The sequence below is a fragment of the Rhinolophus sinicus genome, chromosome 3 (genome assembly GCF_057876585.1).
Source record: "Rhinolophus sinicus isolate RSI-liver-muscle chromosome 3, RSI-T2T, whole genome shotgun sequence".
Taxonomy (NCBI): domain Eukaryota; kingdom Metazoa; phylum Chordata; class Mammalia; order Chiroptera; family Rhinolophidae; genus Rhinolophus; species Rhinolophus sinicus.
The window spans coordinates 74,613,500-74,901,857 of NC_142503.1; the positions used below are offsets into that span (position 1 = coordinate 74,613,500).

Below are 288,358 nucleotides of genomic sequence, written 5' to 3' on the forward strand. Positions count from 1 at the left end.
TGTTTCCAAATAACTATCACCATTCATCTCCCTCTGGGACACTCCAGACAAAAACACTACCATCCATACCCTTTTCTGAAAAGGGATAGCTTGGGCTCCTTGCTTGTGAGGGAGCAATCTCTTTGAGTAAGTAAAAACAAGAACATTGAAACTACTTTTACTAGTGATGTGACAGACATAGCAAGTAGTTACATGCTAATTCAGGCTATCACCTTTAATTAGGATTTGGGGAGGCTGAGTTCTGCCGCCTTCAGTCTTTGGAAATGAACACTCATGATCAAAGAGCTCCCTTCTTTAAATAATTTAAATAGATATCCATTTTAATTAAAGTAGATATTGAATATTGGATATGAAAATGGCTGCGTTTTTTTTAACCTTTAGATTTGGCGGCTGCTGCTTAAATGAATAGGTCCCTGTACAGAAGGAAATAGCATCTGGCATATTTCCTCTTCAGGGCTGAGGATCAAGCACGCACTCAGCTGGAGGCCTCCTGTGATCTCAGCAGCCCCTTGGACAGCGCAGACGGGCGGAGCCCCTTCCAGAGGCATCTGGTGGGTAACTGTCCAGGGCTCCACCACCACAGGTTCTGCTCTTCTGAAAAGAGGATATTTCTTTCCCTGACTCCAAACAAGAGTGGCTTGTAATGCAACAGAGCATTTGATGAATCCTTAGACATATCCTCAAAATTTCCCAAAAACGTCCCTGCTGAAAAGATGAAGTATTCAACCTTCATGCACTGCACAAATGGGCAAGAGTCTTTCAACCGCAGGTTTCCAGTGCAGTCTGCCTTCTTCTCTTCCCTTCTTGGCCTTTACCCCCTAGGGAGAGGATCTTATACAAAGGGGGGAGACACCATGTCAGCAACAATTTTGTTAAAGGAAAATAAAGATAAGCAGAAGCCAAGACTTCCAAGCCTTGGCAGTTAAGGCAGTGCATGGAGAATAAGGGTGGGACAGGCAGACGCAGGGGATGGCTGATATGATGACAATGAGCAAGGTGTTGGGAGGATGGCAGCGATTTACCATGGTTAGTGTCAGACTAAGTGTGTCGGAGGGCAGTGTGAGCTTAATCATAGTGGAAGAGAGAAGAGTAAAGGAGCTGATGGAATAAGTCTCAAATGTTCAATGTGAGAAACATTAAGAAAGATTTTTGAGACATCTAGGAGGTGGAGACACAGTTCAGCAAGGCTTTGCTTTTTCGTAATACCAGCAAATCAATGTGTGACTGAAACTCATGGCCATAGGTTGATGAGTTTGTAAACATTCTCTTTTGAAACTAACCTGAGGTACTGGATAACTCGGTGCACAGTTGGGCTAAAATAAAAGTAAATTTTGTTTTAACGATTGCATTGGCTTCCGAAATGAAGCTCAGATGGCATCAAAATTCAGCAACATTTGCACGCAAACATACCACATGACTTTGCATTAGAATAAGCCTTTCAAATGACTGCACGTACTATAAATTGAGCAAGAATTGGGCTTGTTTCTAAACACCAGCATCAGACAGGTATCAAGATTATCATATGTCCACTGGAGCTCAGGAAAACATTGACACTAGAAATAAATGGGCCGTTGTCTGTCACTGCTCTGAAGCTCAGTGCTGAGCTTCTGAGCTCAGCGCTTCCATTGCCACAGTGTTGGCATAATAAAATGCCAACAAAAGTAAAGAGCAAGTCAGACCTGTCCGTATCAGGTACAGAATAAGTGTCTGCTATGGTGTTCCTACCCCTAAAAACACTGGCAATCCTGGTATGTACATATATTTGTCAGAGAAGGATTCATTCTGTGAGGGAGAACGACTGACGGCTGCAGATTTTTATCCCCTGTCCTTGGGGAACATTAAGGAATAAAACATGACTGTCTTCCCTGAGCATTCCCATAGCCAGCTGAGTTTTTTACATCTAAGCTATTCTCTTCCTCACTTCCTTGCCACTACCCTCTTCCATATTCCATGACTGTTATATCTCTGTTAAATATCAGAAGAGAAGAATGAAAATTCTAGGGTTCAAATGTCATCTCACTGCAGAAGAGTCCTACCTATGGAAGAGAATGAGCAGATATTTGGTCAAAAGGCTTTTCTCTAATCCCTGCAATGGAGAAGGCTTGGAGGACGTCATAGTGGGCCACCTTGTACACTTTGCAGAGTGACCCTTTATTATTGCCCTCTGGGGATGGGTCAACCTTGGCTCAGTGTTGCAGTCCAGTCCCAAATCAGATCTCTAACATGAAGATTCAAAGCTGAATCCAACCTATCAGGTGCTATTAATCCCTCTTTCATTCTCTTGACACCCCAGCATGTCTTTTTTGGACTCTAACAAAAGTTTTGAAGTAGACAGGACCAAAAGATGGGTGAAAAGTGAGCATTGAGATATTCCCTTGTAAGTGCCTCACCTCTAAGACACAGGAAAGCCAAAGTAAGGACCTCTGTGGATATCAGAACCTGGTTATGTGTAACACAAGCAAACGTCCATCTACTAACCTGGGCTTGGGACTCTAAATTCCTGTTGAAATGCACTGTTTTGATCATGTGATATTTTAGTAATAATATTCTATGGCAATAATAATGTAATAGCCCAAAGGCCACGTCACCAACTAAAGCAGAGAATCTGTACATTGTCAATACTTACCTTTGGGCAGATGCATCTGACATGTGTATGTTGACGGTTTCAAAGGACTAGGTATAGTTCTTACAGCTCCATTACAGCACACACACCACAGGCGTTCATTGGCTCTGACAGGAATTAGAACCAGTGGAGTCCCTTCAAGACATTTCTGTCACAGCGATGGCACAGTGGTTTAGACCTTTTGTTTGTTTATTAACTTGTGTATCTGTAGCACTAGATGCTTGCTTTATTTTGTTCCCTCTGTTTTGCAGCAAACCATAATGGCAGGGATGGCCTTTTTGCTGCATTGCTTATAAGTATGCCCTGAGGCTAATAAGCGTGGGCATGTCGGATGAATATGATAAGATAACTGTGTCAAATGCTGCTGGAAAAAGGCTGGTACATGTCTATTAGCAAAGGAGTCTGAGTCTCCCATATGAATGAGTGTGTGTGTGTGTGTGTGTGTGTGTGTGTGTGTGTGTGAGAGAGAGAGAGAGAGAGAGCAAGAGAAAGAGGCAGAGAGAGACAGAGATAAGAAAGTTCTGTGAGACATATCCTACCTTCATTTTATTCATTCGTGCAACAAATATTTACTGAGCCAATGTGCCACTTGCAGGGGATAAAATGAGCAAAAAATAAAAGTGACTATGTATGCCCTTGCAGAGCTTATCATCTAATGAGAAAGATATTAGTCATATGATAGGTAGTATCTGTTGGAAAGGAAATACAGTGTGCTGGAGAATGCTCAGATCTTAGGTTAAATAATAATAACATTAATTTAGTTAGAGGTTTTAGAAAGGAAAGTTATAATTATGTACTCAAGTATATTCAGGCATATTGTACATATTACATTTTCTCAAGAAAGATAGAATGTATTGATTCTGTAGAATTAGATGAATTGTTCTTGTCAGAGGCAGAAGATATCATGGTCATCGAGATGTTTGAGGGATTAACTCAAGATAAAAGGGTACAAATGATACTGCACTTATCTTGACAAGAGAATAGGAATTACTGAAGTGGAGAAGTTTTGGCAGCAGTAGAGAAATAAATCAAATGGTGAAGGGCTTGATGGATGGATGAAAGAAACATGCAGAGCTTTCATGCTTAAGGATAAATTGAGTTTGGTGCATGTCAACGTATCCCCTACATATGCATCATATGGCATGTGCGTCATTGGCCTAATTAGAGAAATGGTAAAAAGCTCACATTGTCTTGTCTCTAGAGGACTACCAGTCTTTTTGACTCTTATGCAGGAGGAATTCCTGATACTGAGAGTGGCAGAGGCCATTTTCCAAGTTGTGTTATTGAATTAATTGTGGCACCTAGCTATTGTGGCAGCCTGATGTTTCAATTGTTCTTCAGACCCTTTGTCTCCCAGAAGAGGGCTGAGTCAGCGCTATAGGGGGCAGGAAAGGAGTGGATACATAGATTAAGGAGCCAAAATCTTGATAAAATGAGCCAGTGAGCAGAAAGGGCAAAATAAGGTTAAAGTCAGCATCTTGATAAAAGGATGTATATGATTGGGTGGACTGAATAAAACTGAGGTGGAGATGTGCTCCAACTCAGTGGTATAAACTGCTGCCTTAGCCAGTTCAGGCTGCTATAACAATTACCACAGACTGGATGGCTTAAATGATAGACATTTTTTTCTCACAGTTCTGGACGCTTCGAAATCCAAGTTCAAGGTGCTGGCTGATTCAGTTCTCAGTGAGCACCTGCTTCCTCACTTTCTCCCTGTGTCCTCACATAATGGAGAGACACAAAGAGCTCTTGTCTCTCTTTCTCTTTTTAAAAGTACATTAATCCAATCCTGTGGGCCCCCCACTCATGACCTCATCTAAACCTAATTACTTCCCAAAGATCTCACCTCCAAATTAGGTGGCTTCAACATATGAATTTGGTGAGACACAACATTCAGTCCATAACAATTCCATTAAGTACGTTTATTCCAATAACCTAACAGGGAGTCACTCTGTCAACATAATCTATGTGTTTATATATCTGTGTCTAGAAGAGATTGCTTGTTGTCTCTCATTATCTCACTTTCTCTCTTTCAATAACAATAGAATTCCTAATATTTAGAAGTGAGTTGTTTAATTTCCACATATATTATGATTTTCTAGATAGCTTTCTCTTATTGATTTCTAGTTAATTTTGTCATGGTCTGAGAACATACTTTGAATAATTTCAGTCCTTTAAATTTGTTGAGGTCTGTTTTACAGTGCATGATGTGGTCTATTTTGAGGAATGTTCCATGTGCACTTCAAAATAATGTGTATTCTGCTGTAATTGGGTGGAATGTTCTAGAAATATCAGTTGGGTGAAGTTGGTTAATAGTGTTCTTTGGATCTTCTATATCCTTACTCATTTGCTGTCTAGTTGTTCTATCAACTTCTGAAAGAGAAGTGTTAAAGTATTCAACTATAATTCTGGATTTGCCTTTTTTTTTTCTTTCAGTTTCATATATTTGGCTTCATATATTTTGTGGCTTTGTTATTAGGTATATAAATATTTAATTACCCTTGAAAAATTGACTCCTTTATCATCATTTAATGTAGCTCTTTATTCTGGGGAATATTTTTTCTCTGCTGATATTAGTATAGCTACTGTAACTTTCTTTAGATTAGTATTTGCATGGTATATCTTTTATCCATATAGATATTTTTTACTTTTAAATTATTTTTGTTTTTTATAACTAAAATTAGTTTACTATAGGTAGAATATAATTAGAATTTGCCTTTTTTAATCCAGTGTAATATTTTTTGTCTTTTAATTGGTGTTTTTAGACAGTTTACACTTAATGTAATTATTGATATGTTTGGATTAAAGACTGTGTAGCTGTTTTCTATTTGATCCATCTGTTCTTTATTCTTTTTCCCTCTTTTTCTGCCTTCTTTTTAATTCTTTTATTATTTTATCACTACTATCAGTTTATTTTTATACCTCTTTTAAATATCTTGGTGGTTGATCTAGAACTTATATACATCAAATAATTTATTACTTCCAAATAGTGAAAGACCCTTACAACAGTATGTTTCCAATTCCTTCCTTTCGTTTTCTGTGCTATTATTGTCATATATTTTACTTTTACACAAGCTATAAATACAACATACATTGTTATTATTTTGCTTTAGACAGTTATTTCTCTTTTATGACCCATTTAAAAATAAGACAAATGATCTTTATATTTAACTACATTTAATGTATTTCCAGTGCACTTTATTTCTGTGTGGAACTCAATTCTATTGGGTTACATGTTACTTTTACCTGAAGAACTTCCTTTAACATTTCTTTTAGTGTTGATCTTCTTGCTATTCTCTCATTTTTTGTTTGTTTGAGAAAGTCTTTATTTCTTTTTTGCTTTTGAAAGATGTTTTCATATAGAATTCTGAGTTGCAAAATATTTTTACTTTTATAACTTTAAAAATATAACTCCATTTCTTTCTGTTTTGAATAGTTTCTCATGAGAAACCTATAATTCTATATTGTTTCCACTCTATATTTAATGTCTTTTATTTCTGGTTGTCTCCGAGATATTCTCCTTGTCTCCCTCTCTCCCTCACAGTTCTGGAGGCTGGGAAATCCAAGTTCAAGGTGCTGGCTGATTCAGTTCTCTCTCTCTCCTTCTCTCCCTCCCACCCTTCATTTTTCTCTTTGTGTTTTAGTTTGAGTAATTTATACTGAATCATCTTCAAGTTTACTGTTTCTTTCTCAGTTATATTGAGTCTACTGATAAGCTCATTGAAGGCATTCTTTGTCATTGCTTTTCATATCTAGCATTTATTTTTGTTTCTTATATTTTTATCTCTATTAAATGACTAATCTGATCTGCATGCTGTTCACCATTTTCTTTAGAGCTTTTACCATATTGGTAATATTTATTTTAAGTTCTGCATTGGATACTTCCAACATCTGTAAAGATTTGATCCTGGTTCTGTTGATTGCTTTGTCTCTTGACAATGGGTTGTTTAATTTGTGGGGGGTTTTTTTATGCCTATTAATTTTTTGTTGAAAGATGGAACTGGCTATCTTCGTAGAACAGTAGAATCTGAAGTAAAAAAAGAAAAACGTTTAGGCCCATAAATGTACACATCTCTTCTTTTACTAGGCTTACTGTGGTCTCTGTCTGTGTCTGTGTATGATGGGAATAGTTGAGTCATTATTGTTAGGGGTTTAGCTGGATTTTGGAGTTGCTTCTGTGATTCCTCTCAGTATGAGATAGGCTTCAAATCATCTAGGATTACTTTGTATTGAACATGTGGGCTGGTATGCCAAAGGGCTTTTCTTAGACGTCTGTTCCACCCTCAATTTTGGGTCTTTCCTTTGTACTGTGCCTCTCTCTGCATTTTGGCCCTCCTCTAGCAATAGACCACAGTTACTTGTTATTCAGTGCTTGTTAGCCTGGTGGGATGGAGTTTGGTGGCATTCTTTGTTGTTTTGAGTCTCAGTCTTAAACAGGCACTGTGTTCCTGAGTCTTGGGGATAGATTTCCTCAGTGATCCTACCCTGCTCCTAACTATATGTCTGGGCCCGGCCGGTATTCCATCCCTTTCTCAGATGTAGAGGGTTTTTTTGTTTGTTTGCTTTTTAATCTTTATTAAATTTATTGGAGTGACACTGGTTAGTAAAATTATATAGGTTTCAAGTGTACATTTCTGTAATACATCATCTATATATTGCATTGTGTGTTCACCACCTAGAGTCAATTCTCCTTCTATTGCCATATATTTGAACCCCTTTACTCTCATCTACCACCACCACCCACTTTACCTTCTGGTAACCACTAAACTGTTGTCTGTGTATATGTGTTTTGGTTTCTTGTTTGTCTTGTTCATGTATTGCTTTCAGCTTTATATGCCACATATGAGTGAAGTCATATGGTTCTCGACTTTTTCTAACTTATTTTACTTAGCATGATAATCTAAAGTTCCATCCATGTTGTTGCCAATGGCAGTATTTTATCTTTTCTTATGGCCAAGTAATATTCCATTGTATATATGTAAGCACATCTTCTTTATCCCATCATCTATCAAAGAACCCTTCTTTTGTTTTCATATTTTGGCCACCTTGAATAATGCTGCAATGAACATAGGGGTCCATACATCTTTACAAATAACTGTTTTCAGATTTTTTTGGTTAGATAACCAGAACAGAAAATGCAGGGTCGTATGGTAATTCTATTCTTAATTTTTTGAGGAACCTCCATACTGCTTGCCATAGTGGCTGTCCCAGTTTAAATTCTCACCAGCAGTGGGCTTCTTTTTCTCCACAACGTCTCAGGTGTAGAGGGTTTTGTTTTGCTTCCTTCCTCTAGCACCAATGGATTTTCATTGGCATCCTAAGAGCATCAGGTTTTGTTCACCTCCCTCCAATAGTTGAAGCCTTTTATTTCATAGAAGATATAAAAGAGTGTGATCTGGGCTTCGCCCCAGTGCCCCAGCTGCTCCAGGCCTGTATGATAAGGGGCATATTTTTAAGGCTCTGGCTGATCTTTTGTGTGAGCACCTGTCCTTTGCAGAAAAGCCTGTGATGAGTACAAGTTCTCCTTGCGTGTGGATCATCAAGGGGCTCCATATTCTTTCGCCAGCCCACAATAGACCTGTGGCAATTCATTAAAAAATGAAGTTGAATTTTTACCTGTGACAGATAGCATCTATCCCAGGTAGGCAAGTGCTAAGGCCCTAACTCTTTTTGGATGGCTTTCCTTAGAGTTCAGGGTAGTTGGTTATCATCATTTTTCTGTAGTGCTTAAGAAAAGTTATAAATTTTCCGATAGTTTAGTGTTTCTGCTGCTGCTCCTGCTGCTCCTGCTGCTGTTGTTATTGTTGTGCAGGAGCGATGCTCTTTACAGCATTCTATATCCGAAGCAGAAACTTAAAGTCCCAGAATACACAATATTTATCTGGGCACGTGACCAGTTGGAATCAACACTCTATTTTCTGGCCTCTCTTATAGCTGGATCTGTCCAATTATACGTACATAGAAGTTGTGCAATTCCAGCAAATATTCTTAAAGGGAGAGGGAGCATGTTCTTCTCCTTCCCTTTCCTTGTTCTTCTGACTCAAATGCAGACATGAGATCTGGAGCTGATGTAACCATCTTGTACCATGAAGTGAATTGAGGTTCAAGAGGCCACTCCTGGTACTACAGCAAGATGGAAGGAGTCTCATACGAACACTGTGTTACCCGTATGGATATTCACCTGAGAAAGAAAAAATAAATACAGTGACAAATTAAACTAATTTGTTTAATTTACTGGATATTATCCTTGACTGCTGACATTAATTCTATAACTTGTAAACTTTATAAGCAGTCATATCAGTGGTGAACAATTGGCATCAAGATGAGTTAAGTTTCCGGCACCAGTCTGCTGGTTAGCATTTCTGATGCAATGAACTTTCTCCCTCTCCATCCCCCGCCTCCAACCTTTAGCACCCAGCTCCCAGTTCAGAGGCTCAGACATCACTGGTGCTCAATAAATATTCAATCATGAAAAATACAGGCATTCTATCTGACTGTGATTTCTCCAGACTGCAAATTTGCACAGTTATTTTTGTTATATTCTTTTATATAATCATCATTAATAAGCACCACCTCACTTGCACCATTTAAGCCAAACTTCATTCTTTAGTCAGAGATACATAATTAACATAATAAATTATTTTTCTTTCCTTTTGTTTTTTCCCCTTTTAGAGATGTAAGGAGAGCCGAAAAGGCAAGAACATGTCTATAGGGGAGAGGAGGATGAGAAGCAGGGAACCCAAAACCTCATAACTGAAAAAATGACCCCTGATAGCTAACAGGTGGCTTCAGGTTATCTGCTGGGATAGCTCTTTGACTCTGGTTGAGTGGTGGGCTGTAAAAGTGTTCTTGGTAGAAATATTTCCTTTTCTTTCCCAGAAAGATACTATCTTGCAGTTATTTATATTCCATGCCGAAGAGGAAAACAGTAAGACAGTTCTGCAATCTGTCACTGGACATAGAACAAATGCTTGAAGTGCCTACCAAGTAGGCAAATGTAGCCTGAAAGCACCTGTGCCATCTTGGGTAAACTCGAAGTTTCTCAAGACCAGGATCTATATGCCATCTGTTTAAATTTCAAATGTCTTACCATAATGAACATAATATGTAAGATATTTCCTACACCTACAGCTGCTGTTACTGCAAAAATACCAGAAACTAGCGACTTGAGAGATTTAATTTGAAATGAAGGAACTGTATTGAGAAATAACATCTCTCCATGTAAGAAGCAAAGAAAAGGCATGTTTCTCTTCTCTGTGTATTATTAGAACTTGTCTGCCTTCCTCAGCACATCAGCACTAACGATGCTGAAATCCATGAAAGATAATTGCCTTGAGTCAGTCTCTAGCCACAGAGAAGGTAAGATTAATAAAGAGCATTTGTTATAATTTCGTAACCAATTTATATAATAGAACTCATAATAAATAACCACATTTAACACAAGCATTCATCAAAGTCAATTTGCACTTCAATTTGTTCACTATATGGTAAACCAACCATTTATAAAATAAGTTGGTTTCTTTCTATGTTCTCCTTTCTCTCTATTAAAGTAAAAATTATTGTTAGATATGATAATTTTTTGGCATTTATAGAGGCAGCATAGATAGTGATATATGTTAACTTCTCAGCTGTTACTACATGATATATAATTTTTCACAGCATGTTACTTCTGTCTGGACTAAGAAGAAATTATTGTTTTAAAAATATGAAATCATTATTGATAGCCTATTCTTCTCTCAGTTATCATCACCTCAGGTCAACATAGTTCATCAGAGAGGTTGTGGATTTCTATGGACTGTCACCTATTAATTATTTATAGAAAAGAGGAGAGGTGCAAGTTTAGCAAGTAAAATTCACAAATTATCTTCAAGCATATTTTTAAAACCATTTTCAAGTTCCCCTATTTCCAAGCGTTAGCCAAAATCTCACTTCTGCCTTTTAAATCTACCCATTACTGCAAAGATGGCTCTCACCCATGTATGTCCTAGAAAATGCTGCCATGATATAGTCATTTACAAATCTGTGTAGAAGAATAAAAATGGATACACAATCTTATATTGACACAGAAAAATTAAAGTCAGAATTGTTGCTAATGTATGTCATAAACATCTACAAGAAAAGGACCAAGGTCATAAATGGTTGGGGGTTCCCATTATGGTGGGCTGAATAATGCCTCCCTTAAAATGTCCACATCCTAATCCCAGGAGACTGTGAGTATGTTACCTTAAATGGCAAAAGGGAATTGGTAGATATAATTAAATCAAGGCTCTTGAGAAGGGGAGAATATCCTCAATTATCCAGATGGCCCCAATGTAATCATACAGATCCTTATAAGAAGGAGGTAGGAGGGTTAGAGTTAGAAAGATGGAAATGTGATAATAGAAGGAGAGGTGGGAGTGCTGCAGGGTCATGAGCCAAGGAATGTGGGCAGCCTCTAGAAGCTGGAAAAGGCAAGGAAACAGATTTTACCCTGGAGGTGCCAGAAGGAATGGAGCTCTGCCAAGAACTTGATTTTAGCCCACTGAGACTGATTTTTGGAGTTCTGACTTCCAGAAGTATAAGATAATAAATCTGTGTTGTTTGAAACCACTAAATTTTTCAAAATTTGTTACAGTAGCAATAAGAAACTAGTGGATCCGTGAGGCCAGAATAAGCACTTGTGAAAATTTCCTTGTAGAATATAGGGCCATCTCTTTAAGAAACATGAACAAAATCAAAATTTAAGAGGGATTTTCAATTACTGGGAAATTACTTGACAAAGCAAAGACTACTTTGCATAACCAGGAGGTCATATCAGTTTTTCTTTAATATAATTCATACTTCTTAGTAGGCAACATTTTGCAAGAACACGTATAACACAAAGTAATGCCCATCTGTAAAAGCAACCATATTTATACCTACATTCTTCTTTTAAATCTTTGAACAAGGACCACATATCTTTGTTCAGATGTGCAAAAGTATTCCTGTCACATCAGTCCATCATGTGGAGACTTATGGAGAGGAATAAATGACACTTGGGATCAAATCTCCTACTTGAGGAACATATTTGATGAGGTTTCTGGGAATTGATACTGTCATTATAAAGATGGCAGTCATATTGAGGGCAATATGTGGTTGAACTCTCTTCCCTCCTACCCTTTGTTTTTTAACCTTAGAAATGTATTTATAGCATGTAGGTAATGCCTAAATATTCAATAAGTCATGTCTGAATGCCTCTGCTTTGGGAAAATGCTTCCCTAAGAGATAAAAAGCTAGCCTTTAAAAAACTGAATGCAGTAAAATTGCACTCTAATTTACAACCTTAATGTGCCTTATAATGCCAGGTTTTGCCTGTTGCTTATCGTTCTGGCTCTCATAGTATGAACTACAATTTACCGCTTGTCATTTTTGCTAATAGTTTTGTGTATATCTTTAAGGGAGGTAAAGTTCCTTAAACGTGTAGATCATGTGTTCTGACTCCTTAAGAAGCCCTCTAGAAATTAATGATTGGTTACAAACAGACTCTATTTTACTTAAACAAAAATTATAACAGTTCTGTTTTCTGGGACAGGTAATTAATCATTATTTCAGGCTAATGATATTGAGGTTAAGTATCCGAAACAATTAACATCTTCAGGAATAAGTTTCACATAGGTTTTTTTTTTTTTTCTGGATTTATATTAATTCTTTTGACTTTTATCTTTCAAGAAAAGGATTTCACTGTATTAAGCAATATTTGTAAACATAAGTTTCAGTCCTCCTTTGAAAAGGAATGTGTGTGTGTTCTTTATTCTTATTTCAACATTATTATGGCATAGAACTGACATGTTGACTTCTAACACGTTTCTAAGACAGTGGCTTCTGACCTTGAGTCACAGACTCCAGAAAGTGTTGCATGCAGATTCTTAGATGTCCAAGGCAACTGCAGGTTTGAGGGTAGGAGCAGAAGGTATAGCTGGTGCCACAGAGCCTCCAGCCTTCCTTGCTTCTCGCTCCATACAGATTTGTACAGGCTACTTTATAATTCACGAGCCCTGATGACACATAATAGTTACCTTGGGTGAGTTTGGTTGTGAGCTATGTAATGAGATTGTCAAGCGTATAAGAAAATGTGATAGTCTGAGAACGTGTCCAGATACTGAAAAGGCCAGATCTATGTATCCATATGGCTACATTAAGCCAGGAGATTCAAATTAATTCCTTAATCTCTCTTCAAACCTCAAGATATGAGATTTCTTCCCATTCCATAGACATTCTCCAGTGAACAATAGTGACAGTTATGGTGGTTATTGTTTGGAGAGTCAGCAAGAACAGCTATCTACTTCACTCACCAAAAATAAATAAATATATAAATAAATAGAAATAGGAGCAAAAGCCCCATGGTTCTGGTGTTGGCAACTATAGTGGTGGCTTCCAGTGAGGCAGAAATAGGAGGATATCTGTAGCCCATTATGCAGTGTGAACATGGTGGGTTATTTCTGGAAGCTCAGGCTAGGATCTGTTTCCTTGGCCCCTAAAGATTCTGTGAACTACATATACCCTTTAATTAATCCCCTTCTGCTTAATCTAGTAGTTTCCCTAGTCTGCCATGAAGAACTCTGAACAACACACCATTTAATCCAGAAAAAAAAAAAAAAAAAAAAAAAAACAGAAATGCTTACACGGCACAAAGGAAGGGAAGACCACTACAAGAGGTAAACTTTTTTTGACAGCTCATTCTCTTCTGAGTACAGCCATTAATCCTGCTGTCAGCAGGAATAAAGATACTTCCTGAGGAAGGTGTAAAGCTGGGTTCTTGTAATATTGAGCAGTGGTGGCATGCAAGTAAGAATAAACCTTCAGTGCCCCTTACCGCCTGTCTAACTTTGCTCCAAACCTGTTTCAAAACTTTGATAACATAAGCTTTTTTCCCCTAACCTACAGAAAATATACTTAAGACAATGAGGCCATAGAAAATCCAAGACATTTTTATTGATTGATTTTTAGAAAATATTTATGGGGGAAGAGAATAGGTTTTTGTCAAGAAAATGAGACATGAAGAAGAGAAAAACTTCAAGTCCCCTGTGTCAACCCCATTTAGGACAATAAAACTATCTTTTCCACAGGTCTTGCTTCTATGCCCTCACGACTGACTGACACCCCAAGTGCCCCTTAGTTATGTCTTGGCCCCAGCACTACGTGTATCTTCCTGCGCTTCAGGGGCTGCCACCTATCTCTGTGACAGTCCTTGTCAGACTCAGTAACACAGGCCACCTTCGAGCAGTTGGTTTGTTACTTCCAACCAACCACAGCTTTGCTGCTGCTTCCTCTTTACACCATCCCCAGGCGTGTGTTGAGGCCTTTGTCAGGCCTTCTCTGTATCCCTCACGATACCCAGATTATCCTTCCTTCAGCATCAATCTGAATTCATTACGCTGATCTGCAAGCCACCTTCAAATTATCATATGGCTGCCCTCCCCTCCTCTCCATCCTGTGATTCTTCATTCTCCTCTTTCTTTTAAGTCATTGGAGTGGGATGGCGGACTCGGAAGTGTGCCAGCTCTTCTGGCTTTACATCAGCCTCGAATGATTCCAAATCAACACATATTAATACAGTGTTCTTTTCATGCCAGGTGATGATTCTACACACAAATTCTCTAGTTGTCCTTTCTTACCAGCTGGCTACCCCAGGGCGTTTGTTTCTAGATATTCTGAAGCCACTTTTTAATGTGCACACTCCCAGTCCAAGCATTAGGCTCTTCTTGCCCTCCCCCCACACACACACACACATACACACATTCTAGTGACATTGCTGATTGATCAATGCACATTCACCAGACTGCTTTTGGCAAAAGACCACTAAGTTGTATAGTGTGTGAAGGTACAGGTGGCAACACAAACATGAAATAACACTTGCTCTTAAGGACCTTGCATGCATTTCTACAGAGTAAAATCCTTTTATGTGTCCTGTGACCTCCCTGCCACAGCCTAAGCTATCATAGATGTTTAAATATTGACCATCATATTTATAACAATTCCCCTCTCATTTGTCGCCTTTCACTCACTGTGCTTAGGTCAGTATAGACAATTAAAACACGCACAATTTGGAATCAGGCAGACAAGATCAAATTCTGGCTGTCCTACCTATAGAATGTGTGATACTGAGCCAATTACTTCTTTGTGTTTCTCTAATACAAAAGCAGAAGTGACATGTCATGATTTAGCTGTCATTTTGATGTGAGAATTAAAATTGAAATGAGATAATAATGTATTACCTGCCATATAAGTACTATTATATGCTCAAATAAATATTATTTTCCGTATTAATAAGAAATCAGATTTACTTTCATAGAGGTAGCATACTTTGTCCCAATGATAGAAGCCTAGGAGCATAGGATTGCTCCAGATTAAAAACAGATAAAACACACATCCTGCTCAGTGCATCAGTGAGCAGGAAAAGGCAAGTTAGCAAATTTCTGCTTTCAGGTTGTGTATTGCTAGAATCCAAATTAATTATGTTTATTTTAAATGTGGGTATGCAGGATGCCTGGGATACAAGGCATGAACCACTTAAAAATCAGTAAGTCGTGCAGTGGCATTCATTAGAAAAAAATTTCCAAAACTAAGCAGAATCTTCTACTTTTACAGACTCATTTAGACTTCTGTGGCATGTCCTTTGTGAAGATCACTGTATGTTATACTAGTTGATTTCCTGCTGTATTCTCTTGTTCCCTCAATGATTTTAATCTAGCCCCTAAGTAAAATCAGGTTGTTCCTTCTCTGTAATCATTGGAATATAGGTATTTACTCCATCATTTCACCTCCCACTTCTAATCCTTTCCCTAAAAGTGGTGTGTGTCAAAAACCACTTTCTGCCTTAGTATTTGGGGAGACTTGTCACGGTAGAGAAATACCCACTGTCTGTTTTTGCTGTTGGGTGTAAATGAGGCTGATGTATTTTGGAAACTACCTGTCCAAAGGTACTGCAGTTTGACTGATGGATCTGAACAGTGATGCCAATCTTATTCTCTTCTTTGTTTGAAGATGCTCAGTGGCAAAACAGTGATTCATGTTTTTCAGTAACCCATTTAGTAAAATGCAGTAGTCTAAAAGCAACTTAGTGTGGATGCAACATTCTTTGTTCAGCTTTGAGCACTGTAAGATCTGGGATGAACAGCTTTATAAATTTGGAGTATCAATATTTAGTTTTCTTTCACTTATTTCTCTCTATATACAGCATGGAGTGACCAAAGTACTTACCAACCCAGGTATGATGCACCTGTCTGACCCAGGGAAATGTCCCCTGGGGCTACGAGCACCAGAAGACCCTTCCATCTCTGCTCATCCTCTGTTACTTGCTGGGTTTTGCAGGAACCCATCAGGCCACCCCCTGAGATTTCTCCATGACCACGGTGAGTTGTTTGATTTGTAAAAGTATTTTGTTTGCTTAAATGTCGAGTTTAATATGTGTTTTACATACCTCAAATCTACATCAATTATCACAGCTCTGCTTCTAGCGTAGGCCAAGAACAGAAGTGTTCACGTGTTTTTTTGGGGGGGCTGAAAATATGTTTTAACCCAATATTTTAAAAAATCAAATTGGTTGCCAGTATATAACAAACATCATTGTACTTTTTTTTTTAAATCAGTATTTTTGAGTACTTTTTAAAACATCAGAAGATGTTGCAATTCCAAGCCAGCCTTCCTATAAGGCAGTAATTGGCCAGAGCTGAGGAATGCTGCCCCATGTAAATGGCATACATTCTCCAGTTCCTGAATCCTTAGGATCCTATTGTTTCCCTGAAAAAGAGGGTGAGTTTTCATCGGCATTTATCAGTACATTGGCAGTGGTGTTTTTCTCGGACTTGAGCAATAAGTCTCTGGGCCCGTCTCTATGAGAAGTGGAAACTGAAGAAAAATGGGCTAGATAACTTCCTCATGGAAGTGAGAGTATCCCGGAGGACCCACCTGTTTGCACCAGTGCTCATTCCCTACAGATATTTCAGTCTGTCATCCCCCTTCCAAATCCTTCTGGATTTAGGCGCACCAGAGTTATCTTCCCTATCCAGCATTTTGTCCACATAGGAAATTGCCGGTGCTGCTTGAAATTGCTCCTGACTAAATCTTTGACATCTTGCCGCCGTCGCACAAAGTATCAATTTCTACTTTAACAGCTCTTTCAGAACTTTAATATTGATACTAAAATAAATATTTGTACAGTAAGGAAAGCAGAGACATATTACGGAGTAGCTAATTACTCTTAAAATCATCTACCATCACACGACCTCAGCAACGTTTGTATGAGTTGGATTTCTTTGGTTGCACAAAACATGAACAAATCCTGGGTAATTTAACTACAAGGGAATTTGTTGGAAGGATATGGGATGGCACCACTAGCAAAGGACTGAAGAAACCCAGGCCCAGAGAGGTAGGAATAGGTACAGCTCATGGAAGTTGGGTGGCAGGACTGAGTGACAGTCTTATCAACATGCTGCTCATGACAAGTAACATCTCCAAAAAGTTTTTGTTTTTTATTTTTTTCTACCCATTAACTCAAAGTTCCATTAACTCAAAGGCCTGAGGTGAATGACACTTGTCCCAAGGGAGGTCAGTGTAACTTGACTGATAATATCACAAAAACTACAAACAGTGGAGGAGAGATAATTTTGCAAAAGAAAATGCAGATGCCTGTGATCAGAAGGAAAAGAGAATAGTTGCCAACACTACAGCAAAATCCTACTCCAGGATCTGTTCACTATAATCTAGCAGATGTTTTCTAATGTCTTTAAATTCTGCAATGTTTTGATACAAAAAAAAAAAAAAATAAGTTGACTCTGTTTTTGACGCATTCTCTACAGTTGGCCTTTCATGGATATAAAGCCGCAAGCTGTGGGCCTGAATCCTTACAAAAAATGGTCCAAGGCCTGAGTATGAATAGAAAGGCTCAGTCTTGGTATTTCGATTTCAGGGAAAATTTTAAGTAATAAATCTCTTAGACTATGAGCAGAATTAGGAAGTCTACTTAAACTACCATAGGGCAGATAAATAGATCTAAGTGTTAAAATATATTTGCGAGCTTCCCCCAATGTGAATGGCCATCTTTACCATTATTCTCACCTAGATAAAAACCTACTAATCTACCGTGGTGCCGCAGGATAGAATCCTCATTTCCCCCTCAGGATTTACTGGGATAACTAAGGATGCCCCATATTCTTATTCTGATCTGTTTGCTTCAGCTCTCCATAGATTGTCAGAAGCTAAAACGATTGCTTGGCAGAGAGCTGCCTGGGACCATTCATAGCTCAGGAGATTTTAAAATGATATCAGAGGGTATCTAAAGCTTGTGAGCTACAAGATTTGTTAAAAGCAGAGGAATTGTTTATGCTGGAGGGGAGAATTACAATAGGGACACATAAGGATTTGGGCTGATGAATTCAAAACTGAGTTGAATTTAGTATATACTATGAACCCCTATTTCTTAATACGTATAATCCAAAAGTCTTTTAAAAGCAGTAAGCTGGAAATATTTAGTGTGCAACTTGGGCCCATGAGGGAGAGCCGAAGAGCTTTCTAAATTGAGTTTCAGCTGTGTGTGGAGTGGGATGGGGAATGAGCAGGGAACGTGTAGGAAGAGGTAATGCATTGAACAGGGCTTAGCTACCATGGTAAGCTAATGCTTCAAGCTGGGAAGTAGGAGAGGCAAATAAGAACTACAAGATTAAAACAGTGATGTGTGCTGTGGGTTGGGTATAGGATATTTCAATTAAGTTTCCTTCTTATTTTGTCCGTTGACTACCCCCTTACCTTTCTCTCTCCACCCCGTCTTTTTCACCACACTCCCTGTGGACTGCCCACTCTCTCCCACCCCTCTGCCATCTTGCCATCTTTATGTTTCAGAAATGAAACACAGTAAAATTGAATATATGAACTTGAATTTGCTAGAGATTTCACTTAATACTAAGTATAAGTATACCTCAATATTGCTTTTCTTTCTCTCATATCCATCCCAATTTTTTGCTTCCAATGTCACTTCCTTGCTTTCTGACCTTATTAGTCTTGTCATGACCTCTTACCCTTATCTGTATTTCTGTTTCTTGGGTAAAAAGAGAGGGCTACAAGGTGTCAGAGAAGAAGGTAAAAGATGTTGGAGTGAGAGAAAAAATATGTTAGATGCAGACCCCATGTAGGATTTATCATAAGTCTATCTTAATATCTCCTGGATTTTAAAAATAGTACTCTGAATGAAGTGTTTTAATTCTTTAAGGAGAGACATAGATATTTGAACATTGAGGCTTATTCACTTTGAGGAAATTTTTATAAAAAAATTATCTGGCTTCCACTTTCAGTTTATATGAAGAATAACAAAAAAACAAAAAAACAAAATTTAAGAAAAAATCCAAATCATAGAAAGAACAATATAAACAAATGGATTAAGTAAACATCATTTTCTAAGGAGATAATGAAAAATAGTAGATATAATAAAGACTTGGTGAACTGAATTCCAGTGAAAAACAAGGGCTGCAGAGTTGAACAGAGAACCAGAGTTTGGATAGTTCTTAGTTTGGATTTGGGTGGATGGAGATATGGACCTGCTATAGATGAAGTGAATCTTCAGGCACAAAAAGGAAAACAGCTGAGTTTTAGATAATAGTGAGATAGCAGAAGGTATTTAAATCTTAAAGAGTCCAAACTAAAAACAAATTACTCAAATAAGGTTCCCTATCTGAATATTATCAAGAAATCAGTCATGGAAAAGGAGCTGGTAAGCAGAGAGGAATCACATATTCTTGTGTTTCTTAGAGTCCAGATCACTGCTAAAGATGAAACCAAAGTGGCACAAAAATATGTTAAACTGAAATCCAACCTCCTCCCAGCTCAAATATGGGCAAGTTAAACAAGGCAATAGTGACACAGGAAAATTGGGGCAGGGTTAGTCACAGGTGAACTCAATATAACTAAAGCTGCTATATAGCCCCAGTTCAGTTTGATTCTGTAAGGATCTTGAATGCCAGCACCCTCACCTTAACTGCCAAATAATGGCTTGCTTGCATTTTCTGGCAAAAAAGCAAAACAAGTTATATTGTTCTTTTATACACAATATTCAGAATATAATAAAACATTATAATAAGGTTAGAAGGAGGAAAATATGTCTTACCAAGAGAGAAAAATAGTCAATATAAACAGAATTAGAGTTGCCCCAGTTATTAGAATTAGTAGTTCCAGAATTTAACCTGACTATGAAATATATGTTAAGGGATTGACAAGGAAAGATAAATAAAATGATTAAAGAGATGAAATATTTGGGGAGAGAAGTGGAAATTCTAAAATAAAAAAAATAATTTTTTTTAATGGAAAATTACAATATCTGCAAAAAAAATTTACTTGCATGGACATTAAGGCAAATTGGATAGTGTAGAAGATAGGCTCAATGAACTTGAAGATGTATCAATGGAAAATTTCCAATTAAAAGACATAGTGGGAAAAAAGGTAGAAAAAAATAAAGAGCATCTGTAACTTCCGGGAATTATCAAGTTGTCTAACATGTGTGTATTTGGAGTCCCAGAAAGAGAAAAAGGAAAGAGACAGAAAACATGATTTATAAATAATGGCCAAAATTTTTAAAAATTTTAACAGAAATATCAATCATATATATACATGTGTAAGTATATCATAATAAATTGAGTGAAAGCCAAAAAAAAACAAAAAAAAATCACCTTAAAAGCAGAGGGGTAAACACACCTTATATACAAAGGAATAACTATAAGAATGATAGCTGACTTCTTATAAAATATACTGCAAGCCAACAGATAGTTGAATGACTGATTAACCAAATAATGGTGAAGATGTGGAATAAGTAATACCCTCAGACATTGCTGGGGTAGCTGTAAATTGATTCATCAGCTATGGGAAATCTTTGAGTTTTTCTTATAGTTCAGCCTTCATTGATCTATGACCTAGACATTATGCTACTAGTTATCTACATGGTGAAATAAAAATATTTGTCCACAAAATGTCTTGAATGAGAATGTCTCCTGCCAAAAATGGGAGTAATGACCAATAGCAGAATGGATAAATAAATTCTGATAGAATCATACCACATATACAGCAGAAACAGCTGACCTTCAGACACACGCATGATGATAAATGAGGAGTTTTAAACCACAGAGTCTTGGGATGATGTTACACAACATTGTTGTAGCAATAGCTAACCAATAAACTCAGTAACAAAATGTTACACAGCTCCTTCTACTTACGGGTATCATCCTTTTAAGTTCCATAATTCACTCTGTTGTTACTTTGCAAACAAACATAAAGTTGTAAGTATTCTTCCAATAATGAACATTTGTTTCACTAACATCCAATTTATGGCCTGCTGTTCGGTTTCCGTGTCTTCCTGCACACAAGCTAACTTCTGATTCTGTGCCAAATCATAGTGTAATCTTTTTGAAGTCATTTTAAATAGCAATGCAACACAACTTGCACAGAGCCAGCACTGCACACAGACCAAGTGCAATGAGATTAGTGGTGAACAGCCATGATCAAGTTCGTGTAGGCACAGGCACTGACAACCATGTCACAACAGACCTGGCTGACAGCAACTACCAAGTACCATCCATTGTAGGAAACATTACAATTTCAAGATGTTAAATGTCAAATAAATGTGCTTCTTAGAATCAGTGGGAAATGGTACATCCCAGGTCATTATAGTCACAGCGTGAGTTGCTATTGCTGGAACTCGGCATCCCTTTCTGGATGGAAGAAGACACTTCTTTTCAAAATGCCTGATTTCAAGAAAGGTCACTCCCATTTCTCTATCTGTTGAGTGAATATCTTTTAACCTCTGCCACATGTTCTTCTCTTACAGGGTCTGGTTGTCCTCTAACGTGGGATGATTTTGCCCTCTAGTTGTAACTGAGGGATTTGGAATCAGTTTCTGGAGCACATTGCCACCCAAAAATGCAGGCAAGGAACTCCTGCTCTAGGCTGCAGCAAATTCTACTCTGGTCCTCTGGCCCAGGTCCTTCCATAGGGCAAGGAGTTGATTGGGCTAAGAGGACATGTCCACCTAGAGCCCATGGCCCTTTGCCAGTGACCTCCTACTTCAGGTACCGGGAGGCTGGTCCATGTTGCTGAATTCGGCAGCTCTTGGCCTGAGGAGTGGGCAAGGGGTATGGATCTGTTTACAGGGGTGTAGATGGAGCTGGATCGTGTGGTCTAGGCTGACAAAATGCACGTGCATTAGGCCTCTTGTAGTGCAGGTCAGAGATGGACAGTGGGAAGAAAAGGGGGTAGGTGGGAGGCAAGGGACACAGCCTACTTTACCTGTCCCACCAGGTTCCACCAGGCTAATTCTGAATTTGAGCCCAGCCTTTCAGTTCGTTGTGAAGATGTAGGTTTCAAAGTAAAAGGATATGAGGTATTTAATATTTTATTAGCTTAACTTGTATCATTTAAATATTTACGTAGATGGTATATGGGCCTCTGATTGTATCCTTCTCCCAGGTCCAACAAATGGAAGGTATAAGCAAACGGAGTAGGAATACTGGACGATCCCATATATGGTAGGATCAAAAACGTACTCACTCTGCACTCAATGTACAAAAAAAATTATCCTTTAATTTTGTTTCCTAGTAATTGACTGATGTTTTCCCCTAACTCCTATTCAATTAGGTGACAGAAGATGGAACTTTAGGCCTTTTATTTAAGGTAGGGACTTATTTTCTATAGGCAGTGTTGATAAATGTATATTTGATCACTGTCTTCACATTCCCTTTCAATAATAATAATAATAGTAATAATAATAAATAATGACTAATATTTTTGAGGGCTGTATGTCAAGTGTTGTATAAAGCCTTTTATGTGTATAAACTAATTTAATCCTCAAGCAATCAAAGTGAGGTAGGTATTATTATTACTACTTCTTAAGAAGTGAAATAAGGTACAAGGAGGTTAATTAACATGTCCAAGTTTGCATAGCGAGAAGGTAGAGAAACCAGAACTAAAAACCTAGGCAGACTGGCTTCAGAGTTTACGTTCCCTCTTTATCATGGTGCTGTTCTGCTTCTCTCAGATGGTATCTGTAGGTAGTCTGCTTCTTGGGTCATTTACAGTTGCAGCCTTTCTGCAACGCTCTCAGCATACAGGAACTTCTCCAGCCCTAGCCTTCCCCAGAGGATAGGGAGATAGTACTGTCTCAGATTCATGCAGCCAGTTACCTCTCTTGCAAAGGCTGTGAGAGCCTCCCTGTGCCAGGCTGGATGAAAACAATGTGGTGTTTTCTGCAAGGCCTGTGTCCTTCCAATCGACCCCAGGGCACCTTGCTTGGTGCTTCCAGCTCTTTCCACAGCCCTCCTGGATGTTATGCCAGGGCACATGTACTGGACCTCTCTTCCTATCAGTGTTTCTCTTGTGTCACACTTTTCCAGGAGGTCAATGATATGATACCTACTTTCTTCATTTTTCTATCAATACGAGGCATCCCCTTTCTGTCTCCTTCTTGATATGATATTCATCACCCCCTTCCCACTTTTAAGCATATTTTTATGCATGGTGGTAAAATACACATAAAATTTACCATCTTAATCATTTATAAACGGTCCATTCAGTAGTGTTAAGTATATTCCCATTGTTGTTCAAACGATAAGAAGTTTCTCATCTCACAAAACTAAACCCCTGTACACATTAAACAATTCCCTCCAGTAGTACCTGGCAACCACCATTCTACTTTCTGTTTCTATGAATCCAGTGACTCTACATACCTCAAAGAAGTGAAATCATACGTCTTTTTCTCTTTGTGACTGGCTTGTTTCACTTAGCAACATGTATACCAACATCCATGTTGTAACATGTGACAGAATTCCCTTCCTTTTTAAGGCTGAATAATATTCCATTCTATGTATAAACCACAGTTTGTTTTCCCATTCATTTCTCAGTGGACACCTGAGTTGCTTCCACCTTTTGGCTACTGTGAATAATGCTGCTATAAACAAGGGTGCACTACCTTCGCTTTGCCTACTATATTATTTAAATAATGATATGTAATAAAACATGATATGTGAGGGGGAGAATATAATCCACAGTCTATGTTAGTTGAAAATTTTCAAAATATTATTCCCGTTGCATCTTGTGTCCCATTTCCTTAGTGCTTTGATCTCAGAACTCCTCAGAGCTTTGATCTCGGAGACACAGAAATAAGTAGTCAAACACATCCACTCAGTTTTCCAAGTTTAATCGCGTACATGAGAAAGAATGGTATTTGTCAATTCTTCCCACAGAAGAATATAATTTTAACATTAAAAACACAAGTCAACAGAAGAACTAATTACATTTGATGCTGGAGACATTGTTTTATTCTGCTTCTTAAAGAAGGAAATAATTGGGAATTCAGCCCTGAATAATCCCAGCTCTTGAAAATATTGTTAGAGGAAAGTTACTGCCAAATTCAGTCAAACCTATTTTCTTTGCCATTGATAAGGCAGCTACAAAGTGAATGAAAACCAGTGAAACACCTACCCATATGTATTGTGAGAGCTCCATCGTGCCCCTATTTAAATAACAACTTCTCTGCTTGGCTTGAAGCAATCATGGACATTGATATGTCGAACATATATGCCTTTCTTATTGAGAAGAAAAAAAGTCAAGGCTACTGTATCAGCTTAATAGTAAAAATAAAGTGGCCAAACTATTTCATCTTGAAAAGAGCAAGTTACAAGAGCATTCTTAGCATAAGTATATGTGTATTTTCATTTATAACTCTCCTTTTCCAATAAAAGTTTAATACAGCTGGATACATTTTAAGAAGTTTTTGTTGTTTGGTTTTACTTTTATCAAGTGACTTTCATACATTTCATAAATTTCTGTTTGAGTGGAAAGATACTTAGACCCATTCTTGTTTTATGTTATAAATTATGTAAGGTATTGGGTTTAAGTTGAAATCTTTTCAGCTCCTCAGTCACAGTTTTATAATTTTGTTAACTTCTTAAGCAAAGCATATTAAATTTTTGGTGAATTAAATATCAACTTCAAAAGAAAGAAAGAAATTGTATTTTTAACATAAATTTCAAAGCATTACAGATTAGGCTCAAGTTTTTTTGTTGTTGTTTTTTTTTCATCATTCCCCCTACAATAATTTCCCACCAGTCTCAGTAAACAATTCAAACCTGGAACCAAGGCTCTCATAGTTCTATCCGATCTGGCCCAAGTTTGCCTCTCTAATATCATCTACTTCCCATCCTTCTGGGACCCACTCTTCTCCAGCTCCCCAGGAGTCCTTGTTTTCTTTGAACATTCTAAACTCACTCCTGTCCCATCAGGATAGGCTGGGTTATTCTGGAATAATGGATTCACTCCAAAATCTCAAGCTTTTAAAACTTAAAGGCTTTGTCTTTTAGGATCCATCATTTTTGTTAAGGGTGCCAAGGGTGAGAGAGGACTCCATATCTCGAACATTATTAACTGTTGTTCTGAAGGGGGGGAGGGGAAGAAACACTGTAAGTTTTCAAGCTAATAATTATTCAGTGCAGAAGGGACACACAGCATTTCCTTTTATAATTCATTGTCCAGAATTTGCCATATGACCCTCCACAATGATGCAGGAAAATTCTGTGAGTGCCAGGATCGTGTCTTGTGAAACCGAAGCGTGGACCAAAGAGAGGCAAGGAGTTGTAAAAGAGGATAGTTTATTAAAGCAAAGGCTCACAGCTCCCAAGCGAGAGGGGGTTCCCAATGCAATGCCCAGTGTCTGAGGTAAAAGTTTTCACTTTATATCTTCCCTTGCCTGTTTGGAGAGGGGAACTGGAGCCTTCTAATGGAATTTGTCTATCAGGTTTGTTTTGTTTGCTTATCCTGAAGGGATTAATGAGCCCATTCCTATCTATCAGATCTGCTCAGTTTGTCTGGCCAAAAGGAATTTATGAGATAATTGATTAACCTCAAGGCGCTGTTACATTTTTGTCCTAGAGTGAAGGAGTTACTTCAGAACCTAGAGCTTCAGGATATGGCTGCCTTTGTTTATTTTACCAGGGACCTTCCTGTCTACCTAACAACATGCTAACCTGTCTCAACAACACAGCTGTGCCATAAAGTACAATGCTACTATCTACTTCTCCCTGGAATGAGAAGAAGCATAAATATTTAGCAAAAACAGGCCTGACTACCCCAGGCATTTTGAATTTGCTGTCAGCACTGCCTGGCATGCTTTTCCCTCAGAAAGTCAGATGGCTCACTCTCTCTTCATTCCAGTTTTGCCAAAATCTTTAGGTCATCCCTGATGACTCTTTCTAAAACAGGCCTTCCCTCAACACTCTGTTTCATTTTTATCCTTCACTTATTCCTATCTGAAATTATATATTTGTTACTGGTGTTATACGCACACATTTTTTTTTAATATGTAGGATGCTGTATTTTCTGTTGTGTTTATTGATTCACTGGTGTCTCCCCAGTGTCTAAAAGAATATCTGGAACTCAGCAGGCAGTCAATAAATAGTAACTGAATGAATGGATAAATAAATACAAATAATACATATCAAACTGGTGAACAGCTGTTTATGCATCTATATATTGGAATATCAGTTTTACATGTATGTTGAAAGGATGCAAATTTAGTTTCATACAACATTCTACTATAAAGAGAAAATTAGGTCCTGAAGTTTTATAAAACCACTTGGATCCTCCTCGTGAGGCTCCCTCTGCTGGTTTTCTTGGGTCAGGGCAAAGAGGAAGCTTAGTCTAAATCAGTCTTCAAATTATCCAAATCTAGGAAATCAAGAGATCGTTTAAATGTTAACTCGTTTCTTTGGGATAACTGCTTTGCATTTCAGCTTCCTCTTCCCCCCATCCTCTCTTCCAAGATGGCATTTGAATATATGGTGGAGAAAGGTATGGCCTGTGTAAGGGTGTAGAGGCGAGACTGGGCCCTGAAATCTTCTCTACGTCCTCAGGATTCTTCCTGCCTTCTACAGTAGAGTGGATGACCTGGTATGACTTCAGCACGAATGTGCCTTGAAGTAGCTCTAGTCCTCTCTGGCGATTTGGACTTAATGTGCTAATAACAGAGACGTGGCTTCCCATCTCACCCCTAAGATTACATGTGTCATTGGAAACGGCTGCATACGACACCTCTCCCTTCAACTTACCAGTAGGGCAGGAGGTAATGCTACTCACCTGAGGGACTTAGGCTCCTTCTCTACCTGGATGTTTATAAACAACTCCCATCCCTTGAAGTGAGGAGTGAGAGTACCAAGCACCCTTCAGTCCTAGCTCTTCTAATTCTCTTACTCTCCACAATCTCTGCTTGGAATAGTACTGGGCCTTCTCTTCCTCCCCTTTCCTCTCCTCTCGGGCTGTAAATCTCATGACCTGGGGATCATGTTGGAGGATGCATGCTATGGAAGGAACTCTACTGCGTGTGCCTTCCAGTCATTGCTTTTGAAGCCAAATGAAAAATTAGAGCTAGAGACGAACAGGATTCAATATATTTGTATGATTTCAAAAATATGCCAGTATTTATAATACCTGTAAATAAATTCACTTTCTAAAGGCTTTACTATGCTCATAAAAATAATTTTCATATAAGGAAAAAGTATAACAGACTGTTAATGAACCTGAAGTCAGGTAAACCTATGAAAGGCATTACAGTTTCTAGATCGATCCTTTTTTTATGTTGTAAATTAGAAGATGATTCTCTTTTCTCACAGCATTTTACACATCCCTGCCCTGACTCCAGTATTATAAAGACTAGCTTTGAGGTCAGTTACAATGGGGCTAAAATACTTGCTTTTTGCTTGTTATATACGATATGTGAGTCATGATTGTTTTTAGTAATCATTCAGGAGTGAATAAATAAGATGCGACTCTGTATTCATCCCATTGTACAGTTAGGATTATGATGGTTTGGAATGAATAAATTTATCTGGGAAGCAGGGTTTGATTTCTAACTGCAACTATTATCAAAATCCTTTTTTAAAAAAACTGATTTCCTTGAAGGATCAAAACATATCTAGTTGACAAAATACAACATGTCAATCAAATAGAGTCAAGCAACAGTCAGAAAAACCTCCATTTGCCTGATTTGAGTGACTCTGCAAAGGACACAGAAATGGCACGGCCAAAACCTCTTTCCCAGTGGTTGCAACTCTGCTTCCCAGATAAGTTTATTCGTTCCAAACCATCATAATCCTAACTGTACAATGGGATGAATACAGAGTCACATCTTATTTACTCACTCCTGAATGATTACTAAAAACAATCATGACTTCACATACATTTCATGAGTTGTCAAACTTTCTAAGAATTTTAACTTTTCAATTCCTTTGAGAGCTCATCTAAGGCTGTACAATCAAGTCAACTTTATATACTTCTGGTTTCACTTCTATATTGTCAGTGTATATTCAAAAATGGCGTTGTATATTTGGACAGAGAGAGCCTCAGGGCGGTATCATGTTGTCAGAGGCAGAACGCCAAGCACGGGTTTTGGATATTATTCCTGATTGCTACTATTTCACCAAATCTCTGAAGGAATGTAGTGTGGTGCTTACGAGGCCACAAACCTTCATCCTTACTTAAGTGACATCTTAGCACGTTAATTAACTTCTGAAACACTTTGTCTCCTCCTGCTTCAATGGAAATACTTTCACCTACTGCAGTGAACTGCAGGTACTCAGTTTCCTCATCTGTAAAATGACAGCATTAATTAGATTATTAATTCTAAGATCTCTTCTAGAACTAACATCATATTGCTATTTCATTCCTCTTATCATCTCCCTCTTCTCATTGGTAAGGGCTCTGTGCAGGCTCCAGGGTTTGTAATTGGCTTTCAAGTCCATCTTCAAGGGACTTCAAACATTTGTAATTTGGTCATTAAAGAATAACTGAGTTTTTGCCTTCTTTTCTCCCTCCTCCCTAAAACAGGTATGGGGAATGAGTGAGGGTTGTTTAACTTAATTGAAAGACAGTTTCTCAACATTATATTTCTTTTTTTGGCATTCGGTTGAGTTGGGCTTTCCAGGAAGCTACCTATGGTCAATCTGCCTGAGAACCTAGCATTTTATTCCAACTCAAATTTACAATGAAATAAAGTTATGAATGTCTTTAAAAAGAAACTTGAGAACAAATATAGATATTCAATGCATCACTGGATTGCCAATAGTCTTACTATGTATAATAAAGTTGCATTGGTGATTCTGAAATGTTTAACTTCTACCTTGTTTATTAATTCATGAAAGAGAATCTACCTTTTCCAAAATAGAGTCATCTTGGGAAATTTCACCAGAAAGTTGGATACCGTAAGCATTTTTTAACTAAATAAAATGCTTTGGAAATGCATTTCTTTTTATTTTTGGCTTTCCAATGAAGCAGGAATAAGAAAATAACAAGGCACTAGGTATTATGTCAATAGGTCCCTTAGCTAGAATGATTGGAGGAAAAAACTAAGCTAGAATAACATTAAAGCCAAATACTCCTTGAAATCCACGTCACTATGAAAAATGCATGGAGTTCCAAAGTAACCACATCATCAACAGAATTTGCAAAACTATGTAAATATATGAATTTACGTTATAGAAGATGATAATTTAAAATGAGTTTTGCTCTAAGTTTCCAAACACATCCTGCATGTCAGAGAGCATAGCTAGAATTAGTACAAGGAGCCTTACATTAAGTCTCAAGTGGCAAATCTAAGGCTGAGAAGGGCAGTGTAGGCTGAATGTATCACTAGATACATCTTTTCTTTATAGGCACTGGCAGAACAGGTTTTCACAACTCCCTGCCTGTATTTAGCCCACAGGGGAGGTGATAAATATCATCGATTAATCACATATAAAACAAATAAGAGTGCTCTTGTTCATGTTGTGAGAGATGTGAGGAAGAATGAAGAGGCTTGATGAGACCTATGGTAATTTTGATTGAGATTCACTAGCTGACCAAAAGTGAGAGCTTAATGTGTGAGACGTTACCAAGCAATCACCAAGAGGTTAACTGAAATTTGGAAGTCAAATTCAGTGAAACTATAGGTTCATTCTAAACCAGGAGTGATTTTGCTCCAAGGGGACTTTTGGTTGCCAGGACTTCGGGGTGGGGGTGGGAGTGGGGTTGCCACTGACGTCTTGTGGAATACAGACCAAAGATGCTGCTAAACAGCTGAAAATGCACAGAAGGCCCCTGCGTGTTAAATAATTGTGTAGCTCAAAATGTCAAAGGTGCCACTGTTGTAAAACCCAGCTACAGAACCATGTGGTGTGGACGTACTGGGATGAGTATGGTGGTATATGGGAAGAAGAAACTGTATTTACTACTTACACATTGTAACTTTCTTTGGATTTATTGATATAAAAAAAATTAAGTGAGAAAAGTCACTCAAAATCAACTAGTAGACAGTTACAGTCATATGTCCCAGAGGATTTTTACTGGTAAGAGCAGAAGAATCAATTACTTGCATTATAATTGCTAAAGATTACTATAGAGTTTCTATAATTGTTTCCGTGAGCTACTTTTAATTGTCTACTATCTCTGTAGGTCCCTTGCCCCCAAACACTCACTAATGTCAGAGTGGAGGTATTTGTTTATGTTCTTCCTTAAACTTCACTTTGGCATAGCCTGCAAACCTTTGTAAATTTTTTTCTTTTTTAAATTGTGCTGGAAGAAATGCTTACTTTTATGTTTCTGTTACTCAGCACTGACAATTTATCTTTTTTTCTCTTTTGTCCCCTAATATCTTTTAATTCTCAATCCCCTAGTGAAACTAGCTAAAATTCCTATAAATATTTCATTCTGAATAAGGTAAGAGTCTATGATGCAGTTTATACAAAAAGTTCCTTTGGTGGTTGCTAGGAGAAAGCTACAGAGAATCTATACTAAATGAATGTAGGAAGACCTGGGTTTATTCTTTTAAAATAAAAGTAAACAGAGTATAAAGCAGGATGAAAACAAGTTTTAGATAGAAGGGAATTTAGACCTGAGATAGGTTAACACTGCCTAATGGAGATGTTTACAGATGAATAAGAAGAGCTGAAGAGGTTAAATAGACATGGGTATCTTCTTCTCTTTCTTCCTCTAACCAACTTCAACTGGAAAGTCTGGGAAAATAAATAACTAAGGCTGAGGAACCATAAGCTGAACAACACGAAAGTAGCTGCAAGAATCTGGTGCCCAACCCAGCCTGAGGCTCATTGAAATTTTTGTGATTTCTGAAGCAAAATTCATATTAAAAGTAGGTTACAAAAAGTTCCAGTTGAGTTTGTGTTAAGTACTTATTGGAAGAATTAAGGGCTAGTTATGTTAACCTCAGTTATAAAGACAAATTGTTGTAAAAGTTTTTTTATAAGCATTTACATTAACTTAAAAGGTGATGCTTTCTTCCAAGTTTTTTTGTTTGTTTGTTTGCTTGTTTGTTTTTTTGTGTGTGCGTTGTTGTTTGTTTTTTGTTTTTGGAGTTTTGTTTGTTTGTTTGTTTGTTTTTTGTTTTTCGGTCCCAGAAAAGCTTTCAGAAAAAGCAGATAAGAGGGCTGAAAATGCAGGGGGGGAATGAGGGAATTAACTTTTATTGCATGGCCTAATATATTCTAGGCATTGAGCTACACATTTTTTTCCAGTTATTTAATTAGTATCTTTCAGCACCAAACCCACTCTCCTCTCTGGGGACTGGAGCACTCGAGGAAGACTTCAGGATGGGAAGAAGAAGGAACTTGATTCTCCCTGTTCTCTTGCTCTTCCTGGCAGGATGGTTTCTGCCATAGCCAATTTGTTCCACTTTCCTCTTTTTTCTGAAACCCTGAAACCACCTTATTGTGCCCTGTGAGAGGTACTAGCAACAGCTGGGCAGTGCCTCCTTCTCAGAGGGCTGCATCCCACTGTGTGTGATGCCTCCTCCACACTTCCAGATTCTAATATCCAACCCTTTTCTCTCTGATCCCCTGTGCCTAGAGGTGGTAGCAGTTTCCTGCAGTGAGGGTTTCTATGTCATTTCTATATTTCCTTTTTATTTGCTCAGTTCTCTAATACCTTTTAAAACAATTCCTTACATTAAACTCGTCCTTAAAATGATTGACATGTTTCCATTTTCCTGATTAGTTTCTGACTGATACGACTATTTACATACATTGTACCCATTTTACAAATGAGCAAACTAAAGCTCAGATGGATTCCCTAACTTGCCCAATGTTTCACAGCTAGTAGAAGGCATAACCAGAATGTGAACCAAGATCTGTAAGCCCTGGTTTTTGCTAATATTCCAGGACATAGGAGGAAAACCACAAGAGGTGTATGTTGCCAAATTTTAAGAATTTTAAAGAATAACTTAAGAAAAAAGAATTCTAGAGACTAAGAGTAAAGTTATCTATCTATCTATCTATCTATCTATCTATCTATCTATCTATCTATCTAGTTGATTAGTCAGAATTCTTATACCTTTATTTATATATGCATATCTACTCACAGATATATATATATATATATATATTTGTATATACAAGGCCTGACAATTAAATTTGCAAACTCATCCTAGAAAACGTGCTACATACCTCATTGCTGAATATCACCATAGCCACCTTCGAAGTACTCCCCTTGGGAAGATATGCACTGATGCCAGCACCTAGTCCACCCCTCAAAGCAATTTTGGAACTTTTTTTTCTGGAATGGTCATCAGAGCTGTTGTCATATTGCCCTTCATGTCGTGAATGTCATCAAAATGTCTTCCTTTCAATATTTCCTTTATTTTTGGAAAACGAAAGAAGTAATTGGGGGCTAGATCAGGTGAGTAGGGAGAGTGTTCCAATACAGTTATTTGCTTACTGATTAAAAACTCCCTGACAGTACCATGTGAGCTGGTGCATTGTTGTGATGCAAGAGCCATGAATTGGTAGCAAAAAGTACAGGTCGTTTTCGTCTAACTTTTTCATGCTGCCTTTTCAGTACTTCCAAATAGTAAACTTGGTTACCTGTTTGTCTAGTTGGTACAAATTTATAATGAATAATCCCTCTGATACCAAAAAACATTAGCAACATTGCTTTGACTCTTGATTTGGACTGACGGAACTTTTTTGGTTGTGGAGAATTGGCTGACTCCCATTGTGCACTTTGATGTTGTTTCAGGGTTGTATTGGTACACCCATGTTTCATCACCAGTGATAACACGGCCCAAAACATCATCTTTCCTTTCCAAAAGGTCTTGGCAAACAAACTTCAACTCTCCTTCACTTTTGTTCATTGGTGAGTTCCTTCAGGACTATTTTTGCACACACCTTTCACATGCCAAGATTTTCCTGTATCTATTGATATTTACGTGGTCTACTAAGTTTCTCACAGTCAGATGATGATTTTGACACACTATTCAAATTTTTGCAATGTTTTTGTCACTTCTGCTTGTTACTGGCCGCCCTGATGCGTTCTCTCCCCTCAGAAAAACATTTAATCCATTTGCACATGCCGTTTTCTTCAGGGCATTATCCCCATAAACTTGGACTAACATGTTAGTCTTGTTCCACTCTTGCCAAGGTTCACAAAAAATTTAACGTTTGTTGCTCTAATTCAAGCTCAGACATTCTCACGACAGCACACAAAAACACCCAACAATAATGAATGCCACTCAGCAAGACACCGCCACACTTCGACACAAACAACTGTAAGACACTGATCTATCAAGGTTATGAAACCTTACCGAGCTGTTTGTACAGGGCTGCCAGTGTAAATGCACAGTGGAAAGTTTGCAAACCTAATTGTCAGACCTTTCTAAAATGTGGTTCTGAAATAGCAGGATTAGTTGAAATTCCTTGATCTCCAGAGTCCCTTCCCTATAATTTACAGCCCAATGATTCCATTTCCTTACAACCCAACAGAAAGATTATGACTTAAAAGGGCAATCAGGGTTTGGGAAGGCTGACCTCACTGTGGCTCTTCAGGAGAAAGTAGTTTGGGTGGAAAGATGGTAGAAAATTGAGACCTCCATGGTTAGAAGAGAGTGAGTGATGTAGAAGGACTTCAAGGGGGAATAATGAACATGGAGCAAGATTTTAGAAGGGATAGAATTCAGAGAAAAGGGACTGGCTGGCCTTCTGTAAGACGGATTTCTTTTCACATGTGAAGAAAGCAAAGTTTAATGAAGGTATTTGGACAGGTGCACTGGGAGATAGTATTTTTGAGAACTTACATATTCTCTGTCTGAGGAGACAAGATGACACAAAAGATTTGGGAAGGAGCAACATACATCTGAATCAGCTCTAATGGGAACCAAAATAGGAACATCCTTCCCTCGTGTCATTTTTCTACCATGTATTGTTATCTTAAATTTTAAAAAATGTTACTTTAAATTCATATAATACAGGTCAAAACTTGTGGTCCATGTGTCAAATTTAACCCAAAGTTATGTGATTTTTTTTTTTTTTTCTGGTTGCCAATATTTTGAAATTTAGCAACTTTTATTTTAAAAAAATAATCCCGGGCAGACGGGTGGTCTGGTTGGTTGGAGCATGGGCTCTCAGCCACAAGGTTGCGGGTTCGACTCCCTCCCACAGGGGATGGTGGGTTGTGCCCTCTGTGAGCTGCGTGTGCCCCCTGCAACTAAGTTTGAACACGGCATCTTGAGCTGAGCTGCTGCTGAGCTCCCGGATGGCTCAGTTGATTGGAGAGCAGGCTCTCAGCCACAAGGTTTCCGGTTCAACTCCCGCAAGGGACGGTGGGCTGCGCGCCCCCTGCAACTAACAACGGCAACTGGACCTGGAGCTGAGCTGCACCCTCCACAACTAAGAAGGACAACAACTTGACTTGGAAAAGTCCCAGAAGTACACACTGTTCCCCAATAAAGTCCTGTTCCCCTTCTCCAATAAAATCTTTAAAAAATTATAATCCCATTTGAGGGTATCTTCTTAAAATACTGGATGATGCTACAATACTGAGCATACATTGCAGCGTATAGACAAGTGGTAAGAACTTTATTTGGATGGAGTAGGTATTCCATATAGGTATTCATAACCTCTGTGATTACTTTATGTTACCGTCCTGACCTGGTAGTCATTTGAGTTTAGTGTTTCCAATAAAGTACCCATCTCTTGAGTATCACCAGGCCACATGTGTGAAACACAGGTGGTTGTCATCTATATTTTTCACAAAAAGAATGTAAAGCATCATAGGACCCCCAGCCACCCCATTGCTCTTACCCATAGATTGAGAGCATCAGATGAAGTGAACTCACATGTTAAAGATGATTCCTGATTGGATAATCAGTAAGTGCAACTGTACCTTCCAGTACTATCCAAATGCATTCTCATAAACTCATCTGACAAAGCAAAAACCACTGTCACTCAAGAGTCTCCCGTGGTATCTGTTAAAGATCAACTCATTCAGAGATGACTGGCCCATCCAGATTAGTTTACGAATATATAAAGTAATTTATCACAAGCAAGCTTCTGACATATAGTTTGATTTGACATAGATTGATATTGAAATACAAATCCAAGCAAGTGCCTCACTTCTATTATTTGTAAAATAATTATAGGAGTATCAGTTAATACTCATTCTGTTTTCAAGAACTAATTCTTACATGTGACTCAATAATTTGCAATTCATTTCCATCTAACTGTCCAATGAACATCAATACTTTGAGAACCATTGATGAAACATGCTGTATGATCACAAGATAAGAGTTAATTATGACAAGTCTAGCTGTATTCTTGAAAATGTTTAACTGTAAAATCACTTCACTCAAATGTGATTAAGACCTAACTGTTAATTGAGGACTAAGACATGACTGTTAAAGAGCCTGCACCAAGATACGAACAACTCCTCTCTAAGAAATGGCTTCTAGTTAATTAGAAGAAAATTTTCCTAACAGGTTGCTATCAATTTGGGGGTTTGGGGGTGGGGGGAGGCATTTTCTTTTCTAATGAAATTACTTCAGTCCTAGGAGGAAGCTCATAGGGTTTGGTTTGCTTCTGCAGTTTCTCTTGTCTTCTCTTCATAATTTCTCTGAAGTGATTTTTTCCCTCTAACTGTTTATCTTTACGTTCTTCGGTCTCACATATTGCCTCTTCTTTCTGTTGGATCTTTAGCTCTTTCTGCCACTGTTACAGAGAAAAAATGTCATTTATATATGATTTTCCAAATTACCTTCTCAAAATGCTAATTCTTCAATTATCCCTTAGTTTTTCTTACAAATAGTCTTCAGGAACTTATATACTACCATACTGGAAAAATATATACGCCATCAGAAAGTACACTAGCCCCCCCCCCCCAAGCAGAATTCCCTCTTACCATTTTTAGTAATACTAAATCTTTCAAAAGATGAGATAATAGGCTTTATATTTATGTATACCAAAGGAATTTCCTTTCTTCATCAATATTGGTATTTACATGAGAGCATGGAATCATAAAATAAAAAAGGTGAAGGGATTAAGTACAAATTGGTAGTTACAAAATAGTTGTGGGGATATAAAGTAAAGCATAGGGAATATAGTCAATAATATGGTAATAACTACATAGAGTGCCAGGTGGGTACTAGACTAGTCAGGGGAATCACTTATTAAAATATATAAATGTCTAACTACTATGCTGTACACCTGAAATTAATATAAAATAATATTGAATGTCAACTGTAATTGAAAAATTAAAAGGAAGAAAAAAGAAGGAAGGGGAATAAGGGGTGTAAATTTTCAGGTATAAAACAAATAAGTCTTGGTTAGGTAATGTACAGCATAGGGAATATAGCCAATAATATTGTTAATAGTGTGGTACAGTGTCAGATGGTTGCTGGACTTATCATGGTGATCACTTCTTCACGTACATCTATGGTGTACACTTGAAACTAATATAATATTGTATTTTGGCTATATTTTTAATAAAAATCTTTTTAAAAACCAAGCCAAAGCAAAACAAAAAGGAAAGCCAAATTAAAATGAAAGGCAAAAATTGTGATACTATAACATATGAGGTGGAAAATGAAATTAATGAGATGACAAATACTGATTTTGCTGCAATTGAGCATGTTAACTTATAACAGTAACAGTATGTCTGGAGGCAAGAGTTCTAGAAATAAGTAGTTGAGAGTAAAAATGGCTATTCAACCACACATCATCATGAGGTCCTGTTTTCTCTTCGAATATGTTTAATGAAGGAAAAGGTAAAGAGAGGTGGTAATCCCTCTTCAGGCTGAGTAAAACATTCAATGCACAATGACCCATAGCACAAAATGTTGGAAACTCCTAAAGATACTACCGTTCATATGCATAAGCGGCCAGTCTGTGTTTAACAACTATCAATTAACATAAATTATACCAGGGTTGCAAATTATGACTGTTATTTCTCATCTGAGATATATAGATATGAATAAGTAGGACTAAACCTCAGAATCCATAACACATCACTCAGCCTTCCAAAGCCAATAATTTTTAAAGAAATGTCAACATACTCAGAGTAAATATTTTTTTAAAGCATTATATAATCATATCTACTTTTTAAATTCCCAGTTAAGTTTTAGAAACACAAAGATTACCTGCACTTATCTTGAGACTGTTCCTATACACAGTTATTACTCATATAAGTTTCATTTCTCAGAAACCATTTTTGCATGAAATATCCAGAAAATTGAGGTAGAACATCCAGAACATTCAGGCGCAAACTGAATAAAATTCATGCTTTGGTTTAGTCTGCAAATTCTGTGATACTTATCTGTGACAATTTTTTTCTCATATAATAAACTAAATAGCAATATTGTTTGACAAAACTACCAATTTTATGTTATAACATAAAAGTAGTAGTTGGTAAAATAAGATAGAGTATTTACTCAGCCATAAAAAAGAGGAAATCTTGCCATCTTTGACAACATGGATGGACCTAGAGGGTATTGTTCTGAGTGTGGTAAATCAGACAGTGAAAGACAAATGTCATATGATTTCACTTATGAGTGGAATCTAAAGCACAAAATAAACAAACAGGATAGAAACAAACTAATGGATACAGAGAACATTTTGATAGTTGCCAGTTGGGAGGGGGTCGGGGGGTGGGTGAAAAGGAGAAGGGATTAAGAAATACAAATTAGTTGTTACACAGTAGTCATGGGGATGTAGGGTATAGCATAAGAAATATAGTCAATAATATTGTAATAACTATGTATGGTGTCAGACAGGTACTAGATCTATTGGGGTGACAGATGAGAGGGGTGTTGAGGGCAGGGTGAAAAAGGTGAAGGGATTAAGAAATACAAATTGGTAGTTACAAAAGAGTCATGGGGATGTAAAGTATAGGGAATATAATCAATAATATGGTAATAACTATGTATAGTGCCAGGTGGTACTAGTCAGGGGGATCACTTCCTAAATTATATAAATGTCTAACCACTATGCTACACGCTTGACGCTAGTATAAAATAACATTGAATGTCAACTCTAATTGAAAAATTTAAAAAGGGGGGGAAGATCAATAATATTGTGATAGAATGGTACAGTGTCAGATGGTTGCTGGACTTACGGGGATCACTTTTTAGCACAGGGAATAAAATCAGTAATGTGGTAATAACTCTGTATGGTGCCAGGTGGATACTGTTAAATAACTCTGATGTACACCTGAAACTAATATAATATTGTATGTTAGCTATATTTTAATAAAAATATTTTTTAAAAAGACGGTACTATACAAAGATAACTAATCTACTTCACATGAGAGATTTCATTGTACCTCATGACTTTGATCTTTACATTGTGAAAAATCAACAGAGGAATAATTTTTAAGATCTCTCAGTGAAACAGAATGTTTGGGTTTTCAAAACAGCATGTGCTATTTTGGTAGGAATGTGGCACCATATTCCTGACGTCCAGGAAGATGCACTTCCTCTTTTTCCTCCTTGTTAGAACTTGGCAAGGCTGGCATTCACCATAACATTATGATCCTTCTTTTTGTTAGCCCACAAAAAAAGTAAACCTTTCTTTCACATCTTTGTCTTTGTTGACCTTGACAAATTCTATTTGGATAAACCATTCTTTTGTCTTTACTTTTATCAGCCATTATTATCACTGATGTGGCAGCTAGGAGGATGCAGATATGCTTGAATTTGATGGGACATAGAAGCACCATTTACTGCTTTATTCAACCCATTCACTCAAGGATTTAATCACCATGCTATGGAATACCAACAGTATAAAGGTATCTTAATATCTATTGAACAAGTAGATGTCTGCCTTATTCCCTGCTTATTATGGCCACTCAGTAAAATTCAGTTGACTGAGTAGGACAATTAAACCTGTAGCTGTGTGTTTTTATTTCTTGTCAATATTACAGATTACACCTCCCCACCCCCATTCAGGTTAGGGATTATAAACCAAGAAATTGAGCAACTATGCAGAATTGAAAAGAAAAGTAGATTTGGAGTCCAAAGATTTGGTTTTGTGTGTACACTCAATTACTAACTTTAAAGTCTTGCACATGTAATTGAGTTGTAAACCACCATTTTTCTTATTGGTAAATGTTTTATAGGCTTGTCATAAGGATTAAAGTAACTAATGTAAGAACATTTTGTAAAGTGTGAATTATTAAGTACAAAGCACTACAGTTATGGCTATATGAAAGGAAATGGTATATATATGCATACATTTTTAAGTGAGATATTCAAAGAAACTTTCATAAATCTTTCCAAATTAATACTATAAACTACTATTTGCTTAGGCTAGCAACATATCAAACAATTTGGATCCTATCAATTATCAAACTTATTTTCAGAAAGTATTCCTCTAACCTTCTATAGGTATGCTCTAAATAGATTCATGGTGGTGATTACTTAGATAATGTTTATACCCTTGGAAAGAGGAAAAGAGGATAGATTTTAGGATTCCTTTCCTAGCCCTCTCTTCCTAGCATCCTCTCTATCATTCAAAATAATGTCTGTCTGTCTCTTCAATTAGCCCTAGGCAGACGTGTTTAATCACAAAGTGATTAAAGGTTTTCTAATCTTTCAAGGGTAAAGAATGGTCACTAAAAACTGAATCAAAAGATTTGTGTTGTTATTAAAATGACACAATATATGTGTATATACAGATTGGCAATTTCCTATCTCTTGTAACCTGTTGTAGATAAATCAGTTGAATGAATAGTAAAATATAGATGCTTCAGTTTATAAGCAATTAGGAATTTTTGATAATGCCCTGGACATCTGATAGATTGCTTTAACAAAAACTTCAGCTCTCATTTTGTGGTTCCAGGGTATTGTTCAGTTTCCGAATCCTAGTACTTGTAGTTATTGCTAGAGTAGCGTAAATATTAGCCATATGATAAATTATTCAGTGGTATCAGTAACTGAAATAATCTTTCGTTTTTTTTCTCAAAAAATCATTAATTAAGTGGAATGCAAAAAAAAATTATTCATGGGAATATAAACAAAATCTGATAAATAATATTGAACTACTGGTGACAAAATTTAAACACATTCTATATGCTATTGAATCCATATTAGATTCAAAGAAAAAATAGAAAATAAATACTTTCTCTCCTACTCCAACTGTACTCCTAAAAAGAAGCAGTCATAAAATGAAATCATCGACTAAATATAGTTCAATGGCTTAAAGTGTCTTAAGTGAATAGCCTTTTGTTGCCACTGCTTATTTAACTTATACCAAGAACAAAGTGATTAAAGTCTTTCTAATATTTCAAGGGTAAAGAATGGTCACTGAACATTGAGTCAAAAGATATTTGTTCCATTAATAAAACTACACTATAGAAGAAATTGGTGTTCACTGTTCGATATCAGATTCTTGTCAAAAGAAATCAGTACTAATTTAGGAAACAGGATACGGCTAGTATTTTATAAATGACAGAGGCCAAATTTTCTGTAACCCAATGAAGGCACTGAGATGTATAGATAGTACAGTCAGATATAACTAAGTTTGGCAATGTCCAATGACGGCTCTACTTTGAAGTTCCACGTATTAATATTTCAGTCCCAGAACTATGCTTTCTAATTCAAAGTGCCTTTAAAGAACAAAGCTGTTGCCAGTAATTTTTAAAAAATCAATCTTACGTAATGGTCGATGATTCTTGCCAACTCTTCATCTCTCTTGGTGAAGAAATCTGGATATGGAAACATGAGGAATTCGGATACAGAAGGATGTTCCCTTCAAAAAAGCATAAGAACAGATCCAGTATTAGATACAGCTATTCCTCCTCCCAGGAATATATATATGAAAGTCATAATTCATTATTAAACATTTTGATTCTATATTGTTAACATAAAGTTCCTGCTCTTTATGGACTACTATATATTAGCTGTTAGCTTGGGTAAGCCATTTTGGATTACTAAAACTGATATATTTGAGGGCAGGGCATGACATACAGAATGAGAACTAGAAAATAAAAATGCAATCTTCTCCTAGGAGATGTAAATACTATAGCTGGTCAGTAGCAAATGAGAAGCAAGGATATGAAAGGCGTAAGGAAGCTTGAAATTGGCTATGTCCAATGGGGAGATGACACTGTGCATTGCCATACACAGCCCCATGATCCTGGAAGTTCTGGTGCAAGTCGAAGCCTAGGAATGTGAACTAAGATATACTGAAAAAATGCTGCGACTTCAATGCTTCTCCACGCTCTTTGCATTACTGAGTGGAACTGTGGCACACAGCAACAGCTCAGTGAAACTGTTGGCAGTGCAAAGCTGGGCCCTAAACTAGTGGAGATTTAAACTGTTCACATAATAATTTTATTATTAAAGTTATTATGAAGAAATGATTGTGAGTCCAGACATATATAAAGCAAAAAAACAAAACCAAAAAAAACAAAAAACAACAACAACAAAAAAACACAAAAAGTGGTGGTAGAGAATTCAAAAAGTCTGATAAAAAATGCATGTAGACATTATAGCCATAAACATTTATCAGACTTTTTTGAATTTAGGAAGTTCACCAGCTATGTCTCTCCTTAGGCTCTTGCCTAAAATCTCTCCCTCTAAACCCACTTTCTCTCCTTCACAACCATATTCTCTAACACCATTTTTTTTTCTTTACATGTATCTGGACTCCAATGTTTGGTGTGTATATATTTACAATTGTTATTTCCTCTTGCTGAATTGATCCCTTTGTCTCTTGATAGCTTTGAGTTAAAGTCTATTTTGTCCAGTGTAATTATAGCTACCCTTGCTCTCTGTTTGTTTCCACTTGTATGGAACATCTTTTTTTTCCATCTCTTTACTTTGAGTCCATGTGTGTCCTTAGAATTGAAGGGAGTCTCTTGTAGGCAGACCCATATAATTGGATCTTGCTGTTTTATCCATTCAGTCACTCTATAACTTTTGATCAGAGATTTCAGTCTTTACATATAAAGTAATTATTGATGGGTAAGGACACACTAATGCTGTCTTGTTAGTTGTTTTCTGGCTGTTTTGTATTAATAGTTCCTTTGTTCCTTTCCTCCTCTTTTGATGTCTTCTTTTGTGAACTGATAATTTTCCATATAGGCATGCTTTGACTTACTTCTCTTTAGCTTTTGTGTATCTACTCTAGGTTTTATGCTTCATGGTTACCATGAGGCTTATGTAAAATACATTATTGATATAGCAGTCTTTTTAAAGCCAACAACTTCAGTCACACACAAAATTAAATCTTAAGTTAACCATATAAGTATATATACTTCATTAGCATTTTCCCAATTCCATTTCAATTCAGTATCCTTAGGAACCATGGATTATTCTGGAATCTAAAAGTTATCAAATCCTTAGAGATGTATTTAATCATAACTTTCACACTCAAAATTCTACCTGGTCATATTTAATCTCTTATGAATCTTTAAAGCAGAAGGTTAAAAAATAAGTGATTTTCCTCGGCACATGAATAAAAGATTTTTAACCTCAATTAATGTTGATTTTTCCATTTTGTAGGGGTGATCAGTTCAAGTAGCAAATCATATTTGTGTGTCCTTTGAACATTATTTGTGTTTATAATTGGCTTGCCCAAATCACAGAGCCTCAATATTATATAATAGCTCCCTGTAAATGACAAGATTGAAAGTGTAGAATTTCCAAGAAATTTATCCAAAGTTAAAAAAACCAAATAAATCTTCTTGGTACCTTTCAAGGATAGGTTATAAAGAAATAGCTTGTCCTCAACTTGACTGTTACTATTACCATTACTTGATCCCATGTTTAAAGTATCTGGTCCCTATTTAACTGCCCTTATTTTGTAGTTCCTGCATCATAAAACAATCTATGGATATAAAAAAATTGTTCTTCTCTCACCCCTCTAACATCTACAGCCTGAGCAGTGATCCTGTTTCTACTGGCATGAGGAAATGCCAGTCAAGGGAAGCTCCAAGGACCTTGGTTTCTACCATTCCCAGTGATCTTGTCCCAGGGGCTCTGTCTCAGACATCAGCTGCTACAGTTTCAGTCTTGCTTTTCTTTGCCAGTCAGACTATTGATCTGGTGGTTTCTATATACAGTGCCTGCCAGAGTTTCATGTATCACTTTAACATTAACTAGGGCTGATAAAGCAAGTAAGGAACTCAAAGTCAAGGCATTTTGTATTTTAATTTCTTTTCAATCCACTGAGTCAAAATTTCCAATGGACATGTTCCACTAACAATTCTTTCTGCATTCCCAGACACAAAATCGTGTGATCTGTAGCCACGGATGGTCCTCTGCCACACTAACAGGTCTGATTCATCTTCTATTTCAGTTCATCCACAAGCCCCTAAATCAATTTAACCATTAGAGTCTGGGTCTTTTCATCAGTCTCATTTTAGACACTAATGTGTGTGGTTATCACAATGGGATTGTGATGTGCTTGACTGAAAGATGCCAAAAGACATAGAAAAAGGATGTTAAATTTCTTTAAAAGGCAGCTTATAGAAACTAATGGAGATGATTTCACAATGCAGGAGAAAACATAGTGTGCCTCCAGGCTAAGGTATGGCTCCAGGAACATCTCTGGAACAAATCTGGAAGGATGAGTAAGTGTTAATGTAGTGTTAGTGTGACTAAGGGAGAATATAACTTAAATGAGTATCAAAGAGCATTTGAGGTGGCATGGAGAGCAAGTGACAACTTCAGTTTTGAATGTGTTGAGTTTAAATGCCGTCTTACGTCAGTTAGAACTGGTTGGCCTAGTCCCGTCATCCTAGGAACAGTCCTCACCACTGTTGAGGCTGTTTTCTGAACCCATTATGTTACTTTTTCTAGGTGTATTCCCTCATTTGGAGAAAGATATTCTTAAGAAGCTTCCTAAGACATGGTGAATAGAAGGTAAATAATTTGAAAGTGTCTTTATTCTCCCTTCACATTTAACAAATTGAGGCAGGAAAATATTCAGGTATCATTTGTTAGTTGGACTCTACCCAAAGGAAGAACAGAATGGATTCAGACAATTTTTATATAAAATCTTTTTACCTGTTTCCCAAACATTATTAACCAAATGTATTTAATATCAAGAGATAGTTGTGATATTAAAGTGGATATCATTGTCCCTCAGTTTATTGAGGCTCCACTGTCTTCTCGCTTCTGATGCTGCTTTTGAAGCATCTGATATCATCCTGATTCCCAGTCATTTGTAGTTCCCAGTTTATTCTCTCTAGAGCTGTATTGTTCAAGATACGTACTTCTAATTTTCTCAATAGACAAATGCTGAAATCTCAATTAACAAAACAAATGTTTGTTTTTTGTTCACGTAAAGTTTGATACAGTTAATTAGAAGCTCTGCTCTATCAGGTGACCCAAGAATCCTCTTTCCATTTTAAAATGCTACCATCTCAACATGTGACTTGCAAGTTCACTCTGACAGAGGAAGAAAGACTTGGGAGAAAAACACTAGTTCTTAATTGCTTTGGCATAGAAGTGTCATGTCATTTATGCTCATAGCACTTGGCAAAAAGTACAGGATTCTAGCCCAAGGGTTTCTAAACCTTGGCCATATTGACATTTGGGCTAAACACTGCTTTGTTGTAGGGTGTTGTCTAGGGCATTGTAGGATATTGAGCAACATCTCTATACTCCGCCCACTAGATGGCAGTAACACTCTCCACATATGACAAACAAAAATGTCTATTAATACTGCCAGTGTCTCCTGGGAGCCAAAAATCAACCCCAGTTGAGAACCATTACTCTAACTGCAAGGAAGTCTTCTGAGAAAAACAAAGAAACACATGAAATGTTTTATGATGGCTAATGGTCTCTGTCACAGGAAGTTTTAAGTTTGCTTTGTCCTTGATTTTTCAATTTTCACAGTGAAATATGTGGTAGACAGATTTCCAAAAAGGGCTCCAATATCCCCTACCTTGAAGTACACATTCCTTGTGTAATTCACTCTCCTTGAGTATGGGCTGGCCCAATGACTTACTTCTAATTAATAAAATATGGCAAAGGTAATTGGATAGCACTTCCATGATTAGGTGTGACTTCTGTCTTGTTAGCAAATTCTTTTTTGCCTTCTTGATATTTATGCTTTGATAAATTAGTTTGCCATATTGGAGAGGCAAGCAACTAAGGATGGTCTATAGGCCAGAGTCAGCAAGTGATTGAGATTCTCAGTGTAATAACCCACAGGGAACTACATTCTGATAAAAATTAGTGAGTCACTTAGAAGTGGAGTCTTGCCCAGGTTGCATTCAGAAGAGACTCTAGTCTTGTCCAACATGTTGACTGCAGCCTTGTGAGAGACCCTGAAATAGAGAACCCAGCTGAGTCATGTCTGGATTCCTAACTCAACGAAAATGGGAGATGATAAATATATGTTGTTTTTAGTTGTCAGATTTTGTAGCCATTCTTTACATATCAGTGGATAATTAATACAAAGTGCCTTATTATAGGTCTTTTTCAATTCATTTTTTTGAACTATTTGGGCCTCTTAAGTGTATAAATATGTCTTTAGCTCTTCAAATTAAAAAAAATTTTTTCGTTGATAAATAACTCCCCTTTGTCTTCTTTGTTCTTTTATTTTTCTCCCTGGAATTCCCTTCGTACTAATGCTAGGCCTCTGGAACTGGGCCTCTCATTTTCACATCCTCTTGTTCCCATATTCTTCCTCTTTGTCTTTATTCCATTGAAGAGCTCTGGCTAAGTTTATCTTCTAAACCTTCTGTTGAATGATTAGCTTCCATTATGTTTTTAATTTCTAAGAACTTTTTCTTTCTTATACTTTTTTTTTTATATCCTCCCTTTTGCATGGATGAACAATTTTCATTTCTTTCTTAGAAGATAATTATAGATATTTTAAAAACTTTCCTTCTTTGTTTCTACACTGTTTCAGTTTTCTCTGAGTGACTTTTACATTTTATTTTTGGGGGCACCTCTCTTTTACATTAGAGTCTTTTTTCAATATTTGGTGTATATTATATCTCCATTCTGTTAAATCCTTATTGTTAAATACATATTTAACAGCTTTATTGAGGTATTTAGCTACAATAAACTGCATATATTTAAAACATATATTTTGATACATTTTGACATATATATACACATGGAATCATCATCATATTAAAAAAAATGAACATAGCCATCATTCCTCAAATTTTCCTCATATTCCTTTTCTCAATTATATCTGTTTAAAATAAAAATAGTAAAAAGGCAATGGGAAGCTCTCAGTGGGTTGTTGGGGCTTGTTAAATAATGGTCCCCATCATGGAATAGTTGGGTAGTGATTATATTAGTTATTTACTCCATAGCAAGTTATCCCTAATTAGCAGCTTAAAACAACAAACATTCATCATCTCACAATATTTTAGAGGGTCAGGAATTTGGACCTGGCCTTTGGCTCAGGATCTGTCACAAGGCCAAAATCAAGGTGTTCACAGAGGCTGCAGACAACTCAAAGGTCAACGGGGGGAGGGTCCATTTTAAAGCTCATTTATGGCTGTTGGTCAGTGACATCAGTTTCTTGCCATTCAAATCTCTCCTTGTAGCAACATGGCCGTTGATTTCCCTCAGAGCCAGTGAGTGAGAGAGCGTTCACAAGACAGAAGCCACTGTCTTTTTGTAACCTAATCTTGGAAGTAGCATCTCCTGACTTCTGTCATATTCTATTCATTAAAAGTGAATCACTAAACCCAGACCATACTCAGAGAGAAGAGAGTACCCAGAGCATGAATATAATGAAGCAGGGGTCATTGAAGGTCATCTCAGAGGCTTCCCAGCACAGGAGTAAAGACATTTTCTTGGGGAATCCCCAAATATCAGTATCTACAGAACTTTTCTTGTGTGCCGAACAGAGACATCAGACCCTCTCTACCTTAGGTGTGTCACTCTGGCCCCCAGGGAGAGGATGGAAGGGGGTAAAGTGGAGGTGATAGAGACAGAGTAGGGGCTCTGAATGTGACTCTTCTATATGAAGACTTCACCTTCATTCAGTACAACATCCTTGTAGTCTTTGACGATGCATAAGCAGTAAAATAGTACAATAAGAATTCTGTTTCAAAATGGTTACTCTAACAGGTGTGCAGATGGAACAAGGAATACTTAAAGTTGCAGGACCATTTCAGGAGTTATTGAAACAGAATGTTGGCAAGGAGTATTAAGCATTGGAAAAGCTGTCTTACCAGAGGAGCAATTGATTGCCATAGCAACCGTTCAGGTTTGGGGGTAGGAAAATAGGGGAGTATGAGAGAATGTGTTTTTTCCTTTCTTTTATACCTCTGAATAACTCAACTGTTGCTGGTTAAAGAACAGAGTAAAAGTACAAAACTTTAGGCTTGAGGCTAAACTACTAAGAATGTCTAAATATTAATACCCCACCAGTGTTTTATTCCAGAATTTCTAAACTATGATTTCTTGACATGCTGGCACATTACCATAATTGTGTGGTATATTACAAATAATTTATTATTAGTAACAGCTAAGGATCAAATCCTGGAAATTATTCATACTTTTAAAATACACTACGCTAGGCTTGCAGAGTCCCCATAATAACAGTCTCACTCTTGTCTATTATAATATATTTTTGAATGGGATTTAATCAATTGAGCATGCTGAAAAATGAATTTATATTTACTATGTGGCAATCTTTAGTAATTTAGGAGCCAATGGAATGGGCTTTCAAAAGGGAATTGAGGGCTCTTCAGACAGAAATAGGGGAATATGCTCATATATAGTCCTTGCTCTATAACTGTTTGTCCCCAAAGTCTTTCCCAACCAGCATACAGGCACTGATTTTTTGCAGCACCTGAAGGTCTCAATTTTACTTGTCTATATCAATTCCCCTAAATATACAGTTAGATTCCAGGTCATAAAAATAATTTAAAAATTAAATAGAAGAAAATTGATGGGCAGAGATTATACTACATACTTGAGAGGTTACTTATCACTAATAAAGTTCTATTGGGAGAAAGAGCGATCTTGCAGAGGTAGGAAGGGCCTTGTTTTCCAAACAGACTGAGGATAATAGCACTATTTGGAGATTTCAGAGCCAGGCAAAATGGACAGAAAATTATCTCCTCATATTCCAGCAGAGCCACGTTAGATAAAAACCTACCAGAGACTGAGAACTGGTTATCAATGTTATATGCAGCTGTAGATCTAAATAGGGGCTTGCACTAGCATGCAAATGTGTAGAGAGGAACACACAGCCAATGTGTAAATCCTGTCTGTTGGCAAACACTGGTAGTATATAGACCTCTCTCCAGTGCATGGCAAGCAGAAGAAAATTTCAAAAAGAATCTCTAAATTACGGAAAGGCAAGAAGAATGATACATTATCTCATATATCCAGAAGAAAATAAACTTTCAAAAAAATTATTGACTGCAGGAATCTGAAAAAAGATACAGAAAACTACTTGGTACCTGATAGGTTATAAGATATAATATCTATAAAACAGGAGCTAAAAGCTATAGAACAGAAGAGTCAGAGAAAAAAATATGTGAGATAAAGAAGGATGGTATGAAAACATGAAGTGCCAAGGTAAAAGATCAATACACAATAAAAATAGTTTTAAAAATAAGAAAAGACATGATGAAAAATAAACCAGTGTTATGAATTACCAATTTAAAATTATTTCCCGAAGATTTTCATTTATTTTCTCTTAAGATTTCCAAAGTTAAGAGGAAAATACAAAGTAAAAATAAAGAGAGAAGAGATAACTGAAATGAAATAAATAAAATGTTATTCAACCCAAATAGTAATCAATTAAAAAAAGAGAAATTGGTGTAGAAGCAGTATTAAAAGATATAACCACAGAAAACTTAAAGAGCTGAAAAATGACCTAAGTGTATATATTGAAATGACTTTCTATACCATGTCAAAGAAGGAAATATTCAAGAAAACAAAATAAACTACAAGGATAAAAATAAAATGCTCCAAATATGGAGACAGAAAAATAAGTAAATATAAATAAAATCAGCCTTAGATTTCCCCCCTGCAATATAAAATGATAAAATAATTGATTTTGCTCCCAAGAATCTTTAGATTTTCACATACATAGAATAAATTCCTCCTTTATACTTTCTATAAAATAATTACGTTAGGAAATTAGAGGTAATTCAAAGTTCAGTAGTGCTTTTAACCAAAATAGGGAACAAGATACAGCAACAGTATTGAGAGAAAGCCTGTAGATTCTAAGTTCTTTGAGGACAATGACCTCAAAAGTAGTTCCAGAAACTAACATTCAGCCAATACTTCTACAAAGGGTAGCATTGATCAGAATCAAATGAAACATAAATTTCAGTCTAAATAATTGTTAAATTTTGTTACACCATTGAATTAAAATAAAATGTTGCTTAAAGAGAAATAATTTATGTAATAAATTAATATATTAATTAATATAACTCTTAAAATATACATTATAGTTTTAAAATATGAGAAAATGAAGTAAAAAGAAGTAAAACTGTATTACATTCCCCCTCTTATATGGAATGGGGAAAAGATCAAAAGAAGGATATGATGCAAAATCATTGATCATTTTTGACATATAAAAGTTTTTGAGAAATGTGATCATTTTTGACATATAAAAGTTTTGACATATAAAAGTTTGATCATTTTTGACATATAAAAGTTTTTGAGAAATGTGAATGTAATCATGAGAAGAATTAAAAACAGGATATATGCCTTCGCAATCATTGGGGAAAACCAAAATAAAAATAACAAATTTAAATAGAAAAAAATACACAGTAAAAACAAGGAATCATACAAAATATAGCATATAAAGCAAAAAGAAGAGCAAATATAAATTGTAGCAATAAAAGTAAATGCCATTAATACCATAGAAGCCGAAGGAAAAATTAAACTAAATGTACCTTACAAGAGACTGTTGAAACAAAATATTAAAAGAGAAAAGGAATAAAAATGATCTATTAAGAAAATACAAATATTAAATTATTAGTTGTAACACTATTTTCAGACAAAATAGAATTTAAGGCAAAAATCATTAAATAGTTCAAAGAAAGTAATTTTATATTGACAAATGGTACATTTGACAACTGATAACTTCTCCTCTGAGAATTTATTGGAATGAATATGGAGATGAATATTTCCATATTCATTTAAAATGGCTGTAAGGAAATATGCCAAATTTAACAGCAATTATCTTAAGGAGACGTGAACATAGGCAATTTGTACTTCCATGATCCCTGCCCCTAAAAATTTAGAAAGAAAAAAAGTGAATGAAAGAACACCATCTACAAAATAAAATAAATGTAACTGTTTTTTAACCCCGATTTAGAAATAAAATTATTGTTTCTTTGTTCTTAACATGTCCATGTCATTTAATATGCCTAACTACCCCCTTTAAAATTTTTTTTAAATTGCTTCTCTATTTTCTGAGACATTTTTTTCCTGTCCAGTTCTCTTCTTTCATCTGTGGTTCACCTCTGAATTTTCTTCTCCTTTAATTATAGGGATTGTTCCGAAGTTTTCTCTAATTGCTGTCACTTTCTTCCTTGTAATCATCTGTATTTAATTACCATCTTCCCTAGGAGGCTTTTATTACCTCCTTACCCTGCTTCTACTCTTGCAACTACTTGATGGACATCTCTTACTAAACATCTTACTGACACCAAAACCTCAGTACATCTAAAACTGAAATAATTGTGTTTCATTCACCATTAATTAAATGAATATTTATGGAGCACCTACTACATGCTCAGGTCCATAGTAGATTCTGGGACTACAAAGCAGATTCTTGTTTTGCAAAGGCTAAGAATCTAATGATCCTTCTAAAATTTTCCCCTCTTCCTTGTTCTCTATTTTGGTAAAAGCACTATCAATCTCTGAACTATCTAGACTCAACATCTCTGACTTGATTTAGTTAGGTTAGTTAGTTAGTTAGTTAGTTAGTTAGTTAGTTAGTTAGTTAGTTTACTCTTCTTCCCCTCTTGCTTTTCATATCCAAATAGCTGCCTCAAAATATGTTTTCAGTTTTCTGCCTGAGTCTTTACCTCTACGGTATTATTTTCTGTTCATGTGTCACAACTCACCTGTACTTTCGAAATAGCCTCTAAATTATCGTATTACCTCCAAATCTCTTCACTTTGATTTATCCTACAACCTATTAACAATTCAATCTTGCTATAGAACTCTTGGATTTATTTACTCTCACTCTTCTAGGCTTAGCATGTACACGTAAATTGTGAAAGTTAATAAAAATATTTAACAACTGAATGACATGAGCACCAGCCAATCAGAACAGCTGTCAGATAGTTTCTAACTGATGAGAACAAATGCCAGATATAAGCAACCAAATACAACTATACCAGCACTTTCCATTGTTCCTGTAGCTACCTATCCCTACCCCATAATCAAACGTGCTTTTGGTGAAGAGACTCCAATGTGTACTTGTCTTGGATACACAAACATGCCACATTTCCAGTTCTATTGGTTCTCATACATGGAATAAGTATGAACTTTCTGAGCCAAGTTATGCATACATGCTTCCCTCTTGGTTATCCTCACGCATACTAATGATGTGGCAGACCCAGAGGAGGGTAGAATTATAAAATGAAAGAACCTAGGTTCCTGAATGACCATACAGCTGGCCGTCTGAGAAGGAGTACCACATTTGGCTGTGATGAAACAGGAGATAAATACGTACTATGTCAAGCCACTGATAATTCAGTATTTACCTGTTTCTGAGCTACAACTGCGCTACTATAATGTTGTCTCTACTGTTTCCTTAGCACTCTGTATCTGTCTCTGTGAGAAAAGCATTCAGCCTGTAATTCAAATGCTTTTTATTTGTACATCTATTTCTTCCTTCAAACTCAAAACACCTTAAGGGCAAGGACACCCCACTCTATCTTTCAAATATAACACATTTGCCTGAAGTTAAATACATCTTGAAAATATGCCTTTTAGATGTTGCTTTTATGAATGAATCTTATAATTTTATGGTATGTTTCAAGAGTCCTAGAACTCTGATGGTCCCTCATAGCTTAAAAAGAAAAGTCTTAGACTGGTTTGCAAGGGTCACCATTATCTGGCCACAACAGGCATATTTTACTTCTTTCTCAATCTGTGCTTTAATCTTCTAGTCTCTGTTTTCAATAAATACCCACAGTCCTCTGCTTCAATGAATTTGTTTGTACTATTCCTTTTACATAGAAATATTTTTTGGTCTTCCCATGTTCAAATCTATTACCTCCTTAAGGCCTAACTTAAGTGACTTACTATCAATTAAATATTCCCTAATTCAGCTCCAGTAAGAAGTTTTATTTCCCTTCTAGGAACTTTTATAGCTTTTTAAGTTCCCTATAGCATTAGTTATTTATACTTAGTATCATATGTATTTATAAACCACATTTATTGCACATTTGGTATTTTAAAAGCTCAATAATATAATATATTTCCAAATATGGGATATTGCTCTAAACAAAATAAGAAGTATAATCATTATCTCCGTATAGTTTAGCAGTTTACTTAAGGAAAAATTTGTTTATAAACAGGTGCTAAAATACTGAGAGAAGTTCCAACTACTATTTCTGTTGTCCCTTGCTAAACAGTGCAGCATTTTCTAGCAAACTACCATAGACCCTTATTCAGCTCAGATTCCTTTTTTTTTTTTTTTTAACATCTAACTTCTAAAGTAAAACTGACTACAGAATCTTGACATTAAGAAATAACCTGCCCAACCATATGCTGTCTCCAAGAGACACATCTCAGCTATAAGGACAAGCATAGACTCAAAGTGAAAGGGTAGAAATTGACACTCCAAGCAAATGGTATCCAGAGAAAATCAGGTGTAGCCATACTGATATCAGATGAAACAGACTTCAGTGTGAAAAAGGTAACAAGAGACAAAGATGGACATTTCATAATGGTAAAGGGGACTATACAGCAAGAAGACATAACACTCATCAATATTTATGCACCCAATCAGGGAGCACCGAAATATACCAAGCAACTACTAACAGAACTAAAGGTAGAAATTGACCAAAACACCAATTATACTAGGGGACCCGAATATATCTTTGACAGCTATGGCTAGATCATCCAAACAGAAAATAAATAATGAAATAGCAGCCCTAAATGACACATTAGATGAAATGGACATAATTGACATACACAGAGCACTTTATCCTAAAACATCAGACTATACATTTCTTTTCTAGTGTACATGGAACATTCTCAAGGATAGACTATATATTGGGACATAAAATCAGCCTAAGCAAATTTAAGAAGATTGACATCCTACCAAGCATATTCTCTGATCACAAGGCTTTGAAATTGGATATCAACTGCAAAAAGAAAGCAGGAAAAAACACAAATACATGGAGATTAAACAACATACTTTTAAAGAATGACCAGGTCAAAGAAGAAATTAGAGGCGAGATCAAAAGATACATAGAAACAAATGACAATGAAAATACATCCTACCAAAATTTTTGGGATGCAGCGAAAGCAGTTTTAAGAGGGAGATTTATATCATTACAGGCCTATCTCAAGAAACAAGAAAAATCTCAAATAAATAACCTCACGTTACACCTTAAAGAACTAGAAAAGGAAGAACAAATGAAACCCAAGGTCAACAGAAGAAAGGAAATAATAAAAATCAGAGCCGAACTAAATAATATAGAGAACAAAAAGACAATAGAAAAAAATTAATATGGCAAAGAACTGGTTCTTTGAAAAGATTAACAAAGTTGACAAACCCTTGGCAAGACTCACTAAGATAAAAAGAGAGAAGACACTAATTAACAAAATCAGAAATGAAAAAGGGGAGGTTATCACGGATGCCACAGAAATACAAAGGATCATCCAAAAATGCTATGAAGTACTATATGCCACCAAATTCAATAACCTAGAAGAAATGGACAGGTTCTTAGAAACATATAGCCTTCCAAGGCTGAACCATGAAGAACTGGAAAATCTAAACAGACCAAATCACAGTAACGGAATTGAATCAGTCATCCAAAACCTTCCCAAAAGCAAATGTCTGGAACCAAATGGCTTCACTAGTGAATTCTACCAAACCTTCAAAGAGAATCTAATACCAATCCTGCTCAAACTCTTCCAAAAATTTGAAAAAAAGACAGTACTCCCCAACTCATTTTATGAGGCTAACATTACCCTGATACCAAAACCTGGTAAGGACAACACAAAGAAAGAAAACTACAGACAAATATCTCTGATGAATACAGATGCAAAAATCCTAAACAAAATTCTAGCAAATCGAATAAAACAATGCATTAAAAAGATTGTTCATCACGACCAAGTGGGGTTCATCCCTGGGGCACAAGGATGGTTCAACATCCGCAAATCCATCAATGTGATACATCACATAAACAAAATAAAGGACAAAAATCATATGATTATATCTATTGATGCAGAAAAAGCATTTGACAAGATACAACATCCATTTATGATTAAAACACTTAATAAAATAGGTATAGAAGGAAAATACCTTAACATAATAAAGGCCATTTATGACAAACCCTCAGCTGATCTCATAATTAATGGTGAAAAACTGAAGCCCTTTGTTCTACGTTCAGGAACACGACAGGGATGTCCCCTATCACCTCTGCTTTTCAACATACTGTTGGAAGTCCTTGCCAGAGCAATCAGGCAAGAGAAAGAAATAAAAGGCATCCAAATTGGGAATGAAAAAGTTAAATTATCACTCTTTGCTGATGACATGATGCTATATATAGAAAACCCAAAAGACTCCACCAACAAGCTATTAGAAACAATCAACAAATATAGTAAAGTTGCCGGCTACAAAATCAACGGACAAAAGTCCATTGCATTCCAATATACTAACAATGAAATCTCAGAAATAGAAATACAAAAAACAATTCCTTTTTCAATTGCAGCAAAAAGAATAAAATACCTAGGAATAAACTTAACCAAGGATGTGAAAGACCTATATGCTGAAAACTACAAGACATTTTTAAAAGAAATTGAAGAAGACACAAAGAAATGGAAAGACATTCCGTGCTCATAGATTGAAAGAATCAACATAGTTAAAATGGCCATATTACCCAAAGCAATATACAGATTCAATGCAATCCCCATCAAAATCCCAATGGCATTTTTTAAAGCAATAGGACAAAAAGTCATCAGATTTGTTTGGAACCACAAAAGACCCCGAATAGCCAAAGCAATCTTAAGAAAAAAGAACAATACTGGAGGTATCACACTCCCTGACTTTAGCTTGTACTACAGGCCTACAGTAATCAAAACAGCATGGTATTGGCAGAAAAACAGACACATAGACCAATGGAATAGAATTGAGAACCCAGAAATAAAACCACATAAATATGGACAGATAATTTTTGACAAAGAAGCAAAAAACATACAATGGAAAAAAGACAGCCTCTTCAATAAATGGTGCTGACAGAATTGGATAGCCACGTGCAAAAGAATGAAACTGGACCTATCTGTCACCTTGTACCAAAATTAATTCAAAATGGATCAAAGACTTAAGCTTAAGACCTGACACAATAAACTGCATAGAAGAAAACATAGGTACTAAACTTATGGACCTTGGGTTCAAAGAGCATTTTATGAATTTGACTCCAAGGCAAGGGAAATAAAAGCTAAAATAAACAAATGGGACTATATGAAACTTAAAAGCTTCTGCACAGCAATAGAAACCATTGACAAAATAAAGAGGCAACCAACTGAATGGGAGAAGATTTTTGCAAACAGTGCCTCCATAAGGGGCTAATATCCAAAATATTCAAGGAACTCATGAAACTCAACAACAAAAAAACAAACAACCCAATTGAAAAATGGGCAGAGGACCTGAAGAGACATTTCTCCAAAGAGGACATACAAATGGCAAATAGAGATATGAAAAAATGTTCAACATCACTAATCATCAGAGAAATGCAAATAAAAACCACAGTGAGATATCACCTCACCCCAGTTAGAATGGCTATTATCAACAAGACAAATAGTAACAAGTGTTGGAGAGGCTGTGGAGAAAAAGGAACCCTCATACACTGTTGGTGGGAATAGAGATTGGTGTAGCCACTATGGAAGGCAGTGTGGAGGTTCCTAAAAAATTTATGAATAGAATTACCATATGACCCAGCAATCCCTCTCCTGGGTATCTACCCAAAAATATCTGAAAACATTTATACATAAAGACATGTGTGCGCCAACGTTCATTGCAGCTTTATTTACGGTGGCCAAGACATGGAAACAACCAAAATGTCCTTCGATAGATGAATGGATAAAGAAGTTGTGGTATATATACACAATGGAATACTATTTGGTGGTAAGAAAAGATGAAATAGGACCATTTGTGACAACATGGGTGGATCTTGAGAGTATAATGCTAAGCGAAACAAGTCAGACAGAAAAAGCAGAGAACCATATGATTTCACTGATATGTGGATATGAACCAAAAACAACAAAAGAACAAGACAAACAAATGAGAAACAAAAACTCATAGACACATACAATAGTTTAGTGGTTACCAGAGGGTAAAGGGGGAGGGGGGTAGGAGATGAGGGTAAGGGGGATCAAATATATGGTGATGGAAGGAGAACTGACTCTGGGTGGTGAACACACAATGGGATATATAGATGATGTAATACAGAATTGTACCCCTGAAATCTATGTAATTTTACTAACAATTGTCACCCCAATAAACTTTAAAAAAAAAGAAAGAACCTGTATAAATGAATTTAGTAAAGTAGCAGGATACAAAATTAATATTCAGAAATCAGTTGCATTTTTATATACCAAAAGTGAACTATTAGAAAAAGAAATTAAGAAAACAATCCCATTTACAATTGCATCAAAAAAATAAAACACCTAGGAATAAATTTAACCGAGAAAATAAAAGACTTGTACTCAGAAAATTATAAGACATTGAAGAGAGAAATTTAAAAAGATACAAATAAATGGAAACATACACCATGCTCATGGATAGGAAGAATTAATATACAAGGTATAATCAAAAAGTGTGGTGAACGTTTAAATAAAATAATTATTATAGTAAAAGACACATTGCCATTAATCTCCCTCACAATATTCCCCCCCGCTTTGAACACATCCCATCGTTCTTGCCACTTTCTGCAGCAGTTCTGGAAGTCCTCTTTCGTGAGTGTCTTTACTTCATCCTCAATCATGACAACGCTCCTTGTCACACATTGTTTCTGGTTCAGCAATTTCTCTCAAATAAAAACATTACAGTGTGCCCTCATCCACGTTATTCACCTGATTGGGCACCATGAGACTCTGGCTCTTCCCCAAAGTCAAAATGACCATGAAAAGAAAATATTTTGAAATGATTCAGGACATCAAGGCAGCCCTGGCAGTGCAACTAAAGACACTAATGAAAGAGGACTTCCAGAACTGCTTCAGAAAGTGGCAAGAATGATGGGATGAGTGTGTTCAAAGCAAGGGGGAGTATTTTGAGGGAGATTAATGGCAATGTGTCTTTTACTGTAATATTTTTTTTTAATTTAAACATTCATCATTTTTTATCACACCTCACAGTTAAAATGTTCATAATTCCCAAATCAGTATATAGATTCAATGCAATTCCTATCAAAATACCAATGGCATTTTTCACAGTACTAGGACAAATAATCCTAAAATTTATATGGAACCATAAAATACCCTAAAAAGATAGCCACAGCAATGCTAAGAAAGAAGAGTAAAGCTGGAGGTATCACACTACCTGATATCAAAGTATACTTCAAGGCCATAGTGATCAAAACAGCATGGTACTAGCATAAAAACTGACACATAGATCAGTGGAACACAATAAACAGCCCAGGAATAAATCCATCCCTATATGGTCATTTAATCTATGACAAAGGAAGCAAGAATATACATTAAGGTAAAGACAAGCTGCTCAATAAATAGTGCTGGGCAAACTGGACAAACACATGCAAAAAACCGAAACTAGACCACTTCTTAATCCATATACAAGAATAAACTTAAAGTACAAAAGCCCAAACAAAACAAAACAAAACAAAAAAACTCCTAGAAGAAAATATGGGAAGTAAACTCTCAGACATTACCCTTTTTACTGATATATCTCCTTGGGCAAGGGAGACAAAACAAAAAATAAACAAATGGACTACATCAAGCCAAAAAGTTTTTTCACAGCAAAGGAAACAATCAACAAAACAAAAAGACATCCTATTGAATGCAAAAAGATATTTGTCAATGATATATCTGATAAGGAGTTAATATCTAAAATCTATATAAAAATAAACAAACAAACTCATACAGCTCAACAACAGAAAAATAAACAATCCAATTAAGAAATGGGCAGAGGTCCAGAATAGACATTTCTCCAAAGAGGACATACACATGGCCAATAGATATATGAAAACATGTTCAACATCACTAATTATCAGAAAAATGCAAATAAAAATCACAGTGAGATACCACCTCACTCCTGTCAGAATGGCTATCATCTATACATCAACAAACAAATGCTGATGAGGATGTGAAGAAGAGGGAACCCTCAGGGGACTGCAAATTGGTGCAGCCGCTATGGAGAAAGTATGGAGGTTCTTCAAGAAATTAAAAATGGAACTATTATGACCCAGCAATTCCACTCCTGGGTATTTATCCAAAGAAATCAAAACACTAATTTGAAAAGATATATGCACCCCTGTGTAACTGCAGCGCTATTCACAGTAGCCAAGATATGAAAACAACCAAATGCCTATCAATAGACAATCGAATAAAGAAATTGTGTACATATGTACAATGAAGTATTACTCTGCCATAAAAAAGAATGGAATCTTACCATTTTCAACAATATGGATGGACTTGGAGAGTATTACGTGAAGTGAAGTAAGTCAGACTAAGAAAGACAAATACCATATGATCTGACTTACATGTGGCATCTAAAGAACAGAATAAATGAACAAACAAAACAGAAATAGACTCATGGATACAGAGAATAAACTGATGGTTGCTAGATGGAAGGGGGTTTGGAGGGATGGGTGAAAAAGGTGAAGGGATTAGGAAGTGCAAATTGGTAGTTACAAAATAGTCACAGGGATGTGAAATAGACTATGGGGAATATAATCAATAATATTGTAAAAACTATGTATAGTGCTAGATTTACTGGGGGATCATTTCATAAATTATATAAATGCCTGCCCACTATGCTGTACACCTGAAACTAATATAAAATAATATTGAATGTCAACTATAATTTTAAAAAATAAATAGTTACAAAAGTAAAATACAGCATAAGGAATATAGTCAATGGTATTTTAATAGCTATGTATGGTGTCAGATGGGTGGACTTGTTGGGGTTATCACTTTGTGAGGTGTGTAAATGTCTAATCACTGTGTTGTTTTATAAACCTGAAATTAATAATGAACAAAAAATAAAATGGTTTTAAATTATATAAAAAATACCTGTTACCATTGCAGCAGAATAATAATTGTCCATCTTGCCACAAAAATATTGCATACTAGTATATATACTTAAAAGAAATATAATAAAATGCTATTTGCATTAACTTTATAACAATCACTTCAGATGACAGATAAAGAAACAATTAGATATTAGGTGAGACAAAATGCATTTTGTAGCGCAGACAACTGACAGTTTTTGACCAGTTGGTTAGTTAAACTCTTCAAGTTTCTTAGTCTCACCTCAGTGCCCTTCAATGTTGAACAGTGTAACCAATACAATTTTATTTGAAAAACCTATCCAGATTGCTTACATTTCCTTGGGATTGATTTTGCAGCATCTGAAGTACAGGTAGTAGTTAGTTCTGTGCACACACAGGAAAATGTTGAATTGATTTAAAATGAACCAGGTCAGTGTAGATCAATTTAGGCCATGGCAACCCATGAGGACACGCAAATTAGGATTCTCCTACGGAGACCAAAAATAGATCCCATCAAACGTTCCCTGAGCAGATTCTGAAAATCTATCTTAAAAGGGACAGCTATAAAAATCCCAAGATTCCTATAGCAATATGAATAAGAGGAAATGGAAGGGCAGGAGATAAAAAGATGTTGCAACAAAATAATTTCCCAATACATAGCCTACTGTTTTTATTTTCTATGTTAATCAGCTTAAGAGGAAAGGCACCTTTGGATGAACAAATAAAAGTGCAATCTACTAATGACTTTATGCCAACTGTGCTTGTCATTCATAATTTCTCCTGCAAAAGTGATAAAGGGCAGTGTTTGGTTCTGAATATAATGGAAAACATTGCACCTCAATGCATATGCATATACTCTTCACTGTGGGAGGTGCTTACCAGACAGATTTTTAGTAAAGCACCTGGAAAGTCAAAAAGTGGTAATTAATTCACAAAGCCACTGCAGATTTTGAGAGTCACGTTCCTATCAAATAGTGATTGCTTCACTGATGTCATGAGATCATTGCTCTACCTGCCTTGTCAACCATTTCATCTTAGAAAGAGAATGTGGGCAATCACTTTATAACTTCTTTTGGTTTATTCCCTGCAGCACAATGAGCTGTTCCCCATAATTTGTTACCAAAGAGAAGTGGATTCCCTATTCTAAGAACCTCAGATATAAGTTACTTGACTTTAAATCACTATTGTATACCCTTAGAACTATTAGATAATAAGGTGTCCATGCAGGGCTAATTCACTGGCCGACTTATTTTCAGTTTGGGTGGAACTAGAGATTACCCAGAGTCAGAATCTTAGCTCTGGCTCTGCCACTAACCAGCCGGATGTAACACAGCCTCTCAGCACTTCAATTTCTTCATTTCAGACTCTCATTTGAGCCTCCATTTTCTTTGAACTCACTAAACCTTGATTTGCTCACTTGAATCATTCATCTTAGTCGGCCTACTCAGTTTTTTCACCATTTCACTACATAAAAATAGGGCTCAGTTTTAATTCCATAAGCCAAGAAATAAAGGCCAATATTATAAAACATAAACATGTTAGGCAGTGTGAGATAGACTTCAGAACAAGCACTATTACTGGGGCTAAATGAAGACATTACACAATGATGAAAAAATCAATCACTAAGAATAAAAAATAATCCTAAATGTGTGTGGACCTAAAAACTGTGCTTGAGAATACATGAAGCAAAAATCATGGAACCAAAAAGGGCAATAGATAGTCTATGATTTGGATTTAAAGTATCCATAATACTTGGATACTTCAACAATTCTCTCTCAGAAATTAATACAACATGTAGACAGAAAATCAATAAGGATATCAAAGCCTGAAACAACACTATCAATCAGCTTTATGCAATTAACATTATAGAACATTCTAACTAACAATAGCAGAATACAAATTATGGCTCAGAATGTTGTCTGTATTCACCAATATAGACAATATTCAGAGACGTAAATCAAATTATAACACATTTAAAATAATGAAAATCACAAAAAGTTATTCTAGGACTATTGAAAAAACTTAGATAACAGCAATAGAAAAATTACTGGAAAAGCCCCAAATGCCTCAAGTTAAGCTTATACACTTCTACATAATCCATGAGTCAAAAAGAAAGTCACATGGGCAATTAGAAAATAATTTAAATAGAAAGAAAATAGCAATAAAAACAAACAAAATTTGTGGAATGCAGTTAAAGCAGTACTTACAGGGAAATGTATAACATTAAATGTTTATATTAGAAAACAAAAGAAAAAGTCTCAACTTACTGATCAAAGCTTCCACTTTAAGAAACTGGTAAAAGAAAAACAAATTAAATCCAAGATGTAGAAAAAAGTATAATAAATATAGGCACAATAATCAATGAAAGTGAAAATGAAAACAATATAGCAAATGGAAACCAAATGCTTATTCTTTGCAAAGGTCCATAAAAGTGACAAACCTCTAGCCAGACTTACCAAGCAAAAAATAAAAACGGAAGATACAAATTACCAATATCAAAATGAAAAAGGAAACATCATTACAGATCCTACAAACATTAAAGGATAATAAAACATTACAAACAATTTAAAGGCAGTAAATTCAACAACTTAGATGCAAGAGCAAATTCCTTGAGAGGCAAAAAACTATCCAAGTTCATTCAAGAGGAAAAGAGTATAACACGAGTACTCTATTATATATAAAGGAAATTGAATTCATGGTTAAAACTCTTCCAAGAAAGAAAATACCAAGCTCAATGGATTCACTAATTCTCCCAAACTTTTAAGGAAGAAATGCCAAAACTATAGAAACTTCATGAAAGTAATATTTCTCATATTAGGAGGCTAGCATTGCCCTGATACTAAAACCAGAAATAGGTGTTACAAGAACAAAACTAGTGATAGATATTTTCCTTGAACATGGATGTAAAATTTTGAATAAAATAATAGCAAATCAAATCCAACAATATATAGAAAGGATAATAAATTTTGAGCAAGTAGTTTTTATACCAGGAATGCTACTTCAACGCTGAAAAAAATCATTATAATTACCATATCAATAGACTAAAGAAGAGAAGCCTTCATATGATTATTTCAATAGATAAAGAGAAGGATTTAACAAAATTCAATATTAATTCCAGATAAAATCTCTTTGAAAACTAGAAATAGAAGGGAAATTCCTCACCCTGATAAAAGGCATCTATGAAAACCTATAGCTTACATTCTACATAATGGTGAAATCTGAATGCTTGGCCTATTAAGATCAGAAACAAAGCAAGGATATTTGCTCTCACCATTCATATTCAACATTGAACTAGAGGTTCCTAACCAGTGCAATCAATTTTTTTAAAGGAAATTAAAAAGCACACAGATTAAAAAGGAAAAAAATAAAACTGTCTTTACTTGCAGCTGATATAATTATCTGCTAAAAAATCCTATGACATCAACAAAAGAGTCACTATAATAAGTGAGTTCAGCAGGGTTTCCGATTAAAAGGCCAGTATACAAAAATCAATTGCCATGCTATATACTATCAATGAATAATCGGAAACTCCAAGAAAAAGGTTTTATAATAGCAATAAAAACATGAAATAAATAGATATAAACCTAACAAAATATGTGCAGCCTCTATGTGCAGAAATTTAGAAAACTCTAAGAAAACCAGAAAAGATCTAAATAAAAGGACAGAGGTACAGCGTTCATTAATTGGAGGAGTCAATATTGTGAAGATGTCAATATTCTTCAAATTGATCCTGAGATGCAGCGCAATCACAATCAAATCTCAGAAGATTTATATATAGCCATCGAGCGATTGATTACATGGAGAGCAAAAGAAGTAGAATAACCAAAGCAATTTTGAAAAATAAGAATACTACTTGATGTCCAGAATGATTATAGAGCTACAATAAATGAGAGAGTGTGATATTGGCATCAAGATAGACAAATAGATCAATGTAAATACACCCCCACATACGCAGTCAATTGTATTTTGACAAAGATACAAATGCAATTAGAATGGATAAAGAATAGTCTCTTAAAAGGTGCTGAGACAACTAAAATTTCATATGCAAAAAAAAAAAAGAACTGACAAAACACTTGCATGATACTGAAAATTTACTCATAATAGATCGGGAACAAATATAAAACTTAAAATCATACAACTTCTGAGAGAAAATAGGAGAAAATCCTTTCTCAGTTATGCAAGATTTCTTGGTTACTATACCATAAGCATGAGCCATTCAATTTATAAAAATCATACATTGGACTTTATCAAAATTAAAAACTTTCCCTCTGTGAAATATAATGCTAAGAGAATATAAAGACAGACCACAGGTAGGGAGAAAATATTTGCAAAACAAATATCTTTCGAAGGACTTATATTCACTATTTTTTTTAAACTCTTAAATTTCACTAATTAAAACAAAACAACAAAATTGGGCAAAGGATTTCACAAAGGAAGATATATGGATGCTAAATAAGTACATGGAAATGTGCTCTACATCATTAGTCATTAGGCAAAGAAGATTTAAAACCACAGATACCCCTGCATACTTATAAGAAGGGCTACAATTAAGAAACAAAATAGAGCATTCATATGCTCCTGAAGTGAGGGCAAAATAGTACAGCCACTTTGGAAAACAGTGTGGCTGTTTTTTATAAAGCTAAACATACTTTTAACATAAAATCCAGAAATCTCACCTCTATTTACCCAGGTTAATTAAAAATATGCTTATTCAAAAATCTTTATGTGAATGTTTAATGACTGTGTTCATAATCACAAAATAATAATAATTTTATAATAAACAGAAACCAAATGTCCTTGAACTGATGTATGGATAAAAACTTGATATATCCACACAATAAAATCTACTCTGCAATATAAAGGAATGAATACTAATACACACAACAACATAGATTAATCTCAAATGCATTATGCTTAGAGAAAAAAGTCACCTAAAAAAGAACTTAAGAAAAAACTTAGGTGCTGTACATTAAAATAGAATGCAAATGAGATATTCTGATGGAAATAATGCTAGAGATTAGAAGGAACTATTTCATCTTTTTCTAAAATTAAAGTTTATTGGGGTGACAACTGTTAGCAAAGTTATATAGATTTCAGGTGTACAATTCTGTAATATACCATCTATATACCACATTGTGTGTTCACCACCCAATATTTCACCTTTTTTATAAAAATAACTGCAATGCCACAGTTAGACAATAATAAATGATATACATTATAATGCATTCTAAAGTTTGTATGTATGTCGATTAGATAAGGTGAAAAAGTAGTCAGATCTATCTATCATCTATCTATCTATCTATCTATCATCATCATCATCATCATCATCATCATCATCATCATCTATTTATCTACATGGAGAGAGAGAAAGAGAGAGAGAGAGACAGACAGACAGACAGTTTTTATCATCAGAAGTTCCTTGAGGATGGGAATTGTGTTTTTCTGTCAATGCTTATCATATGGGGTGTGATCAAAAACACTATGGTGAATGTTTAAACTAAAAAAAAAAATTATTACAGTATAAGACACATTTCCATTAATCCCCCTCAAAATACTCCCCCTCCTTATTTTAAACACACTTATCACACCATTCTTGCCACTTTCTGAAGCAGTTCTGAAAGTCCTCTTAAGTGAGTGTCTTTAGCTGCACTGCCCTGGCTGCCTCGATGTCCTGAATCGATTCAAAATGTTTACCTTTCATGGTCATTTTGACTTTGGGCAAGAACCAGCAGTCACATGGTGCCAGATCCGGTGAATAAGGTGGATGAGGACACACCATGTTGTTTTTATTTGACAGAAATTGCCATATACCAGAAGCGATGTGTGACACAGAGCACTGTCATGATGGAGAATGAAGTAAAGACACTCATGAAAGAGGACTTCCAGAACTGCTTCACAAAGTGGCAAGAACGATGGGATAAGTGCGTTTGAAGTGAGGGGGAGTATTTTGAGGGGGATTAATGGCAATGTGTCTTTTACTATAATTATTACTTTAAATTTAAATATCTACCATATCTTTTGATCACGCCTCGTAGCTTATAAAGTTTTCCCATCAGTTATATCTTTCAAGATCCCATGTATGTTTATTATAGTTGTTTTTCTATTTTAATTTCATCTCAAATTAATCCATCTTTCCTCTGTTGATTTTCTTCATTTAGTTCTCTTTACAGTATTCAATTTATGGGGATTTTAGTTGCAGGCTAATTTTAAGTTGATGTTTTCATTTCTCTCTCTCTTCTCCTTCACCCTCACTTGTTTTCCTCCTCTGTCTTGCGGAACCTTGTGTGTCTTAGTTTTACAACCATCTTCTTCAGGTGGTGCCAGTGTTCTGGTGTGCTAGCACAAAACAAGGTCTTAAGTTGGCTTTGTGTCTCCCCTTTTCTTTTGTGATACAGGGATGTTGGAGTTCAATGAGCTAGCAGGGGGCTTAGCTCAGTTCCCAGTTTAGAAGTTATATCTGTGTGCTCGTAAGTTCCAAGGAGGCAGCCTGATATAAGCCATAGGCCTCAGCAGCATTAATAATAGCTATCGTTAGCCCTTTTCAGGGGAGATGGAGAGCTGACAGAAATGATAGCAGTGAGCCTGGCTATGACTCCCGAACTTATGTGGGGTGCTTTTATTTCCTGATACCCCCACAACAACTGAGCTCATGGACATCTCTTCCAGGCTGAGCCTCCCTCACAACCTTCCAGTTCTTTTATGATTTTGATATATGGATATGTTTTTCTTGTTTGTTTGTTTGTTTGGTATGAGTATAAATTGTTCATTTTAAAAACTATTTTTATTTCCCTGTTTGGAGCAGTTAGAGAAATGGAAAGCTCCAGGGCTTGAAGCATGAACTTGGACTTCCTGTGCTAGTCTGGTTAGAAGTCTTGTGTATAAAAGACTCTAAATAAATCCTTGCTACACTGGCTTGTGTAAAATTGCATCTAATGTGGAGCATTACAGTTATCGTCTACTGCGTTGTTTTTGCCCCTTACATTCAGCCTTATGTATCGCATCAAACCAAAATGAGTGTCTCTGTGGAGGTAACAATGAATGCTTTGGAATGATCTTCAGGTGTCTTTGAGGAGACAAGACCACTTGACGGCATTTGCAGAAATTGATCTAGGCACATGTCTTTTCAGCCTTATTATTTATTTGCATACTTCCCTATAGCGAATATAGATATTAGAGATGACATTTTATACTACTGCCTTGGAAGCATCAACTTTCTGCTATTCTCAGCTGTATCAGGTAGCAGTTCTTGCCCCCTGATGATAGGCAAGGTAGAACTTTCTTTAGAATACATGGACTAACTCTTATTTGCACTGAAGCTTTTATTCTTTGACCTACTCTCAGGTTGATGTCTCTTAATGTCAAAAGGTGCACAAAGCGTCAAAACACATAGCACTGAGTTTGATCTTAAAAATACAAAATCAAACTTCTTTCTTTTCAAATCTTAGGAATAAGTCCTGCCTTTTGCCTTGTATGAGTGAACTGAAAATATTAGCAGCTCATGCCTACTGGCCATTGATATAAAAAATATGTAGCAGTGAAATAGGACTTCCAAGCATTTTTCAAAGTATTTGCCTTGGTGAGACACTAAGAGCCCCTGATTTCTTAACAGTTTCTAAATACCATTTCCCACTAAAAGAAACCAAGCCTCCTTGAAGAAATGGCTGACTTCAGAATTGGGACAGGGCAGATATAAGGTGAGAACCTCTTGTTTCAGAAAGTATGGACGCATTTAAAAAAAGATTGGGACAAACCAAAACGGCACAGAAGCCTAGCTGAAGTGGCTCCTATTGGCTATCTATGGGGGGACCAAGTAAATAATGAGAATAACAGATGAAAACTCATTGAAATATGTAAGAATCAATGAAGCCATAGTGATGTAAGTAAATGAATAATTGAATAAGCAAGAAAATGAGGAAGAAAGGAAAGTTCTTTTGGAAGAATGCTGATTCATAAATGTAGTAGAAATGACAGAGGTAGAAATCACAATTTTGCAACCAGATAGCTATGCAAGAAATATTAATGGATACTAAAATTGGTGGATAAATGTTCAATGTGAAACAGGATATTTAAATAGTATCCAAATATTTTCCCATAAAATTAATTACTAATGGAATATAGAGGGATTCTATGGTGGAGAAATCCTATTAGCTACTTCTTTAACCAAGAGATGAAAACTAAAATCACCAATAGTAGAATAAACTAATATTATTCCTGATATGATACACTGAGGACACATCATTTCTGTGCTATTTTTGCTAAAGATGGATAAGCTGCATCTGATCATGAGGAAAAATTAAATTCAGGTTGAGTTTTGTTCTACAATGTAATTTCCTGTAGTCTGTAAAACGTTAAGATAAAGACAGGTTGAGGAATTGTTCCAGACTATATGAAACAAAAGAGACATGACAGTCAAATGCAATGCATGATCCTGGGCTGGATCCTGGAGCTTGGGGGGAAAGAGCTGTAAAAGAATTGGACAATTGGAAAAATTTGAATATAGACTGTGAATTACAAGATAGTATTGTATTAATTTTAATGTAATTTCCTGATTTTGATCATTGTTATGTGTTTATATAAAAGAATAGTCTTGTTCTAAAGAAATACACTGATGTATTTCAGGATAAGGGGCATAATGTATGAAACTAACTCTCAGGTGGTTTAGTAAAAATGTGTAAGTGTGTTCAACATGCATATATCATATGTGTGTCTGTGGATAGATGAATGGAGAGAGAGATATTAAATGATAAAGTAAATGCAGCAAAATGCTAACAATTTGTGACTCTGGAAAAAGGGTATATGTGTGCCCTTTATATTTATTACTGCTGCAAATTTTCCTATGTTTGAAATTGTATCAAAACAAAAAGTTACACCCCAGAATACTTCCATCTGCCCCTTACACAAACCAGGCTGATTAGTTCTCCTGTGACGGCCTCTGTGCTTGCTATCTGAAACACTCATCCTCCAGGGACTCACAGGGCTGTTTCTTTTCATCATTCAGGTCTTAGCTCAAATGTCACCTCCTCTGAGAGGCCTTTACTGACCACCCCTTATAAAGAAGCCATATTCTTCCTCATTTTTCATCCCATTACTTGACCTTTCTTCATAGAACTTATCACGCACTGAACTTATGATAATATGGTTATTTTCATTCCCTCATTAAAAGAGCCATAGAGGAAGGTCTTGCCTGTTCAATCTTTATCAGCAGAATACAGTGCCTGACAAATTGTAGGTGCTCAATAAATATCAAATGAGTGAAACATGAACAAAAGCTACACAAGAATTATAGCCTTGTAATGTTGTTTGTACTGGACAATGACATCTCACTACTTGTTGCTTGAGTCAGCAACGTGGGGTTATGTTGATGCTGAAAAGTAAAGGAGCTGGGGAGGGAAGAGTAAGGAAAAAAATTGCACTACTGGATAAGCCATCATAGGGCTAGACTAAGTCTGGGATATAGACTCATATTGTCAGTTTGCTCAAAATTCAATTAATCGGCAGTTATCTGCAACTGGAAGAATGCCATAAATGTAAATGCATACCTGGGAGTCCAGCCCTGCTAGCATATGGTACGACCTGTAAGCTCAAATTTATTCAGGTGTACCACAGAGCATCAGTCAGAGGATATACAATTCTCACACTTAAAAATATTACCTTTATATAACAAGAGAAAACATTCTAGATAAAAAATAAATGAAGAACTTTACATTTTGAACTAAAGAGATAACTGCGATAACATGAATCACAATAGCGTTTGGAAAGACCTGGGAGTTAAACCTCTATATACCATGACCCTCCTATAAAATTCATGCTTCCAGCTCACTAAGCTGCAAGTGTTTTCCAAGGACTTTGGAACAGTAAATCAAAAGCAGAGCATGCTAATGCCTACCCTGGTGATGCTCACAGAGGAAGCTAGTCCAAGCCTGGGACTGGCTTCCCTAAGTCACGACATCCTTATATAAACACACAATTTTCCGGAAGAAAACTGAGGCTGTCTCACAAATCACAAGACAAGCACTACCAACAGCCAAAGATTTTCAATGTAGATACAGAATGAGAAACTGTCTTTACTTTCTGCGAGTGCCTTAGCACACTGTCAAATGAATATGCTGATAGACAAAGACAGGGAAACCAGGTCAAGAAGAGCAGTCTGCTTGGGAAGTTGTCTTGATAAAATACGGTATCAGTGAGGCATCAGACTGGAAGTTCCTCACAGCTGTGGTTATGTCCAGCTTTCTATTTGTCACTGGGACCTCTACCTGACAAGATGTCACATTCAACTTGTTAAGCCATTCCATCAGTGTCATCTGTGATTGGTGGTTAGCACCACATGACAAGGCAGGTCCATGAAAAGGTGGCCTGGAGCCCAGACTCCTTACCAGCCCGGAAGTTAGGCTGCCTAATGATGCAGCTGGGTCCAATTTCAGTACAGGGATATGAATGTGCCAGAATATTGTTTTCTTACCCTCCTCTTACTGTACTATTTATTTAATGAAGACTTCAATTTTAATTTGTTATTTAGACTATCATCTCAGTATTTGGATGTATCAATAAACATGTTAAAGGCTGCTTGAACAATTTGACACTTCCAAAAACCCAGCACATCTATACAACCACTAATTTAGGAACTTGAACTAGATAAACAATAAAATAAGCCCAATCGTGTGTCTACAAATTCACTCATCACTGCCCTGCTGATAAAAGTAAAACATTGGGAAATTAACTAAATGACCAATGATAGAGAATTGATGAAATGAGCTATGGCTCTTACAGGTAACATGGCACTAGACATTATTAATTGGTTAGAAAATAATAGTTCATTAATTCATTCTCCCAGTATTTACTGAGTAACTACCATGCATCAGCTTCTACTCTAGTAATGGAATACAGAAATGAACGAGACCAAACAATCTGTGCTCTCAAGATATTTTCATTTTAGAGAAACTAATGATTGGAAAAAGCTTCATATTATTTGAATAACTGAAAATAGCAGATTACAAAATTGTATGTACAAAATAATCTCAATTATGAAAACACAAATGCTATTTACTAAGTGAATACTGGTACTTTAATAGAAAGTCATTTGTGGATTGATTGGGTGTTGCCTGAGAAAAGCCAATAGCTACCCTGACAGATTCCCACAACTTCATTCCCTCAGTACTGCTGAGACAGAAGCAAGTTATAGCAATGCAAGTGGACCACACTCTAATGTATATTCATATAAACCACATTAAAAAAAAATAAATGCAGAAAAACACAAGGCCAAGAAATTAATTATAAAGAGAACTAATTTACTAGCATAATTTTTCCCTATAGACAATTCCACACAGGAAATCAACTATTTAAAAAAATGCATATTGAGCAAAAGATCAGAGCAAAGGGAATTAGATACGTGAGAGTTGGTCTCTGTAATACTTACTTTTTTCTGCTTCCATTGCTGATTAGCTTCCTAAATTTACACATTCTTTAGACAAGTTCTTTTCATTCAATAGAATTAAGTGACTCGACTGAATGAGGATCTCTTGGTATGGATAATCTCCCTTACGCATTAATGGGTATTTATTTCTAAGTTTTGAAGTTCATAGACCATCAGTGATATCTTAATGTTGGCCAAAATATGGTGTGTGTGTGTGTGTGTGTGTGTGTGTGTGTGTACACTGAATAAAACATTTCCAAAAAATAGATATGGAAGGGAACACACTAAAATATTAATAATGATTATCTAAGGTTGATAAGAAAAGGGATAATTTCTTTCTCTCAATTTTTGTGAAAAATATGTGTTACATTTATAACCAGAAAAGAAAAAATCAAATAAGATGGGTGATAGACCAATACTCCCAACGAGAAAATGGGGAGAACAAGCTGAAATTATTAATCTGGCTACAGGCATCATAGTACCGCTAAAATAATGAAGACCGGATAAGAAAAGTTTTCAAGAGAGGTGAGCTGGCCCTTCCTAAATACTATTTGTCAATTCTGGAAGCAGAATACGAGATTAAAAATCTGAGCTGCTCTTGCGTAGAGACCTAACGGTGAGGGACAGAAAACTTTTAGTGGTCTTCTAAGGCTAGAGAGACAAAACTGAATAATTGATGAGCTTCAAAATCTAGCCAGTTTTTTCTCTAGAGGTATTACCATAGTCTAAAGCTATGCAATGTGGGAAGCTAATACACTATAGGAAGTCTCTGCAAATCAAAGCAGCATTTGCAGCTTTGTCCGTAGTTTCAAAACTATGAAACCCATAAGTTCCAAAGTTCCAAAAGTCACAAGATAACTCAAAAATTTGGAAACCAAAAATAAGACAAATATGAAAAAAATAACACCTAGGCATATCATATTAAAACTGCTGAAAACAAATGATAAAAATCTTCACGATCTGTATTAGTTTGCTTAGGCTGCTGTAAAAGAGTATCACTAAGTAGCTTCAACAATAGAAGTTTATTGTCTCACAGTTTTGCAGGCTAGAAGACAAGATCAAAGTGCCAGTGGGGTTGTTTTCTCCTGAGGGCTGTGAGGGATTAATATGCCCCATGCTTCTCTGAGCTTCTAGTGGTTCCTGGCAACCTTTGGCATTCCTTGGATTTGGCTGCATCACCCTGATAACTGCTTTGATCTTCATATGGCATTCTCCCAGTGTGCGCACCTGTGTCCAAATTCTTCCTTTTTGTAAGACATTAGTCGTTGTGGATTAGGGGCCCACTCTACTCCAGAATAACCTCATTTTAAGTAATTCCAGCTGCAATATCCCTATTTTAAAATAAGATCACATTCTGAGGTACTGAGGGTTACAGCTTCAACACATTAACTTTTGGGAGACACAATTGAGCCCATAACAAATTATTGTGTTTAATAACTGTATACCTTTAAATGTAAATATATAAAAGGAAGGCTACTAAGTAATGATATTCCTTATGAATAGGGATATGATAATGATAAATGAACTATTAACAAATCTATTTGAGTGATATATAAAAATCATAATATATCATGGTCATATAAATCCAGGAATATGTTTGGTTTTTCTGTTAAAAATCAAGCAATGTAACTTACTAGTTTAATTGAATAAGTAAAACAGATGATCATTTTAATAGCTTCATGAACATATTTTATAAAATCTAAGACCCTTTCATAATAATAAAAAATATCTTAGTAAATTAAGAATAGGAGTTCCTTGTTCACATGATAAAGATGATTTTTGTCTCTAATATTGCACAGCTAATATTACACTTAGTGGTGAGTTATTGAAACCTTCATCCATGAGACTGGGAATGACTCAGAAAATGCACACTGTCATCACTTCTGTTCAACTATAAATTGAAGGTCCCAGCCAGTATAATGAGGAGAGACAAATACATAAAACCCATAAGTGTAGAGATAAAGGAAAGAAAAACAGTATTATCCTCAGTGACTTTCGTACATTGAAGATAAAGATATCAACAGATCATTTTCAGACTTAATATTTATATTTAACAAGGCTGCTTATACAGTTAATGTACACATGTTTAATGTACAAAAATATCATCATTTCTTTATAAAAACAAATAAATAGCAAGTGATTTTAAAAATATCATTTACAAAACATCAAAATACCAAATGTCTAGAAATGATGCTAACAAAAGATATTTAAGACTTCTATATTGAATATTATTAGATAGCAAAGAACATCTCAGTAAATTCAAAAATATACTGTGCTCATAAACTGAAAGGCCCAATACTCTACAGACAGCATTTTTTCCCAAATTAATTCCTATGTTCAACATTCATAAGCTGATGTTAAGATTTGTGTGAAAATTAAAAGGGTCTGAAGAGTCTTAAAGCAATCCTGAAGTAGAAGAACAAACCTTTTAATCAAGATCTATTATTACACACTTACAGAAATTAAGAGAATGATATTAGTTTAGGATACAGAAGTAGACCAATGGAACAAAACAGTCCCGAAAAAGGCTCACTCATATACCACTATTGATTTATGACTAAGGTGACCCTGCAGGGCAATGAGGAAAGGCTTTTTTCCTTTTTTTTCAATTATTGGGCTGGATCCATTAGATATCCATAGATAAGAAAAAAATTGATGCCTATGGCACCATTAACAAAATTCCATCTCTTATAGACTGTAGTTTTCAGTATGAGTGACAACTTCCAAGATGAAGCAATGGGCCTCTATTTATGCTTCTGTCTGAAAAATTGTTTTCAAAAAAAGGGAAAATAAATATATGTATATATATTTAAAAAACGAAACCTGTTGTCAACACACTGCACATCTAGCAATGATAGACAGCAATCCCCAAAGACAAGAAACAGATGAGGTCTAATTGTCCAGGGAAAGTCATCAAACTCTAGTGTAGGGAGGGCTAATCCAGACAGAACACGACAGTTTCCTGAATTGAGGAGATAGAGCTAGTTGTACAAGGAGGCCAGAGTGGCTAGACTTTACATAGCAAGGTACCAGAAGAGAGAGCTTAACATAGAGACTCAGCCCCACTCAGCTGAGTTCTGATCAGCACGTGCCTCTGAAGACACTACCAGAAACTGGGAAAGGAGCTACTGGAAAAAAAGTGGAGAAAACTATCCTTGGTGCTCATATAAAACCAGTATTTCATGGGCATCAGGTAAAGTACTTAGAAGGATTTTACCTCAGAAGTCAGACAAAATTAGCCCTAAGTTAAGTGCTTACAATTGAGACCCAAAAGGATTAAACTGTTTCTAAGTAACTTAACCATGTTCCAGAACAAAGGTCAACAAGGTAAAATTCACCATCTGGCATCATATTGAAAAAAAAAAAAAAAAATTACTAGGCATTTTAACAAGCATGAAAATGCATCTTATAATGAGGAGAAAAATTAATCAAAGTTGATCCAATAATGACATAGATTATAGAATTAGTAGACAAGGATATTAAAACAGTTATTATAGCTGTATTCCGTATATCCAAGATGTTGGAGCAAACATATTGCAGAGAAACCAGGCAGGTATAAAAAGACCCAAATCAAACTTCTGGAGATAAAAAGTAAAATCGCTGATAGGAAAAAGACATTTTCTGGGGTTAATGGAGAATAAAAAAAAAAAAATTAGTGAACTTAAAGATATATCAATAGAAATTGAAAATTGAAACACCGAGGGAAAAAAAAAGACTGAAAATAAAATGAACACAGCATGAATACACTATGAAAAAATTTCATGTAGCTGAGTGTGCATATGATTGGAGTCTCTGAGGAAAAGGAGAAATAGGGGGGAAATAAAATAATGGCCAATTTTTTCCCAAAATTGTTGAAAATCCAGAGATCCAATAAACTCATCTAACCCGAAGCAACAAAACATAAATAAAATTTCCCCAAGGCACATCATAAAATTACTGAAGAGCATTGATAAAGAGAAAACTATTAAAACCAACCAAAGAAAACAAATACACAGTACAGAGAAACAAACACAAAGATGACAGAAGATTTTTTCTATAACAATACGTATAACATTAGCAAGACAGAACATACTGGAAGACAGAAGACAGTGAGCAACATAAAGTATTAAAACAAAACAAAAACAAACCAAACTCAAATCCAATATAGAATTCTTTACCCACAGAAAATATATTCCAAAATTTAAGGCAAGATAAACACTTTTTCAAACTTACAAAAACTTAAAAGAATCCATCACTAGTAGTCTTGCATGCTTTGTACACACACACAAAAAAAATGTAAAATGAAGTACTTCAGGCAAAAGGAAAAGGCTGCCACACGGAATTCTGGATTACACAAAGGAACGCAGAGTACCAGAAATGGTAGCTGCATGGGTAAGTGTAAAATCTTCTGTCATATTATTTAAATTTCTACCACACTCTCTCCCTCCTTTGATTATCCCACTTTCATGGCTGGAACTGCAACAAGCAGTAATTGTGTTTCTGTCTTTTACTGTAAATTTGTCATTTACAGTAGAAATTGTAATATATGTTATATGACTTTTAACTGACACAGAAGTAAAATTCATGACAGGAATAACACAGAGGCCAGGAGGGAAGAAACAGAAATGTTAGAACAGCCCTTGAAAGTTGATTGTGATAAGCTAAAGATGTACCCTATGACCCGTAGAGCAACCACATAAATAACAAACAGCTAAGAAGCCAAAAAGGGAGATAAAATGAATCATAGAAATGCTCAATGAATTCAAAATTAATTCAAAAGCAAGCACAAAAAAGACAACAAAATGAGAGCAAAGAATAAACAGAAAACAAATAGAAAGATGGTATAGTTAAACCAAATTTTATCAATAATTATATTAAACATACATAGTCTGAACACTCCAATTCAATGACAGATTGGTTAAAAAAGAAAGACCCAAGTACAAGCAGCCTACAAGAAGCCATTCCAAACCACAAAGGTTAAAAGTAGGACAGAAAATCACATACCATGCTGTCACTAATCACATAACATCTAGCATCAAAAGAATGCTGGAATGTCTATATAAATGGTCATTTGTGGGAGAAGTCACAGAAAGACTGCTTGTGGCCTGGCACAATAATCACAAGTGATGCTAACATGTAGCCAGAGGCCAGTGTGAGGCAGGGAAGATGGAGGTGAGGCCATTGATCACATTTTTCTCCTTCCTTTCATTATCCCACCGTCTGTAGCTGGAACTGCTGCAAGCAGTGATTTTGTTTTTTTTATTGTAACAAACATTATATTTGGGTTATTGTTTTTAAAGAGCATTCACCACAAATGGGGAAGGATGCTCAGAAGTTCACGAGTCCATTGTCTCCAAGCTACATCTAATCTGGCTACACCCAGTGCACTCTACACAAAACAATTATCCAAATATAATAGGATGCCAACCTCTTACCCAGCTATAACCTATGTAGAAAATCTAACATAAGTTCTTTCACAACCTTACTTGGAACAAAGAGAGAGGTTATTGTTATAGTTTTTGCTGTAATTAAATTACTTTATCTTGTTGATGTCAGAAAGCCTAATTAGCAGATCAAAGGATACATGAAAGCAAGTTTCTTAGTTAGAAGGTGTTTTTATTTAGAAATACATTTCAGAACAATGATCTTTTATAGTGTAAAATAAGAATTTGAAATTATTAAAATGAAATTATCTCTTGAGATAAAGAATTTTCTCTATCAATACTGTGGAACTTATAAATGCCCTCATAGGCATCATTCCATTTAATCTTTATATGGAATCCATGAGGCAGACAGAATTATTACAATTTCATATTAAGAAACTGAGTCTCTGAGTATATACAGTTTAACTCACAGAGCTAGTAAGCGATTGAACTAAAACTGGAACTAAAGATTTTCAAGAATAATTAAACTATTGTTAATGCTATATTGCAGCTACCTCATGACATATGTCGCTAATGAATTTAACCTAAATAATTGACCCTTAGTGAAAATTATTTTAAAAACTATAATCTCTTTAAATTTGAAGGAGAGTATGAGGAAAATGTTGGCTTATTCAGTATTGATTTTAATGTCAGAACTAGGGTCTATATTTAACTATCAAATTGATTATTTTATTTTTCCAGACATATTAACCTAATTGAGTTACTCCGGTACCATCCATTAAATTTAATCAAAAGCACAGGGGCAAACATTTTTCATTCTTGTAAACTCTGAAACCATGAGGCAATGGCTCAGTATTTCAAACATCTGCTCCAATGTGAAATGTCCTTTCCTTTTTCAAAACACTATATTATGAGGTACTTCAAATTATAATTACTTATATCCTTAAAGATATCATTTGAACGAGGAGTTTCATTTTAGTTCTGTCAATAAATCAATTAGAATGCTTGCTGAACATTTATTATCACATTAATGTGGAAAACACACAAAATATATCATCCTAATTTTCAATAGGTTTACAATCCAGAGTTGAATATAACATTAGGGGAATCACTGAATTAAATAAAAGGGTAAGGAAATAAATAAAAGGGTAAGGAGATAATGAAGGAAAACTAGCTTTGAACAATGAGGAGTAATAAGGTAATAAAATTATCAGTAGATAGACCATACAAAACAATATATTTTTAAGTCTAAACTAATTTGAATTGAGGGGGACTTCTTTAAACTTAGGAAACTATACCTGTTCAAAACCTGCAGCAAAAAAAGAAAAAAGAAAAGAAAAGAAATACACTTAATAGTGAGACTTTAGAAGAATCTATTTTGACTTAAGAGAAAAATGTAAAGACGTTCATTGACACTATTTATCAAGATTATCTAGACATCCTAGTCTAGATATAAGTAAAGAAAAATAAATAAGCATATAGATAATATTGCTATTATAGGTGTTATGATGTATAGATAGAAATACACGTGAATCCACAAACTACGAAGACTATTAAGAGAGATCAAAAGTTTTACCAGGGCCGGCCCGGTGGCTCAGGCGGTTAGAGCTCCGTGCTCCTGACTCCGAAGGCTGCCGGTTCGATTCCCACATGGGCCAGTGGGCTCTCAACCACAAGGTTGCCAGTTCAATTCCTCGAGTCCCGCAAGGGATGGTGGGCTCTGCCCCCTGCAACTAAGATTGAACATGGCACCTTGAGCTGAGCTGCCTCCTGGATGGCTCAGTTGGTTGGAGCGCGGGCTCTCAACCACAAGGTTGCCAGTTCAATTCCTCGACTCCCGCAAGGGATGGTGGGCAGCGCCCCCTGCAACTAAAATTGAACACGGCACCTTGAGCTGAGCTGCCGCTGAGCTCCCGGATGGCTCAGTTGGTTGGAGCCTGTCCTCTCAACCACAAGGTTGCCGGTTTGACTCCCGCAAGGGATGGTGGGCTGTGCCCCCTGCAACTAGCAACGGCAACTGGACCTGGAGCTGAGCTGAGCTGCGCCCTCCACAACTAAGACTGAAAGAACAACAACTTGAAGCTGAACAGAACCCTCCACAACTAAGACTGAAAGGACAACAATTTGACCATTGTTCCCCAATCAAGTCCTGTTCCCCTTCCCCCAATAAAATCTTAAAAAAAAAAAAAAAGTTTTACCAGATACACCAACTGAAAATTTCTCTTCAGTTGTGCAAAAGACATCTTGATCCACCATGTAAGTTAAAAACTCATCATTCTTGGACACTACCCCCAACCATTTTTTTCTCCTACGGACCTCGTCTCAGTTAACTGCTGTGCGATCTACCCAGTTGCCCAAGATGAAACTTTGAACACCATCTTAGTCTGTTTCATCTTCTTCGTCCCTAAAATCCAATCAAGTACTAATCCTGTTGATCCTACCTCATAAATCTCTCTCCAATCCAGCAACTACTCATTGCTTCACTGCCATTTCCCTATTAAAGTCATAGCTATATCTTGTCTAAAGAATTATTATAGTTAAAAACTGCTTAACATATACTTTTTTAAAAATTAAAAAATGTAGAGAATATGAAAATCTAACATTCTCATCTAAGAAGCAACAGTATTTTACCTGGCCTCCTATTTTTCATCATTACAGTCTTCCATCTACTTCCCATTCAAAGTGATATTCCTAAAATGAAAATGTGATTATACAGCATCCTCATACTAAAAATCTGTCAATGCTTCACTATTATTCTTTAGACAAAGTTCAAATTTCTTAACAGGGCTTAGAATGTCCTGTGCTATATGCCTCCTGATTACCTTCTGACCTCTCTTGCCTCAAATTCCTGATATACATCCACACCGACCTTCTTTCAATTGTGGGAACACACTATATTGTTCTCATGTGTTTTTTCCTCTACTAAGATTACATTTATTTACCCCTACTGCTTCCTTGTTTACCTAATAATTTCTACTCACCCTTCAAGTCTCAACTTAGATGTTACTTTCTTCAGGAAGCCACATTTAAGGTCTCAAGTCTGGATTATATGTTCTTCCTGCATGATCCCATGGTGTACTCTACTTTTCCCTTCATATCACTTTACCATATTGCATAGTTATTCTGTATCCTCACTAGATTGTAAACTGCAAAAGAACATGAATGTTATTTTGTTCATCACTAAATCCCTAGTACCTACTATACTTCAAATATTTCTTGAATGAAGTATTTGAGTGAGAAAAAAAAAAGTTTTATGGGATGCAGTATCAATGCAGAGTGATCAATACTTTAACCATGCAGGATCCAGCAAGCAGTTTTTCAAGAAATGTATTTAATTTCTTTGAAGGACAAAACATCTAAATAAAATGGAGACCTACATGGAGATCACAAATAGTCTCAATTGATCTATAAACCCATTATGATTCAAATGAAAATTCCAACAAGACTATTCATAGAATTGGCCAAATTGATCCTGAAAATCTACAAAAAGTGAAGGATCAAGAGTAGATAAGACCACATTGTCATGAAAAACTAGAGAAGGGGATTTGTCATTGGACACTCAGTAACTCATTGGGAAAGGATAAGTATTTAAAGCAGTGAGTTATTGAGACAGAAACAGAAAAGCAAAGGACTGAGGAGAGGAACTGACTATACGTATATGGTGTATGACAGATGCCACAATACAAATCTGTTGTAAAAGAATAGACTATTCCATAAAACAATGCCAAGACAATTTATGTTCCATAATGGAAATGGTAAAACTAGATCCCTACCTTATACTATGCACGGAAATGAAATACTCCATGTGGGTTAAAGACCAAAATATGGAAACCAAAACTGTGGAGGTTTCTCAAGAAAATATGGGGTATATTTTTAGGATATCAAGATAGAAGGACTTTTATTGAATAAGACACAAAATTATAGAATACTTAGAGGAAATTGTAAATTTCATACACTAACCTTAAAAACTTATATATCAAAAGATATTCTAAAGAGAATTAAAACAAAACATTTTGGGGGAAAATCTGGGCAACATTTGAATTTAAATTTTAAAAAATAAAATTGAGAAAAATTAAAACAACAGTAGGAAAAAAATGGCACTAAGTATGGTCAGATATTTCACTGAACAGGATTCAAAATAGCCAGTCAACCTATTAAGAGATTCACAACAAAAGGAGTAATAGTAGAATGCAAATCATAATAACACTGAGACATCATACTGGTAAAGAAATTTGAATTTCTTTAACGTTTTGGCAAAAATCAGGATTAGCAGTAATTCTTACACATTTCTCTGTAGATTATACAACCACTTTGGAGAACAATTTGGCAATAGCTAGTAAAGCTAAATATGCACATTTGTGTGACACAACAAATTCCTTTTCTAGGTATGTCTCACTGGGAAGCTCTTACTCATGTTCCCAAGAAACATGAGCTAGCTAGAATACTCATTGTAATATGGGTTGAAATTGAAAAATAAAAAAGTTAGAATTACTTAATTGTCCATTTGTAGCAGAATAGGTGATCTGAGGTTTAGTCATACATTTGTATACTAGATAACCATTACAATGAGTGAGCTACATCTATAACCATCAACATAGGTGTTAACAGTTCTTAAAATATATAATGTTGGGAAAAACACAATTGCCACATTAGTGAATTTCAGAAACACAATACTGAGTAAAAAGTCATGTTGCAAATACATAGACATATTTTTAAAATTTAATAAAAAATTGAAACTCTGAAACAAAGAATATGGATTACTGATTGATGTATCAAAATAATTATAGACACTTATGGACATGAATGCTACCCTGAAATTTTAAATTAGTGGTAACTTCTGAAGCGAAAGGGAAGGTAAATGGATTGAAGTGTGAGAATGTACTTTGCATATACAGAGGGTGCCAAAAAAATGTATAAATATTTTAAGAAAGGAAAACTAATTAAAATTGTAATAATATATACCGATAACAAAAGATGAATACAAGTCACATTTGACTTCTACAATTACAAGGGGTGCTCAAAGTGGTTACATCTAGACATTTCTGATTATAGCGAACTACTGCTTGAGCTATGTTGACCAAAGTGTCTACTTGTATACATTTTTTGGCACCTGTGTGTGTGTGTGTGTGTGTGTGTGTGTGTGTGTGTGTGTAGTTTTTATTTTAAGAGACATGAGAGAAAAAAGAATATGAGCAAATTGAAGGAAATGTGGAAAGAGCACACATCTCTTAAATCTGGGTACATGGCTGTGTGTGTTCTATTATTTTTGCTGTTTGCCTCATGTTTAACAATTTTTATTTTTTAATTATAGTTAGACTTAGACTTAAATATGAAATTTAACCATATAAAGGAAAGATAAGAAACCTATTCTAATTTTGATATGAAAGACAGAAAAACATACAGGATAATGCAAACTCATTTGACTATAGAAAAATTAAAAATTAAACAAAATGTTTCTATTCTAGAAAACAAAAACAAAATTTAAATATAAATGATTACTGGGGGAATATAACACCAACATACAGGACAAAGTGCTAAAAATCCTAACATATCAAAAGAATTGTGAACCAATTAGAAAAAGATATATAGACTATCTCCTTTAAAAATGGGCAAAAGACAGGAAGCTGTGGATAATATAATTAGAAAATAAAAAGATTGCCGCAAATCAAATTAGCAAAACCATTGCATTGCAACTCAATAGTTACCACAGATATGCAAATTATCACAATGATTATGCAGCATTTTTTACTTTAAAATTGGAAAACAACTAGCAAAAAAAAGTTATTGCTATGCATTAAAAATCGATAATACAGATTGTGGGAAAGGGCACGTGAGTCATTACTGGTGGGAAGTAGAAATTGGTAAAGGCTTCTGAATGGCGGTTTGGAAGTACTTATTAACAGCCATTAAAACATGTGTACCCTATAACTCGGCGCACCCATGCTTATACACTTATTCTAAAGTAACAAGGAGGAATGCTTACCACTAGTTATAGGGATTAACTACAGCAAACACTAATTTAAACATGCATAAATGGCCAATAATAAGGAAAACAGTTAAATGAATGTGGGTAACTACTCAATAAATTACTTTGAAGTAATTAAAAATGATGCTGCAGGAAAAATATATGATTATGATACACCGATAAGCAAGTTGTAAAACCCTAAAACAGTATGTCAAATATAGTCCCGTTTTATATGTGTATAGATTTATTATGCATATAATTCATTGTAAATATTTAACGTGTCTCATATAGGGCTTATGTGAGGGTATGTGTGTGCATAATGTTGAAAGAGCAGAATTATATAGTGTACAAGCAAGATACCACTTTAATCCCCCTGGATTGCCCTTTCCAACTGGTTTGTAGTTGAATCTATTTCTTTCCAATATCTTGGATGAAATCTAGGTCAGACCAGAGCTAGCTTATGTTCACTTTAGAAAAATATTTCTTCAGTCATTTTTGCAAATTATTCCATCCATCCATCCATCCATCCATCCATCCATCCATCCAACTATCCATTTATTTCCCTAATATTTATAGAGCGCCTTGTCCCTATGCTAGGTGTGAAGTGCAATTCATACTTATATAAATCATGGTTTCTTTCTCAAGGAGCTTATTCTTTGTAGGAAAGATAAGGCCTAGGGTACAAAGAATTCAATACACATAGAAATAGTCTGTCAATGATTATAGCACAATGATATTCTTGGGATTGTGGTTAATTAGAAGAATAAGAGTGACAGAGTCCTTTAAAAACAGAACCATTTTTGTCATGTTTTTATAAAGATCGTATATTATTTGGCTATATCACTAACTTTATAGCTTGTGTTGGCAACCCATTTCACCACCCAATGTTTCAGTTTATTTTATGTACAATATTAAAATTCAAAGGTAATCTTCTTACTATGTTTGATGAGCTGAATTGTGTCCCGCAAAAATCCATATGTTGAAGCCCTAACTCCCAGTACCTCAGAATGAGACTGTATTTGAAGATAGTGCCTTTAGAGAGGTGATTAAGGTTAAAAGAGGTCATATATAGGTGAGCCCTAATCCAATCTGACTGGGGTCTTTATAAGGAAACTAAGGACACACAAATAGACATCAGGTATGCCTGTGTACACAAGAAAGTCCATGTGAGGACACAGTGAGAAGACATCCATCCCCAAGCCAAGGAGAGACACTTCAAGAGAAACCATACCTACTGACAACTGGATCTTGGACTTCTAGCCTCTGACTCCCCCCGACCCCAGTCTGTGGTATTTTGTTATGGCAACACTAGTAAACTAATATAGTACCTGTATGTGATCATGAAAAATAGAGTTCATAATAAAATTGCCATAAAAATAAATTTGTGATTAATCTAGAAATATTGTATTGATTCTAGATCTTCTTTCCCCACAAAAAATTACGTTGGCAGTGGATTGCCTATGTTGTAATGAACAACCTAAAGAAAAAAGTATGATGAGAACAATGAAAGAGTATTTCAACTCTGCTAGCATTTTCCAGATGTCATTCTTACTGCACTTTTGGCCATTCTGATTTTTTTTGTTCCTGAATGGCCTGAGGGATATATGTGCTTGATGATTTGCATTTTTATGACAAATAATAGCTTTTCAGTTACCTATTCCTTGTATTCTGACGATTAAACTTTTAGTTTTCAGACTTGTTGGGCATAGCGCCAGAGACAGAAGATGATAACATGGATAGCTTTAGAAATACAAAATTCAGTTATGTTAAGACAGTCAGCAAATAGAACAAAAGGTATGTGAGATCAGATCTGCCTTTGGGAATAATTAACTGTACTAGGTCGGCTCCACTTAAAAAATTGGAAAAGGTTCTCAAAGCAAACCTATGTTCAAGAACAGGTATTTCTTAATGAAATATGATATTCTAAACACATTTAATGAAATAAATCCAACTATTCTGGCATTAATGTATTTTCTACAGAAGAAAGCAAGCAATGGGTTTTTATTTTCCACTGGGAATAATGCTTGGTTTGGCTTAGATGGTTGAGCTTCCATGAGAAGCCCAAGCTATCTTGCACAATGGGTCTTTGTTGTATTACAGTAGTGCTTAGAAATATGAAATGATACTCCAGTCTAATGATATCAGCTGATAGTCAGGAATCATTATTCAAAGTAACAAAGCTAGTTTTGTAAACGCCTTAGTAAAGCACTCTGAGAAGGCGTTCAACTTTCTTTGTGTCACTGCGGCTTTTTGCTCAAATAATTATATTTAATTATTATGTTTTGCCTGTCAGCAAGTTGAAATGTGAAACTGTAATATTAACAAGACTATTACACAAGTTTTTTGGGGTATATCAATTATATAGTCCTTCAATTGTTATATTAACTGTTACTTTCTCAAGAAAAACCAAACTCCAGCTACTCACAAACCTCTATTACCCCTCAACCCAAAAGTTGTTTCCTAAAACATCCATATTTTTTTTTGAAAAACTGCCTAAAGGAATACAACAATTTCATAATGATGATAAACTACTGTCAATTTACTACATCAACATACATCAATTGAATTGATTAAATCTACATGTTCATTTTGCATAATAGAAATACAATCACTGCAATAAAACACTGTCATGGGATTTATGTCTTCTTACTCTGAAAATATAAGTCTTGCCTTTGGCTTGGTGGTTTATGAGGGCAGGAGACCATTATCCAGTGACAACATTTTATTTCATTGGCATCTCAAATATATTCTTAATATCCTTTATATTTATGTTCGGTTAGAGTGAGAGGATTAGAATAGGTATTATAAGGAAAGGCATTCGTTATTACATTCTGAATAGCATTACCATGTGGCATGTCTCAGCCATAAGAATCTTTTGACAAGCACTGCATCTTTTATTCTTATGTATTTACAGCAAAGCTGACTATATTCCATCCTATGAATTATTCCTATGTTAATTATCAACATTGACCCAGTTTTGCTGCTACGTGGGGCCCATTTCAATTTACATACTATGGAAATCAATCTGATCACTAAAATGTTAATGTAATATTTTTAAAAGAAAGTTTTCTAACTTTAAGCCAAAATAATAACCATACATTCAAATTCTTACTCCACTTTAAAATAGATCCCTTTCTTTCATTTTGAAATCACTGCCCTCAGCACTTCTCAACCCTGAATTCTAAAGATTTGCCTATGCATGTAAAATACAGAATTGCAATATTATCCTTATAACTCAAACTAAGAGAAACACTTCATCTGAAATATCTAGGCAATTGAGGCCATTTTTTGGCTTGGTTTATCCAGAAAATGACTTCAGTTCCCTTCCACATTTCACATATGTATGTATAGAAGCAGATACAGGGTAAATTACACAAAATCAGATTCAGAGTGTTAAATTTGAAGTAGAAGATAGAATAAGAAACTATGAAAATTCATCTGTGGGTATCAGTGTTGAAAGTCTGTATGCACTGACCGCAAAGGGAGTAAACACAATTTCAAGATATTAAAATCATAAGGCAATGTTTTGAGTTTATTGAGCTTTTAAGGTGCCACAGTTGCGTTGTTTGTGTTAGACCACTGCTGGAATTACAACTCAGCTAGCTAATGAAATGCTAAGCAGTGTTTTGTCTATACGTTGTTATAGAAGAAGTAGAAGTGTTTTGATTAAGAGCAGATGAAGACTTTTTTTCTCTCATTCTTTGTGATTTAAGAATAAGGTAGCTACATTGTTTTGTACACCTGAAACTAATAAAAAAATAAAATAAAATAATAAGGTAATAAAAAGCCATGGATTGGTTTCCTTCATTGAGACTTAAAGTGTCAATGAGCTTACAGTTAGGTCTACATGATAATGTAATGTTCATGTAGAAATTCTTTAAATATCTTAAATTCTTTAAATTCCAGAAATTCTTTAAAAAGTTATTGGCTGGCTCCAATATACCATGGCTAGTTTATATAGTTTTGTGACTTCTCTTTCCCCCGTAAAACATCCAGGAAGAACTCATGAGTCACAGCAAATAATGTCTGTATGGCCTGAGGTATTAATTTCCCTGATTTTTGTTTTGTTTTTGCCTACCAGCTCTTGTCAATATACATTTAGATTTAACCTATAATAAAGGTAAGAAAATATTTTCTTTCAGCCATATATCCTAGATATTTTTCTCCGTGAAGACCCAAATAAATTATAACAAATATATAGAAAATAATTCATACCATTGGTGTACAACCTGATGAATTGTCACAAAGAAATAAAACACTACCAAAATAACAGAAAGCCACTCATGCCCACTTTCCAGTTCCTTCCCAAATATAACCTTTATCCTACATCATAATACTATAAATTAGTTGTGATTCTTTTTGAACTTTATATAAATGGCATTTTAAAGTACACCAGCTTTTGTATGTTGATTCTTTAGCTTAACGTTACTTTGCATGTAAATATAGTCCATTAGTTTTCATTATATAACATATGAGTATACCACAGTATGTTTGTCTGATCTACTGTCAATGTGTATCTTGGATTTTTCCAGTTGTCCACTAGTTTTTACTCAATAGTATCTGTTTTGTGGTGGTTTTTCATTAAATGAATATTTTAAAAATACACTTATTGTGTTAGTATCTGCTAAGGCATTGCTTAGTACAAAAGCTACTATCTGTGGGTAGTCAAGTGCTCTATCCCCAAATCCAACATATTTTGTAAAGAATTCACTTAATACCCACATGTATCAGGCATGTATTATACATATATTTCACATAATATTTAAAATGTATAATATTTTCAGCTGAGAAGAAAAATATATAATCTTAATTTTTCTTCCCTAAATCTGTTCAATTAATAATGTGAATATGCGTTTCTTTTCAAATATTACTTTAAACATTTATTCTGGAAATGGCTATTCGCTATTTCTGTATTGTATTTATTTTAATTCTTAGTGACATTTACAGTTTGTTTTACATGGTATAGAAATAAAAATTAGAAGTTAAAGTTATATAAGAGCACTCTACTTCAGTTTTCCATAAATAAATAGCAATGGAAGAAAAGAAAAATCTCAATATTCTCCATAAAACAAACCATCTCCAGAGATTAAGGAATGAATTACCAGTTTCTTTTTTAATACTCAGCTCTTACTGAAATAGTCTAACAGTATATTTTCATTATCCTTTATTTATATCCAAATTCAAGCCGCTGAGCAACTGACTTTATTAATGTGAAAATTTTATGGATATTTCTCCTCCAAAGAAGTTAAAGATAATGAAAATGATGAACAGTTAGAGAATTCATATAAAGCTATTGACCACACTAATTAGAAGATTTGAGTTTTGTTTTTCTCACTTTATTTTTTTAAGAGAAGGCATGGGAAGTGATTCTTCTAGACTCCCATATTTTCCTAAGGCCTATACTTCTTTAATTGCAGTGGGAACGGTTTCTCATTCATATCCTTTGGTATTGATGGGGACCTTGCTTGAATTGATCTCTGTAATATGGTACAAGATGATAAAAAATGGCAGAGAGCTTTAAAAGAAGTTCTTATTCTATACCATAAGAAAATGATGTGAAAAGTTAGGGTAAAGAAGGTCAACTTTTCCTGTCATCATCTAAAAAACTGTCTATTGAAATAAAATATTCCATTTCCTACTTGTATTTGTAAAATAAAAATAAATATCAACCTAGTATTTCACAACAGCATTAACACCAAGAAGTGTCTTTAATCTAGCACTGAACATTGATTGGTATTGGCAAATGAATGAAGAGCTTATTTTGAACCCAAATGCCTTCTTCTTTGATTTATACTTGTTTTATACTTAAATTATAAGATTATTATATATAATTTTATCTTATATAATTAACATGCATTTTATACCTTAATTATTAATAAATCACTCAAGTATTTGATAAAGTCATCTATTCTAATTTGGCACGTGAGAATCAATTGAAATGATGTTAATAGTGAATCTTAGACCTTGTATTTCTATGCAAAATTATATAATTTTTCATGTGGTTTCAACAATAATTTTAAAGTACAATGTTGCTATCTGTTTCTAGAAATTCATTAGGACTCTAATTTTACTTACAATGTAAACTCTTTAATGTCAAATTACATCGATATATATAGGGATGATAAAATGACTTTTCAGATTATTGCTTCATTGAAAAAGCAAATATGATATAGGAAAAAGCAACAGATGTTAGGAAATCAAATTTCCATTCTTTGACCTGTTGCTGAAGAGCTATATATCTTTAGACAAAAAACAAACAGAAAAAGTTGTCACTGATTTCTAGATTTTATGTTTAAAATGAAGACATTGATCACTGGATTATGTGACAGACTAGGAACATTCGCTTCCCCCTCCCTTTCTTGTCAGATCCCTGAAAATACATAATATTCCCCCCTTTACACATACAGAAACACATGACAAATATGTAATATCACAGCTGGAAAACAAAACACAGCAGATTTTAACCATGAAAAGTAGATGTTAACAGATTGGAGCAGAAAACCACAGCTTCAAGTTATAGGAAGAATTATGTAGAATTAAACAAGTTATAGGAGCATACTTTTTTCAGAAGATGGAAATAGTACTTCGAACTAGTATATATGAAGAGTGGAACTTGAAGCAATCACCTGAGTGATCCCTTGGTCTTCTACACCAATATGCATGATACTATCACAAAAGAGATGGGGAAAATGGGGCTATAGAGGAGCAGTTTTTGGTATACTGATGAAATTAAGTTAGTATCAATGTGAACTACATTTTTATAAGTTATGACATTAATTATAATCTTCAGGGCAACCACTAAGAAAGTAACTTTAATGAAATAGTAAAAGAAATGAAAAGGGGATTAAAACAGTACACTAAAAATATCTATTTAACAGACAACAAGGCAATAACAGAGGAATAAAGTAACAACAAAAATAAAAAAGACATGACATATAGAAAAATTGGAAAATGGCAGATGTAAACCTCACCTTATCAAACATTATATTAAATGTAAATGAATTAAGCACTTCAATTAAAGGTAGAAATTGAGAGAATTTGGAAGTGAAGAAAATATTTTGTTAAATGTTGATCTGCTATCAATAACACATAATTTTGATTCAATGACATACAGATTTAAAGTAAAAAGATTAAAAAGATAGAACATGCAAACAACAATTAAAATATACTAATATGAAATAAATAGATTTTAATACAAAAATTGCTAGTAGAGGGGGAAAAGGGACATTTAATAATGATAAAAGTCAACCCATTAAGAAAATATATCAATTTTAACAACAGAGCCTGAAAACACATGTAGCAAAAATTAATAGAATTGAAGGGAGTAACAGACAATTCAACAATAATAGGGAAGACTTCAATACCCAACTTTCTATATGTATAAAACTAACAGAAAATCAACAAGGAATAGAAGACTTCAATAATACTATAAATCAAATAGGTATAACAATGTGAAGAGCAGCAGAATAGACATTTTTCTCAAGTGTACATGGCACGTTCTCTAAGAAAATGCATACGGTAGGTCATAAAACAGGTATTGATACATTAAAAGAGACTAAAATCATACAAAGTATTTTTTTCACACATAATAGAATGAAATTAGAAATCAGTAAAAGGAAGAAATTTGGGAAATTCACATATATGTAGAATTAAACAACACATGCCTATTAAGCAACTAGGCCAAGAACAAACAACAAAGGAAATTAGAAAAATACTTTGAGATAAATTAAGATTAAAGCACAATATTTCAAAATTTTTAAAAAAGAAGGATGTTCTCAAATCAATAACTTAAACTTCCACCTTACATGAAACTCGAAAAGTAAAGCAAACAAAACCTAAAGTCAGCAAAGGAAGGAAATAAGATGAGAGTGAATATAAATAAAATAAAGAATGGAAAAACAATAGAGGAAATGAGCAGAACCAAAAGTTGCTTCTCTGAAAGGTCAACAAAAATGACAATTCATTTAACTATAATGAGTAAAAAAGAAGACTCAAAGTTCTAAAATCAAGATGAAAGAAGAGACAATACTACTGACTTTACAGAAATCAAAAAATTTAAAAGGAAATACTGTGAACAATGGTGTGCCAACACAATAGATAACATGGTTGAAATGGACAAATACCTAGAAACCACAAACTATTGAAAATGACTCAAGAAGAAATTGAAAATCTGAATAGACCTATAACAAGTAAAGAGATTGAATTAGTAAAAACAATAATGAAATTTCAAAAACAAAAGCCCAACACCAGATAGCTTTACTGATTAATTCTACCAAGTATTTAACAAAGAATTAGCATCAATATTTCATTAACTTTTCCAAAAAAATAGAAAGGAACAGTTCCCACGTCATTCTATGAAGCTGATATTATCCTGATACCAAAACCAGGGAAAGAAATCACAAGAAAATAAAATTATAGACCAATATTTCCTTTTGTTTTAATTTTTAAATTAAAGTTTATTGGGGTGACAATTGTTAGTAAAGTTACTTAGATTTCAGGTGTACAATTCTGTAATACATCATCTACTACATTGTGTATTCACCACCCAGAGTCAGTTCTCTTTCTATCACCATATAGAGGGTAAAGTAGATCAATATTTCTTATGAATATATTTATAAATATTCTAAACAAAATACTAGTAAACCAAATACAGCAAAACATAAGTAAACTGAATATGGGCACATTTAAGAACTAAAACATTATGATCAATTTGGAGTTATCCCAGGAATGTTGGTATAGTTTAATATTATATAACAAATCAAAAAACAAAAAAGGTGATATTTCAATGGAGAAAATAATTTGATAAAGTTAAATGACTATTCATGATAAGAAGTCATAGTGAACTATGAATTAAAGATTACTTCATATTCTGATGAATCATATCTACCAAAAATCTATAGAAAATATCATTCTAATAGAGAAAGTTTCAAAACATTTCCATTAAATTTATGAACAAGACACTAATACTGCTCCTATTTACAATTTAATGTAGCACCCAAAAGTGTAGTGAGTCAAGAAAAACAAATAAATTAAAGTTCTAAGGATGATAGGAAGTTTTAAAAAATCACATCAGTCACAAACTTCACAGAAAACACTCTACAGAGATATATTATTGACAGATTTTAGAAAACTGACTGTATATAAGATAATTATAGCAAAATGTATTTATACACTTGCAACTATTAGGAGACATACTCGCCCTTAAAATTTTTTTGAAGCCGCCATTTATTAGTTACAAATGAAATAACATGATGTTAGGGATTTGGCTTAAAATAATCAGGGGTTGGTGGCAGAGAATGAGTGATAGGATTCATATAATAAGATTTAGCATAATTGATTATTGTTGAAGCTAGAGGTTGTGTAAAAGGGTATTAATTGTACTATTCTCTCTACTTTTCTACTTTTTAAAATTTTTTCATAATGAAAATCTGTAAAAAGAACATTCATAATAGTAAAAAAAAAATCTAGAAGTAAATTCAACAAAAGATGAACTAATCTTTATACAGAAAATTTTAAATTTTTTTGAAAATTATTTTGAAATCCTGAATTAAATGAAAAACTATATTATGTTCGTAGAAGAGAAATTTGATATCCTAAAGGAGTAATCTCCCAAAACTATTTGATAGAGTCAGTGTAATTTAAAGCAAAATCCCTAAAAGACTTTTTGCAAGAAACATAGCAGTCTAATACTAAAATTAATACAGGATGCATAGCAAAAACATTGCTGAAGAATAATAAAGTGAAAAGAATTGTTCCACTAAATGTAAAGAGTTACTATGAATTTGTAGCAAATAACTAAAAGTGACATGATATTAAGAAAGATGAACAAATTCACAAAAGGAACAAATCAGGAAGCCCAGATAAAGCCCATTGTCTATATAGAAAATTGATATATAACATATATCAATATAGCTGATCAGTGTCAACAGAATAGACTTTTCAATAAATAGTATATGAATTTTGTCTAACCATAGGGACGAAACACCCTTGATTTTTACCCCACACCATAACTACAAATTCTTTAACGATTTAAATATACAAGGTAAATTTTTTAAGCTTTTGGGAGAAAATACAGGAGCATATTTTTATAATATAGTTGTGGTAAAAGATTCTTTAAACTAGAGAAAATATTCCAATCATAAGTAATAAAATCAATCTCACTAAAATTAAGAACATATTCAGCATAGCAAGCAAACAGCAATTCAATCAACAAAATGAATAAACCAAAGAAAAATGAAAAAATGACAAGAATAGGCATTTCAAAGGAAGCCACCAATAGGAAAATAAATATATAAAAATAAGTTAATAGACACACAGACCAATGGAATAAAATTGAGACCCCAGAAATAAACCCACATATACAGAGAAGACCAAAAAAATATATACACATTTTAACAAAAGAAAAAACTGTATTTATATATACCAATAACGAAAGATGAATACAAGTCACGTTTGACTTCTGCAATTACAAGAGGTGCTCAAAGTGGTTACCATCAGCTTCCAGACGCTGATTACAGTGAACTACTGCTTAAGCAATGTTGACCAAAGTGTTAACATCCCTTAAAATGTGTATAGATTTTTTTGGCACCCCCCGTATTTAGGCAGATAATTTTTGACAAAGAAGCCAAAAACATACAATGGAGAAAAGATAGCCTGTTCAATAATTTGTGCTGGAAAATTGGAAACCACATACAAAACAATGAAACTAGACTACTATCTGTCATTATATACCAAAATTAACTCAAATGGATCAAAGACCTGAATTTGAGACCTGAAACAATGAATTGCATAGAAGAAAGCATAGGTGCTAAACTTATGGACCTTGGTCATAGAGAGGATTTTATGAATTTGACTTCAAAGGCAAGAGAAGAAAAAGCAAAAATAAACGAATGGGACTATATCTAATTAAAAAGCTTCTGCACAGCGAAAGAAACTGTCAACAAAACAAAGAGGCAACCAACAAAATATGAGAAGATATTTGCAAACAATACCTCTGATAAGGGATTAATATCCAAAATATATAAAGAACTCATAAACCTTAACAACAAAAAACAATCCAATTAAAAAGTTGGCAGAGGACCTGAACAGACACTTCTCCCTAGAAGACATAAAAACAGCCAACAGATGTAAGAAAAAAAATGTTTAACTTCACTAGCTATTAGGAAAATGCAAATCAAAACCATAATGAGATACCACCTCACACCCATTAGAATGGCTGTTATCAACAAGACAAGAAATAACAACTGTTGGAGAGGCTCTGGAGAAAAAGGAACCCTCATACATTGCTGGTAGGAATGTAAATTGGTACAGCCACAATGGAAAACAGTATGGAGGTTCCTCAAAAAGTTAAGAATAGAATTACCATAAGACCCAGCAATCCCTCTCCTGGGTAGCTACCCAAAATCCTGAATACATTTATCCATAAAGATATATGTACCCCTACGTTCATTGCAGCATTATTCACGGGGCCAAGACATGGAAACAACTGAAGGGTCCTTTGATAGACGATTGGATAAAGAAGATGTGGTACATATATACAATGGAATATTACTCAGCCATAAGAAAAGATGAAATACTGCCATTTGTGACAACATGGATGGATCTTCAGGCTATCATGCTAAGCAAAATGAGCAAAACAGAAAAAGTTGAGAAACATATGATTTCACTCATATAAAGCTGAAAGCAACAAAAAAATAAGACAAACAAACAAAAACTCATAGACACAGACAACAGTTAAGTGGTTACCAGATGGTAAGGGCAGTGGGGCTGGTACAAGAGGTTATAGGGGGTTAAATATATGGTGACGGAAGGAGAAATGACTCTGGGTGGTGAATACATAATGCAACATATAGATGATGTATTATAGAATTGTACACTTGAAACCTATATAATTTTACTAACCAATGTCACCCAATAAATTTAATGAAAATTTTTAAATAAGTAAATAAACCCGTTAAAAATCCCTACAGTGAACTACTACTGTTCATCCACTAGATTTCCTAAAATAAAAAATGTTTGACACTAATAAGTGGTGGTGAGAATGTGAAGCAGTAACAAGTCTTATAGCTGGTGGTAAGGGCATAAATCAATACAACTATTTGGGGACATGGAAGGATACAACCTGTCTTGAATGCTATACATGCACATATCCTGTGATCCAGCAATCCCACTCCTGGGTACATCCTAGAGAGACGATACCACATAGTGCATCAAGAGTCCATATAAAAATGTTGAGAGCAGCTTTGTTTGCAATAACAAAAATTAAAAAGAAGAAATCTTGAGAGTCCATTGACAGAAGCATTGAAAAATACATTATGGCATATCCCCATTATAAAATATTATAACTCTGTGAAAATAATTGAATTACTTTAGTTACATGAAACAATGAGAGGATCTCTGAACCATAAATTGATTGAACAAAAAATAACCAATCCTAAATGCTATATATAGTAAGGAATTTTTTTACAAGGAATAAAGTCAAGCTATACTAGTTAATATGCTATTCATGGAAACAAACACATGTTATAAATATTTTCACAAAAACAAGTGAAAATAAATACAAAACTTAGGACAGTGGTTATCTAAGAGGTCAAGCAGGTAGATAGGATTGTTAATAAGAAGCACACATTATAATTTTTAGTTCTGAAGTTTTATGATAGGCTCCTGGGTATTATTTTAATTGAACTTCATTACTTACATTGACATTATATGTTTTTTCATATATCAAATAATACATGAAATAAATTGAAGCTTAGAAAAGTTAAGTAATTTCATAGCCTACAGCAAAAGTAAAAGAGAGATCTATGGTATAAACTAGTTCACTTTTTCCTTATTTAAGGTCAACATTCTTCTACCATCTCTACCAGTGGTTCTCAAACTTGGATGCATACTGCAATCACCTAAAGTTTTTTTTTAAAAAAGTGATATCTGGATTCAACCTCCAGAGTTTGATTTAATGGGATTGGGATAGGGCCTAGACATAAGGATTTTTTTAAAGCTCTCCCAGATAACTATGTGCAATAAACTTTTTATACTTTATTTAATAAAGTTTTTATACTTTATGACACATAAAATAAAACTGCTGATATATTCTTTAAAAAAAGCATTCAACTATATATATATTCTAAAATACATCAATAATAATGTCACAGAAACTCTCACGTGGTTGAAATAACAAAATAAAAATTCACATGATGATTAAATAAATAAAAATCACATTTAGACCAAATGTCCTACTTTGTATGAAGAGACGTTGAAATTAAAACAAGGCTTTGCAAATATGAAAATCATAATTTTCTAATCCAAAAATCTATATAAGGCAAATATATATATATATATATATATATATATATATATCAGTTATAGTAATAAACACAATACAAAATTGAATATACTTAACTTCAGGAAATAATTACAGATATTGATGAGCTACTAAAAATGAATGTGATTAACTTAATACCACAATTTGTAACCTTTATATTAACTAGAACCAAAATGAAAGTGAGCTTTCATTTTGAAAGAGTAATGATTCTATTATTATTAATTAAAGAAATAAATATTTGTTGAATAAAAAAATGCATGCTCCCTTTGCTAATAAAGAACCACTGAGCTATAAGTACAATATGGACAAACATATAATGGATTGAAACATTTCCTATATAGAAGGGACTATCCTTTTTGCATTATTTTTCAAGTTAGATATGGTTCTTTGTGATATAACCCTATGATTTCTTAGTAAAAATGCATTGAAATCACAAAATTACAACAAAACATTCTCACAAATTACTACTGGAAATGTACTGATTTTGTTTAAAACTTTTACCAGTCATTTTAATAGTTTTATTTTGTAGTTCATCGTAAGAAGGTTTTATTCTTCATGTGCTAAAAATTAGGTGAGTGTATTAAAGTTACTTGTACTATATATTATTTAAGCTCTTTAGCAATTCAGAATGATAGTGAATGCAGTTGTTTTTCATAAAAACAATTGCTATTTTTTTCATAGGCGCTGAACAAAAAAGCTACAAATAATTTTAATGAATTGAAGCTCATGAATAATGTTACTCAGCTAGATTTTTGGATTAGAAAAGCGTAAGTTTTCTGTATGCAAAGCCTAATGTTTTTACTTCAGTGTTTCATTTACAGAAATTGATTTAGGATGCCATCATGTGGTATGATGACTATCTTCAAAAGGCAAATGCATACTAGAGTAGACTATATATCTGTTATAACAATGCTAGAGTTTTCTGCATAAAATTTAATTCTGCTTAAGAATTTATGAGGATAGTTCAGATGAGAGGAAAAATTCTGTTCTTTCACAAGTAGGATACTTCCTCATCTTTAAGACTCATAAGGGGAAATAGATAACTATAAAATCAAAATTTTGCAAACAACAGAGTTAGACTGACTTATAATCTTCCCCATTACCAAATTTAAATGATTGAATGAGGCCATAAATTACTCCCAATTTCAGGGAAAATGTATTTTATTTTATCTTTTTGGCTCTAAAGAATCTGATTCTAAGTCATTCAGCTACCTCAGGAAGAAGAGAAAACATAGAGGAAGAAACAGAATAAATCCATCCTTCGATATTGAATGAAAAAGTACCCTGTCCTAAATCGACGGAGTGTTGTGGTTTTGGTGGAAAAAGAAACAAAGAGGAGGTTTGGATTCCTGAGATCCTGGCCATTAACTTTCTGATTGATCAATGGTAAGTCCTTTAACTCACCGGGCCTTCGTTTTCTCATCTGTCAAATACAGGGTTTGGATTGGATATTTATCTATGATCTCCTCTAAATCAATAACCGTTCTACAGTTTCACTGATAAAAGAAAATTAAAAACCCATAAGAGAAATAAAGATGTTGGAAATTGAAACACAACTCACAGTTCACAAAAGCAGTAAAATTAAGACACACAATGTAGATTTCACAGAAGAGGAAGGTGGACAACAAAGACTGAAGACTCTCAACAGCTTTATGAGGATGTGAAATTTGAATTGCGCATTGCAAAACAGAATTTGAATAGACTTAAATGAGGGAGTATTCCAAGTGAGTGAGGAAGAATGAGCAGAGGGAAGAAGAGACAACAAGGGAAATAAATAAGCAATTAAAGAGACAGGGACTCTGTACACTAACTGCTAGAGACTGAATGTATATGTTTCCCCCAGATTCATATGTTGAATTCTAATCCCCGATGTGATGGTATTTGGAGATGGGACTGTGGGGAGGTGGTTAGGTCATAAAGGCAGAGAACTAATGAATTGGATTTGTGCCCTTATAAAAGAGACCCCGCAGAGTAACATTGCCCCTTCCACTATGTGAGGACACTGCAGGAGGATGGCTGGCTATGAACGAGAAAGGAGGCTTGCACTAGACACTGAATCTGCCAACCTTGATTGTGGACTTCCCAGCCTCGAGAACTATGAGAAATGTTCGTTGTTTAAGCCGCACAGTCTATGGTATTCTGTTAGAGCAGCCCAAACTCACTAAGACACTAATCAGACATGTTTGATTTGACTTGAAGAATATTTTAATAATCAGAAAATTTCGCATAGAAATTCTTATTTTCAGCTTCTCTTATAAGTGGAAGATCTGGCAACATTGGCCCATAAATCCCTTATATGGCAAAAACTGGTGAGATTGACCTTTTACAGAGTGACTGCTTTCTCCAATCCACCTCATTCTCCAGAACTCTAATATTTCCCTGTGCTGAACAGCTTTACGCATTTATGTTTTTGTCTAGGCCTGCAGGTATTAATTTGTTGAGCATCCAACCACTGGAGTCATATAAGCCAAACTGGAGTGCATGAAAACAAAAAATAAGTGAAGAGACTGGGTTCAAATGCATCTATTTTATGAAACCTTAGTTAAAGACTCTTGAAATAAGCATGGAAAATTATGTAGAGTATATATAAAATAAGGTATCCCCAAATCTGAAAGTTTTTATATTCCCTGATCATATGCATAAAATGAATTTCCTATCAAAGCAAGAATAAAACAATAATGTCTGCTTTATTCAATAAACTATGCCCCCATAGCCACATCATTTGATTCAACATAAGAATAAAGCTGATGATGGAATTGACTTAAAAAAAATTTTAAAGGCTGATTATCTCACTGCACAGAGTTTGTGCATCAGTAGATGATATGACTTGCTAAGCCCTGTGTGGCTCAGAATCTTCCTCAGCTGTTTTCGTAAGGGAGGCTTAATATTAAAAAAAATAATAATCATCATCATTTTCCCATTCCAGATCTGGGAATAACAACATAATTTAATTTGAATTAACTTCCCTGAGGTGACAATCATAAGCTCTGGATAAAATATAAAAACCAACTATTTAAAGGCACAGGAGAGCAACCAAAAGCAGGCAAACTGAAGGGAGTTAATTTCTTGAAAGAAAAAAGAACGCAACTGTGTGATATAAACATTTATGTCACTTCTCTTGAGGGCACATTCCAGTCTTCCCAGATTCAGAGTGACTAATACTCAAGCAAAACCTTCAGGAGTATTGCTTTAGGTGTCACAGGATGAAGCTTGCGGCTTCCAGAGTGGCTAGAAATTAATAAAGGAAACCCCAGAAAGCAGGGCACCATAAAGGAAAAAGCCTGAAAATCTGTATATAATGCCCCTGCAATCCTTGGATGACGTATGAACTGAATACAGGTAGAAGAGTCTCTAAAGAGCAGCTGGAAGGCTGAAGTGCTGAGCAGAAATGTAAGCTGTTGACAACTGCAGGAAAGAGTTTGGAATTTGCATACTGCTAGGTCTAAGGAGCTTGGCCAAACTGTTAGCTGACTATTAGAATCCAAAAGATACACCTTAAGGGTAAACACTATGTTCCAGAACTAAGGAATTTTTCCCTAAGACTAAGGGTAAACTGAAACAGGCCCTCCTAATAAAGTAAAAACCAAACCTCCACAGCAATCAAATTGCTGGTACTCACAAAAGTCAAAACTCTTCACAGGAAGTTACCAGAATCTAGAGTCTTTACAATGTCCCTACTTGTCATATAAGGTGTATAATACTAAGAAGACTTTGACATGATAAAGACACATACTGTAATACCTTAAACAACCACTAAATGATATAAAATAAAATAGAACTATGACAAAAAAGGTCAATAGTTGATATAAAATTGAATAGTAAAACATATTCCATTAACCCAAAATAAGGCAGACAAAGAGGAATAGTGGGAGAGGGAAAGATGGAAACAAATAAAAAAATTGGTAGCTCTAAATCCAGTCATAACAATTTTTACATTAAATTTAAATGAATAAAAGATTCCAATTAAAAGGAAAATAATGTAAAACTAGACTTTTTTGAAAAAAGACCTAATCATATGTTGTCTATAAGAGATATATGAGTATTTTAAGTTTAAAAACACAGATATGGTGAAAGTAAAAGAGTATGAAAAGTTAAAATTATGTATCATGAAAAAGGTAAGCACTAAAGAAGGTATGGAGATATTAACATTAGACCATGTAGATTTTCAGACAAGGGAGATTAACAAGAGTTAAAGAGGGATATTTCACAATATTTTTTTTTAAATTAAATTTATTGGGGTGACAATTGTTAGTAAAATTACATAGATTTCAGGTGTATGATTCTGTATTACATCATCTATAAATCCCATTGTGTGTTCATCACCCAGAGTCAGTTCTCCTTCCATCACCATATATTTGATCCCCCTTACCCTCATCTCCCACCCCCCACCCCCCACCCACCTTACCCTCTGGCAACCACCAAACCATTGTCTGTGTCTATGAGTTTCTGTTTCTCATTTGTTTGTCTTGTTCTTTTTTTATATTAAAAGGGTCAATTTCTCAGGAAAAATTAAAATGATAAATGTATGTGTACTTAATAGGAGAGATTCAATAAACTGACAGAAAGTAAACATGATATAGTCAAATCTACAATTATAGGTGGAGATTTTTACACCCCTCTCTCAATAATAGATAGCACTAGAACAAATATTTTAGAAAATTATTAAAGTCAGAGATTTTAATTATTCTATCAACCACTTTGAGCTAATTTGACATTTATAGAACACTACACACAACTATAGAATGCATACTATTTTCAAGTGCACCTGGAGCATTTACTAATATAGACAATAAAAAAGTATCACTATATTTTTAAAAATTGAAATTTTACAAAGTACGACCTCTAATAACAATGGAATTAAATTTGATGTGAATAAAACTGAAAGCTATAAATCCTCCACATAAGTGAAAATTACAAAGTATACTTACACATAACCATGATTCAAAGAAATTACAGGTACAATAAGAAAATATTTTGCACTCAGTTAAAATGAAAATACATCTTAAAGCAGAGTTTAGAGACCAATTTGTAGTTTTGAAGATATACCTTAGAAAAGAATAGCAATTTTAAAATCAATGCTCTGAGTTTCTATCTTAAAAAGCTAAAATAAAAAAAAAGAAAGAAAAGGAGGCAAAGTAGTCCAAAAGTAAACAGAAGGAAGAAAAACAAAGAAACAAACAAAACAACTATGAGATAATGACATCAAATGGTTAGTCACAGTAAGTAGTTTGAAGGATAAAAGCAAGGCTGGAGTACAATTTACACTTCAAGTTGAGGATGGCAAACATACTGCTGATCATGGGGCTGACAAGACCACCTAGGGAGCTGAAATCTGCAGAAATATCATGTTGTGAAAGTGCAAGACTTTCTAGACATATAAATAGTCCTAGACATATAAATAGCTCTAGACATATAAATAGCTCTAGACATATAAATAGTTCCTCCACTGTGTAAAGAACTTTGACCACTTTTCTAAATCCTGATAGACTGGTCAAAACACAAGATATGAAATGGTGTGGTTTGTTTACAAATCACTCTTTACCTGTTTGTTGTATAGAAACAAGAATTTTATTTCTGAAATAAATTTACTCAGTGTATCCCATTATAATGTTTCCTTCAAAGAATATGACATTCTTTCCACTGTTTCTAGGGCTCTTGCAAGCATACATCAGTGTAATAAGTGGTCTGAACACCTTTTACCTGCTTACAGTGGAACAGAAAAGAAAACTATCTGCCTTCTGTTGCACTATGCTATACTGAAGAAAAATGCTGAAGAAGCACTTGAGCTAAAAATAAATTATAATCTAAAGCGTGAAACTCCTTGAAAACAAAATATTGGCACCTCATCTATTAATTAGCTTCTGTTTATAAAGGAATTGCAAGAGAAAAGTACAATGTAAATACTAATTAGTCTTATTATAATTAATCATTATACTTCTTTATCCTTGTGCTAATGTTATATAATCCCTAAGAGGGAATTATGATGACATTTTAAGTATAATCAAGGATAAAAACTTTTGGATGCCTACATTACAAAGTTAGAGGATAATTTTTCATGAGGCAAATTTATTGCAGGCAGGTATAGCTTTAGGATAAAGGCAGCACAGGTGATCATTTTAACGCTTCTCATGGTAGATATAATTTAAGGAAAGAAAGGCCTTCCAAACCTCAAATTGCCCCACATGATTTGGCTGGCTAGGTTCCTGGAATTTCCCCCATTAAAAATTCATTCTGTGGGGTCAATAGCTTTTGGGCCTTGCAGGGACCTCCATGAAATTTTCAGTAACTGTTAGAAAAAAAAAAAAACTCTTAAGACATTGTAAACTAACATCTCAAAAACCACTGGTTGAAACTAGCAAAATATATAAGAGGTGGTTGTGGAAAACAAGCACCATCAGAGGTGGGAAAGAGCTCTACCTTATTTAACCAATTTGCTTAGGTCTATCTGTATTGAGAATATTGTAGGGAAATAAACTTTTGTTTACTGTGTTTCCCCAAAAATAAGACCTAATCGGACAATCAGCTCTGATGTGTCTTTTGGAGCAAAAATTAATCTAAGACCCGGTATTATATTCCATTCCATTCCATTCCATTCCATTCCATTCCATTCCATTCCATTCCATTCCATTCCATTCCATTCCATTATATACCCGATCTTACAGTAGATTAAAAAAAAACCGAGTCTTGTATTAATTTTTGCTCCAAAAGACGCATTAGAGCTGATTGTCAGTCTAGGTCTTATTTTCGGTGAAGCACAGTAGTTTAGTTTTGTTTTTAATAGAGCTGTATTAAATTATTTTACAGCTAGTAGAATACTCTGAAAGACTAAAGTATAAAAATGTATTAACATAAAATGAACTGTAGACTTGAAATGGAAAATCTCAGATTTTCAAAATGGAAAATTTCCTTTATATTGCTTGAGATGTTGTGATCACAGGAAAAGAGATGACTACCACAGATATGTATGATGTTATTGTCATTGTTGGGATGGCAGATATCATAAGTATAAAAACAAATATTTGCTAGGACATAAATTTTTTTAAAAAATCCTGTTTGTAGGTATGTATGTGTTTTGTTTTTGCTATAAACTCTCTATGGAGCGTGTGTGTGTATGATTTTTAAACAAATACATGCAAATATCTACATTTTATAAAGCAAAATAACTACATTAAAGACCAACTTCAAGAGCCTAGCCTTTTAGACTTTAAATTTAAAAATATCTGTATAGTTTCTTAGATACTTTTCTAGTCTTGATTATTCCAATCCCATTGAATAAATTGATCAAATGTTGCCCTCATCAGGCCAGAAATTGTTCACCAGTGAATTTCTTCTGTGGCCCGGGGCTGAAACTCTGGCCAAATAACACAGTTGTAGATACACACTGAAATTCAGTCAGTGATTGGGAAGTATAGGTGCCAGCAAAGGAATTTTCAACACATTTAGTATAAACCTAGATCATTTACACCTTGAAAAGGAGATACAAGGAATAGGAGAAATGTCAGTTTAACTCAGTCTTCGTGTTCAGACTGTTCTCTATAAAGGGCTCTATTCCTCCTCTGATTAAAATGTCAAAAAAACAAACAAACTCCCAATGATTTCCTTTTATACGAAAATGAAAGTGGAATTTCTTATCTGGAGTTATAGCTCCATAGGTGACAACTTCACCTCTTCCCACTGTCCCCTCACTCACTATTCTGCAGCCATACTGATCACCTTTTTTAGTTACCACACATGGTGAATTTTTTCCTTCACCTGGGCCTTACAAACACTGTTTCCTCTGCCTACACTCTTTTGCAAGGCAGGTACATTCTCCTGCAGCAGGTCTGCACCCAAAGTCACTCCCTCAAAGAGATAATTCCTGGCTATCTAAAATGGAATCCTCCAGTTGTTTTCAATTTCACTCATGGGAATTAAAATAATCTGTAATTACCTCATAGGCTTGTGGATTGGTCCATCCTCCATTTTAGATTATAAATTATATGAAGGTGGGCGGCATTTTCATCTGATTCATCACTCTATCTCTAGCACTTAGCAAGGTGCCTTGCCTACAGGAAAAATTTCAGCTATGTTCAGCCCACTATTCTTACCAAGGCTTTACAAAAGCTGCTTTGACAGCTAGACTGTCCTGTCTCAAACATCAATTTGTTTTCTTCTTTTTTGAATCAGGTGGAAACAGAAGTAGTGAAAAATTTTTTAGAAATATTTTGAAGGTAAAGACTACAGAACTGTCTGATAGATTGAGCAGAGAATGTGAGCGAAATAGGGACAAGGATGATTTCAAGGTCTTAGTTAATAGAAAGATGAATTTTTCCATTTCCTAAGAAAATAATGGAATGGGCAGGTTTGGATCAGAGATGGATAAGATAAATTTGGGATGTGTTAAACTTGAGCTGTTGTCAGATCATCTAAATGAAAACAAACTGTAGGTGGTTGTACACCTGAGTACAGAATTCAAGGGAAAAATTAGGCTCCTAAGGGACCAACAGACCAACAAAAATGTGTATCATTGTGAAACTCACTAACTTAAATTAATTGAATGACTTATAATCACTTTTCATCCAGATGCTTCAACTATGTGCACCCAGAGCCTAGTTTACCCAGTTTGCCTACACTGAAATTCTATGGGACAAATCTGGCCAAGATCTTTGTTCTTCACAATACCATTCTTCTAGCCCTTAAATTCAAAACTACAGAGCAGGCCTTAAATTTTGCTGCTGAAGGCTCAGCAAATGTTCTCATTCACTTTATCTTCTACTTTAAAAACAATCTGTGTGGTTGTCAAATGGCTGAGCATTGAAAGGAGCTATGTGACTGTTTTTACAGGAAAATGATTCCTTTGAATCTTCCGTATCCAAAGAACTGACCCTTAAAATTGTTTAAGAACATGGGATAATTGAGCCTTTATATGTGTCTATTTTTCCTTTCTTCTTCCTGTTTGTTTATAAGTCATGCAATATATTCCTGGAAATATCTTGGCAGTTTATAAGCCTGAATCAATCAGGCCATTTATAAGTATGAAACAGGATGCATTGTGCAGCCAAAAATAGAAATAGCTATTTGTCTATCTTTAGATATAATAGTCACTTTAGACTGACATTTTAATTAACTGTTGTAGTTTTTATACTCATTTTCATCTTATAATGTGGACATTTTACTACGCTCTATCAAAATTTTCCTTTGAGACGTAGAACTATAGAAGACCAATCAGAACAACAACAAAAAATATGGAGAACTCATTTTAATATAGCTGCTTGAGCAGGAGAAAGTGCTTCCTTATAAGTTTAAAATACTGGGCTTTCAACAAGAGATGCTAATACTGGGATGGGGAGAGCATAGCTGTAGCATAAAAGATAACACAAAAATTCCTGCATGGACATAACTACATATTTATTTTTATACAAGTATTCCTAAAAATGTTAGCTCAAGAAAGTTAACAAAATTTCAGTTGATTCCTATCCATGTGCTCTTTGAAAAGAGTTTATTTCAACCATTATAGTGTTGGAACATCTCTATCAAAACCATGGGAGTTTTTCAAATTTGGAACCACATTGTGAGTGAGGAAATCTTGGGTTCTTATCCTAAGTCTGCTGTCTTGTTCTTTATCTCCTAAGTGACCTTGTGAAATCTTAGCTTCCTCAAATACAAGAAGGGCACTGGACCGAATGACTTCTATGGCTCTTCCATGGGAATGGCTCTTGAAGCTGGTGATAGTTTGGGCTAGTTGGCCTCCTCACGCTGGAAGGGAACTCCCCAGCTCCTAGCCAAGGACAAGACCCTGCAGTGATCATGATGGTTAGGGGACAAGAGGAAGCAAAGCAACATGATATACTAGCCTGAATCATTCACACTGGCCCTAGCTGGAAGAAAAAATAGGTCTGCAGTACCCCTGATGTCCTCCAACAAGTATATGTCTACCAGAATTCAAGCAGAGGGAAGGGAGTGGTAATGAGGGGGAAAAGAATGAGAGGTGGAGCAACGTGTTGGGTACCACACCGCGGCCTGCGTGCATGCCCGAGTCAGACCTGTACCCCTAATTCCTGAAATCCCCTTATCGTTAAAACGCAGAGAGTGTTTATTGTTCTGGGCTTGTTTCATCCCCAGTGACTCCCTAATAGTAGCAACTGTTTTCTTTCAAGACAGTGCTAACCATAGTTATCTTTTCTAGTCCCAGTTATACAAGAAGACTAGAAGTTTACTTTCTGTCTCACCTTACAGATTCCGGTGAGTGTTAAATTGACTTTGTTTTTTTTCACCAACCTTAATTGTGGTGGTGGTGGTGGTGGTGGTGGTTGGTTGTTTCTACGTGTGTGTGTGTGTGTGTGTGTGTGTGTGTGTGTGTGTGTGTGTGTGTGAAAGGCAGTATTCCCTCATATTAAGTCTAGTTACTTTTAAAATATTCTCGAATAATGTATTTAATGGTCAATTTTAGCCCTTTTCATCTTAGTCCCCAGTAAAATCTAGAAGCAAGTGAGCTGAAAAAACAGTATCAGAGGTGGATGTCCACATGCAGAGAGAAAATATGGCAATTATCCCACTATTGTAAATCACTGAGACAGCCAAATAGGATCATTCATGTCCTAAAGGGAATTTCAGGGGTCTGAATTACCCACTTTGGCTGTCTACATCAATCAAATTAACTGCCCTCCTGTCTGATTCTCACTCATTCAATAACGTATAGTCACAATTAAAGGTGAAAGATACGGCTCTCTGACAGTGAGGCTTGCTCAGCAACAAAGCATATGAACACTGAGTAATTTCCTGGTGATTGGAAACCCCATTGAGCCATGGCTGGATTCGATGCATCCCTGACCATGGGAAGGAAAGAGAGAAAATGCCTTCTTAAGAACTCCCTTTGTGCTTCCATTTATTTCAGTATATTCTTTCCTAAATATATAGTGTTTTATGTATACATCTTTCCAAAAAGCAATTGTATTTTTTCTTTTGTATGTCCCAGCCAAATTACCACTACTTTGGGCCTATCACTTTATCATACTCTCCAACACCTCTGAACTAATGGCAACAAAACTCTGAAATACAGGGCTGAAGTGACTGCTTACTAAGCCAGCAGTGGAAAAATTTACAGTAATACTACTCACAGGTCTTCTCTGGACTTGTATAATATCAATGGATATTCTGGATATTCTAGCATCCAGAACTTAAAGATTTCCATAACATCAGGATTATTAATAGAAAGGTATATGAAATTGAACAAGAGAGGGGAAAAGGGAGCTTGTGAATTATTTTATGCATATTTTTTCCTTTTATAGGCATGTACTAGTCACAACCTCTTCCTGCTTTATCTCAGTATGTTTAATGTGTGGTTGATTCTTTGGCCAGCTGTGTTTAGAACTCTGTGCAACAACAGTGCTATGTGATGACTGAGGACAACTAGGATGAATGTAGAGATGCTGGAAGGTTTTCCAAAATGAAGCAGAGGGTCTTGCTGGTAAATTTAGGGAGCCCAGGCTTGTTCAGTTGTTGTTGCTGCTTCTGCTGCCACTTCCACGTCTCCCCTGCCTCCCCCACCTTCACTGCCACTGCTAAAGTACACTGATATGCTGAAAAGAAACCTAGAAAGTCTTCGGTCTGGTTAGTCCAACTCATACTTGACTAAAATTTCTCAGAAGTCAGTATACAGAATATTAACAGAGAGGGGTTGGCCCAGGTTCTCAGAGTAGGGTAAAGTGCCCAGCCCAAGCCCGTGGGCTCTGTCACTTTTCCCAGCCTGATATGGTACTGTAAGGGAAGTTGTCTGACTTTCAAGTGGAATTCATTGTTTATTGTCCTTTTTCCTACGTTTTATCAAGGGACAGGAGGTGAGGTTTGAAGGAGTAAGAACCATAGGAATTGAGGATGAGTATGTCAATTTTTTTTGATACTTGGCCTTAAGAAGGACTCCTGAAAATCACTGCTGGATGCATTACATGCTATTTATAGCCCAGCAAGAAAAGAAGCTACTGAAATCATTATGTGGGACTTTTTTTGCTGTTGTTATGATTCATGTATCACAAGCTCTCCTTGCTTGCTATCACTATGCTAATGGGTGGTTGATTTATCAGCCAGCTGTGCTTAGACTTCTGTTTGACAATATTGGTTTGCTTATATAAATGGTTTAGTAAAATTACAATGCTAAAGATAGGCTTTTTCCTTTGAATAGTTTTATCTAGGAAAAAAAAAAAAAAAACCAGAAGGGACCACTTGACATTAGTTCTAGCTCGACAAGACCCAGGTTAGTGAACTGTTGTGAACAGCCAAGAATGTAGTGACATATCACTTTAGATATGATGGATGCTTAGCAATTACTGATCTTATATTGCAGTGACAGAGTTGGCATTGCAAGTGGAAGCTGTTGAGAATGATAAATGGATATGACAATTTATTAAAAATATAAGGCATGATTAGTGTTGGATGTCGATGCATCATTTTAAGGTGGAAGATTAAACAAACACACACACACACAAAAACAAAGAAAAACAATGAAAAGGGCATTCAGAATGTGAAAATTAAAGTTTGGGGAAGAAAGACATATCTGCAGCATGCACCAAATTTATCAACAAATGCCTAGATTCTAGAAATGTAGCAGCAATGTAGTTTAGAGATAATGAAGACATACATGAAGACATGAAGATGTGTCACACAATTTGCATACATTCCTGGTACCATCTCTCATTCTCCCGATTAGTATCTTCCATCACACCCTCCTTCTGGTCATTGCTATTCTCCACTGGACTCCATATTGCATAATACCTAGAGTTGGTTTAAAGGACGTTTAAACCTGCTCTGAGCTTCTCTGATTTCACGGCAGTCCTCGGCATGAACATTTTCTCAGTCTGCTTAATTTGTTGGGATGAGTTTTACTTTCTCAAATGAAAATAGAGGACGTGGAGTATGGGGTTCTAAAAGTCATGGGGAGAGATGAATCCTGTAAGTGCATATCTCTGTGACTTGTTTGTTGGACAAACTGTAGAAGACACTATTCCATTGCTAATGATATCAGTATATCATTAACAAATCATATCTTTAAAACAAAAATAGGAAAGATTAATAATTTTTTAAAGTCCTGTAGGCCTGTGAAATAACCAGAAAGGCCATTAAGTTTTGCTTCTAAGTGATAATCTACCTTCATAATTTCTTGGTATTTTGATACATGCAAATGTTTCATTAGAGAACAGAAATTCATTTCTGTAGTGTGTACATAGATATACCTATATTATATACAGCATAACATATTACTATGTTACATATCACATATCCTTCCTGTTCAATGGATCTTGTCTATGAACTTGGAAAGCTTCATGCACTGGTTTGGCACTTTTTCTCCCATTAAGCAAATACTGCAAAGTCGTTGGAAGTATGCTTCATATATAAACAACTCTTTGCAATTGTTTTGCCAGCTGCGTTTAATTTTTTTGTGCAGTGAGAAGAAGGTGATGATCAGAGATACTCAAAGAGGGAGATTCTATCACTATCTGGGTAGATTATTTAGGGAAGTCTCCCTTATCTGTCCTTGAAATTGAAATGAACATTTGCGTACACCTATAAAATTGTAAACACATTATTATGTTACATTTTACAGTTATCACAACCTTCCATAAATTTGTCTCAAGTTGTTATAAATCCTCCTGGATTTTCTCCTACCTCTCCAGCTGTACCGAACTTTTCGTTTCTTGTTTGTTTTGCTATCATTCACCTGTATCCAGATATTTAATATTGGCATTTCTTAAAATTCTGTGCTAGGCCTGCCTCTCACATCACTTGGTGTCCTTTCCTGAGGCACAGCTGCCTCTACCGAGGACTTCAATCACCACCCTCATTCAATGACTCAGCCCAGACTTCTTCCCTGATCACAGAACGGTGCAACTCATTGCCCACTTGACATCTCCACTTAAAGAACTCAAAAGCATCACTGCAAATTCAACATGTCCAAAAATGAACCCATGATGTTCTCCACACCTTTCTTTTCTCCATCATTCTTTGTGTGAGTGAACGGCACTGCTATGGGACTAGTTGTTCAACCAGGAAAACACATTCTCCTCTCCTCACTCTCTCATATGTAATCATCACCAAATCCTGTTGCATTTCTTCCAAGTGTTATGTAAATCCATCTGCCTTTTCATTTCTATTGCCACCAGCCTTACTTACTACATTCAGTAGAATCCTATGTACTTTCTCTACACAACAAAGGCAACAATGGCAACAGTGAAAATGATTATGATATACTACTAGTAATATAATTATTGTATTGATTAGTCATATGCCAATATATTTATTGTATTACATTTATAATCATTCTATTACATATTTATTTATATAATAATATGAATAATTTTTGTGCTCACGCTGTACCAGGTACTGGAATAAGCACTTTTAATTGACTGCATCATTAATTTCTCATAACCACCCAACAAGAAATGTTCTATCATCACCTCATTTTATAGACAAAGACGTTTTGGTTTACAGAAGTAAAGTGACTTGCCCAAGGTCACTTAGCTAATAGTACTTCACACCTATGATCATATCATACCTTAAACACATACACATACAAACACAAACACCCTTCTTCTGTCCACTCCTTACTCTTCCACATAAAACTCATTCAGCACCTTCTTGTGGCTTCTAAGTTGAAACTGAAAACCCCAAGCACCTCTACAACTTCATCCCCTTGCATCTTAAATGCTCCATGATCCCTTTCACCATGTGAGCTTTGCACATCTTGTGCCCCTCTGCTTAGCATACTTGAACCCCCCTCTCAACTTTATGTCTTCGTAATACCATGTACCTCGCCTTCAGGACACTTATTATTTATACACTATGTAGCACTCTTTCATAGCACTTATCATTATGGAGATTTAACACACGTACGTGTGATTTTTACATGGATTTGTGTGATCTTAATATACATCTATCTCCTACACTTGATTGTAAGTTACATTGGGATACAACTGTAACTATTTTTATTCACTATTTTATCTGAGACATTTTCTTTCATAGTACCTGACCTATATTAGGCACTCAATCAATAATTATGGCATAAATGAATAAATAAATAAAAAATAGAAAACTGGGTGCAAAGTTCCAAATGACTTTATGGTAGAAATCCAATATGCTACAGACACCAGTAGTAGTTCTGGACAAAAAGCCATCAATCACACTTTTGAGCAGCGTTTACTTGTCTTTGTATTACATTTTCAGTGACTAGCACAATGCATGCACAGGCATGTTTAGTTAATGCTTACTAAAGGAATAGACCTATTAGGAGTTCTGTTTCCTGCCTGTCATTTAATTCCATAGCAAGAGACCTCCTGGGCTAGATCTCCTGGGTTAGTTGGGGGGCAACATTTGCTCTGACAGGTGCACAGAAAGCAACTGCCCTGAAAACTAAGGTTTTGAAAGTGTTCATATGTCTGATCAAGCACTTGATCCTATCAGGGAGACATTTAGAGATGGGGAAAGATTAATTCCTTTAACTGATTGGCTTCATATTTTTGGAGACCCTAGGAAACAGGGAGGCTATACTAATTCGATTGATGGCACATCCAATTTTACATTTTAGTTAAGCGGATAATACATGTTTGCCCACCACTGGAAAAGTGTTTACTCACAAGCTGAACATTGCCCTTTTCTTTGAAAGAGCAAAGCGCACGTGCAAAACAAAACACAAAAGAAAAATACAGAGTTTGGTTTTGTTTTCTGTTGTACAACTTCTGTCTTCCATAGGGCTTTCATTTTTATTCTAGTTGATTTGTAATTAATGCATAGAATGTTTTTACATCTAACCCAGTTCAGTTTGATACCTATGCAATTTTTAAGATTCTGCATCCAATCATGTCACTACGAATGGAGAACTCCTCGATTTGATGATTGTATTGAAGCTGGACACTTGTCTTAAAAGCATAAAACCACTGCATTAAAAGTGGCAGCTAAAGGTATGGCCCCAGAGATAACACCTAGAACGCAAGGCTCCAAAGGAAAGGCAGGAAAGGATAGGAGACAATAGAAGACAGATAGAGACTGACCTAGCTCTAAGGCAAGACTTCAGGTAAACTGAGTCATGTATTGAGAATGAATGTATGAAGCATTGTTCTGTCACTGACAATTGGATTTCACTTCCAATATCCCTTCAATCTCTAGAAGTTTAAATACTTTAGATGATTGATCTCAGGTGATGATCTAACCAATTTTTTAAAATTCAAAGAATTCTTTGAAACTCCTTTTTTAAATACCTCTCTCTATATATGTATATTATATATAGAGTTATATGTAATATATAATAATATATTATACATATTTTTTCCTCCATTGGCTTTAGCCAAAATCATACTGACTCTCTGGAAAGTGCTTTTCCTTGACATAGATTTCCTAATATTCACTAGAGATGCAGGGCCCAGAAAAAATGTCCCTCCATCAAAATCAAGTACTGAAAACCAAGAGACAGAAATTGAAAAAAATAAATAAATAAATAATAATAATAATAATAATAATAAGCTTTTTCTTATGACCTGAAGATAAGTTTTTAACAATTGCTCAAGGCTTGGACATCAGCTGAAAGTTCACATGAGGGGAAAAAAGGAGCGTGGCAGAGTGAGGAGTCAATGCATTTATTTATGTTCAAATTCCCACAATGGTTATGACTCCTTGAGCAAATTACTTAATTTCTCCATATCCACATCTATAAAATGGAGATTTTTTAAGACATATAAAATCTATAAAATGGATGAAATAATCTTATCTATATCTGAGGGTAGTGCTTAGCACAGTACCTTGTTTATAAAATGGACTCACGTGTGGTGGCAAACAGAATTGATCAGCTATGACGTCGGAGACTCATCTTGAATTGCCAGGTAACTTGCTGCTAGAACAGGGGTCTATAGAATATACGATTTGATGGAGTTTCTCCCAAACCCAACTTGCCAAGGAGCCCAATGGCCTCCTTTTAAGAGCACTTCCCAAGAGCACTTCCTGGCATTTTTTGAGCAGCTGGCATTTTTAGCATCCCTATCCATCTGATGCCCAACTTCTGATGGGTTGGCAACTGAGCCCAAAATGTTCATTTCTTCCTTAAGAAGATCATTTTCATACATTATTTCATCCTTAAGAAGGCCATTTTCACACTTACATTACACATGGCAACAGGCAGGTAGGCAGGCAGGGTCTCTTCCCTCAAAACATAAACCCAGTGAATGTCCAATTGCTTCCCTACTCCAGCACAACACTCAATGTGATGATGAGAAATGGGGACCCTGTGCCTCTTTTTGATAACTATTGTATTGCTCTCTCCAGTAAAGCCTGTTCTTTATCCTTTCTCATGGGACATTGTGGTATTTACTTTTCCCCACCTTTTCACCATTCAGTAAATGTTATCTACTTCTGGTTCTACTACTTGGGAGTTAGCTCTTTTTATAAAGGAAGCTGCAGAGGACACCCAGTAGCCTTAGGTGCGACCACCCTGTTTATGAAGCCAGCCGTGTAAAATGTCCTGCCTAAATGACAAATGATCTCAGTCTATTCTTGCTAGTTTCACCTGGAATCGCTTCCAGATGCTGGTCTTATGAATGAAGTCTTCTAACATAAAAGTCTGAGCAGACTAAATATGATCTGAGACAAATTTTAAATTAATATTCTCCTAGTCTTTACATATATGCAAATAATTAGTTGTGATTTCTTTTTTCTCAAGCAATTCAAGGCGTAAGCTTAGAAAATACACTTACAAGAAACCTCAGAATCTACGCAACCAAAACGTATCTTCAGAGTTCTGAATTGTCAGCCTTAAGGTAAATTTAAGACAGTTTTATTGACAGAGAGAAAAGGAAAATATTGTGGTTTGAAGTAGAAGTACTAAGTGCCTGGATTTTTGGCTGCAGCATTTATGATACAGTAAAGAACCATGATGATTATTTTCATTTTTTTAAAAATGCTGAGGGGCCAAAGGAGCATGCATCCAATAGCGTGTTCCACTAACTTAAAGCAAAATGAAACAACAACAAAAATTCAATATATAGAAGTAAACTAATACATTTTCTCTTGAAAAATTTTATAAAAGAAAGAAGTCAAATCTGCAAGTCATTCAGTGAAAAATGTATGTTTATAAACATATAAAAGACAGAATTCCTGCTTTCAAATAATTTTATAGGCTAGAAACACAAGTGAGGAAAAACATTTTTGGAAAAAATTATAGGTCATGAGCTATAGTAGATGTTTCATCACTAAGAAAGCCCTCCCCATCCCTGAAAAAAAGGAAGCTTTCATTTTCTCCTTACTAGTAAATTTTCAGGTCTTCACACTGAAATAAGTATGCTTTAGTGTCCCAAGGAAATAAAGAAACATATCTTCAATTTTCTGTCCTCCTACCTCTTAAATGTGCCACCTCTTTTATAGCAGTCCTTAAATGTTGGCCCTCTTGCTGTCTTTCACATTGCTATTTTTTGAAAACACAAAGATAGAGTATTTGATGAGGGATTAGTGATATGACCCTATGCATGAAGACCTTTAAGAGGTCAAAAAGAATTGAGCATAAAATGGGCTTTAAATTAAATGTCTTTGTGTATTACCTGTGGAACTGCAACATGCTTAGATGTTCATTAATTGAATTAATTCTAGTTTGTGGACCTGGAAGTGGGAGGTGGTAGAGAACTAACAAAGGGAGCTAGCAATGGGACTGTTGCTTAGATGGTGAATCAAGCAAATGGAAAAATTAAAATTTCCTACAGTTAATGTTTAGTGAGCCAGTGACATTTTTTCAATGCATAGTTTAGATTTAAATTTATCAACAACTTTTTAAAAAGCAGAACTATCCTATATCCTTAATAGACAATAGAAACTGTTCATCCAGGCCCAACCTAGCCATGGTGTTGATGTCATTGAGCTACAGCCCTACTCCACTCACCTCTGTGGTACCCAGAGATTAGTTTGGCACAAACTGGAGCTGGAAATATGCACAACTCCAGGGAACTCTGTTTACATGCACTACAGCATGAATGGTGCAATGTGAAAGTCACCTCAGGAACCATGCCTCACTGAGGCGTTTCTGCTAGAGGGATGGATGCCCAAGCTGCTGTGCCACTGTGGCTCTCATGCGAGCCAGGGACTCAAAGTTTAATTGCTAGGACCTAGAATGAGTTGTGAGAAAATGGATAAGGAGATAACATTTACTCAAAGATCAGTGATGAATCGTTGTCCTTTATGTGATGAACTGTAGGCTCTGATGAAAAGTTTCATTTACTAATCTTTCAAAGCCTATAGGACTCTTTGAGTCTTAACCCCACCCTGTCTCTCCTCTGTTTTGCATATTGTCTTCCCTTCTCCTGTGTCTATCTCTCCATGTGTACCTTTCATGCTCATATGTCTCTACTCTTATTTATTTCTTCTCCCTTTCCTTTTGGTCTCTTTCATCTTTCTTTCTGCTTATAACTTTAATTTTCCATTCTGCTATTTTAAGTATTGCTTTTCTCGCTCTTTGTCTTTCTTTCCTTTCTGTGTCCCAGCAAGCACCATTCATCTCCATCTGTCTTTTCACCATCTATTTACCCTTTCCCTTGCTATTTCTTTAATCTCCTTTTGTCGACATCCAATTTATTTATTTATTTATTTATTTATTTATTTATTTATTTATTTATTTACTAGTTTCATTCTTACTATCTCTTCCTTTAACTGACTAGGATGAGAAACCAAAGTACAACGTGTTCCTCTCTTTGTGGTCCAAGATTGATTTTTTTCTTCCATGTCTGTTGTCCTTTAGTATACACAGAAGACATTTGGTAGTTCTAAAGTAGATTTTCAATACCTATTTAAAGCTGTCAGTTTCATTGTACCTTGATCATATTGCAATTTTATAAATATGTATAATATATGCTGACGGCTAATTTAAAATTTTTATGTATATACCTGAGATTACTAAGTACAAGCTGTGTGATACTTAATCTCATATTTATATATCATCCTCACTGACATGAGAATTCTTTTAAACATGTTTAAGTCTATATCAAAAAATCTTCTCAAGCTTGTGTCTATTTTTCTGCTGACTGTGCACGAAAGGAAAGCCTGCCTCCCAGTCTTGTTCCACCCAATTATTATGCCTACAATAATGTCTGCTTCAGGAAAGCAACAGTCCCATGATTTTGGAAATGAAATAATTATTTAGAAAAATGCTAAGGAAAAACATTTCCCAAATGATTTAGCATCTTCTTTAAGAAATTAGAAAATGAACCACTTAACAGATCAAAGGATAGAGTACTAATAGATTCATAGACATAAGAACAGAAGTACACGAGTTAGAATCCAAAATCTGGTTCATTGGAAAAAATATATAAAATAAACAAAACACTAAATAAACTAATGAAGAAGAATATAAGAGATAAAATGCAAGTATACAAAATAAGAATTGGCTAAAGGGAAGATAAGCACAGAAACCAGAGAGAATGAAAGGAACCTTAAGACACTACTTTGTTCAGTCATGGCCAAGTAAATTCTGCAAATGGGATGAAATTAATAATATTCAAAGAAAGCATAATTTGCTAAAATTGACATGAGAAGAAAGAGAAAGTTTTAAAGAGATTGATAATCAGGATTCACACTCCAGATAATTTTATGGCAGGGGCCTCAAACAACAAGAACTGAATCTAGCTGTACCTGAACATTATGGCTGGATATCAGCCTTGACAATAGCCATATAAAATAGAAAAAAATGACAAATCACCACCCTTGGAAGAAGCATAAGATACTGATGGTTTAAGAGGGAATCCTACCAAAGTTTGAAAGAGTAGATAATTCCAAAGTACTGAAATTATTTTAGAACATAAAAAAATAAAATAAATGGGAATTTAGTTTTTAATAAAGACAGCGTTTAATTTTTTTTTTAAATGTTGAAGGGAGATAGGTGATAATAAATATGGTTGGGACAGTTGAGTAGCCATCTGGAGAACACCTCACACCACACACTAAAAAGGTTACTTTTTGTGGTAATCTATAGTAGCAGACAATCTAAACCAACCACATATCAACCAATAGGAAACTGGTTAAATAAATTGTAGTACATCCTTACTAAGGAAAACATAATAACTGATTAAAAAATAAGAAGAAGAAAATTATCTACACCGACATAGAAATATCTATAAGAAATGAAGTTAAGTGAAAAACCCAACAGGTATGTTTAGTATGCTTTCATGTAAATATGGAGAAAAAATGTAAAATGTACTTACAATTTCTTAAATTTATATTTTATAGACCTTGGAAAGATTCACAAGCAATTAATTATAGGGAGAGATGGGGATAAACTAAGCAAATGAAGGTCAGTAAGAGGAAGGAGGCTTTTAGACTATTAAAACATTGATTTATATAATAATTCCTATGTTAGAGATGAGGAAACAGTTCTGTGAAAGGACTACTTACTGATGATGATAGATTGTCTAGGCAGTGAAGGAGCAAAGATTTGAATTAAAAAAGAGAAACTGAGTTAAATAATGTGACATGATTATATATAATTTCTATGACTTTCAAATGTAATGTGTTAGAATAATAGGACAATTTTGAATAATGCTTTACTTTACCTTACAGTAAAATGTAGAACTCTTTTCTTCATGGAATCCTGCTTTTTATTCAGATATTTCATTTGATCCTGTTTTATCAATGGTTTTTTCAAAGGAAGTCTACTGGCATCAGTGGAGGGGAAGAATAATTCGGAAAGCGTGCTGGCAATTCTCCACCCTATATATTTGGAGAAAACTTCGTCCCCTACGTTTGATGAAACTTTTGTACTGTAACTAGTAAATGGATCCGTTGGATCATTTAACTCAGCCTGTTGAAAGAAAAGAAAAAGGAACTAGTTAAATAGAATTAAATGTAAGGGAAATTGATGTATTATAAAATGTATGTTGATTTTCTTTGACTAATGTTGCATTCTTCCTGTCAAATAAAAATAATATTTATAAGAAAAAAAAATGTTGTTTCCCAAAAGATTTTTAAAAGCATAAAAAATTTCAAGGAAATAAGCAATTAAGCAAGATGAAATTTTGAAATTAAAACCTTGAAAATTACATGACATAATTTCTATTTTAAATTTGTGCACTTCCCACACAAGAATTCCATAAGTATTTATATTATTTATTTAATAAGAAATTAAGCAGTTGAAGAAATGTAGATGCTTTATTAAATAAGTATTTCATTGCTTTGCATAACCTAAATTTGTATTGAAGTCAACAGAAAATTTCTATAGAACAAAATTTGTGTTAAGTAAAAAACAAAAAGGGCTTCATATTTAGCTTATATTAAAGCTGTTCTAGGATTGAGATTTAGATTAAATTGAACATGTTCTAGTCTCAAAAAAATAAAATAAAATAAAACAAACACAAAAATACCACACTATTTATGCAGTCTTTACTCAGGAAAGACTTATTTTCTGTATTTTCCTATTTATGTTCAATAATGTCCACAACTGATTTTTAATTACAGCTTCTTTTGAAATGGCTGAAGGCATATTTTCTTTGGCTGGAATCAGTAATAATAAATGAAGATGTAAGTTTCAAATGTCACGTGTTATACTTTTTTAAATGTTCACAATAGATTTATATTAGGAATCCTCTCTCATAAATAAATTGGATGCTGTCTCCTTTCATTTAAGTTTTTACATTTTTTGTTCAATATTATCCATCTTCACGCAGCACATTATCAGTCACTCAGGATTCATTTGATATGCCTATTGATCCTAAAGTAAAACAAGGAGTGGAAAATGTTTTTCTGCATCTGAACATCTAAGTTAACCTCTTTAGGATTCCAATATCAGACTTGGCTCAATGAAATTACTGTTTAAAGATTGACTATTATATTATTTATACAAAATTATAGTGGGAAAAAATGAAAATAATCTCATGGTAGAGATTGACAAAAGAAATAAAAGGTTAAAGCAATGAGGCAAATAGCAAAAGACAGGCTAAGTAAATATGGTTACTGTGAAAGCCATAGAGGATGGGAAGGAATAACATGCAAAAAAAACATATAAAAAGAATAAGGTGAAAATCATCCAAGTAGGTAAGCACCAAAAAATGAAATTAAGACTCAAATAGCCTTAAAATGCTAGAAAATTAATATTGAAATTTATAAAGAGAACCCCATTTTTACTGTTTCAGAAAAAGAACTTGATTAGTAGTATTCCTCATTGATATATATATTCTTAAAATATCTTTGATTTCATTATCTCTGGATGTTGGAATCAGTATACAATTATGTTTATAGTATCCCCAGTTGTATATCTTGCTTATTAACCCAGTGGAAATCATGGAAAGAACATTCAATTTGAAACAACAAATTAAACTGTGTCTAGGACACTTCATAGCTGTTGTGATTTTGAGGATACTATTTAACTTCTGAAAGTTTGCAGGTACATCTGTAAAATGGTAATCACAATATCTGGGTTCTTTATTCTGTTTAGCTTCCATGGTTTAATTTTTCATCAGAAAAGCTGCTCCAAAATCAATAACAATATATAGCATTACACAAACATATTACTGTGAGCATGTCCCTTACTAAGGGAGACAAATGAATACATGTGTGAGTAAACAAATGGATCAACAAAAATAATATCTTCTCATGACACAACTTCAGATGAAATACATTGTTTCCAGCATAGCATGACCCTGCATTATGGAATCTTGATGCTGTTTTCCTCATGTCTTATTTGGCTCCTCCTTGCTTTCTTCCCTCCCAGACTGCACAGGTTGTAGATCCAGAAGCCAGCTCTCTCAAGAAGCAAAATGAAGGCACCCCCACCTTTCACAATGGTTCCCTGGTTGAAGACCCAGGTAATGTGTTCCCCATTGATGTCCAAGGGATTCAACTTAGGAAAATGTCGTTTCAAATTTTGGTCAAATGCATCGTTGCCTGGTCTATAAAAGGTTTTCTGTTTGTTTGTCTTCCTGCAGAGAGTAGCCAGAAAATAATATGGGCTTTGCATTAGAAAGATCTGAAATCAGGTCTGGCTTTTCTACTTAGCAGCTAAAAATGTAAACTTGGGAAATTTAATTAACCTCTCTCCAGGTTAATTAAATGTTTTGTGCTTAGTTTAGTTCCATATTGTTTTTCCTTTGTGATAGATAATAACTTTCTTTCAGGACTTTGTGGGGTGGACTTAGAAGACAAAGGATAATCTGTCTGACAGTGAGCTCAGCAGGTGTCAGTTCCTTTCAGAGGTTCCCTCAGACAGAGCACAGTGTTCCAGCCTTTGCAACTGTGCCAACCACCAACCCAGGGAAGACTTGATCCAACCTCTGCTATGCTGAAAACAATTGTGTGTTGTCACTTTTATATCAGCAAATGTATAAATTGGATCTTAATTACACTTAGTTATACTTCTATAGGCATCTTTTTTTAAAGTCTTACTTTTTCTCTTAAAGCCATTATTCTAATGTTACAATTCAGTGGTTTAAATGACAACTATGTGTAAATATAAGTCTATACTTCCTAGAAGTAGATGTACACAAAATATTAATGACCATTCCTTAATTCCAAATGCATGAATTTACTACTCTTTAGCTGGACAATGAACATTACCTTAAACTCCATCTTTTGTTAAACTTTAATGAAAGTTTATTGGAGTGACCATGGTTAGTAAAATTACACAGGTTTCAAGTGTATAATTCTGTATTATATTACATCATTTATATATCATATTGTGTGTTCATCACCCAGAGTCAGTTCTCCTTCCATCACCATGTATTTGACCCCGTCTACTCTCATCTACCACCCCTCCCCCCTTACCCTCTGGTAACCACTAAACTATTGTCTGTGTCTATGAGTTTTTGCTTCTTGATTTGTAAAACTCCATCTTTAAATGTTATTTATACATATATACTTTCATCATGATCTCTATTTTTTAGATGTGCTCATCTAGGCTTTAAAATTCAGGATTTTCCTTATTATGTTGTTGAAATTGAACATCTTTATTAAGAAACAAATGACAATTTTTGAATATCTATGCTAATTTTACTGATTTAGTACTGAAATTGGTAAAGTGGTATTCTTGAAGAATATATCTCTCTCACAATATTCTAACCATATGCAGAGGTTGTCTTTATATTGGGCATAAAGATGGTAAAAACCACCATTAATGTACGTTGTCAGGAAGAAGTTAAGTCAGCACAAGGGGAAATTCCCCAAGGAATTATGATGTAGTGGCAATACAAAAGAAAAGAACAGCCTCTCCAGAGTTCTGAATTTTCCATCACTAGTTAGGGAAATGCAACAAACACACCATAATTTAAGCTAACGCACACTACCCTTGACATGAGAGAATAAGAGAAAGAAATAGGATGTTAAGCCACTGCAGCACAGTTTGCAGCAAATCCTATTTTCATCTCTTGCTGTCTCACATTTTTGTCTCCACCTATCCTTAAGTAATCTTAGAGATGGGAATATTTAACTTGTATGTGGAAAAAATGATATTATTTTCTTTAAACCTCAAAATTTAAATGTAAGTGACTCATTGTTAGTCTCAAAAGACCACTGGCTAGAGGAGTTATAAAATCTCACAAAGGAGAATAGCATGAGCAGCTCCTTGCTACTAAATTGTGGTTCTTAGACCATTATTGTCATTTCCTCCTAGGAGCATGTGATAAATACAGAATCTAACGTCATACTCCAATATACACATTAAAGTTTAAGAAAGACTGATGCAGTAGATTAAGAAAAGGACTAGTTGGGATATCCCATTTTCCGATTTACTAGTTGTGAGATCTTGTGTAAGTTACTTAACCTCTCTCAGCATGTTCCCTTATTCCTAAAATGGATTGATAATAATACTCTTTTTTACAGGGTTATTGTAAAGATGAAGCACAAAAATTGAATGTCTTTTCCAGCACAGTGTCTGCCACACAAATAATGTTTCAATAAATGTTAGTTCCTTGTTTATATTTAATTTTGGAGAGAGCACGGCATAGTGGAGATAGCAAGCCTTTGGGTTAAACTCACTCATGGGTGCACGTACCATCAGTCACTTACTTTAATCCTGTTTACACTCAGATCTTCCATTTGTATGGGTGATGATGGTGGTGGGAGAGGTATGGGGTTTAGATGTGTTAATATATGTAAGATACTTAGCATAGTGCCTGATACATTATAAAAGCTCTGTAAATATTTTTGTTCTCTTAAAACAATGTATCTGTTACATTGGGATACTATTGAGAAGTGTTTAAAAGGACCATATTCTTCCAAAAATACATATCCCTTTTCCACACTCACTTTCCATTTATGTCAAAAGAGGAGGCATCTGTGGAGGAGGAGAGAGATAGGTACTGGGAGAATAGAGACTAATAGTATTGTTTGTTCTATTTTGCTGCTTTATAGAGTACATTAGGAGTATGGAAATATCATTAAGAATAAAAACAAATTTTATTTTAAAGATCTCACCACAAAATGTTAAACACAAAATGCTTTACCTGATGAGTCAAAGGTGCTCTGAATAAAGTCACATCTTCATTTTCATTCTACATATTTCTTTTTGATATTTTAGGTCATATACCAGATGGCATAAAGCATTTATACATGATGACTTTTCCTAGATGTGCCAACATATGCTGCTCAATTGCCTATACAGAAGAGCCTTGCTCATTGCAAGTCTCCCTGGAAGTATTTCAAACAAAGCACATCAATTAACATTTGTTTATTATGCCACTGCGAGTATATGACAATTTTTTATTTCATTCCCAAATACTCAGGCAACAGTTGGGTTTATATTGAATTTGTCAGTTGAAAGGCTCATATTTGGCAATCTATTTAGAATTGTTTTTTATTTCAAATATGCTATTAAATATCTCACCTCTCCTCTAGCCTCCATTAAGCATCAAATTTTATGAACAGATAACAAGAACTGCAGATGGTAGAATGCTATAATGGATTTTAAAAAAAACATACAAAACATGAGAGTAGATAATATGGTTAGTAATGGATTTACCTGTGCTATAGATAAATTGAGGTATTAACTACAAATTTGTATTCATTAAATTGAATAGCTTATCATATGAACTACATATTTATTTTTAAAGTATAAAAAGAGAAAATTTCTACTTAATTTCCTGAAAGTTGAAGTATATGCAATCCTTCTCAAATAAATCCTTCCCACTATACATGATAATTAAGGCTATGGTTCACTCTGTAGGTAATAACTGATGACTGCTTTATGGGAAGAAAGGTTCTGGGTCCAAGGTGTTAGAAAAGGAATGAAAAAAAAAAGGTTTTGCTATAAACAGTTATTTGCATTAACGGAAATAAGTGGATACTTATTTTATTTTCTATCAAAGCATCTGAGGCACAAGCCTTCACTGAGTAGGTTTGTTTGTTTGTTGTTGTTTTTTCAGATATTCTTTATTTATGTTGAGCAGTGATGCAGGACCTAAACATCTTCAGAGTTTTCAGCCTTTAGACAGAGTTTTTCAGCACTATAAAAGAAAGCCTCTGGCTATTTCATAGCATAAAACTTGTTGCCCAACGAGGTATCACAAGTCAATAATATGTTGGTTCAATGGAACTCGGGAATTAGTAAGTTATTAAGAAAAACCAAGGACACTTAGGGAAAAATAACTAAACTTTATAGATTTATTACTGTAAATAAGTGTTGCCATGATAGTGCCAAAAAAAAGAAAATCTTGAGTTTATCATGCTCATGTTTTACTGTAAAATTAAACACACTTGTAAAGATAACAGATCCAGAAAGTATTCAAGACTATTCCAGACAAGAAAGTACAATTTTAGTAAATTGAGAATATTTGCTCTAACACATTAAACCTATAGACCAAATATGTTCATTCTTCTTCTCAAATGGGCTCATTCTACTGAAATTGTTTTGCTTCATATGAGATGTTTAGTTGTTTAACTTATTCTACAGTATCATTATTAACTCCCTTAAGAAAGTCGCTTTTATGTATAACTTACGAAGGGATGCCCCTGACTAATCTAGTACCCACCAGGCACTACACATAGTTATTACCACATGATGGGCTATATTCTCTATGCTTTACTTTACATCCCCGTGAATTACATATAAATGTCTAACCACTATGCTGTATACCTGAAACTAATATAAAATAATATTTAATGTCAAATGTAATTGTGAAATTAAAAAAGAGGGGGGGGAAGATGAAGGGAAAAAAAGAGGTTCAAATTTCCATGTATAAAACAAATAACTCATGGGATGTAATGTACAGCATGGAAAATATAATCAATCATGTTATGATAGCATAGTATAGTGTCAGATGGTTGCTGGACTTATCATGGTGATCACTTCTTTAGGTATAAAAATGTTGAATAACTGTGGTGTACACCTGAAACTAATATAACATTGTATGTTAGCTATATTTTAATAAAAATGTTTTTACAAAGGTAGTTTTTAAAATCTGAAATAAATATGAGTATTATGTTCCTCGGAGAAATTAAGCATAAAAGAAAAGGTATTTCAGCTGTGGAATTTAGGAAAGTTAGAAGATTATATAGAAGTAACAGAACAGAGTTATAAGCGCAGGGATGACAGAGAGAACAACTGAGGACTACACAGATGCTAATCACTTTGGTCTTTTGAAAACTTAGGTTTGGAGACTATCAGGGAGTTAGTTTAAGCATTATTACTGAAACCTGGTATAGACGTGTTATTATGCAATTTGACATCAAACATATACCAACTAATAAACTGAACAACAACAACAAAAAAAAACTTTATGATCAAAGTCATAAAAATATGGAAGGAAAAACACTGGTAGAAGAATAAACAGAGCAATTGATTACACATTTAAACTTATGTCACATCTATACCAACACAGAATTCTTAGTCAATAAAACTGTTCTCAAAAATCAAATTGAATAAAAACTTTTTCAAGTAAGTGAAAACGGACAGAACTAGCCACCACTAGATACACCTGAAAAGAATACAAAAGGGTTTTCATTGAGCAGACAAAAAATAATCCCATATAGAAGATTAGAGATTCAAGAAGTGAGGATAGAAACATGTAACTATGTGGGTAAATCTAAAGAATATTAAGTGTGCAAAACAATATTAATATATTGATGTCTAAATATAAAAACATGCACGCACACACAAACATATCCAGATATATACACATGTGCAATCAAAATGCTCAACAGGAAGACTGTTTCGTAAAGAGAAATGAATGGAGTTAAAATATTATAAGACCATTTAATGGTCCAGGAAAATATAAACTCTGTATATTAGACTTCAATAATTCAAGGATTCATTTTGTAATATCTGGGGTAACAAGTAAAAAAATGTGTAATCACCAAACAAACAAAGGGGGTGGGATGGAATGGTATAATACAAACACTTTCCCAAAGAGGCACAAAATGAGATTGTTTTTTTAAGAAAGAGAATAAGGAACAGAAGGTACAAACAGAATAGTAAACAATAAGATGCAGAAATATACACAAATTATTGCAGTGATATTAAGTATAAAAAGAATAAAGGTCCAAATGTAAAGACAATAATTTTCAGGTTTAAAACATCCTGCTTCTCCAAAGAGATTTACATATAAGGATTCAAAGAGTTTGGAATAAAAGGATGGAAATGGATATACCATGGAATCAAAAGAATCTATTCAAAATAACCCTAATAAAAGAAAACTACTGTGCTTATATTTATAATATGGAAGGTACACTTTCTATAAAGAACATTTGATAAGGATGAGAGTATTGTCACTGAGTACAGCAAAACTGAACTAGAAATTAAAATCAAGTATAACAAAATCTCCAAATATGTGAACATTATGCCATAAATTTCAATAACCCATGGTTCAACATAGAAGTAATAGTAGAAATTAGAAACTTTTGAATTGAATGATAATTAAATAGTAGTATCACAACTTTCAGGGTAGAGCTAAAATGATGTGTAGAAGGAAATTAAGTGTTAAAATCATATATTGAAAAAGAAAAATGGTACAATTCTATGACAAGTATTATAGTTCAATATTTTTTAAAAGAACAATATCTTAAATGCAAGGAAATTAGCAAAAGGCAATATAAAGCTAACATCAGATATTAAGGAAATGAAGAAAACAACATATAGTATCAGTATCAGGAGAATCAAAGGTTATTTTTCAAAAGACAAAGAAGTGCATAAACCTTTGGCATGATAGATTAAAAAGAGAACAAAGGCAAAAATATGAAGAGTCAGGAATAAAGGAGAGAATGTCATGACAGATTCTAAAGGCATTAAAATATCATAGAAAGGTATTGTGAGCAACTTTATAAAATATATTTTTAAACGCAGGTAAAATGGACAAATTCCTAAAATAAAAGATATCAAAACTGATACAAGGAAAAATAAAAGCTATGAGCACATATAAGTGTGAAAAATTATTCCAAAATTAAAAACCTTTCTATAAGTATCCATGACTAAGCAGCTTACTTATGAAGTGTACAAAATTTTTAAGGAAGAAATCATGACAATACTACAAAATTCTTCCAGAGAATAGAAAAAAAGAGGTAATAGCTTCTTGATTCATTTTGTTTGTTCAGTATAACTTTGATACAAAACCTTACATGATAAAAAACATTATGAGAAATAAAAATTACGGAACTATTGCACCCATTAGCATGGATGCAAAATCTTAAGCAAAATAATATCAAAGCAAACATAGCATTATTTAAAAGGTTAATACATCATTATCAAGTGTTTGTAGTCTAGGAATGCAATGATTATTTAACATAAAATCAAACAATGTAATTTATGTTTCATGGGCAAATTACTTCACTTTTCAAAAAGTTTAACTATCCTCATAAAAGTTTCATTTTCCTCATCTATAAAATCAAGACCATAATAACTCATATATAATATGGCTTTCATGAGGATTAAACAATTAATGTATGTAAAGTGCTTAGCACATGGCACACAGTAAATGCCCAACAAACCTCAGCTATTATTATTGCCTTTTTAAAATGATAACTATGAGAAATAAACATTTACAAGTATATTGAACAATGTAGCAGATTAAAATCTCATTTATGCAGCTGTCAATCAGAAAACTCTTACTAGTATGTAAAAATATCACTTCAAATCTCAGAAGCTTAACACAACCATTGATTTAGTCCACAGTTCCAGAGGACAACAGTTTGAGCTGGGCACAGCACACTGGGCCTTTGGGTCTCATTCATGTGTCTGTGATCAGCTGTTAGGTCAGCTGGGTACTGAATGGTCTTGGGAAGGGCAGAGGATCAGCTAAGATGGCTTATCTCTGTGCCATGCTGTCTCTCATCTCCCAACTGGGTAACTTGGGCTTATTCACATAGCAATTACAGGGTCCCAAGAGAACAAGAAAGGGCAGACACCGATGTGTAAGCATTTTCCAAATCTCCACTTGTATAACACTGGAATTGTCTTATGGTCCAAATCAAATCACATGGTCAAGCCTAGAATTTCAGTGTGAAGGGAATGATGCAAGGATGTGGATATATATGGAGTCTTGAATAAACTGGGGACAAATACGCTAACAATCTACCACAAGTTCCAAAGCAATGCTTCATTACTTAAAAAAGATATAAGGAATTGCATACATGAATTTCATTCAATATAAATTACCAGACCATTAAAATTAAAAAAGAATGAGCAATTTTCTTCCAAAACAAATTCCTTTACTTAGCATCTCTATTTTATGAAACCATCCCTGTCTCTAAAACCTTAGCTCGATAACTCAAATATCCCTTTCAAATGTAATGCCTATACAATCCAAACCTTTTTCTCCTACTAGGCAAGTCAACTCATGGCTTTCTCTCATGCTACTCTTATTTCTGCTCACCTCATGATATTTCCTTATCTAAAAGATGCTATATTTGACCTTGCCCTTTGAATCATTTAATGTAACTTACCATTTAAGTTTCCAGCTCAAATACTACTTAAAGGTAACAATAATTTATTCCTCATTGATATAAGAAAAAAGTTAGAGACCAAACATTTATCTGAACTACTATAATGTGCCATGAACTTTGATGTGACTAGCCACATATATAATATTCCATTTGTATTTTTCCTTATCTATTTTTGGAGAATGTGTCTTCTAGATGAGGCAGTAAAATTTATTGTATAAAGGTCACTTTTTGACTTCCTTGTTTCTTCCATAGAATTCAGTATGGCAAGATACACTTACACCATATATACATCTGTATGTCGTAGTTTGTACTGATTTTGGTGAAAGCTTTTATATAATTTCTTTATATACTCATAGTATCTTAGAATTAAGTAAGGGAATTCCAACTAAATTAAGTAATATTTCCAAGTCATATTTTATCATTTATATCCATAAATCATATATTTTATTGCTTAACAACCCAAGTGCTTCTATCTATCTCAACTAACTTTTATATAAAACAGGTCTACAGTGAATTGTGTCTTTTAATCCATCCAAACCAAATTAAAACTTATTTCTTATCTTAAATATGTACTATGCCTAAATTAATATAATTGCTTTTTGACATTCCTAATTGAGATTTTCTCTGAGGGAAACTTGCCTTCCCCACACATTTACTATTCAGAATGAATGAGAGCATCCTTTAGAAGTCTTCTCACTAAGCACTGGAAACTAATTAGCACATGTAGTGGTTATACGTTTGCTTATTCTTTTATTCTCAGTGCTGACTGCTTGAGTAATAAGGTCTTTACTTGACTCTAGCATCTAAAAAATATTTTCTATGTCTGATTAACTGACATGAATTTCAAATGTAATTATCTATAGATATTTACTAAAATTTTGAAGAAAGAAACCTACCTTATGCCAAGTGATTAGCCCTGAAAACAGGCATATAAATAGAATTCTAATTATAGAAATGACAAACTTGAGTTGGCTTATTTACTTACATTATAATCCATTTGAGATGTGAAGTAGAATATAAAAACAGATACAAAACCAGAGAATATAAATAATTGAAAGTGCCATTGAAACAGAAAAAAAGAAAAGAAAAGAAGACTGGGTGAGATGAAATACATAGCATTCTCTATTTCTATTGGAAACTAGACAAAAATTTGACTCTCATTTTTTAAGTTCCAGCAAACCACTTAAACAAAATTAGTAATAAGGTTGAGAGAGTACATGAAACCAAGGAGGATTTATTTCCTAAATCCTAATAAAGACAATACTGGGTGATATAGTGGTCATCACTGTAATAGACACAATAATTGTCTTTGTTTCTCTTTTTGTTCCTGTGCTCCCCTATCCAAACCCAAGGACAAAGCCAAAGCACAGTTGCATAAAAGAAAGTCCATGAAATCTAAAACAGTGTAATTCAAGTAGGCAGCTCTCTGATTGTCTTTTGCCATGAAAAAAATATTAGAAATCTGGAGAAAAGGATGGACTGCATGTTTTCAGATAGATCTCCATACTCCAAATCAGACTTACGATTAAAGAACAAGTTTAAGATTTTGTTTTCTGCTAAGAATTTAGAGTATATAGATCCTTGGTATTGCCAGTAATGACCCACCCATATGCTTTGACAATCAATTAGGAGAGTGAATGAATTTTTTGCTCTTCTTACTTATTAACATTAATTCACACCCCATAATTATTATTATTGGAAAACAGGACATTAAGAGTGTTGGGATAATTGCATCTGTGAAAGCTACAAAGAACCAGAAACTTTCAGTGAGAGGAAAAAAAATGTATTTTAAGATAACAAACAAACTATCCTGACTCAAAACAAGACAAAAAAGAAAAACACTGATGGAGTTTTGAAATATCATAGGATGCCATATGGATAAAGCATCACTAGAAAATCATATTTGTATTTTATGAAAAATAGCTAATTTCATAATGACTTTCATTAAATGTGAAGAAATATATATATATATATATATATATAGTCATTCAAATAGAACTAGAAAAACCAAGAACTTGCATAACACATTTTTAACTTTTAAGAAAACAACTTTAGTGCTAGTGAGTTCAGATTTGCAATTTATATTGTCTCATGCTGAAAAAAATGTATAAATGTAATTAAGAAAACTAAATAATTTATTATCCAAGTGGAGACTCTTTTGAGAGTGAATTAATTCACTACTAATAAGGAAGCTAGAAAATTAGGCACAGACCCTGGCTAACCTTTGCAAATTGTAATGCGTGGTCAGCATACTTTTAACTGCTTCTCAAAGGCAAACCCAAAGCAGAACAATTACTCTTCCCAAAAATCAACTCCTCTCTTCAAGCTGTTTAATCAGAAGATTGCCTGCCCTCTTATCTGTAACTAAGAATAGGTCAGCATTAAATTTTAAAAATTGTGTTTCTCAACTGTGAGTCACTGATACTCATTGAATGTAGACATTCTTTTCTCCTTAGAAAGGACTAAAGCTTCCTGCGGATAGAAGTACCAATTTTCCCAGTTACTGCCCAGTGTTTTGTCTTACCTTAGCTATATTTACTGCATTATGGATCCGCTCATCTTTCTCATAATCCTTTGTTTTCTGTAATGTTTGCCATATTAGGTTTCTGAGTCCATCTTGTTCCTCATCTCCCCGAAGTTCCCATGACATTTTCACCAGATTATAAACTAAGCCATAGTACCCAATCCATGTCACCTGTTCACCTGTGTAAAAACAAATATTCTTTGGGAAGATATCATTTTATTAGTCTTCCTAATGTATGGTTTTGTGAAAAATAAGAAACTTGATTTTGTTAATATTTTAAAGTCTGCAATTCTGAGCTTTGAAAAGTTTTTTCACTTTTCACTGCTTTTCTTTAATTTTAAAAGATCACAGATCACTTTAAAATTTCTAACCATATGAAAAGATGAACTGCACCTAATTAATATCATATCTCATAAATTTAAAAGTTAAACAGGTAAACGTTGAACACTGTACTAAAAACAAATCTCTGGAATTCAAGTAAAGAGGAATTTATTCAAGGTAATATGAATACTTAGACCACCATGGTGGATTTTTATAATAAATCAGAGAAATAGGAGAGAAAAAACACTGGTTGTTATAAAAACGATCAAACTCTATGAAACATGGCAATGGAACCAAAAACAAAGCTTTGAAAATAATGTGAGAAGCAGACAAAAATTTCTGATATAATTATAGGCTGGAAGATTTTTTTTTTAAATAATAGAGGCATAAATCAATTGAAATAGGGGAAAGGTAATAATGAATTCAGAAGAGAGAGAAATAGTCTAAGACAATTCTCCTTTTAAAATTTATATACCAATTAGCAATTTATATAAATTATCCAAGTCTACTTTTGTTTTATTTCTTTTTAATTTTTATTAAATTTATTGGGGTGACATTGGTTAGTAAAATTATATAGGCTTCAAATGTACAATTCTATAATACGTCATTTATATATCACATTGTGTGCTCACCACCCAGAGTCAGTTCTCCTTCCATCACCATATATTTAACCCTTTACCCTTTTCTACCAACTTTAAAATATGCATTTTCCTCACAAAAAAAGAGGAATAAGTTTCTCTTAACTCTTTATCTTGTTTCTTACCAAGATGGCGTATTGCTATGTAATACTATTCAGGAAAAGAGAATTTTAATTTAGATAGAGAGGGGATAAATAAATCTGGAAAATGAAATAATGTAGGTCTCAAGGGGATATGAACTTAAGTTAGCCAAAGAGCAGCATGAGCGTACTGAGTATACGTGAAGCAGGTAAGAGTGCAAGAAGATGAGAAGGTTCAGAAAGGGAGATGGAAAGGTTTTAAAGCCAAATAAATTCCATATTGTACTTTTCCCTCAAATCCTGGTGATAGCCCTTGTGACATTGTAACTCCTCGATGCCATTCTTGAATAAAGATATAAGCACAATCTGAAAAGTCACAATCCTCAACTTTTCCCAATTCAATCTAGATTTTTATACTTCAGGTTAATAATAATAATCACTATTGTTTTAACTGGAATATTTTGAATTACCTACTATGTGTCCTTATTCTAGTCCTCATTACAATCCTGCTATGTAGAGCATATTATACTTAGAATAATAGAAAGGAACATATGAGCTTCAACTTCGTTATTAGTAGAAAGTTCCTAGCATCAAACATCTGACGAGTGATCGAGCCACGCAAAGGCTGGTCTAATCCTATCCCGTGCAGCACAGCCTCTCCAATTCAGACAAGTACGTTTCCTTCCAATCCCCACCTTCTATTCCATCACAGGAAAGGAAGAGGCCAGAAGGGAGAAAGAGGAGGCAGAAGAAAATATGTACACATTTTAGAAATGGGAGAAGGAAGGCATACGTCCAGCTTCCAAGTTTAGGGCACATTTCACCCTTTCTATTGCTGATACTTTAAAAGAAAAGGTATAAACTATAAATATGAGGCTACAGTTAAGCAGCTAATTCTTTTAAAAATATAATTTCCCCTCATAAAACTTTACTAGTTAAAATTGGTGTACTACAATATGAAATCATGTACAGGGAATGATGTCAGCAAGAAAGTGGAATAGGCCGTTCCTCCATCCTCATTCCCTCACAGAAACAGGATTTGGCAGCCACCCACGAATAAAAGTGCCTTTTGGCGGACCTTGGGATCCAAGTAGAAGATTGGGAAACCCCAGTGGAACCCAAGACTGAGGAGGGCCACTTTGATAAGGCAGGTCCGGACCCCAATGTCAGGTCTGTCCCCAGTGATGTCCCAGCTGTGGACCTGAAGAGAAGAACACTTGTAACCCTGGGAAGTGAGCTCCAGCCCTGCTTGAGCACAGTCCTCCCACCAGTCCCATCCACCAAAGAACCTGGGAGGACGCATGCCTATCGGTACCCTCGGTAACAGGCCCACTGATGACAAACCTGACTGTGGACCCTGAAGTAGCTCTGTGACCAGCCTCACTCTACCATGGTCCAGAGGCAGTTCTGTCCAACCAGAAACCCACCCAGGGACCTGGCAGGAGCATGCAGGGAGTAAGTGGAAACCAAATCTATTTGTACCCCTGGCAACAGGCCAGAGATCCAGAGACCCAAAAGCAGTCCCATGACCAGGCGCTGGCCCTGCTCAGCCATGGTCCATCTGCTCAGGGACCTGGTGGCGGGAACAGTGCCCACTCATGCTCCTGGTAACAGGCCTGCTGACGCCCAGCAGAGAGGTAGTTATAAGAAGAGAGAAGGTAGAGGACAATAATGAGCATCTCAAATTGAGCTGAGGTGGAGAAATGGATAATGTTCTTAACTTATTTGTGAACAAAATTATCATGAGTTCCAAAATTTTTAACCCATTTCTACCTGCCTAACTGTGACCAGCCAAGTGAATTTGAGATGTGAAAGAATAGAATAAAGCACCTTATGAGACATTTTCACCAGTATTCATCTAAGGAGTCCTGTGGTGATGACTCAGCCAGTGTTTTAACTCCTGACAAGATGTTAAGACAAACACACGGTGGCTCTTCTCTGAGTGGGGGAAATGAGAGTCTGAAGGCTTATTGCTCCAAAGAATTGTAAAAGAAACTGCATTTCATTAAATGGGAAACATAGTGCTATTTGCTACATTTAGATAAATATGAACACGAGTCTCTCATCTATCCACGATTTCATGTGCTACTGCTGACTAATCTATCAAGGCAATGGGTTAGGAGTGAAATGATAACAAAAGTGCTCCAAGTACCAGTCTAACAAAGAATGTAATATTAACACCTTTTATAAGGAGTTCTTTCTAAATCCTTTGAAATTGAGTTCCTGGGACTTCTCGGTTTCTAGAGTTACTATGAAGAATTTGTTTTTCTGACTTCAATAAATTGGTAAATGTCTTCAAAGTTTTAATATATTTATGCTTCTTTTTAGGAAAAAAAGCAATAGATAAGGTAAAAAATAACTAAAGAAATATGGGGTCAGATTAAATGGTAGATGTTTGAACAAAAGAATAATCTTATATTTGTTCAATTAAATGTTATCTCTCTTCAAGCAATAAACTGGAAAACCAATATGGGAGTTTTATGAGGTAATCTAGGTCTTAACTGCGACGAGTAGCAGGAGATTAAAGAGTAAAGGATAAACCTAAGACATTATGGAGAAAATCTACTAAGACTTCTTAGCTATGGAGAAGCAGGAAGGAATGAGGTAGAAAGGAAAAATACATTTTTAAGCTCAGGAAACTGAAACAATAATGAAGTCACTTAAAGAAATGTGATTATGTAGAAGAGCCTGTTTGGGGAGAAAGGAGACAAATATTGTTTGGAAACTGTGGCATGATGGGGCATGAGGGGAATCTCATTTCAGTGTCCTACATACAGCTTTTTCTAAAAATATAGCTAAAATTCAAGTAAAATAACAGAAGTTAAATTGTGGATTTGTGAATCATTAGCAAAAAATAAGGCTTGAAGTCAATATGAATAAAAAAATTATGAGTTTTTAAATTAATAACCGAGGAATTGTGAACCTCAGAAATAAAAACCTTCTTTGAACAATATGATAAGTAAAAGATACTGTGGATTTTAACGAGTCTATAAATTTATTTATAAACACCCAAATTCTTGACATTAAAAAGAATGATTGGTAAAAGTATATCCAAACCACCTTCTTCCATATATTTTATACTATTTTTTATTGAGGAACAATATTTTATAAGCCTACAATAGTTGAATCTTTGAATTGAATATGGTTTGCTTTTAGACTCCACAAGACCTGTGATGAGCTCATAAAATATATTCTGAGAACTGTGTTCTCAAAACTCGAAAACCTTTTAAAATGTCATTGATGATTTTAAAAGTGAGCTGTTCACCTGTTGACCTAAACTATAGTGAAGTATTGCTACAGTGAAGTACTATGAATAATATTTCTAGGAAGAATCTATTACATCCAATTGACTGACAGTTAATGAAGGGGAAAAAAAAAACCCTTATAAAGACAGATGGGATGTGTTACAACTGTCATAAAAGGTGGAATGCATCCTAACATGCAAGTCTAGACATTTTCAGAGAAGCATGCCTGCTATGAAACTCCTCATCCAGGAACCAACCTGTGACATAAGGCAGAACTCTTCTGTTCTGCTTTGAGTGACCCAATGGCAGCTATCAAAGATGTCACTTTAAATATTCTGAGAGAAAATGTGTCTCTTTGCAGATAAGCAGGCAGTGTCCTATGACATAACAATGCAGAAAAAATAAAATTCTTAATACATCTTGAAAATTTACTATGAAACTATGGTGTGTGAAAACCGAAAGTATGATCCTTTTTGTTGTAGCTTTATTTTAGTGTTTGAACTCCTTTGAAGCCTTTAATTGCCAGTCTAAATATTTAGATTTCACATATTCAGTGGGTATGAAATATGAATATTTCTCCTTACATGAGTGAGTATAAATGAGTATAGCCTTTACAGTTTTGACAAATCTAATTTGACACCACAAAATCAAATGTATAACTGAAAAATAACTTGAATGTAAGATGTAGATTAAAACATTGTCTTTATGAAAGGCCATGTAGAGAGGAAGGAACTAGATCAATGCCAAGAACTAGAAACAAGCAAACAAGAACCAGTCAGCAAGCCAAGCATTTACCAAATATTTACTGAGTCAATGCTATGTGCCAACCACTGTTCTATGTGCCAAAGGAAAAGACAATGTTCTCAGAACACTTAATGCTAGTGGAAAAAGACAGATAACTAAGAAAGTAAACAGAACAATATCAGTTCAGAATGAGTGTTATGAAAATAAAAGAAGATGGTAATGTGGCCACAGATGACTAGGAGAAGAAAACTACAATCTACAGAGTGAGAGAAAGATCTCCATGAGGATACGGCATTCAAGCAAAGATCTGATCAATGAAAAAAAGTTAACCATCCAAAGAACTGGGGAAAAGTGTTTCCAGCATAGGGGATAGAAAATGAAAAACCTGTGGACCTAGACTATCTTGATAGTTTAGAGAAACACGAGGAAGGACAGAATGGATGGGAATACTAGATAGCTAGGGATTCATGGGACAAGACAATGTCAAGTAGGCATGCTGTTTGCAGAAGCACACTGAATGATCATGGCAGAGGCCACAGAAAGGAGTCTGGGTTTGTTCTTAGTGTAATGAAAAGCTAACAGAGCATTTTAAATAAGGAAGGGAACTTGACCTATTTTATGTTTTTAAAAAATGTTTTGGCTTCTTGGTGTAAAATGGATGCTAGGGAGTGTAAGGGAAACAGGGAGACTTTTATCCTTACAGTAATCTAGAAGCAAAGTGATGATTGCATGGGCTTGGGACATATGTGGTAAAGAATTAACCATGCCCAAAGAGAAGATTTAGTCTTGATCCAACTATGGCCATCTAACAAGTTCTAAAACCACACTGAAAGCTGAGGATGGCAATAATAGTGACAAGTTATATTTCTTTTTATTATTATCTCTATTTCATAGATGTATATGTATGTATTTCCCAACTTTCACTTATTTTAATGTTTTCTCATTTTTTTCTGCACAGATATTGTGTTTTTTGTGTAGTGAAATATTCTAATCATGTCTTTTATGATTTATGATTTTTCTGTTCATGAAACTGCTTTCTGCTTGAAAGTTATAAAAGTACTGTGCTGTATTTTTTTCTATTTTCTATAGTCTAGTTATTTTTTGTTTGTTTGTTTTGACTCTTTTTTTTTTAAATTAAAGTTTGTTGGGGTGCCAATTATTAGTAAAGTTACATAGGTTTCAGGTGGACAATTCTGTAATACATCATCTATATGTGACATTGAGTGTTCACCACCCAGAATCAGTTGAATTTCACATCTTTATATACGTATAATATGGTACATTTAGTACTCCTGCATTGCCAGGATATTGATATTACTCTGTATGATATAAAAATTATAATCCGTACTAGGAGTAAGTAACATGGTTTGATGAATACAGAATTGGGCTTTCAGATATAAAACTAGCAATAGAGAGAAATTTCCTTCAATAGATAAAAATCATCAGTGAAAAACCAACCATTAGCATCTTACTTAATGATGAAAAACTAAATGCTTTCCTCTAAGACTAGGAAAAAGATAAGGATGTCTGCTTTCACCACTTTTATTTAACTTTGTATTAAAGGTTCTAGTAAAGACAATTATGAAACAAATAAAAGGCATCCGACTGGAAAGAAAGAAGTACAACTATATCAAATCACATGACCTTGTATATAGAAAATTCTAGTGAATCCACAAAAATTCTATTAGAACTAATAAAGAGTTTAGCACAGTTGCAGGATATAATATCAATATACAAAAATCTATTGTATTTCTAGATACTAGCAATCAGAAGTGAATAATTGGAAAATGAAATTAAGAAAGCAATTCCCCTTAAAATAGTATCAGAATGATAAATTACATAGGTGTAGATTTAATAAAAGAAGTACAAAACTTGTACAATTAGAATGGGGTTTCTTTGGGGGATGATGAAAGTGTTTTAAAATTAGATAGTTGTAATGGTTGTACAACTCTGTGAATATACTAAAAAACACCAATTTTATATTTTAAAATGATGAATTCATGGTATGTGAATTATACTGTCAAGATAGCTGCTGTTAAACAAAAGAGGCATGAGTAAAAACTATCTTTTTATCCTTTTTTGTGTACTATGACCATCTTGCCACCATGAGGGAAGTAGTCTAAGAACAATAGCTATTACCCAAAGAGTGTAGTGCCGAAAGATGGAAAGAATCTGGGTCCTCGATAATGTTGAGCCACTGAATTAACATTGAACCCTGTATCTCTTGTGAGTTGAGCACATAGCCAGCGGTTCATTCACTCCCTTCACTGAGAAACATGCTTGTGAGAAAGAAAAAAACAAAAACAAAAACACGCCACCCAGTTTAACCTCTTTGTCAATAGGATCTCTAGGATACAGACTTAACAATGTTTACTTGGAATAAAAGACTTTATCTACAGAGTTCTCTTGGTAGGATAGCCCTGGCTAAAGGATTACTATAAATAAATTGAAATCTATAGATTGATGTGGAATGGAACCCTGGGGAAATTATATAACATTTAAAACTCTCCAAAAGAATAAAACAGAGATATTTAATATGTTAAATGCTTACCCCATTGTGTGAGGTAATAATCCACTCAACTAACTTAAATACTTAATCTATAATTCTGGACCAGAATGATCATGTCTAATGTGAAAACAAAGGACCTAAGGAGTTTCCTTTTATGTCCACCATCATGTTTCACTGAGACGCTTGGTTACCATTATCCTTAAAATTATTAGTAAATGTCAGTATTATGTGAGATCTCTGATTTCTGTGAGCTTGATTTGTCAATCCAATATTGTGTTAGTTCACCTAGAATTCTTATGTGAGATCACACATTTTTCTTAAAATAAAAGCCATTTTGATTTGGGTCTTCTGAGACTTGCAGCCTAAAACATCCTAAATATACAAATTTTTACTAGATGAATAGATATCATAAGCTACACTTAAATATAATTTGCTCATCAACTTATATAACAACCTTTCTTAAGTGCTTAAACACCATTACACTTTAGAAAAATTTAATTTCATTTGAAAGACCTGCAGAATTTCTCATAATTTCTACACGATATGAAATTAATAACAATTCTGATCACATAATAGAGTCAAAACTCCATTAATAGTCAAAGGAAAACAGATTCTTGACAATATATCTCTCCACTGAACAAAGGAATGAGATTAACCTCCAGAAATGGAACTTAATGAAACAATTATATGATTTACCTTACAGAGATTTGAAAATAACTCTCATAAAGATGTTCACCAACATCAAGAGAACAACTCATTAACAAAGGACTTACACAGATGTACAAATGGCCAACAGATATATGAAAAAAAAGAAAGGTCAATGTCACAAATCATTAGGGAAATGCATATCAAAAACAATATGAGATATCACCTCACACCTGTCAGGATGGCCATTACCGCAAATAAATAAATAAATAAATAAATAAATAAATAAATAAATAAATAAATGAATAAAAGGCAAATGTTGGCTAAGATGGGGAGAAATTGGAACCCTTATACATTGTTGGTGGAAAACCTGACATATAAAACAGTATGGAGTTTCCCCAAAAAGTTACAAATAGGCTTATGATCCAGCAATCTCACTTCTGGCTACATACCCAGAAGAATTGAAATCAGGATCTTGAAGAGATATTAGAACTCTTAAGTTGATTGCAGCACTCTTCACATAACTAAGGTATGGAAACAACATAAATGTCCATCAAGAGATGAATGGATAAAGAAAATGTGGTGTGTACCTATGATGGAATACTATTCAGCCTTAAAAATGAAGGAAAATCTGCTGTATGCAACAACTTGGAGGACATTATGCTAAGTAAAATACATCAACCACAGAAAGACAAATATTGCATGATTTCACTTAAATGAGGTACCTAAAATAGTCATATTCATAAAATCAGAGAGTGGAATTGTAGTTTTCTGGAGCTGAAGAAAAGGAGAAATAAGAAGTTACTAACCATTGGGCTAAAGTTCCAGTCAAGCATCATGAATCAAGCTCTGTAAATCTGTTGTACAACATTGTGCCCGTAATCAACAATAACATATTTTACACTTAAAATTTTAAGATTGTAGATCTCATAGTAAGTGGTCTTCTCACAATAAAATAAAATAATTTTAAAAAGACAAGGAGATATACTTGGTTAACTTCCTTATGTTTATAGAATGTAATCTGTACTATACTTTCAGATTTGTCAACACACAGAATTGTGAATTATGAGAATTGCCTGAAATTTACCACTAACATGTGCATGGATTTTTAAAAGACTTAACTATTTTCTATGTATAATGAACACAACCTTATCGATTTTTTTTTTCTGAATAACCTTTACCAAGGTAAGAGGTATACTGAAGATTTAACAGAGCACCATTTAAAGTTTCAATTAATTCTAAGATTCCAATTAACTTTCATTTACTTTTTAAAAAGGAATTATTACTCTGTGCTAACGTATTTTTCCTAAATTAAAATGAATCAAAATTAAGCATTCAAAGTTATTTTACAACTGCGGCATATATTTCATTCACTACTGTCATTGTACAAACTGTTGAGGAAAATTATTCTCAACAAAAGAATGAAAGAAAAATGTCACATTGACTTTTCCCATTCATAGATAACACTGAATGGAAAAATACTTGGGTCCCACATACCTTCACATCATAACACTGGAATAAACCATTACAAAGTTAACGATATTGCAACCTGCCATCAAACTTAAGAAGTATAAACCATATTGAAAATATGTTTTTCATGTATTAAAAAAATGTTACCATAGGAACTTGACAGTAAGCAAAGGGATGGGAGATAAAGGCCACCTCTCTACTGTAGAAAGGTGAAGAAACAGAACCAATGCAATTATCTTCAAATATTTAAAGGACTTGCATGTGGGAAATGGACTTTGTTTGATTTCCTCTAGAAGGCAAAGCTTAAGCCAAAGTTTGGGAGATAGGGAAAGATAGATTTCATTTTACTATAAGAAAGAATCTTTCACAGTGTTAAAAAATGGAATGACCTGCTTTGAGAGATAGGGAGTTCCTTATCTGTGTTGACTTTTAAGCAAAACATGACTGTGAACTATTTGCAAATGGTCTAAAATAGATCTGTGCATTGGATGAAAACTACATGATCAAAAGATTTTTACTATTCTATATTTTTGGTTCTATCATTCATTATCTATTTCGTTTATGAGACACACTCAATTAGTGTCTGTTGGTTTCTCACAGAACATACCATTTCCAAGTTTTATTTCCACAATACAGATTCCAGATAATCAAGCTTATTAAAAATTGATCATTTTACCACTCTGAAATCTAAAGTAGGAACACAGAAGACGGCATTTCAAATATAGTATACAACACAAAGCTGTGTGTTTCCCTCTTTGTAAAGTTATATGTAAATCATCTGCTACATATACTAAGTGGCTGGATGCATAAAGGTCTGCAACATCAAGTAAGAGAAGCAGTTTCCTCTATGACAGGGACAACATTTTACTACCTTGTTTAGCAGCTAAATTTAAAGGCCAGTTTTTCTCAAATTATGATGTCAGAAGTGGTGTTTAATAATACTGATTCCTAGACACCACTTTTAGGATTTTTATCCAAAGTACTAGAACAAGGCCCACAAATTTACTTTGGAAATAAGGACCCCACATGATACAGACTCAGTGTAAATCCTTTTACAAACAGTGCTGTAGGATAATGACTGTCAGAGAGAATTTCTCAGTCATCTTTTTTCACATTCTTCAACATGCAAATGGACATTTTTTTTTTAATTTCATTCAATAGGTCAACTAATCTAGTTAACTCTGCATAGTGAGTTAATAAGTATGAACTCTGAAGCCAGAGTGCCTAGGTTACATCTCAGATATACTATTTACAAACTATATTTCCTTGGGCAAATATTATCTTAGTGCCTCAGTTCAATCATCTATAAAATGGGGATAATATGAGTATCTACAGTGTAGTTATGTAACGATTAATGAGTTAGGTGATGCATGTTATATGCTTAGAATAGTGCTCGACACATAGTAAGAGCTCAGTAAATGTTAACTATTATTATCCTCTATGACCCATCAAGGCAAAATGTTTCTCAAAATCAGAATTTCAACAGGGATCAAGCAAAAATTCTGTGTGTTTAATAAATTAATTTTTATCATCTTCCCTCATATTTTTCCAGCTCAAAATTATCTCTTTTAGGGACTATGATATACAAATTTGTTTTCAAATAAGGATTTACTCAGGCACTTGAGGGATATCAAACCTGCCTACAGCTCAACACCATTGTGATGTATTAGTCTGCTTGCACTGCCATAACAAAATACTATAAACTGGTTAAAATACAACTAAACAAAATAAATATATATATATTTAACTCTTCTAGATGCTGGGATGGCCAACATCAAGCTACCAGCTGATTCTGTGAGGGCTCTCTTAATGGTTTAGCTGGTTGTCTTCCTGCTGTGTCCTTACATGGTGGAGAGAGTGAGCTGTCTAGTGTCTTTTCTCATAAAGACACTAAGTCTATCCTATTAGGCCCCCAATGTCATATCCTCATTTAATACCTCCTTGTAGGATCTATCTCCAAACTGTCACATTGGGGGCTATGGTTTCAACATATGAATTGGGGTGGGGGAACACAATTTAGCCCATAGCAGCAGGTGTGTAGGATGGTCCTTCATAAAAGGCATAATAAAAGTCAGACACCTGGAGTTTCAACCAAATGTCAAATGCATAGTTGGTATTTATAATCACATATGGAAATTTCCATTCAATCAAAAACACCAAAACTTAGCACTTCAGTCACTGGCCAGGAAACTCACTCTGGAATTAATAGACATCTATGAAAAGCTTGTCGGACACAAAATCTCAGAATGAAAAGGGGACAAGCTAAGTAACCAATCATTCGTCTAGATCCTTCAACTTCTGCTCCCATATCAGATTACCAGGAAATTATCTTCATGGAAGTCATTACTTTAGTTCCCCATCACATTGCCTTTACAAAACTATGATTTGAAGTTTTCCTTATATAAAAACATTTTTAAATGTTTTCCAGTCATTTATATCCTTACATGTAAATAAAATAGGATTCCCAGGATACAAAGTACACATAGAAATAAGTGATAGAAAAAAAAAATCCTTCCTCACTGATGTTTTCTCATTAAAACAATAACATTAACTATAACATTAACAACCATAACATCTATTAACATTATTGGATCTTTAGTGTCCACAAAATACTACGCCAAGTGTTTATATGTTTCCACAGTTTTTTTCTCACAAAAGCCCTATTATGTGAAGAGTATGCTTATCATAATTATCAGGTAAAGAAATGAAGTCAGCAGGATTAAATAATTTGACCTGGGATTCGAAAATACAAGTGACAGAATTAAAATTCAAATCTGTGTGACTGCAGAACTGGTTCTTTTACTCTCAACATTTTTTTTTTTTACTTCACTTACTTGAAGTGTAAAATTATAACACAAAAAAAATCGTTTTCAATTAAATACAGCAGCAGCTTCAGTTTCCTTCTAAAGAGACAGACCTATCCTCTCCAGTAATCACGTTGACAAGACCTTGCAGAGATGGTAATACTTGTGGAGCTATCCATTTTCCACGGTCTTGTAGAACTGGCGATCATTATCAATAGTCATGCATACAGGAAAACCCACTCAAAGCATTTTCCCTATGTGTAAAATCAATCAGTGATGCTACAAAGATTCAGGTTATAATGAATCACATTAACACAGTTTTTAAGTGCTATCATTTGACTGGTGAAATATTTGACAAAGTATTTATACAGTCATGTAAAGTAACGGCTTTTTATGGTAGCGGCTGACAGAGAAAAGCCAAGAATGCAGTACAAACATGAGGAGGAGACCAAAAGTTTATGTCTAGAGGAGGTTCTGACAGAGAGGAAGAAGGCTGCAGAATTTTCTCCCATTCTTGAGATGTGTTTAACAGAACAGTCATCAGATAATCAACTTACTTTAAACATTTCCTACAGGAAACCATGAAGATGCTATAAATACTGAGGGTTTCAAAATACTCAGAATCATGAGACAAGTGCTGCTAGCATTATTTATGGCTTATACACAGTTTCATGTCATAGAAATGTATTGACTTTTGACTGTGGAGGAGGCAATTTTGATATGTTTATCCTCTTTATTTCAGATCAGATCTTTAAAGGTATTCCACAGCTAGAAACATCTATTTGCCCACCTGGGTTGAAAAAACATTTAAAAAAAAAAATACTGGTTAAGTGTTTTATTACTGAGTTCAAGGGAAAGCATCAGAAGGACATCAGTGAAAGGAAAGGAGCCAGCCATCCACATCACCTGTGAATGTACAAAAGGCAGTTTTTCCAGAACACAGTCTGTTAGGATTACCTTCTACCTCTCTATTATAATGCCATTTAGAAGAATAAAATGATGACATCATGTAATCTGTAGAGAAAGCTCTTTGATTAATAGCACTTTCTGGTGATCGGTACAATAAGATTCAGAAATTCTTATAGGACTTATTCAATAAGTAATTAAACAAAAGTATCAACCTTACAGAGACAATCACTTATAATACAAATATCTAGGTGGCTATCTCGCCTAGGGACACATATGAAAATAATCAGAATTTATCGTTTTTGGATATCACACTTTTCCCTTGGTATTGAAATCATACAGAGCAAAAATAAGTGTGCTCATTTAGCCATAAAGATGAGAAAACAGTGACCAAGGATGACTAAATACTTGGCAAGTTCAAGCTCACAGATAGCTCTCTATAATGTGTAACATCGCTCAAAAGGAAGAAAAATCACATAAATGTCAATAAAATTCTCAATAAGTCTGCTGCTGACATGGATAGAATTATAGGAAAAGAGAATACTATTTCAGCCAGGTTATTTTGGGGTGTATTATCCAGGAAGCCGAGCAATACAAAACTGAAATTAAGTAGAAAAGATAGCAATCTCTTCCAAGAATTTACCCAAATTATGTGCCTGTACCACCAAAATCAAATCTTCAGAAGATAAGAAACTTGAAAGAAAGATCAACAATAAGCAAATGAATACAATGAAATCAACAACTGGGTGGCAAAAAGCACACACAAAAAAACACAAATAATCAGACTGTTGAGATCAAAAAAATTGAGCATCCACAGAAAGATGCAACCCTATCATCTTGAGAAGGCCAGTGTTCAGGGGTCCTGGTCAGAGTCAGGCAAAGAGGCTTCTGGGAGCAAAGACCCTCCTTATGTAGAAGCATCTTCTGGACCCATCATAGGGAAAAAGAACTAATTCTGCACAGCTAGGAAAAGAAGTCGAAGATCTAAAATTTGTAGCTGAATCTGTTTAGTGGAAGTTTAAAAATCGTAATCATGTTTAGCTGGTATATAGGAAGATTTCTGACCATTCTAAAAACTTAAGAGTGAGAACAGAAAACAAAGTAAATACCTCTTCACTTTATCAATGCTATAAACATGGGAGAAACACAATATATGTACGAGAGTCTAAAGATCTGTTTTAAGTTGGTGCTAATAAAAAATAAGTACAATCTTCTTGAAAAGTGGGAAAAGGCCAAGCAAAATGCATTCAGAAATGAGAAATGATAGCTTCCGATCCACTGATTAAACCAAAAATATATTGAAAGTAATTAGTGACCAAGATTTTGTGACCAAGGTTTTGAGAATGAAATTAATATCTACTACTAAGGTTTTATTATTTAAAATTATATTCAAACATAATTTACCCCAAATGAGCGAACTATGGTTCTGAGGAAAGACAATATCTTGCCTCCTTCAATACTTTCAAAATCTTGCAATTATATTTTAAATTCAATGATTTCTTTATTACATAGTAAGTCTACTATAATTAATTGACTACCTACTATGTGCTAAATACGTACTAAGCTAGATGCTGGGTTAAATACAAATATATTGAGACATGATTCTCCAGTCTCAATCAACCTAATGGAAGTGAGTCATACACATAACAGACTATAATAGCACAGACTGCAATGATAGTCATAAAATTCTTGTCAACCTAAAGGGACACTTTTGGATTTATATTGTCTCTGTAGTATCCTTTAAAAAATAAAATTATTTTATTCTAATAGCCCTCATAAACAACAGTAGGAAACAACCTTTAGTCTTGAGACACAAGATAGGTACATTTTGATGGAGAGTAAGATGTCAGATGTGAAGAATGGACTAACTTATGTGAGTGATTGAAGAGAAATCCTCTGGGTGGGAAAAGAACAAGAGAAACAGCAGATGCCTAGAGAAAATGGAGAACAAGATGGATGAGAGGTTCTTAAATGGAAAAGAATAAAACAAACTTATATACATTTCATAAGTTTTCCCAAGGTCATATTTTGTTTTCAATGAATATAACTTGAATCATAAATCAACTGACTCTAGTTTATATTTTAGTTGTTTTAAAATTATTGATCAAAAATTTCTGTTATAAAATATTGTTCCTAAATTTGTAGGAAGTCCTACTGAATGTAAAATTATTTCCCACTTTGAAATGTTAACTTTTTGTAAAAGACTTATTACTATATGGATGTAAGGACATTTTAAAAATATTTGTCATCAAGTAGAAAAATAATTTACTTACAATTATCCGACATTTTTGAAGAGAAATAGTTCAAAAGACCTAAAATACTAGTTTCCCTCAATTCTGGCTGTTCTGGTTTGTCCATGGGTAAAATATCTTTTTGTGAACTTTTACATTCACAAAAACCAACAAAAACAGTTTTTCGCAGATTAGAAGTGGCTGCATACAAGCAGATTTCTGCAAGAATTGTTGTATATATGTAGACTACATTCCAGGCCCAGGAAAAATCATCTACCTTGCAGCTTTCTTCCTAAAATGAGAAAATAGCTATTAGATAATCCAAGTATGTTTTGTCATAACTAAGAACTACATACTGTACTTATAATAAGAAATAGCTTCAAATTTTATAGAATTGTTAAAAGACCATAATCAACTAATATTTCTAAAATGTACTCATTAGAAAACAGATTTTACATGGGTCGATTGCATAAAACCTAGTTCAAAGAATATAAAATACAAGTCGCTAAAATGTATAGGGAGAACAATTTTCAATTTCCTTAGTCGTCAGTAGAATGCAAAATAATCCAACAAGATACTATTTTTCATATCACATTTTAAAAGTATCTTTTTGTATGTAAAGCTCAATTCTGGATTTAAAAAATGTGGCACTTTTAGACATTTTACATAGGAAAGCAAGAAAGTTATATGTTCTGGAAAAGAATTTGGACATCTGTACTAAGAATATAAAGTTCATAGTCTGTCACTCAATAATTTGATTTTCTGAAACTATTCTAAAGAAACAGTCATAAATGCAGATCAAGTTTTTATACATAAGAATACCAGTTTAACATTATTTGTAATTAACTGTGAATAATTAGAAACAAACTCAATTGTTCAACAGTACAGAAATGATTAAATTACCTCATCTCTACTAAAGTGTAAATTCTAACAAAACATAGTAACAAAGAAAAATGTTTTTATAATATATTTTAAACTTTTTAAAACAGGAAACTGACCCACATATAACTATATGATCTCAAATTTGTCAATAAAAGATAAAGTCTCTCTTGTGTGTGTATGTGTATGTGTATTATGTGTAAATATATCATCTATTTCTATCTCTATCTAGATATATATTTGTATTTACCTGTCTATCTATACTGGGATATATAGTAAATATACATTTACTTTTATATTTAATTAAAAGTATTATTACAAAGTTATGCTCATTAAAAGCCCTAATATAATATACCATTTAAATAGTAGCAAAAAAATATTGTTTCTATTCAGGTCTTTTTGCACACCAAAATTAGCACTGTATTGTTACCTCTTTCTGAACAGATGTAATGCTTAAAAGGAAATCTCTCATTAGGTCCATTAAAGTTTTCAAGCAGGCCATGTTTAATTTGGCAGCCTCTCCAAGGACCAACAAAGCCAATACTGAATCCAACCTGAAAATTTTATTAAGACAAAAACAAAGACTTTAATGTAAAATAATAATAAACAGTTATTAATGAAAAAAGTAACAGGCCAAAAGAAATGAGTATCCTCGATTACCAGAAACATTTACTTTCAGTAAAGACTAGTATCGGTTGACATTGGTTGTGATAAAAGTCCACAAGACAGAGACACATTTTGGCAAGATAGCTGACAAAACTCTGAGAATAATAAATATTACAAAAGATAGCATTTCTTTATAGAGCCTGTATAACAAGCAATCAAGGGCTCAGGTTCTAGAGATTGCCCCAAAAATCTCACAATAAGTTTTGATTTTCACCTTTTTGCAACTGATTCCAAGGGGTGAATTTCAAGAGAGTATTTTCTTTTCAAGAGAGAGGAAAAAAACATGGTCTTCCTAAATATTCAAAAAATTCAGCATTATTCGATTTTATAAGTTCACTTTCTCAAAATAAAATTTATATTTCACATTGAATATATGAGACTGTCAAGATTTATTGAGCTAAATATTATATAATAACTGAGAAATCATACAAAAAGTTATTAGCCATTAATGTGCATGTATTCTGATAGTTTCCAGAAATTATACACTTACTGCTATTTTTAGCCAATTAAAAGAGATATAGTTTAAAAGAAAAATGTTAAGAATGCAAATGTAAAAATTGCCTCTGCCTACAGTTGCATATTGCGTTATTTATAGGCCATTAATAAGTTAAAGAGTTAATACATTTTACAAATACATTTTAATTTCACTATTGTAATAGTTTAGGCCAATAAGTCAAGTTCATCATCACTTTCAAAAGGAAACATCTCTCATCATGGAAAAAAAGACAATTCTTTATATTAAATGGAGCTTTACAGATCTCAGTGTGCTTTCGCATAAATTATCTAATTTGATCTGAAATACAATTTTTGACACATTCAAGACCTTTCTTCAATCTTTTTTTAATGTTGGAAAATTGAGACATAAAGAGATCTGGGAGATTTTTTCAAGTTCATGTTTTAAGCTAGGTTAACTATAACTGAAGTCTTCTCCCACCTATAGATATTTCCTGTTTTGCTGGCTTGCTTTTCCAAACTATGATTTAAGTACATCAATATTTAACTTTAGTAATACAATGTTGCTTATTGCCCACCTAATAGCATTTGACTCCTTTTTCCTTTTAGAACTAAAACTCAATTTTGTTCCATATGACAATGTACTCAGTTAATACTGCCCCCTCACAATGGAAATGTTCTATATCTTGATTGTGGTAGTTTGACAGGTGTATGCATTTGTCAAAAGTCATAGACCGGTATACATAAAATGTGTGAATTTCATTGTATGTAAATTATACTTCAATAAATTTGATTTAAAAAATGATTCCCCAGATTCCCTTGAAGCATGGAATAGCCATAAATGTAGGTTTGGTCAATGAAACCTAAATGTAGGTTTGGTCAATGAAACCTATAATTTCCATAATAAATGGAAATACATTATGAAAGGCTTCTAGGTAAGCTATTATTTCTCTGATTAATAAAAAAGATTAAATTTAGATAACAGGTTTTTGTTGTTTTCCTCCTTTGCTCACCCTTGTCCTCCTGCTTGGGATGCATACATGATACCACAAGCAGAGTAGCCATCTTGCAACAATGAGGATAAAAGTCACATACTAAGAATAAAAGGAAAGGAAGCCAGAAGGAGCTTGGGTCTTAGGGATTCCCTTAATCATGTGCATCAGTAGTGCACTGCTTGTCATGTGCAATAAATAAAGCCCTACTTGGGAGAGCAGTTGTGATCAGGTTACTGCTACATGCACAAGAACTGAATCCTAACTGATACACTTAGCACAATGTTTACAAGCATAAACTTTAGTGTCAGAATACATAGGGAAAAAATATTAGCTCCACCCCTAATTAAGGAGGGCAATTTGTGTACCCTATTTCAGTCTTAATCTAGTCATCTATAAATTAAAGACAGCAAAACCTACTTTTCAGAGATATTCTGAGATTTAAATGAAATACTCTATGTAAAAGTGGCCAGGTTCAAAATACTGAACTGAATTGAATCATAAAAATACTATTCCTTCAAAGTCAAAGAATATGAGTATAACTTTCTTTCTCTGTGAAGTCCTAGAGTGACTGAAGGAAAAGGTACAAATGACTACGTCATTCCCCAGAGTATGCCCTGCCCATACACCACGATGCGGTCACGTAAAGGAGAGGAGAGTCTCAGAGTTCACAAAATTTCTTTTCCCCAAATAGACTTCATAATTATATGGTTTTGGTTCTTTTCTTTTTTAAGTCTGGAAAATTATAACTAACCTGGGGCACTCTCATTGAAATATGGATTGAAAAATCCATCTGTGTCAGCCACCCATGGTAGAAAAAATGCTTCAACAGAAACACTATTCTCAATCAATGCTGCTGATTGCAAAATTTTCTATAAGTAAAAATGCTTTTTCCAAAAATAGAATAGAAGCATCAATACCTATAAATTGGTGTTTGTTAAAAATTAAAACTGAAAATCAATGCACGTAGAAAGGAGAATCCAAAGTGGATTATGTTAGAAATTTTAACACAGCACACTCTTCTTTGTGAACTCATATTGTACACCAAGTCTCAATCATTAATACATTGACTTCATTTTACAGTGCCATGAGAGTAAACATGTACAAAGTAATTTATAAATAGTATAGATTCCCCATTAATTTTGTAAAGAAACCAAAGCACAGGTTTACTGCCTTGTTTAAAGTAGCATTGTTGTTTTATTTGATTAACTGTTACTTGATTAGTCTTACTTTTTAGCTTTTCTTCCACTTTTAAAATCAGTATGAATCACTGCACATAACTAAACAGTACCAGATCCTGGACTGTACTTCAGCTACCCTGACTCCAGGCCAGTGTTCTTTACACTAATATAAATCAGCTAAAATGTAATAAGTTAGGGTTTCATAAAAAGCTACCTATCTATCTACATACATCCTTACAAAATGTTTAGGAAATTCAGCATCAAAATAGTTTTCCTGGGTTATCCATAGTCCTCTACATCTGTTTCCTCAATGACAAAATTGTAATTTTAAAAGACGGAATTAAATACCTCCAAGTTAGAACCTTTGTATAGGGTTTTTTAGTCTTTCAATAGATACTTCAGGAAACACAGATGATGTCAAAATTCCACACAAGCCTGACACTAAGAATGAAAGAGAAGTCACTAAGAACAGCAATTTATAGGGAATTTTCATAAACCATAGAATTAATGGAACTGGATCAAAAACAGGAATAAGGAGTACTCATGTGCCTCTTTCTGAAACACAGCAGCCTTTTGTCCCCAAAGAAAGTTAAATTTAAAAAAAAAAAAAAATCTCTACTGTCTACTCTGTTTTTCATAGAATGAGTAAAAGTGCCTTTACTCTGGGGTATTGATTTTTTAAGGAGCCAGAGTATTATTTCTTAACTTCTTCCTCATCTCTCCATATTTATTCAGAGGTGACTACTTCCAGATGACAAAAAGTGTAGAAACACTTCTTGTGAGGGTGTGTGTGTAGGAGATGGGGGTGGGGGTGGGGGGTACTATAAGAGAATAAAGGAGTATATTTTCTCCTCGAAGGTAAAATATCAAAGAGTAGGGAGAATACAGGAAGGTCCCTGATGATTTTTCATGTTGAGTGTTGTAGCTTTTAACAATGCTGTTAGGTACGCAGTGAACACAAATCTCTTATTTAAAAATACCAAGTTTTTATAGATTTCTCCTAGTTCTGAGATAAGTAGAATGGAAAATGGAGGAGGATACCCAACATGAGACCAATAAAAAATGTATTATATAGCAAAGGTCAAAGAGAGTGTCAGTCTGAATACTCAGAGAGGATCGTACGTCTGAAAATGATTTATTACAGGAACCAGAAGATATTTTTACAAGATTCTTAAGCATCTTTAATAAAGCCCAGGAAGAAAACACAGCAATGAAAAGCCTGAACACTGATATGGAAGGTACTATATTAGGAAAACAAGAGATTGCAAGGAAATTAAAATTACAAAAATATAATTCAAATCCATAGTTGAGGAAGTTAACCACAAAACTAACACTTAAAAGGGAGCAAACTTGAAAATTTTTTCCATAATTTAGAGGAAGACAACTGCATTTAAAGCTGGCAAACTGAGATCCATCACTTTCTATTGAAACAACCAAAGAAACATAAAATCAAGAAAATAAATCTACAGTACCACAGAGGGTAAAAAAACTTTACGAATTTTAAAGTTCTGAAGAAAATGGGATCCAAATAAAAGAAAACATGTCCAATGCCAGGAAGCCCAAAATTTAATTTAAAATTTAATGCAGGCATATGAGTTTTCTACCAAAATATAAGAAAAACCCTAAGCACAGAGAGGCAAGAGTTGGGAACACGTGTAAATGATGAGTAATCAATGGAAGGCCTTCAAAAAAATGTAGACCAATAGCTAGAGCATGTCTGTGCAATTTCACATAGTAGGGGCTTTTCTGCAAGTGAAATGGAGGATTTGCCCCAACAGCTTCCTAAAATGGTCAGTGAGACAAGAGAGGATCTTGTTTACTGCCGGCCTACCAAATCACAAAGGTGTTCCTAAAAAATTCTGGATTGAAAATAAAATTTTAAAAAGAGGGAGACTGACTGAACATCTCATCATAACTGTAAGTTAGAAAACAACATAGCAATACATATAGATTTTAAAAGGGAAATTTAAGAAAAAAAATAAAACTAGGACTCAGAATCCTATTTCCAGATAAAATGTACATTATACTTTATAGAGGAAAAATAAATGGTGACAAATGCTACACTCAGCCAAAGGTTTTTTGTGTGTAATCAATGGTTCACGTAATAAAATAGGTCACCTACGTTCATATTTAGAAATTTACTCAAGCCAACCAAAAAATAAATAGTGTTGCATCCCACGCGACGACAGTTGTGGGGAGCGAGGTGGGAGGCGCAGGGTTAAGAAAAGGCAGTAGTCATGCATAGGGTTTAAGCAGACCAAGGGACCCCCAATCTCAAGGACTGGAAGCCCTAATTAGGCCTAGCATCAGCTTTTACTAGTTCGGTGGGGAAGTAAAGGAGATAAAGCTTGTCAATCTCAAGATCTGTGAATTCCATACATCATAATAGGAAACCGATTTAAGTCAATCACCCTTGCCTGCAGGCAGCTGGACCGTAAGTCTCAACTTCCCCAAGGGACAAAACCTATATGCATATGAATAGATGGAGAGACTCTCATTGAATCGCTTCCCTTGAAGGTTTTGGGAAGGAATGCAGCCACAGAGGCTGAGGCTTTCCTTAGCCTGAGGAAGATGTGGGGCTGTACCTACCTCTGTGAACCCCGTGGGTTCTCCTGTTGGTCCCCACGACTGCGTCTGCCTTGAGTTGTTCCTTCCATGAGGAATCTTACCCATCATTGACTGTCTAGTCATCTTTCTGGGACCAAACAGGGAGGCATAAGGTGCAAACACAAAGGTTTAGCAAAGTCCCTAAAAGGATCCGTTTTACAGACTCTCCTTTCTTTGGGGGCAGATACAAGGAAACAAATAGTTAAGCTGCTGCGTGGTGACAAAATAGTACTTAAGAGCTTAAGAATGGGAAATTCTACTATTAAGAGGCCGACAGTGATTGGGAAAAATAGATAAATTTTGATGTCAAAATAATTTTATAAATATGATACAAAAAATAAATGTAAATACACAAATTATTTTTCAAGGAGAAGATACAACATTTAAATGATGATTTGACCACATATTATCAGAAACTCAAGTTTATATTCACAGGCAAAGAAGGGGAGGATTAGGATAAATAAATGAGTCTCAAACTTCACAGCACCTGGAGCAGAGAGCAGTCATAAACTCATTCTTGATTTTGATCATTTAAGGAAACTAGTTTAAAGAATACATTTTTCTTGCCTTTGCCTGATTTTTGATATTCAGAAGAGATGGACTATATGAAAAGCTAGTCTTTCTTCTGCTGGAAGGGTTCTTTCCCCTGCTTACAGAATTTCATTCTTGGAACTCCAGGGAAGAATGAGAGGCAGAGTGAAGGGATGGAATGTCAACAGGCACTGATTGCTCCTTCATCCGAGAAGGCATAGGCAGGTGCTAATTGTTTTCTTTCATTCAGCTCTATCAGGTACTTCCTCTGACTGTGTGGTAAGTTGGTGGTAATGAATCCCAGTAGCAGGATCTTTCAGTCTTTGTTGTTTCTCTTCTTGATTTTTAAAAATCATGGCAAGTTAGGAGACTTGTGCCATGTAAAAACAATTCTTACTAAATAATTTTAAGTGGGAGAATATTGTGGTCCTGGAAGCAGAGTATGAGTTTATTGAGGAGAAAACTTAAGGCAAAAAAGCCAGTTAATAAGCTACAAGAGTTATGAGACAATAATGGCCCGAGTCAAGATTGTGACCTTGAGAGCCCAGAGCAGGGGAACGGTTCTGAAATGTAGTACTTAAGCCGTCTAATTTGGTTAACCTGAGCAGAGCACATGTGTCAGGTACTGAGATAGAAATTCAGTAGGCAGGAGTCTAGCTGGAAAAACATTAATTCAGATCTCAACTAGCAGGAAATGAAATATTAGGGGAGAATGAGCGTATAAAAAATGTTTTCATACTACTTATCTATTTAAATCCCTCAAAAGCTCTTTGGGGGTGACTGTTATCTGTATTTAACTGCTAACTAGACTGTTCATAGAGGTTAAATGACTCATTCAAAATTAGACAGGTAGCAAGAAATAGAACTAAAACTCAGGTCTTCTGATTTGAGGTTGAATGTTTTTTTCACTGCACTATAATGTAGCAAAACAAAATTTATATGTTTACTCTTGACACAGACTAAATGTTTATTTTTGGCTCAAAAGATCAAAGGATCAATAAGAAATCCAAGAACTAAATCAGAAGAGTGAGGACAAATATTCACATCTTAGCTCCTGAATAATGTGGACGGTTATTGGTGAAAACTTTTGTTTGAATGTCTTTATGGTAAAAATATCACATAAACATTATTATAATTATTGGGGTTCATGGAGATAGACAATGTGGGTATCAGTGATGCAGATACCCAGAAATGGAGGCATTGCTGCTCATACAAAGCAGTTGATTCTTTGTTCGAGTCATTTCAATGAGAGCACAAATACTGGACATCTAGAAAACACTTGCCATGTTGATATAACTTTAAATTGTCAAGTTTTTTGTTTTGTTTTTTAATCCATTCATGGAGTGCATTAAATTGGCTGTTTTGCTTTGGGAGATATAATTTTATGTGTTATACTGCTCTACTGAAATGCCATACCGCATTTCTCAGCAGTCTTCATTGGGTAATAATTCAATTATAAACACAATGCATTATTTTCATGTTAGATTAGAAAGCCTTTTGCTTTGGCTGGAGCTATCTCCCCAGAGCAAATAGGGCAGTTTCTAAAAGGCCAAACCACAGGGTGGAGCACTGAGAGTGTAAAGCATCCTGTAAAATTTATCCATATTAAGTGGAAATCTGCCTCACAGAAAGCTGCTTATCTGCGGCTCCTGGCAGGCAGCTCAACTTCCAAGATAAAGGTTGGGGCTTGGCAGCTGGGAGGGGCTCATATATTCTCTTTTTCTCTACTTCTTCATCCTGTTTTATAATGTGTTGTCTTCAGTTCATTTCCTTTCCTCAGTTTTTTCCCCCTCCCCCACCGAGCAGAAGTTGCTCTAATTCTGCTAGTCCTTTGAGTCCTTTCATGGATCTTGGGCCTGCTCTTTTCCAGACTCAGCTGAAACCATTTGCTTCTATTTCTTTCCTTTCATATTACATGATCTTCATAAAAGGGGTTATAAGAAGTCAGGCAGGCATATACATGATAAATCCTCTACGAATGGACAGCATCAGAAATGAGCAGATAAGAAGCACTCACCTGCATGGACACAAGAAAATTTTGCCATCAATGAAATTTCGTCTGATCAATCAGTTGAGTGGTTTCCCTCTGCATTTTAAATATCTGAACATTTATTCATCATTATGGTACTTTACTGATACGCATGGAAAATGAAATTGCTCCTGTTAATAGTCACTTGGCATTAGATTTCAGGTACTAAACCAAAAATACCCTCTACCAAGTGTCACAATTCTAAAGCTATCTGGTTCAGCAAGTCCTGACAAAGTCTTAATTTACTGTCAAGGCCAGATGCCTCAATATTTCTATTTAATTCTAAATACATTCAGTTCATTTTCTTATTTTTCCACATATGCCCAATTTTAGGAGTACATGAGACCATGTAAAAGCATTTCTGGTGTGATTTTGATAATTATATCACAGTTTGTTTTATCTAGAATAATGACTTCTTGAAAGCTGTATAGGCTGTTACATAAGTAACTTAAATACTTTGTAAGAAGAGAAGTGAATTTTTTAATATTTGGTATGATGTTATAAGAAAATTTGACTAACAGAAAAGTTAGTCAAATTGCTAACTTAAAAAAAAACACATTAATCTTTTAATATCAGTGGGTTATTTTTGTTTACCAGAGTCATCTACCTTTTCTGAAAAAGAGTAAGCATTTTTCTTTAAAAAACACAGTAAATATAAGAAATAGAATCAAAATTATCTGGCAGTGCTTTTTAAAACAATTATCTTTTCCTTTCTATTATAAGCAATCACTGTGCATCACCATTTTTTTCAATTTACCCCTGTATTCATTCAGCATTGTCTAAACACTGCCATCTCCTTCCTCAATTGATTTCCACAATGCCCTTCCAGAAAAAGAGAAGTCAAGACTCAGTGACAAGTTACCTCAAAGCACCTTAATATTTCCGTAAGAATGCAGCCAGAATGACAGTGGGATGATGTACTAAAAAGAGTGTCACACTGGGACCCTTAAAATCTGGCTCCAGTCACTAGTAAGCCTAATAAACTTGGCCTCGGTTTTTTCATTCATAAAGTAAAAAGGTTTGTATTATCTCCAACATGCCATTCTATAAAATGCTAAATATAAAAAAAAATAACTACCTTAAAAACAAATCACTAACAAATTAAATTAAATCAATGTTGCTGCAGTACAGTAAAACTAAAATCTGGTTAATGAAACAATTCCTTGACTTTCAGAATCAAATATTCTTAATCAGCCAAAACTTTTGCTATGTCAGTGCTTATTTAAACCTGTTTATTTGGTAATTATTAGAATACTTTGAAAATAAATTTGACAGTCATGAAATATTTATGTTTATGTATTAAAATATGATTCCTGTTACTTTTAAAGTCAAGTTAGAGTCCTCCAAGACCTAAGTTGCTCTAGTTGTCCTTTTGAAAACAAAATTGTATGTCTGAATTGCCTACAACTTATTTTCTATAACAAATGTGTCCTGAAATAATCACCATGGCTTTCAGAACAGTCTAGTTTCCACCAATAAAACTCTCTAACTTTTATTGTATTTATCAGCTCTATCTTAATACATACTTATCAAAATTATATTCTGTATTATTGATATAACAGCTATATTCTACTTGCATTGTGATTTTTTTCTATTTAAAGATACTATCCTTATTTTTAAAATGTAAAAGAATCATGATCTTTGTTAACTGCACTACTGAGCAGGTTGCTCCCATCAGACCATGAGACAGAATAAGTTCTTGATAAGTCCTGTTCTAAACTAGGCTCTTTCTAGGAAATTAGGCAAACTCTAAGCCATCCTCCAGAAATGTTTATTTGATCTGGAATCCCCAAAACTTCCAAATGAAACTGGGAAAACAGCTTTCATTCATAAAGAATGCTCCAGATTCTTATAATTTACTTACACAAAGACCACTGGTGCAGAGTGGGCTGCCAGAAGCTTAAAAACTGGAACTAATTTTAAGAAAAATACATGACAATTGAATTTGTAACTTGCTATGGCATGGCTTGTTATTATTATTGTTAGCACTGGGAAAGGAATTCAAAACTCTGATTGTCTTCAAATATTGGAAAGGAATATCTCTGATCGATTTCCTCAGAAATTCTCCTTTAAAATTTTTCTTTCTTCCATTGAACCCATGCCCTCTTTTGTAGTAATTTAAGACTTCTTCTTCCCTCCTCAAATTAACATATGTACAGGAGGAAACTAACAGTTATCAGTCAAGATTCATTTTTGTCACACGTTACAAATAAGGTATAAAGAAACAGAATCTTAGTATATTTCCTCCAAGATAATAAACTGTACTTCACTGTCATTGTTTAACAACTTGGAAAATAAAAACTGTTTTAAACATGGGAATGAACTTATCAATAATAAATTTCATTTAATAAAGACGAACTGTGTAATACATTCATGCTTGTCTAGCTAAAAAGAAAAATAGATAGGAACAATTTATTGATGAAATGAGCTAATACAAAAAACATATAAATTACCCTTGCCTTTGGAACTGAGATTATAAATTTTTTTCATAGTCAACTAAGGTGTGATTAACATTTAAGTACAAAGGTTATTTAACATTTAAACACAAAGGTTTCTCCATGAGTTACTTTGGATTTATAGGATCCCTCTTACCAGCGTTTCTTTTGAAGCTGTGTTTTATGACAGATGACATGTTCAAGCACCTTATTCAACTGAGGACTATTATTCTGAACACAGGTCCAGGCAGCAACACAGTGCCACAGCAGGTGTTTAATTTCATATCCTTCCTGATTAAATTGCAAATGTTCCTGGAATCAAAATATAAAAATATATCTGAGAAAGAGTTCTTTGTCTTGAATAAAAGTAAAAATAAATTTTAAATATACAAATGAAAATGCATATATTTTTAATGCATATCTTCTTAAAGTTCATTTTGCACCAAGTGGAGGAATCCAGTCAAATATGTTTTTTGTAAGTATATATATTTTGTAAGTTAACTTGAACTTGAGGTCTTAATATATTTTCACATAGGACCCTGATGTACAAAGACATCAGTTCTACAATATGACAAAATTTTCTATTCTTTAAGGGACAACTATTATACACACTTAGACTCCATATGACTTAGTTCTCCATGACACCAAAGGAGGAGGGGACAAGGGAAAGTTTGAATAATGATCAAACAGCAAATTAGGGTTTAAAATGTGGTTCTGCTTTAAGGATGAAACTAGTGCCCAGATGGATATGGTCAATGTCTGCTAAGTATTTTAAAAGCTTACAAATTCAGAACACAAATGGTCTGTTACTAGTTTATTCTTTTCTTAGAGTACTTCCTAACAGTTTTATAGATTTAACTGGTCCACTAAAGTAATTGTTATAAAGGGGCCTAATGTGATAATGAGACAATAATAAATAGCACGCTCAATGAATTTTTGTCAACAGTGAAGATTCAAATACACATCCTATCATATATACTCAGATTGCTAACTTATCTGATGTTTTACTCTTTTATTCTCAGGAAACGCTTAAAGAGACTCCAAAGGACTTTATAATTCTCATTTCTTATATAAAACAACATCAAGACTACAATTTAAAGATAATTTTCATGTTGAGTACTCTTAAGGTAGAAGAGCAGGTGTTCATAATTAATTTTAAACTAAGACATTGTAAGTTTCTAGCAAACTGTTTTGTTAAGTCTCACAGATGTGTATCGCTCAACTTGCTGTCAGGAGCTCAGACACTGGAGATAAAGGCATGAGTAAGACAAAGTCTCTGCGCAAAGCTACTGACTCTGGGGAACAATGATTTAGAGAAACAAACAAGTCATTGTTTGGAATGTTAGAATATTCCATAGAAAAGTTTTATTCTAAAATAACATAAGATATCAGACTAAGATGTACTGACTTCAATAAATGCACATACAGCATTCTCTCCAAATAACTCAATTTCCTGCTACGCGGTTGTGCCCACCCCCAAAAAATGGAACCCATAAACATGAAATTCTTTTGTCAAATAGCTCTAGATGTCTCAGCCTGGGTGCCTGACAGCCTTCATGCTGCAAACTTATTCAAAAGATATACGTAAAATAGATACATTTTGAAACTTGTGGTTGGCTTGACTAATTAGAACAATCAATGCTTTTTGTTTTAAATACTGTACACTGCATGGCTATATTCAGTTAGGTCACATATTCTTGTTAATAAACTTATGCACCATCACCAGAGAAAATTCCCAAAAGCATTGGTAAAGAAAAGGTCAAGATTTGCACAATGAACAAGATTGAAGCTTTATTTTCAGTTTTATATGATGCCATTTTTATTCATCACTGAGAAAGAAAAAAAGCAGCATCCGGTGTCTGGAACGGATTTGACATCGATATTATTACAAGCTGCTCTGACACTCACAACCAAGTCATTTTGTTCTTCTGTTGGATATAAACTCACAGAATCTCAACCTCTGACAATATTCCTCTGAGACCATGATAAACAAATTAAGCCACTTGATAATTTTTTCTAAGCACAGACAAAAAGTCACTGTGCCACTTACAAAATACCCAATCATAGAACTGCTCCTACTTTCTGGCAGTATCTAGAAATCTAAAGAGAACACCTGTTTATTAGAGTCCAAATCCTGTGATTGACGCATTCTGACACCCTCTGGTGGAGGCATCCCCCGGGTCCCTGGGTGCGCGTTCACTCTCTGCAACAAATAATACGTCTATTTTTCTTAACTGCACATATGTTCCTGGTGGCCTTTGGCTGAGGGTCATTGGCATCAAGGGCAAATGAACCTGCCACACCTATGAATGGTTCCAGGTAACTGAGGCTTATCACTTATCCTCATGTATTTTATATCTTTCAAGTATTTGCATGGAAATTTTGGTAAAGTTTCTTCTCTTTTTTTCAATAGGAAAAACTGTACTTGCCAAACTTGAATGAATTAATATAATAATGATGATTATGTGATTTAACACAATCATCATGTACATCATCAGCATAATAACCGAAGCTATTAGGTGGTGTAGAGTTCTTTGCCTTTAAATCAGTCCCACTTAAGGTGTGGTTGGCAGATAAGTGCCATCTGCAAACTGCTAACAAAAATGGAAATAAAGAATACATACTGAGAAACTTTTATAACAATTTGGCAGAGTTAATTTGATATATTTTCAGAGTAATAACAAAAATTAATGCTTGCATTTTTATGTTTTGTTTTCAGTAATTCGTTATTATAGTAGTTCATGAAATTGAAGATTACAACAGTCTGCGACAGTTTGGAAATTTAAAAAAAAGAAGAAGAAGAATCTTTTTACCACAAGATAGTGTAAAAAGCACAGAGCACTGCATTCAATGACTCCCAGAAAACGTTTCTTTTTTCCCTTTTCCTTCCCTCTGTTATCTCCCTCCTTTCCTTCTTTCCCTCTTTTTTCATTCCTTTCTTCTTATTGTTTGGCTTTATGACCACTTCCCATAGTTCTTTCATCTCCCCCCTTGCTGTCCTATCCAGCTTTGGGCTATGTTCGTTTGCAAACTGGACCCCTGTACATGGAGGGCATGAGAGACCTAAGAAAGAGGCAGACCACTCCAGATTGGTCGGCTTAATCAGCAAGGAAACTTACTTATGAGGCTTGTCTTGAACAGCCACAAAAGAATAGATCTCCACACCCAACTGACGAAATCTTAGCTTATATAGACTCCTTAACTGGGTCAGGCACATATAGACCAGATGGTCTCAACAACATGTTGCTCTCTCTAGGTTGTGTCCTTTAAAATGGCTCCCACTGTGGAAATGGAGAGCAGAATATTCATTCCAAGGACAGAGGAGGGGCTGAGAAGCCTCCAATTGCCCAATTGTCCAGGGCCAGCTCGAAGGTCAACTCTCAGTCACATCCTCAAGATTACCTCCTCCATCAAGCGATCACTGCCAGCTTGTACAATGCCTACTTTGAGAAGCTCACCTTCAAGAGTACTGTTAATCTTCTGTTGGCTGAGAATTCAGATAACTACATCAAGCTTGAATTTTATACAAATCTGAGTACGCAAGCTCTGAGTGTCTGACCAAGGTCTTTTATAACAGAAATGAACTTTAAAACATGGGCTGTTTTGGCTTCTGGGAGACAGCGTTTTGACTTTCATCCTTATTTTCAGTCATTTTGGGGATGGTTGACATTGCCGTGAAAGGACTTCTCAATACAAATATGTTACTTGGATAATAGGACATGAAGCATAGGATAATGCTCCTAATCTTAAAGAACCTGGGTCTCGGTCTAATTCAATTCCTAGTAACCATTTACAATTACTGTACAGCACACAATGTCCGAAATTTAGATAATGCCTTGGCTTACTCAGTACTTAAAGCATTAGAGGATGAGATTGCTAAACACATTTGAATGTCAACTCTGTGTTTCCTAGTTTTCAGCAAACCATTTGTACTTCAGGACAGCTGCAACTATTCTGTAAAGGCTCTATAGCATTTTAGCTGAATTTGAATCTACCTTCTCCAAAGAATTATGTTATTATCATATAACAACTGTTCTTAGCAAATCCAGCTTTGCTAGTGAGCAGAGAACAGAGTGGAAAACTCAATCCAGTTGTCTGGCTGTGCAATCCGCAGAGCTAATTAAGATGTACCATTTGTCAAAGTCAATGGAAACCCTCTGTCTGGATCAGCTTAAAAGGATATTAAAAGGAAAAATGGGTTCCAGCAAGAGAAAGGAAATGTCCCATTCTTAAATAGAAGCAGCACTGATTTTGTGTGTATCCTAGTGCATATGTCCTACAGAATTCTTTTTATTTTCAGCAATTTTATAGTGATACTTTGAAAACAAATTAAATAATTATTAGTATTCTCCAATGCTTATAAATATATTAAAAATATTTTACAGTGGCCAAAATATACTGTCACAGACCTTTTAGCATTACTGGAGGATAGGGCTGTGGGAATAAATTCACAAATCCTCTAGTATAGCATACTAATAACAAAGAAGGGAGAGAGAATGAATACAAATGTATATTTTACATTCCCAGGTCTGTCTTTTTTCTCCTTTCTTTTCCCAGAAGGTACTGAATGGGAAATACTCAACTGAACTGGAGAGGCTGGCTTAGATTAATACTGGAGAAATTGGGCTGAAAATGGGAAACAACATTTAAACATGGAATCAAGCACTGAATCAGTTAGCTCAACCAGACGTTTTAGCAGCATGGTGGCTACACTACCTTTTATATTCTTTATATTATGAGGTAATGGGAGGGGAAAAGGGAGAGCAATAAATCTGATAGGCTAAAATCTGTTATAATCCCTTCACAGGATCACATGTACAGAGCTGACATGGAATTTAGAAAAGATTGAAACTATGCCCTTAGTTCTAAAAAGTGGAAAAAGGCACAGAAACTTAGTGACTTTTCCCACTCTAAGGAGATACATTCTTTTCACGTGTTGACATTTTTGCCCCTTCCAGTTCAAGCCAAGTTGTACAGCATTAAGCTTCCATTTCCTTGCTGTGTATTTACGAGGTCAATTAAGTTTGTGAATTTATTGCAGGGATGTTGCTAACTCTTTTTGGTATCAGAGGGATTATTCATTATGAATTTGTACCAACTGGACAGTTAACCAAGTTTACTATTTGGAAGTGCTGAAAAGGCTGCGTGAAAAAGACGATCTGAACTTTTCACCAACAATCCATGGCTCTTGCATCACAACAATGCACCAGCTCACACGGCACTGCCTGTGAGGGAGTTTTTAGTCAGTAAACAAGTAACTGTATTGGAATGCCCTCCCTACTCACCTGATCTGGCCCCCAATGACTTTTTTCTTTACCTGAAGATAAAGGAAATATTGAAAGGAAGACATTTTCATGACATTCAGGACACCAAGGGAATTACAACAACAGTTCTGATACCATTGCAGAAAAAGAGATCCCAAATTGCTTTGAAGAGTGGACTAAGCGCTGGCATCAGTGCATAGCTTCCCAAGGGGAGTACTTTGAAGGTGACCATAGTGATATTCAGCAATGAGGTATGTAGCACTTTTTCTAGGACGAGTTCATGAACTTAATTGTCAGACCGCATACACTAAGAATGACAAAAAGACTGATACTTAAAGAGAAGCAGAATCAACATTGACGATTGCCTGCCTCATCACCATGAAGATTGTCATGGATATTTTGCAGTATCTTATTTGTTTAAAGGAAAACCACTCAAACCACTATATTAACTTAAGCATAATTAACTACATAGTTATGCACATTTAGTCAGCATAACCATGTCCTTAGATGAAAATTATTATATTTAACTGCCTAAGTAAAAGTGAGTCCCAAAATATATTTTCTAATATCCATTATTTGCATTTGCGTGGCATCTAATAATTTACAAGGCACGTGCTTTTTCGCAATCTTCACAATAACCCTACAGATTAGTTAGGGCATGTATGACGATGATGATGATGATGATGGTGATGACCAATACGGTGATGCCTTTTTTTGAAAAGTCAGTAATGAAAATCAGCTTTACTTCATAAATAACATGTCTCAAAACTAAAGTTTATCTTAAGCAACTCAGAAACAGTTAAGAATATGGCATATATCATGTTTTAAATATAGTTGGTATGCAATATTATATATTTAGCTGTATTAGTTTCAGGTGTACCATATAGTGATTCAACATTTTTATACCTTACAATGTGAGGTGATGCCTTTTTCAAAGATAATCAAATGAGGATTTGGAAGTTTAATGGACCTCCCCCCACCCCCCCCATCACAAGGCCAGTTGGTGAGCAGGTCTTTCTTCTTCATGATCACTGCTCTTGCTGCTGTTCAATGTCTTAGATTATATATTTATTGTTAAAACATTTTTAAACTTAAAAACATCCCTTTTATGCATGAAGCAATTTGTGTTCACTAGTAATCATAACCAACAGGTTCAAATTACTCAGTGTATGTCACTCTTTATATAAATGGTTCACCAAGGAATGAGTGAAAGAGAAAACATTAAAGCCTAGAAAGATTAAAAATAGATATGGTTAAATGTTTTTCCTTAGATGCTTACATTTTAGTTTTAGAAAGGACCCAACGAACACATGGGAAAACTGTGAAGCAACTCGTAGATAAAACTATTTAAAGAGAATCGTCCTTAAATGTCTTTAGTTGTTTCAAGTTGCACTATGTTAAACATATTTTTTTCTTTTTAAAAATTATCAGAAAAACAAATTTTCTCTTTATAAACTATAAAGTAATAAATATATAACAAAAAAATTAAAGAATCAAAATTTCAAAGAGTTCACTGCTTTCTTTTGGAATACGGGTGAGAAAAGGAAGTAAAGCATTATGAACCCCACAGACTGAAATTTCTCTTTGAAGTACATCAGCCTATAAGGTAAATGAACAATTGTATGGCTCACTGTATTTCTGTTTACATAATATATTTACATAATAGTTTATTCCCTACCAATTATATAATTGGGACCGCTAGTTTTCTCTAATATTGATCACTAATATCTGAGTTAGAAATAAAAAGGTTTTTTTTCATATATAAGGGATTATTTTAATTCCTCAATTTTGAACCATTTAAATTTTTTCAGTGATTTTAATAGCATGTTAAATGTTATTACCTATGAATTATGGAAGCATAAAAATATTACACTTGCTCTCATTAATAGCCTGCACTTTACATACTTTCTGTCCAATAAAATGTAATATCTTAAAATGTTCATTTATAAGTCAAACTAAGTTACATTGTAATTTTCAATTAATAGCTGAGATGGACTCTATAAGGAAGAAGGTTTTATGGCATTCCTCTGTTTAAAGTAGTAGTCGTGCATATTAATACCTACTACTAATCCTATTAATACAGGAAATGTGCATATGGTTGTGTGAATTTAGTGTATTTGCTGTTCACTCCTCCTGTAGCTCAGCTCATCTTTAGCAACGCGTACTGAATTGGTAAGCACAATTATTTAATCATAGTAATCTTATCTGATTCCTCATGCACTAGGATAGACTCACCATATCAGAATCTATGTTCTTATGTCGTTTCTTATTTTCCACAGGGCTAAAAATTGATCCAGATAATAATTCTCTTTCACATATAATTTCCATGGTTTTCAGAACAAATTGCACATTTGAAAAGATGTTTGGATACTTGTAATATGATTCTCCAGAGAAAGAAAGTGCTATTGTAAGAATAAAAATTTGAGAGGAATATTTCATTAATATCTTGCATAGTGTTCCATTTGTCTTTCAGTTATTAAAATATAATTAGATTCAGTACTTCAATGCTAAAACTGCTGTACATTTCCCCATCAGATCAAGATTTATAATGTTAGGTATGACCCCTGGTGGTGTAATAGGAAACTACAAGGTAAATAATTTACACATAAAGGGTTTATATAATTCAGAACAGCAATTCCATAATCATTGAATGCCCAGTTAAGTATAGTTACTGCACAAAAATGCTTGGAAACTTTCATCTGAAAATAAATAAAGTTACAATAGATACTATATTCATAATGGGTATTTTAAAATTGTAACTCTACGAACAAGTCATTGCTTTTAACCCAACATTCTGCATTTTTATTCCTTTTCGAGATGTTATTAATTTTTAAGAGTAAATATTTAAAACATAGCAACACTTATGCCATTTAACATGAATTAGGTGATATTTAACAGAACCTTCTTTGCGATGTTCTTTTCATAAACTTTTAGACAATCTTTGAGTGTTAGTCCAGTGACACAGTAGAAAAATTAGTAATAACCAATGGATGGCTATACGGATAAGTAGCAGCAGCTAACAGCCTCAAGTAGGAATCAGCCTGTTGCTGAAGAGAGAGATGTAGACTCAGTAAGGCTCTGCTTAGCAGTATTTGATAAAAGGGAAAAATCTGGGGATTTAATCCTTACATGAAAGAAAGATGTTGGTTTTCTTGAGATATATCCACAATAAAAGGCTAATGTGAGAACTTCAGGTATTATTCAAATAATTTTTCAAAATGTATTTGCCACCATCATCTGAATATTTGGTGTGTCACTATGCTGAACACCATGAGGAGTTAAAGAAGGGATTTATAATGTAATGACAAAATCCAAAGAAATGATATGATAAACAAGAATTCCTGTCCCTCCAGTCCATGGCCTTGTCATGGCTTCCTGCCCTGTCAGTACCTATAGGGGTGCATACTGCTCAGTCTCCAAAACACTTCCACTATCACCCTCTATTCCTTCCTCCATGACTTTTTCTATCAAATACCATCCCCTTTCTTGTATCTTGAGTCTCTCCGTCTCTTATCTAATAAGACATTAATCTTCTCTACTTTTGACCTGGTTTTTCCATCCCAACTATTGACATCTTTCTCTCTCCCTTTATAGTTAAGCTGTTTTAGATAGTCCACCATCTTTGTCTTATGCTTAAACTTTCCCTTCACTCTTTGTTTATGTTCACTTTGAATTTTGCTTTCACCTCTCCACTTAGGATGCTCTGAAGATCAACAGTGTTTCTCTGATTGCCGAAACCCATCCTTACTTTCAGACCTCCTGCTATTTAGTCCCTCTACAGCTCTTGATAATGTTGATCTTGAACCTCGCCTTTGGATTTCTATCATCACTCCCTCCTATTTCTGTTAATTTTCCTTTACTGATGACTGTTACTCTAACCTAGTACATGTTTATATTCCCCAAGACTAATTCCTAGAATTAATTTACACCACCACCACCTCCCACCCCTAGGTTATCTCGGCCATTTGAACATGGACGACTGTCAAATCATTCATGTTAATATCCATGAAATAAGTGAATCGCAGGCTTCCTTTATTTCCATAGTTCCAAACCTATGTTTCCAACTGCTTGCTGAGTATCTGTACCTGAGCAAACTTCAAATTCAATATGTCCAACATTTCTCCAAACTTTTCCCAGTTTAGAGCACCATTATCTTGACCCTATTAGCCAGTATGTAAAACTTAAGATTCCTTCTGGATTCCTCACTTTCCCTTGTATACACTAGATCCAATTGATCACCAAGTCCAGTGTCTTTTCCGCCCTAAACACTTATCCAAGCTATTTTACTCTACCCTCGTCTCATTTTAATAGATCATACATTTAACATCTCTTGTCTATACAAATGTCATGGCTAACTGAACTCCTTCATTGACTCTCTCCTTACTCCAGTCCAGCATCGCCATGCAATTAGTGTTACCTTACTAAAATATGAATTAAGTCTCTTAAATCCAGAGAGGTGAGCACTATTACAGATGAGAAAATGGAGTCAGTCAAGGTCCTACACTAAGTTAACCAAGAAACTTAAAAGTAAAGCCCATGCAATCTGGTTCAGAAGCTGTGCTCTTCAACACTGCACCTATTACCTTCCATGAAAAATAAAATACCTTTCCATGAAAAATAAAATACAGTTTATGCTCTTTACAGTGATAGTCTGAGCTTCTCAAAATATAACATAAAACATTTATAAGTATAGAAAATAAAAGATAGTCTACCGTATAAATATGGTTGAAGCCTAAGTAAATGTTGTTTAAAACTTTCTAGGTGACCATGCAGGAAATATATAAAAAGTCGTAAGAAGACCAAATAGCAAATCTGTCAAAAGAGAAAGAAAAAAGCATTTTTATGTCACATCAATAAATGTTTAAAAACCATAAGAAGAATAAACCATTTTCTTATTACATTTGCTTTTGATGGAACAATTTCAACTCTTGAGATTATGTGCTTTTGAAATAATTTTAAAGCATTTATATCAAGATTGAAACACTGGTTTAGTAAAAAAAAACTTTTATAAATCATCTCTACATTATATATAATGACCAATACTCAATGATATTTTGTTCTATGTCCTTTAGAACAATATTTTTTCAAATAGCAAGTCATGCCCCTTAAGTGATTCATGAAATCAATTGAGAGGGGATTTTTTTTTTAATAAAATAAAAGAGAAGAGAAAATTTCATAGTACATTGCACAGTTCCTTGTCTCGGTATATAAATGAGTGTGCAGTTATGTGTGTGCTGGATTGCAAGGCAAAAGATATTTCTTCGTGTGGGTCTCAGTCAAAACAGTTGAAAAGCAATGCTTTAGACAGTTTTGAGAAATATCCTGTCTGTGCATAGTATGCCATATTAAGATCCCCATTCCCTCATGATAAAAAAGTCATTACTAAATAAACACTACAATAATTTACTTCTGTGAAGTTTAAAATATATGTATAGCTAAAACAGTTTTTTTACGTAGATTACAGAAAATGGAGTATCTTCAAAAAATCATATGACATGCAAGATTTTACAGAAAATTACCAAAAAAAAAAAAACCCTACAAAGTATAGAAATAAATGGAACACAAGTGCCCAAATTGATACCTCATAAGATTATGGAGGACAAAATAATAACAATAGCTATCACTATATCAGAATAAGATATATGTGTATGCAAGTCCCCTTAACAACAGTGCAGGGGATTATTATATCTACACGTAAAAAAATTAACAAAATTCTAAAATGATTCTACCAAGTCTCAGTGATTCACCACAACTATTAAGCAAATAAATGCCACTACTAGACTTTGAAGCTAGGATGGTGTACATTGCACCAAAAGTCATGAACTTTGTATTATAGCAGTGATATCACAAATATTTTTATCACAAACTTCCAACAGAAAAATAAATTCTGAGAATGCACCGTCAATATTTGTCAAGTATATCCGTAAATTATAAACATGCACCACTTATAGACTTAAAAAATAAATAAAATGTTTATAAGGCATGTGCAAGATATCTCCTCCTATAGACCACTCGGATATCGTACTGTGCTTCTCTACAAGATTGAACTGAAAAATTAGAAGAAAATAATTTAGAATTTTATAAGGAATTATAGATGGATATTGAAATACATATTAATTAATGTTTAAAAATGTAATGTGGGAAAAATAAAAAATACATGAAAAGCCTATCCATTTGAATAATCACTGTATTATACCCCAATTTAGTCATGAGTTTCACCCAACCCAGAAGCTATCCTTAGTTATAGCTATGCTTGGAAAAATGGTTTTAAAAACTTTCATTTATAATATTCTGACAGGCCAGATTTTCACTGAAAAATGTCCCCTTCTATATCTCTAAGGAAATCTGGGACATCTGTGTATCTTGCATCATGTCTCATGTGTACATATTTTCTCTGCAGCTTGACAACTCATGCTTTGTCTCCTAGACTAAATCTCTGCTTGTCAACTTATTTTTCTCTGCTCTCCCATCTTTCCTTCCTTTATTCTTTGCACCCCTTCTTTCCTTCCCTTTCCATCTCTTCTTCTCTTCTGGTCTTTCTTTTGTTTCTTTACAATAAACCACAAAACTACCAGTTAAGCTAAATTCCTTTGACTAATAATACATTTTGCAGCAGCGAGCATAAGCATCACAGGCAGTACAACCACGTGACACCCTTTCAGGACTTTATAAAACGTGAGCTACTTGAATCTAGTTTCCCATCTGATGACTCTAAAATGACTCAGAATACTGAGAGAACAACTCATCGTCTCAAATCGGGCAAGCATTTAAGGTTATCTGTCGGCATTTTTACATGGAAAAGTGGTATTTTAAAATCCTTAAAATAGAGAGGAGAAAAGCCATATAGACTCAGACATAACAATAAACTTGATTTTTAATTAAATACTATGTTCTTACATAGTTGGTGATATATTTTGTCAAACTAACTCCATTTAAGTATCATGCAATAATGTATTATCCCGTTTAGAGAAGATTAAAATAAACTGCCAAACAAGAGAATATTCTATAATAAAACTAAATGGACTGTTTAAATCCTAAAACAGATGTCATGTAGCTACACATAGTACATGCAGCAATGAAAACACATTAAAAATATTTTAAAACATACCTTTGACAGCTTTATTTCAACCGAATATAAGTAAGTCTTTAGGAATGCATCACAACAAAGTCTATATAAAACTGATTCCGCAACAAAAAATAAGGCAGGTAGAAGACCATTATCAAAGGAAACATGGTCCACCGAAGCATAAAGCATATTTAAAGCTTCTGAAATATTAAAAAGTAGAAACTCCATGATTATTGTTATTCAGTAAATAATCATGTTATTTTTCTACATGCTATAATTAAATATTGCAATTAACTATTTGCTCAGTCACTACAAGACCTATAAACTACAGATTGTAGTTTTTAAATATTTACAAATTCCCTGCCATGAAGAGGTGAAGTCTATGTCTCCTTCCCCTTGAACCTGATCAGACCTTGTGACTGCTTCCACCTACAGAATGTGGCAGAAGTGACACTTGCATGACTTCCATGGTTAGATCAGAAAAGGCAATACGGCTGCCACCTGGATCTTTCTCTCAAGATACTAGCTTTGGAACCCTAAGCTGCCATGAAGGAAGGCCAACTACTCAGAAGTTACCAAGCTGGAGAGACTATAGAGATAGACAGAGACAGAGACAAAGGTAGAGAGAGAGGTAAAGATAGAGATATAGAGATAGAGATAGAGATGGAGATGGAGATGGAGATGGAGATGGAGATGGAGATAGAGATAGAGATAGAGATAGAGATAGAGATAGAGATAGAGATAGAGATAGAGATAGAGATAGAAAGAGAAATGCCCAAGGAGCTCCAGCTGCTCCAGACAACACAAAATAGATCACCAGGCCACATACATAATGGTGTGGGAAACAGGACAGAACTGGATGACAAAACATAGTGCTGAAGATAAGTACTATAAAAGAGAAGAATAGAAGACTAGAAAATCAAGGCAGGAGAAATAGGGCCCGGTGGAACTGAATGAGGAGAACATAGAACCAAGGCCCTAGAGAAAATTGCAGAGGTACTACATAGCGATTAAGCTTTGGAATGGTCACTGCTGAGTGGAGGGTGGATTACAGAATGAGGAACAGACAAGAGTACTGACAGGACACAGATAAGAAGGGTATTTATTTCAGTTATGGAGCTGGTAAGAAGAAATCATACTTAGGGTTTTTATTTGGAGTTCGGTGTCTTAATGAGTTAGAAAGCTTTTAGCTGTGTGTAACAGAAAACTCAACAAAGTGTCTTCAAAATAAGTATGTTTATTACTTAACAAAGTCAGAGTTGGAAAGGCTTCAGGACTGGCTAATAATGCATAGTTTATGCCCTCTGTATGCATATTTTTTTCATCTTCTAGTTCCCCTGATGTATATGATGACTGCACAAGTTCCAGGCATTTTGCTCGTACTATGCCATTTAGAGACTAATCAAGAGCGGTAAAGGAAGGGAAGGTGCTTTATTCCCAGGCATGTCTTTTCAAAAGCAATTCAATAAAAAGTATTCCAAACAGACTCGTCTGTCTTTACATCTCTTGGTCAAGACCAGGTCATGTGACCACCTCTGATCTAATCACGGGCAAGTAAAGGGGAGTCACCATGATTAGTATAGATCAAGCATAATTCATCCTCTGAGGCTGGGAAGGGCCAGTCCTCTTCTGAATCACATGACTGCAGGACACCTGAATAAAACTGAGGTTTAATTGATAAAAAAGAGCAAGTGGCTGCTGTTTGCTGGTAAGCCAAGAATGTTTACTTCCCTATTATTTAAACATTTAATAGAGATCAGGCTGTGGATGGCCATGTGATGAAGTGCCATGTAGTCAAATTAAATGCAAAATTGTTCTTACTCTTCCTGACGTGTGGAAGCTCCCAAACAACACCACTAACCCAATTTAGATGGGGAAATACACTCTGACCTCATATGCTTAACATTCTAAAACTCATTTGAAAAGGCATACACATAAAATTTAGAATAATCATGGGAGGATTTTACCTCCTTAAATATAATGGTTTTTTCATTTCTTTTCTAGATTGGTTACAAGGTAGTTTGAAAGGAAATATAAGTGAGAAGTGATAAATAAAAAGTTAATGAGTAAAATGGCTGTTTAAAATAAGTGAAAAACAAATGGCCATTTGGTTGTTTTATGAGTGAGAATCAGAAAATGCAGAAACAAGTTCCTCTATAGTGCCTATTGTAATTGAAAATCACTAAATGACACTTTATATTACTTTTTAATTAAAGTTGCTATTTTTAGAAAAAAGGCAATAGAGACTATGCTGAGCAAAAGATTTTAAAACAATTTCGTAATTAAAAAGTAGAGCAGTGAAATTCATAAGTTCAAAATTACAAAAGGAGCTTTCATAATGAAATATTACCAGGTATTCTGATAGAGAATGGCAAGTTTTTCTTGGATCTTGCACAATTTCTAAGCATTAAAGTTCTCAAATTATTCCTTCACTACTAATCTAGAAAACACGGTAACTAAGAAGAGTTTAGTTAGAGCACATACCATCTTGAATGGCTCCTTTGCACTGAGCCAGATATATTACGTCAGTCCATGCAGTAGGAAGATTCACATGTTTCCCAGTGCCCAAAGTTTTGAGACCCAATTTTCTCTGTTATGGGGAAACATGAAAGAAAGAGGCAAACAAAAATGTACTGATTATTTATTTATTTATTTAGATTATCCTTTAATTGTATTCTCAAAATCATTCTATGAGGCTGATGTTCTATGGCCAGAGTTGTATAAAACTTCGTACTTTTTAATTTTTGCTTTTACTATTTTTATTTGTTGACACTGTATGTAAATTATATTAGTGTTAAAATGCAAAGAATGTTTGTTAATATTCTGAGTAATATCATTAGTTATTTGTTGAAAATAATTCTTACTCTTTACATCTTAGGGATTTCTTCAATTTTTATTTTATTTCCCCACCAAGGGAATGCATCTCTGATTTCAGAAGGAACAGTATATTGAAGAAATGTGATTTAACAGAAATGATTTGATGCCATTTTGCTGAAAATCTCTAGCTGCTTCACATAGGCCAAATTTAATAAACATGAGAGTCCTCTGTGCATTTATAGTGAAGGTTTAGGAAAGCTGTTTCCTCTTTGGGATACACCATACCTTAGTTAACTTTTTTTTTTAGGAAAAAGTGGAATTTTCCTCATCAAAAATTTACTTGCCAGACTTTGATATTTTGCTGTGGGTTTTTGGACTACATATTCCCCAAAATTGATGGGGAATCTTCAACCCAAAGAGCCATTTGACACTGAATTATTGGGTTAAAAGCTTTAACTTCACTTTTCATTAATATTTTAACTATGCTTACTTATAATTAAAGAAAGGTGTATCCTTATTTTTTCTTTCAATTTTCTTTCCACCAAGTAGAAGATAAAATTGATATACTAAGTAAGTCAAATAGTGTACCATTACCTTACATCTGAGAATGTGTTTTCTAGCTAGGTCCAACAATTCTTCCTTCTCTTTTGGATTTTTTGTTTGGTTGAATCTCAAGATAAATTCATTTGTGATTGAAAATGGTGGCCTAAACAAAATTTTTTAAAAAAAATTAATAATTATTCAGTTCCAAATTTTAATTAATCAACTTTCAGTGGCTAAATATAACTATTTCCTAAAAGAGCAATTTACCTTATAAGACTGTTTCACACAAACAACAAATTAGTAAAATAAAACAATATATATACAGGCCTTCTTGACTTATCATACTTAGACTGAGAAACGTAATTCTCATGACGTCAAATAACTTTGTAGCCTCTGGAAAAAAAAGTTTCTGAGTTGGTTGTAAGAAGTCTTGCTGGTAGATGCCTTCTTCACAGGTAAAATCCAACACAGCCTCAATTATGTTGAAGATTGATTTATCTCCTCACGTATATTAGTGTTGGTTCAATTTAAACTAAACCTTTATCCCTCCATGTAAGTGGAATTAGTTCAACTATGGCTGGAGTAAAGTGAGCTGGGGAAAAAAGATATATGCAGTACTGTCAGAGAGGTGACACGTAGCTAGATTAACTCTGAATGAGATAGGAAGCTATTGCAGAGTTTTGCTAAGAGAAATGGCATGATTTAACTTAAGTTTTAAGGATCATTCTGATATTGTGTTGAGAGTTGGTGTGTGGGGAGGTAGGACATAGCAAGGGGGGGAGCACACATATACTTAAATGAGAGGTAATAGTGAGTTGGATCAGAGTTATAGCAATAGAAGTAAAGAGAAGAGTTTGAATGATGGATATATTTTGATATTAACTCCAACCAGACTGCCCAATGAATTAGAAATTAAGTATGAGACAAAAAAGGAGTTATCAATTAAACCGAGTAACTGGAAGGATGGAATTGCTATTTAATGAGATGGGAAAGATTGCTACAGGAGCACATTTGGGGTGAGGGTAGAGAATAAGTTCACTATTGGACATGTGATATTAGAGATGCCCATATGCATCCAGGTAGAAATGTAGAATAGGCAGTTAAATATATGAGTTTAATTTAAGGAAAAAGATTCAGGCTAGATACTTCAATTTTTGAATCATTAACACACATAAGGTATTTAAAATCTTATGAATGGAAAGGATCACATGGGAAAAGTATAGAGAAAGAACACAAGTATTTCAAAGATAAGTGAGACAAATAATTTGAGAGTATATGCAAGAGAATGAGATTAATTAGAATGATGTATCACTGAATGTAAGATGGGTATGGGATCAAAAGTAACATAAGTTAGAGAACAGGTAGTAGAATCAGTGAGTTTTTTATTTGTGTAGTCAAATAATTATTACAGTCATGTCATTAGAAGAGATGTGAAAAAATAAAAAACATTTTTAACATCTTACTATATTCAAAATTTACTGAATTAGTTGCTCTGTTGGACACAAGGGGGGAAAAACTTAAATAAAAATCAGATTTTGTCCCTGGGTAATTCATAGTCCTATTGGGGAGACAGATGTATGCAAAAGCAATGACAATGGCACCTGATCACAGTATAAGCAGAGGTAATGACATGGTGCTCTATAAATTAGAATCAAATATAGATATCCCAGAGAAGAACAATTAATAAAATAACGAACTTTTTAACTGCCATCCTACAATGGGCATTTATACAGTCATGCATACTGTAAGTGTTTATTGACTATCCTATGTATCATTCACTAAGCTTGGAACGGGGGATACAGTGGTGCAACAAACAACACTACCCTCTATCATCCTGGAGCTTACAGCAAAATAGAGGAAGAGTTGAGGTGTTAGAACTCACAGAGTTTGCTAGAATTGGGCATTTTGAAATGAGTAACTTCATTCTTGATTTCCTGTTCTCTGTTTTACTCTTGTTCTTGGGGAATATCTGCTTAGACAGATATATACTGAAGGCTGCAAACTCTTCCTCAATATGACTACTGGGATGATGTTTCTTTGATCTACATGGACCTACTTTACATTAAGAAACCAAAATAGCTTTACTCTTCCCATTTATACAAAGTGCTATGGGAATTACAAGAGGGTAGCCTCTTTATTCATTTATTTTGTTTTATAAATTTCATTATAAATTAGATTTTTAAAATATTAACATGACAGTGCTCTTTACAACAAAACAAACATACAGAGGTGCATGAAGAAAAAAATTAATAGACTGCCACCCAACACTCTTGCATCCAACTCTACCCCTCAGAAACAGCCAAGTTAATGGTTTAGTGTGTATCCCTCATGCTTTTGTCAATGCTCATGAATATAAACCAATCTACATGTGCTCTTTTTAATAAATGGGCTTCCCAGAGTGCGTATCCTTTGCAGGAATCCATAAATTTGTTTTATAAAAAGGAATTGGTTCCACTTTGGGATGGGGATTCTAAACGTGTGTAGCCTTTGAACCCAGGTCTTTTGAGTCTCATATCCTCACACAAGCAGTCATTCGGAGGTGCTAAAGAAGACTAGCTCCTGTGCTTGTCCGTTGTCTGGGCTGTTATGAGACCATTCTCAGAAGGTAAACAACTGCCACACCATTGGCATGCTGAGTTTCCGGTGCTCTATCCTGCTAAGTGATCATGTCAATTGTTAGTGTGGCCTATTGTAATCATGTGAGTCTGTCTAGTGGAACCTAAGACCACCCAAGAGTGGCTATTAATGTTAAGGAAATGAAAATGAACAAACTTCAGCTAAATGCACAATATAGATGATCTCACAAATACACTGTTCAGATACAGAAGAATATATATACTATAATGATTACTCCATTTACATAAAGCATAAAACTGTAAAGAAAACCAAAGGAAAGTTAGGAGAGTGGAGAAAGTTAGCAGGGGAAAAAGGGTATTTTAATGAAAAGATTTATAAAAGCTTTCTGGAAACTATTTACTTCTTCACCTGGTGAGTAGACAACTGTTTGCTTTATAATAATTTTTCAGTTTTGTATTTATTTTTATATACTCTTCTGTATGGGTGTTAACATTTCACAACAAAAAAAAGTTTTAAATATTAATGGCAAGATCCAAAAGTATGTGTATTTTTTATTATAATAGGTTTTTTTAAATACTTTACAAAAAATATTCTAGTCATTCATATTCATACCAGTACAGCATGAAAATTCCTGTTTTTACATCCACACCAGAACAGGATGACATCAACTGTTTTAATTATTGCCAATTTGATTTATGAAAATGGTTTTTCCTTGTGGTTTAAAGTTGGTAGTTCTATAACTACTAGCATTCCTGAGCATCTTTTTCTATGTGAATGGCCTTATATTCATTCTTACATTCTCTATTCTGTGGCAAACATATTTTGTTCATTTTTGTTCATTATGTATTTTGTTCATTTTTTCTCTTATTAGGCTTTTTTGTCTTTTTCCTATCAACTTGAGGCAATATTGTGTAGTGGTTAAGTGCACGGGTCCAGTAGCAAGACTGTCTATGACTTGAATCTTATTCTGTCCCTTACTCGATTTGTAACCTTAAGTAGTTTATTTAACCAATCTGTGCCTTAACTTCTTTTTCTGTAAAATGGAAAAGTAAATATACATTTATCATAGGTTGTTTTGAAAGTTAAGTGAAATCATATATGTACTATATTTAAAAGAATACCTGGCACATTATTTCTGAGGTTTCTTGTTTAGATGGTCTTCCTCACCCAAATAAAATACAAATAGACACCTGAATTTTCTTACAATAAATTTTTACACATATTATTATTATTATTATTATTATTATTACTGATTCTGCTACATTTTGTTTGCTTGCTTGTTTTAATTGAAGTTTATTGGGTGACAAAAATTGTTAGTAAAGTTACTTGTTGGTGGGAATGCAGATTGGTACAGCCACTGTGGAAGGCAGTGTGGAGGTTCCTCAAAAAATTACGAATAGAATTACCATATGACCCAGCAATCCCTCTCCTGGGTATTTACCAAAAAAATGTAAAAACATTTATCCTTAAAGATACATTTACATTTTTAATCCATTTGTAATTTATGGTTGAAATTGTCAAGATATAGGAATCTAACTTGGTTTTACTTCCAATGAGCTGCTCTTAGTGACTTTTGTCCAAGAGTATGGAACGGGGGAAAAAAGTAACTTTACAGTAGAGAAACCTGACAAACACTACTTCAGCCAGGTGGTCAAATTTAATATCCACAGCGATAAATTGTGTTGATAGCATGTACCCTTGATGTAATGTGATAAAAACACGCTTAAGTACTGTGTTTTTTCTCATGCACAAAAAAAAAATAATCCCACTCTAATCATGAGAAAAACATCAGAAAAATTCCAGTAGAGGAATATTCTGTAAAATGTCTGACCATTTTTAAGTACTTCTTAAAAATGTCAAGGTCATCATAAACAAGGAAAGTGTGGAGAACTATCACAGCCAAGAGCCAAAGGACATATGACAATGAAATATAATGTGGTATACTGCATGGAGTCCTGGAACAGAAAAAAGATACCAGGTAAAAACTAGGAAAAATTGAATTATATATGGGTTTTCGTTAAAAATAATAATAATAATAATAATAATAATATATCGATATGGTTTGATATTGTGACAAATGTACCACATGAATATGATGTTAATAAATAGAAGAAACTGGGTTTGGTATATGGGAACTCTTTGTAATATCTTCTGATATGTTTATAGCTGCTTTAAAAAATAAATATATGTAAAACTATTCTAAAACTATTCTAAAATAGTTTTATATCTAAAGCTGTGCTCAATATTAAAGTGTATTTTACAAGAAGTGTTGACAGACAAGAAATGGACAGTGAAAAAATATCACTTCAAGATAAAGCATATCAGTCATTTGTTACTTATTGCTTCATTCTGTATTAATTGAGCACCTCTGTGAGTTAAACATTCATCTAGGCAAGACACAAAATGAGTCAAAAACAGATGTGCCATCACCTGCCTCATGGATCAGATACTCTGTTGGGGGGAGAGTAAATACACAATAAACAAGAAAACGAATAAATGAACAAGATGATTTCTGAGTGTAAGTGCCATGAAGACATAAGTAGAGTGGTGTGGAAGGGAGCACAGGGGAAGAGAGCTACTTCACATTAGGCAATCAGGGAAGATTGTGAGGGAGAGACATCTGAACTGAGATGAGAAAGAGACCAAGAAGACAAGGGATGGAGACAAAGGAGAAACTGATAAGATCAGGGAGACAGCCCTGAACTAGATCTCACAGAGTATTTAGACCAGAAGGTAGCGTCTGGATTTTACTCTAGATGTAATGGGAAGACACTGGAGAGTTTAAGTTAGAGCTTCACAAGATTTAATTTACATTCTTAGAAGAGCACTAAAGCTGCAGTTCCCAGAGCAGGCCCAGGGTCAATGATTAGGAGGCTGCTGCAGAACGACAGGAATTAGGTGATGGCGACTTGGTGGGGGCAGGGGTGGCACTTGTGGAGATGAAGAAACTGCTTAAGGTCACATAATTACAAAGGGCCAAGAACTCATCTCACTTCAAGTTCTAAAGCCCACAAAAATCTGTTCCATAATTTAGTGTTTCGTATATTAATGTATCTGTCTTATATTCCTTTCTGTAACTTGAGGTTCTTAAGTTTTTCCTTATTGCTATATGTACAGTTTGCTTAGTGAACACCTGATGGTTTCCTGACACTAAACTGTACTTTCTCTGTTTTACAGGGAAAAAGGAGGCTTCGAGAGGTTACATATCAAACTCAAGGCCATAGCTTTAAAATTGGACAGAGCCAATATTTGAAATAAGCTGTCTGAACTAAGTCTTTCCATTTAGCTCTTTTTATAAGATCTCATAGAACGTACTGCAGTATAAGAATATATACTGTATGCATTCTTCTTAATAAAATGCAATTTAAGCAGATTTCCTCCCTACCAACCACAGACACCCCCAAACCCACAACACACACGCACACACACACTATCCAGGGTTTCAAACACAAATTTAAAATACACTTTCTGAAATAGACATTTTATCTCAGTTTTGTAATAGGCTACGAGGAAAATGCATTTATATGATTTTATTTCTAAAGTGGAATAAAGCTTCAGGATGAAAATAATATTTAATTCGATATCTATGCTTAGAATATAAATAAATAATTTTAGTTTTGTCAACTATTTTTCACTATGAATCGTGGCCTGTTATGAATCATAGAAAATATGGAAAACTAATGTTTTTCAGCTTTCTGTACAGATATCACGTACATGATAAGTCTCCCACAGCTCATGTCAATAAATATTTCATGGGAAATAAATATAGCTATTTTAATCATTTCTTGCTCATCACAAATTAATTGGATTGTTATACAAATTAATGGTTATTTAATGATAAATACAACACATGATACGAAGCAAAAGGAAACTTTAAAAAGAAAATACAGGCATTTGAAAAGAAAAGATACTTTAGCTTCACATATTCCAATTTTTTCACAGAATCAAAAAATTTCACAAAGCTAAATGTAATCTGTAAGTGCATAAGTGTAGTCCTGTAGAATAGGTAGTGACGAAAGATTATCATTCTAATTTTTGTATAAAGAAAATATACTGAAGTCTCCTGACTACATGGATACCCGGTCCAATCTGACCCTGTATATACGTTATCTGTAAATTCAGACCTTTGTTTAGCTGACAGTTCATTTGTTCAGTAAATATTTAAAGAAAGCCTCCTGCATACAAGGTATTTGGCTAGATACAACGAGGTTTAAAAGAGGAACCAGGCCTGGCCTCAGGAAGTTCACAATCGAGGAGAAAAGTGAGACACATTACAACTGATGTAACATAAAGCAAATATAGTGAAAAAAAAAAAAAAAGACAATAAAAGCTTATGGGAGCCCAGAAGTAGAGATTATGATTCCAACACTCCCCAGTCCCTATAATTGTTATTTAATCAGTGTGAGCTATAATTTCCCATCTATGGAAATGTGTACGAAATCTTGTAGAATTTTGAAAAGCATTAAACAGAACACACATTCTAGTTCCTGGCATGCATTCAACAGTAGATAACTGTTAGTTATAAGCATTGTTGGTTTGGGTTAAAGATTCAGTAAAAGCTTTTTTGCAGAAATGGCACTTGAGCAGTACCTTGAAATACAGACAGAAATTGGAATGTGACAGAATAGCAGTTATCCTTTCAACATCCTTTCTCTGCCTCTTCCTGGCACATGATCACCAAACTATAGTCTGTATTTCCTAATCTTCTTGGCAGGTGGGGATGGCTGCATGGCCAAGCCCGGGGGATGTGAGCAGATATAATATATGCAAATTTCAGGTCACCTCTAATTTAAAGACAGGCCACTTTCCCTAGAATGAGAGATGTTTTTTTTCTCCCTCCTGTGTACCAATACAGTGCTGAATCAGCTTTGGTTAGGCAAATGAGTATAACACCCTATGAGGGTCCTTTGTTTTTCACTGACCCCAAAAGCAGGGCTATCTTGTCAGCCTAGACCCACTGGATTGATATGTCAGATAAATATACTTCTAGCTTACTTAATCCACTGAAATTAGAAGCCTCTTTTTTTATAATTACTTCAAATTTACCCTAACTAAAACAAAATGCTTAAAAATCAAGATAGGAAATAAAGACAGAGATGCTTGGTTGAGAACAAATGTAAATGACATGAATGGCCATCTGTGGCAGAGACTTATAGCTGCCTACATCAATGTCTATTCTCCATTTCTTACTAAAAGATTCTTTCTGGCAATTAGTTACACACATATGTCTAGGTTTCAGCCAGTAAAATGTAAATAAGACTCAGATAGCAGTTCTAGGAAGTCTCCTAAGAAAGTCTACAAGCCTCTTTTCTGCCCTTCCTCTAGTCTGCCGCATGAAGCATTGCTGTGATTGCTGGAGCTTCAGTAGCCATCTTAGACGATGAGACGGCTTCAGGAGTAAGCCGTGTGCCGCAGAGAGCTGGTTAGGAGCCCAGGTCCCGTATCATCATACCAGCTCCGGGCTGACAATATTCAAAGAAATTAGCTTCTATTTTGTTTGTGTTGTTGCTATTTTAGATTTTCTTAGTTGCAGTGCGTACCAATTCTATATTTTACATAGACTTTTGAGTTTTATTTCATAAATAAGAGGGAATTACTGAGCAGAAGAGTGATGACATCACAGCCGTGCTTTAGGATGACTACACTGAAAGTCATATGTTGTAGGGTTTGGAGTGAGGAGTGACTGTTGGTAAACAGTTGGGCAATTATTTCAATAATTACGTAAGAAGTAATAAAGATCTGAACTACAGTTTGGGCAATAACAATCAAGAAGAGTGCATGAATGTGAGAGATTAGGTAGAAGCTAAATGACTAATGGAATGTGAGAAAAGAAATTGTGAGCCTTGGCCTACAGATAACCTCAAGGTTTTGAGCCTACATGATTAGTAGTAAAGAGTTGACATGGAGACAGTTAGATGGAGGAATTTGGACAGATCTATGTCATTCTGGACACACTGACTATGATTTACCTGTGAAACATCCAAGTAGAGAGGCCAATAATTTAAATAAACTTGTGAGGTAGGCATTAAGAAGTGAATAAAATCTGGAAATAAAGATTTCAGATTCACCTACATATTAGTGATACTCAAAGCCATGAAATTTCAAGAGGAAAAGTACTGAGAAAAAGGAATATCTTTGGTCAAATCCAATAGTTAAGAAGCAAGAGGGAAAGAAGAAATAAAAAATTTGGTAGAAGGAAATTCAGGAAAGTATTAGGTTGGTGCAAAAGTAATTGCGGTTTCAAAGGTTAAAAATAATTGCAAAAACCACAATTACTCTTGCACCAACCTAACATTATAATGGAATTTAAATATGTGTACAATTTAGGGTATAAACTTTTTCTCTGAGAATTGTTCACTATTCATAGTCTCTACTGAGCCAGTATGTCTCAATTCTATATTAGTATGGTGTGACCACACCTCACTACTAGCTGTAGCTGATTGGGTCACAATGGATATCTACTCAAGCTGGGCAAATCCAATTCTCTCTTAAGGGATTTTAAATAACTAGCTTATACTTTAATTAGTTGGTTAGAGCTGAAAAGTCATATAGAGCCAAGAGGGGGCTTTTGCAGAAATGTTGTTCAACACAATAAAAAATCCTAAAGTAGGAAACTACTTGTTCACCATTATAGCACCTGATCAAGGTTTGTTGGATGATTTATTGATGTATAGCCAAATCCCCTAACTTTTTAGATTTTATAGTCTAATGTAGATACAGACTATATCTGTCAACCATTTTATCCCCAGTATCTTTCAGAGAATACATAGTGAGTACTAAATGAATGAATGAATGAGGCCTAGCTATACCTTCTGCTCTCCAGCTCCACAAGACGACCCTATATCCTTCCATTACATTTTTCTTTTGCTTGAGTTAAATTGAATGTGCCCGTTCCATGCAAACAAACAATTCTAAACTGAAATACCAAAGAATAGGTAGAAGATGGGGACCATGACCAAAATTGCATGTCTGCAGAGATGCCAAGGCTAAGAACAGGAAGATCATTAGTTAATATTAGAAAATCAAGTTAATATTTAGAAAATCAGTGGACAGCTTTAAGAATTTCACTAAATAAAAACAGAACCCAGATTTCATAGTGCTAATACATACATGGATGAAAAAAATTACATATTGGCTACATTTTTGGTAAGTTTGATGTTATGGGAAAGTCAAAAAATTGAATGGAAACAGACAGAAATTTGGAATAAAAATTAATCTGGCTTCTCCCAAAAACCAGAAATACCAGTAGAACTGAAGAATGGTCTGGCCCTTTTAAGTATGTATATGACAAAATTGAATGTGTAAGAAATCCACATAAATAATAAGTGATATGGGCATGTACAGAAATTAACTCTATAAGTACCTCCCCTAAATTTGTCAATTCCTCATGCACTGATCTTGGGTCTTGGCTTTGAAATCAGACTCTGGAAATAGCCTCTGCCTTCACCGATACCTGTGGAATTGATTACAGCATCTTTACATCATGGACACCCAACAGGCTCTATGGTATGAAACTAGAAATATGGGCCTTAGATGGATTTCAAACAAAACTATGGTTTTATATATTCTTTTAGTATGTCTTCATAGTTCTTTAGACCTTGTGTTTCTGAGTGAGTCAGTTTTAGTAAATGAAATACTGTCTTAATCCTTGAAAATGCAAACTCTCCTACTTAGTAGTTACAATAAAGATGATTCTAAACAGGTAAGGGAGAAGGGGGCTGTTAACACAGACCAAATTTTGAGTAGAAAGCCATGTAGAAGAAAATAGAAGGCTGAAAAATATCCACAAGAATAGAAACCTACTTCCTTCTCTAAATGTATAGTCTCATACTTGTAACTATTCTATTCTGCATTTGGTAACAGTCAATGGTCCTTTCAAGGTTGCCTGTAAGATGCCTACTCTTTGAAAAATGTAGACTTCTATAGCCTAATGTCTTCTCTTGTGAAATGTAATTATTAAGACCAAGGAGGATTAATTGGCTGGCATGGGTAACAGTACTCTAATTGATATATTTAGCTGCTAAAGATAGATAAACTCTGCCTGCATTCTTTTGCTTAGAAAAAGAACTTCAAACTTTATCTTATGTCATTTCTTCCATTAGCCAAGGAAAGGTAAAAATTAATGACTCTGATAGATTCATCCTAAAACTATGCATATTAATTTCCTTTTGACAGTGGGCTAATTGTCCTCTGATGCCATAAAGAAAGGTTTGATGAAATTAAGGACACTCATTATGGAATATCCCACCAAAAATGTAAGGGTAAATATCTCTAAAAATGAAATGGAGTAGAATCCTGGGAATGCTTGTTATCCTATGAGTTTCTGCCAGAGGACGCTAGGAATCAGCTGGTTCTGGTAGAGATATAAATATTAAGGAGTGGGATCAACAAAGTGATAGATGGGGGGGTGATAGTGAAGGGTAATAACAACAATAATTTCGGCACATAACCATGGGAATGGCCATCCTTTCACAGGGTTTGAGAGGGTAGAAGCCCCCGGGATGTTTGCCATTACAGCCAATATTTCTCTATTGACCCAACTGGATCAAGGCCAAAAACAGATCTAATTCTTGTTCATTTGCATAGTAAATGAATCATCTGGCAATAGAATAAAACTGATGTAATAACCAAAGCTACAGAGCATTGCTTGGGGGCTTTGTCCTAGAAAATTCACCTCAAAAACTACCAAGAAACATTTTTTTAAGGGCAAGCAAACCAGCTTAATTTCTATAAAACTGGCAAAATTATTACAAATTAATCAAGATAGACTCTCATTTATTTTTCACATAGCAAACCAAGATAAGCAGACCTGGGTTGATGTGGCAACTCCAAGGTGTGGAAGTTTTGACATTTTTATCTGGTTATTTTGTTATTCTCAACATATAGCTCTGTTTCATGGCCTAAGATGTCTGCCCAGCTGCCACAATCACATCCTCATTCCAACTAAAAGAAAGAAATAGGGAGACAAACTACTCCTCTTAAAAGCACAAAATACCAGTGGTATACATCAGTTCTGCTAACATATAACTGACCAGGATTACATTCATGACCACATCTAGCAGCAAGGGAAGCTGAGAACTGTATCCTTGTGGTTGGCCATGGTTGGCCATGTGTCCCGCTATAAGTTCTATTAAGTTAGAAGGAAAAAATTAATATGGGAGGAGGGGCAATTGACAGCCTTTGCATTGGTGACTGTAGTTTATCATAAATAGACTGATACACTACCACAAATTGCCACTAATTAAGTACTGACTGGTAATTCCCCAGATCATCATTGATGCTGTAAGACACTAACTCTTAATGATCTCCTTTTTAAGGCAAATGCCAGGCCATGGAAGAAAGACTCATATTTCATTAGCCAGTCACGTTTTTGTGACCTTGACAATATCAGCTTTATATGAGGATGAAGGGGGTATTGGACAATATTTGGGATATGTTGTGCCTTCTTCCATGGTTAATGAAAAGTTTAGTGCTATGGTGAATGTGTTAAGGGTGCAGCATTCTAATAACCATTAGAATGGAATCGAGAAAAATGCCAAATCTAAAGAGTTTATGAAAAACAGTCAGAGGGATAATTGTAGGAAAACATGTTTCCTGGGATGCTGGAAGACTAAAGACTGAATAACAATTATAGAATACTAGAATGTCTCTACTTTTCCCCCTCGATTAAGCTGTGAATAACTGATGCTGAGTTGAATTTAGAGATAAGAAAAAACTGACGTATGAAAACATAGCCTAAAATGAAAGCATAAAGAGCTTTTAAGGTCTTCATGATCAATGCATACACTGGACGTAAACATTGTGCAGAGTCTCACATTCACTTGATGCATGCATGATCTCCATGCCCCAAACACTGAGTATCCTTCTCCTTCCACATTTTGAGCAGCCAAGGACCTAAAAGTATGGATGCCTTACCACCTTTAGGGTGAATCTTGACCAAGGAAAATGCTACACAAGAAGGAGCAGAGGAGATGAATACTCCTCCTCAATTCTCTATCCTGTGGTCTACTGTGAGATGTGGTTTCTCCTTGAAATCTGCCTTGATAATTCCCATATGTGAAGTATGGACATGGCTCTGCTGTATCTCTTTGTAGCAAGTTGTGATTTAGTGATCAGCGTGGTAATACATCAAGATTTCTTGCCTCATTTTTCTTTTCTTTTTTTCCACCTTCACTGCATTGACCTTGTATATTCCAAATAAAGTAATAGAATCTCAATCCTCTTCTCATATTTTGCATTCTAGAGACTTGAGCCAAAACAATGTAGTAAGCTCAAGCAGAAGAGGACTGGTTTCTAAGACCTTGCAAGACCCTACATACTTTGTACAAATAATCTCATCAGTAGCTGTGATCTCTCATTTGGGATAATGCATCCTAAAAGAAGCTATGCTGCAAAACATTGAATGTTTCATGATCTTTGTGACCATCCAGCTTTTAAGTTACCATATTTTTGGCTAACTTATTTATCGTCAACCCAATTGCTACAAGTATAGATGTCTCAGCTTAAAATTAACAGGTCTAATTATAAGCTCTTAACCATTAGAATTTCACTTAAAGGTTTATAATTATTTAGATAAATGAAAAACAAATACTATAGATCAAATAAATAAAAGACCTGAACATAAATATGAGTCTAGAAAATTTTCTTCTTGTTGCTGAGCACACATTTAGAACCCACACTATGTTATATAAATATATACCATAAATATATACATATATATTTTTAAAATATTTAGATATGTATTTATAAAGCACACTTTACTAAGTGTAAGTATCAATAACATTAATACAACAGAAAAATTTCAAACTTATTAACATTTCAGGAAACTTTGAAGACTGCATCCTCTCCCAGCCATAAAAAACACAAGCAGCTTCTGTGAGAAAGATGTAAAATAATCTAATAATCTAATAGCTTGACTAAATCTTCTTAATGTAAAATTTATATTCCCTTTAATTTTTTCCAATCAGCTAAAATAAATGTGTATAGTTGATGTAAGTCTTCAAATCTTTTGGTCTTTTCTAGCTCTGAGATGAAGTAGAAAAGGCGAAACAGACTATATACAATAAAACAATCTTAGTTATAAAAAAAGAGTGACAAAATAGTATGACCTGAACCAGTAGTTCATTGCAAGATTGTGTGATTCTCTCTTTAACCCAGAAATGCATGGACTTCAGTTACCTCACTTGAAGGGTTTACATGGAGCCTTACATGTGTCTCTAACAGCTTGCACACTGAACCTGCAAAAACTCATGTTTCTAAAGAAGAATAAGTGGACCAAATAGAGTATAAGGCCCATGACAATTCATGCAACACCTAAAGATAAAAACAAAGATGTCACTTCCTGGAAGAAAGGTCTCTGCTTCATCTCAAACAGCTGGTGCCAGGAACAGAATCTGGTTTCTCTTAGTACAAGGGACCATGGAGACAAGACCAAGTAAGTTTTCCAAGTGATTGTACAGTAAGAAAAAGGCAGGATTTTCAAGGTGTGGGAAACTTATCAGGGACTCCCTTCACATTGATTAAATATCCAAGGTAGGAACTCACCCCAATCACTTCTCCTCAACCCCAGGAACCTGTAGATAAGGCTGCCTTCTTGCTCACCAGAGAAGAAAACAGAAAGGGAAAAAAATGTGTTTGTGTGTGTGGCGGGGGTGCTGGGAGCGCTTATGCACGCATCTGAGAGGATCAGTCTCAACACAGATTTACACCCCAGGCAAACTCTAGATAGTTCACCAAGAACATTCAGGAAGTGGAGTTAGTTTCAGTTGTCTCAAATTAGTAGCATCTATAGGCATCTGGCAGAGAAGCAAAAGCAAAGATTCTCTGGAGAATTGCACAAACATCTTTTTCCCCCAAGGACAAGTGGGAAATAATAAGATATGACATAAGTGAGAAAAACAAAAATTACAAACTTCCCAAGACTTCAATCATTGGAATAATCAGACATAAATTATAAAATCATCATACTTATTCCACAACATGTTAAAAGTATCTGCAGGCAACCAGGAACTAGAAGCCTACGTAGAAGATTTGAAGAAAAATAAATGAAGTATTTGAAATGTAAGATATAATTTTTAAAACTCAACTTTGGTAACAAAAAGAGAAAATTAGTCATATGGAAAATGGATCACATGAGAATAAATTTTTTGAAATACAGTAAAAAGACACAAAAGATGGAAAATGGAGATGAAAGAGTAAAAGATGTGACATATATAATGAGATGGTCTAATATACATTTAAGCAAGAGTTTCATATATAGAGAAAATGGGTTGTCAAGGTAATATCTAAAGAAACAATATCTGATATTTTTTCAGGAATTACAAAAGACACCAGCCACAAATTCAAAAGGTCCAAGAAATCCAAGCAGATAATTTTTTAATTACATTCTGACACATCATAGTAAAACTGTGGAAATGCAAGACACTAGATTTTTGAAAGCACCCAAAGTTGGGGAAAACAGACTAATCTTAAAAAAACAGCATCAATATTTCACCTAACTTAACAGTAATGAGGGAAGCTGTGAGTGTAATGATATAATCAATGTGCTGAAGAAAAAAAAAAAAAGAATAAAAGTGATAACAGACCAAAGATAATTCCATATTCAGCTTTAATTTTTTTAAAGAATAAGAATAAAATAAAAATATATTCAGACTAACAAAAACAGATTTTTCTTAACAACAAAATGTCACTAAGGAAAAATTTTAAAGTTGTACATCTTTTAAAAACAAGATCTAAGAAGCAAGAAGGAAGAAAAAGCAAAAGAAAATTAAGTGATATAGTAAATGAAATATAAAGGAACATTAACTACTTAAAATAGTCACGAAGTCTAGTTGGTTTTAAAAAAACACACAAAAAATTAAAGTGCTAGGTAAGGTTGGAGGAAATTAATCATAATTATGAAATGTTTAGAGTATTTCTTTAAAATCAAAATTGAAATAAGCATGCTTAGAATTAATAGGATGATTTAGCAATATTTCTGTATATAAAAGTCAATGCATAAAAATCAATTGTAGTTCTCTCTTCTGGAAACAGCTCAAAAAAATCTATTTTTAAAAAAATATACGCATAAAAATTGTAATAGTATCAAAAATACCAAATACATAGGAATAAATCTAACAAAAGATAGACAGTACCCCCACCTAAAAAAAAAAAATTAAAATTTTATTGAGAAAATTTTACAAATAACTAAATAAATGGAGAGATACTCTTTGTTCATGGATTGAAATCCTTATTATGATAAAGATGCCCATTTTCCTATTTGATCTATAACTTTAGAAAAATCCAATAAACAACCCCCAAAATTTTTTTTGGAAAAAAAAAGACAAACTGATTCTAAAAATAATATGCAGTTTATCATTGAAGAAGAACAAATTTGGAAAACCTGTCATACTGACTATTAAATTATATTGCTAAATGACAGTAATTCAGGCAGTATGGTATTAGTATAGAAGGAAACAAATAGACCAGAAAACAGAATAGAGAGCCCAGAAACATACCCATTATGTGCAGACATTTGATTTATGCAATAATTGTACTAGAGAAATAGTGCAGAAGGATTTCTTTTTGATACATATTGCTGATCAATTGGGTATGTATATTAAAAAAATTAGACCTGTACTTAGTATCATTAACAAAAATCATTTCCATACGCATTATATGAGTTCTGTTCACTAAATAAGTTCTGTTCACTAAATGGTATATATCCTGTGATCCAACAATTTCATTCCTAGATATGTACCTTAGAAAATATGTGATAAATCTAGGAAAAGTGCTAGTATGCCTGTGTAAGAATGCTCATAGAAACAGTGTTTATAATAACGATAACCATAAACAAACAATTATTTGAAAGGCCAACAATAGAAGAATAAATGAATAACTTACCATATGTTAATGAAATAAACCAAGGGAATGAACAATCAGGAAAGAAAATTATATATGTACACTCAATATCTTGAATAAATCTTAAAAACATAATAACTATATTAATTTTCAAGACTTCTGTATGACAAAAGCCACCACAAAAACAAAGTTAAAAGACAAGCCACAGACTGAAAGAATTCATAATCAATGTTTAAGAATATCAAATATCAATAAGAAAAAGACAACACAAAAGTAAACTGGTCAAACATGAACAGATAATTCATAGAAGTAATTCTAATGGCAAAACATTAAATATGCTCAGTCTCATTAGTTATCAGGGGTTTCAAAAAATTAATTATCAGGCAAGTACCAATTTTAACCTAATATAATGGCAAATATTAAGAAGTTTGACAATACCATGTACTGGTAAAGATGGGGAGAGTGATACTTCCACATTCTAGAAAAGAAAATGTAAATTGACTCAGATATTTTGGAGAGAAACAGCATCAAGTAAAATTTAAAAAGCAAGGAATAAAAAAGAAAAAATCCAATCCAAAGAAAGACAGAGGTACATAAGGAGATATATGCAATGAGCTTCACTCTAGCATTGACTTTATGAAAAATTTTGGAAAATAAAGTGAGTAAAACAAAAAGGACTCATTATATTAGAACATTATTTAGCAGCTGCTAAAACGAATGAGTGAAGAAAATACATAACTGGGTCAAGATGGTGGTAAATGCTATCCTTACCTCTCACGACTACAGCAAAATTAAAACTAAACTACAAAATAACCATCATTGAGAATCACCTGAAGTGTTGCTGAACCGAAGTCCTACAAATTAAGGACATAGGGAAGAAGCCACCTCACAATTAGTACGAGGGGCAGAGACATGGAATGGGCTGGTCTCACACCCACATGAGACCATTAAAAATCAGGAGGAATATCTCAGCTGCAAAGGTTCCCCACTTTGCCAAATAGTGAGGGGTCTCGGTGCTTCACCAGGCTCCCCAGACCATGATTCCAGTACCGTGAAGAAAAATCCTCATAATTTCTGGTTGTGAAAACAAGCAAAGATTGTACCTGAGTGTGACAGAGGGTGGCTACACTCTGAGGCGCTCCTCTTGGAGGGCCCACACACGGACTTAGTCACAGATGGAATCACTGGCTCTGAGCTCCAGTGCTAAGGCAGTGGCTCAGCGGGTAAAGTGGAGATATTCGGTGAGGAACTAGAATGTCTGACTGCAGAGTGAGGCCTAGAGGGCCAGCTTTCTCCTGGTGGAGGAGCTGGCGGAAGCCATTGTGTTTTTGTTGAGCCCTCCCCCTTCCCAGCATGCATATGCAGCTGCCAATCTGAGTCTCCATCACGCTGGCTAATGCCCTTCATTTACCCAGCCCTGGTGATTTTGAGACCCCCCCACCCCACCCAACTTTAGGGCACAAGCAAGCTGCTTCCGGTGGCTTTTTCTTATAAACCGCCTGCCTTGCTTCATTCATGCTGCAGACTTTTCTAGGGTTTCTCAAAGGTTCACAAAACCCAAACAAGAACCATCTGGCTTCAGCATGTTCCATACTACTGGCTGAGCAGCCCTAAGCCCAGCACTAGAGGAAGCTGGCCTTGGTTCGCAGCTTAGCCTCTCAAGATATCTCCAAGCACAGAATACCTGGCGGGCATCTAAGCATTGCCTTGTCGTTCATGCCATGAGGCCCCAGGCAGGGCATAGGCTGTGGCTGAAATTGGCCTGTGGTAGGTCCCCTCGAAGGTGGCCCAGGGGCTGGCATGACCAGTGGCCAACTTCAAACTGAGCTGAAGCAACACCTGGCCACCTCCAAGGACGGCACACCCAAAGGTCACACTGGGCATGCCCAGAGCCCCACTAAAGGGAATCCTGCTCCACAAGGTCAGCCCCTGCACAACAGCTCTGTCACTGTATTCACAGCTAGTCCTCACAACCAATAAGTCCAAGTGTCAATTCCTCCCATTGACTTGCAAATAGCAACCAAAACTCAACTATACCAGGAAGACACACATAACACACACAAAGGACACACCTGGAGCCCCTGGCTCTAATGACAAGGAAGACTGAGCCACCGGGCTTCACAGGACACCTACTACATAAGGTCACTTTACTGAGACCGGGAAACATAGCAGCCCTAGCTAATATATAGAAACACAGACAGGGAGGCTGCCAAAATAAGGAGACAAAGAAACAATTCCCAAATAATAGAACAGAACAAAGCTCCAGAAAAAGAACTAAACAAAATGGAGACATGCAACCTACCAGGTGCAGAGTTCAAAACACTGGTTATAAGGATGCTCAACGATCTCAGGGAGAACTTCAACAAAGAGATAGGAAAAATAAAAATGAAAATGGAAAATATATATTAAAAAAACTGGTCAGAAATAAATATGATAGAAATGAAGAATATATTAAAAGGAATCAACAGATTACATGAAGCAGAGGATCAAATCAGTGATTTAGAAGATAAGGTATCAGAAAACACCCAAATAGAACAGCGAAAAGAAAAAACAAAAATCCAAAAAAATGAGGACAATTGAAGGGACCTCTGGGACAATATCAAGCATACCAACATTCACATCATAGGGGTACCAGAAGGAGATGAGAGAGAGCAAGGAATTGAAAACCAATTTGAAGAAACAATGATGGAAACTTTCCTTAACCTGGCAAAAGAAATGGAATATTCAAGCCCAGGAAGTGCAGAGTCCCAAACAAGATAAACCTTAAGATACCTACACTGAGACAAATCATTAAAATGCCCAAAGTTAAAAACAAAGAAAGAACCTTAAAAACAAAGAAAGAATCTGATTCCTCAACAAAAACTTTGCAGGGACTTTTTTAAGACAGGAAGAAAAATGGTAAAAAAATATGAATAATAAAATGGCGATAACTACATATCTAACAACAATTACTTTAAATGTAAACAGATTAAATGCTGCAAGCAAAAGACATAGAGTGACTGAATGGATAAGAAAACAAGACGCATACATATGTTGCCTCCAAGAGACTCACTTCAGATCAAAAGACACACACAGACTGAAAGTAAAAGGATGGAAAAAGTTATTTTATGAAAATAAAAACAACAACAAAAAGCTGAACGAGCAATACTTATACCAGACAAAATAAACTTTAAAAGAAAGGCTATCATAAGAGACAAGGAAGGATGCAGTATTCCCACTTCTGGGTATTTATCTGGAGAAACCCAAAAACGTTACTTTGAGGGGATGTGTTCCTCCATACGTTTATTGCAGCATTATTTACAATAGCCAAGATATAAAGGCAAGCTGGGTGTTCCTGAATGGATGAATGGATAAAGAGGTGGTACATATATACAATGGAATATTGCTCAGCCATTAGAAAGAATGAAATCTTGCCATCTGCGACAACATGGCTGGACCTAGAGGGTATTGTGCTGAGTGTAGTAAGTCATATGATTTCACTCATAAGTGGAATTTAAAGAACAAACAAATGAAACAGAAACAAATTCATAGATTCAGTGAGCACTTTGATGGTTGCCAGATGGGCAGGGGTTTGGAGATGGGGGGAAAAAGGGAAAGAGATTAAGAAGTACAAATTAGTTGTTACATAGTAGTCATGGGGATGTAGGTATTGCACAAGGAATATAGTCAATAATATTGTAATGACTATGTATGGTGTCAGATGGGTACTAGATTTACTGGGATGATAGATGGGTGGGGGGTTGGGGCAGGGTGAAAAAGGTGAAAGGATTAAGAAGTACAAATTGGAAGTTACAAAATAGTCAATAGGATGTAAATTATAGGGAATATAATCAATAATATGATAATAACTATGCATAGTGCCAGGTGGGTACTAGACTAGTTAGGGGAATTACTTCTTAAATTATATAAATGTCTAACCACTATGCTGCACACCTGATGTAACATACAGCCTGGGGAATATAGTCAATAATATTGTGATTGTATGGTACGGGGTAAAATGGTTGCTGGACTTACTATGGTGATGACTTCTTTAGGTATATAAATGTTGAATAACTATGGTGTACACCTGAAACTAATATAATATTGTATGTCAGCTTTATTTTAATAAAAATCTTAAAAAAAGAAAATACATAATTATTAATATGGATTGAATTAAAAACATAAACATTGATTTTTTAAAAATCAAGTCACAGATAAATGTGTTATAATTATCTGTGTGTGTAATTTATGTAAAGGTATAATTCCATTTAGATTCACATGGAAAATAAAATTTTATATTCATGTATGTTAAAGTAGAAAAATGAACTGAAATGATATATGCCACAATTATATTTGGGAGGGTATGTGGTCACATAGCTTCAAGTTGATCTGTTGCTCTAGTCTTTATTAAAGATTTGAAAAAAACATAACAATATGTCAATATGTAAGTTTTATTATATATCCTATTATTCTCTTCATTTTTAAGTTCTTAAAAATTTCTTAAAATCACACATAATTTTTAAATTATCAACAAACTGATCTAATAACTTCATTTTAGAAACTTTGCCCCAAGGAAATAATTTGAAATGCAGAAAACCATTCTATTGTGGCTTAATTTGAAATAGCAGAGGACCTACTAATAACGAAAATGCTTCACGATACCCTAGTTATTAAATGCTTTCTCTTATGCTTTTCATGGATTACTATGGCAACTTAAAAAACATACACTTACAGAAAAATTGGTTATTTTAAACAAACGTGTAAAATTCTAAGTTTCAGAAATAAATGATTATAATGAAGCCATTTATTTAAAAATTGTAAATATTAATATTTTTATCCTCATTTATATTTATTGCTCACAATTTTCTACACTTTCTAAATTCTCCAATGCTTATGGGTCCACTACTTTGATAATATGAAAATTTTTTAAACTTACTTTGATTTATCACTCCTTCTTTGCCTTAAATTTTGAAAATGAAGCCTCAAGATTTTTTCATAAGAGGAAGATATTGCTCCAGATGTGTTAATCATAGGTGATTTCTTAATAGGCATATTGATAGATCATAAACCTAAAGAGACATATTAAATTTTATATTAGAATACAAATGTATTCACAATGCCAAATAATACATTTCACACAAATTCATTATTTATGGAGAAACAGGTGGCAAGAAGGAAAATCAGGCTTAATAATGAAATTATATTAAGTACTTATTTATTTATTTATTTATTTTAACAATAGTTTAATTTTCATATATAATTACCATTATTAAGGAAGTATTTCAATTTAAAGTTGTCAGACCTAGGAGTCAAACCCAACTTTGAAACGAAAACCCATGTTCCTTCTATTATGTTACTACTATAAAATCATCCTTTCATAGAATATTTAGACTTTATTTACTTTACCAGTTTTATCAGCAAAACCATTGAAAGAACAGCATAGTAGTTAAAAGAATACAACCAGACTGTTTTAGTTAACTGCTCTGTGCCTCAGTTTCCTCTCCTGAACAAAGGGAATAGTACCTTCATAGAGTCGCTATAAGATATAAGTAGGTTAATTTATGTAGATTACTTAGACTAGAGCCTGACTTATAGGAAGTTTTATAGAAGTGCTTATGACCATTATTAGATTACTATGCTTTCTGTTTTTTAAGGTTACTTATAAATTTCTTTTTGTCTCCTGTCTTTTTGCCATTTAGATTATGCTTTCTCTGTTTGTCCTCACATCCAAATTTGTTTTCTTTTTGAAGCATGTCTGAGCCCATTTTATGAGTGTGTAAGACCAAATCTGGGGCACACTATTTGTGTTTAATGGAGTGTTAATATTTAAAGAGCAAAGGGAAGTACTAATGAAATGGGCAGTTAGATTTTTATTGAATTAGTTTGTATTTCATTTTTAAGATAGCTAATTTTTAACACTGGTCACTATATCAGTCAAGGCTCTGGCAGGAAACAGATGACACACTCAAATAGGGTAACTGAATAAAGATGCGGGCAGAGATATTTAAATTTTAAAGAAAGAAAAGAAAACCCGAAATGGCTCCATTCTCATGGGCTGGCAAGAAGGGAGTGGGAGGTGGGATAAACCATTACCACTCTCAGGACCCAGGGGAAGAGGGGCCCAAGCGCAGGAGAGTGGTACTTAAGAAAAATCTTTGGCCTTTGGTCCAGAGACGCAACCAATCGGAGGCTGCCTGCTAAGAGGGAGCCTGGAGAACAGAAACTGGATCTCGCTCTCCTCCCGCATTCCCCTCCAACCATCTGCCCGTGCTTTCCATTAGCTAAACCAAACTGGAAGCCGAAGGTGCAAGGCAGAGGGCAGAAGGATGGAAAGTGGACCTGGAGGAGTAATGGGGAAATATCCAGCACAAAATAGATTATAAACTCTAAACACCATTATCTATTGCTATTGGTTAGAGCAAGGTCTGCTTCTAATAACCTATATCCATTAGAATGTAAAGCAAACGTATTTTTTAAGTCAGTAGCTACACTGAGCTATATACAGAAATGTTATTCAGAGTGGGCCTCACTTTTAAAATACAAGTCATTCCCAAACAGAATTAATATGTTCAGGAGCTTTTTTGTCTTGTTTTGTTTTAACAGTTAACAACACCACTTTAAAAGGCACTCAGGAAAATAACCACAAATGATTAATGAATTCATTGTAAAGTACACATAAGCACAGAACAACAATAATAAAGATGTAGGGATATTCAAAAGAGGTAATTTGATAAATCTAGAAATAAATGTTACAAATTTGGCGAGTATTTCTTGAGTCATATAAAATTATGGAGATAAGATGTTTACATACGCAAGGTAAAGACAAAATCATCAAGAGAAGACAAAAAGAAACCCACAATTTATAAAACATTATTTATTTTAGAAAGAGTTTAGAAATACAAATTTGAGTCAGACATACTCTTAGATTTGTTTGAAATTAATTTAAAACATTTAATGCCAAATAAATAGAAAGGAAAATGTACAGGCCATCTGGGGGAAAAATAATTGAAGGGAAACTGAACTGAAAGCAAACTGGTCTCTGTGTATGTGTTAGGCATATTGACCTAGAGCTTTGAGCTGTTTCCTGATATATTTCACAGGATTTACTACAATTCCTCATATTTTTTGAGGTTTCAAGAACTTAGAGACTATTATAGAAATCCTCTCTTGATCACCGAACCTATTGTCCAAATATTCCTCGCATCTGCTGGTAACAATGGTAGATATTTGCACCATTGAATCATACAATGAATATTTGTATATTTCATTGCAAGTAAAATTTACCTCAATAAAAATAAGATTATAAAAGAATATGTGACACGTATTGTACTAGGATTAGGTTTAGTGACATATAACAGAAATAAAAATGACTATTGCTCAACAAGTAGAAGTGTATTTCTCTCAGTTAAAAAAATGTTTTTAAAGTCCCAATCTAGACAATTGAGGGTCAATTTGGCAGCTTCACAGTCATAGGAAACCAAGGCACCATCTGAATCTTCTTTTCCTGGTCATTGTGAGGCCTCACCTTGCTTCAGGTTGTTCACCAGTTCACGCAGCATCAAATCATTGGGGAGGCACTATCGTCGCTCTGTGCTATTGAGTCCCATCTTCAAAGGAGCTCTGTTAATCAAGTCTCCTTTTCATCTCTTCTGCCATTCTCCTAAGTCAGGACTCCATTATCTGTGTCCTAGATTAATACAATAACTTCTTATCTGACAGTCTCCTGATCTGTCTTCCCCAGTCTCATCTTTTACTTGACTGCCAGAGTAACTTTTCCAAACAAAAATCTCCTGATCATTTCACTCTTCCCCCAGTCTCCACCTCCTTGTTAAGACCCTATAATAGATCCCTACTGCCAATAATAAAATCCAGATTCTGAGTAGGGACTACTCAGATTGCTGAAGCATAAAATTTGAGTGTATGGTTTATATTTTATCTATTACACTTTTTTAAATAACTAATTATTATATTTGTCATTACAAAGTTAGACTATACGTATTCATTATAAATTTTAATTGCAAACCTTTTGAGCAAAATATGTTGGAAGCTGAATTATCTCATCCACTTTGGGGTCTTACACTTATATTTTTTAAAAGACACTATTTTACCAACAGGCATGGGAAAAGGTGAGGAAATATAAAACCATGTTTCTTTTGGAAATAGTTAAAAACTAAAAATGTTTAGCTTATAAGAGAGTATGGGTGATGTACCATTAATGCTTCTTAAGGATGAAGGCTTTACATATACTTTTAAGAACTCTTAAGAACTCTACCTTTTGGCTTGTACTTTTATATATATATTTTTTTTTCTTTGTTATATGTACTTTCATATATATATATATATATATATATATATATATATATATATATATATTTTTTTTTTTTTTTTTTTTTTCCCCTTCCTTTCTTGCCTGAATTTCGGCAAAGAAGAAAGTCGAAACTGCCTGAATTCACTGGCTCCTCTCCATCTTAAGAAAACCAAAACAAAAAACTAAACTTTGTGTCATTGAAAAGATGACAGAGAGTGCTCTGTAGGGAGGAAAAGTGGTTCTGGGATTATAGAGACGGAGATGTTTCCTGAGACTGGCAGGTAACGGAGGTCATTCAGAGCCATCTCCTCTGCTGTAGCAGGATCCCCTGGAGGTGACAGTACCATAGAAGAAATATCTGGGCACTGCAACTTGAGACTGGACCTCTTAGCATAGCAGACCCCATAGCATAGCTCTACCTACATCAGGCCTAGTTGTGGCCCAGAAGGCGTATGTCAGTACAGAGGGGACCATATAGATGTGACAATTGACCAATGCTTTCTTGATATATTAGGATCCAGAGCCTTTGTAAAACCATAGGCAGGGGCAGGCCTAATAAAAACTAAGAATGAATATCCAACAGTCAAGCAGAACAGAGGCTTAGAGTATACATAGTCAATTTAAAGAAAGTACAAAAATACTATTTCTTGCACACATAAGTCTATCACTTATGATTTAGACCTACTACATGTATTTTAACTTTGTAGAAGTAAATAAAAGAATTGGCAAGACTATGAACAATAAAGGCAGATGACCAATAAATATATAAAATTATGCTAAACTTTCCAAATAGGGAAAATGGCTGATTTGTGGTTCACTAAACAAGATAGAATTGACTGTGAAGGACTGAACATTGAATATGAGTGTGAGTATTCAGAAAATCGCTTATGGAGATTTAAGAATCTTCATGGTGTAAAATATCTGAATATCTGTATGAAAAAAATTTCTACTGAGAATTACATTGATGAATTTTCCAAGGTGATATCTGATGAAAACCTTAGTCCTGAACTTGATGAAACAGTTCAATATTGGTGCTATGTCCTAGAAGAACAATAACCATGGCTGAGGAAAGGAAACCCACAGGTTAAGGACACTAATCTCTTAGGATACTGATGCAGTAGGGTAAACTTGGCAGTAATTAGAAAAATCCAATGTCAAATGTATGAAGAATAGACAAAATTTGCCTATGCATCACTAAGCAAACAAGGGAGTCTGAATAACCAGAGAAGTAGTTGAATGACCTATAAAGGAGCTGAATGACCACTTTATACCAGGTTCATGAAGTCATTACAGCAATCTGTACTAGAAAAAAACTAAAATTTATTCTTCTCAGAAAACTGCTCTCTATATCCTCTCCTGGATTTCTTGTAAAAAACAATGTTTTCAGTATTTCTTCTCCCATCCCACATACGCAAACATAATGTAACACTAGTGATAAACACATTTTATGTTCTCTAAATAAAAATAAAACTTGTCTTAACTGTGAGCTAGCTGCCACAGAGATCCAAGAATCCAAGAAGATCTGAATGGCTTCAGTCTTAATGATGCCATTAACGTCATGTACAAATTTTGTGTGAACATATGACCTAGGAGTAGAATTGGTGATTCGTGGGGTAACTCTATGTTTAACCATGTAAGGAACTGCCAGATTGTTTTCTCAAGTGGCTGCACTAGTTTACGTTCTCACCAGCAGCGTATAAAGGCTCCAATTTCTCCACATCCTCTCTAACACTTGTTTTCTTTTTGATTACAGATATCCAAACAGGTATGAAGTGGTTTTGATTTGAATTTCCCTAATGGCTAATGATACTGAACACCTTCGCATGTGCCTATTAGCTATGTGTATATTTCCTTTGAAGAAATGTCTATTCAGATCCTTTGCCCATTTTTAATTGTGTTGTCTTTTTTATCATTGACTTGTAATGTGTTAAAGAGAAAACCACAAGTCCCAAATGGAGTCACCTGTGCTAAAGGCCATGCTACCAAACCGACATTTAACACCTGACCTAATTGCTGTTTTAACCTCTCCCCAAAAATATAATCTTTGTCAACCAGTCTGGAACTTAATGGTCATTATCAATGAGGTAATCTGTCACATGGGCCCTCTCCATCCCCCACCCACTCATAGAAGGAGGAAGCAATCTGCATGATAAAAACCCTTGACATTCCCTCCAGCCCCCTCAAAAAAGATGTCCATGTCTAAAAAATAATTTATTTTCTTTTGTTAATAGCTTCCTTGCCCCACCCGTCTTCCTATAAAATCCTTTTATCTTGTACAACACAGAGCTCCCTTCTAGTTGCTAGATAGGATGCTGCCAGATTCATGAATCAATTAACAAAGACAATTAGATCTTCAAACTTACTCGGTTTACTTTTGTTTTTTTACAAATGGCTTTCATAGGTTCTAGATACAAATCCCTTATCAGATATGATTTGCAAAAATTATCCCCTACTCTGTGGGTTGTCTTTTCACTTTCTTGATGGTGTGTGCTTTGAAGCACTATATTTATAATTTTGATGAAGTCCATTGGGTCTATTTTTTCTTTAGTTGTATGTGCTTTTGTTGTCACATCTAAGAAACCATTGCCCAAGTTTTCTTTCAAGGGTTTTTTAGTTTTAGCTCTTACATTTAGGTTTTTGATCCATTTGAATTAATATTGTATATGGTATGAGGTAGGGTTCCAACTTTATTCTTTTGCATGTGGATATCCAATTGCCTAAGAACCATTTGTTAGATATTTTTTTCCCTCGATGAATTATTTCAGCACCCTTGTCAAAAAGCAATTAACCATAAATGTAACAGTTTATTTCTGGATTCTCAATTCTGTTGCATAGATCTATATGTCTGTCTTCATGCCAGTACCAGACTGTCTTGATAACAGCAGCTCACTAGTAATTTTTGAATTTAAGAAATGTGAGTCTTCCAACTTTGTATTTCTTTTTCAAGATTGTATTGTGCATCCCAGTTTCCACAATAGAACTGCCATGTAAATTTTAGGACCAGTTTATCAAGCTCTGCAACCAGATCAACTAGAATTTCATAGGGATTGTACTGAATTTGTAGATCAATTCGGGGAGCATTGCCATCTTAACAATATTAGTTATTCTTATCCATGAGCATAGGATGTCTTTCCATTTATTTAAGTCTTCTTTAGTCTCTTTCAACAATGTTTTGTAATTTTTCAAAGTTTAAGTTTTACACTTCCATTGTTAAATTTATTCCTAAGTATTTTATTCTTTTGGACGCTATTGTAAATAGACTTTTTAAAAATGTATTTCCTTTTTGGTTTGCTAATTGCTACTGTATAAAAATAAAACTGATTTTTGTTTATTGTTCTTATATTTTGCAACCTTGTTAAAATTTTTATTAGATCGAATAGTCTCCTCGTGGATTCTTTAGCATTTCCTACATATAACATCATGCCATTTGCAAATAGAGATAGTTTTACATTTTAAAGAAACTAATTCATTTGTTTTTATGGAAATGTAAGCAAAAATAAAGAGTACAGTATTTAGTTTGGGACAGTAATTCCCAAAATGTATTTTGTGGAATACATATTCTTGGGATGTAATTACCTCCTAAAAGTTTTTGGTTGTGAAATAAGTTTAAGAAACAATGCACTAAACAAAATTAAGTAAGTTTGCATAGTGTAAGACTGCTCAGAGTTGTTAATATTCTCCTGTGCACTGAAACTCTCCCTGAGTAGTAGTACGATATATAGTTTTTCCTAAATTTGACCAGAGAAATATTTGGAACACTGTCTCCTCGAACTATATACACAACACGTTTTGGGAAATTGATAGCGCTAAACAAACTATTAACTCAGCACTTGTTGTGACCAGGCAGTTTACCAGGAGCTCTGGATGGACAATGAACTAAGAGAGGAACACTTACCAAATTCATTATGATAATGAATGAGTCTGATAATGAATCAGATATTCAGTAAGAATATAGCATTACTCATCAAGATCACAAGAGTTCATACAGAATAGTTCTTATTGAAATCAAAACCTAGTACTCACCTTGAACCTAAAGATTTATGTGGGGCATCAAAAAACAAAGGACATTTACACATTGAAGAGAGATGTTTCAGCTCATGAAATGGCTCCAGCCAGCTGTCTGCGTGCTTGGCAGTTCATCTGCAACCTGGCATAGACCCAGAATTTTAAAACAAGGAAAACGTTTTTAACATTAATCCCTAGTGTATTTTTAAAGTTCCAGTTAAAATAAAGCTCAAAACAATTTCTGAGAACTAGACAATATTAAAATAACAGCAAATCTTTGATAGGTAACCTACATTAATGAATACAAGATTTAGACTATACCTTTAAGGAACAAAGGATAATTTTACAACTGACCACAAAAAGAATTCATTCAGACATATTGTTGAGATAAGGTAAATTAAGGAATCCTACCATCTGCTTACCTCCTCTTAGAACTTTTTCCTAGTCTATAACTTGTACCCTCTTCTCAAGATTAACTGCTTTTTAAAAATCCTTTCACTTCACATCCTCAAGGTATATCCCCCCAACACACACACACACACACACACACACACACACACACACACACACACACTTCTCCAAATTTTTGAATGAATGAGAGAGAGAGAGGGAGAGAGGAGAAGGGGAGAGAGAGAGAGAGAGAGAGAGAGAGAGAGAGAGAGAGAGAGAGAGAGAGAGAGAGAGAGGTGGGGAATTTTCACCAGCTATAGAAGGACTTGGAAACTGTCTAGAAAAGCAAGCTGGCTTCTGAATTAAGGGTTGCCAGAGAACAAGTGAGTCTGAGTATAGAGGAAATTATTAATAAAAGAATCCTCCTATTGATAGCAATAAGAAAGTCCCCTCACTGCCTTTAGTCTCCCCAGTAAAAAACCTATTTCTTTATCCGATGACCTGGTGGCTGATCCCCCCCTTCTCCCTTCATGCCCTCACAGGATAATTTTCACGCTAGAAGGCTTAGATTCTCAGGAGAGTCAGGAGGGCAGGCCTGGGTTAGGGGCACAAGTAGTAAAGGCTTCTTCCAACAGCCAGAGCTTACGGAATCCTAAAAAAAGAGGCTCATTACTCCCGTGTGTGAGTCTTTGTGGGTCTCCCGATTGCCCTGGAATGGTGGATGTGGCAATAACGTTAACTCTCAAGTTCTCAGAAGCAAGACCTAGTCGTCACTCACCGCGGCGCGCGGCGCTCGCTCGGAGTCGCTGGGGACCGAGACTGGTTGCTAAGGACGCTGTGAGAGTCTCTCTTCTGGCCAAGTTTAGCCAATCAGGACCTGTAAATTCAATTCCACCCTCCCTTCCCCGCCTTCGCCACATTTGTGTACAGTTTCGAACGAAGAGATGCAACGATGTGTAAACGACCTTTATTAGCTTTAACATATAGTCATAAAGCACATAGTAATGATTTGTTTTAATAGTGTACATACGTTAGATACCCGGCCAATAGCTACTGCGAGAAGTGCTGCGGCAGTGCTTTAGTGTCCCCTCAATGTCTAAATGCCTCTTCCAAAGTCTCGCCCCCCCCCCAAAAAAAAATAAAAAATCTAAAACAAAAAATAAAAATATGGTTAGCAAAGATACTCCCTGGGAACGCCCTGGGAACTCCTTTGACTCCTTTCCTGAATATTTCACGCCCACATTCAAATATAATCCTAAATTTTCTTCAATCCGTCGCAGTCGCTCTTCTTCTGGGCCTGTCCACTCACACATTTTGGAAATATATTATCTTTCTTTTAATAAAAATATAACAATAATAATAAAACGAAAAGAAAAACAGCATGCTTGCTATAAAACGGTAACTACGTCTTTAACCAAATTGCTGTTCGTAAGCTTCCTTTACCTATGAAATGTAGACCTGCCAGTGTCCTCTGCATCTAGGATGGTGGGTAAACAAAGCATCCAGGGTGTCCTGTATGTACTAACCACAAGGGGGCTCATTTCAACACAAAAGAATGCCTATATTTAAAGGTAGCATCCAATACAATTTTCTAACTCAAATCCTTGTAAAATCCCTTGTCTACCAATGGGATAGCAACTTCAAATAGTCTACAAATTTTCACAAGTGTTTTACTATGTGGAAGGGCAATTCTGATTAAATGGAAAGCTAAAGTACAGGGATTATCCTGGTAAAATAAATTGCCTTTAAAAATTCAGAACTTTAAAAGAAAATTTAACTGATGTAAACTTGAAACACATCAATTCTGAATTGTTTCTGTTCATGATAGGCACCAAATAAGTCATGATATGTTTAATACATTTTGATACATAAACCAGAAATTACTGATCCAAATTCACAGAATGTACAACACCAAGAATGAACTCTACTTTAAACCATGGACTTTGGATGATAACGATGTGTCAATGTAAGCTCATCAATTATAACAAATGTACCACTCTGGGTGACGATAGGATAGGTGAGGTTATGCAGATGTGGGGGCAGAGAGTATATGGAAAATCTCTGTACCTTCCTATTAAACTTTGTGAACCTAAAACTCCTCTAAAAATAATAGACTTTAAAAAAAGTTAATTTTAAAAAATAAAGTAAGTTGAAGGTAAGAACAAGAGTAAAACCAAGACTATAGAAAAAGAACAAAAATACAGACAATATTAAAAAGAATATGGTAAACACTCTTGATTTATTATCTCAAAAAGTCAAGAGAGCTTACCATAGTCCAAGTAAAATGAATATGAATAGACTGCTGCCCTTAAAAATAGCTTGGTGGGTATTATTTAAAATTCATTTCAAGAGATCTAGGAAAACTGTTATAAGCATTAAAAATACAAATTGTTACCAGATTACTCATATAGGAATAAAAAGCAGGTTAGCTAAATAATTTTTCTCCATAATATGAAAATCAGTTGATTCTATGGGAGCATTTACAGAAACAAGTAGCTATCCATGAATTCTATAGGGAAGATAACTAAAGGACATGTTTATATAAGGAAGAATTCACAAATTCTTCCCCTATACCTGTATATTTTAAAATTAAACCACTCAAAATATTAAACCATTCAAAGGGCAGATTACTTAGACATTAATCAAAATTAAGAACTCAAAAATGTAGCAGTTGTGACTGTAAAGAACTGGAACCACGTATATCTAAACAGTAAGTTTCCCTTGGTTACAAAATGAAATGGCAACTTATTTGAAAGAGATGATATATTCATTGCTTATATAATCCAAATTTAAAATAGTGAAGTATGAGAAAGGAGTAGGGATATTTCTCAATTTTCATAAAGAAGCATGAAATAAAGATATTTCACTATTGTGGGTTGGGGAGAATTCAGTTAGATCAACTCACACTACACTAAATGATAGATCTCAACAAATATAAATATATAACTTGTTTTTGGAAAAGAGTACTTATTGGCATAAATATAGGCCTCGACAAATAGTATACCATGAATCCTTGAAGGAAATATTTCATAGAATAAAACAAAAAATCAAACCTCTTAAAGTTACCATATAAATTTTATGCAAGCTCATTTCAAATCCCAAAGTGTGTGTGTGTGTGTGTGTGTGTGTGTGTGTGTGTGTGTGTGTGTTTTAGGAGAGTCAAAGTGAAGAATGAAATGGTTTTAAAATCCATTTGGAAGAATAAATACCAGATTAGCCAAGACAATTTTGAAAAAGAAGTTTATGTGAAAGGGTTTGGCTTACTATATATTAAAACTTACTGTGAAACTTTTATTGGTCTAAATTTATATTTTAAAAATAAAATATACACCTTCAAATTCCATCCTTGAAAATGGTATCTAGTTGCATCACAGTGACTTGGACAGAGTAGGTATTTAATAAATATTGCTGTGTAAATTCTTGAATAAAAATGTAGATGGTTTTTATTTTATTCTGTGAACTGAATTAATTCAGTGTCAGAATTTAAGTCAAGTATTAATATAAATAAATGACCTGCTTGGTCTGTACTTTTGTTTGGCAGGTCATATCATTCTGTGCCAACTCTTAAAAACTGTCAAAATAGTCTGCTATTCTTCACTTATATTTTGAAGAATGACTGAATAATGGCTAGACTTTTAAAAATATTTATTAAACTATTTCATGATTATAAATATTTCTATTATATGATTATTTTCAAAGAAAACTAATCATTCTACTCTATTTGCTAAGGAAAAAGGTCAAAAATTTCATCTATATCATTCTATTAATAATTGTGTGAAAATTTTCCTGGTTATTAATTTTTAGTGCCTACAATATCCTCTATCCATTGTTATTCAATGGTTTAATTGTGGTGATTTTTAAACATGAACACAAATTGTTTGATAATTCTCCCCTCAAAAGGTGGAGCCAAATCCTTTCCTCTCGAGTGTGGGGTTGTATTTACTTTTAGAAAGAAGAATGTGGCAGTGTGGCTTCCTCTCTCTCCCTCTCTTTCTCTGTCTCTCTCTCTCTCCTTCATTTGCTTGGGGAAGACACCAGCTGTCATACTGTGGAGGACACTCAAGAAGTTCTATGGGGAGCTCTATGTAACAAGGAATTGAGACATGACAGCAACAAGCAAGAAAAGAAGGTATTCTTTCCACAATTAGTTGAGTGAGAAATCTTGGAAGTAAATCCTCTAGTCCCTGTCAAACCCAGTGGAAGCTTGACCGTAACTTCATGAGAGACCCTGAGCCAGAACCACTCACCTAAGCTACATGCAAATTCTTGAACTACTGAAATTTGAGATAATGTTATTTTAAGCTGTTTGATTCAGGGGTAACTTGTTATGCTATGACAGATAACTAATGCAAATATACTGTTACTCTAATAAAATGCATATTGGCCACTTGTTGGGAAAATTTCATGGGATCTAGAATCCAAAGAAAGGGTGACAAAGCCATCATTACATCAACAGTTTATTGATGTAACTCCAGGGGAAACGGCCTTACATACTTGCTCAGGACAGGGCAAGGGCCTGTACCAGGAACCAGCATACCGGCGGCTTAGAGAAGGGGTCAGACAGTCTCTAAGGGGATTTACAGGAAGCCATCTCTGTTCTGTCCTGGATCTAGCTGGAGAGTCCAGCTGTGGTCACATCACTGAAGTCTCGCCTCCATTTCACTCTTTTTAGTATATGTGCTGCCGAAGCGAGCACATATCACTCTTTTTAAATACTGGAAAAAAGTACATGTTTCAATTTCTGTGTTTAGCATTTCACAAACTAGTTTGAAGCTATACACTCTGGACCATTTCAGCATCATTATTTTAGAAAGATTTTCAAGAAATACTGGAAGGCAGGACTTTGATAGTGCTCTAGAGATGGCTACAAACAGATTTAGTAATCTAGAAATATATTTATTGCTGTGTCCCATAATGGAATCCACTCTATTGATTTTTTTCTAGAATGATTTTTCTTCTAAACAGAAAAAAAAACAAAAAAGAATCTATTTTAGGATATTTAGAAAATTCGATGTAAAAAATAAAATTCATGCCAACCTACAGCCAGATATAATATAATTTTATCATTTTGGCATATATCCTTTTATTGTGTGCATATCTTTACTATTATTTTTACAAAAGCAAAATCATACTTAATTGTTTTAAATTTTACATTCATATTTTTCACTGTAATTTAATATATATTTCTGATGTAATCTTTAAACATGCTGACTCTAGCTCTTCTCACCTCCTTCACCATTATCACTCTAGATCAAATCACTGCTATCTCTTGTCTCAGCAGTTTACAATGGCCTACTTAGTATAGGTTTCCTCCTTTGCCCCATTGCAGAAGCCAGTTTTACCCTTCTCAAGCATCATCAAGGTCACCTTACTCTTTTGTTAAAAAACAAACAAAAAACTAAATTCTTGTTCGTCACCGACAACGCCCTGCAAAATTTGGCCCCTATCTTCTTTTCAGCTCTCAGTGAGCCCTTGCTCACAGGCTACCTAGCTTGTCATCAGGACCTTATACTTAGCTCTGCCTTGAAAATTTTCTCCCAGATATTCACACATGGTTCATTCCCTCACTTCATTTAAGTTTGGTTAAAGACCACCTCCTAGGAGAGGGCTTCCTTGACCACGCAATCTAAAAACTTTGCAACTATAACTTAATTTTTAAATATATAGTATGCGTCATTGTCTGTGTTACATGTTTGTTTCATCATTTCACACGATATATTTGTTGTCTCACAACTAGAATGTCAGTTCCAACAACACAGGGACTTAATCTGGCTTATCCATCACTCTATCCTCATTAATTAGAATAGTACCTGGCACAGGTAGGTGCTCAATAAATATATTTTGATTAAAGACTACATGGATGTACCATTTTAATAATTAATGAGTAATAATTACTTGACATTTAGAATCCTGACAATTTTTCCTATTATGAGCAGTTATGTCATGAACATGTGTATAAGGAAGTATGTACACCCTTATTTGTTTTCTAAGACTTAGGAGTCAAAAGATATGATCATTTTTATGGTTTTTGATATGTATTTCCAAACTGCCTTCCATCAAAAAGTTCTTATATTTTATACCACTCCAGAAATGAAGGAGAGCTACTTTCTTCTCACCTTGCGTGACATTGTACATTTACCTTTTAAACATTATCATTTTTATAGGGGAACGATGGTTATTATTTAAATATGCCTTCCTTCAATTACGAGGGGGTAGTAAGCATTTGTTCATTTAACTCTTATCCATTTACATTTCATTTTTATGCATTGCTTCTTTATGTCCTTTGCTCATATTTTACTGATTTTCCCTTATTGGTAAGAGCTCTTTTTTACAATAAAGTGACCCATTGTCTAAATCATTTAAAAATGAAATTTCCCCCCCAGTTTCTGACTTGTCTTTCAATTTCGATTACTATGTTTTTCCTTTTCGGTTTACCATGTAGAAATTTAAAATGTCAAATTGATTAATAGTCTTTTGACTTTGCTGTTACTTTAAGGAAGTTTTCCAATCCACTATTTAAAAAGTATTCATCCATTATTTCCTTCCAACATTCAATATTTAAGAAATAAAGGAAATATACAATACAAAATAGCTGGAATTTATTTGGGCGTAAGCTGTGAGGTGGGGCTATTACTGATCCCCCCTTCAACTGGCTGCCCAGCTGTCCTTCTTTTAATGATTGATCCTTTCTCCACTGACATGTGAAATTGTGAGATGAAGTTGTTTTTATATTAAAAGAACACACACACTTTTTTCTCTGTTTCTTTTAATAAACAATAAAGTTTTGGACCTGAGCCAATCCCATCCTGGAGCCAATATTCCTGAGGCACAGAGAAATATTTTTTATTGCTATGTCCTGTAACTAATTTAATATTGGTAACCCAGTAATTTGGTATTAGTACTCAAGTAATATCAGATACACTACTTAAGGAAGAGGTTCAATACATTTGCCCAAACCACATCACAATCCAATTTAAGAATGTCAATCCAGTCAAGATGAAGTTGATTATCACTTTAAGTAAAAGTTCGGTTCTGGAAGATTGAGAATAGTGAGTCAGGGTTCTCTTACGAAAGCCCTGGGAATCCTGAGCTCCAGTGGGAAAGAAGGGACACAGGAAGAACCCATGATAGGCTCAATCAGATCTAGGGAGAGGGACTCTGTCCGAAGAGCCCATTGAGCTCATGAAAACAGGTAGTAGGATCATTTTAAATTTTCAACTAGGGTCTAGATTTTTAACTATCACTGGTTAAATACCCTGAGTAATTTAGATGCACCAGAAAAAACAGAAACTACAGAAAACGATTTATGGTTTTTTTGTGGCCTTAGAAAAACAAAACGGTTAATTCCTAAATCCCGGAGAACAATTTATATTAGTGGGGGGAGCAGGGAAGGGGAAAGGAAACGGGGAGTTTCCTCCCCGGATGTCGATTTTTAATGCTTGTTTTAGCCGTCCCTACTACCTTTGCGTTCATTGGGCCGAACCAGATCTCAGATTTTTACCCAAAACGCCGAGGAAGGCAAAGCAGACAAAACGTTACCAGCACTCCGCACTTGTAACCACTAATAGCTCCCTTGTGGCAGGAGCGGCACTAGCCAAGTGAGAAAAGAAAAGACCGAAATCTGGGGCCTTTGTGTGGAGTGGGTCATTTCTGGCCGAGATCTCAGCGAGTCAACTCCAACGGCGCGTTAGTTGTATTTCCCTATGAAACATCTTTATTTGACCTCCTCCCGTCCTGGCCGCAGCTCCCACCCCAATTTCCTTACGGCATTTCTTTGGTACTGGGTGCATGCACCCTACACTCATCTTTTCCACCTTCTCCCTAAAGGCGACAGTTTTAAGGGTTGGCCCAGTTACTGCCGCGTCTCCCTGGCAACCGTGTCTTTCCCGACCGCCGGATATGGCTACAATCACGTGCTGTGAACGTCCGGGTGTACAACGTGACTTCCGGTTGTCAATTTCCCCAGCCGCGGTGGAGGAGAAGCTGTGTGGCCCGAAGTCGCGGTGGCCCAGTGGTGGTGGCCTCCGGGTGGGCTCGCCTCATCCTGCCCCCGTCTGCTATGCATCCTCGGCGCCCGGACGGATTCGATGGCCTGGGCTATCGCGGCCGAGATGAGCAGGGTTTTGGTGGCGCTTTCCCTGCAAGGTCCTTCAGCTCCGCGTCGGACCTGGGCCACTGGGTGACCACTCCCCCAGACATCCCGGGTAGCCGCAACCTACACTGGGGCGAGAAGAGCCCGCCCTACGGTGTGCCCGCCCCCTACACCCCCGAGGGCCCGGCGGAGGAGCCCTTGCCGGGCGGCAGCGGCGGCAGCGTGCCGGTGCAGAGCAGCGGTGAGGGGCGCGGGGAGCCTGGCAGGGGTGGGTGGACGGGCTGAGCCGCGACTCGCGGCCTGCACAACCCGGAAGCCGCACGGAGGGTCCCGCCTTCGGGGCCTCTGGGTCTAGCGCGCGCCACACCCGCTGCTCTCCCTTCGTCCTCTGCCCTTGAAACGGGCCTGCTCCCTCTTCCTCATACAAATGTTTTCTCCGGGATCACCTTCAAAAAGACACCTGTCTTAGCTATGGGTTGCGTGGTAGAGATTTCTGAATTTGAAGAGTTTGGCGTATGACATCCGATGACCTAAATCAAGAAAGAAGGAAATTGGATTACTTACCGTTTATTGGGAATCATATGAACCTTACCTAATTAAATGACCGCTGTATTTCTTTGATTTAATTAATTGTAGCTTTTCTGCAAAGAGTTTTTCAGCAGAGGTAGACTTGGGCTCAAACCTGGCTCTACCACTCTTAAAAGCTGAGAGACTTTCTTAGTGTCTGTGAGCCCTCCGTTTTCTCAATTTTAACGTGACTAGAAGAATAAGGGTTTTTTTTCTAAGTGTTAAATAAAATGAGATGCGAGTAGTGCATAGGACAGTATGGACCACATAGCAGACTAAAAATATTTGTTTCCTTTTTCTTTTAATCATAGGAGTCGTGCTATTTTCTAGATCCCAAACTACCTCCTGGCATCAAACCCTTTTTTTGGTAGAAGAGAAAACGTTTATACTTCCCATTTTCTTCTGTTAACACTTATGGTACTTTCAAACTGAGCCTCACTCATGTTAAACGATTCACTTGAAATATATAGAGAAGTTGTGATTTCCTTTTCTTAATTTTTAAGGAGGTAAAGTAATATAACACTTTTCTACTTAAATAAATTATAGATTTTAAATTCATGCACTCCGTGGGAGCCCCATAAAGATTTGTTGAATTGAGAAAAAAAATTATATATATATATATATCCACCTGCTATATTTTCCTTTTTCTGACCTAAACTCCACTAAAGAGCAAAATCACCTGTATGATTTCAAGATAAGACTTTGGAATCAAGACATAATTATTCTCGGTAGGATGTCAGAAGACCTGTGTTTTAATTATAGCACTGATCTAGATATTCTCAACATTTTTAAATTCATAATATGGAAATAATGGCTACCTTGTCCCATTCTCTTGAGATGTTAGAATAGATTATATCATTAAATATTAAGTATATTCTAAACCAAAATTTTATTCTCACTTCTATTTTGACTTGGAAGTACAGTGATATTTATTTGATTTTGGTTAACTGGGAGAAATAGACTTTAAATGTCATCTGATAAGCAAATGAGCATGTGGAGGGGGATCAGTGACTTATACAGCATCATACAATTAGCTTGTTCATTCTGGTTTGCTTGCTATTGGTCACAAAACAAGTACTAGAAAGTTATAAATTAAATAATTCAAAATGCACATATTGCTACACAGTTGCCTGGTTAGGCAGTAAAACTTATTGTTTCAAGAATTGTGCTTTGATGGTTACCAGGAGCTCTTAGTAAAACCAGGGTTCTTTTAGCAGCACTTAAGGAGCTGGTGAATCTAACTTTGCAAAGAGGATAGAAACCCAAGAGATTTACACAGTTAACAATAGTAAAACTTCCTAATACCTTCCAGAAAATATCAGTGGTATTTTCTGTATTAACAAAAAGTAGCGGATAATTGGTACTCACTAAAAGAAAAAAGCTGAAAGGAGGAAAGGACCTTAACTTGGGCAAAAGAAGCTTCTGTCTCACTTGTACATTTTTCAAGGCAAGAGTAAGCCAAATTGTTTCCCCAGGGACATGTTTACATGGCCTTGTTCTGACTAAGGGGACAGTGAAGGCATCGCTTCATTTGAAAGAACAGAAATGAGAGAAAGAGAGGAGATGGGACAAGAGCAGAGAGAGAAAATTACCCCTTGTAAATATTGTATTGTAGCTGAAATGTGATGACTAGTCCCCTGTGGTTGTGAAATTTCATCAGCAGGGTTTTGAATTTTTAAGTCGAGAAGAAACAATTTTTTTCTGCATTGACATATGCATAGGAATGTTTCCAGCTTTAAACTTTTATGATAAGACTATGGAAATGCCATCAGCAGTAGCACGTATGTACCTGTTAGTGTATCACAAAGACCTAATTAAGCAGCTACTTTCAAAATATTTAAAACTTGGGGAGATAGAGAAGAAGAGAGCCTTTTGGTTATTCTAAGTTTCTTTCCATTTAAAAATTTTGAGGTGTTTTGTGACTTGATTTAACATAGATGCTCCCCACCAGTAACAGCAAGTGACTAATTTTACATGAGAGGTAAAATTGTTGGTGTAAATATCAGTCAGAGACTTCTATAGAAAAAATTTTAAATTGTTCATACTCAAAAGTTGGAAACAGGTAGCCCTTAGAGTCTACCTGCAGACATGTTTCACTTGGTCCACACAATGTTTTAAATAGTTGCAAATATTTTTTAATTGGAAGATACTATAATACATACAAATGAGAATATGTTTTTAGAAAAATCACAGCTTAGAAACACTGAGCCCACAGCCTCACACTGCAAGGATGAATTTGAGCTGAAGAGCAGTGGTGCCTTACAACTTGCCACAAGCCCTTCACTCATTCAAATGACTTCCCTGGCCCCTATCAGAATTTGGCTTTGGGACATGGAGTTTAAATGTTATTAAAAGAAAATATTTTTTGTTGTTTTTATAGTAAACCTAAATAATGGTTATGAGTAATCTTATTCTTTCTATTTTAGAACAGTTGAGTAGATTTGCTGGATTTGGTATTGGACTTGCAAGGTAATGTTTTATCTAAGGATTTCTAATTTAAGTTTTTATTTAAAGTTTTTAACATAATAGTAGTAGATGATTAGTATTGTTTCTTTTAGATTGATTCTGTGGAGCAGTAGATTATTGCATAAAATTTTGCAGAGAAAAGTGATTCTTTCAAATTTGAGTTTGTTTTTTTTCCAGTAAGCCTAGAGAATAGTCATTGAATTTTATAATCACAAAATAATTTTGTAAGGAATATTGTAACACCTTTCACATGTCTATCCAAAGAATAAATCAAATCTAATCTTATGTCTCCCTCCAAAAAACCAAATAATTTTGCATTGAAACTTCTCCCTAAACATTTGAAGATAATTAACAACATAGTCTAGGTTTTACTTACAGTCAGCATTTAATGCGCACCATTATTATTTTTTATTTTTAATGATTATTTTGTGTAAGAAAAGCCTCTAGTCTTGATTAGGTGATCTTTAGTGAATACTGTTTCAAAAATATCAGAATTGCAAAAATGCTTACATATATTGCCAGAATAACTCTCATTGTTTTAAACATTTTAATCAAGGAAAAAAATGACCTTAATTTGCATAATTAAACTTGAGGACATGAATGTCAATAGAAACAAAATCTGTGTATTAAGGTTTTCCTTCTGCTAGAGTTAACTTTTCTTTGGCCTCGCTGTTTATACTTAAAGCTATTGTTCATTTGATATATTACTTTCATATGTATTTATATATATATATATATATATATATATATATATATATATATATATATATATGAGTGTGTGAGTACACGCACACACGCCCATGCAGGCATGTGTCACTATTAGTGCTTAAGCCCACAGTTGTAATTAGTTTGTAGGAAATGTTTGCAGAAGAAATATTTTATACATAAAATAGTAGTCAATTAACATAGTCATTAAAATCCCCATAACTTAAGCACAAAGTACATCAAAACCAAAATGTATAGAATGAGGTTCATGAAAAATATATGACTCTTCTGATAGGAACTGTTCGTAAGACATCTTCCAAAAGAAATAGAAAGGAACATTTAAATTGTCTAGGAAAGAAGTTTCCCATATCAGGCATACAGAAATGTAGTTTCATATTTATGTGATACATATTAGTATTATATAGTATTGTTTTCCTTGCTTACCAGTTTGCAGATCTGGCTTTATTATTTTCCTATTGAATTTTGTTATTGGTACAATGATTTGAAAAATGTATAGACTTTTTAAAATCATTTTTTTTTAACTTTTAAGAATCAGGAACATAAAATAATGCATGATTTTGCAAAATCTGCAAAAATAATTTCAGATACATATATGTTATAAATTATATTTTGGCTATATTGTATATATTTATAAATTATTCTTATATAGTCTCTTCACAGAAAATGTACTGGCCCATCCTTGCATTGTTCTACGCCGCCAATGTCAGGTAATTGTGCTTTTTATGACCTTCTAAACAATAATCCTAACCCTGATTTGTAGTACAGAGCTCAATAAATGGCTGAGATCATGTAACCATTATTCCATATGAAATGTACCAAAATCTATAATATATCAGTTCTCAAACTTTTTGGTATTTGAAACCTCTTAAGTCTTAAAAATTACTGAGGTCTCCAAAGAACTTTTGTTTGAATGGGTTATAGCTATCAGTATTTACCATTTCAAAAATCAGAGGTGGGAAAATTTTAACATTTTTTTTTAATGTTGGAAAATAATAAGCCCATTAGGTATTAATATAAATAACTTTTTATGAAAAAGAAATATTTTACTTTTTTTCATATATTTTTAATGTGTGGCATAATAAAAGACAGCTAGATTTTCACATCTGCTTCTGCAGTCAGTCTGTTGCAATACATTGTTTTTGAAAGAAACAAGAATGTCTAGCCTTATTATACACATACTTATTTGAAAATGGGAGTATTTTTTATCTTTTTCAGATAATTGATACTACACCAAAACTCAATAAGTGGTAATTTCTTAAAGGTTATTTGCAATGTGAAATTTGAAACCACATCAATTAAACTTTTATACTCTGTTACATTAAATTCTATTGGTCTATACTGCATGTTGAAGGGATTTTCTACCCATGCATCATTTTGTTAGTTACCTCATGCATTGATTAATTGAAAAACATTGATTTACTGAATTATATAGATCTTCTAAATGTTACGGCATTTGGTTATACAGTATCCAAAAAGAAACAAACAACCCATCATTAAAATCACTACCAATATCACCAGAAAAGTGTTTCAATGTTGGTAAGCTCTTGGTGGTGGATACAGGTTTTCCAGAATTCTAATTTATGCTTGTGTACTCAAATTTATCACCAGAAACAAAACCTATTGTTTAAACAGTAAGCTCACTTTGTTCATTTTTAAAAACATGTCTGTCCCCACTGTGAGTAACTATAGTCTTATCAGTTTTTTCAGAAGCAATGGTGTTCCATGAAAAAAGTGGCTAGTTCAGCTTGCAACTTCATTAGACAAGTGCTTTTCCTCACAACAGCCATCTTACTTTATTATGCAACACACAGAATAGTAATTCAAACAATGATGTGTACCCAAGAGTCAAGATTTTATAAAATTAATGTATTTTACTTCTTCAAGGACATTCTTTAGTCAAAGTGGCTTTTTCCTCCTTGCAAGTGAGTGGATTGAAGAATATAATAAATACAAAAATATAATTTTGTGCCACTACTTTGATTCATGCTAAGGAGTTAGCAATTTTGCCCACAACTCACTGCTTTTGCACTATTATTGAAAATGTCAGCACAAGGAAAAAGGCAAATCATGCCTTAGGATCAAGAAAATAATTTTGAACCTGTTATTTCCCTTAAATGCCCTCAGGGATCAGTGGACTACACTGTAGCAAAAGCTCCTATAACTTCTTTAAAAATTGAGTCAGAAAAGATAATAATTGCAAATTAAACTGTTCATGCTATATACACCAAAAATGTACGTGTATATAGAGAAAGAGCCAGTTAAAAATGTGAACAGTTGTATATGCCCCAGAACAGTGAATTTTTATAAACTGTGATACTATTACATTGTGATCCAGTGTATACATATATGAAAACTCAAAAGTTTTATGAAATACCTTCGCAATGTGTGATGCATTGTGATAGTTTTAAAAAATTATTTCACTTATTAAGTATTGGTTCTGACTTCCTTACTGATTTTGTAATTTATCAATTGTTTATAGCTTATAGTTTGAAAAATGGTTGCCATTGGGAGACACATATCTCCTGTTCCCTGTGTGTTAAACAGCATGAGCATTTTGCCGCTCTGAATGTGATTCTAGTGTTTAAGGAAATATAAATGTCAAAGAACAAGACCTTCTTTATTATGTATTCTATGCATTACTATGTATATTGTGCATTGGTCTTCAGAGTTGTAGTTATATAACTGTATGTACTGTACTTTTAATAAGTGACGTAAAGCACTTTCAAGAGTAATTTTGCTTATGTGGAATTTATGCTGACTTTAGAATTGAATTTTTGTTTATGTTGTGACTCCACTGTGTATCTTTTATGTCCTTGTTATTTTTTATCAAAACAGTAACAGAAAATAATCATGAAATATCTTTTTTACAGGTTAATTATCATGCTCGGCATTATCATCTCACTCCATTTACAGTCATCAATATCATGTACAGTTTTAACAAAACTCAGGTGAGAATTAGTCTATAGATTTTATTAAAGTTATTTAAGAGTCATTCGGCCTTAGTAATGATTAAAGCAACAATCATTCCTCATAATTTAGTTAATGAAAATATCTTAACTCTTGTACTAAAACTAATACTACATAATAATGACTTTTTTTGATGTCACTGAATAATCAGTGAATTTACACCTTTGTTCAAATTAATTAAATATTAGGGGCATTTAATCAATATTAGAGATATTTAATTAATTGGAATGTTCATCTTGGCCTAAACATTGGCCACCCAACAAATATTAGAATAATGATAGGAATTAATTTAGTCATAGTTCTCTACTAAAATGTCCTTTTTGAATAATGCCTTATTGCAGAATATCAGTAAACATTCAATATCAAGTTTTATTAAGACCTTCTGTGTGTTTCTTATTTAGGCATTAACAGAAATGACAATAAATTTTGTTCATTTTAGGGACCAAGGGCCCTTTGGAAAGGAATGGGAAGTACATTTATTGTCCAGGGAGTCACACTTGGAGCAGAGGGACTAATCAGTGAATTTACACCTTTACCAAGGTAACTTTTTGGCGTTTTCTCAACATTCGCTTCATATTAAAAAATATGACAAAATATGATAGTTTCTAAAAATACCTTGAATTTGAAAACTTGCCTGAAGTAGCTAACAGAAAAAACAGAATAAAGTTAATTAGTTATCTCTTACTGAATTAGTATGTGATAAAGAAAATGCTTCCTGGTATATCTACTGAGATGTGTCTTTTAGCTCTACTGTTATGTGTCATCAACTATCAACTAAGGAACAAACATGAGTATGTGAGCAATTCCTGCTCTTTAAGTAGCCAATCTGGTGAAGGAAACACATGTAAGCAAATTATAGTACACTGTGATTAGTGCTACGAGTATAATTAAACGAACCCTTTTCAGAGCCCCAAGGGACACTTTTCATAGAGTTTTTGGCAAGGATTTCAAAAAAGAGCTGAAATCTGAGCTGGATCTTGAATTGTGAGTAGGAATGACTTGGCAGAGGAGAGGATTCTGAGTAAAGGTGACAGCATACCCAATTTTATGGAGGTTGGAAGATTTGGGTAACAACTGTCTTATGCTTGGGAGTAGTGGGCATGTGGAGTGGAATAACGGAAAAAGAGACTGAGGTGCATGACTGTGCTTTTATAAAGGACTTAGGCTTTATTCTCTGTGGAATTGGGAATCTAAGGGGTTTTCGTTTGTTTCCTTTTTTTTTTTTAATATATGGGTGCTTTGATCAAAAATATACTCAAGTGGCAGTGTAAAAAATATGGACTGGTGTAGGCAGAGACTTGTGGAGAACTGTTATAGTAATCTAGGCCAGACTGAGAAGGGCCTGAACTATGGAAAGGGAGGAACTGGAGAGACATTTCTGAAGTACAGTTGGTAATTGGTGATAGACTGAGAATGGGGGTATAAGAGAGCGAATTGTCACCAGTGACTGAGATTTCTAGATTGGAATCAAGTTGAAAAATTCATGAAGTTGGAATGGGAAAGAAGATAAGCAATTTAAACTCCAATAGATGATTTTTAGATTCCTATAAGACATCTAGGGGGTCCATGTCTAGTAAGTGTTTGGGACCATGGATCAGAGTCTAGAGAAAATTTGACGGTAGAGGCATAGCTTTGAATGTTGTGGCATCGAAGTAGCATTGAAGCACTAGGATAGATGAATTTCCTGAGGAGAAAGTATAGATTAATGACAGAGAGTGAACCAAGGACAGAATTCTGGGCAATTTGGGAGTGCACAGGTGTCTGCCGCGCACACGCGTGTGTGTGTGTTTGTGTGTGTTTGTGTAAAAGTAGTTGAGGGGAGCAGTAAGAAGTGTTCACAAAACAAATTGAAAATAGCAGTAAGATATCAGACAGTAGTGTCCTACGTGCCAAGGGAGGAGAACTGGAATTGTTAAATACATTTGGAGCGAGAGGGTAGAGAAATAGGGGAAATTTGCTTCTGGGTCTGTTTTCTCTCTGAAACAAGATTCAAGGTCATTACAAGGTGATACAAGGTGAAAGAAGAATGAGCATTGGGGTCTCAAGTAGAAAAGCGTGAGAAGAATGGTATACATTTGGGATAGGCACAATTATGTGTAACAGAAAGGGAATCTTACTAAGATGTATGAAAGGAATGTTCATAGATCACTTTGGAAAGCATACATTTGTTTGGGTGCTATTTAGCAGGCCTCTGATTTTCCGTGTCAACACTATATCCCAGGGATAGCATTGAATACTTGGAATAACCTTTAATCCAAAGTTGGCCCCTGGCAGCGTGAATTTTGGGAATCGCCAAGGAAGTGAGGTAATTGCAATCACAACCACTAGTGTCTCAGTCTGGGATATTTGCCTTTATAGGGGAGGAGGTGATAACGAGAGACTGACAGCATGCTTTTTGCCCATGTGACTGCTTTCAAAGGACCGCAAAGTCTTGATGTTCCTTTAACACAGCTTTGCTAAATGTTAAAAACAAGACAAATGTTTGGCCAGTTAAAAAATTTCCCCTCTCATGCTTAAAAACTTCTGAATTTCTGCCATTCGCTAATGTTATTCACCTTATTGCGTTTTATGTCACAGGATAAAATCAGAAGTTAGTACTTGTTATCACATGTTCTTGAAGTTCTCCCAGAAACACAAATTTCTATAAGAATTTAACAAAATTCAGGGATTTCTATATGGTATAGTGTAAAGAGTTCTGTATTAGCAGTCAGAACTCTATTAGTCCTGGCTACACCACTTTTTAATTCTGGAAACTTACTCAAGTATTGCCATTTCTCTAACGCAGAGATGAAATAGTAACTTTGACTTCAGATTGAGGGAAAGGAAAAAGAGAAATGGGAATGGGAAAGCGCTGAATTTTATTAAATTTTATTATCTTTCTTATTTTATAGACATACATGTCAAATTGTGTGGGTGTTTTCTCTTTGTCATTTTGAATCTTATTAAAGAAGACTTAAAAGTTTATTATGCTTGTTGTATTCTACCTGGATAATTTTGGTGATAAATTTCAGTCATTACTTCATTTTTTTACTTAGCTTGTATTTCCTAAGTACTTACTATGTGCTCCAGGTCCTGTGCTGGAAATCAGGTATACAACAAGGAGAAAAAAACAAAAGGTACCTGTGACCGTGAAGCTTAGAATCTAGTGTAAGGCCTTACATTAAATAAAATAATCCTACTAATTAATAAATAAGTACAAACTGAGATGTGTTCTCTGAAGGAAAAGAATATGGTTCTGTGAGAGTATTAAAGGGATAGGAACAGTGTCCCTAATGAAATGGCACTTAAGCTGAGATCTGAGTGGTGATTAGGAGACACAAACCAGTTTGTATAAAGACGTTGTGGCAGGGAAACTTGGTAAAATTCCCTTCTCTGGTAAAAACCCAGAGAAGGCTCATAGGATTGGACCTCAGATAGCAGGATGGAGAGCTGTGTGAGAGGGTGCCGAGGACGCAGGGAGGAGCCCAGCTGTGCAGGGCCTTGTAGGTCACTTTATGGGGATTGAAGAGTTTTAAGCAGGGGTCAGTGACATGATCAGATTTATGTTCTTAAGGGGTCATTGTAACTGGAGATGGGAAGATGGCAGGAGGACCAAAGCAGATAAAAGGATACGTGTTCATAAGCTGTAACAGTAATAGCAGTGAGAAGTAATGGTAGCTAGGACCAGGGTGGTATCCTGAGATGGATGTGAGTGGATAATTTATATTTAGGTCAAGTTGATGGAACTTGGTGATGGATTAGTGATGGTAGGATGGATTAGAGAAGGAGGTTTCAAAGATGACTTCTGGGATTTTGGCTTGTGTGACTGGATGTGAAATAAATCCATTCTCTGAAGTACGTGTAAACATTTATTTTCTAATTGTAACTCCTTTGGGCAGGGTTTACCTTTTGGGGGGAAAAGCAAAGTCATAGCCCACAAGGCAGCAAAGCAATCGTGCAGAGCCATTCACAGAAGTTACCGTGGGAGGAGGAGGCTGAGCTCTGGGGTCTCCTGGATTGAGGTTCCTTAATTGCAAGGTGGGGCAGTATGGATTCATCAGTATTTAGTTCATAGCTTCTTGGTATTAGTACTTTTTTAAAAAGTGTATAACCCGGGATCGTCATCTGTGATCTCTTCCTTTGTCTCCTGCCCTGACCCCTCCCATGTCCTTCCCCAGACCTTCCCCCAGGTGGAGAGACTTAGACTGTGTTGCTGCCCCCAGCTGTACCCTTTCCTTTCGTGTGGCATTTCTCCTACCATTAACATAAGGGGTACCTGTAACCAAATTTGTCTGTATACTCAGTCTCCCACAGAAACTATTTGGTTGAACTCCAACTTAGTTTGACTCAGCTCATATTTGTAGTTGTACCAATATAAACACCTTACAGTTTTCTCCTCACGTTGTCTGTTTTCCTAATGACTCCTCTGAATTCACTGACTTTAAACACATTCTCCTTTCAACTCAGTGAAATCTTTCTCCAATTCAGTAGATTACCTTTCTAATTAACAGTTCCTAAGTACGTGTGTGTTACATGCCACGCCATAAAGTCTGACCCGTGACTGAGTGATCCGCACAGTGTCCTGTTCCCGGCAGCCCTGCTCAGCTCCTGCAGACTCACGCCGAGGGCTTCTTTCAAGGAGTCAGCCCGTCTCCTATTTGGTCTTCCTCTTTGCCGGCTGCCTTCTATTCTTCCTACTATTATTTTTTCCAAAGACCCTTGTCTTCTCATGAAGTGCCAGAAGTGGGACAGCTTTGTTTTGTCATTTTTGCCTTCAGCGAGTTTCAGGCTTAATTTGCACCAGGACCCACTTGTTCATCTTTCTGGCAGCTCAGGGGAGCTTTAGATCTGTCCTTCAACACCGTATTTCAAATGCATCAATGTTTTGTCTGTCAGCATTCTTCACTGTCCACCTTGCACATCTGTACTTAGTGACCGGGACTGCGCGGTGTGGCTGAACTGAGCTTTGACCGCTAAGGGCACATCCTTGCTCTTGATGATCTTTTCTGATTCTTCCGTTGCTGCCCTTCTGAGTCTCAGCCTTCTCTTGAGCCTTCTCTTTTGGCTGCAGTTCCCATTTGAATTGATGACTGAACCAAGATGAGCAAAATCCTAACACTAAAAGAGTCTAAGAGTAGGGAAAAAAGATCGGAAGTTTGATTTTGGACAAGGTCATTTTCTGGTGCTTTACCGTTTCCAGGTGGAGTTGTCAGTAGACAGCCGATACACAAGGTTGATATATAGAGAAGACTAAACTGAAGACAATAGATTTGGGAGGTTTTAAAGCCATCATGTTGGATCAGATTGCCTAAGAAAGGAATACAACATGTAAAGTAAGAAAAGAAAAGGGCCTGAGCTTTTAGAAACTCCAGAATAAGTGGCTGAGTTAAGAAAAATGCTCCTGCAAGGAGTCAAAAGTAGAGACCAGAAGAGAGAAACAAAACCAGAAGAGTAGTGATAGTGGAATATAAGAGCAGAGAATGTTCAAGAAGGAGGGAGCAACATTGCTGCTCAAATGGCAAGTAAGGTACAGACTTAAAAATGTACATTGGATTTAGTGGCATGGAAATCATGGGGACCTTGGCAAGAGCTGTTTTTGTAGAATAATTGGGTGAAAGCCAGTTTGGAGTGGGTTTAGAGTTGAGTAGGAAGTTAGGACATGGCAATGGCAAGTTTAGAAAGTTAGCTATGAAGAGGAGAGATGAAGAGAAGTAGCTGGAGGATGAGGTTTGGGTTGGGTTGAGGGAAGATTTTTTTTTTTATGAGGGCAGCTGTTTGAACATGTGAAAATGAGAGGCAGTGGAATGTAAAGACTGCTTAGTAAATACAGCTATTTTACAATTTTGCTTTTGTGTATTGATTATGCACGAGAGTATGTATACCAAATGGAAAAACCATTTTCAGTAAAAGCAGGTCACTTCTCTTAATTTTGTTCATTTGCAGTGTAGGTTTTGCTTGTGAAAATAGTGTATTAAATATATTTACACATGTTTTGGCATTTGATAATAAAATATAAAAAGATTTAATCACAAGTGGATTTCTACACTATCCTCTTTCCTGAAGCACTTAAATGTGCTAATTTAAATTTCTAGAGCTGTGGCAATAAATTGTACCTATTTTATAAAGGAGCAGAGAACAGACACAAGGAAAAGAGTCTTAGTTTTTTTTTTTTATATTTGACTCTATTATTTTTTACTCTTTTAACTCAACAATCTTAATGTCTTCAAGAATTGGCAGTAGTAACTAGTTTTGTATTCAAGAGGAAGGTGGCCCTGTTCTTACAGAAATGCGGTCACAGACCCATCTGTCTACAATGTTAAAGACTGCACGAAGCTTAAAGCCACTGTCATGATGACCTGCGGTCATACTTTCTGAGGCCATAATAAAAGTGGTAGCAGTGCTCAGATGATTTGCAAACCACGTAGCATATTTTGTTTTATAATCCTAAAGTCACTGTCAATAAGATGGGAGGTCTAACATTTTTTTTTGTGTGTATTTTTTATCTTAATCATTGAATGTCCTTCCAGCTATATTCTGCTGTGGTTGTTCAGGCCTAATATAGTATTCTAGTGCTAATCAGAATTAGTGACCTAGAAGGCTCTCTGAGGTCTTCATAAATCAGAGATGGTTGTTCTATGGTGTAAAAATTTTTCTGCCGACCTTTCAGTCTCTTAGAAAAATGTAGGAAAGTTCACATACCACCCATGCTATAATTGTACTGAGTTTGTTTTTAGAACACTTACGTTATTAGTGATTAATTTTCTCCCCCTTTTTAACATAAAATATATTCCATTACCTCCTTATGTTTGTCATAGTCACTTACTTGAGGTAGCAAATGTTTTTCTCAGGCTCCTGCCATGGCCATGGTGCAGTGGGTTGCCCAGTTCATCAGGGGAACTGGTGGCAGGGAGTCTCCGCTTTATTTTACACTTCCCTTTTCTGTCACTCTGCCTCTCCCCATCCTCCTCCCCCTTTCCTCCCATCCTCTCTATCTGCCTTTGCATTCTTTTTCTGCCTCCTTATTTACTTTTCCCTTTACTCTCTGTAGTCTTTTCTCCTTTTTGACTTTTCTCTTGATACAACTTTCCCCTTTTTTGTTCTTCTTTCATCTGGCCTCTCTTTCCTTCTTTTCTGGCTGCCAAAGGGTAACCTCAAGAGCAGGATGCACGCAGTCTGAGAGCTTAGTTGCTGACCTGGCATTTTGCCTGTCTCCTTTGCACATGTCCATGTGGTATTTTTGACCTTCATTTTTCTCATACGTAAAACAAATGCAACAAGACCTGCTCTGCTTATCTCACAGATTCCTTCTTGTATCAAATGAGGTGAGAGGTAGTGCAGGCAGAGTGCAGACTGCGTCATAGAGACCAGGGTTTAGAACCCTGTTCTACTACTAAATAGTTGTGTGGCTTTGGGTAAGTTATGCATGAACCCTCTCTGAGCCAATTTCCTCATCTATGAAGTGGAGGTCATTGTGAGGACGAGAAATAATTCATGTAAAGCACTTGGCACAGTGCCTGACATACAGTAGGTGCTCAGGAAGATTATGGAAAGTAATAAAGGGTACAAAATTAATGTCATCATAGTAAGTAAAGGCAGTTTGGAAATTAGGTTGCCCTCCAATGGAATACGTCATTCTGCATTACAGTTACTTTATTTTGTTTTTTTGATTCTCATATTCTTACATACTTTTTAAAATTTATTTTTTCCTCTCTATCCTGTTCCTCCTTTCCCTTCTCCTTCCCCATCCATTCTTTCTTTCTCAACCTCTCATTTTTATACCTCCTGCTTTAATGTCTCATGTTCATTTTTATAATCAGTTAAAACTCTTCCCCCTCTGTCAGACCCTTCTATCAGCACACACAAAAATACTTTGTGTGTTTTTTCTCTTTTCAAATCATTATAATTGTTTGAAGTGTGTCCCAGAAAGGAAAATGTTCACCATTAGAGTATATTTCTCCTACAGATTTTTTTTTTTACAAAAATGATTTCCTTTTTGAAAATTGGGCTAATACAAAATGTTTTAAATTACGTGGGTCTCATTTTACTTAAATTTATTTTTATTTGTTAGGGAGGTTTCACAAAAATGGAATCCTAAACAAATAGGAGAACACCTTCTACTGAAATCGTAAGTATGAAAATGGCATTTATAGTGAAAATTGCCATTAATTTTATGGTGTTAGAACTGAAAAAAATCATATTAAATAACTGTACTGAAAACAATTACAGCAATGAAATATTTGTGAACTAGAACTTCAAAAGACAAGTAACAGAGTTTAGGAATAAAAACCTGAAATATATAATATTATCTTTAAAATAAATTTTTCTAATTTGAAAGGCTGAAATCACAACCTAATTTTTCTTTGTGTTCTTAGGAAGTTAGCAAAGGGCTTCAACTTTTTTAACCCGAATTACCAGGAAAATTATTATCATTTATTTTTTAAGCAGAGATACAAATTTATTTGTATAGTGATGAGCAAATTCAAAACCTTAGTGTCATTAAAATGTAGTCCTGAAGGCACTTAGTGATTTTACAAAACTGACCATTTTTGTAGATTAGAATTTTACTCTTCACTTTTTAATTTTTCTTGAAGATTGTGAATTGGAAACCCCCCCAGCTTGCTGGCTCCCTCTGTGGGGCATTCTAGCACATTATTACTTAGTGATGTTCCATTCACCTTGAAAACCACTACTTGCCAGGACCTGGCCCATAGGGTTAGGTAAGTCCCACCTTGATATTATTTTAAATGACTATATTTTGCAGGCTTGCAAAGTTGTAATATTACTATGTCTAAATAATAGTGGTAGGAAACAACTTTGCAAAGCTGTACAATATTGTTTTTTAATAATAAAAGGGGACTTCACTCACCATTGAAGAATGGCTTAGCTCTGCTGGGTGGGAGATCTGGGAATGGATAATGATAAGATAGGATAATAGCAGAACAGATAATGTTTAGATATTACAAAAAAGGCAAGCAATAGAATGGATCCTTCATCCTAAATTTTAAGTGTCAGATTTATAGGCTACATTAGCTAGCTATGTGCAGGTAGATGTCCAAACAATGAATCATAAACGAGCCTACATTTTATACTGGTTTAAAATAAAATCTGTTTTCTTTGAGGGCTGTCCCTGTGTTATTATTAATAATTTTTCATCTCTAATTATTGAATAAAGATCCTGTGTTACAGATCTCTGAAGTATTTAGGCTATAGGTATTAATAGTTAAAAACCTTAAAAATGTCATTCAGTCTTGAATATAAATTGTATTGATATATTAAAGTAGGTATTTAAAAATTTAGTGTAAGCATCTTGTTTCAGTATACTGATAAGTTTGTTTTCATCTCTGCAGCCTGACTTACATGGTGGCAATGCCTTTTTATTCAGCAAGTCTAATTGAAACAGTACAGGTGAGCTATTTTTTATTGTCATTTTTTAGTTAAAAATATTTTTTGGAATAGTCAATATATTCTGTATTTCTGATTGTATAACAGAACAATTTAAAATGATGTCCTTATAAAATTTTTATTTCACAGTTACCACGCATATATCAAAAATTATATACTAGGCACATTGCTGATGACTATTTTTCCTTTGCAAACTTACTTCATACTTTTAGTTTTCATTCTTTTTATCCTTTCCATAGGCAGCTATACGCTTCATTCAGGTATCTCAGAAGCCAGCCTATGACTTTCTCTGAATACAAAGACTCTACGTGGTTTTTTTCAACTTTATAAGACTCGTGCACAACTCGAATGGTTATGGCTTATCATAGAACAATAAATTACTTCTTACCTGAGCATAAAACATGATGAATAATCATCCTAACAGTGAGCAGGTAGTCTCCGTAGGTAGTTTACTAACAGCATTGTTTTTTAAATATGCCTTTTAAGGAACAGTTGATGCTATGGTGTGTTAAGTACTACAAAGCTTTTAGGTTGGTGCAAAAGTAATTGCGGTTTAAAAGGTTAGATAGAAATAATTGCAAAACCCACAATTGCTTTTGCACCAACTTAATAAAGCCATCTCCTGCTTGTGTTTTTAATTGTTTTACTATTTCTAACCACATGGTGGAGCTTTAAGTATATACACCGAATGAATGTACTTTCTTATCATACCATTCCTACACTTAAAACTGTAAGATGAAGATAATTTTAACTTTACCTACACAAAATCCAACTAGTTGCGTAACACCTGTCTTCCATCGCCAACATCAGATTCTCTAGCATATTTTTTGTCTTCAGTATAAATGAGTTCCCTCTCTAAAAACCTAACTGGATCAGCCTTTCCTCTTTTAATTATTCTTTTCCACTTCATTGCTTTTCTGACCCTATTGTTGATTTTTTAACTTATTTTTTAGAATTAAGTTCAGTTAACTGAAGTTAACATCTTGCTATCCAAATATACTTTTCTCTCCCCTTGCATTTGGCATTGTGTTAAATAAATGCTATATAATCTTTGTATAGGACTGTAGTTATTACACTATGGGATATCCTCATTTTATAGCTAAGGAAAAAAAATAACAAGAAGGTAAGTATTTAAGAAAATACAGCTAAGCAGCATGATATATTCAGGGAAAACAAGTTTTAGCTTTAGACAGACCCATATCAGAATCACATTTCTCTACTTAAATTAGATCTGTGACTTTAAACAAATGCCTTAACCTTTCTAAATCTTAACTTTCTCATCCATAAAATGGGAATAATATTTTAATAACTGAGTTATAAAAATTAAAGGAGTTATGTATATAAAGTACCCAGCTCACTCTACATTAGTTTTCTTTTTTAACCCAATATCCACCCCCTATTTTTCCTGCCCCAGGTTCTACCTGCTGACTCCTTTTGATTTCTTTGGTCTGATTTTCCGGAAATCTTTTTCCTTCTTAGATTGCTCCTCTCTTGCACATCTGCCTCTTCTTTACGTAACCTCGTTACCGTCTCTTCTACTATACTCCAGGGTGCAATCCTTGTCCTCTCTGCTTTCTATCCTACATTAACTACCCTGGAGAACTCATTTACTCTTTTGAATCATTTTTACTCTAATCTTTATGGGAATTAAATCGTCTTCACCCCAAACTAAACTCATAAAAACAATCTCGTCTTATTTCCCTGAAAATTAGCTTCTTTTTGAGCTTCTTCTCCTTTTCTGTTAAGATACTATTGTTATCTTCATGCTAAAGACTCCAAATTTTAGTTCTACTTTTTAGGAAAGTCTTGATTTTTATATTTCTTTCATCCTTTACAACCAATCAGTCATCATGCCTTCTTAGTTCTAACTTCAACAAATATCTGAGATTTGTCTGTTTCTCTCCACTGAGAGGCAACCATTCTCATCCCTTCTTTACCACTTACTCAGCTTTTTACACTAGCTGTTTTCTTCCTACTTCATGTTCAATGTTTTTGTTTTGTTTTTATTTTCTGGGGTGCTCAGATCTCCTTGAGAACATTCTTTTCCTTGAAAAATACACATTGACACAGAGCTCTCCTGAAGAGCACCTCCTGGCGACCTTCAATGTGAACTTCCTAGTGATCTGTTTCTTCATGAGCAATGCTTGTTCTAAGTACTTTTTAAAGTCCGTTCTAAGTACTCATTTTAAAGTCCGTTCTAAGTACTCATGTAAGATTAATGTTCTTCATTTGCAGTGCTTATGTCCTTTTGCTGATTAATGATCCATATTGACTCATAGTCCCTAAAATCAATTTCAAACTTCTCAGCATATGGTTAAATCAAAATTTTTATTGACTTCACTTTACCTTTTCAGTTAATCTTAACTGCTCATTTAAGAAGATATATTACATATTTAGTGAATGCCAACCTATATTAGGCACTATTGTAGACCCTGGGGATACAGCAGCAAACAAAACAGGCAAAACTACTCTACCCTGAGAGCACTTATATTTTTGTGGGGCAGATAGATATAAGCAAAATAATATAAAGTATACTAGATGGTTCTAAGTGTTAAAGAGAACAAAAAAATAAAATAAGGAAATTAAACAATGTGTGTAATGGGTAGAGAGGGGTGATTGTTACTTTTTTAGGATCAGGAAAGGCATCACTGAGAAGGTGACATTTGAGTAAAGGTCAGCGCATAAGAACTCCATAGATATTTAGGAGAAGAACATTCTAAATAGAGAGAAAGCAAATGTAAAGGCCCTGAGGTGGGATTGTGTCTCATGTGTTTGAGGAACAAAAAAGAGGCCAATATATTAGGTTGGTGTAAAAGTAAATTGCGGTTTTTGAAATTGTTTTTAGCCTTTTAAACCGCAGTTACTTTTGCACCAACCAATAGTTGAAGCTCACTAAGCAAGGGGGAGAACAGGAGATGAGGTCTGAGAGGTAAGGGGAGGAAAGCATACAGGACATTGCAGGTCATTGGAATAATTCGGCCTGCACTTTGAGGGAGGTGGAAAGTCTTTGGTGAATCTGAGCAGAACAGTGACGTGATCTAACATGTCTATTAGGATTTCTTTGGCTGCTGTATTGAAAGTAGACTGGAGTGGGAAAGGGGCCAGAGATAGGGAAACGGACTAGGTTAGATGAGCTCATTTTAGTCTCATGTTTTTAAATATATTCTGTTTACTGAAAACTCTCACATGTATAATATATCCAGCTTGGACCTTGTCCTTGTAGTCTAATTATAAACTCCGAGTTTACGCCTTAGACTTAACATTTCTGATCTCTGCATCTCTCCCCCAAATTGCTACCCCAACCATATTTCCCAGCTCAATAAAAGTCACTGCTATTCCTCCACTTCCTCTGGCCAACAGCCTTGAGGTCATCCTTCATTTCTCTCTTTCATACCCCCAATCCAATCCACCAGTAGTTCTTATTAGCTGTAATTTTAGGATAAAAGCACAACTGAAGCACTTTCCTTCCATTGCTGCCTACTAGCCCAGTCCGCCATCATCTCCTTTCTGGATTATCCATTAACTTTTTAACTAGTTCCTCAGCCTCTGCTCTTGTCTTCCTCTGCACAATAGCCACTGAGAACAGGAATATCTTGTCTATCTTCTGCTTAAAGCTAACCAGTTTTTTTCCATCTGACTAGAAGCCGAAGCCTACTCAGTGCTATGGTATGGCCCCTGACTACCGTTTGCCTTCATTTTATACATTCTCTTCTTCAGTCATTACTACAGCCAAATTGGCCTCCAGTGTTCCTTTTTTGCCGGTCCATGACTCGATAATCTGTATCACAAACTCTATTATACATAGCCTCAAAATTGTAAAAAGGCAGTGACATTGTAAATGATAATGGCTAACATTTATTAAGTACCTTCTGGGTATCAGGCCTTTTTTTATTTAATACTCCCAGCAACTCTGTGCATGAAAGATAATGGTACTGATCCCATTTTTATAGAATGGTAAACTGAGGCTTACGGGAAGTTAAATTACTTGCCCAGGGTCACATAACCAGTAAGTAATGGAGGCAGGGTTTGAACCCATGCATAAGAACTCTACGCACTGACCTACCTCTTTAAGTGTCATGTAGTTACTGCTTTTCCAAATGAGTTGTAAGGAGCTTTTTATGAGTGGGGAAACCAGATATGCCCCTCTCCATCTCCTCCCGTTTCCCTTTTCAATAAAAAGAGCTCCCAGCTTCACTGCGATCAGTATTATGAAATTTTATTGAAAAGGAAAAATATCTAACACCTAGATAGCATTTGAAGTCTGCAAACCATTGATGTTTTCCCTCTGTAATCAGTAACTTAGGGTTTAAAAGAGATCTTCAGAGATTCCTTTTTTGTGGCAAAATAAGCAAATGTTAACTTTTATTCCTGTCATCATTTTTATTTCAGAGTGAGATAATTCGAGATAATACTGGAATTTTGGAATGCGTTAAAGAAGGCATCGGAAGAGTGATAGGCATGGGGGTGCCTCATAGCAAACGACTGCTTCCCCTCCTTTCCCTGATCTTCCCTACAGTGCTGCATGGGGTTCTTCATTACATCATCAGCTCAATCATCCAGAAGTTCGTCCTGTTGATCCTAAAGAGGAAGACTTACAATAGCCACCTCACTGAGAGCACTAGCCCGGTGCAGAGTATGTTGGATGCTTATTTTCCAGAACTTATTGCTAACTTTGCTGCCAGTCTTTGCTCTGATGTTATACTTTACCCCTTGGAAACAGTTTTGCACCGCCTCCACATTCAAGGAACACGCACAATAATTGACAATACAGACCTTGGCTACGAAGTGCTTCCAATTAATACACAGTATGAGGGAATGAGAGACTGTATCAATACCATAAAGCAGGAGGAAGGAGTGCTTGGGTTCTATAAAGGGTTTGGTGCTGTTATAATACAGTACACGTTGCATGCAGCCGTTTTACAGATCACCAAAATTATTTACTCTACACTTCTTCAAAATAACGTTTGAGATGTAGGTTCCTGATTAGTCTAAAAGACATAATCTGGATCCTTTCTTATGAAATTATGAGGGAGAAAAGTCAATACTGGGGAAAAAAATGGATTCGAATGTGAAACTGCTGGAAAAAGCCCCTGCTTATTATATTGACTCTTCTTTTTTTATTAAAGGCATAGGTATATATTTTGGATCAAAAGTATTCCAAATTTGAAAAATCAATATAAACAAAACTCATATGAATTAAATTCTAGCTAGTGTAGCATGCATGCTGAACTGAAAATGATATTGGTCAGAAGCAAAAATTTGTCAGCAAACAAAACAATTTCACATAGCTGAATTTATTCCATGTGACTTTAATATTTATTATATGTTTATTTCACCTTGGTTGATAACTGGTATGTCATCCTTAATATAACATATAGTATCAAGAGGTCATAGTTTCCCTTTAAGCAAATACATTATGTCATCAATGATAAAGCTGAGAAGGATTCGATCTGGCAGTCTGTAAGCAGAAGGGGAAGAGTTTTAAATTGTATTTTCCCTATATAACTTTTTAATGGCTGCACACTTATTGCATAAAGCTATTTATATGTATACATAAAACTCGGAATTTCCTACAAATTTTCCATTCTTAGATCAGCTTATTGCATAAAATGAAGTCATGCACTTTCTGCTTGAATATCAGAATCAAACATTAAAAGCCAAGGTACCCAAAAAAATTTAAGGCAAACAGCATACTTATCTATATCCAAAGCCAGCATTTCAATATCAGCAACTTAAAATTCGTCATATGTTTATACAGCTTGTTTTGCTTACCTAGTTATGTGAGTCATCAGGCTGTTTTTAGAGCCACTCTTAACAGAGATAGAATATAAAATAATCATGACAACCACTACTGTTTCCAGATTTACAAATTGTGTACTAAAAAGAACGTCACTTGTCTTTGACTTGTTTTTGTGGAGACAAAATTAAAATTCACCTGGGAATTTGTGCCTCTTGCCTTCTGTATAGTCATCATTAAATAATGGCTTCATTTTTATTTTCTTCCAGTCTTTGTAGTTTCAGTCTCTAAACTAGATACACATAAAGGGAAAAAGCAGGTTTATCCTTATTGCCTTTTATTTAAACTTGTTTGGATGAATACCGAAGAAAAAATACAAACTTTAAAGGAAGTTTGTCCTTGTTTTTTATGGATGAGAAAAGAAGTAACTTTCAACAAATAAGAAGCAAAAAAAATTGTTCATCAGTTTAAAAAAAAAAAATTCTGCCTGCTCCTAACTGGGTGATGTTCTTTATACAGTCAAATAATGTGCATTTTACTGATCCATCACTAAACATTTTAAAGTTTCATTTCCTCATGATGGTGATCAGTGTTACTGTGAGCCATTTAGCACACCGAAGTGCAATGACTATGCACTGATGTTGTCCAATGTAGAATTCATACAAAGAGATTTGTTTTACTTGTGAAATGGCTACTTTTTGTGAGTAATAGTGTTGGAACCAAAATATGGTATCCAAAAAGTATGAAATAGTATTTCAGTAGCAGCTCTCTCTACTGTCTTGTATTGTGTGTGTGTGTGTGTGTGTGTGTGTGTGTGTGTGTGTGTGTTTTAATTATTAAAACACATACGTTTTCTATCTTTAAATTCCACCAAGAGGGGAAAAATAAAATTAAACACCACTGATCACATGTTGTAGTTTATAGTTACATTTTTAGATTATGGTTTACTTTGTCTGAACTATGACATTTACATTATTTTTGTTGCTTTTGAACTGCTAAGTAAATTTTAAGATGTTTATAGTATATCCAATTTCCTGAAAATCTTTTATTTTTACTATAACCAAAGAAGATGATTTCAGACAAGAGTAAATATCTGAAAATTTCAAGTTTCAGAAAATTTCTAGAACAGAATCTGAATGGAATCAAGTACTTACTAGTGAAAATCTCTGGGGTCCTTTAGCTAAAAATGAGGTATTTCAAGATTATTTGAAGGAAGTTAGCATGAGGATTCAGTTACATAAATCTGTTTCATTATGGAATCATTACAAGACTGATACCCTGAACCACACACAACTAAATTGCTCTTATTTCTGTCTCTTTGGAGAAAGAATACAAATTAACATTAAAATTGAAATGGGGTAAGTAAAATACTATTTTTGTTTACGGCCGTTCTGAGTTAGTTGAAATGTAAAAACTTTAAATCCAAGCACTTGAGTGCTGGCCAAATGTGTTTAACTGATGTTAGAAAGAAATAGCGAAATAAACGTTAGACGTGCTCTTTTCCTTTTTAATTGCTCTATTTCTTTAGCATATAGGTGCCAAAAGCAAATATCCATAGGCTACATTTCTTAAGGTAATAATAGCTCAGAATAATATTTTTAACTCAATAAGATTAATAGTATTATGAATAAGATTCTATTAAAACGTTCCATAGGTCCAATGGTCCTCTTACATAAACCAGATTTTGGCCAGACAGCTGAAATGTGATATGCTTGCCTTACGTTGAGTGGTTTCTTAACGGGTCAAATACTCTGGAAGTGACTGAATTAAAAACTGAAACACCTGGTAAATGTTAATTTATTATGTTAAGTGAATTTATGAATTGATTTGCTAAATTTGTTTATAAATCTCTTTCCCTTGAGACAGACACTCTTTTTCTGGGCCCATGAAACATAATCCCTAAGTTTATATAATTTAGACCTCCAAACTCCCAGCACTAGATGTTATAAATATGAAATACCGTGTTTCCCCGAAATAAGACTGGGTCTTATATTAATTTTCGCTCCAAAGGACACATTGGGGCTTATGTTCGGGGAATGTCATCCTGAAAAATTATGCTAGGGCTTATTTTCCAGTTAGGTCTTATTTTCGGGGAAACACAGTAGTAAAAACACACTAATTTCAAAATGGCTCTGCATTGGGAGATTTGATAATTTAGCCAGTGTTTTCAGAAACAAAAGTGGAGAGGTAAGAAGTCTTGCTCACTTTTGCTGGTGTGCCTTACCACTCAAGCTGTCTTTGTAGCACTGACTTTGTTGTAACTGCACAAAACACTCACTTTACTGATTGGGCTCAAATGCTTCAGTATTTCTATCTGTGTATTCATACATCTTCCCAGAAAACAAAATACACTGCCTGATCATTTGTTTTTCAACTGAGATTTTGGAGACTGTTTACCCTCAGTTTGCTTACTCCCATGTTTTAACATGAAAGACTGCCAGCTCTTGAAAAGAGAGTCAGATTTGAATTAATTATTTTCAATAATATATAAGGAAATAAAATCCTCTTGGTAACAATTCACATTGAGTGACTGTTAACTTTGGCATTTCTGCTTTCTCTTTCAAATAGTTGTACATTTCACTCTAATATAAACTAGATATGTAATGTCTTTCTTTTGAGTCATTGTGTATCATTGATAATGATGGTAGAAAGTTGTATAGCAGAGTAACAAAAACTTGTGATTTGACAATGACTCATACATTATTACCTCAGCTAGAAGAGGTGTTTTGTTTATATGCGTGTTTTGTTTTATTTTTTAAGTTGTTTTTGTCTCACTGGTGTTTTAAATGTTTTCAGTAAATTGTGTAATATGAAAAGGTTCAATAAAATGTTGAAATAAAACCAGTATTTTTCTCTTACCGATGATAGAGAACTACTCAGACTGGTGATGTAGGGGTTCAGAATATGTCACCCCAAAATACGCCCCATTGACATATTGATTATTTTGAATTAAAGTTACTTGAGAAGCAGCAGTTCAAGAAGGACACCCTGACCCGCCTTGCCCCCATGAAAGTGGGTGATAAAGCTCCCTTGTGGAAGGTACCCTCCCTGGACCCGGAGGATAGAAAGGCATCCTTATCACCAGAGACAGGGAGTGTGGAGCTGAGAGGGCTGGATAAATCAAGCTTGTTAATTCTTCACCATGTACTACCCCAAGCCCAAACCCTTCTGCCTTGTCAATTCTTCACAAATGTTTCTTTGTCTAAAAGATAATAAAAGCTTCCTGCTATGGTCATTTTTTTTTTTTTTTTTTTTTTTTGAGCCTCATGTTTTATGGGGCTTCTATGTTACAAAGTTAAATTTGTTTTTCTCCTGTTAACTTGTCTTACGGGCTTATGTCAAGTTATTAGACCAGTCTAAGAAACTAGAAGGGAAGAAGGAAACATTTGTCTACATCTATAGTGATAAAAGTTAAATTTTTGTAGGTAGGAATTAATATCAAGAAAAATACATATGTAAAGTTAAACATTTTTTGCCCACCATTTAAAAAACCCTTCTGTCTTAGGGATATTTTTTGTGAATTTGACTCCAAAGGCAAAGAAAACAAAACAATAAATGAATGAGACTACATCAAACTAAAAAGCTGCCCAGCAAAGGAAACCATCAATAAAAAAAAGGCATCCAACAGAATGGGAGAAGATATTTACAAGTAATATTTCTGATAAGGGGTTAATATCCAAAATATATAAAGAAATTGTACAACTCAACAAAAACAAACCAACCAGATTAAAAAATGGGCAGAGGAGCTGAATAGACATTTTTCTAAGGAATACTACAGATGGCCAACAACCACATGAAAAAATGTTCAACATCACTAATTATTGCAGAAATGCAAATCAAAACCACCATGAGATAACACCTCACACCTGTTAGAATGGCTATTATCAAATAGACCCAAAATAACAAGTGCTGGAGAGGATGGCGAGGAAAGGAACCCTCATAAATTGGTGAGTCACTATGGAAAACAGTATAGAGATTCCTCAAAAAGTTAAGAAAAAACTACGTTATTACCCAGCAATACCATTTCTGCGTATTTATCCAAAGAATATAAAAACACTAACTCAAAAAGATACACACTCCCGTGTTCACTGCAGCACTATGTACAATAGCCAAGCTATGGAAACAACCTGTGTCCAAGGACAGATGAATGGGTAAAGATGTGATATATACAGTGGAATACTACTTAGCCACAAAAAGGAAAATACTGCCATTTGTGACGACATGGATGGATCTTGAGGGTATTACGCTAAGTGAAATAAGACAGATGGAAAAGGACAAACACCGATGTCACGTGGAATATAAAACAAACAAAAAAATAAAACAAAACAAAAACAAACTCATAGATACAACAGAATAATAGTTACCAGAGGAGAAAGTGGGTAGGGGAGGACAAAATATGTAAAGGGATTCAAATAAATGGTGATGGATGGAAACTAGACTATTGGTGAGCACGCATAGTGTATGCAGATAACCAATTTATAATGTTGTACACCTGAAATGTACGTCATGTTATTAACCAATGTTACCTCAATTTAAATAAATAAAAACCCTTCTTATATAACTGTGATGTGGCTCACAAAACAAGTAAAGAAATTTTCTAAAATGAGGTTTCCTATGCATTATCTTTTGTGAAAATTTTAACACATTCCCATACTTGATCCTTACAACAGTCCTCAGGCATTTTCTAATTAGTGCTGTTGAGGGAGGAAATACAGATGGTGGGCATTGCTTGAAAATATTGTAAGGAGATCAGAAACCTACACCCACCTAGGGCCAAGAGCTGAGATAAGCAACAAAAGACTGCTAAAAGACAGGGAGGCAAAGCCAGGGAGAGCATTTCTGTGGAAAGTAGCGCATTCACACATGGTCATGTATACTGGGGAATTTAGAAAGCCACGCACATGCCCGGGACAGGGCACGCATGCTCAGAAAAGAACTGAGAAGACCCTACACATTCACTGTTGGATGACCTATGAACTCCGTGCAAACAGGAAGTGAAGGGTTAGGCAGAGTTGTAAGCAGCCTGGCTAAGTGTTAAAGGGGTGCTCCAAGACAGAGCCCATCCACAGTTAAGCAACTAAATACAAAGCCAGAAATCAAACCTAAGTCTTGTAATCTAGTTCAGTGTCTCATCATAATGGGACCTCTCAAAGTCAAGAATAGATGGAATAGGGGCCCAAGAGAGGGCACCCCAAAATATCCCACAATGGCATAGCTATCACTTTGAATTCAAGTTACTTGACCAGCAGCTGGTGCCAGAAGGCACTTTGACTCTCCCGTGTATCCTGGAATTTAGTAAATAAATCTTCCCTGTGAAAGGTATCCTTCTGGCACCTGGATAACACCCTATATCACTACAGTTAACTCAGAGCCTAGAAGTCTGTGGAATCAAATCTTGTTGCCTCTTTTCTCGTGTACTGTGGTTTTAAAGTCTTCATGAATATACACCCAAACCTCTCTTAGATTCCTTTATAATGAACACAACTTTCTTTTGGTTCAGTCAATTTCTCACAAATTTATTCTTTCTCTGTCTAAATAGTGTAAAAAGGGGCTTGGTTTCATCATTTCTCTGAGGCTTATTTTATGTTTGGAGCATCATATTGTGATTCTCCCATGCCCACATATGAAATTGTTTTTTCTCCTGTTAATCTAGCCCTTAGTCAATTTTATTGTTTTATTATTAGTCCAGCCATAAGAATTAAGGATAGGAGAGGAAAATTCTCCTGCTCCCCAACAATGGTCTAACATCTACTCTTTAGGAAAAGAACAATGGCTAACATATGTTGAGCTTTTTGTGTAATGCCCACATCATGAAGAACTTGGATGCATCATCTCATGTATTCTGTACAGCATCCTCGTGAGGTAGGTAGTGATAATATCATCAGTTTATAAATGCAGGAACTGAAATGGGGAGGTAACAGTTAGGAAGTGGCATAGCTAGGATTTAACACAGGCTTGCTCAATTCTTGTGCTCCTAGGCTGGTCACTAGGCTAAAGTCTGACTTGGTTTAGTGACATCCAACAGAAGAACTAAAGGACACCACTGTTCTAACTGATGAATTGCTTCTATCCTTAAGCTGTACTGGAGTCAACAATGGAAGACTTCTGAGAGCTCTTTGGTAGGTCATTGCACAGTCCTCACCATCTCCCTCCCTTCTCCAGATGGAAAAACTTCTCTCTTTTTCTTTGAGCTTCCCCAGACTATTAATTCTTTCTTGCAACCTACGGACTTTCTACCTTGTAATTATCTGTGAGCATCTCTTAAATTCTTCAAATTTATACTAGAAAATGCGTTTTCTCCCCATTCCCACTATACAGACATAGACATAATAAATCTCAGCCATAACAGATGTTAAAGAAATAAATGAATCTTATAAAATTCTGCACCCAATCTTGTCTACATACTTTAAAACATATTCCCTTTAAGCTTATAGTTTTAACACTGAGAGTGACCTTTGGAAATCTCCTTGACTAGATCTCTAATTCTACAAATTTGTAAACTGAGGCCTGGAGATGTTTGGTGATTTCACTAAGGTCACAGAATGACAAAGCTGGTACTGTAATTCAGGTCTTCCCACTCCCACACTGGTCTTTGTCCCCTACTCACTCTGCCCCTTATCTTTCATTCAGCTTTGACTCCCTCCTTTCTCTGTACACGTATCTAGACAAATACATGTAGCATTTGATAGGCCCTAATTTAAAAAAAAAAAATCTACTTGTGCATTTCTTATCTAATTTGTTACTTTTTTCTTTTCATTTTGTCTTTTGTCTTCTTCGCTGGCTCCAATTCTAACCCTGTCCTTAGAATTTTCCTGATTCTGTTCTAAGGCTTGTGCCTAGGATGTATCACCCACTACCATTGTTCAATTGAATTCCCAGTGTTGATTTTCAGCCCTGATTTGTCGTCAAAGCTTCAAACAGACCCACATCTCTAATTATGTAATGCATGTTTGGCACTGTATTCCCACTGTTGCTTCAAATTCAATATAACAACTAAATTCATTATCTTTCTCAAACTGGTTCTTTTTTCAATAACTATTAGTTAGCATTTTTCCAATCATATGCAATCAATTTGAAATCATCTTACATTTCTCCCCAGATAGTTCATAGTCAATCAATTATTAAGGCCTATCAAAAAGAACATGCCTTGCAGCCTAGAAAACCTGGTTTTGAATTCTAGTTCCACGGCATACTAATAGTCTCTCTGAGCCTCAGTTTTCTCAGCTGTGAAATGAGCATAAGGCCTATCTCACTGAAGTTTAAATCATATAGTATCTGTAAATAACTTTCAGTATTGAAAGTTTTCCCCTTTATCATCCCCTTTTAATCACTGGAGTTCTCATTGTCTTACATGTGACTAATAAGTTTTCCCTATACCCTAACTTTTTAATAATTCTGCACAACTATGAGAGGTTACTTGTCTTAACTATCATTTTATTAACATTGCTTCTCTTTCATTAATTACCCAACGACCATAAAATTAAGTTCCTACCACCCATCTATGTGCTTATGCCTTCCCAAAGGCTTGCCATCTCTTCCTGGGCTTTCTCAGACCACTTACTGACATCCTATAGGAGCAAGCAGTGGCTACTGTAGTCATGGTTACCAGCAGGCATGCCACTCTTGTTTCTGCATTCGCATCTTTGCTCAATTTCTGCCCAACCAAGATTGTATCCTCTCATCGTACCTGTAGAAATCCTAACTATCTCTGGATTCCTAACTCAAATCCTAAATCACTCAAAGAGCCAGTGTTCATTGAGCACATTTTATAGACTAAGTGCCCTGGCATAGAACGAGGAGAGCTATGAATAAGACACCATTACACGCACAGGAACTTTCAACTAAGCTTGTTCATGCTACTCTTATTCACATCTATTTTTCCTGCTTTTGAAGTCTTGTAGAAATAACCACCTTTATCACATCTTTTGGCAGGTGTCATGGGTTTCTTATTTAACAACTGTGTTTATTATTGTTTCAACAAGACTGTAATCTCCGTCATACTGATGGCTAAATGTTATTGAGTGTTGGATGTGTGCCCACCACTATATTAAATGCTTTACAAATATTATTTATTATTTATAAATTTTACAAACACTACTTTATTTAATCTTTACTGAGACCTCATGAGGGTTAGTACCTTTATTTTATTTTAGATACATTAATGTAATTACTAAATTAGAATATTAAATTATATTATGAGCATAATATAATTATAATTATATGTGAACATATCATAATACAAATTAATATAATTATAAGAATTATATTAATAGACTTATTAACAATATTAATATATTATTATGTATTATTCCATTTTAAATAAGAGAGAACTGAAGCTTAACCTGTTCATAACTTGGTGACAGTCACATACCTAATAAGTAAGTAGTTGAAGTAGCAGAACGACTCGAGGGCTAATTACAGATCTCTTACTACCTCCCAGACAGCCTTCTTAAGAATAGAAATAAATTCACCACTCCATCCCAGTTCAGCATGTAGCACATTTCTTGGTACATATAAATATTCAAAAATATAAATTGTATTTACTACAAGCAAATAGCTTGTTAAGATCATAAGGTTACATGTAGAAGAGGCCCTTTTTGACAATGAAATTCTCATAGCTAGAAACTGAGTTCAGAACTCCTATAATTGCCTGCCTGAAATCCCACCCTGAGGCTAGGGACTATCTAGAGATCGACCTATCTTGAGGAATGGCTCACAGCCTCAGAATAACCCAGGCTTGTAAGACTCCTTAGAGCATCTGTCCACTCCAAATAAGATTCTACAATCTGACTGAAACTAATTTTAAACAACAGTATAAAATGCTAAACAAAGTCTATTTCAGGCTGTTGTAAAATCTTATTCATCGCATCTAACCTGTTGATAGAGGAAAACTTTCCATACCTCCCTCCAACATGCAGTGCCCAGGAAAAATACGTGTTTGAAATACCAACTTATTTATTTACTGCTTTTGTCACAGGATTCCTTCACCCAACAATGGAAATGTAGGGTACAGGTACATTTTATTTCTTTAAAAAGACCTATGATGTGGTGCAGCGAGTGAGCCGATGACTTCTTTGGGCTAACTGAAGTAATTCTGAGCCAGGCAGAAAGAAAAGATGTATGGCTTGGATCCTGGGGAAAAGATAAACTTGCCATGATTAAGCTTTGGATAACAAAAGAGTTACCAAGTTTGACATACTCATTACTGAAATATCCACAACACTGACATCATTCTCACCCTTTTATAAACTGAAGAGATGGTAAGTAGGAAAACTGTTACATAACTTTGGATGTAGCATTTCCTTGAAGGGCATCCTAAAGCTAAGTCAGGTTCTTTCCAAGAACAACAAAAAGGCTCTGCTCATGATGGCTCTGTAAAAATATCTCACCCCATTTAAATAAAATTTTAATGTTTATGGGGACATATGTCAATGTACATACACAGTATTGCCGCAGAGGGCAGAATTTGATCATTCTGCTGATCTCTGCTCTTTATGGAAATATTCACCTGTAAGAGATAAGGTTAAAAAAAGAAAAGAAAAGTCAAAAACAGTGATAAAATATTTGCTAAACACATATTTGATTAAGGACTTGTATCCAAAATATACAAAGAACTCTTAAAACTCAAGAGTAAGAGAAGAACCCAATTAAAAAGTGGGCAAAAGATCTGGACATTCAAATACCTCACCAAAGAAGATATGGAAGATGGCAAATAAGCATATGAAAAAATGCTGAACATCATATGTCATCAGGGAAATGCAAACTACAACAATGACACACCACTACACACCCATTAGATTGGCTAGAATTCAAAATACTGACAACACCAAATGCTGATGAGGATGTAGAGCACCAGAAACTCTCCGTCATTTCTGGAGGGAATGCAAAATAGTACAGCCATTTTGGAAGACAGTTTGGCAGTTTCTTAAAAAAACTAAACATAGCCTTACCATACAATCAAGCAATTATGTTCCCAGGTATTTACCCAATTGAACTGAAAATTTATATCCACACAAAACCCTGCACACAAATATTTTATTAGCTTTGTTCATAATTGCCAACAATTAGAAGCAATGGAGGGCCCTTCAATAGATGAATGGAAAATCAAACTGTGGTACCTCCATACAACAGGATATGATTCAGTGATAAAAGGAAATAAGCTATTAAGTCACAAAAAGACATGGAAGCTTAAATGTTTATTGCTAAGTGAAAGAAATCAGTCTGAAAAGACTATCTACCGTGTGACATTCTACAACGGACGACTATATGACACTCTAGGAAAGGCAAAACCAGAGACCCTGAAAAAATCAGTGCTTGCCAGGGTTTGAGAAATGGAGAAGAGAGAGAGAGGGATGAATAGGTGGGACATATGGGATTTTTAGGGCAGTGAAACGATTCTGTATGATACTGCAATGGTGGATACGTTACATATTTATTTGTCAAAACCTATACAACACAAAAAGCAAAAGTAAATGTAAAGTACGGGTGTTAGTTAATAGCAATGTGTCAATATCGGTTCATTAATTGTAACAAATGTACCACATTAATATAAGTTGATAGGGGAAGCTGTGGCAGGGAGGTACGGGAGTATGCGGGAACTGTCTATACGACTTCAATTTTTCTGTAAATCTAAAAGTGGCTAATTGAAAAAGAAATTATCTTAAAAATACAGTGTTTTTCTTTTATTCCTCAATATGCTGCGTCTCATGTTGACATCTTATATAACCACAGTAACATTAACAAAAACAGAAAATTAACGTTGGAAATATATTATTGACTAAACTACAGGCTTTATTTGAATTCCACCATTTTTTTTCCACTAATGTCCTTTTCCTGTTACAGGATATTATCCGAGATCTTACATTGCATTTAGTTGTAAATATTCCAATCATCTTTCTTCTATCATGACCTTGACACTTTTGAAGAGTACTAATCAGTTATTTTGTAGTTTGCCCCTCCACAAAAATGGTATTGTATTTCTTTTTTTTCAAGGGATTTATAATGTTGTTATGTCTTATTACTGGTGATGTTAATCTTAGTTACTGGATTAAGATGGTGTCTGCTGAGTTTCTCCTCTGGAAAAAGGAGAAACTTTTTTGAAGTAAATATAAGCATCCTGAAAGAAATATTTTGAAACTATACAAATTCTATTTATCCTCAAATTTTTACGCATTCATTTTAGTATTCACTGGTGTGTCTTACCTGCAAAACTTATTATTGTGACATGTGCCAGTGGTAATTCTCTATTTCTATATTTTATTTCAAATTATTCATTAAAAAAACTGTAAGAATAACTTTTCCTTTATATTTGTTTGTTTATGTGTTTACATATATAAGAATGAACTTCTGTATAGAAATGCACATTTAATTTTTGAGTCAAATTTATAAAAACATATGACATTTATGAATATCTATGCAACAAATAACACGGCAATGACTTTTATAAAGCCAAAAGTATTCAAGATACAAAGAAACAGATATAAGCTAATTATAGGAAATTTTAATATGTCATTCACAGTATAAGACAGATTAAGTGGACAAAAATAGGTATTGATATTAAAGATCTGAACAACATAAACCATTATGTAGATTTTATGGGTATATATCAAATGTTATATCCTAATACTAGAGACTGATCTTCTCAATATATCATTGAAACAAAATATATCAATCAAATTCTCACAAATATTGATCATATATTAGTTTACAAAGTTGACACCAGTAAATTCTACAAGGTAGGAATGTTATAAACAGTATTCTCCAACCATTATGCAATAAAACTAGAAATTATTTTTTAAAGTTTTAAAGTCCCTATTATCTAAAAATCATAAAATTTTCTACTAAATAACTTTTGTATGAAAGAGAAAATAAAAACTGTAAAACTGATAACATAACACTACATATCATAATCTATAACATACATTTAAAATAATGATCAGAGGAAAGTCCATAGTATTAAACACAAAAGAATTAAAATAAATTAAATTCCAAGCTTAAAAAAACTAAGCAAAAACAACACATAAAAGAGAAATAATCACGATAAAAGCAGAATTAATGAGTTAGAGATAATGTAATGAGATAATTAGAGATAATTAATGATTAGACATAATTTTGAAAAAATTAACAAAATTGACAAACCATGAGATATTTTGATCAAGAAACAAAATGAGAAGAAATATATACAAAATAAGAAATGACAAGGAGCAAACAGTGAAACAGAAGAAATTTTAGAAAGTATAAGAGGTTACTTTGCAGAGCTCTATGCAAATATGTTTAAAACCCTGATAAATTGAATAACTTACTAGTGAAATAGAGATTAACAAAAGCAATGCCATTTTAAAATAAAAGCTTAAACAGACTAACTTTAGGAGAAATTACGAAAGTTATAAAGGAACCATCCCACAGAAGCATAGGCCAGATGGTTTCACAGAAGTCTAAGAAATGCTCAATGTTCCATAAATTGTTCCAGGGCACTACAAATGAAGGGAAAAGTCCTAATTACATTTGTATAGCAAATGTAACTGAACCTGATAGACAGTATGAAACAATTACAAACCAATATCACTTATAAATACTAATTCAAAATACTAAATAAAATATTAGCAAAGAGGATACAACACAACATTAAAAAATAACACATCATGATCAGGTGGTATTTATTATATGAATGCAAGATTGGTTCAGTATTAGGAAACCATTAACATAATACAGTATATTAATAGATCTAAGGAATAAAACATGCAATTACCTCCATAGATGTTGAAAAATCATTTGACAAAAATCAAGACCCATTTCTGACCCAAGAAAATCAAGAAAACAGGATTGATGGATACTCCCTTAACATGATTAAATATGTAAACCTAAGTTAAACTTCCTTCATGAATAAACCTTAAAGACTAAGACTAAGAACAAAGCAAAAATGTCTACACTTTTTACCCTATTCTACCTTGTACTGGTATCATTTCATTAGCCAATGCAATTAATTAGACAAGAGAAATCGATTAGAGACATAAAAATTCATTAAAAAATGTAAAGCTACCTCTATTTACAGACAATATTTTTATATACTTAGAAAACCCTAGCATATCAATTATAAAACTTACTCAAAGAATTCAGCAAAGTATCAATGAGGTATTCAGTTAGATCCAAAATTAATGTACAGAAATTAATATTTTTTATATATTCAAACAATAACCAGTCATAGGACATAACGGTAGAGAAAAATCCCTCTTTCAATAGCAACAAAGATTAAATACTTAGAAATAAAATTTTAAAATATGCAAAAATCCTTACAGGTTAAGGAAAAATTTTAAACGACTCCTTGAAGATATTAAGGTATATTTGAAGAAATTGAAAGACATTTCTTGTTCTTGGGTAGGATGACTCAGCATAAAAGTTATCAGTTGAAAGATATTTGTTCTCCCTAAAGGATTTATAACGCTGATGTAAGCCCAGTAAAAACACCTACAAAGTATTATGGAGCTAGACAAGTTGATACTAAAGTTCATATGGAAAAGCAAACATGCAAGCCAGGACGAAACTGAAACAGAAAACTATGAGGGATGCCTAGTCTTACTAGACATTAAATTATAAAGTCTCTGTAACCAAAGCAACATAAGACCAGAGTGTGAACAGATAAACAACAAAAAAAAGAAATAGATCCATGTACATATGAAAATTTTGTATATGATAAAGGTGACATCACATATCACTGAGGGGGGAAACATATTATTTAAATAAAATGTGCCGGGCAACAGGTTTGCTGCTTAGAAAATGACAAAATTAAATACATAATTTAATATTTAGAATGAACTCCAAGTGTATCAAAAATCTAAATGTAAAAAAAAAGGAAAAGGGGGAAAAGAAACAGAATACGTACTAAAAGAAAACATAGGTGAGTCCCTTTACAACCTGGGAGTAGAAAGGGTTTTCTAACTATGATTAAAAATCCAGAGACCATAAAATATAAGGTTAATAAATGTGGCTAGACAAAAATTTTAAAACTTGCATAGCGAACAAAAACAAGAAACCCATAAACACATTCAAAAGACAACTGATCCTGGAAGAAAATATTGTAACATAGAGTAACTATCCTTAATATATGAAAAACTCTTAAAACTGGACAGCATGAAGTACAAAAAAAATTAGAAAAATAAGCAAAAGATATGACACAGAAAATGCATTAAAAAGATAAAAATGGTCATTAAGCATAGGATAAAATTTTCACCTCACTCATATATAGTTACATACATGCAAATTAAAACTACGCTGACATTCAGGGACAATAACGATATTATAGTTATGTCGAAAAAATAGTCCTTATCTTTTAGAATACTAAAACAGTTGTGAATAAAAAATTGCAATCTTTAAGATTTTTTCAAATAAAGAAAGAATAATAATAAAAAAAAAAACTACACTGACATACCATTTCTCACAAATGAGATTAAGGAAAATGAAAAGTGTGACAACATCTTTTGTCTAGATAATGGGGAAACAGACACACTCATGCATTTCTGGTGGAATTACAACTGGTATAACCCTTTTGGAGGAAAATTTGGCAATACTTAACAAAAAATAGATATGCCTTTACTATTTGACTCAGCAATCCCATATCTAATAATTTACTGTAAAGATATACCTCCAACAAAATGTAAATATGTCTTTTCAAGGTTACTTATTTGTAATTGAAAAATATTGAAAAGCAGCAAATGCTTCTAAAAAGAATGTGACTGAATAAACTGTAGTATGTCCATATGAACTCTATACAGCTACAAAAAAAGAGTGAGAAAATTCTCCACGTGGTATGATTCTCAGATATATTGGTAAGTACGAAAGGCTTAGTTATAAAAGGAAAAGGGAGTAAGTATGTGGACAAATTCAGAAAAAGAGAAATTACTTGCTATAAATGATTGAGATACAATATTTTAGCCGTGACACAAACAGCACAGTCCATACTCTCTCCATCTCTCAAGCTATTAGGCCTGCTTTGGGTGCCTCCAGGTACTGAGCCAGTGCCTACCTACCCTGCCTCCTCCAGAGATACTCACGTGGGAGCCTTCTTAGTACTTTCACTGTGCCTCAAAGGACCTGCCTGGAAATTAAGAAATTGAAGGGGAACTAAATTGGATCTCATTAATGACTGGGAGAAGGAAATAACCAACTCAAATTCTCTGCGTGATTACAGGATCCCATCTCTCATCCCTACCATCTTCCTTGAACTTGAGATTTTAAGTGTACCTTTCACGCCCAGATTATTCTTATGTCTGCACTTTCCTCTTGCACCTTGCCTTGATGTCTTAGACTCTGTCATCCCCTGGTTTTGCCACATCCCTAATACAGACTGAAAAGATGCCTAATATGACTTTGATTTCAAGTGTTCCTGAATTCTGAAAGCAGCAGAGCTGGCAACAAGTAAATGCTCTGAAATTTAAAACAAAAAAAGATACTACCTTTTACTCATCAGATTGGTAAAAAGTTTTAAATTTTATTATAAAGTGTTGGCAGTTTTATAGAAGAGATTCTCATACACACTGCTGAAAATGGTGCCATTGGTACAGTACATGAAAGAAAATTTGGCAATATCCATCAAAATTTAAAAATACACTAATCCAAAACCCTATGAATTCTTTTTCTAGGTGTCTACAGTCTGATAAAACACTTGCATGTGTTTACAAAGAGGCAAATATAGGAATGATTTTATAATTGTGAAAAGTGTTTGTAATAATAAATAATTGGAAGCTTCCATCATTAGGACATACCTAAATTTTATGTCCAGGCTATCAAATATGTCACAGGGGGAAAAATGTGAAGTAAAGAACGTAATGCACCATGTATTAGGATTTATAAAGAAAAAAGGAATAAATCCACCATAAAACACACCAACATAAATATATCATCTTATATATGCTTATGAATATATAATTATAAATATAAATATTTATGTGTATAAATACACGTATGTATATCTATATATATGTACATATACATATATATCCATAGGTATATGTAAGTATACATAGTCCATGCATCTAAACATTTGTATACAAATACATAGAAAATGTTTGGAAGAAGGCACAGCAAATTGATAGCAATATTACCTTTAGAAAGAGACTAATCAAAGGAAACCACTCCATTTTCTGAATTATTTCATTTTTTTATGAAGAAAAAGTATTAGTATTCATATGTTGCTTGAGTGATTGAATATGAATAATGAGAACAGTTATTAAACATATCTTCCCCTTTCTCTCCAACATATACCAAATGTTCTGAAAAAGGTTTGGATTTTCAGAAAATTTTCCAGGTAAAGTAGAATGACAAGTAGGCACCTTTATTACGCTGTTTCTCTCAAAGATAATGTTGGTTTCATTGTCAGGGTTTAAATTTGTGAAGTCACTTTCGTAATTTATTTTTATTTTAGCTATGGCTTTTTACAGCTTAGCTAGAATTTAACTTTATTTTTTGTACTCTTAAACACGCTTTACGCTGTATTTTTGTTAATTTGGGTTAATATGATAGGGCATATTAAAATTAATGTTTTTTCGTTTGTTTATTTGTTTGTTTTAAGGGCAGTAGGTCAGAACCCACTTCAGGCAGTAGGCTTTCTGTCCCTTCAATGTGCACTGAATCACTGGGAGAACATTTTATATGCAGATTCTGATCCAGTAGTCTGGAGTGGGACTTAAGATTGTGCATTCCAAACAAGCGCACCTCTGGAAAACACTTTGAGTTGCTAAGCTCTATTCATTAGTCTTTTCTCTACTGTGGTAACCAGTCACTAAGATTGGAGAATCCACCCACTTGTGTAGTCCCCTCCTGCATTATGCTTAGGTGGGTCTGTGTGACAATTAGCTTATGTGTGATATGTCCCTTCCATAATTAGGTTATAAAAGACTTCCATCATGGGTGTTCTCAATCTCTCTCTCTCTCTCTCTCTCTCTCTCTCTCTCTCTCTCCCTCCCTCCCTCCCTCCCTCCCTCCCTCCCTCCCTCCCTCCCTCCCTCTCTCTCCCTCCCTCCCTCACCCCCTCTGGGAGAAGCCAGCTGCCATGCTATGAAGCAGTAGTGTAGAAAGGACCATATGGTGAGAAACTGAATTCTCTGGCCAACAGCTACTGAGGATCCAATGCCTACTAACGATCGTGTGAGTGAGTTTAAAAGGAGAGCCTACAATTATAGCTAAACATCGACATGAGTGTTGACTACAACCTCGTGAGAGACCCTGAGCCAAAACCACGCAGCTAGTCCCCTCCCAGATTACTGACCCTCAGAAACCACATGAGATAATACATGGTGGTGATTGCTTTCAGCTGCCAAGTTTTGTGATAATTTGTTACACAGGAAATGGTGACAAATACCATTAGTTAATGATTTTACAATACCTTTTTGGAGAATCTGCACTGATCAAGAGAGAAGGGTAAGTTGAAGTTATTTATGGTCAGTCAGAAAAGAAATGACTAATACCTTGTAACTGCAATATTTTCTCACTTTAATCGTCATGCTTTAGTCTCATATTTGTAAGAGGTCTAGATGGCAGAAATCATCATTCTCCTTTCACACAGTTGGAATCTAATAGGTCCAGAGAGACTTGCTGTCTGTCCAATATCATACAGCAAGTCAGCTGAACCTGCACTGGACTTCCACTTTTCATATTTCCATTCTGTGGTTGTCATTAGAGAACCCTGCCTCTGCTTACCATTTCTAAACAACAGTTGGCTGGTGGTCAACTAAGTAAGGAAGGTGGGAAACAATCAAGAATTTAGCTTTAGGCTGTAATACCCAGTATAAGAATGGGAGCCGTAATGAGAGCTACCAGCTGTTATATCACTTGTGCCATTATTGTTTTATAAGATGCTCAGATAAACTGTTATAGTATGTATAGCTCAGGACCTAATTGGCATATCTCCCATCAATTCTTCATGTGTCAGCTACTTGATAAAAACTGTTTTTAATTCTTTTTCTCCTGTTTTATTAAGATATAATTGGCATACAGCACTATATAAGTTTAAGATGTACAGCATAATAATTTAATTTATATATATTATGAAACAGCTACTACATTAAGTTTCATTAACATCCATCGTCTCATATAAGTACAAAAAAAAAGAGGTTTTTTTTCCTTGTATTGAAAACTTTTAGGACCTACTCTCTTAACAACTTTCAAATATACCTTAAAGCAATGTTATCTATAGTCACCATGTTGTATATCACATACCTAGTACTTATTTATCTTATAACGGAAGGTTGTACATTTTGACCACCTTCATCCTCCTCCCTCCCTTTCCCCTCCCATCTCTGGCAACCACAGATCTGATCTCTTTTTCCGAGTTTGGGTTTCTGTTTATTTGTTTTTTAGATTCCCACATATAAGTGAGATCATACGGTGTTTAATTTTATTGCATAAAAGTACTTAGGAATGAAAGGATTGTCTTCTCAGTTTCTTCGGTGTTTTGGAAGGATCACTTAGAGCTTATAAAACTTTATGAGTTTGGAGGTCATCTGGGAGAAATTAATAGGCAGGTGAAAAGGATTATAGAACTAATAACCAAGACGGCCTGGCGAACACATTCACTAATGCACCTGCTGTGCTGGAGGATGAGTCGGTATTCGGTTACCTGGCATCTACGCTGATTTGTGAGTCACTAAAAATACTTCTGCATGCCCTTAGTTTCAATCTTGTCTTTACATCTTTGGGGATAAAGAAAGCATGAGACTTATCGTGATATTGAGGCATTTGACATCATTTTATGGATTGGGAAAAATATTTGGGAGGATAAAATGATTATCCTCAAGCTAAGAAAGTATTTAAATAGTCATCTCAAAATAAACATCATTAGATCAATTTACACGATGTTTTCCAATTCCTTTACTTAAGTGTGGAAACCACCTGGAATTAGAAAGCCTGGCTAGGGTAGCCCCATCATGTTCCACTAGCTATATGAAACTTGGTTAAAGTTGCTAAACGTCAGTCTCTTTATTATAAAATGGGATTATTAATTTTATGTTCCTAATAGTATTTTGAAGAGAATCAAATAACTTAATATCTATAAATTATATAGTATACTGCCTATGATAAATTTTAGCAAATGCTGAAAATCTATTAATATTTAATAATAGTTTCTGAATTGATAACAATCAGGCAATGAGACCATGTTTCTCTTGCTTTTGGAGAAGAAATCTAGAAAGATGATAGTGAGTGAGAAGGAATAGGGGTCAAAAAGGAAAAGATAACATTAGTTAATAAATTTTAATTCACATTATTAGGAATAGATCACATCAAACTTTGGGAGGAAACTTGTGTTATGAAGTACTTATCAAGCACTTGAAATATTCTTTTAGTCCCCTAAATATATTTTTCCAAAATATTCACCTAAGCACCTAAACTATTAATGTAAACTTTTGAGAGCTATTTACCTATTTCTTTATTTAAGTTGTAATGTATTATACACAAACCGTCTTTTCCAAGGTGACACTTTGAAATATGAAGCTGGATTTCCAGTTCTATAGTAGGTTTGTACTCCTGCTGGAATTTCTGAACCTTCCATTCATTAAGATCCAGATGAAATGTGTCCTCTTCAGTAAAGCCTTGCTCAAGTCCTTCAAGCGAAGGCAGCTGTTTTCCCTGGGCTTCCCCAGGTAACATTTTGCAACTATTCCTGTTATACTGCGTTCTAAACATTTATTTGCATACTTCTTTCCTCCACTAGATGGCAATCACATCAGAAGTATGAAGTTTAAATTTTCTTTTTATTTCATCTTTTACATAAAATTAACTGAGTGAGTAATGATAGTAATGACTTTGATCCTTTACTATGGAGTAGATAGAATACACAGAAATATATAATAAACTGAGATCTATGTATATATACATTAATATAGATACAGAATTAAACTCATGGTATTTAGAAAGAACAACGATCTTACTCTCTCGCCAGACCTCTGTGGTTACTTATGATGCTGTGATGAAGAGTGCTGAGACTATTAACAATTCTTCCTGCTCCCAAAGTGGCTTCCCAGCAACTCCTTTTGGCAATTACTCTTGGCAGAAGCTCCTGGCACAGTCTCCCAACAGCTGCTTCCATCTGCAAGGGCTCTGCTCTAAGATGGCTCCCTCTGGCAGTGAGTTTCATTGCCAAATTCCAGGACAGCAGCAGGTCATCCTGCCTTGAAGGGCACTTGCCTTCTACTTGGTGCCTGGTTCCTGCTCTCTTAGTACCATTTCAAGGGGCCGCTCACAGCAGGATCCACACAGAGTCCTTTGGGCAGTTATAGAGTGAAACTGCTCTTTTTGAGGGATGAGTTCAAAGGTATGAAGATAAAATCCCTAAGTTATAGAACACAGTGCTATCTTCTCTGTAATTTTATATGGTCTACTCAATGTTTCCTGAGATTTGTTATCCCCTTTGAAGTTGTAACTACTTGAGAGCATTATACTAACCCTCAGTGGCTGGCAGAATACAAACCCTAGTAGACATTTTGCTAACTTGTCCTATCTTACAACACACATCTCCTCTTCTTCTGCTAAAAGCTCTCTGATGTCCTTTTGGAGATGCTTCTCTCATATAGTTTCAATGCATGTGGTTGAGGTGGAACACATGATACCCACCAACTCCTATGTTCTATGCTGCACAGATTCTAAGTTGATCCAAGCAATAGAATTCCAGAAGTTTATCTGTATATCTATCTATCTACTCATTAAAAAATGATAAACTGTTTTTCTGATGGCTTTGTTAAAGATAAAGAATCATGTAATCTTCATCTGTGGGTGGCAACTACGGGGAGATGGCCTGCCTATGAGAGACAGAGAGAGAAGGGAGGAAGAGATGCTTGGACCTAACCTGCCTGACCACTTCTAGCCATGGGTTTCACCATTATGTGATTCAATAAATTACTTTATTATTTTTTTTATTTGTCTTCTTTACATAAGATAGTTTGAATTAGGTTTCTGAAACTTGTAACCAAAATGGTTCAATTGGGGATTCCATCAGTCCCTTAGTTCCCTGATCAATTGCTCCATTGATCAGGGAACTAAGGGAATTGATCAGGGAACTAAGGGACTGATGGAATCCCCAATCCCACTTGCCCATCTTTCCCTACATAACAATCATATAACCAGGTAACCAGAATTCCCAAGATTGTTTTAGGTCAAATGTTTCTTCCTATTTCCCCTATCAGTATATCTTTAATTTTAATATTTTATACTTTATTATTTTTTTCCAAAAATAAATGGTAATTATGCCCACAAAGTATAAGGACACCAATGAAAACCAATTTTCCCCATAGTTATCTTAGACCTTTCAGTATTCTTTTATAAATCATAAATTACAACAGATGTTAATGATAGCTGCTTTTTCACACAGAATTGTTGTGAAAATTATTAATGTTTATAAAAAAAATGGAAAGGTAAATATATATATATATATATATATATATATATATATATATATAATAGTACATCAGTTTACATAAGCATATAAGATAGAAAATGTGTACAAATGTGTGCTTTCAATACTGTAATTCCTATGAATAACTTTGCAATGATTATGAGGTGCTTGTGGAGGGCCATGAGTCTCCTAATACAGCATAAGCCTTGGAAACAGTGTCTTTCTACATCTGACAGCATTTAGCACAGTTTTTGTTGCATGTGCAATGCCCTTTGTTGGCTGCTTAATCTGGATATGGTCTTCAAGAAAGTTCTAGTTGAGGACACTTTACTAAAATCAGGTTGCTCCTACATGGAAGGAAAAATGGATGCTGTTTTTGTTTCAATAATCACATTTTTAACTTATTGTATATTTAAAAACTATAAATCAAATTTAGTACCAGGATAAGTAGAAAAAGTAAAGAGAGTTGGTTTAAGATAGCATTGAAGAAAAATAAAGCATTACATGTGATAAGTATGTGGTTATGGCCAAAAATTATTAATGTGATCTAAAAATGCCTGAAACCTGAAAAAAAATTATCTTCATGACACGTAGTGTGACATAGGTGTATGTGTGTGTGTGTGTGTGTAAAAGTACATGAAAATGTAAAACAGAAAATGTGCATCAATTAAACAGCTAATTATTTTTAAAATTTTTCTAATTTTGAAGCTCAATTTTTCAAGAATTTCATGTTCTTAAAAAATTTTAGTACTCTTTTTTCAACCATATCTTGTCAAGAATAAATAATTTATCTGGATAATTAAGATAAATTAAACATTCATTAGGTAGTAATGGTTTTTCCAACTATTAATTTATTCATATAATTAGTAATTATTGAGGAATCCCCACGTGTTGGGCATTATTCTAGGCATTGGGAATATAGCAGTGACAAAAAAGTGAAAATACTGGCTAAAATGGAGTTTACATTATACTTGCCTTCTCCCATGACCACATTAAAATTACAACTAAATTATAAAACAATCACAAGGAAGATAGTCAATGGTATTATAACTATTATACAAGATGTCAGAGGGGTAGTAGCTTGGGGGAGAGGTGTTATTACTTTGTGAGGGGTGTAAATGTCTAACTATTATGTTGCTTTGTACACCTGAAACTAACATAAATAAATAAATAAATAAATAAATAAATAAATAAATAAATAAATAAAACAATCAACCTGGAGAACCGTCTGAAGTCTAACTGAACAGAAGTTCTATAACTAAGAATATGAGGTCTGGCAATTAAGTTTGCAAACTTGCAACGATGTTGCTAAACTTTTTTGATATCGGAGGGATTATTCATTATGAATTTGTACCAATCTGACAAACAGTTAATCAAGTTTACTATTTGGAAGTGCTGAAAAGGCTGCGTGAAAAAATTAGACAACCTGAACTTCGCCAACAATTCATGGCTCTTGTATCACCACAATGCACCAGTTCACATGGCAGTGTCTGTGAGGGAGTTTTTAGCCAGTAGACAAATAATAACACCCTCCCTCCTCACCTGATCTGGCCCCCAATGACTTCTTTCTTTATCTGAAAATATAGGAAATATTGAAAGGAAGACATTTTGATGACATTCAGGACATCAAGGGTAATACGACAACAGCTCTGAAGACCATTCCAGTAAAAGAGTTCCAAAATTGCTTTGAAGGGTGGACTAGGTGATGGCAACAGTGCGTAGCTTCCCAAGGGGAGTACTTTGAAGGTGGCCATAGTGATATTCAGCAATGAGCTATGTAGCACTTTTTCTAGGATGAGATCGCAAATGTAATTGTCTGACCTTGTATAAAGAACAAGTACTGGCAAGACTGGTAGGAGAGCAGAGACATGAAACAGGCCAGCCCCATACTTGTGCACAACATTAGAACACCAGGAGGGATGTCTTGGCTATGAAGATTGCCCCAGGAGGAGTGAGGGATGCCAGCTCCACACTGGGTTCCCCATCCCAGAGTATTGGTGCCAAGAAGAGGAGCCCCCACAATATCTAGCTGTGAAAAACAGTGGGGGTTCTAACTACCTGGGTGGGATTGAAGGCTGCAGGAAACCCAGACATCCTCTTAAAGGGCCTGTACACAAATTCACTTGCTCACAGGCATTCACCCTGGGCTTGGGCATAGGGACAGTGACTCAGGAGGCATCAGAGACACACAGGAAGAAAATGAGTTATGTGGCTCCAGGGCAAAGACTGGAGGGATTGTTGCCATTTTCCCTGTGCAGAACCCTCCTCCCTGTGTAGTCAGCAGACAGGCACCATCTTTCCTGTGTTGAGCCCTCCCCTGACACCCACTGCCATATCTGAATCTGCATTGGCCTGATATGTTCTCCTTGTTCCACCCTGGCAACTCCCTGGGACCCACCCCAAGGAAGGCAGATTCTGGGCCAGCAGACAGCCCCATCTACATTGTACTTTTTCTTGGACAACTCTCAGGAGGTTGCAGGCCCCATGTGGGCAGCAATGGTGTGCTCTGAGACTTTTTCTGAGTAGCTCCAGGCTCAGCACTGGCACCAAATCAGAATCTACATGAATCTGGTAAACAACACTTGTCCCACCCTGGTAACTTTATGAAACCCTGCCTCACCCAACTCTTATACCACATGAGGCTCTATAATCAGCCAAGACTTGTAGAAGCCAGCAGGCCACAGCTAGCTTTGGGGTGCCCTAAGCTTTCTGTGGAGCCAGGTACTGATGGCAGCCATACTTGGTTCGCAGTGTAGCCTCCCCTGCATGCCTCCAGGTCCAGCAGAAGGAGTGACCAACTGTGGATTGCTTTGTAGCATCTATGCAATGCCTGGCTGGTCACAAGTAGTAACTAGCCAGGGACTGCACCGGAGCCCCTCCCAAGAGGCCCAGACCCAACATACCTGAAGGTTGGCTTTAGTAAACAGCAGAGCACCAGCCAGTTAGCCCCATAAGCATCAGAGCCAAAGGGTGGTTTCAGCAGGCACCAGAGCCCGCTGGGGCAAATCCCGCTTCACAGGGTAAACCCTCCTCTTCTCCCATGTACACAGCTTCCAAACTGTGGACATTGTAAAACACCAGAGTCAGTCACCCTGAGGGTCAATCCCACCCACTGATGTGCCAATAGAAATCAAAGCTCAACTATAGTAGAAGGATACATACAACCCACACAAAGTATGCTCCAGGAGTATTTGGTGCAGATGACTTGGGAGACTGTGCCACTGGTCCCATAGGGCATTTACTACATAAGGCCACCTGGCCAAGACTGGGAGATGTAGCAGATCTACCTAATACATAGGTAAAAACACAGAAAGGCAGCCAAAACGAGGAAACAAAGAAAGATGTCCCAATGAAATAATAGGAGAAAATTCCAGAAAAATAATTAAATAAAATAGAGGCAAGCAATCAGTCAGATAGAGTTCAAAACAATGGTTATAAGCCTGCTCAATGAACTTAGAGGAAGAACAGATAAACTCAGTGAGAACTTCAGCAAGGAGATAGTAAGCATAAAAAAGGACATAAAAAGCATAAAAAGAACCAGTCAGAAATGAAAAATACAATAACTGAAATGAAAAATGCACTAGAAGGAATAACCAGCAGACTAGATGAAGCAGAGGATCTAATCAGTGATTTGGAAGACAAGATGAAAATATCCAATCAGAACAGCAAAAAGACAAACGAATCAAAGAAAATGAGGATAGTTTAAGAGACCTCTGGGACAACATCAAGCGTAACAACATTAGGAGTACCAGAAAGAGAAGAGGGAGCAAGGGATCAAAAACCTATTTGAAGAAATAATGACTGAAAATTTTTCTAATCTGGTGAAGGAAATATAAATACAAGCCCAGGAAGTGCAGAGAGCCCCAAACAATATGAACCCAAACAGTCCCACACCAAGACACATCATAAAACAGCAAAGGTTAAAACAAAGAAAGAATTTTAAAAGCAAAAAGAGAACAGCAATTATTTACTTACAAGGGAGCTCCCATAAGACTGCCAGCTGATTTCTCAACGGAAATTTTACAGGTCAGAAGGGATTGGCATGAAATATTCAAAGTGATGAAAAGTAACAACCAACAGTCAAGATTACTATATCCAGCAAGACTATCATTTAAAATCAAAGGACAGATAAAGAGCTTCCCAGACAAGAAAAAGCTAAAGAAGTTTTTCACTACCAAACCAGTATTACAAGAAATGTTAAAGGTACTTCTTTAAGAAGAAGGTGGAAAAAATGCAAATATGAATAATAAAATGGCAATAACTATGTATCTATCAATAATAACATTAAATGTAATTGGATTAAATGCTTCAATCAAAAGTCATAGGGTAAGAAATAAGGGCAAAAAGAGTTCCAATGAAATATTTGTGAAAATATATCAGCTTATATATTGAATTTTGTTTTTATCCCAAATTGATGGTGAAGTGCTGAAACTACATTGTATTTTTTGTAAAGAGAGACATTACATAGTGATAAAGAGATCAATTCAACGAGAGGATAGAACCTTGTAAGCATTTATGCACCCAACACAGGAGCACTTAAATATATAAAGCAAATATTGACCAACATAAAGGGAGAGATCAACAGTATCTCAATCATAGTAGGGGACTTTAACACCCAATTGACACCAATAGACAGATCTTACAGACAGAAACACCAACATGAAAACAACAGCCTTAAATAACACATTAGACCAGATAAATTTAATTGATATTTTTAGAGCCTTTCACCCCAAAGCAGCAGAATACACATTCTTTTTCAAGTGCACATGGAACATTTTCCAAGATAGACCATATGTTAGGACACAAAACAAGTCTCAATAATTTTAAGAAGATTGAGATCATATCAAGCATCTTCTCTGACCACAATGGTATGAAACTAGAAATTATTTACAAGAAAAAAACTGAAAAATACACAAACAAATAGAGGCTAAATAACATGCTACTAAATAATGAATGGGTCAGCAATGAGATCAAAGAAGAAATAAAAAATACCTTAAGGCAAATAAAAATGAAAACACAATGACCCAAAATCTATGGAATACAGCAAAAGCAGTCCTAAGAAGGGAATTCATAGCACTATAGGCCTACTTCAAGAAACAGGAAACATCTCAAATAAATAATCTAACCTTACACTTAAAGGAACTAGAAAAAGAACAGCAAATGAACCGTAATGTGAATAGAAAGAAATAATAAAGATCAGAGTGGGAATAAACAAAATAGAATCTAAATAACAATACAAAAGATCAATGAAACCAAGAGCTAGTTCTTTGAAAAGATAAACACAATTGATAAGTCTTTAACCAGACTCACCAAGAATAAAAAAAGGGGGCCCAAATAAATAAAATCAGAAAAGAAAGAGGAGAAGTGACAACCAACACCACAGAAATACAAATAATTATATGAAAATATTATGAACAGTTATATGCCAACAAATTGAACAATCTGGAAGAAATGGATAAATTCCTAGAAACATACTATCTTCCAAAACTGAATCAAGAAGAAACAAAAAATCTGAACCAACAGATTACTACTAACAAAATTGAATCAATAATCAAAAACCTCCCAACAAACAAAAGTCCTGGACCTGATGGCTTCACAGGTGAATTTTACCAAACATTCAAAGAATTAACACCTATCCTTCTCAAACTATTTCAAAAACTTGAAAAGGAGAGAAAGCTCCCAAGCTCATTTTATAAGGTCACTATTGATCTGAATCCAAAGCCAGTCAAAGACATTGAAAAAAAAAGAAAAAGGAAAACTATAGGCCAATATCCCTGATGAACATAGATGCAAAAATCCTCAGCAAAATATTAGCAAATCAAATTCAGTAATACATTAAAAAGATCATACAGCATGATTGTGTGGGATTTATTCCTCAAATGCAAGGTTGGTTCAATATCCACAAACCAATTAACTTGATACACCACATAAACAAAATGAATGATAAAAACCACATGATCATGTCAGTAGATGCAGAAAAAGCATTCAAGAAAATCCAGCATCAAATTATGTTAAAATGCACTCAGCAAAGTGGGAATAGAGGAAACATATCTCAACATAAATAAGGCCATATATGACAAACCCACAGCTAACATCATACTCAATGAGGAAAAGCTAAAAGCATTCACCTTAAAATCAGGAATAATACAAGAATGTCCACTTTTACCACTTTTATTCAACATAGTATTGGAAGTCTTAGCCACAGCAATCAGACAAGAAAAAGTAAAATAAAAGGCATCCAACTGGAAAGGGAGACGTAGAACTCTAATTATTTGCAGATGAACCTGAAAGATTCCACCAAAAAAATTAGAACTGTTAAATGAATTCAGTAAAGTAGCAGGATACAAAATTAATATTTAGAAATTGGTTGCATTTTTTACACCAATAATGAACTATCAGAAAGAGAAATTAAGAAAACAATCCCATTTACAACTGCATAAAAAAATACCTAGGAATAAATTTAACCAAGAAAATAATCAATAACTTAGATTTTATCAAACTAAAACACTTTTGCACTCTGAAAAACTATTAAAAGGATGAAAACACAAACTACACACCCAGAAATAAATATTTGCAAACCAGATATCCAATTCAACATTCAACAGTAAAAACAAGCCAAAAAAAAAAAAAGCAAACCAACAATAACAGAAAACAAACCTAAAAACTCCTATTATAAAATAGGCAAAATAAATGAATGGATGTTTCATGAAAGAGATAATATGAATGGCAAAGTAGGCACATGAAAAATGCTCAACATCATTAACCAAAACCACAGAACTGGAGAATATATTAATGGTTGCTAGGCAACAGGGACTTGGAGTGGGTGGGAGGTGGGTGATGATAGAAAGAGATAGTATGATGAAGTTCGTTTGTGGTAATGGAACCGTTTTGTATCTTGATTGTTGTGGTGGTTGCATGCATATATACCTGGAATTGCATAAAACTATATATAAAATTACACAGTAATTGCAGTTTTAAAAAATGGTACAAACTGAAAAAGGTCTGTAAATTAGTTAATATTGTATACTACCAATGTCAATTTACTAGTTTTTACATTGAACTACACCTATATATGAGGTCACCATTTGGCTCAAGGATGCACAATATCCTATACTGTTTTCACAACTTCTATTGAGTCTTAATTATTTCAAAGGAAAAACATCAAAAAGTATACCAGTCTCCCTATGTAAAAGAATACAGACACATTTCCTGTAGTGAAAGCTAACCACCATAGTAAGGGGAATGTGATGGATACTTACAGAATACTACAGAATACTTAAAGCATAAAGAAACAAAGACAGTATAAACATATGGGTGAATCTAATGCAGGAAGTGGTATGTGAGTTCAAATTTTGATTTTGTTAAAACTAGAAATAGCCGAGGAGTAACCTCAAGGAAGAATTAAGAGGGTATTACCTTATTATTTTTTAGCACTACAAGAGTATTCTTGTTTCAGACAGGTCTCTCTAATCTGTATAAAGCCCTTAAGAAGTATTTTAAGCCTCTGATATGCATCACACACAGTAGCAGAGCAAATAATGATCATGCCTGAAGACTGCAAGGGATTGCTAGCCCCCAAAAAAGTCTGGATCTAACAAGTGAGATTTTTTTTTTTTAGTGTTGGAAAACAGCTGAGTAATACAGCTTTGAATATATGTGACAAGTATAAGTACACATTCCTGACTTAACTAGTCAACCAAAGAAAAAATGCAGTTCCCAGGAAAAGCTGACCATTCTGGTTTTCAACTGATACTTAAATGATGTCATTTCATTGCTCGAGCCAACAATAGAAATTGAATTGTTGCCATTCTCTTCTGTATCTTGTTCATCCCAGTCCCGTTCTGCATGCTTTCCCTAACTTCTGCCCTTAAATTCTTCCTTAAATAGAATCGTCCCTTTATTTTCTGATACTATACATTATTTTCTTTACTTTTTTCTCATTATCCTTTCAAGGTGTTTTGTTTTATTTATTTTTTTACACACTCTGAGAGCTAAAAGGAAGTTATTTATCAAGTATTTTGTTAATTAGGGTCTAGATCTTGAGATGCTTGCAGTTATATACCAAGAGAAATGAGACAAAGATATGCAACAAAGCTAATAACAGAGGAAAGGTAGTCTGATTTAGTTCCTGAAATCTTCAGCTATTTTATAGATACTATGATGTTCGTTAATCCATAGGACCTAAACTGTGGATCTGTCCCACCTTGCTTAAAAATAAACGTCTGTTTAAAAATATTCAACAATTTTAGTAACTTTACATAGGTGGGCAAACATTCCCACAGCATCTTTCAACGTGGCTTTCCATACATTTTGGAAAAATACCATTCAGCATTACCAATATTACTGAAACTTGAATATTGACCCTAAATGTTTGGATTGGGGCTTCCTCATACCTATGGTTAATAGATCAAGTGGATGCCAAAATTACATAAACCATCATTACTCACCTGGCTAAAATGTAAGACAGAAAGTCTGAAAAAGTTCAAAATATTAACAGATGACTCTTTCAATAGATGAGGACACAAGATAGCAGAATTATAAACTTGCTTATTTAAAGGAATAAAAAGGAAAAATATGTAGAAGTTTTGCATTAATTAGATAGACAATTTTAAAGCCGAAATCCTCTTCTAATCCAATTAGAACCATTCTAACACACATAATATTTCATAATTTAAATATAGGTACATTCTGAGAACAAAGTACATAGATGTGTATGAGTAGAAATAAATCAAGGCGAGGAAACTATACATATTTACTAAGGTGCATAAAATTAGTGTCATTTGTTTTCATATCCTACTTTTTTAGTAGTTTTGAAAGAAAGCAAATATTTTAGTTAATCCTTAGTAAAATGTGCAGGATGACATTCATTTTTACTTCTAAATATTTCTACTTCTCTTTGCCTCTCCATCTCCTTGTTTATCATTTTCTGAATTATTAAAATTCTGATAATCTTTTCAGTGTGTACCATGATGCTGAGAACAGCATATTGCAATATATTCTTGTTAATCAGATTAAAAAAAAATCAGTCATACACATAGAGGTTGGCTGATACTAAATGCCCCTAAGTAAAGTGGAGTAAGCCATGACAGGTCCAATAAGGAGGTGCCCCCTAGTGAAAGTGAAAGTTGTGACAGTGTTGGTGGAAAGAGAACATGAAAAAATTGAGTAAATTAGGGTAAAGCAAGGTCATGAAATCCTTGAAACTCAGGTTTAGGAGGTATATGAGGTCTGACAATTAAATTTGAGAACTTGTTGCAATGATGTTGCTAAAATTTTTGATATCAGAGGGATTATTCATTATGAATTTGTACCAACTGGATAAACAGTTAACCAAGTTTACTATTTGGAAGTGCTGCAAAGGCTGCATGAAAAGTTAGACGACCTGAACTTTTCACCAACAATTTATGGCTCTTGCATTATAGCAATGCACCAGCTCACACGGAACTGTTTGTGAGGGAATTTTCAGCCAGTAAACAAATAACTGTATTGGAACACCCTCCCTACTCACCTGATATGGCCCCAATGACTTCTTTCTTTACCCGAAGATAAAGGAAATATTGAAAGGAAGACATTTTTATGACATTCAGGACACCAAGGTTAATACAACGATAGCTCTGATGGCCATCTCAGATAAAGAGTTCCAAAATTGCTTTGAAGGGTGGACCAGGCACTGGCATTGGTGCATAGCTTCCCAAGGAGAGCACTTCAAAGGTGACTTTAATTATATTTAGCAATGAAGTATGTAGCACTTTTTCTAGGATGAGTTCTCACTTTTTCTAGGATGAGTCCAGGATAATTGTCTGACCTTATATATTTCCTCTTGAATTATTTAGAAATGATGAAAACTCAAGGATCCATTATCAAGTGAAAACATGTTTCTTTTTCATCTAGTCTTGCAACTTCTTGTATAAATGTGCGTGATTCACTTGGCATACCTAGCAACTTGTTGTTTTACTTTCCCATCCACTTTCACTTTTCCTGATGAGGATAAGCCAATATGATGAAACATAGAAATGAAATCATAATACCAGAATTTCCTCCCTGGAAAGGCACGTGCAGGAGCAAGTGTAAGGAGTACACAGGGAGTTTGATACGTCATTTCAGGCTTTTGGTGCCTGTGAATGCTCAAAAATTTTGTAGGTGCTTATTTGGAGCCTAGGTGGGAGTCCAGCTCAGGAATTGCAGACAATAACAAGCTAGACAGCTTTGCTAGCTGGGTCTTCACATAGTTTAAGAATGTCAGTCGTTTCTTTTGTTAAATAGTGAATTTTTCATTATCCAAAATGCAGACAGTCTCAGGAAGAATACATATGATGGCTCATAGCTTTGTGCTTTCCACAAGCCCACAGCTATCCTTCAGATCTCCCTCTCCTTCCCATCCTCCATATCCCAGGTTTAGTTTCTCACCAGTTCGCAGTTCCACCATTGTCTGGGTCAATTTCAAAATACATGTTGATAACGTGCTATATAGTCTGGGTTCAAAATTCCCTGATGTATTCAAGTTTAAGGGACTTTGTCTCTATTCCATACCTGGTCCCTATTTTTATTACTGCTTGGATTTTGCTATCATCTACAACTGCCCCATATTTGTAATCTTGTTTTGGAAATTTTCTTTTTCCCTTAAGGAAAGTAATTGATCATTATAGAAACTTTGTAAAACATCATTCACACCTACCTAAAACCATGTCAGTGTTAATTGGTGCCTCCTCCAACTTCTTGTTTTGTAAATTTTATTGAATCTATTGGGGTGACATTGGTTAATACAATTATATAGGTTTCAAATATACAATTCTATAATATATCATCTATATATTGCATTGTGATTTCACCACATAAAGTCAAATCTCCTCCCATCACCATATATTTGGCCCAATTTACTCTTCTCTACCTCTCTCCCTTTTCCCTCTGGTAACCACCATATTGTTGTCTGTGTCTACGAGTGTTTGTTTACTTGTCCTTTTTGTTTGTTGCTTTCAGTTTTATATCCCACATATGAGTGAAATCATATGGTTCTTGATTTTTTTTCCATTTGGCTCATTTCATTTAGCATGATCCATCTTCCTAATTAGAGTATCCAGCAGTGAGAATGGGTTTCCTTCTGTTGGCTTCCTTCACCTCCTTCTAAGGATTTAAGTTTGGCTTTGCCTCTGCTAGCTCATTTCCACTACCTACTCATTTTTCACCTTCCAAAATTCTTGACATCTCTTTTTCTGCTGTGTCTCTTTCTTTTGGTCCCCGTAGGATCATATCTTTCTGATTCTTTTTAGTGGTTTTTAGGAAAGACCAGAGATAAACAAGAGCATTCATTCTGCCACGTTCAACTTCCTGGCTATCAGTTCTTTTGCGTTGCCCCGCTCAACTTTACTTGCTGCGTTACCCAGCCAGCCTCTTGCTATCTCCTTCACTCCCATTGCTCTATTTTCCCCATCCCACATGCTAATCCCTAACTATTAATCTATTTCCAGACATGTACATCCTCTAATTCTACACTTAGAAAATCAAGAACTTTAAAAAGCCATATGAGTGTCACTTCTTGCTTTATTATGATCTAAGCCACACTATTAAAGCCATTCAACAATCTTTTGAGACTTTAATCACTTTCCTTTTGTAATCCCACAACAGCAATTCTAAGCCTTTACTGTACTTTTCAGGTCATTAAGTGCAGGTCTCTGGAAGTAGGCTGCTTGAATTTTCATCCTGGTTCTAGAACTTACTAACTCAAGTGACCATGAGCATGTTGCATAACTCTTTCTGCCTAAAATCCTTCATCTATAAAAAAGGATGATAACAATAGTTAATAATCATATAGTTACAAGAATAATATTAAATATGGGATTATTGTAATGATAAATATGTTAATAGAGATAGAGCTTTCAGAAGAGTTCCTTGTATGCGAAAAGTACGATGCCCCCTTTCCTTAAATAAATGAACTAGCTCCCTTCTACCCAGAGGAAATCAAAGCTACTTGTTAACTCCATTATTTTATCATACACTCTGCACCAGCATTTATACCTCTATACACATTTATACCCTCTTCCCAATTTCAGAAGAAAATGTACACTACCGCCTCTACAAAATAAAGTATACAAGATATGTACAAGTAGTGTCTGCAGAGGGAACTTGGTGGGACCAAAACCATCCTATGACCCTGTGAAGGCTTTGAGAAGTGACACAGCTGGGTTTTGAAGGTTGAAAATGAGCCAGATGATGAAACTGGAGGAGGCACTTTAGGCAAGAAGAATCTCATGTAAAACCATATAGGGACGTAGACAGCACGACATTTTGGACATTGTAACCATTTTGAATGGAGAAAATAATTCATATATGTGAATATTGAGTATATGGTTTATGTGAGAGTGGGAAGTTTTTCTTTACACAGCACTTCTGAGAATTTTATTAGGTTGGTGCACAAGTAATTGAGGTTTAAAAGGTTAAAAATAATTGCAAAAACCACAATTACCTTTGCACCGATGTAATATTAGCTGAATTACACTACTGTTCATTAATTGGTCAGGCTTATATCTTCTCGGGTGGTCCATCTCATGTGGTCTGGAAAGATGTCTTATATTTCTTTGCTCAGAAGAGTGCCAAATGTTTTTTAAGACCTCAGCAAATGATTGTGAAATAATTCTTTGAGATTCAAAAAAATTTTCATTGATGATAGTTATTTTTCTAGTTACCAAGAAAGTGCTTAATTTAATAAGCATGCTTTGAAATTGACGAACACGTAAACACGAGCCATTAACAAAAGTTGGAGCTTTGCATTATACTTGCAGTTAATAGAAACAAGACAATCAATGCATGCGGAGAATCATGATTTTATATGCTCTTATGCTAAAGTGATAACCTATGTTAAGATGCAATCAAAGTAATATATGCCTTAAGAAAAACTTTCTTTATTAAATGCAGCCGTGCTCATAAAATTTTGATGCATTTTTAAAAGCAATGTTGATCAATGATAATGTTAACATTAAACTGAGTAGGCACAATTATAATGGAAACAAAAATCCCTTAGTACAGATTTCACTTCCCCTTTGCTCATGAAGTTCAGTGTGAAATTGGAAAGTCTGCAAAGTATATCTTCTGCATCAGGAGTTTTCCCCTCTGTACTTCTCCCTTCTGTCCCATATTGGTAGCATTTTTCTTTCCACTTAAGCTCGTGGTGCCCATCACCACCTGTGTCACATCCTGTTATTAAAAGATGGAAATGAGCTAATGCACTTTGGAAATGAGCTAATGCTCTTCTTAATGCCTCCAGTTTTTTACAACATGATACTTCTACTGCCTTTTCAGTTGCCCAGAGTTTATTACTGAAAGTTCCCTTCATTTCGTGGTGAAACAGGAAATGATTGTAATATGAGCTGTTTACACATGTTGACAAATTACACATTAATATGAACACAACTTGTGTCAACACGTTTCTCCAGACAGGATTTGCAAATTAATGTGTTTTTTCTCTGATGGGTAATTGGAAGATTTTTATTTCTATTTTAGAAACTCAGGTTTTCTGTCAGCAAGTGAAGAAATTTGTGATTTGTATGGTTTGGGGATGTTAAGAAGACATAGTAAAACATGTTGCTCTCCCAGGCAGAAAAAAGCTCTAAATAAAGACAAAATTCTGCAGGTAGCCTGGTCATTTGGTTGTCTTCTCTAGACACCCAAATCTTGACCCTAATGGTCAGGGATATTACAGTCATTTCAGGTACTTTTAAGAGCAATTATTTACCTTACATTATGGACATTGAAAAATAAATATTTGTCAAATATAATTAAACCACTTTTGGGAATACCCTGAAAAAAGCCTGAAAAATGCATGGGGTTCTGGCCAGCTTCTTCCTGGTTCAGTCTTCTATTGGAGCCTATGATTTACCTATGGACTAATTACTTGCTTCCTATGTCATTTTTTTTTAACTAGTTGCAGATTATTCTCAGCCTCTGCTAAAGTAATTGTCAAGTATTACTTTAAATATAATCTTTATCGATTGACTTACAGGCAAGCCCTTCTTTAACTTACAAAATAGAAATATAACAATTTCTGTTATATTATCTGCAAAAATATTTTCATGCTCATTTATAACAGTTAAAATGAGTTAAAATGGAAGAGAATTCTTCAATTTTGCTTAAACCTAATTCCTTTACCTGTTTTTTTTTGTTTTGTTTTTTTTGTTTTTGTTTTTTTGGATGTCATCCTCTTCCATCTACTCAGGGATCACTTCTCACTTCTAAATTAATTGTTTCCTTCTATAGGCACCTTCCAACCAGGATTTAAGGATACTGTGTGTTGCCCATTTTAAAAATAGAAAGCAACCACTATCCAATTTCAGAACATTTTCATCTACCCCAAAATAAACCGCATACTGATTTGCAGACACTCTTAATTTCCCCTACCCTGGCAATCACTAATCTACTTTCTGTCTCTATGGATTTACCTGTTCTAAACATTTCTCATAAATGGAATCATGCAATATGTGGATATGTGGTCACTTTTTTTCCCCCTGGAATTGGATAGTGGTTGCACAACTTGGAAAAACTACTGAATTACACACTTTAAAGGGGGTGAATTTCATGGTTCATGAGTTATATCATAATAAAACTGTTATAAAAATATATTTCCCCATTTAAAAAAAATTAAGTTAATATGTAATTCTACTTACAAAAAATAAAAGGTATAAAGCAGAAACTTTCCTAGATTCCACGTCTTCCTTTAGTTACTAGCCTATCTCTCTCCATCTAATTAACCTTTCAAAAACAAACTGCCTGTAATTCTTGTGTGTACTTATTCTTTACCTCTAGAGTTCATTTCAAAACCCATCACAATCTAGCTTCAATCCCCATAATTCCACCAAAATTGCTTCGCTCAGAAAAGCAACTTACTATTAAATCCAAGTGACTTCAATATTGACCTTTGCTACCTTTGATCCTGTTAACTTTGTATTCCCTCTTGGAAGACTATTCTCTTGCCTCTGAAGAGACCATTCTTTTGTGGTTTCTAGCTCTCATTCTGGCTTCTCTTATTCAATTGTTTCTGTGAAGCCTTCTTCTGACTTTCTGTAAAATGTTGGTGTTACTAAGGATTCCATCCTAGGGTCTCTTTTCTTCTTCCTTTACACACTTGTATTCAAGTTTCATCCACTTCTACGACGTCCATACCACCATTTAGACTGACGAATCTAAATGGCTTTACCCTCTTTCATTTATCTTTCCCGAGCTTCATTCATGAATAAGTAGGTTCATTCAATGCTCAGTGCTCGTACTTCTAGATTTCCTACATGTACATGAAACTCAACATAGAAATAAACAAGATCCTGGTCATCTTATGCAAAACTCTTACTCCTCCAGTGCCTTATAACAAAAATTCAGGCACTTGCTCATACTAGAAAGCAAAAATTATCTTAACTAAAACAGAAGTAATATATTTAGAGACGCTTATCCATAATCTGTACAATTCTATCTTTCCCACTTCCTTTGGTTAGGTAATCACCATCTCTCATTAAACTAGATATTAGCCAAATTATAAAAACTGATGTCCTCCCTCATCTTGGTCTTAGAAGTCCATCCACATGCTTCAGCCAACATGTCTTTCCTAAAATAGAAATATGATCACGTTTCTTTCTTGCTTCAAATCCTTCAATGGCTTTTTGTTGCCCTCAGGAAAAAGCTTAATCTTCTAATCAGAGTTTACAGAACTTGTCATGATTTAATCCCAGCTTACTTCTACTGTTATCTCTGATTAACCTTTAGTTCTATTCTCCAACTATATACATTTTTTTTCCAATTCCTTGAACATGCCATGTGTCTCCCTGCTTTTGTGTATGCCTTTGCCAGAATTATTGTTGGTTATCTTTACACTTTTACCTGTATAAATTTGGATCCAGGCTTCTCTGATATCAAGTTAAATATGTTTGCCCTTAAGAAGCCTTCTTTGAATACCAAGTTTGAGTTAAATGCCTCTCCTTTGTGTCACTATACACTTTATCATAGAAATTATCACACTATGGCTTGGGGGGTTTTTTTGGCCTTTATTTCTTACTATTGTAAAAGTTCTTTGAGAGAAAGACCATTTCTTTCTTAGTCACCATTATATCATCATGACCTAGAAGAAAGAGGCATTAAACAAATATTTCTCTATAAACTTTTTTCCGCTAAAGTTTTAAAATTTGTGAGGGCAGAGACCATCCCCAGATTGTTTTTAAATTCCAAACAATGTCCTTATCTGTTTAATAAATTATTAGTTTTGTATGATCTCCATTCTTTTTAAGTTTGTTAAGGTGTGTTTTATGGCCCAGAATGCAATTTTTCTTGGTGAATGCTCCATGTAAGGTAGGGGGGAAAAATGTATATTCTGTTATTATTGTTCTATGAAGTAGTCTATAAATGTCAAATAGGTCGAGTTGATTGATAGAGCTGTTCAGTTCTACTATATCCTTATGATTTTCTGTCTATAGGATATGTAAACATTAATAAAGGGGTGTTGAAGTCTGTAACTATACTAGTAGATACATCTATTTCTTCATGCAGTTTTATCAGTTGTTGCATCATATATTTTGATGCAACAACTGTCACATCAAAATTGTTAGGCACATACACATTAAAAGATTGCTATATTTGCTTGAAGAATTGACACCTATGTATCATAATGTAATGACCCTTTTGATCACTGACAATTTTTTTGTTCTGAAATCTGCTACGCCTAAAATTAATATAGCTACTCCAAATTTCTTTTGATTAGTGTTAGCATGGGATATCTTTTCTCCATGGCTTTACTTTTAATCTAAATATATATATATATATATATATATATATATATATATATATATATAATGTTTGTTGGAATTAATGGCCTGATATGTGATACCTATTTATGGGTGGATGTTCAGGGACTTGGAAGGAACATGATTGAAAAATTGATAAGTCAATTTGGGGAAGAGGTTTGTGTATAGACCTTTCTGAATGGGTGAAAAATGTGAAGATATCTGTGTCCCATGTGAATGCTCATGAAACGCTGACCTCAGCATTGAAGAATATTAATAACCAAATAGGTAGCATGACCAATTCTGTATATACCAGTCATCCTCTCTCCCTAGCCACCCCTGTCATCTCCCAATGACTGATGTACTAAGTGGTCATGATGGTAGGGATGGAAATTACGCATGGGCTCATCAACATGGACTTCTATTCATTAAGGCTGACCTGGCGATGGCCACTTCTGAATGCCCAATCTGCCAGCAGCAGACACCAACACTGAGTTCCTGATATGGCACCATTCCCCCAGGTGATCAGCCATTTACCTGATGGCAGGATTAATATCACACCATTTTCATCTGGATCTAGATTTGCCTTCCCGGCATGAAATGCTTCTGCAAAAACTATGATTCATGGACTTCTAGAATGCCTTATCCACCATCATGGCATTCCGAACAGCCTTGTTGCTGATCAAGGAATTCATTTCACAGCAAAAGAAGTGCGGCAATGGGCCCATGCTCACTGGTGTTATCGAATGTGCTGGCACCTTGATCCTGGACTTTGCAGCCCCCAGAACTGTGAGAAAATAAATTTCTGTTGTTTAAACCATCCAATGTGTGCTTTTTCATTATGATAGCCCGAGCTGACTAAGACAATCATTAATTTTCAGGCATGGTGTGCAATAAAAATAAAAATTTTTCTGTAGGCTATTCAATTGATCTAGCACCATTATCGAAAAAATTTCTTTTCCCCACTAAATTGGAATGGTATATTTGTTGTAAATTAAGTCATTATATATGTGTGGATCTGCTTTGGACCCTTTATTTCCTTTGATATTATATTTATTTCTGCATCAATCTCTTAATTGCTGTGAATTTATAGTGAGACTTGATATCTATTAGTGTAATTCCCCAATTTGTTCTTGTTCTTTCAAATATTTTTGAAGTCTAGCTCCTTTACATTTCCATATTGAATTTAGAATTAGCCTATCAATATCCACCAAGGAAAATAATTCCTGGGATTTTTTTTTTTTTAACTGGGATTGCATTGCATTTGTAGGTTATTTGGGGGGAAATTGACATCTTAATATTAATATTAATCATCTAATTCATGACAGAGTTCTCCATTTATTTAGGTCTTCTTGAACTTCTCTCAGCAATGTTTTGTAATTTTCCATATAGAGGTCTTGAACACTTTCATTCAAAATTGTTTCTTAGGTTTAAAATTGAAATACAAAATTTAAATTTATCTTTCTAAATCATGTTTACAGATGACTCATTGCATTGGAAAAATGGTGTGTTACTGTGCTAATAGTTACATGAGAATTTAGTTATGAAAAGCAGTACAAATTATATTTTGTTGCCGCAAATTAAGTTTTGAAATGATAAGCATCTACATGTAAAACCAATTGATCATGTCAAATTATTATTAAAAATCATTGAGCATGTGATTTGAAACAAAGATCCAGAAGAGCGAATTAGTTTATGTCATACATCTTTTGTATAATCTCAGGTAAGAAATTATTAGTGATAAACAGATGTTGGTTTCTTATTCAGATATGAAATAAACACACATATATGTGCACATATATGTGTGTATACACACACACAGTAATTATTAGAAATTTAGAAATCATCTCTAGAAAAGCTGAAATATGATTAAATTTGCCAACCCAATCCTGAGAATAAATGTCTCTTAACCAGCTGCAGTGCAGGCATATATTATAATTGGCAAAAGGTTGATCTAGGAGCTACTAGCCTTGAGGACAAAGTGAACAAAATACAAAATAAGGTATCTTTACCACAGTAAAACAAAAAATTCAAAGTGAAGGAAAGCAACCGACTCATATATTCTTTTGTCATATTGAATTTGCATTATGGAAAAGTTGATAACTAGACTCAACTGAAATAGAGAACTGAGAAAAAAACGAATTCTTCTGACTTACTAAAAATTATTATATTATAATTATTATATTGCCAAGCAATAGTCTAAACACTTAATAACACTAACTTATTTAACTCTCGTAACAACTGCACCAGGTATTATGTGTTATTATCAGTTTCACTTTATAGTACGCGAGATAGGATTGGAACTAGGAATTGGCTCCATAGATCATTCTCTGAAAAAGGTAGAGTACCCAAAATATAAGATGAGAAACCTCAAAGCTCAAACATTAACCGAATATCTCATTCCTTTTTGGAACCAAGCTTTTGGGGGACTTTTGCCCTCACCTCTCAATTTAACCAAATCCTTGCACAAGTCTTCTAAAGTATACTTAAGTCAAACATTCTCTACAAAAACTTGTCTTTTATTGATATTCACTTTAATCTCTCCCTTTGAAAAATTTCTGTAACATTATGGGCACTGTGTTATAGTTCTCACATGATCTAGAATTTCCAGAACAATCTCCTAATGACAAAAAAAGAATCCATGTACATTTCCATTAAGAATGAACATTATCCCTCAGTGTGGCAGCGTTTGATGGCTAACTATAGAAAAGTTCAGACAAGAAAGAATTCCGTTTAGACAGTAATGTTTTGCATTGCTCCATTGATGGTTACAAGAACAGGAGGCAAAATTAAACAAAGGAAGTTTATAAATATTTTAGGCTTCTTTTCTTCCTTGATGATAAGCAGGCATACTGTATCTTTTGAAGCCTATCTCAAAATTGGACTGTAGAATTGCTGTGGTCAACAAAATTGCTCAGGTCACATCTGCACTCCGTTGTTCATTAAGGGAGACAAAATATAGAAAGATGGAGCAAGTAAGAGATCTGACTATAAGGTAAATATTTTTAAAGGAAACATAAATCTAGGTTTCTTTCCAAAGCACCAAACATTAAGCATCTCTTGAAAAACTACCTAAAGCACAACAAGATCAAAGATAAAAGGAAGTTACCTAAGGGAGAAAAGCAGGGGCTGAGATATTCATTAGCTGACTTCAACTTTGGCACCATCTCCTCTCCTTGCCCCTCACCACCTCAAACCACACAAAGAGGAACAATGAAAATCTCAGCTCTGAAGCTGGACTTGGCCACCTTTTCTGTACTGATACTAAAACTGTCAACATGGTCCTCACCATGATTGTAGTAAAGACCTGTGTGGTTTCAGTGCCTCTGGGGATATAAAGTATTGGTTGTTAGGGGTTGAATCGTTTCCCCCCAAATTCATATTCTGAAGTCCCTAGTATCTCAGAATGTGACTGTATTTGGCGATTGGGTCCTTAAAGAAGTAATTAAATTAAAATGAGGTCATATGGGTGGGCCCTAATCTGACCGGACTGATATCATAGAAAGAGGAGAATAGGACACAGACACACGCAAAGGGAAGATGATGTGAAGACACAGGAAGACAACTATCTATGAGTCAAGGAGAGCGATATCAGAAGATACCACCCTTGTTGCCACCTTCATCTCAGACTTCTAGTCCCTAGGACTGAGAGAAAATAAATGTATGTTTAAGCCATGCAGTCTGTGGTACTTTGATATGGCAGCCCTAGCAAACTAATATCCTGGTGTTGGTATAAAGAGAACAAATGTTATATTATATTTGGGGAGAAGTAGATTTTAAATAACAAGTGGCCTCTAAAATTCAGAAGAAATACATTGAACAAAATAACTCTAAGATCAGCAGCATTCCAGTGGAATAAGATCACTAGGAAAACTTAATCTAGACGTCCTTGAAGCCATGTTTATTACCAGGGCAGATGGTCATGTGCTAAAGGGCAGGTAGCAATTTTTTTCCCTAAGGAAGGTGAGGAAACAGAAAAGCATATCAATATGCATCCTTGTACTCTTAGCTCATAGAATTAGCCCTTGTTGCCCTGTGTCATTTTAAAATGTATTAAATACAAAGGTAAAATCTGGTGTATAACATATGATTAAACTTTCAATCTTCATTCATAAGGCTCAATCATTTAAAATTTGAAAGCACATATCCTTGAATGACAGTCAATAGATTTGGATTCTGAGTCTTAAATCTTTACCAAAAAGTTGGTTGTCCATGTTTGTTAATTTTAGATGTTCCAAATTCCATTAAGTAGAGAGGAGTATAGAGTCTCTACTGCCCTCTCTTCTCAGGAGCCTCAGTGCCAGCATTTGTAGCTTTTACCCTCTCCCATCTCCAGGTTATTGATTGCTTAATGCAACAAATATTAATTAAGTGTCTGTACTACTTTGGCAGTGTTATTAGCAGGACCAGGCAGGCATTGTACAAACACACACACACACACACACACACACACACACACACACACACACACACACACCCCTCATGACTGTAAAGTTGCAGGGAAAATAAAATACATTCACAAGAATGTAGGGGCTTCTACTGAAGGTATCTTGAATCAAAGATACCTAGGTTTGCCACTTTGTCACATTTCAGGAGTCATTCTCTTTCTTGTCACTTCTGGTTGAGCTACACATAACAGAGAAACATGTCCTTGTTTGCCCAAGCTACTCTGTTGTTTAAGAATTCAAAACATTTCTCTTTAAAACTAAATTAAACTGAAATAAATACTTCCTCACTTTAATGTGATTGGAATTCACTTAAATCACTTTTCAACAAAGTCTAAGTTTAGCTTTTGTCTCAGTTTAATAGCTTTTCCTCAGGTACATCCACTTAATCTGTGATGGTTATTTCATCCTCTCACTTTTTGTTGTGTAAATAAGTTTGTCATAGTGATTTGAGATTTTCTTCTCAGCAAGTTTTTATACATCTGGTATGCTTTTTCTCAAAGAATTTTCATGTTAGAGTGTTGAAATTAAATGAACTGGACTACCTAACCAATCCACTGTTACTTAAGCTTTTAACAAAATAAATACAAATGCATAATCATTCTTGTTAGTTCATCCAGCAAATGCTTCATGAGAACTTACTATGTACCAAGTATTGTGCTCATTCTCTAGGGATTCAACGGTTTATTAATAGATACGTATCAGCCTTCATGGAGTGTTAAGTATTATTGAGAATATGGAAAGTAAGTAAAATATCACAAAAAGTATGGAATCTACTATATAGAAACAAAAGTATAAATTCATAAACCCAAATATAATGTTCATTGTAAAACTAGTTGTAGTACAAAAAAAAAACCCACAAAATAAAACATAGCAACAAATTCAACAAATTAAATGAATATCAATAAGGAAAGTGTTGAATAAATGTTGATATAGCCAAGCCACTCTCCATCCAATAAAAACAATGGGATCAATCTACATCAATCAATATTGATCAAGTCATGACTTGAAAAGATGTTCTTGGCACGTGCATATATTAAACAATAAAGCAAGATGAACTCACATATGATCATATAATAATGGTTGTCTTATCTCAGTCCGGCTATATATCATGAAAAATCTAGTGGTAATAAAAATAAAAATATATGAATTATTGGGAATTACTCATGATTTGACTGAATTGAACAGCAACAGTGAAATAAATGGTCTGGTGACTAGAAAAGCATGACTGGGGAAGACAGCTTTCTTATGACATTATTCCTCCAGGACTGATGGTGTCAAAATAACATTAACTGAGAATCTTTCCTAGTTACTCATACTATCAAAAATACATAGGAAGAATTGCTTGGTACAGTAATATAAAAAATTCCAAGAATCCATATCCTTATCAACATTTGGTTTAGTCAAGTGTTTTTTTTGTTTGTTTGTTTGCTTTTAATTATAGCCATCGTAGTAGGTATGCAGTGGCATATCATTGTAGTTTTAATTTTCATGTCCCTGATCACTATTGAGAAACTTTTCAAGTACTTATTAGTTTTTCAAATATCATATTTTATGATATGTCTGCTCAAGACTTTTGCTCATTTTTAAATTCAGCTATTTTTCTTTTTACTTTTAAATTGTATGAGATGTTTATGTAGTTTAGGTACAAGACCTTCATCAGATATATGTATTATGAATACTTTCACAGGTATTCTTCATATGTTTAAGAGTATGTTTTGATGATATTTTTCAATTTGAAGAAGTCCAATTTTATCTTTTTTTTCTCTCATAGATTTACTGTTTTCTGATCGACCACTTCAAAGTTGTGAAAACATTCTCTTATTTTTTCCTAAAAGCTTTACTCATTTGGTTTTCACATTCAGGTCTATGATGTTTCCAAAATAAATTTTTATATTACTATGAAGTAGAGGTCAAGATTATTTTTTTAAATAATTTTAATAGATTTGTCCAGTTGTTCCAGCACAATGTGCTGAAAAGATTTCCTTTCTGTATTGAATTTCATTGGCATCTCTGCCAAAAGTCAATTAATGCTATATATTTAAATTCTGGATTCTGTTCCATTGACCTCTTTACCTGTTCTTATGCCCAAATCATACTGTATTAATTATTGAAACTTCATAGTAACTCTTGATTTTAGATATCATGAGTCCTTAAAAGATCTCATTTTTTTGCAAGATTGATTTGACTATTCTAGGTCTTATGAATTTCCATATATATATATATATATATATATATATATATATATATATATATATTTATTTATTTATTTATTTTAAAAATAGCTTATCAACTTCCACAAAAATCTGGTTGGTGGGATTCATATTGGGATTGTATTCAACTGATCGATAAATTTTGAAGGATTAACATTTTAACAAATTTGAGTCTTTCCATGAATACATTATATCTTTCCATTCTTTTAGAACTTATACTTATCTCCGTAATGTTTTGTGTTTTTCAGTGTAGTGGAATTGGGTTTTGTTATTGTTGTTGTTAAATTTATTCATAAGTATTTTAGGAATTTAAGGTTTTCAGACAGTACAAGACTATGATCCTTAAGAAAAGAGAAACACACAGGGTACTCCATATTTGCTCCAGCTTTTTGCCTAAGGGCACTTTTCAGATCACAATTTAGAAAGATAGAAGCCTTTATAAATGATACTTTTAAATTGTACTTTAAAATTTTTACTTTCCATTTTATTTCCTCCATTATTGTTCTATATAAAATGCTTCGTTTTTCTCTGACTTCTTTTTACCTTTGATTTTATAGTTTGATGACTTTATTTTAGATATTATATTTTTATTTCTAGAATTGTTATTTAGTTTTTGTTTTATTGTTGGAATTTCTTTGCTAGGATTCCATAACTTCATTCATTTTGTTTACATCTTCATTTAAATTCTTAAAAACATTAATAATACTTGTTTGAAATTTCTATATGCTAATTCCAACATTAACGTCATCTTAACTGCATCTACTTACTGCTCACAGAACCCACTTTCTAGTACTTTGCATATATAGTAACTTTATATTGTATCTTTTTATTGTATTACAGATAATGTGAGGATATATCATAGGGAGCCTGGATTGATTTCTTCCACAAACAGTGTTGGTTTAGACCTAGCAACTGGCAAAATTATCAGTAGGCCATCCTGCTTTTGTCAGCTTGGTTTTGGCATGTAGGTCTTTCTCTTATAACACAATTATTTGGGGATCTTGTAATGGACTGAATTATGTCCTCCCAAAATTTTACATTTTGAAGCCCTATCCCCTAATGTGCCTGTATTTGGAGATAGAGCTTTTAAGGAGATAATTAAAGTTAGTAAGTTCATAAAGATGCAATCTAATAGAACTAGTTTTCTTATAACAAGAGGAAGAGACAGCAGGGTTGCCTACACACAGAGAAAAGGCTTTGCAAGGACACAGCAAGAAGTCAGCCTCTTAAGTTGAGAAGAGAGGTCTCACAGAAACCAACCTTGCAGGGACACTGAGCTTGAACTTCCAGCCTCCAGAACTGTGAGAACATAAATTTGTATTATTTAAGCCACCCAGCCTGTGGTGTTTTGTCATGGCAAGCTAACTAATAAAAGTCTCAACTGAATGCTCAGTGAGGTCTCTCCACTTTGACAAATTGAAATATTGAATTTTTACCAGCATTATATGACTACTACCTCGTACTCACTTTCAGCTATCTGCCCATCATCAGCTACTTTCTGCCAGACTCTTGGGTGCATGCACAGCTCAGCCCCCAGCAAAAGTCTTGAGAGAAAAAATCAACAAAGACTTCTGGGATTCCTGTTTTCAGAGTTCCCTTTTTTGAAATACTTTTCTATTTCACCTGTCGTGAACTGCAGTTTTCACCACCTTGGCTCATTGGGATTACCACTTTCCAACTGGCTTCTACCTCCTTAAACTCCTGTCTAAAAAGTACCCTTGGCAGAAAGCTGGAGGAATGTGGAGTTCACCTTTTCCATTACCTTTTTCTTAAGGATAACAATCCTCCATGGTCCAAAACAGTTGCCAACATATAGTTTTCCCAGTTTTAGAGTTGTTTATGGTGAGAGAGTTAAGCAATACCAGTTACTTCAGCAAGTCTAGAAACAGTGACTTCATAAGAATTTTCCCCTTTAAAGGTCATATTATACAAAATATAAGAGATGGTGCAAGTCCTCACTATACCTGACAACTCATCACCATACCTGGAAGTTGAGCAATATGTTTGAGTTGGCAGTTCTCATACATGCACACAAAACAACTCCCAAGTTTTACATACATTAATTCACACAGTACTGCACGTACGAAAACACTGTAGGTGATATATTACCACTCAACATTTTTTCAGTTTTAAATAACCATCAAAGTCCTTAAAATGAAAAAATGATAACAAAGACGCAATCACAACTAAATTTAAATCTTGAATTCAGCCATAGTAATCCAGCATTATTAAGGATTTCTTTCAGAATTTAAATCATTTTTTTCTTAATTTATGTGGATAGTAATAAGTATTTAATTTATTAAGGAGAGAAGCACAGTGAAGATGGTGTAAAACATGGTGTCAAAAGACATGAGTTCAAATTTTAACTCTTTAACTTTGTGACCTTGGGAAAGTTACTTCACCTTTCAGTCATACATTTTGCATTTCTGAAATGGGTTAATAAACCTAAAAGGACTGTTTTAAGGCTAAGTATCATAGGTAAAGAAGTTGGTGCAAAGTAGGAACTCAAGGAAATCCAAGATGGCACAGTAGATAACTGCTGTGCTTGTCTAACCCCATGAACACATCAAAATTACAACTAGAACAACCAACCTGGAGAATCGTCTGAAGACTAGCTGAACAAAAGTTTTACAACTAAGGATATAAAGAAGACTCCACATCAAGACTAGTAGGAGGGGCTGAGATGCAAAAGGGGATGGTCGCACACTCACATGTGGCGGTTAAAAATTGGGAGAGATGTCTCAGCCACAAAGGTTCCCCACAAAGGAGTGAGGGATTCCAGTCCCCCAAACCAGATTCCCCAGCCCAGAGTACTGGTGCTGGGAAGAGGAACCCCCACAACATCTGCCTGTGAAAAACAGTGGGAATTCCAACCATCTGGGTGGGATGGAAGGCTGTGGGAAACCCAAACATTCCCTTAAAGCACCCACACAGGCACTCACCCTGGGCTCTGGAGAAGGGCCCATGACTCAAAGGGCATTGGAGACACATGGAAAGAGACTGAGTTGTGTAACTTAGGGTTAAGGACCGGAGGAACTGTCCCCATTTTCCCTGTGTGTGGTCTTTCTCTCATGCAGCCAGCAGACAGGCCCCATCTTTCCTGTGTTGAGCCTGCCCACACAGGCTAAATCTGAATCTGACTGGCCTGGTGAGCTCTGCTCTACACCCTGCTGAGTCACTGAGACCCTGCCTCATCCAACTTGCTTACCTCATAAGGCTTTATTGGGAGCTGAACCTTACTGGCAGGTGGAAGCAGGTGGAAGCAGGTGGAAGCAGGTGGAAGCAGGCCTCAGAGTGTCCTGACTTTTTGCAGAGCTACCCCAGATCTAGTACTGGTGGTAGGTGACCTCAGTTCACAGTGTGGGATCTCCCACAAACCACCAGGTACAGCACAAGCAATGACCAAATGTGGATCACTTTGTAGCTTCTATCAGGTAGTCCCTGGCCAGTCACAGGCAGCGGCTGACCTGGGCCTGCACCAGAGCTCCTCTCAAGAGGCCCCAGAACCAACATACTTGGAGGTTGGCTTCAGACCACAGCAGAGCATTAGCCACTTAGCCCCACAAACTACACACACAAAGGACAGTCTCAGCAAGCATTACAGTCTGCTGGGGGGATTCCTACTCTAGGGGATAAGCTCCCTGCACAGCAGCCCATAAGCTGTGGATGTGGCTGAACCCCACAGTCAGTCAGCCTGTGGGTCAATACCACCCACTGACATGCCACCAGTAATCAAGGCTCAACTATAACAGGAGGGCAAACACAACCCACACAAGGGACACTCCTGGGGCACCTGGATCAGGTGACCAGGAAGACTGCCACTGGGTCCCAGAGAACCTCTGCTATGTAAGGCCACCAGGCAAGACTGGGAGACATAGCAGCTCTACTTAATACATAAAAACAAACACAGAGAGGCAGCCAAAATAAGGAACAAAGAAAATACAACACAAATAAAGAACAGGAGAAAACTCCAGAAAGAGAACTAAAGGAAATGGAAGCAAGCAACCTATCAGAGACAGAGTTCAAAACAATGGTTATAAGGATGCTCAAGGAACTTAGTGAGAACTTCAACAAAAAGAGAACAAGCATAAATTTTTTAAAAAAGACAAAGAAACCATAAAAATAAAGTCGTAAGTGAAGAATATAATAACTGAAATGCGCTGGAAGGAATGAATCACCATCAGATTAGATGAAGCAGACAAACAAATCAACAATTTGGAAGACAAGGTATTAGAAAACACCCAGTCAAAACAGAAAAAATAATACCCAAAAAATGAGGATAGTTTAAGAGACCTCTGGGACAACATCAAGCATAACAACCTTCACGTCATAGGGGTACCAGAAATAGAAGAGAGAAAGCAAGGGATTGAGAATCTATTTGAAAAAATAATGACTGAAAAATTTCTTAACTTGGCTAAGGAAATAGACCTACAAGCCAAGGAAGTGCAGAAAGTCCCAAAAAAAGATGAACCCAAACAGGCCCACACAAGACACATTACAATTAAAAAGCCAAAGTTTAAAGTCAAAGAACGAATCCTAAAAGCAGCAAGAGAAAAGCAGTTAGTTACCTACAAAGGAGCTCCCATAAGACTGTCAGCTGATTTCTCAATAGAAACTTTGCAGGTCAGAAGGGATTGGTACGAAGTATTCAAAGTGATGAAAAACAAGGAGCTACAACCAAGATTACTCTACCCAGCAAGGCTATAATTTAAAATCAAAGGACAGATCAAGAGCTTCCCTGATAATAGAAAGCTAAACGAGTGCATCACCACCAAACCAGAATTACAAGGAATGTTGGAGGGACTTCTTTAAGAGAGGGGGGAAAAAAAGATCAAAAGTATGAAAAATAAAATGGTACTAACTACACATCTATCAACAATTGCTTTCAATGTAAGTGGATTAAATGTTCCAATCAAAAACATAGTGCCTGAATGGATAAGAAAACAAAACCCTTACATATGCTGCCTACAAAAGATCACTTCAGACTGAAAGACAGACACAGACTGAAAGTAAATGGATGGAAAAAGTTATTTCATGAAAATGGAATACAAAACAAAAGCCTGAGGTAACAATACTTATACCAGACAAAATAGACTTTAAAACAAAGGCCATAACAGGAGAAAAAGAAGAACCCAGTAATCCCACTTCCTGGTATCCATCCGAAGAAACACAAAACGCTACTTGGAGGGGACATGTGCATCCCCATGTTCATTGCAGCATTGTTTACAATGGCCAAGATGTGGAGGTAGCCTGGGTGTTCATCTATAGAAGAATGGATAAAGAGGACGTGGTACATATATATAATGGAATATTGCTTGGCCAGGGAGGGGAATGGGTTCTTGCATCATGGATGGACCTGGAGAGTATTGTGCAGAATGGAGTATGTCAGGCAGTGAAAAACAGATGCAGTGTGATTTCACTTATGCGTGAAATCTAAAGAACCAAATAAATAAAACAGAAACAGACTCATAGATACAGAGAACATTTTGATGATTGCCAGATGGGAGGGGTATTGACGGGGTGGGTGAAAAAGGGGAAGGGATTAAGAAGTACAAATTGGTTGTTACAGAGTAGTCATGGCGATGTAGGGTACAGCATAAGAAATCTATTCAATAATATTGTAATAACCATGTATGGTTATTTATCGGAGTGATAGATGGGAAGGGAGTTGGGGGACAGAGTGAAAAAGGTGAAGGGATTAAGAAATACAAATTGGTAGTTACAAAATAATTATGGGGATGTAAAGTAAAGCATAGGGAATGCAGTCAATAATATGGTAATAATTATGTATAGTGTCAGGTGGTTACTAGACTAGTCAGGGGGAATCACTTCTTAAATTATATAAATGTCTAACCATACGCTGTACACCTGAAATTAATATAAAATAAAATTGACTGTCAACTATAACTGAAAAATTACAAAGGTGGGGAAAAGGTATAGGGCAATAAGTGGTCCAAATTTCCAGGTATAATACAAATAAGTCATGGGGATGTAATGTACAGCATAGGGAATATAGTCAATAATATTGTGATAGTGTGGTACAGTGTCAGGTGGTTGCTGGACTTATCATGGTGATCACTTCTTTAGGTTTATAATATTGAATAACTATTGTGTACACCTGAAACTAATGTAATAGTGTATGCTAACAATATTTTTAAATAAAAATCTTTTAAAAATATACACACTCAAATAAACACTAAATATTACAAGGAGAAAAAAAGAACTGAAATTTTAGAATATATTCAAGTTAAAAAATAAAGCTAACCACTATTTGTTCACAGATCTCAAAGAAGCTATTTAGTTAACTAAGAAAAGTGAATATATTGTACCACATCTTTTTTATCCTATCATCGAAGGACACTTTGGTTTTTTTCTATGTCTTGGCCACCATAAATAATGAACACTGGAGCACATACATCTTTATGGATAAATGTTTTCATATTTTTTGGTAGATACCCAGCAGAGGGATTGCTGGGTAATACAGTAATTATATTCATAATTCTTTGAGGAACCTCCACACTGCCTTCCATAACGGCTGGACCAGTCTGCATTCCCACCAACAGTGTATGAGGGTTCCTTTTTCTCCACAGCCTCCCCAGAACTTGTTACTATTTGTCTTGTTGATGATAGCCATTCTGACTGGGGTGAGGTGATATCTCATTGTGGTTTTTATTTGCATTTCTCTGATGATTAGTGATGTTGAACATCTTTTCATATGTCTATTGGCCATTTGTATGTCCTCTTTGGAGTAATGTCTATTTAGGTCCTCTGCCCGTTTTTTGATTGGATTGTTTGTTTTTCTGTTGTTGAGTTGTATGTGTTCCTTATATATTTTGGATACGTTATCTGAGGGATTGTTTGCAAAAATCTTCTCCCATTCAGTTGGTTGCCTCTTTATTTTGTTGATGGTTTCTTTTGTTGTGCAGAAGCTTTTTGGTTTGATGTAGTACCATTCATTTTTTTTGGCTTTTACTTCCCTTTCCTTTGAGCTCAAATTCATAAAATCCTCTTTGAACCCAAGGTCTATAAGTTTAGTACCTATGTTTTCTTCTATGCAATTTATTGTTTCAGGTTTTATGTGTAGGTCTTTGAACCATTTTGAGTTAATTTTGGTACATGGTGACAGCAGTCTAGTTTCATTCTTTTACATGTGGCTTTCCAATTCTCTCCACACCATTTATTGAAGAGACTGTCCTTTCTCCATTGTATGTTTTTGGCTCCTTTGTTGAAAATTATCATGGAAATAGCCAAAGTATTCTTCAATAGATGATTGGGTAAAGAAGATGTGGTATATATACACAATGGAATACTATTCTGCCATAAGAAAAGATGAAAGAGTGCCATTTGCAACAACATGGATGGAACTTGAGATTATTATGCTAAGCAATATAAGTCAGACAGAAAAAGTCGAGAACCACAGGATTTCACTGATATGTGGGATGTATAACTGAAAACAACAAAGGAACAAGACAAACAAATAAAGAAAGAAAAACTCATAGACACAGATAATAGCTTAGTGGTTACCAGAGTGTAAGGGGAGAGGGTGGGTGGTAGGTGAGGGTAAATGGTATCAAATATATGATGATGGAAGGAGAACTGACTCTGGGTGGTAAATGCATAATGTGATGTTTAGATGATGTATTACAGAATTGTACACCTGAAACCTGTATAACTTTACTAATCATTGTCACAACCACTTAAAAAAAAAAGGAAAAAAATAAATGAATAAAAATGGCAAATGACCTTGTGTCTAACTAGGGGGGGGGAAAGAAAGAAAGTGAAATTCATGACTCGTATCAAAGAAGTGATTCATATTTTCCTCTTAAAAAAGAAGTTTAACAATGGTGAGCTAAGGAATACACTGAAATGTTTATAGTAGTTTCAACAGGTTCATATTACCTTGTTAAAATGTATGTTTATTTTCTCATGGTAGTTAGTGGTTGTAGAAAAATCCATAGAAGCCTAATGTTACTAATGTTTGAATTGTTACATACCATTCTGTCATGATTAGTTTGTTCTTTAGAAATTACCAGATTTAGTCCCTTAGAGTGCCTCCAGGTTAGTGGTTTTAATATTGTGTTCTGGGGAATCCTAGAGCTCTGCAAATATGCTTTAGAGTTTAGGTATTAGGGTTCCACTTATGATTCCAGTGAAGGAAGAAAGGAAGGGAGGGAGGGAGGGAGGGAGGGAGGGATGGAGGGAGGGAGGGAGGGAGGGAGGGAGGGAGGGAGAAGGAAAAGAAAGAAAGGAAAAAAAAGAAAGATCGAGAGGATTATTGCTCTTGCTGAATTCTGAGATAATACCTGATTTTAATAATAGCATCAATAATTATAATCATTATTGTTAATACCATATTATATAGCTCTTGAGAACTTAAATACATTCTCAAAAATTTTATGTGGAAGGTATTATGCTCATTTTACACATGAGAGTATTAAGACTCAGGCAGTCCAAGTCACAGAATTGGTGCAGAACTAGGATTAAAATAAGCACAGATCAATTTCAATTATTGGTTCCTTTTTCAACATGCTACACTGTCCCTCGTCGTAGTGACTTCCATGGGAGGCTGACTCAGGATGCAGCTTAGCAGGAAGAAGTTTGTTCTGAGGCTCTTAGTCTCATCCTCTGTGAGGTGTGAACAATGAAGCAGGATTGGGAAGAGGGAAGAAGTAGGTTGTGGCGCAATCACAATAATGCCTCAGATGATCTTGCAGGGAACTGTGAAACTGGGATGGCCCATTAAACTGGTCTGAATTGTGGTAAGAAGGGCCGGGTCTTTATACTCATTTGTCAATAAATCATTTAATGTGATCTAGCCCTGGAAGGGAACTTGAACTTGGCCAAGACAGCTCTCTTCAGCAGAAGTAATTTCCAAAGAGGGCTAAAGGCTGAGAGTTGTCATTCAACAACATTCCTAGAAGCTTGGGGAAGAAGTCCTTTAGTTTAAATGGGGAACTGGGTGGCATGGCAAAGTAGTACTGCATAATAACTCCGCAAGATATAGCACTACTTGTTTTCAGATTAGTCATAAAAAAGAAATCTGACTCGGGAAAAATTATTTAGAGGAATAAGTATGTGAAACCTAAGAAAATTTCATTTAACTGTCTTCATAGAGAGAAAGGAAGCTTCAGAAGACATAAGCACAGGGAGGGCATTAGCTAATGCATAATAAATCCCAAAAAAACCCCAACATTCTTAGTAGAGGAAGCTCATTTTTAAAAAATTACACTTAGGCACTTTTTCAAGTCCTAGAATAAAAAAAAAATAATATTATTAAGCCCTGTGTACTCATCACATTGCCTTAATTCAAAATATTTCATGCATTATTCTTCATAAGATTTAAACTAAACATCCAAACAATGGAATCAACTTGTAAGTCCCTCCAAGATTCCATGTTACTCTTTGCTTTAGCTTCCTTTCTGTAAAAAACAGGGGCCTTGGCAAAGCCTCTGTGCTAAGGGTTTATTGGAGACTGCAAGAGCAAAGGAGAAAGGGCTGTGGGGCTGGCATGGGGGGAAAGCAAGTGCAAGATGTTTGCATATTATCCTCTTATTACGCTTTAAAAATCTGCTGAATCTGTAGTTATGTTTCATTTTCATTTCTATATTGTTTATTTGTGCCATTTTTCTTTTCAATTTTTTTTTGGTCCATAGAGTGGAAAATCTGTCACTTTTATTATTTCTTATCAAAGAAATAGCTTTTGGCTTTGTTTACATTCTCTAGTATACCTTAGCACTCCCTTTTGTTAATTTAGATTACTTATATTGATTCCTTTTCCATTCTCTTGGTTTACTTTGTTGTTCATTTTCTAACTTCTTCAGCTGGGTGCTATTCATTTTAAGAGTTATTTCTACCATAAAATTTAAGGCTAAACTGTTCTTCTATGTACAACTTTAGCTGCACTCCACACATTTTTACATGTATTATTTTAATTATGATCCATGGCACTTTAAAGCGTTTTTTTGAACTTGCAGAAATTGAGTTAAATGTATCCCTTAGCTCATTGTAAACTGTCATTATCATTCTGCACAAGGTTTTCTCTTTATTTTTATTTTGTTACTTTCAATCCCACTCCCCACTCCAGCCACTTCTCCTTTTAGGCATCCACTATAATGTGTTTGATATTTGTCTTTCAATATGCATGTATCTTTGGATATAGTGTTTGTTATTGTTGTGTTTATTTTACATAAGTTGTACTATAAATCTTATTCTCTCTCTCTCTCTCTCTGTCTTTTTAAATTCAAGCTTTGTTTTTAACATCTATTATGCTACGTATGCATCTAGTTCATTTTTTCTCCTAAGAAATGTGTCTGCCAGATATTACTTAGTCATTTCCATAAAAATGGAGACACCCAGGTTTCTTTTAATTTCCCAATGCCGTGGGGTATAGAAGCGCCATACTGATAAGACTTGTGATGATTAGCAAAAATAATAAATGTAAAATGCTTAGAGACTTGACTAATACCCAGTACGAGCTATGTGAACGGTAACTATTAACATTACCTTTTTTAACTAAAAAATGCTTTCATTATAACTTCCAAACTCACGTGACCAAATGTGCCTTCCAAATCCATTTGGAACAAAAGCATCAGAGACACATATCATCACATGTCCAGTCCCACCAAGGGAGGGAACATTACAGCTCCTCTATCATTTTCCTTCAGGTTCTTTCCACCTTGCCAATACTCTTCTCACAGAATTCTCCAGCAAGTGGGGAGCAGAGTTGAAAGCAATGTGGTAAACCCCATCCTGAGCACTCCCCAGTACTCTACTGAAGTCTTTTCTCACCAAGATGTAGAGCTCCAAATGGGCCCAGAGCAGACAAGCTGCCACTTACAGCACCACACTTGAGTTACTTCTCCTGCCAAGAAGTCATGCACCCTTCTGATTCTAGAGAAGAATTAGATTCTCCTCAAAGAGGCTGCTACAGATCCTCTCCTGGAAGCCAAATCACTGGCATCCAGGATGCTGCTCACTGAATCACTTCTCTAAGCAAGAGTGCACCAGAGAACTAGTGAGAAACAATAAGGGAAATCAACATCTTAGGTTTCACTTAGCAGGAGCAACTCCAGATAGTCTACTCTTTGCTTCCATATCCTTTAAGAAACCCACTGCCAAAAATATAAGTCACAAAATATCGGCCGGTAAAACAACCAGTGGGTAGAGAGCAGGTTCTGCTGGGTTTGCTCAGGGCTCTGGGACTCTATTGCAGCGAAATCTCACACTTCACGTGCTTCCTCACAGTTTCCATTATCTGTAGTATGAAGATATTGGATGAGATTTCTCTATGTTCTCTTCAGTCTCAGCTTTTTTTCTCTCTCTAAGAAATATGTTTTATGACCTATACTTATTTAAATGACATCTATTTTTAACTAGTATTTTCTAGTAAGTTGAGAGACAAGAAAGAATAGTATCATATATGGATGCAGACAGATTACTGTCAGCTAACACACAGTAAAGCAACAATTGGTCCAAAACCACTTATCGGCAGGATTTAAATCTAGTCATGCAGAGCTGGAAGAAAAAAAATTAGATCATGTAATGCAGCCTCTTCATCTTACAGAAGAAAGAAGCAGTGAAGATACTAGTCCAAGATGACTTGCTAGTTAGATGAGGGCCCTGGATAAAAACCCAGGATATCTGAATACCTAGTTGGATGGTTGCTGCCTTATGTTTGGGAAAGACTCCATATCAGTTCTGTGTTGGATACAAAGATGAATCAGGCACAGCTTATAATTTAGAGAGAGAAAGAATCAAGTTCAAAGAAAGAA

At 34.9% G+C, this 288,358-nt stretch overlaps 2 protein-coding genes across 2 annotated transcripts; one reads left to right on the plus strand and one right to left on the minus strand.

Moving 5' to 3' along the window:
• Positions 1 to 26,816: 26,816 nt before the first annotated feature.
• On the minus strand, positions 26,817 to 202,770 carry TMEM232 (transmembrane protein 232). Its single transcript, XM_019727872.3, has 15 exons — positions 202,642 to 202,770; positions 201,492 to 201,615; positions 194,097 to 194,229; positions 172,817 to 172,928; positions 171,890 to 171,995; positions 169,448 to 169,605; positions 167,052 to 167,151; positions 164,575 to 164,741; positions 157,233 to 157,387; positions 146,612 to 146,735; positions 145,345 to 145,594; positions 129,710 to 129,888; positions 116,880 to 117,127; positions 40,569 to 40,662; positions 26,817 to 35,628 (listed from the first exon to the last, which is right to left on the minus strand). The coding sequence occupies exons 3-15, from the start codon at positions 194,210 to 194,212 to the stop codon at positions 35,407 to 35,409; spliced, it is 2,031 nt and encodes a 676-aa protein (XP_019583431.3). The 5' UTR covers positions 194,213 to 194,229; positions 201,492 to 201,615; positions 202,642 to 202,770; the 3' UTR covers positions 26,817 to 35,406.
• Positions 202,771 to 209,801: 7,031 nt separating this feature from the next.
• On the plus strand, positions 209,802 to 232,261 carry SLC25A46 (solute carrier family 25 member 46). Its single transcript, XM_019727768.3, has 8 exons — positions 209,802 to 210,196; positions 212,949 to 212,991; positions 214,364 to 214,421; positions 216,585 to 216,662; positions 217,121 to 217,221; positions 224,729 to 224,785; positions 226,008 to 226,065; positions 230,452 to 232,261. The coding sequence occupies exons 1-8, from the start codon at positions 209,923 to 209,925 to the stop codon at positions 231,028 to 231,030; spliced, it is 1,248 nt and encodes a 415-aa protein (XP_019583327.3). The 5' UTR covers positions 209,802 to 209,922; the 3' UTR covers positions 231,031 to 232,261.
• The last annotated feature ends 56,097 nt before the right edge of the window (positions 232,262 to 288,358 follow it).

What these genes read in the sequence shown, in the direction of transcription:
- TMEM232 (XM_019727872.3), bottom strand. Translation starts at nt 194,212, where the DNA reads ATGCCTATTAAGAAATCACCTATGATTAACACATCTGGAGCAATATCT. An exon ending in TTGAAATAAAGCTGTCAAAG is followed by an intron (nt 167,152 to 169,447) that starts GTATGTTTTAAA and finishes CTCTTTTGACAG; the next exon opens with ATTTGCTATTTGGTCTTCTT. An exon ending in ATGCAGTAAATATAGCTAAG is followed by an intron (nt 117,128 to 129,709) that starts GTAAGACAAAAC and finishes TTCTTTCAACAG; the next exon opens with GCTGAGTTAAATGATCCAAC.
- SLC25A46 (XM_019727768.3), top strand. Translation starts at nt 209,923, where the DNA reads ATGCATCCTCGGCGCCCGGACGGATTCGATGGCCTGGGCTATCGCGGC. An exon ending in GAATTTACACCTTTACCAAG is followed by an intron (nt 217,222 to 224,728) that starts GTAACTTTTTGG and finishes TTTATTTGTTAG; the next exon opens with GGAGGTTTCACAAAAATGGA. An exon ending in GAACACCTTCTACTGAAATC is followed by an intron (nt 224,786 to 226,007) that starts GTAAGTATGAAA and finishes TCATCTCTGCAG; the next exon opens with CCTGACTTACATGGTGGCAA.